The 281,038-nt window shown below is 43.8% G+C and overlaps 32 protein-coding genes and 1 long non-coding RNA gene across 36 annotated transcripts; 3 read left to right on the top strand and 30 right to left on the bottom strand.

Annotated features, from left to right (window-relative positions):
* The first annotated feature begins 51,890 nt into the window (after positions 1-51,890).
* Positions 51,891-162,211, top strand: adarb2 (adenosine deaminase RNA specific B2 (inactive)). 4 transcript variants are annotated; one of them, XM_028968683.1, is made up of 11 exons: positions 51,891-52,124; positions 52,316-52,711; positions 119,685-119,774; positions 120,489-121,393; positions 143,990-144,104; positions 149,454-149,622; positions 152,160-152,311; positions 153,549-153,717; positions 156,326-156,507; positions 158,625-158,806; positions 160,258-162,211. In XM_028968683.1, exons 2-11 carry the CDS (start codon positions 52,609-52,611, stop codon positions 160,444-160,446), a joined length of 2,256 nt encoding a protein of 751 aa, XP_028824516.1. In that variant the 5' UTR covers positions 51,891-52,124; positions 52,316-52,608; the 3' UTR covers positions 160,447-162,211. The 4 variants fall into 4 exon arrangements, with proteins under 4 accessions (XP_028824516.1, XP_028824518.1, XP_028824517.1 ...); XM_028968685.1 differs by lacking the exons at positions 51,891-52,124; positions 52,316-52,711 and adding an exon at positions 56,038-56,137; XM_028968684.1 differs by lacking the exons at positions 51,891-52,124; positions 52,316-52,711 and adding an exon at positions 61,685-61,807.
* A 1,638-nt stretch (positions 162,212-163,849) lies between these two features.
* Positions 163,850-164,623, bottom strand: LOC114776066 (gamma-crystallin M2-like). The gene is made up of 3 exons (XM_028966680.1): positions 164,603-164,623; positions 164,236-164,478; positions 163,850-164,128 (listed from the first exon to the last, which is right to left on the bottom strand). The coding sequence occupies exons 1-3, from the start codon at positions 164,615-164,617 to the stop codon at positions 163,850-163,852; spliced, it is 537 nt and encodes a 178-aa protein (XP_028822513.1). The 5' UTR covers positions 164,618-164,623.
* A 1,714-nt stretch (positions 164,624-166,337) lies between these two features.
* LOC114774069 (gamma-crystallin M2-like) lies at positions 166,338-167,097 on the bottom strand. The gene is made up of 3 exons (XM_028966052.1): positions 167,038-167,097; positions 166,718-166,960; positions 166,338-166,616 (listed from the first exon to the last, which is right to left on the bottom strand). Exons 1-3 carry the CDS (start codon positions 167,077-167,079, stop codon positions 166,338-166,340), a joined length of 564 nt encoding a protein of 187 aa, XP_028821885.1. The 5' UTR covers positions 167,080-167,097.
* A 2,973-nt stretch (positions 167,098-170,070) lies between these two features.
* Positions 170,071-170,868, bottom strand: LOC114782999 (gamma-crystallin M2-like). The gene is made up of 3 exons (XM_028968655.1): positions 170,854-170,868; positions 170,521-170,763; positions 170,071-170,349 (listed from the first exon to the last, which is right to left on the bottom strand). Exons 1-3 carry the CDS (start codon positions 170,866-170,868, stop codon positions 170,071-170,073), a joined length of 537 nt encoding a protein of 178 aa, XP_028824488.1.
* Positions 170,869-172,644: 1,776 nt separating this feature from the next.
* LOC114779539 (gamma-crystallin M2-like) lies at positions 172,645-173,353 on the bottom strand. The gene is made up of 3 exons (XM_028967432.1): positions 173,339-173,353; positions 173,010-173,252; positions 172,645-172,923 (listed from the first exon to the last, which is right to left on the bottom strand). Exons 1-3 carry the CDS (start codon positions 173,351-173,353, stop codon positions 172,645-172,647), a joined length of 537 nt encoding a protein of 178 aa, XP_028823265.1.
* Positions 173,354-175,503: 2,150 nt separating this feature from the next.
* Positions 175,504-176,239, bottom strand: LOC114784615 (gamma-crystallin M2-like). Its single transcript, XM_028970118.1, has 3 exons — positions 176,207-176,239; positions 175,886-176,128; positions 175,504-175,782 (listed from the first exon to the last, which is right to left on the bottom strand). The coding sequence occupies exons 1-3, from the start codon at positions 176,219-176,221 to the stop codon at positions 175,504-175,506; spliced, it is 537 nt and encodes a 178-aa protein (XP_028825951.1). The 5' UTR covers positions 176,222-176,239.
* A 4,917-nt stretch (positions 176,240-181,156) lies between these two features.
* LOC114774796 (gamma-crystallin M2-like) lies at positions 181,157-181,854 on the bottom strand. Its single transcript, XM_028966425.1, has 3 exons — positions 181,846-181,854; positions 181,523-181,765; positions 181,157-181,435 (listed from the first exon to the last, which is right to left on the bottom strand). The coding sequence occupies exons 1-3, from the start codon at positions 181,852-181,854 to the stop codon at positions 181,157-181,159; spliced, it is 531 nt and encodes a 176-aa protein (XP_028822258.1).
* A 6,183-nt stretch (positions 181,855-188,037) lies between these two features.
* On the bottom strand, positions 188,038-188,783 carry LOC114774341 (gamma-crystallin M2-like). The gene is made up of 3 exons (XM_028966270.1): positions 188,742-188,783; positions 188,408-188,650; positions 188,038-188,316 (listed from the first exon to the last, which is right to left on the bottom strand). Exons 1-3 carry the CDS (start codon positions 188,781-188,783, stop codon positions 188,038-188,040), a joined length of 564 nt encoding a protein of 187 aa, XP_028822103.1.
* Positions 188,784-190,852: 2,069 nt separating this feature from the next.
* LOC114779688 (gamma-crystallin M2-like) lies at positions 190,853-191,563 on the bottom strand. Its single transcript, XM_028967522.1, has 3 exons — positions 191,549-191,563; positions 191,215-191,457; positions 190,853-191,131 (listed from the first exon to the last, which is right to left on the bottom strand). The coding sequence occupies exons 1-3, from the start codon at positions 191,561-191,563 to the stop codon at positions 190,853-190,855; spliced, it is 537 nt and encodes a 178-aa protein (XP_028823355.1).
* Positions 191,564-193,659: 2,096 nt separating this feature from the next.
* On the bottom strand, positions 193,660-194,397 carry LOC114773881 (gamma-crystallin M2-like). Its single transcript, XM_028966036.1, has 3 exons — positions 194,356-194,397; positions 194,022-194,264; positions 193,660-193,938 (listed from the first exon to the last, which is right to left on the bottom strand). Exons 1-3 carry the CDS (start codon positions 194,395-194,397, stop codon positions 193,660-193,662), a joined length of 564 nt encoding a protein of 187 aa, XP_028821869.1.
* Positions 194,398-196,467: 2,070 nt separating this feature from the next.
* On the bottom strand, positions 196,468-197,213 carry LOC114773943 (gamma-crystallin M2-like). Its single transcript, XM_028966042.1, has 3 exons — positions 197,172-197,213; positions 196,838-197,080; positions 196,468-196,746 (listed from the first exon to the last, which is right to left on the bottom strand). Exons 1-3 carry the CDS (start codon positions 197,211-197,213, stop codon positions 196,468-196,470), a joined length of 564 nt encoding a protein of 187 aa, XP_028821875.1.
* A 2,061-nt stretch (positions 197,214-199,274) lies between these two features.
* Positions 199,275-200,012, bottom strand: LOC114774245 (gamma-crystallin M2-like). The gene is made up of 3 exons (XM_028966189.1): positions 199,971-200,012; positions 199,637-199,879; positions 199,275-199,553 (listed from the first exon to the last, which is right to left on the bottom strand). The coding sequence occupies exons 1-3, from the start codon at positions 200,010-200,012 to the stop codon at positions 199,275-199,277; spliced, it is 564 nt and encodes a 187-aa protein (XP_028822022.1).
* Positions 200,013-202,081: 2,069 nt separating this feature from the next.
* On the bottom strand, positions 202,082-202,819 carry LOC114774117 (gamma-crystallin M2-like). Its single transcript, XM_028966055.1, has 3 exons — positions 202,778-202,819; positions 202,444-202,686; positions 202,082-202,360 (listed from the first exon to the last, which is right to left on the bottom strand). Exons 1-3 carry the CDS (start codon positions 202,817-202,819, stop codon positions 202,082-202,084), a joined length of 564 nt encoding a protein of 187 aa, XP_028821888.1.
* A 5,241-nt stretch (positions 202,820-208,060) lies between these two features.
* LOC114780608 (gamma-crystallin M2-like) lies at positions 208,061-208,809 on the bottom strand. Its single transcript, XM_028967760.1, has 3 exons — positions 208,768-208,809; positions 208,434-208,676; positions 208,061-208,339 (listed from the first exon to the last, which is right to left on the bottom strand). Exons 1-3 carry the CDS (start codon positions 208,807-208,809, stop codon positions 208,061-208,063), a joined length of 564 nt encoding a protein of 187 aa, XP_028823593.1.
* A 5,634-nt stretch (positions 208,810-214,443) lies between these two features.
* LOC114774780 (gamma-crystallin M2-like) lies at positions 214,444-215,158 on the bottom strand. The gene is made up of 3 exons (XM_028966424.1): positions 215,147-215,158; positions 214,813-215,055; positions 214,444-214,722 (listed from the first exon to the last, which is right to left on the bottom strand). Exons 1-3 carry the CDS (start codon positions 215,153-215,155, stop codon positions 214,444-214,446), a joined length of 531 nt encoding a protein of 176 aa, XP_028822257.1. The 5' UTR covers positions 215,156-215,158.
* A 2,421-nt stretch (positions 215,159-217,579) lies between these two features.
* Positions 217,580-218,290, bottom strand: LOC114778435 (gamma-crystallin M2-like). Its single transcript, XM_028967116.1, has 3 exons — positions 218,276-218,290; positions 217,942-218,184; positions 217,580-217,858 (listed from the first exon to the last, which is right to left on the bottom strand). Exons 1-3 carry the CDS (start codon positions 218,288-218,290, stop codon positions 217,580-217,582), a joined length of 537 nt encoding a protein of 178 aa, XP_028822949.1.
* Positions 218,291-222,463: 4,173 nt separating this feature from the next.
* Positions 222,464-223,173, bottom strand: LOC114781959 (gamma-crystallin M2-like). The gene is made up of 3 exons (XM_028968130.1): positions 223,159-223,173; positions 222,825-223,067; positions 222,464-222,742 (listed from the first exon to the last, which is right to left on the bottom strand). Exons 1-3 carry the CDS (start codon positions 223,171-223,173, stop codon positions 222,464-222,466), a joined length of 537 nt encoding a protein of 178 aa, XP_028823963.1.
* Positions 223,174-225,426: 2,253 nt separating this feature from the next.
* Positions 225,427-226,134, bottom strand: LOC114773740 (gamma-crystallin M2-like). Its single transcript, XM_028965907.1, has 3 exons — positions 226,114-226,134; positions 225,789-226,031; positions 225,427-225,705 (listed from the first exon to the last, which is right to left on the bottom strand). The coding sequence occupies exons 1-3, from the start codon at positions 226,126-226,128 to the stop codon at positions 225,427-225,429; spliced, it is 537 nt and encodes a 178-aa protein (XP_028821740.1). The 5' UTR covers positions 226,129-226,134.
* Positions 226,135-227,670: 1,536 nt separating this feature from the next.
* On the top strand, positions 227,671-228,282 carry LOC114766655 (uncharacterized). The gene is made up of 3 exons (XR_003742840.1): positions 227,671-227,836; positions 227,927-228,114; positions 228,199-228,282. It is a non-coding gene; the product is annotated as an uncharacterized LOC114766655 (long non-coding RNA).
* Positions 228,283-228,971: 689 nt separating this feature from the next.
* On the bottom strand, positions 228,972-229,709 carry LOC114769682 (gamma-crystallin M2-like). Its single transcript, XM_028962909.1, has 3 exons — positions 229,662-229,709; positions 229,334-229,576; positions 228,972-229,250 (listed from the first exon to the last, which is right to left on the bottom strand). Exons 1-3 carry the CDS (start codon positions 229,695-229,697, stop codon positions 228,972-228,974), a joined length of 558 nt encoding a protein of 185 aa, XP_028818742.1. The 5' UTR covers positions 229,698-229,709.
* Positions 229,710-232,646: 2,937 nt separating this feature from the next.
* Positions 232,647-233,432, bottom strand: LOC114769662 (gamma-crystallin M2-like). Its single transcript, XM_028962872.1, has 3 exons — positions 233,355-233,432; positions 233,037-233,279; positions 232,647-232,953 (listed from the first exon to the last, which is right to left on the bottom strand). Exons 1-3 carry the CDS (start codon positions 233,394-233,396, stop codon positions 232,675-232,677), a joined length of 564 nt encoding a protein of 187 aa, XP_028818705.1. The 5' UTR covers positions 233,397-233,432; the 3' UTR covers positions 232,647-232,674.
* A 935-nt stretch (positions 233,433-234,367) lies between these two features.
* LOC114769676 (gamma-crystallin M2-like) lies at positions 234,368-235,119 on the top strand. Its single transcript, XM_028962897.1, has 3 exons — positions 234,368-234,429; positions 234,511-234,753; positions 234,841-235,119. Exons 1-3 carry the CDS (start codon positions 234,388-234,390, stop codon positions 235,117-235,119), a joined length of 564 nt encoding a protein of 187 aa, XP_028818730.1. The 5' UTR covers positions 234,368-234,387.
* A 3,713-nt stretch (positions 235,120-238,832) lies between these two features.
* LOC114769670 (gamma-crystallin M2-like) lies at positions 238,833-239,603 on the bottom strand. The gene is made up of 3 exons (XM_028962883.1): positions 239,533-239,603; positions 239,208-239,450; positions 238,833-239,111 (listed from the first exon to the last, which is right to left on the bottom strand). Exons 1-3 carry the CDS (start codon positions 239,572-239,574, stop codon positions 238,833-238,835), a joined length of 564 nt encoding a protein of 187 aa, XP_028818716.1. The 5' UTR covers positions 239,575-239,603.
* Positions 239,604-241,805: 2,202 nt separating this feature from the next.
* On the bottom strand, positions 241,806-242,530 carry LOC114772589 (gamma-crystallin M2-like). Its single transcript, XM_028965479.1, has 3 exons — positions 242,513-242,530; positions 242,177-242,419; positions 241,806-242,084 (listed from the first exon to the last, which is right to left on the bottom strand). Exons 1-3 carry the CDS (start codon positions 242,525-242,527, stop codon positions 241,806-241,808), a joined length of 537 nt encoding a protein of 178 aa, XP_028821312.1. The 5' UTR covers positions 242,528-242,530.
* A 2,674-nt stretch (positions 242,531-245,204) lies between these two features.
* On the bottom strand, positions 245,205-245,948 carry LOC114773153 (gamma-crystallin M2-like). Its single transcript, XM_028965692.1, has 3 exons — positions 245,910-245,948; positions 245,566-245,808; positions 245,205-245,483 (listed from the first exon to the last, which is right to left on the bottom strand). The coding sequence occupies exons 1-3, from the start codon at positions 245,946-245,948 to the stop codon at positions 245,205-245,207; spliced, it is 561 nt and encodes a 186-aa protein (XP_028821525.1).
* Positions 245,949-249,225: 3,277 nt separating this feature from the next.
* On the bottom strand, positions 249,226-249,938 carry LOC114779959 (gamma-crystallin M2-like). The gene is made up of 3 exons (XM_028967545.1): positions 249,924-249,938; positions 249,596-249,838; positions 249,226-249,504 (listed from the first exon to the last, which is right to left on the bottom strand). Exons 1-3 carry the CDS (start codon positions 249,936-249,938, stop codon positions 249,226-249,228), a joined length of 537 nt encoding a protein of 178 aa, XP_028823378.1.
* Positions 249,939-255,312: 5,374 nt separating this feature from the next.
* Positions 255,313-256,122, bottom strand: LOC114784517 (gamma-crystallin M2-like). Its single transcript, XM_028969976.1, has 3 exons — positions 256,054-256,122; positions 255,729-255,971; positions 255,313-255,638 (listed from the first exon to the last, which is right to left on the bottom strand). Exons 1-3 carry the CDS (start codon positions 256,093-256,095, stop codon positions 255,360-255,362), a joined length of 564 nt encoding a protein of 187 aa, XP_028825809.1. The 5' UTR covers positions 256,096-256,122; the 3' UTR covers positions 255,313-255,359.
* A 1,172-nt stretch (positions 256,123-257,294) lies between these two features.
* On the bottom strand, positions 257,295-258,053 carry LOC114774764 (gamma-crystallin M2-like). The gene is made up of 3 exons (XM_028966422.1): positions 258,012-258,053; positions 257,676-257,918; positions 257,295-257,573 (listed from the first exon to the last, which is right to left on the bottom strand). Exons 1-3 carry the CDS (start codon positions 258,051-258,053, stop codon positions 257,295-257,297), a joined length of 564 nt encoding a protein of 187 aa, XP_028822255.1.
* Positions 258,054-263,159: 5,106 nt separating this feature from the next.
* On the bottom strand, positions 263,160-263,957 carry LOC114771460 (gamma-crystallin M2-like). The gene is made up of 3 exons (XM_028964956.1): positions 263,870-263,957; positions 263,554-263,796; positions 263,160-263,470 (listed from the first exon to the last, which is right to left on the bottom strand). Exons 1-3 carry the CDS (start codon positions 263,909-263,911, stop codon positions 263,192-263,194), a joined length of 564 nt encoding a protein of 187 aa, XP_028820789.1. The 5' UTR covers positions 263,912-263,957; the 3' UTR covers positions 263,160-263,191.
* Positions 263,958-267,164: 3,207 nt separating this feature from the next.
* Positions 267,165-267,896, bottom strand: LOC114774748 (gamma-crystallin M2-like). The gene is made up of 3 exons (XM_028966421.1): positions 267,855-267,896; positions 267,534-267,776; positions 267,165-267,443 (listed from the first exon to the last, which is right to left on the bottom strand). Exons 1-3 carry the CDS (start codon positions 267,894-267,896, stop codon positions 267,165-267,167), a joined length of 564 nt encoding a protein of 187 aa, XP_028822254.1.
* A 4,841-nt stretch (positions 267,897-272,737) lies between these two features.
* On the bottom strand, positions 272,738-273,462 carry LOC114772404 (gamma-crystallin M2-like). The gene is made up of 3 exons (XM_028965320.1): positions 273,433-273,462; positions 273,109-273,351; positions 272,738-273,016 (listed from the first exon to the last, which is right to left on the bottom strand). The coding sequence occupies exons 1-3, from the start codon at positions 273,445-273,447 to the stop codon at positions 272,738-272,740; spliced, it is 537 nt and encodes a 178-aa protein (XP_028821153.1). The 5' UTR covers positions 273,448-273,462.
* A 2,307-nt stretch (positions 273,463-275,769) lies between these two features.
* On the bottom strand, positions 275,770-276,518 carry LOC114772189 (gamma-crystallin M2-like). The gene is made up of 3 exons (XM_028965233.1): positions 276,457-276,518; positions 276,129-276,371; positions 275,770-276,048 (listed from the first exon to the last, which is right to left on the bottom strand). The coding sequence occupies exons 1-3, from the start codon at positions 276,490-276,492 to the stop codon at positions 275,770-275,772; spliced, it is 558 nt and encodes a 185-aa protein (XP_028821066.1). The 5' UTR covers positions 276,493-276,518.
* Positions 276,519-279,211: 2,693 nt separating this feature from the next.
* On the bottom strand, positions 279,212-279,964 carry LOC114773423 (gamma-crystallin M2-like). Its single transcript, XM_028965833.1, has 3 exons — positions 279,902-279,964; positions 279,574-279,816; positions 279,212-279,490 (listed from the first exon to the last, which is right to left on the bottom strand). Exons 1-3 carry the CDS (start codon positions 279,941-279,943, stop codon positions 279,212-279,214), a joined length of 564 nt encoding a protein of 187 aa, XP_028821666.1. The 5' UTR covers positions 279,944-279,964.
* Between the last annotated feature and the right edge of the window lie 1,074 nt (positions 279,965-281,038).

Raw genomic sequence — 281,038 nt, 5'->3', positions numbered from 1 at the left:
GTGAATGTTGATAAGCCATGCCTCCGCCCAAAAATTAAAAAATGTGGCTCAATTTGAACATTTTAGGCACCAGGCTGGCAGAGCAAGACAACGTGACCCCTCCACCCCAACCCCACCTCCCCAAAAGCCATCTGTCATCCTCCACCTCCGGAGAGTCCATTTATATCATTTGTTATCTCCCAACAAGCGTCCCGGCCCTTCAGGGAATAACCACAGTTGGAAAGAAAGGGAGGGGGGAGAAATAAATGACAAAAAAAGGCTCTCAGCACCCAAGGCCCTCTACACTTTTTAAAGGTTGGATCAATAGTGATAATTGTGATTAAATAGATTATTACGTAACAAACTAGCCACCCTGGGGCCAAAAGGACAGCAGGGGAGCATCTCCATTTAAATCAGGACATGGCCGCGCCCGCGGTGAAAAAGTCATATAGTGATGATACAGGTTACAGTATTAGCAACGTGTAACATAATAATGCCCCGCCCCTGCTTTTTAACAGAACGCTAACATTTCAGTTCTTAAACCACCTTCATAATGGAGCTCCCGATCGACCTTCTCTGGGCCAAATCCATATGACTTTAAACAGATGCCAGCTGTTTATTAACTCTTTCCGTATCGCTGTTCATTATGCATGCGTGTACAGATCTTAATAGAGATGTAATGTAATGAAACTCAGCAAAGTCTGGGAGTCTGCTCTTTTTTTCAGAGAAAATCGGCTCTATTATTCTATTATTCATACCCAGTGAATATTATTTCACACTGTTTAATTAGACTTGGAATGATTTACGCAAGACTGTACTTATTTTAACACTTTTTTTTGTCTGTGTGCCTTTCCATTCTGAAGCTGTTAGGGGATCTCTGGCAGTTTAATTTTTTTTTTGGAGCACATCCCAGCGATAGTGATGATGGGGCCAGACTGCCGTGTCACACTTGGCCGGAGCACATCGGCAATGGGCGCGAGAGCCCGCTCTTACTGTACGACCTGCCGCTTCGATGGAAACGTTTCACATCGCTTTAATCAAAAGTCGTGTACCAAATGTTCACTTCTGCCAGGGTGGCGAGATAAAATAGGATGCTAATTCGCTCGGTGCCTCCCCTAGGGGGAGCAATCTTCCACTTTGGTAAGCGCTGACGTGGACCAGCATGCATTGCAGAGAGGCTTGTACATCTGCAGTCACGTGAAATCCCTGGAACGCGGTGTAGAACAATAATAATGCACGTTCCAACTCGCTTGTTCAACTGGAGCAACAATTTTGATCAGATTACTTGCTTAAAAATACACCAAAAAATAAAGGCAGAAATGTCACGTCAGATTTACGTCGTAGGCGTATGCCATGCTTGATTATTAAGCTGACTTCACAGCAAATAAACTATGAATGGTGACAACAGGGACATTTGACCTTTGAAAAGAAGGTCAGGCTGCGTAGACAGTTGTAGGTAAAGGTATGGACCAATGTAATACTGAAGACTCTAAATATATTTAAATATTACAGTTTGCCAAATCATAAATGATAATTTTTAGGTAAAAATCTGTAATTGTATCAGTGCTTTGAAGTACATTTTCATTGTTAGATGGAAGTGTATTAAAATAAAAGTGTATGAGTTGTATAATATTTCACTGAACACACGGACCTCGTCGATCTGTCGATAAGTGCGACTGGCGCTCCGTCCAGCCAGTCAGCACTTCACCATCACCGCCACCGCCGCCGCAGGCCCAGAAGTGCAGCAGTCTGCGATTTTCCCCCCTAAGCTTTATCCCTTTCCCACTTATTCTCAGATCGGGAACTAAATTCGTCCTTCACTCTAACTCTGTAAGCCTAAGCCATCGTCTCAGTAATACCCCTTCAAGAGCACCTCTCCTTCCGTGGGTGTGTGTGTGTGTGTGTGTGTGTTTTCTCTGGCTTCTACCAGACCTATTAAACTATGCATGTTCCACACAACCCCGGCGCTATCTCATCTGGGACGCTGTGGAAATTTGGTGACCACAGGCGGCTCGGCAGAAAAAAACAAATCTCCACTGGCCACATCTACCTCCAAGGATTAGCACCTCAGGACATTAAGATGCAAATGAAACGAGTCCCGGAGTGCTCTTCGGCCACAGTGGTGGCATCAGTCCTGCTTTCTGGGGTCAGAGGCACAGCTGACCGAGCTGGTCTTGCCCCGCCCAGTTCTCATTTTTCTCCTGGTACCGCTGTAGGCGGACAGCATTAAAACACACAACGGCCTCGCGCAAAATCAATACTAGTCTGTCATAAGAAAACCGATGCACCCCCCCCGGGCGCCGCAAACTTCTGGCTTGTAAATGAGCAAAGCGCTAAATTAGCACGTCGCAGGAAGCAGGACGAATTACCGCCGGCTGCGCAGAGCAATCGCATTTTCTCTTCTGCATTTCAGGAGAACAAATAAATGTCGAGCACAGTCACACGACACCAAGAAAGGAGCGGAGTTCTTCAATGCAAAAATAAAACTGCATGCTTTTACATTTACACCTTATCCAGAGCGACTTACAATTTACAGGGACAGTCCCCCCTGGAGACACTCAGGGTTAAGTGTCTTGCTCAGGGACACGATGGTAGTAAGTGGGGTTTGAACCTGGGTCTTCTGGTTCATAGGCGAGTGCTTTACTTTGAGCACCCTGATTCCACCCAGAACTCCACGTTATAGACTGACTTCCAGTCCGCACGATGAAGTCACAACTTGACTTCAGGTGAACTGTAACCCGTTTTATACAGCGCGTTATGTGTCATTGTCACCACGCCGCGTCCCTTTATTCGCTGTTGTTTTTACTGATATGTTGCCAGGCAACCAGTCCACGAAATACTCTGCTTGATGGAAGAATGGCCTCTTCTGACTATTAATATTATTTATAGCTAATCGCTTCCTAATTGATCTAGATTTTTCTTCTGGTTTGCACTACGCTCGTTACCACTTTGCGCCATCTTTACGTGTTCGTAAAGTTGCAGGTTGCGTATTGAGCGTGTGAGTGTAGAATCGGGGCATTTCTGTTCTCACGCTCTCCAGTTAATTCTCTCCTTAAGTGTCGGCCCCTTAATCTCCCCTCCTGTTTCCTCCACATACGGCCCCCCTGGTCGTGATGAAGCAGGTAGGGGGCAGGGAATCATGGCGCGTCACGTTAAATCACGTCACCGGCGGCTGGCAGGCTTTAAGGTCCCTGACCAGATCGCTTCGTGTGTCGGAGGAGGCTCGTACGACAGAGCCAGTTAGTCACGCAGCCGTCTCGGTGTGACAGAATCTGTTGCCTTTCCTCCCTCTTCTCTGAACGGGCGAGTTTCAGAAGCATGTAGCCACCATGTCGGCAAATCTCTTTTATTCCACGCTAAATGTTGGCTAAGAAGTATTAATATGTTGAGCAAACGCAGGAAAATGTCAGGCGCGGTTTGGAAAATCCACATGCGCGTGTTCTCCCTTCTGTTTGCATGCATTTCTGGAGTCACGACGCAGTACACTGGCCTTCATTCAAACTCATTTGTCAAGATGACGAGGAAACGCGACCACATTGGCTGGAATCATTCAGAAAACGTACATTTACATTTACAGCATTTACAATCAGTAGTTACAGGGACAGTCCCCCCCTGGAGACACTCAGGGTTAAGTGTCTTGCTCAGGGACACGATGGTAGTAAGTGGGGTTTGAACCCGGGTCTTCTGGTTCATAGGCGAGTGTGTTACCCGCTAGGCTACTACCACCATGGACAAAACTTGTCCAGGTTGTTTCGAGCTTTCAAACTCACTTTAAAAAAAAAAGTTACCTGTATTCAACTCCCCCTCATTTTCTCTTCCTTTAAAAACTCGTGTTTATTGAAAAATCTGAATTCTGCTCAAAAGCAGTTACAGATGTGGACAAATGGCACAGTTGTTTTTGCCTCGCTTCTCATACGCTAATCATTAATCAGATTAATTGCCATAGTTTTTTTTGTTTTTTTACACACCCATCGGGGTGCGTGTACCCCCTCCCTTCCAAAACCAACCCCCACAGTGACTTTTCATTGCTTGTGAATCTAAAAATAAAAAGCGTAACGGGGCTCTGCACTGTACGTGTTCAATTAACACGTTCGCTCTCGCGGTTGGTGGAAGTCTGAATGGAATCGGGTTTATTTTAAAAGTGCGAGATCTGGCAACCCTGGTTTAAAAATAGGGCACACACACACACATACAGTATATATACATACATGTATGTATATATATATATAATTAAAAGCAGGGGTCCATATGAGTCCTGGCGTCGTTTTTACACACACGCACCCTCGTGATCACACAGAGGACTGCGCCACAGCGTCGGTGAGGTCGGTGGGAAGCAGCGCCTGGTATTGTTCCTTATGAGATTTTCGCAGGTGACAAAAGGAGCTTCTCCGGAGCACTCACAAAACAGCTCAAGGTATCTTTAAGGTGACAGACAACAATGACGGCAACTAAGATTCCCCAGATGTCGAGATATATTAGAGGGATGTGCCGGTGAAAGGGAAGGCAGGAGAAAAAGAATCAAATGGATTCAGTGGCAGGTCCCAGACATCATGTCCATTTATCTCCGACTGCTGCGTGGAGAATAAAGGGCCTCGTCGAATGCAGTCTATTATCCCCGGTGCCTAAGCCCGCGCCAGAACTGATTTCTCCCAGCAGTCGATACCGAGCAAGGCCACGCCCGCACGTGTGCGCCGCAAGTCCTGCTTCCCGGTGCGACTCCCGCCTCTCCGGGGGAATTTTCCGCTGCGGAGACCCAAAGTCCATGCTGGAGGATATGGGGATTGGGGAGTTAAGTGCTTTGTCTTCTGTACTCGACGTGTTACAGAGCCGTGTGTGCGGCATGATGTACAGTACAGACCAAAAGTCTGGACACACCTTCTCATTCAACCTGTTTTCTTTATCTTCATGACCATTTACGTTGGTAGATTCTCACTGAAGGCATCAATACTATGAATGAACACATGTGGAGTTCTGTACTTAACAAAAAAAGGTGAAATAAGTGAAAGCATGTTTTATATTCTAGTTTCTTTGCTCTGATTACTGCTTTGCACACTCTTGGCATTCTCTCGACGAGCTTCAAGAGGTCGTCACCTGAAATGCTTCTCCAACAGGAGTTCCCAGAGGTGTTTAGAACTTGTTGGTCCAGCTCACCTCAAACCATCTGGATTGGGTTCAGGTCCGGTGACTGTTAAGAACATAACTCCACATGTGTTCATTCATAGTTTTGATGCCTTCAGTGAGAATCTACCAACGTAAATGGTCATGAAAGTAAAGAAAACACGTTGAATGAGAAGGCGTCCAAACTTTTGGCCGGTGCTGTATCACCCAAATGCTTCAATTCTGCGTTTTTCCACATCAACAACACTCCCATCAATTCTCTAAATCCAAATTATGGCATGAGAGTTTATCACATTTTAAATCATGTTTAAAGAAGGCTGAAATCCCTCAGTAATACCGAGTATTCGGCGGGGGGGTGAGTAACATGCTTTCATTTTGCAGGCAAATTAAATGAATAAAGAAAATCTAGTTATTAATTCAAGGGTTCTGATTTTTAGGGTGTCTTGACCCTCATAATCCCCCCGCAAGTTACCTCTATGGTCTAGTGAGTGGCCCAACCATGTAAATTATTTTTCTCTATGTGGCCACCATTAAAAAAAGTTTGGACACCCCTAACCTACAGTAATACCTTCAACAAATGGTCCAGCAGGTGGACCATGGCCTTAAGACTGAGACCAGGGGCTGCAGCATCATTACCTTGTTCCCTATCTTCCAGAAGCACCTCCACCCTCGGACACGTTCTTCACCAAAGACCATAAAGACACTCGTCAGCCCGATCTTTAATCTGCTCGACTTGTGTCCCGCTCGACTTGTGTGGGTCTCAAATCACCTTCAGATGACCTCGAGCCTGCAGCATCAATCCCATCCACGGTTCCACCCCCATGTCAGTTTGGCCCCGCCCACCTTAATGGTTCCAGTTATAGAGATAAAGTGTTTGAATTTATATTTGAGTGAGTCTAGCTGTCAACTCCAGTCCGAGTTCTGCTAAGCCGGCAGTTTTTATGGTGTTTTGTTCGGCCACAAATCTCCAAACTGGAAAAACGGGGTCACACTGCTGGCCTTTTCCCGAAGAGAATCTGGTTCATGGAGATCATCCATCGGCGGTAATTAATGAGACTGATGACCGAATTGGAGGAGAAAAGCTGGAGAATAAAAATGCAGGAAACACAAGGGCGCATAATGAGCCGAACAAACACGGAAACGCGTTTCATTAGCTGCAACTCTATTTACGCGATTAAATAAATCTCCATTGGCCCGGTTCAGTCAGGCCGGGCGCGGTTATTAATGCGAGGCCGCTGGCGTCGCAGGTGGAGGAGCTCTTTAGCATGGCGGGGCCGCTGATAGAACTGTGCCGCGGTGACGCGGGGTATTGTTCCCGCGCGAAAGCGGCCCGCCGTTCCGTCTTAATAAGGCTCCGCGGCGCCCAGGCCGCCTGCTCATTATTCACGCGGTTTCCCGCCTTAATTACTCCTCTAAATGAAGTTGCCGATTGAACCCCCGGACACTCGGAGCACACTCGATGCCCGCTTATCATGACTTTTCCGCACCCGATCCGCAATTTGATTGGCTGCTGGTCATCCAACAGGGTCGTGTTTATTTCCCAAAAAGCACTTGTTAGCAACGGTCCTCCATTCCTCCTGGAGAAGGACGGGTTCGACAACGAGCCGCAGGTAATTATTAATTAGCATGTGGAAGATCGCGCGCCTGTTTAGCATCGACCCCCCCCCCCCTCCCCTCCCGACCATGCGGCATCGCGTCTGATTACTCGCATTACGGCTAATTTGCAGCTGATAATCAGTCTCGGTTTCATGCTAAATTTCTCATTAGGCTGCTGGAGCTGTCACTCCACAATTTCGGTTTCTTCTTCTTCCTTCTTTAATCTTTGCATTAACGGGGCCTGATCTGAAAAGGCCGCCCCGTGTCCCAAACGTCATGTATAATGTTGTAAAGGGCCCTCCGAGAGCACTTGTTGGATAATCGCCCTTCATACTTCATCATTTCGGACGTGAAGAGTGTAATTAGGTTCCGCCGGGGTTGGGCCTGGGCGTCACGCGCACCCTCTGCCAGGAAATGCCACCAGTGTGGGGGGACGTGGACATGGCCTACTGACAAGCTAAAACCACGCCCTCTCTGACTTGACAGTTTATTCCAATTTCATATCATGTATTCCGGGACTGGAACATAAGAATTTATTTGATTGGCAAGTACTTTGGTATCAAGTTAGGCTCAATTGTTCAGGCATCTAAATGAATGGGTAGAATTTCAATTGTCCTGGTTTGGCTGGAATGGTGCAAATCAGGCAACCATCAAGGATCTTGATCAATTAAATTGAGCTGCAACACACACATGACTTCTAATTTCAACTGTTCGATCACACTTCATGGAATTCAAGTTTTTCCAGAGTTCCTTACAGTCAGTAGGTGCAGGGACAGTCCCTCTGTCTTGTTTGTGGTCTCCTGCTTCAGACGATTTGAGTATCTTACACACTATGCTGCTACCACTCCTCTAGGTGGAAGTTATTTCAGATGATCGGATGATTTACTTATAAATATGAAATCTGAAAAAGGATTTTTATGTAGAACGAACACGACGCCACACATTTCATGTAACTTTGAACATGTTACATCACATATAAATGCAGGCCAGTTTGCAAAGCCAATAACCGCATCAGCACCATAGATCATAGGACTGATTTATTTAGAGTTATAGAATGGATTTTTTACACCGCCATTTGGTTGAAGCGACCCATGGCGATGAAAGACATGCATGTGCAATGCAATGCAACACAACGTGCTGTAATGTGCCTTGACAGGTTCCTCGTGAAATGACTAATTATTTTTATCGATTTGCTGGTGAGTCTGAACGCTTGGGTTTCGGTAGCTGCTACAGACGCCGGCCCTTTAAAACGGCAGACGTTTCGGTCACTAAAATGGTGTCGTCCAGCGCGACACTTTTAAAAACTTTCATGCCGGGAAAAGTGCTAAATGTGCATTTTGGTTGGAAATGAGTAATGAAACCCCATTTGTGATTTACACATTTCTCACATTATTCACATCCCTCAACAGCAGCCACTTCTGTAACTTAAGTGTAAATAATGTCCGGTTTTTATTTACTGTGCGGGGAAAGGTACGGCTAGCGGATGATGACCAGATACTTCAGGGTAAAAAGCCCCCGGTTGGCCATCCGTCAGGGCCTCATTGACACGATGATAATTCAGCGGCGGCGGACCCCCGAGCAGCTGATGATCTACGCGGAGCGGGAAAACGTTATTTATCACTTTCATAATTAAATTTGGTATCTTGGTGGAGAGTCTGTCACAGGATGATGAATAAAGCCCCACTGCCCCGCACTCCAAAAGGCCAGGAAGCAGGTGCTGCTCACTCCAGCTTGAAATGTTGTCCTCCCGCGTCCAGGCGCCGCTCGCACCGCGCTTAACCGCGCTAATGAAGAGCTCGCATAATTACAATTATGTGTGCATTACAAACACTTTGTTCCCTTGTTCTTTTACTTTTGATGTTGTGCAACGTAACTTTTATATAAGTGTATATATTAAAAAAAACACAAATTTACAAACACGTGAAACACACGGACAGGGTCGGTACGGTAGACCGGAAGTGCGTGCTTCCCGGGTGAAGTAAAGTGATGTTTTGTGGGAAGTAACACACTCGCCTGTGAACCAGAAGACCCAGGTTAAAACCTCACTTACTACCACTGTGTCCCTGAGCAGGACACTTAACCCTGAGTTTAAAGTTTAAAGTTTAAAGTGAAGTGATTGTCACATGTGATACACAGCAGCACAGCACACGGTGCACACAGTGAAATTTGTCCTCTGCATTTAACCCATCACCCTGAGTGAGCAGTGGGCAGCCATGACAGGTGCCCGGGGAGCAGTGTGTGGGGACGGTGCTTTGCTCAGTGGCACCTCAGTGGCACCTTGGCGGATCGGGATTCAAACCGGCAACCTTCTGATTACGCTGGCCGCTTCCTTAGCCGCTAGGCCACCACTGCCCCAAGAATAAACACACTATCACTATCACAGGGGGCACCAGGATGTGTCACCAGGGGGGGACTGTCCCTGTAACTACTGACTGTAAGTCGCTCTGGATAAGGGCGTCTGGTAAATGCCGTATATGTATTATTTTCGCCTTCTGTCCCTGCTCTTTCCCGCGTTCCTGGGTTTTTAAAAAGTCTCTGAGCAGAGTTAAGCATCACCTTGTCCTCCCCAGACACCACAGGACGTCCCTCACGGACTACAGTACCGGCCCCACACACCGCGCCAACGTACAAGTTCGGGTTTAATTTTCGCCAAATCCCCAAAATGTTTGAGCAGTAAAGTTGAATTTAAAAAGCCTGAAGAGGCGAGCGCAGCATTCAGTGGAATGAATAAAACATGAAACCCTCGGCGGCTTCGGAGAGACAATGTATGCCTTGGCTGGCTGCCACCGCTCCCGCCGCTGATCCCCCGAACAAATTACGCTCTGACCTTTGGGCCGCACAATGATCTCTCCGGCTCACCTCCGACAATAAAGGGCCCTCCGGCGTCGTTCGCGCCTATCGATCCCGCGGCAGCGGTAAAAAGCGGCGGGGCCCCTGCTCCTGCCATACAGCAGGCAGCGCCACGCCTCTCATGGCGAATGGAAACCTCACACGCTGACCTTGGAGCCTGAGCGAGCGTGAAGGTGGAGGACGGAGAGGTGCGGGTCGTGCTCACTTCATCTCCGCTTCCTTCTTAAAAGATCATAAAATGCTTTGGTGGTCTCTAAATTACACTTTACATTTACAGCATTTACCAGACGCCCTTATCCAGAGCGACTTACAATCAGTAGTTACAGGGACAGTCCCCCCCTGGAGACACTCGGGGTTAAGTGTCTTGCTCAGGGACACAAGGGTAGTAAGTGGGATTTGAACCTGGGTCTTCTGGTTCACAGGCAAGTGTGTTACCCACTAGGCTACTACCACCCACTGTTAAGTTAAGTGTCCGGTTAAGTTAAGTTAAATTCCTCCTGTGGACATGCCGCTGTGTGTCCACATCTCGTCTTCGCATTTATCCAGAGCTACGTTACGATCGGTAGTTACAGGGACAGTCCCCCTGGAGACACTCAGGGTTAAGTTTACATTTACATTTACAGCATTTACCAGACGTCCTTATCCAGAGCGACTTACAATCAGTAGTTACAGGGACAGTCCCCCCCTGGAGCAACTCACGGTTAAGTGTCTTGCTCAAGGACATGGTGGTTGTTAGGATTGGCTACAGCTGGAAACATCACCGCCGGGCCAATCAGAACGGCTTTTAAAAAGACTGTGATTCCGCCCCTCTGGAGCGGCGACATTTTAGCAAACGCCGTTTCGTGAACTTGACCTTCGGTGTGGACCTGGTATTTGTTTGTGTTTGAGTTCTGGAAATCGCCACACGCCTGCGGGTCCCTTTTTATTCCCCATTTTCGGCCATCGCGCCGCTTTCCTTTATTGTTTATAAGTAAATCCTCGTTTATATTACATCCCGCCTCTGCGCTTCCTTCCCCGTCAGCTCGCAGCGGGGTTTGAACCTGGGTCTTCTGGTTCATAGGCGAGTCTGTTACACGCTAGGCTTGGTGCGGATCCCCTGACTCCTCCTTGCCTGGGTCTTTGTGTAGCTCCGCGTTCACCCGAGTCGGTTTTGTTGCTGATTCCTCGCGTCAAAATGCTACGTTTGCCTCGCGAGTACGTCGCACGAGGACTCGGCGGCACCCAAACAAGCCTTCAAATGACACTTTCTATTAATTCCAGGCGCCGACGTGCCGCAGACTTCATTAACGTCGGAGATAATTGCCAGCCCTGTGTAATGCGTTTCATGGCCAGGAGGACGTTTTCGTGTGACGCCCGTGACGCCAGAGGAGCTGCAGTGTCAATTGTCACATGGTTGCTGAGCTGATGTTCACGGCGTGACAGACGTGCCTGCGGGTCGCCGAGCCCGGTCCCTTCCAGAGAGGAACCGGCCTGCGATGCAGGAGGTCGCCAGTTCAAATCCTGAACCGACCGGTAACAGACTGGTTTTCAATATTTGATGGTCTGAATTAATGGATTAGCAGCCATTGAAAGTGAAGTGATTGTCACTTGTGATACACAGCAGAACAGCACACGGTGCACACAGTGAAATTTGTCCTCTGCATTTAACCATCACCCTGAGTGAACAGTGGGCGGCCATGACAGGCGGCCGGGGAGCAGTGTGTGGGGACGGCGCTTTGCTCAGTGGCACCTCAGTGGCACCTTGGCAGATCGGGATTCGAACCAGCAACCTTCTGATTACGGGGCCGCTTCCTTAACCGCTAGGCCACTGCTTCCCCAATTGATTGTCGAAAAAGACATGTTAGGCGTGTACGAAGGGAAACTCGCTGCTTGATGAAACTGAATGAATTTTCCAGCTTGGTCCATGTTAAAAGAGCAGCATGTCTGAAGGTCGGCTCCATTCATGGTTTGCCGTATAGTTCGCCGTCTTCTCCAGGTGCTCTGTGCAGGTTAAGCTCTGCTGACCTGTGTGTGTGTGTGTGTGGGTTTGGTTGGATGAATCCTTTGTTTATGGTATCTATTATTACTCCCCTTCTGACGGACGGTCAGATCTGAGCGCATCTGCAGCGTCCAGACCCTCGCAGAGCTGTGTGCGTGTGTGTGTGCGTGTGTGTGCGTGTGTGTGTCCTCCTGTCATGAGTCTGCCTCTCTAACCCCACAGACAGCGCCCGAGAGCGCACCACTCCCTCAGATGGGTAATTATCTCTTGTCTGAGAGGAGATCTTCTCCCTGGGGGGCTCGGGCCTCTGCGCGCCGCTGTCTATCGAGCGCTCGGCCGCGGCCGGCTCGCCGGTTAATAACCATCCATGCGGCTGCCAATCTCCCCGGCCCGTGTCATCAATATCCGGCCCACGCCAAATAACAGCAATTAACAGCCGGGATCCGGGGGAGAAAAATACAGTTTTCCGCATCCTAATGACTGCGCCGACAACTCGGTCTGTGCATTCTTCATGCTACGCAACACAATGCAGCGACGACAGGAGCAGATGCTGACAAAAGTGGCCCATGTTAGGCTTTCACGATGCAAAAAACAATGCACGCACAATGTCAGTGTTTATGTGTGATTGCATGAAATGGTGGTAGCACCTTTTAATGCACCATAATCGCACATCCACGCAACCAATGGGACGTTTTAAAGTGCATTCATGTCCTCGTTTTATTATTCTACCTCCTGACATCATGCCCTACTTCTCCAGACAGCGGCCATGCTGATTAGGCCGAGGTAAATTGATAAAGTGAGTATTTATGCATTCAGGGGTAATATATCAGCGGGTTAATCTTTGAAATCAGGACAGCAAACAGAACATTTTTTTTTTTTTTGGTGACTTTCTGGGGACAGTTTCAGGTTTCAGGTTCCGGATGGAGACGAGCGATGCTTTTTCTTTCATTAGTCAGTAACATGCATAACTTTTCCTGCAAATTGTATCATGTGCATAACAACGTGGGAGTTTCTGAACATGTGAAGTTCTGAAACGCTTCAGAATGTCCATGTTCTCCCCACGTGAACATTCCAAGGCAAGGTGATACAAGGTTACTGAATGTTCTAGAAAGGAGCCCCGTAAATTAACCCCTGCAAGTCAGACTTTTTTCAGACATACAGTATCTGATATGACAAAGATACGCACAGTGATGAATGAACGTAGGGCAGACCGATATCCTAATAATTGGTGGTGCTCCGGACCTCTAAAGAAGGAGCTCGGTCACTGAAAACTTGCAGAAATAATACGCAGTCGGACCAGCAAGAAGGGTTTGTCATGACTTCTCAGACGACATTTATCCCCTAACCGGGCTCGCCTGGACGGCAGAATGCCAACGTTGGTTCTGGCTCTAGATTTCCAGCTATCATTTAAACTTGAGGTAGATACGAGTGGTGGCCTAGCGGTTAAGGAAGCGGCCCCGTAATCTCACTGTGTGCACTGTGTGCTGTGTATCACATGTGACAATCACTTCACTTTCGAAAAAAAACTGGATGGTGCATCCAAGAAGATGCCAGTGGGATTGATCACCATCATTTTGTCGACTTGATTTTAATTTTAGTTTTAGTGTAGTCTTTGCATCAAGACAAGGGGGCAGGTAAGCAGTCGACTCATAATCGCAAGGTTGCCGGTTCAAATCGACTTGTCTAGTTTTAGTCAACGAAAATTCATGACATTTTAGTCTAATTTTTGTCAATGAAAATTGTATTTTAAACTCTTTTTCTCTATTTAACAAATTCAATATAGTACAAGTACCCAGTAGAAGAGACAAAAGCAACATTTTCATTTAGTTAAACCCATTTCATTATTAAAACAAAGTTATCATTTTATTATATTATTCAGGGCCGGCCCTGACAAATTTGGAGCCGCAGGACGCCCCTTGCATCACAGTGAATTCCAACTCACAAGAAACCGAATAGCTTTGTCCTAGACATTCTGCCCACTGCTCACCAAGGGTGATGGGTTAAATGCAGAGGACACATTTCACTGTGTGCAACGTGTGCTGTGCTGCCATGTATCACAATGACCTTCACTTCACACACTGTGTGCTACGCTGTTTATTACTTTCACACCAGAAAAACTGGTAAAAGATCAACTTTACAAGCTGCATAGAGAGATAATTGATGAAGGGTGAAAGGTGGTGGCAAATCAATAAATTTTTTGCCGTTTTTTTGGCCATATAAAGGAACATGTAAATCCATCCATAAACTGGGTAAATTTGTGGCTCTTGTAGTTGTGGTGTTTGTGAGTCCTTCTCCAATCCACACGTCCACCCTGCAGCCATGTTCTCTGGGCACACGCTCAAGGTTAATTAGCTAGTGAAAGCGTTCCTCGCCACGCAAATGGGATGAGAATCCACAAAGTTAATCAGAGTTCCACCAGGATGGCCTGCATGGGCCGCATATTCCTCCGCCCGTCTCTGTTCAGGTCGTCTTCTCGGGAGTTTTCAGCGCAAGTGGGAGCATTATGTAAATCCTCTGACCCCCCCGGGCCATTCATTTCAGACAGACAGATGCCGACGTTGACCCTATTTTCTGCAGGAGGAGGGTGGCAGATGCTCCGGCAACAATTTAGGTGATTTATTTAAAAAATATGATAAATAGAGCCCGCAGTTCTCCTGCTTTCGGGGTGGCTAGATAAATAGTATTAATAATTTACAGGGAAAGTGCCATGAATCTATAGTATAATAATATGTGATTCGTCATTAGCCGTGATATTTCAACTAAAAATGCCTTAAAAAAATAAATAAATATTCTGCACTGTAGAACATTGTTGAATAAAACACCACAGTTTGCAAGCTGCTCCCACTTTTCCAGCGGCAGAAGTTACGAAGAGTAAAATGTCGGAAGAGTCTGGGTTTTAGAATTCTGTGCATGATTAGCCGAAGATTAGCCGTAAAAAAATCACAAGCTGTCTTAATCAGCGCGAACAGTTGGGGGGGCTCCGCCATGGGGGGCCGGGCGAACGGAAAAGGGGGAGAGGGCCACATTTCCACCCGCGGCCTGAAGATGGGGCCCGGGGTTATTATGTGCAATTACCCTTGATTACAAAGTCCTTCACGAGAATCACAGAGGTGAGCTCGCGTTCACGTGGCGCCGGGATGAGATCTTCATTATGCGGAATGTCTGTGTAACGCGCCCCCCCCCCCCAAAAAAAAAAAAAAAAGAGAAATAACACACTGTTTTACCCACAGAAATATTCAAATATTCAACTAAAGCATGCAAGACGCACAACTTTCTGTCGGTTGCACCAACAACCAACATCCACGACTCTGTAGCACCTTCGTCAAACGTGCTACACAAAAACAACCCTGTATGGTTGCAAATATCTCTCATTTCTGCAGCAGACATGTTGAAATATTGAGAAACTCTGACGGATTGCAGCTTTCATCAAGAACAATATCAGAACTGAGTGTCACGTTCCTAAGTCTATGGGTCTAAGAAACGTGACAAGGGTGTGGAGAGGAGGACGTCCCCGTTACACACTCACAACCGAACAAAGCACACAAACAGCGCTTTTATTAACAGTGAGCTAACAGGTAGAATAAAACAGCGGACTCAGCACAGCTAACCAGCATCAGTACAGCCTAAAGGAAGGGACGGTCCAGCGGGGACAACTCAAACATGCACAAAAGTTAACAAAAGACCACATAAAGCTAACAGGCTAACACAGGTTAACAACAAAGGGTCTATCACACAAAGCAACAAGACACATGAATGAGATCCCCAGCGTGTTGCCGCGTGTCTGCACGGCCACAGTCTGTATTTGTTTCTTTGCACCGTTAAGTAGCCCTTACAATTTGATTGCATATGTAGCATCCTGCTTCAGTGGTATAACTAGCTAACTAAACTATTTAAATACAGTTGGGCCACATGGTGGCGCTGTGAGTAGCAACATGGCCTTACACCTCCAAGGCTGTGACCTCGAATCTCGGTTCAGACCTTCAGATTGCATCCTCTCTCCCCCGTGTCAGGGTTTGCCCCAGGTTCTCTGGTTTCCTCTCGTTGTCCAAAGGCATGGACACAAGGTGAAATGTCGACTCTAAATTCACTATAGGTGTTGGTGTGTGGTTAACAACCCATTCATAAGGGTGGTAGTAGCCTAGCGGGTAACCAGAAGACCCAGGTTCAAACCCCACTTACTACCATCGTGTCCCTGAGCAAGACACTTAACCCTGAGTGTCTCCAGGGGGGGACAGTCCCTGTAACTACTGACTGTAAGTCGCTCTGGATAAGGGCGTCTGGTAAATGCTGTAAATGTAAATATGACTTAATATGTAATATGTTAATATGTTAATTTCTGTTTTGGTTTTTTTATATGTTTATTTTGAGATGCTTTGAGTTTTTTTGGTCAAGAAACATGAATCCTCAGCATCACTTGTTAGCGATGGAAAAAAACCCGAAAACCAGCTGCTTTATGTGAAATACAGGGTGCATTTTGTCGAATGTAAACTACTTTCCACAGATTCATGTGCCGGCAGCGGATGTGTCCTACGTGGAGACTTTAATCACGGCTTCTGGTCGGCCCAGTTACCGCGCATCTGAAAGTCAAATGGCCGCGCGCTCCGCATACTGCTAATTCGCTGTGCGTCCGCAGACAAATATTGCTGCTGCAAAACGGCGTATCTGGTAATCCATCAAAACTGCCCCGGTGCACCCTGGCCACCGGCTTTTAAGTGCTAAACAAATGGTCCGGAGCAAGCGAGCGCCTGTTTCCAAGGCCGGCAAGTGGAAATCCCGGCGAAGTAACAAATTAGCTGGACTCTCCAGCCCCCCTCGTAACGTGCGCGGCAAATGGCGCGGTGGCAGTGAAGAAGAGGCTGGAGCCGCGGCCGTTCGGAGAGGGAGCGTCCGATCCCAGAGCCAGGTGGCCAACCGGCGGCCGCCGCTGCGCGTCTGTCCTAGTTACGGAGTTCCGGAACTCTCTTCTCCTGACTGTGTGAGGAGTATCGGATGATACACGTTAGAGCTTTAAATCAGGCCGACAACGAGACCGACTTTCTTTGCTAGATGTCACGTCCCCGTCTAGGGGTGGTAGTAGTAGTGGTAGTGTTAACACACTCGCCTATGAACCAGAAGACCCAGGGTCAAACCCCACTTACTACCATCGTGTCCCTGAGCAAGACACTTAACCCTGAGTGTCTCCAGGGGGGGACTGTCTCTGTAACTACTGATTGTAAGTCGCTCTGGATAAGGGCGTCTGGTAAATGCTGCGAGGGGAACAAGGGGAATGTGTGCGGTGGGAATACACGGGTATCAGGCCCAAGTGAAATATTGTGCTTTTTTTTTTACAGTGAGCGGTGAACAACCAACCAAACCTAAAGTGCTGTATATAACAACTACACAACAATCCACAGGAGGACAATGCACAATGAAAGGAGAGACTATACAGTTACACAACAAAGCTACAACTAACCACACTAACCACTCTTAACACACAACAAAGGCTTATCTCCAACTCTACAAAAATCCAAATCTCTCCTATCGCTTCCTTCTCCGGCTCCACAACAATGAGCCTCGACTGGTGGTTGGAATGGAACTTAAGCAGTTCTCTGTCCTGTGCGTTGATTGAGGAGGGAATTGGTGGGCAGAACCATCAGATAGCCTAAAAGGGAACATGCACAAACACAGAGCACCCCAAAACCATCATACGGCCCAAAGGACGTAACATAGACTACAATCGCTATCGCATTTCTCATTGCAACCAGTTTTCAACGTGCAAAACACTTTCACCAATCACCGAAGACAAACATACCTGCAGCGAATCACAAGAAGTCCCACAAGAGCTCCCCTAATGGAGGTGCAGCTGGTTTAGGGTGCCTGATATGGTGCGACGTGTCGTGTCAGAATCAGCGCGTGGCTGCAATTTGCCCGGATCCTGGAGTTTTACTCTCTCGTGAATAACGGGCAAAGTTGAGTTATTTTTACACAGCTGAAAGTGAGATGTATTTCGGGTGCTTTTAATTGGAAACCTGCAGCAATTAACACGTGAGAAATGTCTTTTTTTCCCCAACTTAATCGTCCGCTGGAGACGACGGCAGTCATGTTCCAGGGAGACTGAGAAGCAATTTTCCGGCGTTTGTTGTGCGCGGACAGCGGAAGGGATGACTTTCAGCATGAATGTGGCTCCTGCGCCGACCTGCGCGTGAACTTCCCCGTATCTCCACCCGGCAGACATGCCTGGGGAAAAAAAAACAGCCGCGTTTGAAATCCTTCCCCACAATTCCGTCCCCCCGTAATGTGAGAAACGGTGACATTTCCTTTGCCGCTAATAAACTCGCCAAACGTGGCTTTTTATGTGGCCATTTGGAATGCATAAAGTGCGCGCCAGTCATTACTTTAACACGCATTGCGTCCGACCTCGCTGTCAGCTAATTACCGTAATGCCTTGCTGAGTAGAACCGGCGCAGCCTCCCTCCTTTGTGTCACCGTAATTGCGTCCTTAATTTCAGAGGTTAAGAGCAGCGATACCGCTCAGGCCGTCTGGCAAGAAGCCTGCGAGGGGCCGAGCCTTCGCTTTCCAACCAGTCCCAGCCACTCAGACGTCATCTCCGCGATTTATGGCTTTTTTTCAGCCGTTGATAGTTAAACAAATGATTCTTTCCATGGTTTTAATAACTGTAAAGATGCTTGTGGATCGTGACGGTGGGAAATGCAATCATGGTGCAACATCCTTACGTGGGCGTCAAACGTTTCTTCTCATCTAAAGACTGTGGAAGACAATGTTTCTACTGCGGCATTACGGTTTTAAAAAAGCTCGGGCCACGTTAACACACCTTCACCATCATCATCACAGCCGAGTAAGATCTTCGATTACTTTTGCTTAAAAGTCCATCATCATAGTCTGTCATCACTGAGTAAGAATGGAGGTTCAAGTTAGCAATGATGAACAATAAAGGCATACAGTACAGGCCAAAAGTATGTACACCTTCTCATTCGATGTGTTTATGTGTCTTTATCTTCATGACCATTTACGTTGGTAGATTCTCACTGAAGGCATCAAAACTATGAATGAACATATGTGGAGTTCTGGCCTTTACTGCATGTGTGTGTGTGTGTGTGTGTTTGTGTGTATGACATTGCATACAGTGTATACACACACACACACACACACTTATTCATTAATAAGCATAAGCTAATTAATTTCAGAAAATATTTAGGTGTTATGAAGGTGTTAAGGTTTATTTGGCCTTTCATTGCAGACCTGGTCGCTAACAGTGTCACACATTTCCTAATCCTCTCTAACCTTGGGAAGGTTGGCCTTTCCCAAGATAACAAGATTCTGTCCAGATAGGCGGGGCAGAGATAAGAAATATACATTTTATAATCAGCTATTGATTTTCTCACCCCTTATTGGAGTGAATGGCAAAATGACATTGAAAAGTGCCGAGTTGACACTTTTACTGGTGCGAGGTCACCGGCGCAAGTCTCAGGTGTGTTTTTTCAATGAGAGTGACAATGTCCAATGCTTCCCGGGGACGTGGGAACCGTGACGCCGGCCTGGCGAAGGCAAGATGGCTGCTGGGAGACACATGCACAGTCACATGACTGGTACCACGTCTCATGCATGGCACCATTCCTCATCAAACCAGAGGTGTGTGGGAATCCCGAGGCTTTTTAAAAACGTGCTGGACGTGCTGCTAATGTCCTCTTTTCCTTGATATGAAACAACGCACTAGTCATGTTGTATGAAATATTGCAACGTTGCATAATCATATGTAAGAACCACTGCAGTAACGGCATTAATAATGAGAGCATAGAACATTTCGATGTATTCTTTCTATTGATGGTGAGACGTGAACTGCCCAGGCGAGGGCGAATTCTGCGGTGTCATTACGTGCAACAAGGCAGTAATCAAGCACTAAGACGGGCCCTAATCATTCAACCGTCTTTATCTCCAAGTACGGGCGCTTCGTTCACGCTCACACACACACGTGTTCTCTGGCGCCAGAATCCCCGCTGGCGCTGAGTTGCTGCTGGACGCGTGTACAGTATCTCCGCCCATCAGAGTGTTTTACGCTCCTCAGCCTTTGTAGTCGCGGGCCCAACGAAGATCCGTGACCGAGGCGGAGGCGCTTATCTAATCTGAACTGCTAATGTCCTTTTCGGGGTGTTGGAAATAAAGAGACGACAGATTAACGGGCGAGATTAGCGGCGTGTACCCCGGTCACGCACACACTCGCGCGAGGGGGAAATAACGTCAAACCGACACAGCTGCAGGCCGAGATGATATTCAGGTTCCGGAATGATTTCGTCTGCGTTTCGGTCGCATCCAAAGCACCAAGCGCGCCCACAGAGCAACTTAGGACCGGACGGCGGGCCCGGCGCGGTAAAAAGAAAACCCCAAGGACGGACACGCTCGGCGTCAGGCCGCAGTTGGCATGTTCCTATTCACTTGTTACGGGGACTGAAACGTGACCTCAGCCGATCATTTACATTTACAGCATTTACCAGACGCCCTTATCCAGGGCGACTTACAATCAGTAGTTACAGGGACAGTCCCCCTGGAGACACTCGGGGTTAAGTGTCTTGCTCAGGGACACACTGGTAGTAAGTGGGATTCGAACCCGGGTCTTCTGGTTCATAGGCGAGTGTGTTACCCACTAGACTACTACCACCCTAAAATCAGCATGCAGAATGGAACCGAGCGGTGAAAACGTTGAAACGGCGGGGAGGAGAAGATGTGGAGAGTAAAGAACGTTGTGTGGTTGCAAGGGAAACGCTAAGAGCAGTACCGGAGCGCATTAATGTCAGGGGACCGCTGCTTTTGCCGAGGCGGCCGGATCTCACACATCGGTGAGGAACATTCGCGGTGTCAGAGAAGCAGTAACGTGTGACTGTGGCTTCGTCTACTTCCAGGCATCAGCAAAACGTGCGTCGTGACAAATTTAGCAAGTTAACATGTTTTAAAGCACATAATCCAAGCCCCTTTATCGCTGATAGCAGGTGAACGTGTGAAACGGAACAAATTTCTTATCTTTCCAATTAGCCCAGTTCTTCTGCTGGATTTCTGATCCGTTCGTACCCACTTATGTTGGCATGTATACAGCAAGAACGCTTTATGCATAGTGACCTCCAGTTAAACTGATGATTATCAATATGTATTTCGCCATTTTACATTAATAGGGAGTGAAATAAAATCAAATCTAGATCAAATCTAATAGAGTATTTTCGCTTTTCAAAGTAATTCTGTACATGAGGCCTATAGATCTTACATCACCACCCAAACGGATTACTGTTCTGCACAAGAGTTGCACTCACAAGACTCCCGGAATCAACTAATTCTCAGCAGGGGGAGGAGCTTCATCGGGGCAGAGGTGGCCTGGCGGGTAAGGGAGCCAATCGTTACGCTTTCATTGTTGCTCCTGACTGTGCAGCTGCCAGGATCTGGTCCGGAAGGGGCTACTCACCTCCAAGCGCCTCCGGTCCTCCTCCCCAGCTCGTCCAGTGTCCTCTCCCCTTATGACGACCCGTCCCCCCGCTTCAAGCATGTCTGCAAGTGCGTCCCCGAACTCGCATGTTGACAGCATGTGATTTTACGCTAAATAGGTCATTTACGCCTGCATCTCAGCTGCATTTTTATTTACTTCTTTATTTCTTAGACTTTTTATTAGACATCATTCAGTTTTCCAACGAATCTCTGCAGAGGCTTTACTTTGTCATCTATTCTGGATGCAGAAAATGCATGTGGTTGGAATGAATTCCATTCTTAATGTCCACAGGGAAGCCCTTCATTGGATGAAGCAGAATTAGAGAGGCGGATTGGCCTTTCTGCTTCACATGGCCAGTAGAATCCAGCGCTTCCACTGCTGGGTTTGATGGCACTTTCAAGTGAGGCTCCGGTGCCAGATGCCCTCTTTGTTAATGAGGCTGCAGGGCAGAAGCCACCGTTAACCAGGTCAGTACTGATCTCAGCCCCCCAGATCTGCCATCGTACATCGGGAATTAGGACCTGCGATCCCAACCACTGCTTTTAAGGCCCAAGGTCCCGAGTCTTACAATTTAAAGAGGAATGAAGAATCTAAACTTTTGGATTCTGTCTAACTTTATATATGCACAGTTTCTCACAAGTGAATGCAGGGAAAATTAGGAACGAGCTTGTTAAAAAATCACAGCATTGCAGCAAACAGGAAGTGTCAGAACTGAGCACTATCTGAAGCGCTAAGACCATTATTTCTCTGCATCTCATGAAAAATGTTATCACTCAGCCTGCTTTGTCGAGGAAGTGAAGTCCAAGAGAACCCCCCCAATGTGATGTTGAGGAGAAGAAATGCGAAATTGAGTGGTCCTTATAAGGCAGCTTCCCAAGAACATTTTTTGCCTCTTAAGGAGCGAAACTCCTGGGGCAGAGGTGTCCCAGTGTTAAAGGCGGTTCGAATCCTGTCATGGTGCCCACTGCTCACCAAGGGTGATGGTTCAAAGCAGAGGACACATTTCACCGTGTGCACTGAGCGGCAAGTGCCGTCGATGACAATGGCAAATAAACACTTCAGCTCACTTTCCTTCCTGGAACGTCTCTGGCACCAGATGTTCTGGGATCAGTTGACCCTGTAGCTGATTTAGCAGACATCTGGATGATTAACTAATCTCTTGGTTAAACATTTTTTTAAAGTTAAATAAATGATACTATTTTATCAAATTTTCTTATGACTAGTCCCGTATAATTGATGAAAACTGTCATGTGTCCTGTTTAATGTCAAAAAGTATTTTTTGGGGACAGCCTCAGTTAGTAAAGTGTAAAGTGTGTGTTTATTTGTGTTTGCTCATCTTCTCCTCAACTGTGTCCCCAATACCTGACCCAGTATGGTGGCAGCGGGGACGGTGATTGGTTTACCTGCGTGTGGACGATGCGAGACGAACGGCAGCAGGAGGGAGTCGTGATGCACGCACACACACACACACACACACACACACACACACACACTGGTCTTCATGGGTGTCCAATGATTCCAAATAGGCCCTATATGCAATTTCTAAATCCTAATAATTTAAACATTTTACACACTGACATGTTTATCTGTAAAATGAAATGCTGTGTGTGTGTGTGTGTGTGTGTGTGTACTCATACAGGAGTTCAATTTCACCCCTGACATAAATTTACACATCTAATTTACTTTAAGCACAGGAATATGTCCTCCACAGGGGAGCAGTAGACAACTCCTCCATAAACTGATTCAAAGTTAATACTGGTGGAAAAAAACGAATTAATGTGCAAGACTGTCTACTGTAACAGTTGGAAAGATTATATTTATGAACATAAATATAAATGCAACATGGAGACTGGAATTTTTATTTATTTATTTTTTTGGGTCATTGAAGTTCTATAAGTACAAATGCTCCAGACCTGTTCAAGTTTGGTATAGATGCACAAATAATTGTGAAAGTCATACAAACAAAAGGGATTCAATAGTGGAAAAAAAAACGATGGCATTTTATTGTAATGAGTCCATTAGCCAAACGTTCGGGGTGTCTGGTAATAGCGGCAATAAAGCGAGCAACTCTCCCATTATATATCTGTGTGTAATAAGTGCAACCGGCACCCCTCACCCCCATCCGTGTCCCCCTGTCCACGTAGCACACAGCTTTCTTCAAGACGAGACATGAATCACAACTCCTTTCTCTTGACCGTATCCGGTAATCACTTTATTTATTCTACGTTTAAATAGGATTAAGTTTCTGCATCCACGTATATGATATTATGTGCCTGTAGAATTATAACGGAACTGTCTGAAATATTAACAGAAAAAAGTTATCAAAGCCTTCCGAGGTCTTTTTTGTTTGTTTGATTAATTACATTTTGGAATGCGGGTTTTAATCTATGATGGCTGAAAATTAAAATAATATCAATTTTAAATGTTTTGCATCATTTGCATATGCAGCCAACGAACAACTTTTTTTACAGATTGGTCCGCACTGGAATGAGCAGCACCATGGCCAGCTCCTCTTCATGGCCGCTCTCAACGTGTGGATGAAAGGATGGATGAATGGTCCCACTGACCACGCTTATTCCAGATGCGCTCCTGGTTCTCCCCACGCCAGAGTCATTTGGAGTGCCCCCAAAACGTCTTGCCCCCTCTGCTGACGTGTTTTGGAGGTAATTAGTGGACAGATGGACAGTGAGGTAGCACATGGTCTCAGAATGATGCATCATCTGCTATCCCACTCAGTCCTTAATTAAATTACCGGCACAGAGAAGCGGTGGGATTATGGGAAGGAGAGGTGGCCTTCCTCGTTTCCGATCATCATTCCCCCCTCCTCGCTTCCAGGCGCCTTTCAGGAAAGGTGGAGAGGAGAGGAGACATCAGCGCAGACGTTAGGCCCCAGGGTGGTTTGTTTAACGGTGAAAGCTTCTTCCAGAGGGACAACTTCTCAGCGGGTGCGTGGGTGCAGGAGATCAGATTGGCACCAGAGATGGAGGCGACAGTTAGGCACGTGGGCAACGTTACACACAAAAGCACTAAAGTACATGTTCCTGCCTCATTAATATCTGCTTAATATCTGCTCATGCGTCATAATTCCATCTGAAGCACTCGGAGAGGAAAAAGCAGGAAATAAGTGGCGGAGTTTGTGAAGGTGGAGCGTTGAAGGATGGAGGTCGACTGTCACTCAGCTCAGGCAAGCGAGCAGAAAAAAAAAAACTGCAGACTGGGGGAAAAATTTTTCACTTCTAATCCCAGGTTAAGAGCTTCTGTGCCGAGGTGTGCAGAAGATCGTCCCAAATCTCCACCGCCAATAATAATAACAGCGGCGGCGAGGGCAGCAGGCACTAATCCAGGTGAAACGACGTTAATGATGAAATGTGCAGTATTTTAATTTGCCCTTTTTATGAGCAGATATGGCTGCCCATGTTTAATTCAGCCCGGCCGCTGTGGTTCTCCAAGTCAAGACTCGGCCTGGAGCTGCTCGACTCGGTTTCAAGTCACATTTTCTAATGTATTTTGACAAGTAAATTGCTCGCCTTTTTTGGCCGATAGCCCCTCATATGAATAATGGACGCTTAGTAATAGCCACAGAAATAATGCATAGCGAGAGCAGACATTTTTTCCCAAGGCTGCAACATGAAATGTCTTTATATATTGTCATGCAATTATGCCTGTTAATAGAGATTTAACACATCAATGTCTTAATGACACCTCAGTGTTTCTTAATTGTTTTATATAAACACATTAATAACTTTGTGGGTTTTATATTCACTTCAGTAACTTCATGAAAATAATCTACGTCTAAGAGTTGGTTTGCTTTACCGCCATACTTTTTACTTGAGTACATTTGTGATGTATTCTGACTGTACTGTTACTTCGCTACATTGCGCAACACTCGACGCGTTACTTTTAAAACCTTTTATATGCTTTATTTTTGCTAGACAGATGCTGCCATTAAATCTAACACAAAACTATGTTTTAGCACTTAGGCGTGGCAACAATGGTGCGTGGTGCTTTAACATTTTCTTAAATGGAGCCATAAGCCAAGTAGACTTCTACACATTTTCTGTAGCAGAAGGAATTAACGTTACTGGTTAGCTGTTTTAATATATCAATGTAAAACATATAATTAGCATATATAGCTTGTATGCTCAAATTTAGCCCATTAAATACAAAATCGTACATTGATAAGTTAATATTTTTATTATTATTATTATTATTATTATTATTAGGGGAAAAAACAGAATTACCACATACATATTTTCTCTGTTTGAATACATCGTATTAAAATATTTATGAGAAATTACAATCCAACAGTTACTCAGTACTTGAGTAGTTTTAGGCAACTTTCTACTTGTACTTGAGTGTTAATATTTTGGAGTTAGGCTTCTCATACTTGAGACATTTTTGGCGACTCTACCCAACTCTCTTCTTAGGGGAGTGAAAACTTATTCCAGGGGGGGTTCTCCTCAAGTACAATGTCCCAGGTTCACGGCCAGGGGTACCAAAGCTCCAACCACAAAGACTGTTTCATGGAACATTTGTGCCTGCTGTAAAATAAATCCCTTTATCCAAGATGTCCTGCTCCTGCGCTTCGTTCCCCTTCACACCCTGAGTCGTGACAGTCGGAAAGCTGAAACACCTTTTAGTTTTAGCTTGTTTCACTACTTGTGCAGTACTGTATTTTTCTACAGGGTGAAACCTATGTAAGGATATTTACAATCCATATCTCGTAATATCTACGCCATCTGCTAGTGCTGTCAACCAAGACCGGTCTTGTCTTGGTCTCGACTCCATTTGGTCTCTATTCTGCAAACGAATGTCCAAAAATATCCGCAAAGTCGGCAGTAGTTTACTTATTTGCAAAAAAAAGCTCCTAAATGTGAGAAAGAATATCGTGTATTCACACATAGTACAAGCTCACTGCTACAGAGTCCCTTAACAACCAAAATTATCCTACGAGCACAAGGCACAGAAGAAGGACACATTAAGGACAATAAAAGGATTTATTTAACACAGAACTGGCACGAGGGCCAAAAAGACTGAAAATAACCCAATGGCGTGTGCCAATTGCCAGGAACTGAAAACTTCAAATAAGATAAGATCAGATGATTCTTTATTAGTCCCACAAATGGGACATTTAGGGAGAGATTCAAGTGGGAAAGGTAGGGACAGATCCACGTCAATGTCGCAGCACCTACAGGGTGCGGCCTCACGTTCTTATGAAGTCCTGGTCCATCAAGCCTTATCAGCTTCAGCTGGGATGGATCAGAACTCCATAATCAGGAGTTGCAGGAGCTGCTCTGATTGCCCCATGGTCACCGGGGCGTCACAAGATTTTGTACCACAATATTCTGGGCACAAGATTTCTAAGTCTTCTAGTTATTTCTAAAGGTTCTATAAAATAGCCCCCAATAACTCTCGGGTCACTGTCTGTTTTGAAGGAATTCAGAAAAATTATTTTTCATAAGAGGCCGTGAATACACCCACTAGTACAGATGCCAAAAGGTTTTAACTTGTCATATAAATCAATGTACAATTAAAAATAATTGTTTACGTTTACGCCTCTATGCTTATCCTTCAGAATCCAGTTCAGTCAGTGAACATGAACTTCCTTTCTATAGGAACTATCATCTTTTCCGTATGATTCGTAGCTTAATAGCCTAGTGGGTAACTACAATTCTTGTGGGTAACTACAATTATAGTGGGTAAATTTGCAATTCTTGATGACTGTTGACAGGTGATGTGTTTTAAATATCATGAGACAGATAATGGATTGAAAATGTATGCTGAGGAGGTGAAACAAAGGCTTTCCTCTGGCGATTATGTTTTAAACTCATTTCCCTGCACAATTCCTTTCCCTCTTAGTCTGGTCTTAGTCTTCCCTCTTAAAAGGATGAACTCCGTCAGGCTCAGGCCAGGTTGGCTGAAACTTTTTAAGTCTGATTACAGCTCAAATTAATAGTTCTATTCCTTCATTTGTGTGTGTGTGTGTGTGTGTGTGTGTGAGTGTGTATCCACTTTCACATCACAGTGCATCTCTTTTCCATGTTTTTTGGTATGTTGCAGCCTGGATTAAATGCATTGTTTTCCTCAGAATTCTACACACAACACCCCTCAATGACGATGTGAAGCCAGTTTACTGAAGAGTTATTTCAATGATGCAATTTCCCACTTGTGGGACCAATAAAGGTTGATCTTATCTTATCTAATCTTACTTGAGGTCTTGAAATGAATAAAACTGTAAATACATTAGAAGCATGTGCTGTTGGTTAAATGGAGACTGTGAGAGTCCCTGTACAGACCCAGCCTGCTGACTTGTGCCTTTCCAGCCTTCTCTGGGCAGGGACGGGGGGTGAATGGTGCACGGGGGACAGATCACGGAGAATGTCCTCCACCCCTGAGTGGAAAAAGAGGCGGAGGCGACATTGATGGAGAGCTGTCGGACCCCATCAGGTCCTTTTTTCTCTCCCTTCCTCTCAACCTTAATCCACGGGCAGGACAGTGCAATCCTTCCTGTGATTGACAGATGAGGCAGCGCTGGAGCGGGTACCACAGGAAGTGATGAGTGCAGCACAAATGAGGAAGGGCACGGCCATGATGAAAGTGATTACACTCAGATGTGTATCTCAGCCAATCACAGAGCCCTGTCATCGTTTTATATATATATATATATATATATATAGCATCTTCACATCCCAAACCGGTCCTGCGTCTGATGAATGCAATGTGATGAAGATCATCATATTGATATATTGTCTTGGCTCTCAGGTGGTAGAATGATTTTTAAACACAAGCCTTTTTAGAATAAATGTTTGGAGTTGTTAAGCGAATGGTATCTACAGATCAGGTCGTAGTGAACCAGATGAGGGATTTAAATTATGGACATTTCAAAGCGCTTATAATAAGTCACATGTACATTTTGTACATTTTGCTTGGACGAGGCAGCATTTCTCAACCTGCTGTAGAACTCTCTCTATATATGTCCTGCAAAACTAAAATAATATGCATAATATGTTGGCCTTTCATGGCAGTCTGGAAATTAGGTTTTTGCATGTTGGCTTCACCTAGTGGTGCTTTCTTATTTGACACTGAATACTGCTAATACCTCAATACGGAGACTTGAGGATCTTCTACTTTTTTAGACCTTTATCATTTATAGCGGCATCATGATAGGAACAATTTTCTGATACTCAACGCATGGGAAAAGTTATTACTAAATTACCATATGCATGGTAATAAATTACATGCAAGATTACCGAGAAGAGGAGGATGAGAAGATTTTTTAACTTACAACGCACAACATTCCTCCGGCTGCATTATTTCATGTTCAGGTACTTTGGATTCTTCAGATGTTGCAAATCACAAGAAATAAAGTATAATCTCGACAAAAGCAGGCCTCCCGCCCGCCCATTACGCCTGCCTCTTTGAAGACAAAGTTATTTGACTCTGCATCAAAGACGGTTCCTCATGAAAGAGGACACTGGCAAATTGTCTAGGACTCACCAACATGGTGCTCGGAGTGAATCTAGTCCTGTGATCTTGAGCCCAAGAAGACCCAAGGCTTTAAAATGGGATAATGATCACATTACAGGGACCATAAAGCTGTGTTTTTCCAGTCCCTCAAAGCCCATTAGAAAGTGATATGAAACTTAAAACATACCCTTGAATAAGTTCGGCTTCAAAAACTTTCAATTTTTCCCCCCCTTCAGAACCCCTCGTTCTTTGTGCAGCGCCTGCGCCTCGTGCTTTGAGCTTTAATGTGACGCGCCGCCATCTCTCCTCTTTTGTCCTTACGCAGGCACGTGCATTTACATATTTCATGTCATTTTTTTTCTTTTTTTAAAGCTTAATCCGAAACGAGAAATTCTCAGTTTGTGTTTGTGCGTCCCTCTTTATTCATATGGCTGGCAGTAAGGTGAGATAAGCGACGGTGACAGGGAGCGCCAGCGTCTTCTCTCTCAGCTAATGCTGCCTCCTAATGACACGTCAAATCATTTAGGACGGCTTTATGCTAATAAAGGGGAAAGCCTGTGAATATCCAACAACAGCAGTGTTGGGCAAATTACTTTAAAACAGTAATTAGTCAGAGTTACTGGTTTCAAAAAGCAACTTGTTCAGATGTGTAAAAACATGGACATTGTGGCTCCGCCCCCTCCTTCGATAGTGAAGCATGAACGTGTAATATATACATTTCATTGCAACCAGGCGAAAATCGCATCTGCGTTTCCACTGTAAAAACACTACTTTTTTTCCACCGCGTGCGTAAAGACCCGCCCACCTCTGCCTCTGATTGGCTTACCATGATGTTCAACTCGACCTTAACCAGTAGTCGTCCCTCCTCGCTCCTCACCAAAGGAGAGAAAAACATTTATATTTACAGTTTGTACATTTACAGAATTTACCAGACGCCCTTATCCAGAGTGACTTGGGACAGCAATTCAGGGTTAAGTGTCTTGCTCAGGGACACAATGGTAGTAAGTGGGATTTGAACCTGGGTCTCCTGGTTCACAGGCGAGTGTGCTACCCGCTAGGCTACTGCCACCCTAAAAACGCTTTATCGATCCTGTGGCTGGTCAGTAGTGATGTGCGATACCATCGATCTCCCTTCTGATCCGATACCAACTAAAATTCAGGTTGCTATCGACGATACAAAAACCTCATTGTCATTCTTTCACTTTAAGAGGGAGTTTGTAATGCGTGCTTTATTGTTGTGGGCCATGCTAAGGTGAACACTAGCAGTGATTTATAAAGTACATGTAACCGAGGAGTTAAAACTCGATTGGATTCAGGAACCTGATTAAAACTCCACACGTGAACTGAACTGTGAACTGAGTCAATGAGAACACATTTCTACAGCCCTGTAACAGGCGGAAGAAGAAGTAGATTCCTGAACGTTTACTTACTTTCCACTGTGTTCCTGTTAAACTACATACCACTGCGTACTTGGTTACATTACCCAGATTACCCAGTAATTGCCATTACATTTACTGCATTTACCAGACGCCCTTATCCAGAGCGACTTACAATCAGTAGTTACAGGGACAGTCCCCCCCTGGAGCAATTAAGGATTAAGTGTCCTGCTCAGGGACACAATGGTAGTAAGTGGGGTTTGAACCCGGGTCTTCTGGTTCATAGGCGAGTGTGTTATCCACCAGGCTACTACCACCCTTATTGCTACTCTGCTCTTCCCATCGCTAATGCACAGTGATAGACAACCAACATTTCCATTTCCAACAATGTGCAATCTTACAAAACCATTTTTAAAATAAATGGTTGCTATCGTTCTTTTTGATTTGGTTGAAGGGTGGTTGCCCAACGTTAGTCCATCTACATCCATCCTTTCTTAATCAGTGTTCTGTGCTGCGGGTTCTGTAGCTCCCAGACCAGAACACAGCAGTGGCCGAGTTCAGATTCTGCACACATTACATCTGGCCCACAGTGCATGCGCCGCTTTATCAATCCTGTCCTTTAACAGTCTTCTCCTGGACCCGTTCGGTGGACACGCGTGTTCTGTGAAGGTGCCGATATGATTCATGCCTCCGCCCGGCCTTTCAGCTTCATTCGACTGATGCCGGGGCTGAACTGAGTCAGGTAAAATATAGAGTGCAGAAGACAAATGTCCTCAGAAGACTCGTCCTGTCACCCCTCGGGCAACGCGTGGTAAATAACGCAGGCCAGACGAGACACAGAAGACGCAGCTTTTTTTTGAAAGATGGGCGATTGATGACGGTGACAGGATAAAAAATGAAAGGCTGGACAAAAAGAAAACTCCAGGTGGTGGAGAAAGTTCATGCCTCAACATTTCTCGAAAAAGACTTAAACTTGGCAAAAACACGAGACACCATCACTCTAAAAAAAGTTTATATTAAACGGTAATGGTGATACGATATGCGAATTTCCACATGAAATTACAGACATTTAGCATCGTTCCTTTTTTCACATGAAATTGGAGAAACTCTGGATATCTTTTAAACACACATTTGGTGTATTCTAATGAAGAACCGCTAGGTGGCGCTGTCTGGTTGTAATTTTAATTGCCCTGTTGCGTTTTACAAGAGCTATCATTCAAAAATCAAGCGAATGTATTGATATTTTAGGTAATACCTCATATTATGGTACGTTTCGAGGTAAAACCGTGCGAATTCATTGATTCACCAAACCGCTCCAACTTTGTCCGTCCTCTGTTTTCCTTTCTGAACGGATGGCAAGCTCATTACGTGCCACCCCTGACGCCCATCCAGGTCCAGTCAGGCCCCGGCACCCGAGCGGACGCCTAATCCCAGCACCGGCCGGCCTCTCCCCGCGGGCTCCCCCTAATGAGGTGAGGGCGCTAATCAAAGAGCGTGGGAAGGAGGCGGGCTCTGCGGAATGCCACGTCCGGTCCCTGGGAGAGGGCGCACCTGCCTGCAACTTTGCTGACATTTTACTCAAACAAATTATTTGCCTTTTATCTTTTTGGGTTTTTTTTTTGTTGTTTTTTCCTGCAATGCGCAGTTGCTTTTACATTTTTCACCATATTCCATCCGGAAAAAGTTCTGTGCGTGCTCACCGAAGCAAATGAATAAATCTACGTCGCAGCAGCCTCGCAGAGGTCGGGGAAGCCGCCCATCCAGGCCGGCGCGGGAATTCCGATTATCTCCCATCTTAACGACTGCCGCGTACCACGGGAAATAACCTTTCGCGGATGCATCCGTCCCCTCCTGTCTAAATACCAAATAACCTTCGGTCATAGACATGCTGGCCAATGCACGAGTGACAAATGCCAGCGAGAGACAGATCTAACATCATGACATGTGACAGCTGACTTTTATTTCAACAAAAATCACGGTGACGATGACAATTGCCGTTCGGACTCCGTTCGCTGTGGTGTGACACTAAAACACACACACACACACACACACACACACACACACACAGGGTGCTGGCCCAGGGTGCTGGGCTTAATAAATCAGTCCGTGTCAGTAAATACACGAGGGTTTTTTTTTTGATTGACAGCTGGGTCAGACGATAGGCCAGATCGCGACGTTCTGGAAGGTTCTTTGTCCTTAAGGCTGGTGACTGTGTTTAAATTAGTCTCTGCCGTGCTTATTATTGGAGGATTCCACAGCTTCAGGGATTTTAAAAGAGTTTGCATGTAAAACCAGGATATGACCAGATGACCAAATCATGAGAAAATATCATACCTCCACATTGTCAAATAGCAGAAAATATTGCTTCATGCATATTACTTCTTTCCACGAGTACTCCCTGTAATTATGCAGGAAGCGGCATCTCTGGAAAGATGGAGAAGCCGACTGCATCAAGGGATGTAAAAGATAAAAACACACACGAGTATCAAACGCTAATGGAGCTTTTCTTATTATGAACAAGACCAGACGGCTTGTGCCGGGACCTGTTGGAGGAACATCAGTGCTCCTCAGCCCGGGTCTCAGGTTTGATTCATCGCTGCCCGGTGGTTCCTTCCTGTCAGAACCCCGCCCCGCTGTGAGCAGGAAGCCCGTCCACCACCCCGTCCCGCCACCTCTGCGGAGCGTGTGATGTGGAGCCGCAGCCGACGGGGAGCTCCCGCGGTACAACAGTGGAGGATTAAAGTCTCGTCTAATGATCTGAGGCAGGACTTCTTTTCATAGACCTTCCTGAAGGCTGGATATATGAACACACACACATATATACATGAAAAGGCAGAAGAAGAGAGAACTCCATCACGCGCCACTTGAAAAACCAGAAGTAGATCAGGTATTAAGATTTATTAAGTTATCATCAAGAATGTTGAACCTATTGTGAAAATCAATGTTCCATGATGTGACATTGTAATAATAATTATTACAGGTGCAGTTATTATGTTCTGTCAAAATTCAACACTGAGCTATTCCTTGTGTGAAAACGGTCGTGAAAAAGGCACTTTGATCTTCCATGTCCAAGGCCTGGAAATCCAGGAGTATTAGTCGTCTCTGAGAAAGTGGTCACCGACCAGCGACCGCTCCGTAATGAAAGCTAGGTGAGGACAAGGCGTAATCCTCCCGCTCCCGCTGGAATTAAGCAGCCGGGATTCTGGAGGGATGTGGTGCCGCGTTCCATTTGTTCTGTTCTTTCTTAGTGTGTAGAAGGAAAATCTGGAACATCAGCAACATCTTCTGATTAACCGCTGGAACCAATTGTAATAATAATAAAAAATGAATTGATCTACACTCTAAAAAACGCTGGGTTGTTTTTTCAACCCAAATGCTGGGTTGAGTCTGTTGTTGGGTTGATTTAACCCAATTTGGGTTGAAAATCGGTCTCGATCTGTAACCCAGCGGTGCTGGGTTGGGAACGCGGACCTGAAAGAGAGCACGCACGTCACGTCAACTACCTGGGACATCAGCGAGAGAAGCCGCCATTGTCTTTGCACCGTCTTTAGTTTCTGAGGGGCGAAAAAAAAAATTTCTGAAGAGCGAAAAAATTATTTTATGAGCGAAAGCCGCGGGGTTAGGAGACGGGCGGAAAAAAAATTCTGAGGCAAAAGCTGCGGGTAGAAGGACAGAGGAGATTTTTTTTCTTGCTAACTAACACTTGCTATGCTAACAATGCTTAATATCTTACGACTGCATTGGGGCCAGCAATTTGTGTGTACTCACTCACGCGGAGATAGGTAAGCTTTATTTTGCATATACAATGTGAAAGGGGGTTTTGGGGTTTAATGTTGTATTTTAGAAGTATACCTTTCTGTCTACATTTGTCTGTTTCCCTCAAGTTTGGACTTTTTTTTTAAAAGGAGTTTTGCTTGCTGCAACGAGAACCATTTTGTGGATGAACAAGGTGAGTTGTTTTCTCTATTCAAATTAGAAACTGCTGGAACATTTGTAGTTTGAAACATGCATTTAATTATGAAGTCATCTTAAGGGAACAGTGAGCATTTGATACTTGCAGCAATGTGTTTTTAGAGTAGCTCTCTACTTATCTACATACAGTTTTGTAGAATTCAAATTATTTCAATGTAGGTTTGAAAAAGTAAACACCCACTTTCAACATATGCCAGTTTTTTTTTTTGCACTACTAGTTTTGTTTAAAGCCACTTTAATATGCTTTGGAAATGCAAGTACTATCTGCGAGAAGAGCACAGTTTTTTAAACGTTACAGGCTAAAATATGGAACTTATGCAAGAAGGAACTAAGCCCTTTCCTTGCTTGCATCAGGAATCATGTTTGTTCTTAGACGAGAGGAGGTTGTAAAGGATGAACCTGACATCAACCAGATGATCCAAAGCTGGCCAGTGCTTTTTTGACTGAAAACCAGGTTTGTGGATGTGTCCTTTAATGTTTTTTTTTTTCTTATTTGTTTTACATACATCATGTTCAGAGAGGTTTATTTGTGTTATAAATAACTCTGCCTGAATATCAAAACTGAGCATATTTAATATTTTTCAGGTTTACCTGGAATTTAACAGGATTGTTGGTAGAAATTTTAAAGAATAGTTCTTTGGTGTTCTTGATGGGTTGTGTCCAATTTTGATGGAAATTTCAAGAGGAAGACAGGTCGGATAGAAAAGCAATTAGCTGACCTGCTACAACACAATGGTGGGTTGATATTTCTCTTTTCTTCTCATAATGATATTGATGGTTAGTTCAATACATAAACTGTTCTCTTGTGGTATTTCTCTATATGGACAAATAAACTGATATAAGATTTATTTCCTTTGTTCTACATTCAAGTGTGTTTTATACCACTTTGCAGAGCACAGAGCTAACAGCCATTAGATGCCTTGTCCTGAGAGGACTTCCAAAAATTCTTGGAGATGATGCATCTATGTTCTTCAAGAGCAGTTCAGTGAGTAAACCCTTTCTCCATTTGTACCGTTCAAATATCAAATTGTGTAATATACCACCTACTGTCACAACACGAAAGACGCCTATATATAAACACACAAAATAGATTGTTTACAGTGCCTAAAATAAAATCACATTGAATTACAAAATCTATAATATTAGATAATTCTATACAGTTGATTGTAGACAAATTGCTGTTAACCTGCATATTCTCTTTTTGTCATGTTTCTTGCACTATGTAGAGTCTATGGAGACTCCATGGACATCCCAGTGGGAATCCTCTATTATGAGGTCAACAGTTCAGCAAGCCCAGCATTGCCATAACTCAACCCCTCAAGACTGGGCATCAACCAAGAGGGCAAGGGAAGCACTCACCAACCTACCTCAAGCAATGTGCCTCTTGTTTGGCTTAACCTACGCACTTCACCTGCAGCACCCAAAGTGCTTGAAAACACGTTTACCTTCATTCAGCAGGCAATGTGAAATTAAGGTAGAAGTGAGCTACCTCCAAAGGTTCAGAAGCTGAAGAATGAGCTAGCAGGGTAAGACCCAATTATGCTTATAGCACAGCTCTTCATGCCTGATTGTTGTACAATTACTTTGCAGTGATTAGAGCAAATAGGCTTGCAGTTGTTCATTTTTTATCTGATTCTTCTTGTGCTTGATGTGTCTAGTATTGTATTATTATTTTTTTTTTACAGAGGGCACATTTTAGGAAAGTTGCAAGTTTATTTTGACCAAATCTGATCCTTACTGCATAGATGTTCTTAATGCCTGCTTTGTTGTGTGTTTCTTACAGATGACTCTTATATCTTAGTTTATGCATGATAAGAAAACTTTTTTTCATTACATTTACATGTCAAATTGTGTTTTTCTAAAGTTAATTTGGCTTCAATCTGATTCATTGTTACTGACTTTATTCCAGAAACACTGTGACTACAGTTTGATACATTTTCACAAAAATTGTCTTAATGTTGATGTGGAGATGTAAAAAATGTGTCCATATGAATTTAAGACTTTTTTTTCCATGTTTTGTCATTAATAAAATTCCATTATTGAAATATGTATTGCTGTATAATTGTTTTTATTTTAGTAATTTTAATCACAAGTTTCTATATTAAATTTCTGACCCATTTTGGGTTCCATTCAACCCAGCAGCGTAGTCATTTTTAACTAATAGTTGGGTTAATAATCACAACCCAGCATGCTGGGTTAAACGTGTAACCCAACTTGTTGGGTCAAAATAACCCAGCGTTGGGTTGGTCCCTTTTTGACCCAGCGCTGGGTTACCAAAATAACCCAAATTGGGTTGTTTTTAACCCAGCAGTTTTTAGAGTGTAGCGTCCCTGCTGGCTGGAGGCAGTCATTTCTTCTTCTTCTTCTTCTTTTACCACTGCCCATCTCCATTGATGACAAAACCTGTACTTTCAACAGTTTCTATGGTTGAAATGTGTTCCTGACTCAAACCAAGGACCAGCCCAGCCACATGTGGTGCCCTAAGCATCATATGAGAGCCGTGGACGGAGTAGAGAAGAAGACCGCATTATGGACACGGCCCAACATTTCAGACCTCCACCCCTGGTCCTCAAGTGAAGCGACCCCCCCAGGACTTGCACATGTTGTGGCCTCCTGTGTCTCCTACGACTTGTTGCATCTCGCAACGCTCTGCTGAGTTGCTTGGAGACCATTTCACATCCGCCAGGAAACTGCACTCCGCCTCGGCGTTATTACTGTCATCACTGCGTTTATTCGCGTTCATGTACTGAGATGTTCATCTCCATGGCTGCTTATAAATACTATCACCTTCTCGTCGCCATGCCGGAGAAAAGGAAATAACCGTGTGTAATACGTGTTAAATTTGTTTTTTTTTTCTTTCCACATCAGGCATGTCAGTGTGAAGACGACCCCACTGCAGCGGGGCGCGGCAGCGGGACTACGGAGGTTAAGTGCGGGCGAGAGAATCTGCGGCGTGATGTACGGCCCCGCGGTCGGGGACTGGGGGGCGGGGCTAAATCTTCCTTCCAGCTGTTGGTGGGGAGCTGCTGAGTGTATAGAAGTCTTCTAGCGGTAATAAATAAGGATGACTCCTGACATGCAAGCTGCGGGAAGGGCCCCGATTAATTAACGTGCACGGCCCTCGCGTCATGTGGTCCTACCCCTTTAACTCCAGAGCCGGGGCTTTTATCTAGGAGGCCAGATGACGAACGGGCCGCTGTTCAGACGTGCAAAATACATTCTGCAATTTAATCGCGACGATGCTACTGTCACGCACTCTGAGAACGGGGCGCAGGGTGGACTTTGGCTCTCGGAGGAGGCTTGTTTGTCCAATGAAGGCTCGTGTTCCATCTGTCTCCATCGTCGCTGATAGCTTATGAGGTGAAGAGCGGCACCGAGGGCCCATTAGTGCTCCACGAGTGTAATGGTGTGGTGTTTCAGACGGGGCCGCGGGTCTTCAAATGAGGTTAACTTGTGAGATCAAAAAAAAATTGAGTTTGCCTCTCATGTTCGAGGCGTGCAAGTAATACTCCAATATTTGACACCAGCAGCAATCAATATGCAGTCTGTTCATTGGATTTCATTTATATTTATCAATAACTGTATATATATATAATATATATTCATATCTTGAAAAATTCAGCTTTGTTTTGAAGCATTTTACTATGTTTTACTCATGCCATCCCTAACCTTGGTTTGTATTCTTTCCTTTAGAAAAATATGAGGAATGTTGTAGGCGGAATCATGACTAGATGGAGCTGTTTGGTTGTGTCCTTTAGTCGGTACCAGGCGTGGGTAGTAACGACTTACATTCACATGAGTAACTTTTTGAAATAGAATTGTGCTTCTAGGAGTAGGTTTACAACACCATAATTTTACTTGAGTACATTTGTGAATATAAAACTTTACTTTTACTTTGCTACATTGAGCAAAACTTTCTGCCAGACAGACGCCGCCATTAGATCTAACAAATTCCACCATTTAGATGTAGCCATGGAGTCACATGACCACACCCAAACCGTGATGGCATAGCGGCACATAACTCATCACACAGCACAGACACGGAATGAAAGATGGCAGATGTCTCCAGTGCTAATATCAGCCTTCTTTCATATCGACCCCTTCAAACTTTTTCAATGGCATCATAAGTAAAGTGAAGTGAAAGTGAGGTGAAGCAGCACATGGTGACACAATGAAATGTGTCCTCAGCATTTAACCATCACCCTTAGTGAGCAGTGAGCACCTTGGCGGATGTGGGGATTTGAACTCCAACCTTCTGATCACGGGGGCGATTTCTTAACCGCCAGGCCACCACTGCCCCCAAGTAGACCTCTATACATTTTCTCTAGAGCAAATAATTAGCATTATCATTTAGCTGTTCTATTTAATATATCTTACAAATATAATTACCATTAGCGCAGAAGACATTCGGGGAACTCAATAGGGATTTATTAAGGAGAACAGGGCCAAAAAGCTAGGAGAGAGGGCGTGGCAGTCCCTTCACGGTAATGCAGCTGCCATCTCCTTCCTTTCAGTTGTCAAGCTGATCGCTGCTGGCTATATTATTATTATTAATATTATTATTATTATTAATAGGAAATCATTTATATTTTTTTGCGTATGAACGCATAATTACTAAAAAATAAACATGCTATTACAACCAAACAGTTACTCAGTATTTGAGTTGTTTTATCACTTGACTCCTACTTGTGTAAGTTTTTGTTTGACTACTTTTTACTTGTACTTGAGTATTATCACTACTCATACTTGAGTAAAACTGTCGGCTAGTCTACCCACCACTGGGTATATAGAGAGTATACAAAGTCAAAATGATAATTACACGCATAATTCTATTAATGATTAGATGGTGGTGGTCAGCTTCAGCTCCCTGTGATAAGCCAACCTTTTAAATAACGATGAATACATTACGGCCCAAAGTAATAAATCAGCGCAGAAAATTTCTGAATGTAACTTTAAGGAAATGACGAATGTTGGAGCAAACCTTATCTTAAAGATTTATTAATCCTGTGGCCGGGACCAATGAAGCTGTCGCTCAGCCAAAGTTGCCACGCTGCACCGGTACGTACGTATAATCCCGCCGCGATGCGCACTTCGCAGCTACTTTGATGTTAAGCTGCAGCGTGACAGTTTTTCAGCTTATGTACAAACTCGTGGCGATTACAGCGACCAGTGGCGTTGGGAGATATTTTCCAGAGCGTCCTCAGCTTCCATGCATCTGAAATGCAAGCATAAAGACAGCCTGCCAGAAGCATCTCAGCTGCCAAAAAGAGCAAATACAGCGTGTGTGTGTGTGTGTGTGTGTGTGTGTGTGTGTGTGTGTTTGGGTAGGTGGGTGCGCGATCCTGAGGAATAAATTAAACGCTCTCTGACATGCTGACAAAAGTCGGTTGAACCGAGAGCAAAAGGGAGTATTGCTCTCCTCTGTGGAAAACACAGGCCCAGTCAATTTCTCAATTAGCAAGTTCAGTGGTTTAATTAAACGCAAACTGTCATCTCTGAGCCCATCAATAAACCCTCCCCGAGCGCCGCAGCATCGCTCAGCAACGCCAGGATCATTTCGACTGGCTTTTACGCCGGACCCGCGCGTCAGGTCTCACGCGTCGCGTCCTCGGTCTGCATTTTATAAAGTTGCCACACGCTTCACCACTGCACCACTGCTCCTTCTGGAACTATTATTCTGGGTCATTGTCTTCCTACAGAAGATCATAAAAATTATATCCACAGAAATCCTAATACCATAATTACTATAATGCCCACATACAAAAATGTTAATGTTGGCATTACAAAGTGAATTGAATGAATGCAAATCCTGTATCTGATTTTTGTTCATTACGCTTTAGTAACGTAGCACGTGGAAAAGAGAGGAATAAAAAATGCAGGTCCATTAAAAATTCCTTGAAAAATATCAGGGTGAGGTTTACTTAGGACAACATGGGCTCCGAAATGAACATGGGAACAAACTGCTTAAATCGATGACACGATTGCCAAATCGGACTGCATCTAAACAGAGTTGTTGGCCTGATTGCTGAAGAGTAGTAAAAAAAAAAGATCTATTTTTCCCCCCTCGGCCGCTTAGCCTTTTATATTAGCAAATTGCTGAGCACTTGTTCCCGCTGTAATAAAGGCTTATTGTTGTTGGGGCGAGAGGGGGGGTAGCTGTCAGTCGTGTTACAATGCTATACTATCTTTACGTTGAAATGACAGACATTTTCCCAGCGGGGCCTTTCGTATTATTCTTATCTGACGTTCTCTCCCTCCCCCCAGCCATTCCTCCCAGTCTCCCGGTCGGGGAGGGGAAATAGGACGTCTCATTTTGTGTTATCTCGCATCATCTCGCCAGCCCACCTTGTCTGTTTAATTTACTCGCGCTGGGAGCCGAAATAAATGGAAGGAGGGGAAGAAGAAGGGGAAGAGGGGGAAGGAAAAAGCTTCAAACGCAAGCGGTTGGCCAGCAGTGATCTGCTGCAGGATAAAAGCCCAAACTTCAGAGACGGGACGGCGGGCTTAACGTGAGGGATTTAAACGTCGCACCCGTGTGTTCTGCTAAACTGCAGCCGGTCCTCACGTCCGATTCGGCTCCGACGGCCTGACACCACCCCGCCGCTGCGATGTCAAAATCCCTTTAAGACTTCAGAGAGACAAAAAAAACGTCCCAGTGTCCGTTTTTAAAGTGATGCGGCTTCAGTTTACCACCTCCTGAGAAATACGCGTACTTAGACGAAGGCGCCGCAGTGCAGCGTCATGGCTATTGCACACCAATATAATGATTTTTTTTTTAAAAAGGAGCTTTATAATGTTGATGGTTTAATATGCGCTTTTGTTTAAAGCTTTGAAACTAATTAAAAGTGATTCTGTACTGACTGTACCGATCTTTATTTGTGCAAAAGGAAAGTGCGATTGTTGTTGCCAAGGATACCCAGTCAGCACGGCCGTCCGATGTTTCCTCGAGCCGTAATTCCGCTGCATTTCATTGTATCTTTGCCACCCAGAAGTCCCCGGCAGGGACGTTTTATAGGCCGCGAGCCGGGACTGTATCTTTGATGAAGCGGCCCACACGGTGGGCAGGAATGACGATGCACCCTTTTCCCAGGAATGTCAGGTTCTCCGTGGCCTTGTGCGTGCACGGCTCGTCGGGGCGTACTTTTACTCGGCCATCGGCAGGCCATGTGTTTTATGGTGCTGGAGTGGAACTCAAATGTCATTTGTCCCTCTTGTGGGACTGCCGGAATATGGGTCTTAGCCACATGGCAGATGTAATAGATTTAGCGGCGCTGTATCTCCATTATTGCCTCGAACGTGGCCTACATTGTGTTTTCCTCGCTTGGGGACCCCGGTATTGCACATGCAGACGCCATTCAAATCGTCTGAACATACATTACATTTAAATCTGAATTATATGTTATGGGTTTCATTTCCTAACAACATTATTCCATTTCTGAGAAAATCCATGCAAATATACTCGTGTGTTCGGCTGTGGCTAAAATAAAACACGTTCTTCACATTCTTTAACACATTCATGATCACATTAAAAATATCATATTTATCATTATAATATCCTACAGAACGGTTCTACAATCACAAAAGGATGAAATATAATGGTTAGACCCATAGTGGTGGAACCTTTTCTCATTTTGTGAGATATTACTGTATTTAACTGTATACTAAATATTTACTAATATTTTAATAATATTAAAATGCTGCTAGATAATGTTAAGATGCTAAAACCAATTTTTGAAGTTATCTTTTCTTCTCGTTGCTTGGCAGATCTCTCCTAGAGAAGGCTGGACCTTTGCCATCCTTTTCTTGGCCTCCTACCAGGATTTGGTAGAATTCAGAACGGACTTGGCGTCTGATGTCTTCTGGGTTGGTCAGCATCCAACTGAAATAAAACCAAAAGATGACAAGAAGATGGGCAAAAGACACACAAGAACAATAACAGCCAGGCTTGGTCCATCATCATGGTCTGAGCTGGCGTCCGTTTGGTGACGTCGAGAGAACCAACACCTGTTGTGACCTCGACGCAATTTGAACGTAGCCATTGGATTTTAACCAGGTAGGACCTTCTCCAGCTCCTGATGGGCAGTGTGGAGCAGGAGCCGTGGGGGCAACCATCAGCCCTGTTCCACACAACGTACCCAAGCACAGGTTTAAGGGTTCTTAGTAAATGACCTTGGAAAGGATCAATTGCACCTGCGGGATCAGCAACTCTTCTGAAGACCAAACACCCGTTTACTCATGGTGCCTTGAAGTACAGTGGTTTTTAACGGCAGAACAATAACCGATGTAGGGCAAACGAGGGCAGAATGAACAGGCTATTCTTTCAGCTGTCACCATCAACGTGCCGTCACCATAATCTCGTGACATTTTCAATCCTGGTGCATTCTGGGACGGCCGGGCGCTGGCTTCATCAGAGCCCCACCGCGCCCGACACCCAGAAGAGTCTGACAGCACCGCCTCTGATTGGATTAGGGATTGATTAGGCGCCATTCAGCCAATCAACAAGGGGCGGCGCCGGTGGGGCTGGGGCTAATCAGCGTCCGCGGCAGCCGCACTTTTCCGGAACAAACAGCGCAATCCCACAACAATATGCCGGCCGGCGCGGCCACCTGACGCACCACAATGGCCGTCATTAGTGCCATTGTGTCAAACTACAGGACGCTGAGGGAGGGTCATGTGCCACGTGGGCTATTTTTGGAAATATCTGCACAAGTCTCACGTGTGACATTTTTACCGCGGCCGTGTGAAAAACCGTAGGTATGCAAATGAGCCCACGTGCCACCGGATTCTTCGGGAAACATGTCACAGTCATGCAGTCTGCCGAGGTTGACAACTTTCACATTTATTTACATGCGGAGGGAGGACGGAAACAATATTGGCCATCTGTCGCCGCCGTGGAGGGGCTTACCGCGAAGCCCCGGACAAGCTGGGCTGACGACTCCGGCGACATGTGCCGCGATCGCGGAGAAGGGAGGAAAAGTGGGCCTGGCGCGTGCCAAATTATTAAAAGACGGTCATTACGATGATACCACAGTCAACACTGCCGGATTTGTGCGACATACGGCACATTTCAATCCGCCACTAAAACAACGGCTCTGCAACTTTCATGTTGGCAGCGGCCTCCACCCGATCTCGCGACGTGTTTCCTCAGGCCTCGAATTCCGGGGGGGGGTCTTGGCGGTAAGCTGGCGGGAACGTCAGACGGGACGCTTGGTGATATTAGCTTCGCCCACTTCCTCTCGGAGCGAGCACGGCTGAGCCGGCTGAGATTCCGCGGCCGCACTTTACAGGAAGCAGTTTCAGGGATTACTGTCAGGCCGTAAAAGAGGCAATTAATCTCCTCCTCAAGAAAGAAAAAAAGAGCGGGGCACACAGTGGAACTTCAAGGCCTCGCAGGATCTTCGGGAGAAAGACGGTTTACTCATTTTCCCAACGGGTGCTGCGGAAAATACACATTTGTGTACACATGTGAGCAACTGAAATGGGAAATTATGCAGATCCAGGAAGTGATGTTGCATAGTGAAATGTAGACTTAATCATGAATTAGTAATCCCGGGATGATTTCTAGGCTTCACAGAAGCACAGCATAACATGTTCAGACAAGCATATGGCTGCTTCTTCAAAAATTATATTCAAGAAAAATCAAACTATACGTTTGGGCTTTTTTTAAAGTCACGATCACTTCACACAAATTCACACAAATTCAATCAAAAAAAGAAACAGCTAGAAAACTATTTCTATTATTCAATAAAATTTAAATATCCATTCAACTCTACTTCATTTAAATATAAAAATGGCACATCATTAAATACAACTATGCATAATACATTTAATTAAATTATGCAATAATGTTATTTATCCAGTTGTTTTGTCCTTTGGGTTTACTGTCATTTCCACCCTGGGAGAATTTGTATACTTGGTAACCGTAGCAACAGGCACATAAATGGGGAAGGCATGGGTGCAGAAAACCGCTAAAAAAGAAAATGAAGATAAATATTATTTAAATTGAATTGTTAATATATATGTTATATATATATATATATATATATATATATATGATATTCTAATATATTTGTTATTTTAAAGAAATCATGCTCAGAGTGGAGATAAACCGTAACATTGGGATTTTCTGCTGGGTCCAAAACTGACCACACTTTTGAATAACCCATGTTTTAAGCGTTAGTCGTAATGGTCGACAACTTTAGCATCACGGTAAGTTTCAGACTGAGACGGGTATCGAATAAGCACTTTAACGCTAACATGCAAAAGCCGGAATCCTGCTTGTTCCAGACGAGGGTTAATCTTGGGTGAAGTGCTTTTTGTGGAGTGCTATTGATCCGCTCATAAATTAGCACCATTAGCACCTGCTTGTGCTGCCAGGGCGGTAATCACTCAGCCGAGGTAATAGTTAAAGCGCATGGCGGAGCCGCAGAACAATGGGGTCCCTCCCCCGGACGGGGTTTTAAAGAGCTGCCGTAAACTGGAATGAGCCAAAATCACTGGGCTGGGCTTACGAACAGAAACTCAAATACAGAGCTTTGACGCACAGAAGGGGCAGCGGCCCCGTAGTCAGAAGGTCGCCGGTGTACATGCTCCATGGTGCCCACTGCTCAGCAAGGGTGATGGTTAAATACAGACGACGCCTTTCGCTGTGTGCACCGTGTTTCACTTCACAGACAAATAAAACCGCTCGTCGTCAGGTTCTAAACGCTGCAGTTAATAACGTTGGGCTGTGTAAATCGCTGGCCTCCTTCCACGGGGGACGGGCGCGAAGCCCCTGTAGACACTTTCACGCAGTCCGCGTCCAACTCACTCCTTCGCTAACAGATGGCTGCTGAAAAAACGTCTGTGAGTCGCTCGAGCTCCTCTGAACGGCGTATACGGTGCCCCGTCGCCCCGTTGTGTGTGTGTTCCGATTCGGGATTGCAGGCGTAAGCTGAGTTGCTCAGCGTGAATCCAATTTATTTTACCTTCAGCGCTTGTTCTACTCGCACTTTTTGTTTCTTTTTTCATTCCGTGCCACGCAACTCCGCCGCAACCGACACGAAGCACCACGGGTGCGAAATGTAAATCCGGATGTACGTTTCACCTGCAGCCCCGGAGGCTCCTCTGATTCGACCTGGCACGAGCAGGCCTGTTGCCCGGGACCCTCCAGTCCGGGGGGGCTTTCCTTTCTTTTCCCTTTCTAATCCCCTTCTGCCCTGTCTGAACCGATATGCTTTCAAGCCGTTCCAGCAACACCAAAAAAAAAAACAAAAAAAACGGACCCAAAACCGCCCGTTCTAAAGGGCACGGAGGCCAGAAAAGCTCCGGCGGCGTCCTCGCGACTGGTCGTCTTCGTCGCCATAAACATAGGCCTAATTTATTTCTCCCCTCGTTTTACCATTTTCTCCTTCCTTTTCTCCTTCGCTGTCCCTCCCCGATAAGCGGCACCAGGCGGCGGGAAAAAGGCAGACAAAGGCCCCATTGTTGCAGACTAGCCTGCTGATAATGTCCTATGACATTACGGCCACTAATGCTGACACCCATTCAAGGCGAATGATTTGATTTAAAAAAGAAAAATCCTCAACTAAAACACAAAGGCTGCTAGAATATGCATGAACGTATTTATGAATGTTAAGCAGGAATGTAAGGCTAATGGAAATGGGACTGTTGCCGCTTAAATTGTTGGACATTAGCGGTGGCTTTAAAAAAGTTGCACTGCAGCCTGGGGGATTAGCGCCGCGAGCGGGCATCCTTGCCGTGAAATGCTGTTTTGGAGATGCACGCCCCTCAAGTCATCTTGAGACGGTCCGTAAAACCCCGATGAAGGCTAATCTTCGACTAAGTCCTCCCTTGAAAGGACATTTCAGGGGGAAAAATGTATTTGATCATCTGAGAACCTGGGTTTCAAACATGAAATGCACGATCGGTTGCACGCTGTTGTATTGTCATGATCCTGTCCGGCAGGGGCTACTCCGGGTCCGGAGTTCGGACTGGAGTTTCATGTTGGTCCTGTGTTATGTTTCCTGATCGTGTTCACCTGTGTATGAGTGTATAAAGCCGCCCTGTTTGTGTCTGTTCGCCGTCGGGTAATTGTTTGGTGATGTTTCGCTTGTCCTGTCCACCATGTATTAAAGTCCTGTCTCGTGACGTGCATATGTGTCCTTCTTCCTCACCATGTCCAGCCACCGTGACAGGTATGCATTTTTACATGTATCTTCATTACACTATTAGAGGCTACTTCATTTTGTGTTTAATGTAGTAGATAGTAGTAGATGAGAAAAAGAAGAATGTAATTTCCACCACAGTCATTTCTACCACGTTGTTCTCTCACTCTTTGACTGAAATGCAAACAGCATTTTTGAAAAGCAGAAGAATTAGCGGTTCTCTAACTCAACGTATAAACCTGTTAGCTCGACGCCACTGATTCACATTTACATTTAAGGCATTTGGCAGACGCCTTTACAACGTGCTTCCATGTTACCATCGATGAAGTGATCAGCTCTGGTTCACTAGGACCCCCAACTATGAATACAATCTTTTTATTCACTTTTGTTGTAGATTCTGTACAGAAGTCAGACAAGAAGAAGGTTACACATTAATCTAAATATTCTCTAAAGAGGAAGGTCTTGAGCTGCTGTTTGAAAATACTCAGTGACTGAGCTGTTCTGACCTCGAGGGGAAGTTCATTCCACCACAGAGGGGCCAAGATGGAGAAGAGTCTAGATGAATGTTTTCCTTTTACCTTCAGAAATGGAGGGACCAGGCGAGCAGTACTGGAGGCTCGGAGTATACCAGGTGCAGTGTGAGATGTAATAAGGGCTGTGAGGTAGGATGATGCTACTCCATGTTTGGCTTTGTAGGCCAGCATCAGTATTTTGAACCTGATGCGTGCAGCTACTGGGAGCCAGTGGAGGGAACGTAGCAGAGGGGTGGTGGTGGATAACTTGGGAAGGTTGAAGATCAGTCGTGCTGCTGCATTTTGTATGAGTTGTAGAGGTCGGATGGTGCATAGTGGTAGACCAGCTAGAAGGGAGATTCCGTCTGCATTCGTGCAGCCGGACTCTCGGACAGAACGACAGTGCCAAGCGGCAGACGGTTGCGCCGCTGACTTCATTAGGCTCCGTGCTAATGCGGCCACGCCTGCGAAACGGCGAGTCTAGAACGTTTAACGCGTATTATTGTGCTCCTTGCATGGGCCCTCGGCACCAGAGCCACCTCCATAATAGCAGTCATTTTGAATTAACCTCAGACGGGTCGCCCGCACATCCGGAACGATTCCGCCGTGCCCCCGTCGCACCTCGCTGACAGCGTGGGGGGAAGTCGATTGTTTTTTTTGTTTTTTTTTTTACGACGCCACGTTTCATATTTGCCCGTGAATGGTGGTGCGCTGAATTGCTATTTAGCTGTTGTCACCGATTTCCTTTATCTCCCTCTTCCAAATGCCGGGGTCAGCCGAGAAGTCGCCCCGAGCAGCCAATGTGTGATTAATGAGGAGACGGTGAAATTAAAACGTTGGGAAATATCGCCGCTGCTCAGCATTGAGCCTGAATTACACTCAAGGTAATGAAGGTAACGGGAGATTACTCCGGGATGCTGAAATATCTTATTGATCCCGATTGATGGAATGGAAGTAAAAGTAAAGCTCACTGCAGAGAGTCACACCTCCCCTCAATCCCACATAATCCCTGTTTGGCAAGTTGTGGTGGATGGTACAAAAATGGGGTAAAGTAAAGAAAAATTTGGAGCGAGCCCATTAATGGGCTCCGTCCATAGTAATTAGCAGGAATTTAAGACATTTGGATGCGGCTAGCATGATTCAAACTGATGAAGAGCATTTCAGGAGCACCCGTTCCCACAATCCTCCTACCGTCGAGTAGATAAGAACGTGTTCCCAGGAGGTTGGAGGGATCTACGCGGCTCCGTTTCCAACCGATCCTCCTTCTCTGGTGTCCACATGGCAGCGATGGGGTGCAAACCAAGAATGGTCTTCCAGGCCACCTTGGAACTGTTGGTGCGCGTCATTACTGGTGTTCGGGTCTCTGATGTTCATGGTCACGAGGGTTCGAGGGTGTGGCTGGTTTGGGGTTTTTATGATTCAGTGCTGTTTAGCGTAAGGATTTTGGACCTCTAACCTTTAAACAATTTAAAATTGAATTAAGTTGGTTTGTCTGGCCTTGGGCTTTGAGTCTGTTAGCGAGTGTGCTTCTGTGCAGATTTTTGGTTTTGTGTGTGGAAGATCTTTGATAACGCAAGTGTGGAGGGTGAATAATTTGCCATGAATCCTTTTACGGTTGTGAAAAATGTGGACGATCGAGATTAGTGTTTTTACTTAGCTTTCACATGCGTGTATGTGTACCATACAGATTTTGTGAATGCATGTGTGAGTGTCTTGCTGTGCAGCCTTTTCACAATGAGTGTTGCGAGTGTTGATTGTGTGTGAAAGGAGGCCCCGTTTTCATGCAATTATGTATTTCTATGCAGGCTTTTTTATGAATGCATGTGTGCATTGCTGTGAAATGCACTGCTTGGGTTTGTGCATGCAATTTGCGCGTGCCCTCGCTTGTATTTGTGCGTATGTGAGAATATTCTGCAGCGCATGCGTTTGTAGGCTTTGAAACATTTTGATGATTATGTGCATGTGAATGTTCGGCTGTACTGGCTTCCCACAATGATTTCTGTGAGTCGGTGCAGGGCGCAGCGAATGCATGTGTGTCTGTCCGTGCGCTGGATTAGGTGCAGAGTACCGAACCATCTGTGGAACAGAGATGAAGGCAGATCTGAGGGTTCCTCTGAAGCTCCAGTGTGGGCAGCCCTGATAAAGCCACACAGCCTAATACCTCCCAGAGAGCTTAAAAGTCAATATCCACACACGTAAGGAGGATCTGGGGACAGACTGTTGCCGTGACCCAGGAGAAGGAAGCTCACGCTGGGCAGAAAGCGTTCAAAGTGCTTCACCATATAGGGCCGATGTGTGAATTCAGATAAAATGCAGCAGAAGACGGGCGGTGGCCGTGCTCTTTTGGTTTAAAGAGCCGGTCATTTGACAGCCTCTGTCAGGCGGTGCTGATGGAAAATGTTCGCTGCCTGTTTACTGCAACAATTTACGAGCAAACGGGCGTCGGCAAGGGGAGGGACTCGTGGGTTCGCGCCTCGAATGACGAACAATTCCTCTCTGGTGCTCGGACGAGTGTTAAATAAATGGTCCTCCAGGCAAACGGCGATGAAATGAAAACGATCATATCATTACGCGTAATAGATCTGTCGGCGCGGCCCAGACGCTCCCATCACACCGTCATGTGCTAAATTCAATTACAAGCGCGGGACACACAACAAGGTGCTCTCCGCACTGTGATTGTTTTATGTTCGGCATAATTCAATCTGCTCTCGTATCCATCACTGCCCCTGCTGCCACACGGCTGCTTCCAGTCGGTCTCTCGGCGCGTTTTTTTTTTTTTTTTTTTTTTTTATTCAGTGTTATTTTTTTATTATAAATCCCAGAATATAAAAATTGCACGGCCTTGATGAATAAAGAACGACGTGGCCCTTTCATGAAAATTGACTATTGGGTTATTGGACTTCATTAAGCCTCGGTAAACATGAGAGGCCGCACGAACGCAAGGCGGTTGTTGCGAAGAGCAGAATGAAAAAATGATGAAGGGTTCCCACAAAGATTTTCAAAAATAGAGACCGGGCGAGAGAGAGCGAAAAAAAAAAAAAAAAAAAGTTGTTTCTGTGAGAGAGGAATTGAGAGCTCAGAAAATACTGCAGACTGACAGTTAAAAAATGAAACAAGAAAGTAGGTTCCTGCGCTGAACTGGTAGCTTAATTCATATATATGTATGTATGTATATATATGTGTGTGTGTGTGTGAGTGTGTGTGTGTGTGTGTGTGTGTGTGTGTGTGTGTGTGTGTGAGTGTCTTATTAAATGTAAATTCTGCATTATTTTTTTTATTATGGAAAAAATGAAGCCTATTAATACCAAAAGGAGGGGCAAAGGTCAAATGAGGACTTGCAGGACGGTCCGTTTTTGCAGTGAATGTTTCTGTGCTACTAATCAGAAGTTGATAAACTCTCTTTCTCTCTGAATATATGACATGAAAATTGCCATAAAATGAAACATTAACTCCCTATTGGCCCCAAATTAAAATCCTTTAGGAACATGCATGGTTTGTAATTCCTGTGTGAATTGTCACTTCAGGTAAAGGAAAAGGACGAATTTAAAATTTTACTTCTCTCTGTTATCTTATCTGCCACTGCGGGTAAGGAAGCTGTCCCGTAATCAGAAAGTTGCAGGTTCGAATCCCGAGCCGTCAAGGTGCCACTGATGTCCCCTTGAGCAAAGCGCCGTCCCCACACACTGCTCCCCGGGCGCCTGTCCTGGCTGCCCACAGCTCACCAAGGGTGATGGGTCAAAAGCAGAGGACACATTTCGTGTGCTGTGCTGTGTTTCACAATGACTTTCATTTCCTGTAGCACATGGTCCTGCAGGATGTTCTCCGAAATCAGTGCAAATGAACGGGGAAGCGGGAACGTGTCCCAGCAGAGCCTGTTCATCATGCTGCTAATTAGATGGAGACGCGCGATCAGTTGGACATCCTCGGCCAGGCTGCACCAATCACCTTTCATTTACAGGGTGCACCCAGAAACCCCCACAAACTGACCCAGAATCAGTCTTTTTCTACAAAAGCGCCTTTCATGTTCCTGTGTCAGCGCAGCGTCGTAGAAAGGCTGCAGGTCCTGACAAGTACAAACTCAATGAATTCAAATGAATCTCACACACACACACACAGACACACACACTTCCACCCCGATGTGTGTATGTTCCTTCCCTGCAGCATTATCTGTATACCTGCGCTCCTTCATTACGTCCCCAGATAGCAGCATTGGCAACTTGTCACCACTATTGATTTGTCTTAAAGTGCAATTTACATGGATATTTGTGGGTGTCCTCCGGGTAGGCCACGTCCCCTCGGACCCCCCAGGACGGCCCGCTTCCTCTCCCCGACTCCATCGCCTGTCTGGAGAGAGCTGCGGCCACCTCTCGCGAAAACCTCAAAGTGACTTTTCCTTTTCACTGGCATAAGCAAATATGTCACATCTCGTTCCACCCTGCTTTTTATAATGTTTTTTTTTTGTGTTGATAAATGTCACTAAAGAACAGTTTTACGTCTCCATTTCAAACAAAACCTAATGACATTTGACAAGAAAAAACAGCGTTTTGTTTTTCTTAGCAAAATGTCAGATTCGATGAAGGAACAAGGTTTTCAGGTCTTTCCATGTGTCCAAGTACAAAATGCACGGCCACAATCCATATGCTGCAGCGCTAATGCACGAACCGCATTAATATTTCACCCGTTATACGTTATAGCGTCAAGCTGCAATCATTATTACAATAGAATACATCATCCGTTAATCTATATTTTCTAGGATAATATATCAGACAAGAGCGAATGTGCCTCTAACCCAGCATCAAATAAGGAGGCACCACTAGATGGCGCTGCTAAGTTGATATAGCTCCCATTTTATTATTGAAAGTCTAAAATCGACCATTCTTTCTGCATAATTAAATATATAAAAATATGCAAATCAACATGCCCTGAACTGTAATAAATAGAAAAATGATTAAATCGACACAATAGAATAAATGGACCTTTACGAAAATGTACCAAAATAACGCGACAGCGGCATACGCTGTGTTTCAAGTGATACGTATTATTTAACCCAGACACTGGGGAGACAGGGGATATAATTTTGCTATCATAAACGAATAAAATTTGAATGTAATTGCTCTATTGGTACTTTATTACATTAGTAAGAGTACGAGCGCATAAAAATATGCTCCAACAAGGTCAGCGGTTCTCTGGCAGAAATGCCAGCGTGTCGTAATCCTCCCAAGTTTTCTGAGCGTCAGGAGCCTTCACATCTGGAGTGGAAGGTCAGACTCTGTTTGCTCCGTCCTTATCTTGGCCAAACAGCAGACACATCCCCGGTGCGCCAGCGGTGACATCGCTCTCTCCGCCTCGCCTCGGAGAGCCATAAAAAGAAGAAGGTAAGGGGCTAATTACAGTTTTAACTCGTTCAATTAAACCAACAACCGTCCCAATATTCCTTCTGGTATGTAAACGAAGGGCCGACTTTCCAGGAGTATTTAAGGCGACTGAGCGCCGTCGCTGTTAATAAATGTGCATGGCAGCAGAGTATGGACATAGCAACGCGGTTGCAACAGTGAAGAGTTCCGTGGATTACCAGGGATTTGTGGCTGCATTCTGGAGAGAATGCGTTTCTCCTCTCGTTCAGTAGATAAACGCGACTGTGCACGGTACTTTTCATGGAACCAGTGAGTACATGCATCGCATTTCTCTTTTAAAGTGCAAATAACTGCAAAGATTTAAACAGCCAGGATGGTTACGACATACAAAGCGTAATTGGCGTTTTTTTTTTTTTTACTGCGCATGCGTAATAGCAGAAGTCGCCAGCACATGCTGCTTTGCATAAATACCGATCCCTTGGCGTGTTCTGATTGGTCAGGGAGGAGGCAGAGACGGGCAGAAGTTGCTGGAAGGTGGCGCGGGTCACCGCCGCGGTCACTCACTCCGAAGGAGGGCGCTGCCGGTGATGTCACCGCGTCGCGGCGCGGCGACGGTCGCGATTGGCTCTAATTAGGATCCGCGGCAGCAAATAGACGCGCGTCCCGCACGACCGGGGACCAGAGCGGCTGGCGGCGCTCCGGCGGAGGCGCTCACGGATCTCTACGCCGGGAGAAGGACGCGTCCCCGCAGCCGGAGAAGACGCGCACCCAGCCGGCGCCGGTTCGGGGCGCAATGGCGTCCGTCCTGGGGAGCGGCACCCGCGCGTCCGGAGCTCCGGGCGGACAGGTCAGATGCAAGTTGAAGAGGAGGAGGAGGAGGAGGTCCAAAAGAAAAGGTAAAACTTCCCCGCCGCCGTGCGTCCCCGTCGCGCAGAAGGTCGCCAACACCTTGAGCGCCGGAGCGCGGCGACACCGGAGCGAAATCGGGACATTTATCACATAACCTGTTTTAAAAGTGTACCGTCGTGCGTAATTCCGCATCTCAGGAGGCTTTATTCCGCGCTTCCCTCTCATCGCGAACAATTCCCAATAACGCGAGGAACGTGGCTTCTGTGGGAATATTTCCAACAGTTTGACCGTGTCCCCCCCTCTCTTCGTGCTGCATTGAAGCGCAGGATCCGATCCAGTTCACCGAATTAAAAGAGTCCTATTCATAGAGCCCGGGACCCTCGGGACCAGTGCCATATAACAAGGACATCTGTTTATTAGTATACATGAAGACAGGCCGGCGCTGGGAACGGCGCGCTTTACTTTTCAGAGAGTAAAACGGCCAGTTCGTATTTATCCTGACCAATGTTGCTGCGCCGGTCCGGCCCATGGCTCTTTAAGTGACCTGCTGCCAGCTGTGAAGTCCCCAGGGGCCCCAGGTGATGTATGAGGGTCTCGCGGGGGTCGCGACCCCGACAAAAAAACCCCGCAGCGGGGCTGTTGGGCCCTGTCTTCTGCTGAATCCGTCCCGCGTCCAGACTTCCCTTCTTCACCAGGTCACAGGTTGGCGTGGGGGTCGGTCACGTGACCTGAACTTAAAAAAATATTAATAACGCAAGTAATTGAGACAAGAGAGACAAGCGCATAAAATATCGCAGCCGGGCCAGACATATTTCCATAATGGAAACGACAGAGCCGGTCACACAACATTAAGCATCGCGTACGGAGCGCGGGCGGGGCAGTCACGAGGCCGCAGGGGCGTCCATTTTACACTTTACCGTCTATACCACCAAATTTCAATACGGAATTTTACACCGGTCACGTCAGGACGCTGGGATTAATCCACAATTAATTCCCAACTGGTGCTTTCCATCTGCAGATTGCTTTTTCCCCCTATTGTTGTTGTTATTATTATTATTATTATAATGGAGAGGCTGCGGTAATGCCACCGCTTCCCTCCGATTGATTCATCTCTCTGAGAGGCCAGACAATTATTCTTATCGTTCCCCTGGCAAGAAGAGGAAAAATGCGGGATTACGCTGACATGGTATTTGCGGGCCTAATCCACTGGAAATGCACCGGATTACGGCGTGACGGACGCCGCGTTAAAACCCGCGTGTGTGTTCAAACGGCCGTAAGCAGATTTCTGCCGTGATTTCATTAGATCTGTCAGGGTCCTTTTTTTTTTTTTTTTTCTGTCATTGTTCTTTTTTGTTTTTTTCCCAGAGTGCATCTGGACGGCTGCTGTTGGCGATTATGAACCGCGCACAATGCAGATTACGTGGCGGAATCTGGGCCAGCGGTTTTTACGGGCCGCGTGCCCCCCCAAGAAAAAGTCGGGGTGAATTTCTCCAAGCGTGCTAATCACCGCCATCGCGGCTGGAAATATCCTCGGTTATTACGGTTTATCTCCCGCATTATCCCCGCAGTCGCGCCGGCTCTGCTCCATTTGCCGGGGATCCGGCATCCGCAAGCCGCCACTTCATCACCATTGTAAATAGTGGCGATGAAGACGTGCGGCGCGGCTCTCCTCACTTTCAATTAGTCACACGATGCCGCCCCGCCCCGCCCCGCCCCGCCCCGCTGACATGCCGCATGCCACTCGGGACGGCTGTGTGACTGACACCCTCTTAAAAAATTATTACTACGGTTATTACCAATAAATGTTAAATAAGTCACGGCGGCCTGGGACGTCGCTCTCTTCACGTTGCATCATTTTGATTACGGCGTATTAACATTTTTTTCTGCTTTATAAAGACATAAATAACCACGATAATAGAATAACAACAGCCATTACCGTACTTACAGCAGCAACGGGCTTTTTAAAGAAATACAGACAGATCGCCGCTGATGCGTCACACACAGATATATATGAATAAATGGTGTGTGTGTGTGTGTGTGTGTGTGTGTGTGTGTGTGTTTTGTACCTTGTACCCATTTAGGATGAATCTGCAAAATGAATTTGATTTAAAAAAAAATGTTCGCGTGCGGATTTCTTTCTTTTTCTTTGAGAACTTGCAACGCATTTGACATTTCAGGGGTTAATGGAGGTCGTTGCTGCGGACGACCACGGCCCTTACACACACACACACCCCGATATTCCCCGGGTTCGGGAAACACCGGCCTCCCTCGGGGTGGAACGCGGGTAAAGAGGTCATTAGGAGCGCCACCTCCCTCCAGAGGGCCGCCGCCGCCGATCACGTGACCACGGCAGGGACCGCTTTACAAATTAGCATAATTAGTAATTATCTCTTAATAGTGGCCTCTCTGCTCACGAGATCCGCCACTCGAGGTGGTGCTCAGAGTTCAGAGAGGGGGAGAGGTGGGAAAAACACACACACACACACACACACACACACACACACACACACAAAACGAATTTCACACGGAAACGCAGTTGAGGAGTCGAGGGGTTTTTCTTTCTACAGAAAAATTCTTTTCTTTTTGGTCGAACTTCACGTGGCATTTCTCACCCGCTGCGCCGGTTTTTATTATTCCGAGTCGACTGCGTAGAATAACTGAATTGAATGCGAATATGGTTTCTATTTACGATGCATTATTTGCTGCTGGCGTGCGGCGGGGACTTGGGCTGAATTTTAATTGGGAATTTTTTGTAGCCTGCCGATAACCGCTTCTCCTTCTTCTTCTTTTCATGCTAATTTGTTGTGCTGTTTGCCTCGAGACAGCTTGAGCTTTCGCCCGACCGACCCTGCCCACGTACGAACGGCCGCGGTGAGCAGGACTCAATTAATTAACGAGCTAACATGCTAGCGCGATATTTCACAATATCTGGCAACATGCTGCCATTTGGGTGACCCTGCTTTGATCGATTGTGTTAAAAATGAAAATTAATGATCTATTAGCTGTGTGTGTGGTGTGTGTGTGTGTGTGTTAGTAATGCATTTTTTAAAAGAATGTTATTTTATTGTTAATGTTTGATTTGAACAGAATGTAGTTTTTGCGCGGTGGCGCTCGATCAAGTGTGTTTGTGGGTTTTTTTACTTTCTTCCACACCCAGTCGTCGTTCAGTTTGTGCCACGTGACGTCACCTGTTGATGCCTCTGTGACGCTTGGAACGTGAATAAGTGCCTGGATGGTCTTAGATGCAATTTTCTGGGTTTGTCTCGATCATCGTTTGCTTTATATGTAAATGAAATGTTTCTCCAGGTTCCAGTCCGGACGGGAAAATGGGGAAAATCTTTATTCTATCGTAGGGCGTAAAAGCAGGACGTTCTGAGAAGAAACGCATCTTACGCTCCCTGCTGGATGTGGAAACTCGGCCTGATTCTTTATTCCTCTCCTCGCGGCGTTACATCCTCCTGCTTCTTTAAAAGGTCTGTGTGTGGGTTTTTTTGTTATTCCTAGTTTTGTTTTTAAGTAAGTTGTTAGTAGATAAGCGCGGGCCAGTCGGGGTTAAAGGAGGCCCCGGGGGGAGGAGAGGCGGAGCCTGTAGTCAAATGTCCGCCGGCCGAACGCAAGCTGCGCGTAGCGGGAAGGGAGAAATCGGAGGAAAAAACGTCCCTTCTTCTGACAGGTATTTTAATTCTGTGTAGAGGTGGCCAAGCGCAACCAGTCAGACAAATGCAGCCTGTCAGAGGTGTACTGTGTGTGTGTGTGTGTGTGTTTGTGTGTATGTGTGTGAGTTATAGAAAATGCACAACGTCGAATTCAGGTTCTGAACTGGATTTAATAATTAATAAAACTAATTTTCTGTATGCACTCACGTGCATAGTTTACATGCATACAGTCTGTCTGAATTTTCTACTGAATTCTATATACGGTGCCGTCGGGTCACCGATGCGAATTTCCGCAGGTTTAAGGCTACAAGCATTACCCACATTCTTCGCCTTCAATTTTTCACTTGAAGGTGTCTGTTCACAATGAACAGAAGTGTTGTTGAGGGAGATTACAGATGACAGATTATTGACCCCGGGAAAACTCTGTCCACCCCTAGTGTCTGTTCAGAACTCGAAAATTTGGCAAACGGCAATCCAATCCGTGCTTGCTGCCAGCAAATATTAACATGCCTCTGCAAACGAGTGCCGAGGTGCTGCTGCTTGACCCTTTTTAAATAAAAAATATAAAGTATGTTTTTAAAAAAATGAAAGCAGAATAGCGCTGCCCACGTAGCCCCTCCCCTCCTTTTTCTACGGGCGGCGGCCGTTCGTACCCCATATATCAGCGTGGCGGGCCCTGTGCGGGGGTTAGGCCCTCGATGGCGTCCCTCACACTGAGCCAGTCCTCTCATGTGTGTGCAGCCTAATGAACTGTTCACCGGCCGTCCCCCGCCGGGGACGCGCCGCGCCGACACTCTGCAAAACACACGTGGACGGGCGTCCAGCCGCCAGCAAACGCGCGCAGACGTGGAGAAGATCTCGTAGCGAGAAGTGCTGACCACGTCGGGGGTAATCTCCCGGAAAAGAAAAAAGGCGGATCTTCACGTTAATTTGGAAGGACCATCGGAATTATTAAACACACACACGCACACACACACACACACACACACACACACACACACACACACACACGCACACACACACTGAGCAGTTGACTGGCACGTGGCGCGGTTCCACGGCGTGTTTACTTCACCCACCAGCGTCCGGAGCTGCAGCCTGAGAACATTATTACGTGGCGCTCGGAGCGTTTGGTAGAGTTGCCCGGTGCGGCTGGACGGTAATGGTTGTCTTGGTAATGGAGAAGCGAGAGGGAACCGGCGGAGGTCGAGTGGAACACCGTGCGCTGTCGGTGGCCCGACAGCGCACTGAGCGGGTCAGGCGGAGAGGAAGAGAGAGACGGCGGCAGGGGGGCAGGCGAAGGAAGAGGGCGAGAGACGGAGAGCAAGAGAGACCATGGCAACTGTACCCATGTGATTCCTGACACAGTTCCACGATTCTTTTTAATACGAAGAACGACCGTGGCACAGCGCGATGCAGCCGGGCTTTTCAAACCGGCCGGGAGTTTACTGTGATTTACCGCGAAGCACCAATCCCTTCACCGGAGATGGGCGGAGGTCTGATGTTCCTTTCCTTGGCACCCCACGGCTGCAGGTAGTGCTGTACGTAATTTAGGACACATACAAGAGTCCTAATATCTTATAAATCACCAGAGAAGCAAGTTTTTGTGAATTAAAAGCAAATCTAAAAAATCTAAAAAAATATATATTTTTAAGGTTTTTCTGCTTGCCCTTGATAGGATCTGTATCTCTCAAATATGTGTGTTTGTGTGTGTGTGTGTGTGTGTGTGTGTGTGTGTTTGTGAATTTTGAGAATTTGTTGCAAATTTTTTTTTTAATCACCTTTTATCAAACCGAAGCTCCGAGCGGCGTTACCGCGTGCCGAGCGGGCGCCGGGGTGCCGCGTTGTTGCGATGCGCATTTGCGGCGCGGTGGTAGCCGATCCATTTTTCAATTTGGCCTCTAGCCGGAGATAAATTAACAGATGTCTATTGATCCCGCCTCCCCTGCCTCCAACGCATGTTTACACCTGACAGGCAGGACTTCGTAGCCGAGCGGTTATTGAAGGCTACGGGCCTGATAATTAGCCATTTTAATCAGGATGACGATTGGCAGCTAAGTTTACAGGTCTTTCCTGGGGTACGGTGGGGACTCCTTCCCCCCCGGCCGTTAAATCGATGCCGATGGCCCTTCACTCCCGTTACAACTTTTACCGGCTCGCTCAGGAGCTGCATCGCTTTGGACAGACGTCGTTGGGGCCACGTCCTCCACCAACGGCGTTCCAAGACTTGTCCCGCAGTCGGGTTCTCTTTGATCGCTGCAGTTATTTTGCTGGAACGGGTCCCCTTACGACTCGTCATCCGTTAGTGTCTCCCGATTCCGTTTGACAGGATCACAAAAGCCCCGGGCGCCTTCACAGGTCGCTCCCACCAGCTGCTTATTAAACTATAAATACCCGTAATACGGCGGCCCAGCGCGGCACCGCCGAGCACTAATGAGCGGAGTCAAGTGGCGCCGAGCTGATATGGCCTCGCGTGAGGCCGTCACAAAGAGTTCCGCTGAAGTCCTCCAAATGGGCCCGTCGCTTTGGAGCCGCTGTCGGAGTGTTGACAGACGGGGGTTCGCACGCCAGTGCGCACTTGACGTTTGGAGCCATTGAAGCTTGTGCAAGCGTTGACTCTCTCTTCACACTTCCGCCTCTCTTTTGTGGGGGCGCGTATTCCGAATCGGAAACGTGAGTGACATCGCCCGTCGTCTCTGAGTTACGTACATGCCGCTTGTCAGGCTGCATGGAGTCGGTAATCAGAACGTTACAGGTTTACGAGGTTAAACGGCCTTTACCAGACATGTATCCCTGTAGATGGGCCACGATGGGCAGTGGTGCTGAGTTTGACCAGTAGATGTGGCTGACCTTTGCTCATATGTGTGTTCCTCTAGGCTCTTGATAGGAAGAGTACACCTGCCACTTTCGGAGCCATTGGTCCAGAATGTATGACTCTGGCCTTAAATTTGCCGCGCTATGGAAGACTACCATGTTTTTCTTACCAGTTGCAGTTGTCTACTGCGACGGCAGTGGATGAAACTGTATAATTTTTTTTTTTTTTTGCCACATTCATCCATTCTCCGTGTCCTAAAGGCATCGTGGGACAGTCCACATTGCCTGGCAAAGTCCGGGCGATGTTGGCAGGCTGACGGGCGATGCTGGGAAAGTGGAACAGAGCTGGGCTTGCGGTTGCAGGCTGGTGACGGATGGGAGGCGGGCGTCGGCGCTCCGACAGCGATGCCGGGGCCAGATCCATATTCCCGAGGTCGCAGCAAATGACAAGAGAGGGAGAAGATGGACCGTGGTGATGGTAGCAAGTTAAGTGTTTCGGTGGCGGCCTGATGGCTGGAGGAAGAGGGAAATAAGGAGCCTCCCAAGTCAAGGCGCGAGGCGAAAGGTTTTCGGGTAATTTCTGAAGGGTTTGTTTGCGGTTCGCTCTCATTGCAGAACCAGTCGGAAAAAGCAAAACAAAGGAACGGGGAGCTGAGGAACGATAGAAGGAAGCAAGAGGGGGAGACGTGGAGGAGCGCATCACAAGCTCCATTGAGCACAATTACAAAGAGATGACAGGAGCACCGGGACACAGAGCGCGGCTAAAGATAACACCTCGCCTGACAGTGCCTGGCTTGCCGGAGTGGAGTATCGGGCCCTTCATGTTTGTTCCGACTCTTCCTCCTTTCTCTCTCCCTCTCCCGCGAAGCCGAGTCGGACGGCGGTAGCTAACGCGGGCCGACTAGCGCTCCGCGGAGAACTGTCGGGGGAAGCGGCGGCCGTCGGTGATCATTAGGGGGTCTGGCGGGCACCGCCGATGAACGGGTGAGGCCGACGCCCACGCAAATCTCGGGCGCATCTGTTTTATCATTAATTCAGCGGCCGCGCCCGGAGGCGGGGAATTCCCCTGTCGCGGGGAGATGAATGGAGACGAGGCGCGCTCGCCGGGAAACAGATGTTTTCAGAGATGTTGACTTTTTGTTCCGCCCTTATCTCTGACTCCTACCATCCGTCTCGGTGGCTGAGCGACAGGAGCGGCCATACGGCACACAAGCGCGGTAGCAGGATGGACCTGAGGGGGGACGTGGTTTTTGGCGCGGGTGGCGATGGCTAGAAGTGGGACAGATTCACATCTGTGGAGTAGATGGGCGCTCAGGGACCCTCCCGCCGGTGGCGTCGCGTCTCGTTGTCACAGGAAGAGCGGGAATGGAGGAAGTGGCGAGAGGCGGCGCGAAAACCGAGGGACCTGCCGCGGCGCTAGGGGGGAAAAGGTAAACGGCGGACAGGGTTCGGGCGTGCCGAGGCGGAAAAGCTTTGTGTATACAGGGGCTCTTCCGTGACTGCCGACCGACCGAGGCCTGTCCGTCAAACTGGCCGCCTCTAAGCCGCTCAGACTGGATTTGTCGCCGTGACCTCGCCGGATTTAGTCCGTGTCACCTTTCCCTGCAAGCAACACAACTGCATAAAAGGGGACAATGTTCCATCCATAATCACGGTATTTGTACCTGGACGGTCCCTTTCTTATATTTCGAGCATTTCCATGACTTAACACCCGGTTCAACCAATCATGTTGTCATCAGGCGCTTGGGGTACCTCATCAGTGTAGGTGACGGCGGTGTATGTGCATCGTCTGGTGGGCGTGTTTACTGGTGGCGGCCCCGGTGAAGTAACCGCGAGGTGTTAACTGACGGAAGGGCTCTCGAGGTCCCTGTCAGCCTGAGTCATCTTCCACTTTTTACCGCCGAGGGCCATACGGTTCCGACTCGGGCTCCAATGCCCACAGCAGCCGCCCTTATTGACGCGGCGAATGGTCTGAAGCCGTAAAGATAATTTTTTTTTACTTCCGAGGGACTGCGCGCCGGTTTTGATTTGCGAGTCGCAGTTTATCCGCACCGCTTGTTTGGAGCCCCGAATAGGTCCTGATGGAGCCGTTAGCTGCTGCTCATTGGCTAATAGTTTAATTAGGTCCATCTGGAGGAGGTAGAGCCGGGGAGGGTGGCCCGCTCCGAAGCTGCCCGGCTGGTAATTTGTCATCCCGCACCCGACGACTGGTGTGCCGACAGAGGGAAAACATGGGGAGGTGCACTGGCAGCGTGCCAGCGTCTCCCCACACACACACACACACACACACACACACACACATCACATCACTCTGGCTCAGCGTGATTCACTTTGTATCCTTTGATAGGAAGTCCCTTGGTGGAGATGCCCTTTGACCTACCATTAGCAGGAGCTTCAGAATTACTGTCTCACGTATACACACACACTGCATCACCGTCACTGGCGTCCCGTCCCATTTTACTGAGCGGGATGCTGGTTTTTTTAGTCCTTATTTCTCCTTCCTTCCGGATGTGCCAGTCACTTCGTAGCTCTGAGACCGCGCCTCGCGCGGGAAAATAGGTGTTTATCTGCAGGCGTGTGGGTGTATTTCCGTGTGTTCTGGAGGCAAGACAAGCACCAGGCGTCAGCGTGCCTGCTGGAGATAAAGCGCGCCACCCTGACAACTCGCCGATAAAGGTGAGCGCCTCTTTTAAAACCGGTGACGGGCGAGGCTTCCGCCTTCCGCTGCGTTCTGCGGTAAATAATGCAAGCTGTACAGTCTTTTACATTTTAAATGAAGGAATGTATATGCCACGTACTCTTATATCCCTGAAGCGCTGCCCACTTGTGCTGCGTTGCCCTACATTGAGTTCAGAGATGAAAGTAAAAAAAAAAATGTATTTATGATTTAGTTTTTTCTTACATTTCATCTGCATACATATTTACTATGGTTAAGGTGGTAGTAGCCTAGTGGTTTATTTAGTCCAGGGGCCACCAACCCTGGTCCGCCTTAGATCTTGCCATGTTCCACCACACCCCATTCAGTTTAAGAACTGGTCGATAATGAGTACCGGGGCGCTAAATGTCCTCTAGGACCAGAGTTGGTGACCCCGGATTTAATCAATATTAAGCTTAATAATAATAATTAGATGTTTCCAGATTGCTAGAAATAAAACTTACTTGCAAAATGAACTTCATATTACTTTCTTAAAGATCGTTAAATTCATGAATAAAAGCAGGCCACCTTATCAGTGTCAAATGAAATATTTTTCTCTATGAAAATGTCAATTTTTAGTGAGGTACTGCCTACAGTTTACTATGCTGATTTCACTCACTTTAACACATTTATACCAAAAAAGAACGGCCATCTATTTCATGATTCTGTCTTGATGGCGAGAAAATATTTTTACATCTGGTCCCCCGCTGCGAATGCTGACTTTGCTGCGCCGTCTTCTGCTGACGTTAGGCACCCCACTCTCTGGGTCAGGAGGAAAATGGACTTGTTTCAGGCAGCAACTGGACCTCAATGTCCAAGAAAGCAAGAAATGAATGTTAATATTGCAACGTGCCAACCACGAACAGACCTAAAACCGAATGAACCAATGGCCGAGGTGAAATAAGTCAGCTGACCGCCACTACACACTCGGCACGCCCGTGGCCTGGTGCTGTGGGTAATCCTGCTAATGTCCAAGGGGGGGGGGGCTCGGGGATGGCGATAAAGACGGGGGGCTGCAGCCGTGGGGAAATGATATCAGCTTCAATTATAGCAGGCAGCGGAGCGCTGCTCGGGCCGAGATGAGCTGAGACAGGTCCTCTCCCGGGCCCGGCCGCCGATAGCGGATAATCCCCCGGCACGGGCCGGCAGATGCAGCCGCAGGACGCAGTCAGGTGTGGCAGCTGCCACGCAAGTGCGTGTGGACACTGTCAATAACGCGGGTGCCGCCGGCCTCTCGGGGGTTCGCCTGATTGTCTCGCTCGCCGCTGATTGTTCCGTCTTTCCCGTGACCCGTGTCTGCAGGAGGAAGAAAACTTGACAAAGTTTTGCAGCGGAAATCATCAACAGTGACTGTTTTTTGGCTGATTTTACGCAGGAAATACTTGTTCAATGACGCTTGACCTCTGACCTCTGACGTCTCAGAATCACTGCTAGCATCTATTTTTTTTTCCTTGTGAGAAACACATCATTTTTTTGAGAGGAACGTGTCCCAACAGCCTGGTAGCTGCGGTTTTTCCTTGCAAATTTGATTGCAGTATATTGCAGCGTAGTTGCAACGTTGTAAAATGGTTTACGGAGGGCGGATTGTGTCGTTAAAATGTTTTAAAACATTTGATGGATGCACAATATGATTTTTTTTTTATATGAACTTTTTAAATGTTGAAATAATTGATTTATCGTCTGCTGGTTTGGTCCAGGTCTGTAAAGTTTTCAGTCGAGGAGATCGGAGTTGATGGGCTGTTATTTATTCTCAATTCTTGCGGAATAATAATTGAATAAATGGATATTACAATAACCAAGCAACATCCACTCATATTCATGCTGTGATGGATAAATTTGTGAGGTCACTGACCCAGGACTTATGGATATTATGGATAAATATGCATATTTCTACAGATACAGGCATTTTAACATCAGGTTCTACAAGGAGGAGCCAAAGCGACTTGCCCAACGGCGCCTTCTTTTCTCTAAATTTATTACACCGTGCGCTAGTCTACTAAATTCACCCCGGCGGAATAATAAATGTCCTTTCCCACTCGCCATTGATTTTCTTGTTCCTTTTACTGTCTCTGTGTAGATTGGATAATGTGTAATGTGGGGATAAGACAATTTGCCACTTTTCTTTTTGCTTCTGGTCCATTTTATTATGCAGTGGCCTTTTTTCTTATTTTACGGGGACTAATTTCTTACCTCTGTAGTCCCACTCTGTTCTAGTAATAATACCATGTCTCTCCATACTCTAAAAAGCATCTGGCGAATGAATAAATGTTTCTCTTTCCGCCGCTGCAGGAACGCACTTTTAATGGTTTCAAATCCTATTTTAAGGTCCTCATCTCTCTGTGAATAAATCAAATTAACGCGGAATATATTATCATTTTACCCTTTTTACCTTAAAACACACACACACGGCGAGACCAGAGAGGACAGTCTCTGGCCGCGTGGACGATTAAAGGGACGGCGCGCATGACATGAAGCGCATCAGCGTGATGTATGTGCCGTGAAACTAATTCAGTCACGTCGTAACGTAGTAGAGTACAGCAGTAGAGCTTCCATTCACAGTCTAGGCCGTGTTTTTTCCTCATTTGTTCGTCGTTAACCGGGCGCCATTCCTGTAATGCGGCGTAATTGGTGCAACTTCCCCCTTAATTAAAACCTGCAGAAAGTTGGTTCTCGGCAGAGGAGGGAAGGGCGCATGTGATCCGGCGGGTTTCCTTCTCCTGCGAACAGGTGCGCCCCTCCGCTCCGCCTGTCACTCGTCCCCCTTACCGCGGCGGGGCCCCGCCCCCTCATGCTCAGAGGGGCGTGGTGTGGCGTAGTGAGATATACACACGAACAGCCGTACGAATTAAAATCAGCATCACTGGCCTAGTAGACGTCTCACCTGTCTGCCAAGGTTTTAGTTCAGCTTGCTGAGATGCTGTGTGTGTGTGTGTGTGTGTGTGTGTCCTGTGAACTCTCGTGTTAAACGTGTCTCCTCTCCGACAGGAGGCTGTCAGGACTGCTGGGTTTCGCCCCGTCTTTGAGCTGAACGTCTCTGGCTCTGTAGTGTCTGCTTCTCGGCGGGACAGAGACGCTGTCTGACGGCGTCTGCTAAATTACCACCCCTGGTGGCTGTGAATTCGACGTGCCGCTACTATAAAACTGCACCGCGACCTCCAATAAAAGCTGGTCGCGCGTCCATATTAATCAAACAAATAGTGTATGGAATTAATTCTGCTCCATTTCTCATCTCTAGTTAGGAGATCCATAAAAGTAAAGACAAACTGGCAGAATCGCCCCGGGCAAATTTGACCAAATTTGGAGTCACGATGGAGGTGATTAAATTGTAATTCTTTGAGCAAACGAGGGGAAACCTATATCTCACTAGCATGAAATAATACGATTTAAGCCGGAAAAAAGCAACTTCAAATCATTTAGTGGAAAAAGGATCATTTAGTTGTAGTTTTGTTGAAAACTTCGCCTCGGATCGTTTCACATTTTCACAGCGTAGTTGTAAATTAAGTGTTTGTTCACGCCGTCATTCGTGGACTGAATCAAAAGGGGTGGTAGTAGCCTAGTGGGGTAACACACTCACCTATGAACCAGAAGATCCAGGTTCAAATACCATTTACTACCATCGTGTCCCTGAGCAAGACACTTAACCCTGAGTGTCTCCAGAGGGGGACTGTCCCTGTAACTACTGATTGTAAGTCCCTCTGGATAAGGGCGTCTGGTAAATGCTGTAAATGTAAATGTAATGAATTTCTGTGTAATGCAGGAAGGTACGTAATAAAAAAGAAACACTGAGTATTTTGCTGAAACCATTTTATTTGGTGTCCACTGCAGAGGGCTGAACAGAACCTAGGCGGGGGGGCCCCCGTGTTGGTTGCGTCGGGGACCTTGTGGCCTCGGGTGTTTCGGCGCTACCGCTTTGAGTCGTAGGAGATTAATTAAGATGCAGCCCGCTGACCGGAGCGTGCAGCTTTGGCCCCCGCGGCCCCTCTACTTTCGGATCTGATTACCTCTCTTATTGCCTCGAATCAAACGAGCCTTGCGTGCCAGCGCACTGTTGGAGTTTAATCCTCAAATCAGCGCTGCTGCAAGGGAACGAAGCCAAAAAAAAACGACTTTTACAAACCCTTCCAGGGTCGGGCGCACAGTTTCCAGCCACGGGGCCTCTTTAAGGGCCCTCAACTTTGTGCAGGTAATTAAGAAGAGTGCAAGATAATTGTTGGACAAAGTGGCCAGAAATATTTCTTCTGTGAAGAGTTTTGTACGAATACAACTTTGTCCGACACCAGTGGGACATTTTCAGGCCTTCAAGTTTTAGTCCAGGTGCAGTCTGGCTTGATATAAATCCCTCCTGTTTCCTTTTGTTTGTGAAATTCTGCATCAGAACCCTGTAGACGATGCGGTCTGGGGGTCGGACCCAAAAAAAAAGTAAGATTTGAGGAACTCATGAGTCTGGATACGTGTCCTAATACGAATGAACTTGAGGTATTGTGCTGTTGTCTGCCGGGCCCTCCAGCTTCCTTCCAACGTCCAACTTCCTGTAAGCGCCCTACGCTGGGCGGGTACCCGACCCAGAGTGACCCAGGATACCCATGGCAACCCGGTTAGGGGAAACAAGCGAAATGCTAAATCACTTTCAGGAACAGCGGGGTGTGGGTTTTTTTTTTTATTCATGCCACATACTGAAATGAAATAAAATAAACCGTGCGTCCTGAGTGTTCCAAGAATGCTAACATTTGTGGCGTTTCACCCTGCTGTGAATAAAGGAGAAAACACAGCTGCTGGTAAATTGTACCTAAGAGGAAACGCTGTAAAAACGTATGTACATTTTCCAGAAAAATGGGGCCTTTTCTCGAAATTTACCTTCTTGCTTCTAACCAATAGTAATAATGAATGTTGATATGAGGCCGTTTTTACAAATGCACCTCAGACTTTCATGTTTTAAGACTAAAAATCACATTTATGACAGTTTTACTGGATAAATGGCGCCTTTCAGAATTTCAGTGCGGTGCTAACAAATCGTCGACCATTCTTGTACGATGTAATGAATACAATAATCCCATTACAGTTTGGGGGAATTAATTACTCATTTGCAATGGATTAGTTTCTGTGTATTTCCTGCCTTTGGAAATAAGAAGCTGAGAAACTGAGGGGGTTACGGTGAGTCTCGCCCGACACCAGGTCAAGTCGAGGCGGATGAGAACGTCTCTCGCTGGGTGATCGCTGGGTGATCTGGAATCTCTGATCTGAAAGAGACCCCTGAAACCATCCCGTCCTGTAGTAAATGCACAGGCAAGCATTTGTCTCACAATGACAAAATCAGTCACTTTCACATTTCAAAAGCTTGAGATTAATTTGTGAATTTTTAAAACGCTTGTTAGTTTCTTTTTATTATATTATGACAGGTAAAACATTAACACTGACTAGTTCATATATTTTTCCAGCTATGAACTATAAACTGCTAATTCTTAAAATGGGGAATTAAGTAGGCATATTCAGGTGCTGTGCATGGAAAATTAATTGCATGCATTATCGCTTTTGCAGCCCATTTTTAATGCGCTTTCCGTCTCGGATATTTTTGGTTCCGTCTGCAGCAGCAGAGGTCTGGCAAGTGATTAAATGTCCTTGTAAGGACACATGGAGAGATAGGGCCTTACCTCCCTATTGTCATAGTCTATTAACTCTCCCCAGCACTAGCCCTCACACTTCCTCCCCCCAACCCCTGTTGGCTCTTCTTGTTTAGAGCTGCACAGCACCGCAATGTGGGTTTTTTCCCCCCCCTTTGCTCCTACGTCCTCAAGGCTTAGGCGACCTTCCCCGCTAGTCACTGACTGTCAAGCGTCAAATCTGCACACTCCGGGTCTACACGCAAAGACACATTCACACCAACAGCAGCCGATCCAACCCTGCCCGCTAGGTCAATGAGACCGTTGTAGGAACAGCCAGATTGTCTGCTGGAGTTTGATGGGAACTTGGCATCACTTTATTCACCCTTTCACATTTCCACGAGGAGTACATGAAAGCCAGGAGGTCCTTAGCAATAAATGCGCAATAATAGAAAAAAAAAAACTGCAAAGAAAATGTAGTTTCAGACATTTGTATTGTATTTCACTGAAGTTAGCATGTTAACTAGCTCGCAGCAGCGTTTCAGTCTTGTAATACCTATTTCTACCTCAAGAGGTGACAGTGAGCTAAAGTCTGATAGGCACTTAGTCCAACGGGTGGGTACTTATCTTCTGAATATAATCAGCACATTAACATTTCACTCTGCCCTCTAGTGGCCAGGTGGGCGGTGTTACGAGTGATTTAATGCCTACCGTAGTCTTGTTGCAACCTCGCATGCATGTGTCTGAGGAAAGTATGACGCCGCTGATGGGTGACCAGAACCTTTAGGTGAGATCTTGACATCTCCTGACCTCAAAACATCAAGGGATTATGTGTGATCAGCAATTGTGTGACATTTGAAAGGACATGCACAATGCTCTAATTCCACGCTATAATAGTATAATTACTGGAATTCTACGGAATTTCAGTCGAATTTACGTCTCTTTATGAAAGACATCTTATTCGTGCCTGGCATCGGATGTATACTTTTTTTTATTGTTATTCCTGCACGGAACCTGTGTCAAGCACAAGGAGCAGTTAAGCTTTATTATGATGGCTGTGATGATCCTGGCAGCTCATCCAAAAGAAATGTGCTTGTGAAAGAATAGCGGCCCTCGGGGCGACAGAACAATAATTACCAAGGCGGGGAGTGCGGGGAGCAGATGATAAAAATTCTCCCGAACGCAATTAATCGAGGACATTACCCGGCGTGCGGCGCCTCTTACCCCGAGTTAACGCGTAGCGCTGATGAGCACCCCTCCTGATCCCACCTTGCCGAGACTTGAGGGGGTGTCGCTCGTGAAGATGTCAGCTTGGAGGGAGGGTGGGCGCGTTTCCTCTATTCCCCCCTCCACAGGATTCCTCCAGTAACAGTGACGCTGCAGAAGGTCATTTAGAGAAGATCCAGGGGTGACGTCCCCAAGCTGTCTGCACTCAGCCCATATCTCATTATGAATTGGATCCTCTGCATTTGCAACACTATGACTGTATTGTTTATTGGTATATGCAGATTATTGGGATAAAATAGAGGGAACTGTGTCCTGTAGATCGTGGAAAACTTCTTACATAATTAGATATTCCATAGCCTGAACGATACTTTGGTTGTAATAGGTGTAATTTGGTTGTAACGGGGCAGTGGTGGCCTAGCGGTTAAGGAAGTGGCCCCGTAATCAGAAGGTTGCCGGGTTCTAATCCCGATCCGCCAAGGTGCCACTGAGCAAAGCACCGTCCCCACACACTGCTCCCCGGGCGCCTGTCATGGTGCCCACTGCTCACTCAGGGTGATGGGTTAAATGCAGAGGACAAATTTCACTGTGTGCACCGTGTGCTGTGCTGCTGTGTATCACATGTGACAATCACTTCACTTTATTAGGTGGGAATCCTGTGATATGTTGTAGTTCAACTTCAGATGGCAGTAAATCTATAAAATATCACCGTAAACTGGCCACGAACTTTGGAGCAACTTCGTAGAATACTTTATGCGCACTTCCTGGATGCACTGTCCCAGCTTTAATTGTCTGCTGGTCTCTGTGTTCCCACTTTCCATCTTTTTCCACTTTGTCCCCCACAGTGCTGTCCCCCTTGTGGCCCACATACCACATCCTGCCCTTCATTTATCTGGAAATTTCCGTCAGAAATATCTGCCATTTATTTATTTGACTTCACCGTGCAACAATTGTTACGTGCAGCAATAAGGCGAGACAATCAGGGAAGGAGCGCTGCATTGTGAAGAGGACCATCGCCCTGTTTCCTGATAACGCGGAGACTCGCGTCAATTCACACAAAAATGGACACATGGCGGCGAGCGGCAAAATCGGATCACAACATCGCGCAGCTTCGCAATAATAGCAAGTCAAAGAGAACCTTTCTCGCTTCGGCTGTTGTGAATCCCCCTCCCCAGCGCCGGGCCTTTTGCCATCGGAGTCATTGTTACGCCTCTCAGCGATGGAATTGGATTTTTTTTTTCCCTTTTCTCCTCAGCCTTTCTTCGTGCCACCAGGCGACTCCCCACTGCACAATGGGAGAACTTAATTAGTATATCAGAAGAGTGATACGCTCACAAAAGAGCCGTCCTGTCCCTCTAACCCCTCATTTCAATAGTAACGATAAATAAATGATCCCAAAAATAATAATACGCCGAATACTTTGTCCATTGAACCATATGATTTCTTCTTAATGAAAATGGCCTTGGTGGTACTGGCCCTAATGTGTGATTTCATTTGAAAAGAAGTAAAAATTCATATTCATGAATGACCTTCACTAACATTAACCTGAGCGTTTTTTTTTTCAATAACTTTTTTATTTTGTCCTATAGTATGTGTCGTATATTAGTGCATCTAATGGATGTACAGTCATGAAGCAATAAATATTATACATAAAGCATAAAATATGTTAGGCTCTTAAGGAAGGTGCACCTTTTTAGTTTTTCATTCTACATTCTATATAATATGTGACATTCGGATTATTATGATTATTATTCATGACATATTTATAGCTGTAAAGTACTTCTCAGACTATTGGATGGATTTTACTAGTTTTATTATTAAAGATATGGCAGTATAATATGTTGTGTGTGTGTGTAATATGTGGTTTTGATTTTTTTTTTTCCAGCTATGTATCCCACGGGAGTGAATTTTATCTCGGGTCAAGTCCTCTGGCGCTCCCGCGGTTACGGAGGTGCAGGCGGCGGACTGTTAACGCAGCATTTCCGCCCGCGCTCACGTTTGCTGACTGCTTTTTTCAGACGGGTGCGTTTGTTGGTTCCAGGCCACGCCGGGGCCATGCACTACAGAGGCGCGTGCTCCTGTTACAGCCTGGCCTTTATCGGGGTACAGGGGAACAGTGTGAACGGGGGTCTATTAAATATAAAAAAGGTCAAGTTTCTAATGGCTCCTTAAATACGTGAAAAAATGGAGGATAACTCTGTCGTTTCTCCAACCTCGGCTCTCTGTGTGCAATAAAACCAGATCGGCTGATTCTAAAATGGCTGCTATGGTTCAAGTGGTTGATTGAATGCCACACACACACACACACACACACACACAGTTCGTCAGTTGCTCTCGCTGTCACAGCAACACGTAGCGGCCTCTATAATCCGCGGTCTCCAGGCCGTGGCGCGTCACCGCTAAAATAGCTGCAATGAGAGCGAGGTGGCGGAAGGCTAAATGGAGGGAAGCGGCCGCTCTCAGAGGGCCTGTTAACCGCAGAGCTCGAAATCGCCCCGGAGAGGACGCGGAGACAAAGCGGACCGGACAAATCCCCTCCCCCCCGTGTTTTAACCATTAATACGAACGCTGTGAGCTTTCACCGCTGCATGGCGCCTGGACAAAATGGGACTTCTAGTGTCCAGTCCAGGCTTCGGCATTCCGGTGACCAGCTTTCCTGACCTCTGTTAGCAGAACACATACGGATCAAAGTCTGCGGGTCTCAAAAAAGTGCTCTGAAATCAGGAAAAAACTTTTTAGAAGAATTTGTAAAAAATGCAAATCAATCTGCTTCTCTATTTCATTTGGAATAAACCAGATTTGGGCAAATTAAATACATTTTTGTATTATTTTGATATGACGAGTTATATCCGGCTATCCGAGCTCTCAACCACAACACTACATAGAACTCCATTACACTCCAGCACTTTCACTTTCAATCACTCTGGACTCTTCGCACAAAATAACTGCGCTTTTTTCTCTTTGCACAAAACCTCTGCTCTTTTTACTCTGCTCTTTTTTTTTGCTTTTTTTATCTTATACATTGTCTTTCACTCATTTGCACACCTTCACCCTACCTGTTACACACATTTTATGTTAAAGACGTAAAAGTGTAATATTTGGTTATGTTTGCAATATTTGCATATTGGTTTTCATTGTATACTTGCAATATTTGTAATACTGCGGTCTATATCAGTCGCTAAAGCATTTCACTGCGTATCATACCGTGTATGACTGTGTACGTGACAAATCAAATTTGAATTTGAGAATTTCTATTTTGATTGCACAATTTTTTTTTTCTACAGGCAGATTGATTTGACATATTTATGTGATTTTTTTAGCACTTGGTTTTTGTGCTGCCGTAAATGATCTGCTACCAAGCACCAAAAGGTTTGCATGTGTTTTCAGCACATTCACCGCCAGTTGTTGGAATGAAATGCTTACAGAATGAATAGAAAACGAGTGTTAGGCTCCAACAAAGAGGAATATTGATTTGGGGTTTCTGCCTCCTGGAGTTGTGAGGTTCACTATTGACTTTGGAATATGAGCCGTGCGGAAGCGTATTAACCCCGGCCTGTTTGGGCGACTCGGCTCTGTGAGGGATAACTTCGGCGTGAACTTCACGAGTTCTTGTCGTTTCCGCTTCTTGTCTCCAAAATGATGTGTTAACGTGCCTCCATTTCTACGGAACACTTTTAACGTCATGACGTGACGTCTCCGGCGTTTCGCAGGTGTTTCAGGAACAGAGCCAGTTTAACAATCGGGGAGTCCTGGTTTGGTTTGAGACGACAAACAAGTGGAAGTGAAACTGAGGTGACATTGTCATTGTGAGACACTGCAGCACAGCACACGGTGACACGGTGAAATGTGTCCTCTGTATTTAACCACCACCCTTCGTGAGCAGTGGGCACCATGAGCAGCATGGGAGCAGCGTGTGGGGACGGGACCTTCATCAAGGGGACCTCAGTGTGTCACGTTGGCGAGCTGGCAGGGGAAGGAAGCTCAGAGGCGGGACATACTGGGAATAATGATTTATTAAACACAAAGGAAAAGGGTGCGAGGGCCAAAAACAGGGTCCGCATAAAATGTCACAGCTTCCGAATGGATGCTGTCATGCAGCATCGGTGGCAGGTGAGTGTCCAGCTGCACCTAATCGTGACGCACCTCAGCCTATAACCTTCCGATTACGGGGACGCTTCCTTAACCGCTAGGCCACCACTGTTGCATTACAAAAAGAATATCAAGGTTTGGACCAGTTGTCCCAATTAAACTCCAGTACGTTCCTGTCACGTCCAGGCACTCGTGGTGGAACAGCGCTCCGGAGGCTTTAAGTTCCTCGCCTAAAGTCCTTAAGCAAAGTCATTAATAACTCGTTGACGGTGGAGAGTCTGTTATTAAGACGAGTGGAGTGGTGGCGTGGAGGGTCATTACCGGAAGAGTGAGGTTCTTCTGGAGAACCGTGCAGCTCCTCATAGAGGACCCTGGCACAAAGCGAACCGCATTGGACCTGCGGTAAGAATGCACGGCATTCATTATGCATACAGGTCCTGGTAAATATTTTCTAAAATAGGCCCTTCAGCAGCGATGAATTCCTGTAGCTAAGATGTATTATTGATGCACGGCTAATTAATTATGAATGCATTGTAGATATATGGGACGCGCCGTATCCTTTTTTTAAGGGGGGGGGGGGGGGGTCACCGTGTATCCAGCTTGTTTCAGGCTTCTGAGCGATGATGATGCTGCAAAAATTTCCTGTTGTTGATTGCACACATTTGAACATGCTGCATTATAAAGTTGTAATGTCCCCGAGTGGACGCCCCATAAACCTGCGGGACGCCGAGTCACTGGGGGGGAACGAGGCAGTGTGTATGCACTGTGCATGGATTGTGTGTGTGTGTGTGTGTGTGTGTGTGTGTGTGTGTTCTCCCAGTGCACCTACTCTGCAGCTCAGAAGGTTTGTTAAATTGTGTTCCTGTGGTGAAAGCTGTTGCGGACCTGGTCCTCGAGACTTATCACGATGTGGAATTAAAGAGACGCCGCACGCCGCTGCGCCTTGCTTATTCCGCTTCTACAGGGTTTTAGAGACGGCCAATCAGGTTCAACGGCCCACGTCAAAATTCTTTCATTTAAGCACCAAATTGTAAAGAAAGTGGACGCAGCATCTAAAGTTCACGTAGCCTCCGCTGTGTACTGTGTTCCCATGTGTCCCGGGTGCCCCACCAAAGGAATGTCTGCCATTGAACTAGTGGCAGGGACGATGTAATTCATGTCCTCCTAAAAAATTATGAATTGTGCCATTTTTCAGAAAAGTGTACAGGGCAACAATAGAGTATTAATTCATTTACATTTACAGCATTTACCAGACGCCCTTATCCAGAGCGACTTACAATCAGTAGTTACAGGGACAGTCCCCCTGGAGCAACTTAAGGTTAAGTGTCTTGCTCAGGGACACAATGGTAGTAAGTGGGATTTGAACCCGGGTCTTCTGGTTCATAGGCGAGTGTGTTACCCACTTACCCACTACCAACGGCATACAAACACACATTGCTACATATAGTAATTAATTCTGAACAAATCATCATGTTGGCCCCATTACATTAATTAATATTCAATGAAGGCGGGGCCTGGAGATAGAAAAGTCCTTTAAACCGTAAACTTTGCATTAAAGAAAAAAACTGTGTATCTGTACAAAACGAAAGTGATCTGGATCGAACACGAAGGCGGAGATCCAACTGCGCTCTGGGGTCTCATTATTTTCTAACGCCTCGCGTCCTCCATTTTTCTTAGGTGAGAATTTGGATGGATTCGGGAAAAACTTTCCCAAGTGACTAAATGTGTGTACGTTTTTTTTTTTTTTTTTCCCACCATCTCCCCGGTCAATATTGTCCAGCATTTAAAAATACCCCACCTGAGTTCTGAACACATGTTCGTTCATTATCATCTGCATAAGAATGGCGCTTAATTGCAGAAAGCTTGTCGGCTGACAGGTGAGTAATTAAAGTGGACGTCTGTCCCGCCCCGCGTCTCTCACCGCGGCCCGGCGTGGCCCTGATCGTCCCTCACTCCGCCCGCTTTATCCATCCGTCACATACGGAAGCACCTTTCTGTTCTTCAAACCGCAACACACCACATGACCGGGCAGCGCACGTCCACAAGGTCATCTGCCGGATCCAGAAACATCACCTTCGCAACCGGAGACCTCGGTACGGACGCATGGAGCAGCAGCAAGAGACTGAAGAACGAGCAGAAAACGCCTGACACAGACACAGAGAAATACTGGATATGTACTAGATATTCGAGGTTCATGCACCGCCAGTTAAAACTTTACCTCCGAGCACGGAGAAATAAAAACAGATTTATTCATTTAAATAATAAAGACCTTCATAGCTTCTCTGCACACTCAAGGTGACCAGAGGAACTACTTCAGGAGCAAAAATATGAAACGTGTTTTATTTGCTTGCTCCTTTATGTGCCTTCAGTGAGAAGCAGTTGGAACTCCTGACTGGTGGCGCAGCTCTGAGGGAACCTCCACGAGCAGCTGGGACTCTAACCTGCTGAGACACACACACACACACAGGGACATACATAAACATACACGGCGCCGCCATCACTCACTTCAGCAGACAGGCTTATACGCAGGTGCTGAGGCTACACACACACACACACACACACACACGCTCAGTTTGTCCACAGCTGTCCTCTAATGCGATGCTGAACCTTGACATGATCTCAGCTGTCAGCGGCGTAAAGATGAATGATTTCGGTCCTGAGCCGTGGCACGGGAAGCCGGGGGGGGCACATCACACCAAATTATTCACGCGTTTTGTCATAATCACTGTTTCACTTCGCGTCTCTTTACTTTATTATCGCTTTTTTTTTTATTTACGGCAGATACGTACCGTCGGCAGGTGTGTGTGTGTGTGTCAGTGTGGGGGACGGGCCGGTGGGGACACATGCTTCCAAGCCGCTCCTTAATCTTCCACAACATAATCAAGAGCCTTTCATCATCAGGCCACGAATTAGACAAGACTGTGAATTATGTTTGATGGCCGTGCTTTCACCTCTGAGGGTCCTTCATATCTTCATATCGTGCGGCCGCGAGCCCGGCAGATGCGCGGCTCCTCCCGCGTCTTCCCTTAATTAAACAGCCTCATAAATCTGTGTTAGGAGCGTTCTTCCTGATCGCCCCGCCGGTAGCGAGGTGGGGTCCAATGCTGTTCCAAGTGATGATGAGCTTAATAAGACAACTACTGTATGAGGCACATTGTGGGATTCAGTCTTGACACCAATACATCGCTCGCAAATGAAAATCGATGTCGATACTCGTTTTAAATACGGATTCATGTCTGAGTATCAATCCTTTTTTTTGAAAAGCCAGGCATGCCGTAAACTTCCTGCCCTGTTCGTTTCCATCTAAATGTCGGGATTTCGCATCTGTGTCAGGAATTAGACCCAACACAGGAAGTGAACCCAACATGACTCTGTTGACTGTGTTCATTTCAATGTTTAACTAGTACTCGCAATGAAATAAAAATGAATGCACAGCCAAACACGGCCTCAGCATTTATTTTATATACAACAGCCTAATAAATAAAGTGAAGTGATTGTCACATGTGCTACACAGCAGCACAGCACACGGTGCACACAGTGAAATGTGTCCTCTGCATTTAACCCATCACCCTGAGTGAGCAGTGGGCACCATGATTAACAGACTGACCTTGACATGAATTGACAGGCGTACGTTTTATTGAGATTAACGCAGATTAATACAGTGGAAGTGAAAAGTCCATTTCACCTGCGATGAGGTGTGGCTGAATGCAGTGAATATGGATTATTCCGAATTTTTCCTCAGTGCCGTGAATCCGACGAGCCCCATTGGAACGCGCCACGGCACCATCATTCAAAATCCAGGCCTGACCCTCAGCGTGACCAGAAATGATGTATTTAACGCATCACCAGCCCCTGACCCTCCTCCAGCACCATCACCGCCACGTCCCTCCTCCTGCCTTCTCTTGATGGTGATGGATGCCAGCCGTTGCGGCTGTGAGTGTTGTAAGGAAGGCTGTCTGCAGGGGTTCTGCTGAGGCAACCTTGGCAACAGTGATGATTGGCAGCTGATGGTGACTCGGCGTAAAGGAACGCCCCCCGGGTCCTCTGGACTGTGATGAGAGCCTTGTGTAGGTGGATGGTGGTGGAACAGCGTGTCACGGGGAACCGGGAGGTCTTGATTAAACTACAATGGAACGTCACCATCCTCCACCGCCGTCTGTGTTTTCGCTGGTTAAAGTGACTGGTGCCAGTGGAGGCAGGTAGGCTAATGGTACCCCGTTGGTATCGTCACCCTAATGGCACCTTACTGCATACTGAGGGGCAGTGGTGGCCTAGCGGTTAAGGAAGCGCCTCCGTAATCAGAAGGTTGCCGGTTCGAATCGCGATCCGCCGAGGTGCCACTGAGCACCGTCCCTACACGCTGCTCCCCGGGCGCCTGCCATGGTGCCCACTGCTCACTCGGGGTGATGGTTAAATGCAGAGGACAAATTTCACTGTGTGCACCGTGTGCTGTGCTGCTGTGACAATCACTTCACTTCAGGGCAGCATGATGGGTCACGACGACGTTCTCGACTGGCCCACATTGTTGGGTATTTAAGTCCCGTATTACCTCTATTTTCCTTTTACTTTATTGTAGTCAAGCTAATTACAGCCAGAAATTCTATTCCGTTTTTTTGGGGGGTAATTTGCTGTAAATCATAATCATTTGTATTAAAAACACGAACACCTCTGTAATGGGCATAAATGCGAGAGTGTAGTTGCTGTCAGAAGCTGCCGTCTAGACAGCACAACGGGGTGAGCGAGACACGGCCACGTTTTTTAACACATGAAATACTTGCAATTAATCTTATCGATGAACATGAACAGCCCTGTTAATGCCCTTACCCATCGCCCCTATAGTGTTTACCACCTGCACACACACGCAGGGACTCGGGGACGGACCGGGGTCACGCTTCGTGACCTTTTGGTCGGGGTGGCGAGGGCGAGGGAGAAAAACAAGGCATTTACTTCAGCCTCCGAACGAGGGGTCAGAGTGCAGCGCATAAAGTGGCAGTAATGATGTAAACACACACACACACACACACACACACACACACACACACATCGCTGGCAAGGTGTGTATTTACGATGATTAATGAAATAATGGGTCGTTTTATGCGCGGCTCGGTTTACATGCCGGGGGATTAAGACGGCGAGCCCCATTCAAACCTCCCAGACAAGATATTTTAATTGCTGCTTTTGATAATGAGGCTGCGGCGTGATGGGAAGAAGAAACATCAAAGAGCGACGCACACACACACACACACACACACACACGACTGATAGCGCTCGATGGCGACAGGCATTGCTTGGTTGCGGGGAGCAGAAATGAAGTCGCCGCCAACTTCATCCATCACGTTGCGGTTACGGCGCAGGGGAGAGGCGGGAAAAGGGAAAGCAGAGCGAATCAATTACGCCGAACAGAGCTTACAAATACATTAATAATAATGGCCGCCAGGACAACAGAACACGTTTCATTAGTACTTTTGTTGGTTGTCGCCGCTCCGGCACCTGCTAACCATTTGAAAGCGTGGCAAACGAATTCCCTGATCTGAGACAGGTGATGGAAAGATAAAGAAGGAGCGGGGAAGGGAGGCTTTTTTTTTTTTTTTTTTTTCTCCTTCTCCTCCTCCCTTCTTCTTATTCTCTTCCACTTATAGACCCGCGCGCTCAGGAGCCCCGGTGTTGTCAAGGAAACAAGTGCCACGGCGACACCTTAATCTGAGTGGAGCGTAATTGGAAAAGTAAGAGAGATACGTCTTCATATCGGGATATTTGAAGTACGGCTTCCGCGGGGGAACGCGAACACTCATTACCGCGTTATTGTACGGCAAAATCGAGATAACGAGCGCCGGTGCGCTCACGTGCGCGGCCGGGCGCCGGAAGGGGACAATTCCGCGGCGGAGTTTAAATTGAGGGAATCTGGTTTAACTTGCTCGGGCTGCGAACGGCATGACTCCACTTATTGATTGATTATCGGCTGAGGCCACAGTGGGATTATCGGGACGTGGATCGACCACAACGAGCCAATTCTGATTTATACAGTAAACCAGAATATCTGAACCAACGTAAACATGCATAAAACACCACAAATACAATTTCAGTTAGCGCAAGTTTTAACATTTTACCTTAAACCATAAAGAAGATTGTAGAACGTGTTGTGCACTGAAGGAAGTGGAATAAGATGGAATAACGAGCCCGCAGCGGCCTGTCCGGATCCAAAACGGTGCAATTTTACCACACTCACTGCATCAGGGAAGCCAGCAGCGCACCCCTCACATGCACTCTTCACCCTCCTACCATCCGGAAAATGGTCCCGAAGCGTTCGGGTCCTCACTGCCAGTTCGGGCCCTCATCAGAACAGACACACAACACACTACCTTTTACCTCATTATCTATTACAGCAGTATTTGAACTGTTACTACAGAAATTGCGCTCTTTTGGCGTCTTCAGGATTCATTTCATTGGTTTAGTGTCTGTCTGCTTTGTTGTCTATGTGTGTTCTCTACAGTTCGACTTAAATGTTACTTTTGTCTGCACTTTTTGTGCAGGTTTGTTTTGTCGCACACGGTCACTTTATGTCAGTACGTAACGTTGTGTAACGTTTCGTTTCACTGTGTACCGTCTAACATGTATGTAGCTGAAATGTCGATAAAGCTCAACTTGAACACGAGTTTTGGTTTATGAAGGCTGAAGCCGATACGGAGCTTCTGATTGGTCAGAATTTGAACACCTGCTTCCTTGAATTAAAGCCTATTCGCTCAGTATCCAACTGTGAGACGGAAGCAGATATATTGACTGATGGAAAATTTAGGGTGGCTGTTAAGAAGTGTCCCAAGTCTTTAGTCTAAAAAAACGTTTTTGTCCCCTTGTGCTAGATTTTCTTGAATGTACTTGAATGTAGCACGTAGGACTTTTAATCATACACAACAATGTACTGGGGTGGTAGTAGCCTAGTGGGTAACACACTCGCCTGTGAACCAGAAGGCCCAGGTTCAAACCCCACTTACTACCATCGTGTCCCTGAGCAAGACACTTAACCCTGAGTGTCTCCAGGGGGGGACTGTCCCTGTAACTACTGACTGTAAGTCGCTCTGGATAAGGGCGTCTGGTAAATGCTGTAAATGTAAATACTCTAATGCACTTTAGAACAATTCCAATGAAGCCAGAAGAAGCATGTTTCCCATATGTGTGACAACGGGAACTTAATCCTGATTCGGACCCCCGATGATAACGGAATAATACGTTTGAAAAGCCATTAGGTCGCCTCGGCAAGGGGTCCTCGCCTGCGAGATCGATGAGGCTCTGCTACTAAAAGAATAATTATTGGCAATTACTAGACAGAGGACTGCGCCATTATTTTAAAAGAGGGGGGTCTTGAGTGCAGGAGGCTGTTTTTTTAGCCCGTGAGTAAAAATCAATCGGCCCACTTGTAGACCCAAGAGTGCTGCGGCCCTTCGCTCCTCACCCGCGTAACCCTCTTCTTCGCCGCACTCCATTAGTGCAGATTAGGCTGAGTGTCTCCCCTCTTTATTGAAAAGTAAACCCGCCACTGACACACTTCCCAGCCGGGCTGCGGGACGCCTTCACGCGCTGAACTTCTGCCAGTGTGTGGTAGTCCGGCAAGGAGGTCCAACCTGGTTGTGTTAACATCAGATAAGACAAGACATTGTCATTGTCACTTCTCAGGGGACAACGGAATTTAAGGTGCAGTCGACTCATTGTGAGGCACATAGTTAAAACAGGAAATAAGAAAGAATTTAATAAGAAACAAATAAAATAGTAGTAAACATAATATATACAAATTACACTGTACACAAAATATAGAAAATATACATGCGATGACAGTGTTAATTTAGCATGAATAAAGTGTTATATAGGGTTTATAACAGTTAAAGTATCATGAACAGCCGATCGGAGTGCCAGGAGGGCACTGTGAGGATTAGCTTAACAGATGTTTGAAGCCCTGGCTGCGGTCCGGAGGTCGTCTGGGGGCGGGCCAGCTAGGGGAGGTATCGACGAGGAGAAGCGGAGAAATGACACGAAAATAAGCGACGACTCAGGAAACCGCAGACATCTCTGGCCAATTACCTAGTTAATTACCAGCCATTGTGGACGGCTCCTAAAGAAGATGTGCTCGGTGATTGTGGTGCGCTTTTGTGCTCCGATCCCCACTTTTAATCGCTAATTACTACCTGCAGTTACAGGCATCATGGGAAGGTGCAGGGGACTGTCACTCTGAGACTGGCTTCTTCTGCCCTGCTTTCTCTGTGTGTGTGTTTTATTCAAATTCATACAAAGTACAGCATGTAAAATACACTGAACTCCTTATTTAAATGCTCCCTATTATGAATTTTTCTTGCATGAGATGGAACATATTGGTCTTGTTGGTCCCCTAATACGGTATCTGACGTCTCTTTCCGAAATTCAGCCTTGGTGCAGAATTACAGCCACTTTGATCCAGTCCCACAATGAGATTTCCCAGGACGCGCCGTTTTACCGTCTGTAGCTTTAAATGCTAATGAGGAGGAGAGAGGCGGGACCAGGAGGAGAGCAAACACCCCTGAACCTGCCCATCTACCCAACAGTGTACCGCACATGTCCCACTACTTACAGACCCGCAAAGCATGCTGGTCTCACACCCTTGGCCGGCCTCTGCCACCACAATACATTATACAGGCTTTTCTCTTGGTGGAAAAAGCATGAGGAACGGGGTGTAACCGTTCCACTTATGACGTCATAAGGGGACAAATTCCAGCTCCGGCCGTCTGAGATGCTGCTCTCTGAACGGTGAAGCAGAACAACCAATGGACTCCTTACACCTATCGCTATTTCTAGCTACCATAGATTCTTGGACCATAGACAGGCTCGGGGACTCGTTAATATTAAATAACCTCACAAAGGGACATTTTCATAATAGGGGATCTTTAAATTCTGCTCCATGAAATAAACAATGTGCATTATGGTCATTTGGATGAAAAATTAGAACATACTACTAAATAATGAATAACACTTTTGCTAATGCACTAGATACTAGATAGTGTGAATTTGTCCCGATTTATTGCTTGTTTAAATCAGTGTCACTGTATTCAGCTGTCAAGTGACAGATGCTGCTTTCGTGAAACTGATAACGAGTCATTATTACCAGCCATTTCCTCCATATCATAGTCGTTTACAACATTCCCATTTACTGCATTTATCAGATTTCCAATCAGTAGTGAGAGGGACAGTACCCCTGGAGACACTCAGGGTTAAGTGTCTTGCTCAGGGATATGATGGTAGTAAATGGGGTTGGAACCTGGGGGTAAATGGGGTACTACCGTGTACAATGTCTGGACTGGACTTTAAATCAATTCCACGTTGGACAAAACAATTGTCTATCTGAGAATATTTCTGAAAGAGCCTAAACTTTTTTTCTACAACAGTTTCATTAATTTCTTATTTTTGCCCAAAATCATATATATGTGTCAATGGGCTTTGACAGGCTCGACAGGTGACACCCTTTCTGCTCACAAGGAAAAAACTCCACTAAAACACCTTGTCAGAAATGGACTTCCTTCCAGAGTGGAGCGATCAGGGCAGGTATGAATTAGTCCGAGAGAATAGCTTTGTCGATATTAAAATGTTCCAGCATGGTGCGTTGGAGAAAGGTTCTGTCCACGTTTGGGGCTACTGGATGGTGCAGAGAGGCTAGTGTACGTTGAATTAAGTACTTTTGTTTCAGTGGAGTTGGAGCTGCACCGTTGCTGAAAAGCATGGATTTGTAAAGTGGAAACACCCTGTGTTGGTGTAGGTGCAGGACAAGTTTCCCTGAGCCAATGGTGTACGAATGGAAATTACTCACAAGTAGCTTGATTTCATTGTACCATTCACATATCTAATACAGGCAAATAGAGTTGGATTGCGAATGTGCAAAATCTGCACTTTTCCTGTACAAAATTCTCCGTTTTGATTGCATGTTGCACCACCTACAATCTGCAAATGTGTGCAGGACAGAAGTCTGTTGCATGCATGCAGCATCCAGTGTATTGAAACGTAAGAAAACCCCCCCAAAAAACAAGCACTTTGGTTGAATGTTCACTTTACCGACACACAGAGCTTGTGCATTAACAGCAGCAGCCGCCCGAGAGAGGAAATGTCATCTCGCTGTCATTAGAAGGACAATGGGGGGAAAAAAGCACTTCCTTAGCAGAAGCTGTCATCTGCACATAATAAAATAAAGAAGGGGGAGCTTTGGAGGGTCTCGCAGAGAGCGACACTGCACTTACCGAACTCGCCAGACCACAGAGCAGAGGTGTCCAGTGCGGCACTGCCGTAAAAATACGCGCGATCGTCACGAAAGCACGCCGTGGAGCGTGTTCTTTGTGTTTAACCCGACCCCAGAGCGAGCAGTGCGTGACGATGGCACCTTGGCGAACCCCGATCACGCCACCACTGGCCTCATCATAACACCGGCAGCAGACATGCTACAAACGTTCTCTTGTTACTCAATTCCATGGTGCATGAAGGAATGTGGCATCTCTGCATGCATTTTCACGCATGTTAACTCTTCACGATGAAAAGTCGGCTTGTTCGTAATTTACTGTAATCCGTGGTCAAGCCCACAATAACTGGGTACGTTAACTGTGCTGCATCGGCCACACTAAGTGAAAGTGAAGTGATTGTCATTGTGCTACACAGCACAGCACACGGTGCACACAGTGAAATGTGTCCTCTGCATTTAACCCATCACCCTGAGTGAGCAGTGGGCACCATGACAGGCGCCCGGGGAGCAGTGTGTGGGGACGGTGCTTTGCTCAGTGGCACCTCAGTGGCACCTTGGCGGCTCGGGATTCGAACCGGCAATCTTCTGATTACGGGGGCGCTTCCTTAACTGCTAGGCCACCACTGCCCCGCCCTACTGTTAATATTCACAGTTTTTACTCCCATACTTCCCTAAAAAGCATAAATACAGACTGCTTGGGGGAGCGTGTCATGACTGTCTGTGTGTGGATCTCCTCGGGGCTTATCCCTGAGGTGGCTGTCTTTGTCTTCGAGGAGAAATGATGTTTAGCCTGAGGACGATCTCTGTGTGTGTGTGTGTGTGCATCTGCATTCCCCCTTTTTTCCGCTTCTCCTGTGTGATTGTGGTGATTGTGACCGCGCTGAACGTTCCCTTCTCTCTCACTCGCTGTTCTCGCCTCAGATCCACTCCCACTGTTCCGTCTTCCCGCTGGCAATTAGCCGTTCTTTTGCATGATCGCGGTTCGCAGGTCAGTCCGACTCCTACTTTGTACTTTGCAGGCTTCACAGGACGTTCTCTGAATGGGCTTTGCGGCCAAAGTCCTGGTTTTTGGGGGCTAAAGGCAGGCAGGGGGACCTGTTTTCCAGAGAAGAATCTAAAGCGGAGAGGTTAAAGTGACGAGGTTGGGCAACATGTCCTTTTTACCCCCTGTCCCGGGTGTATCACACCTCGATATTAACACCTGCAGAAAACAAAAAGATTCATATTCATATACCGTGCACAACTGCGACTGAAACCCCTTCATCTCTGGAACTCTTTATTATTAATACAGTACATTAATGCCACAACATAGAATGGGGTATCCAGTAGGGGTGTAAAATGTTGAACCATTTAGTCCCCCCTAGAGGGACTTGACTGGACATAGACTCACGGGGAGGACTTTCGCCCTTTAAAACCTACAGTTTAACAATAGCCTGTTAATGTGAAGACTCCTTCCCGACACTAGCGGGGGGACCTGAGAGACAAAAGTTGGAAGAAACACAGTCGAGCGACTTGAAAAAATGAATCTGTGAAGGGTTGAAGTAGTTTGGAGCTAAAAACCGAGGTACGGTATCGCACCCCTAATATCCAGGTAAACACAACAACTTGTGTATCAGAAATAAAGGGAAGAACTAAAGTCACTTTTCACCAGACAGCAGCGATGATTAAAAAAAACCTCCCCAGAGAGCCCATGTTCTCATATTTTAACTGCAAACTGTAATTTAGCAACTGTAGGCCGATCTGATTCTGCTTTTAGTAAAACAACAACTGACTCGTTTATGTAATTTATTTAAAAATGCATTACAACAATTTGATCTTTTTAAGAAGAAGAGAATACAGAATTCAGCACTACATCCTGACCTAGTTATGCATTTTCACTTGCTATTCATAGAGTTCTATTCAGAACTATGCCCAAATTCTGCAGCACACACCCGCACCCGCACACACACACACACACACCATCAGTGGGAGAAGATACCCACGCCACATGTAAAGCCTTTTATTAGAATTGCTTATAATAAACAAAAATCCTGCAAATGCAGAAAACATCCTTCAGTGAGCTGCTGCGATCAATAAAGAACACCGTGATATGGAACATCAACCATCCTGCACAATGTGGATACGAAGAGGTGAGGGTCTCGATTCTTCAGTCTGTAGAACCCGTCGTGACTCTGGTAATAATGCGAAGATTTGGACTACATAAGACTCGTGAAATGTTTTTGTGGCACCGCAGGTAGAGATGATCACAGACGAGCGTGGAGTCGTACCTCCGCCTGTACAGCGACAGGATATCCACACGTGGCGACAGAACAAACACGAGAACTGGAGAGAGCGGGGAACCGGCAAAAAGGGGCGGGGGATAATTTATGGCTTTTAAACGGGTTTTACAAGGACGCAGCATCGGAACATATTACTCCTGCGGCCCCTGCAGATTCGCGCCTCATTTATCCTCGCTGACATCAGGCAAGGGCTCCGGTGCTGCGGGCCACACCGAGGGCGTAGGTGCGTTCTCCAAACAAACAACGGCCACTGCCACCGCGGTTCTACCACTTCCCATCTGTACACTCGCACCGTGGTCCTCTCTGCTAAAACGGCCGTAAATCCTCATTCCTGCGGTTTTATAAAGTCAGACCGCGGTTCTACCGTTCTCCCATTATAGACTTAAATACTGCGGATCTACTGTTCCTCTTTTATAAAGTCAGACCGCGGTTCTACCGTTCTCCCGTTATAGACTTAAATACTGCGGATATACTGTTCCTCTTTTATATAGTCAGACCACGGTTCTACCGTTCTCCCATTATAGACTTAAATACTGCGGATCTACTGTTCCTCTTTTATATAGTCAGACCACGGTTCTACCGTTCTCCCATTATAGACTTAAATACTGCGGATCTACTGTTCCTCTTTTCTATAGTCAGACCACGGTTCTACTGTTCTCCCATTATAGACTTAAATACTGCGGATATACTGTTCCTCTTTTATATAGTCAGACCGCGGTTCTACCGTTCTCCCATTATAGACTTAAATACTGCGGATCTACTGTTCCTCTTTTATATAGTCAGACCACGGTTCTACCGTTCTCCCGTTATAGACTTAAATACTGCGGATATACTGTTCCTCTTTTATATAGTGAGACCACGGTTCTACCGTTCTCCCGTTATAGACTTAAATACTGCAGATATACTGTTCCTCTTTTATATAGTCAGACCACGGTTCTACCGTTCTCCCATTATAGACTTAAATACTGCGGATCTACTGTTCCTCTTTTATATAGTCAGACCACGGTTCTACCATTCTCCCATTATAGACTTAAATACTGAGGTTCTACTGTTCTGTGTAGAAATATTTACATAGACATTGAGGTTCTACTGTTTTGTGTTTTTAAATCACCCCAATGTTCAACTGTTCTCCATTCATAGAGCTAGATATGCAACTTTTTGTTTTGTTCATATAGCCACAGTCACCTGTTCTTTTTTATCTCCATTTATACAATCAGGACATCATGTCGTGATGTTTTTTATTTCTTCTGTCTATATTACTAGAACCACAAACATGGTGTTCATACAGTTGTCCATCGATGCAGTCATGGAACAGTCACCAGGGTTCGGCTGATGCCCATTCATGCTGGAATGAAGAATGCTTCTCCGGCGTAGTCCACCATGCAGCTGACGATCGGAGGTTTTTTCCGTACGGGGTGGAGCGCTGGTCCGTCCTTGCTCGTACAGTTCATATCATCGCAGCATAATAGCAGACGGTAGACGGACAGATTTGGACCCACATTTTTGTCTGGCTGAGACGCTGCTTGCAAAAGACAAATTAGCCTTTTCACGGCATAACGACTTAAATCTGTCAAAGACGTAAAACGGCTGACGGTGCAGGTTCATGCTCGCGGAACTGCGCTCCCCTCTTTTTCATTCAGCTTCTCGTTCAATCATTAAACCTGGGGACAAGTACAATGCCCGGGTGGGCAATAAAGTCCCGCTCCTCCGTCACTCGATATTCCGGTCAGCCGGAGAACCGGAGCCCTCTGCCCAGCGGAGTCTGGAAATGCCCTTCACAGTGCGGAGCAGGTGGCCCTCCGTTCAGACGCCGCTAAACGAGCGCGGCCACTTAACGAATGTGCCGGCAGGCTAATGGCGCTGCCAGGGACTCGTGCCCCCTCCATTACCGCGCCTTGTTTAATTTATCTCTGGTTATGGGGAGAGGGAGGGAGGGAGGGACGAACGAGAGAGAGACATGAGAGGACAGAAGTATCACGACGGTCCTGAGAGGACGTACGCGTACGGAAAAAGAACCAAAAAACCATGGCCATAAGCACTTTTTATGTCCACCTCATTTATTTCTGCAGCGTTTAACCTTCCATTCTGAATCTCTGTTCCCCACGTTTCACCGAATAAACCGCATGAGCACCGAATCCAGAAGCGGCTCGGAACCGGGGGGTTCTGCTGTGGAATAATATCACTTCAACATGTTTATCATTTATTATAACCTTGTCGAGGTTCTAAATGAAACTTTTTGCTTGGAACTGCTGACTTGAGACGTGCTTTTTGAATATGACGTGACATATTTTATTCAGACGGTTTCCACTCTCGCAGCGGGAGGCGGTTCTAAGCATACCCCAGCATATGGCGAAGCCGTTTTTATCCTTTCGCACAGTCATTGGCGCGTATGCTTTATGAAGCCGAGCTCTTGGATCATAGCGGAGCCGCGTTGAACGTAATTAGCCACAAAAAGCCACATTAGCAACAACCGGCGGGCTGAATTGCGCCCTAAGGTCGAGCTCCCCCCGCGCACCCCCCAATTTGTAGTAAATTGTGGTGAATAAGAGCCCCCGAACCACTTTCCCTCTTCCATTCATGATCACAGGTCTCCCCGCCCGTCCCGTGATCCATCGGTGCCCTGTGGGTATCGACCGGCGTCACAATCCTGATGCGGCTCCTCGCTTTAACCGCGGCGGCGCGGGGCTCCCCGATGTTGAGCGACGCTCGCGTCCGCCTCTAATGATCACCTTTGGGGATTTCCGCTCGGTTTGTCTCAGAAACGGCTGCCGGTGAACGGCGATCAATAACCGAGCCGAGGAGGCCCTTTCATGTCAGCTTTTCTCCCTTTGATTCGCTTGAACACCTCCCCTCGTCCCTCAAGAGCCTGTAAAAATAATTTTTATTTTGCTCCCTTCTGTGTCTTTTAAAGTCGCACTCGTTCACCCGCCGGGGGGTTCCCCATCATCGGCGCGCTGGTGGAGCCTCATGATGCTGTTCCCCCCCCAACCCCCCCCCCCCCCCCCCCCCCCGAACGCTCGGAACGATGTCTAAAATTAGCCAAGCGAAATATACAGTAGCGTTCATTAATATCACCCACACACACACACACACACACACAGCCTCAAGGCCGTGCTGGCGTTTTGCTGGAGAAGAACGTTCGCCTTTTAATCACTGAAACAATTTCTCTGTAACTCACGGCTACAAAAAGCAATTATCATAAACTACTGTTCCGCGATGTTCCTGTCACTCTCATTAGTAGAGAATTACACCGGCGAACAGCCTCGCTTGTAGCCTCCACGCGGGTGTGGAAGTGCCCACCTTCGCCGAACGGGGTTCCTCGGCGGCCATCGGCATCCTCGCTGAAGAACCGGCGCGTGCTCCGGTAACGGAGCGTTGAAGCGCAGAAGGCCTAAAGCGTTCCACGCCTGTCGCTTGGCGATTAGCGGCGGGTTGGGCCTTCGTTAAGGATTCGTTTCAGGGGGCGGGCTTTACAGGGCATTTCTAGGACATTCCGTGAGCAGTCAGAATTAAAAAAAAAATGTACACCCCCCCTCATCAAGCCTTAATGAGGTTTATTAAATTACAACTGTACTTCACACGTTTTAACAAAAGCTGCAATTGGCAAAGCTCTGTAGGGAATACGGTTTTATAATACAAGCGCAATTAGCGAGAGTGCTGAGCAGAAATAAGCCATTCGCCATGCTGATGAAGAATTCGGGTTTAGGGTCTGGATAAACGCGCCTATTCTGGGGGTGCCGTGTCCCCAAATGAACGCAATCTGACACGATTAACGCGCCATACTTGAATGTTAACTGCGTGTAAATGTTGATGCTGCGCACATGCTGAGACGTGGCCGTGCACACACACACACACACACACACACACACACACATGCAGTGTTGTAATAAGTCCGATTAGGAAACGTAATCTCAGTGCAGGGACCGTGGGAATTCTGAAAAATGGGGCGCCCCCACTTCGCCCAAGCTAACGGGCAGTGGTGGCCTAGCGGTTAAGGAAGCGGCCCCGCAACCAGAAGGTTGCCGGTTCGAATCCCCACTGAGCAAAGCACCGTCCCCACACACTGCTCCCCGGGCGCCTGTCATGGCCGTCCACTGCTCACTCAGGGTGATGGGTTAAATGCAGAGGACAAATTTCACTGTGTGCACCGTGTGCTGTGCTGCTGTGTATCACATGTGACAATCACTTCACTTTATTTCCTGCCGACAGGGAGGGGCTTTTTCCACCTGACCCGGGAGTTCAGGTCAGTACAAAATGATGGTCATTGTAGCTTTTTATTTCCCATTCTATACACAGAACCGGTGGAACCTCAGTCAGACCTCAAGGCCTGTTTCCACCCCTGATGGATGGATCTCTAACTCCTATTGAGTGCAGGAGACTGGGGAGGTTGGAGAGAAGCAGACAGGGGAGGGAGGGAAGACAAGTCACACCTCATTAGCAGGTGGTGCAGGAGGCACAGGGGGTTCTGACTTTGGCATCGCCGCCCCGGCTCTCCCTCCCCCTCACAGCCAACGACAGCGGTGCAGCTGGACGGCTTCGGCGGGCCTGACAGACAGCCTTCAAAGCCGGTCACACACACACAGACAAACTGACACGTTCTATAAATGGATGGACCAGCAATCTTGCCATCAGTGACTTATCTCTCGGGGGAGTTTAAAAAAAAAAAAAAAATGGCTGCATCAGAAATTTCACCTTCTATAAATCACAGTAACGTGTTACAACTCCGAGAGATTCACAATGACAAGTCGAAATGATGCGACTCGCCGCTCGGCCCTGTCTTTTTCAATTCTGCATGAATAGCATGAATACTCGGTGCGCTGTTTAGTACACGGGTGCAAGTATTTCATTGTACAGTGGGTGCCACAGTATGCATGAGTCACAAAGACTCAAAAAAAATATGGAATGTTGTTTCTTAAAATTGGCCAGTGTGAAAGCTGTAGCATGCCTTCAAGCTTTTCTTCAGCACCCGAAATGTCTGTTCGTATAGCATCTGTCTAACTAGTTTTTCTACCTTCACTCCTAGTATCGTAGTTTCCCATAATCATGGAAGCCATGTTGAATTCAGCTTGGCCACTCGTTCGGTCCTAATTCATATGAGAAAGAAGATACATGTCGGGGACATGGTGCGATGCATCATAGTCGTGCAACAACTATACAGACCTGCCTGGTGGATGTTCCTCCGCGAGTCGTGGCATTCGGCTCAGTTCAGTATGTACTCGTCGTCCGGAACTGGCCGCGTCTCGGGCCCAGCTGGTAAAGTGGCTGTAGAAGTGGATGAATGGCGCCAGTGGTCCCCTCGGCCGCCGCTATCGGCTCGAGATACTGTGCAGGCGAGCGCGCCTCTTTGAAAGGCCCGGTGGGCCAGGCCGCTCTCCGACATCCGCCTTTGATTGCGTACAGGGAATGAATATGGGGTCCGGATGAATAGCGGCGCGTTTACCTTTTCACAGAGATGAGCGGCTACCTTTTTGAGGGGCCATTGTACACGGCACAAGCACGCACTCAAAGCGATGTTGTACGGTGGACGTGTAGTATACGCAATAAATAATACGATTGTGATAAAGTGTGATATGAATGTGATTGATGTGAAGGTAAATGAATGGTTCACATCCTGCCATACATATACAATATGTACCATCGGCTGACACTCCACTTGATTTAAAATACATGAGGTTGGTAGTGAAAGGTCTGATAGCAACAAGGAGGGAATGGGAAAAGAGACACGAGCGAAAGGGCCTTGAAATATGACTGTGTTGCACTGTGGAGTGCAGCTCTGAATTTTTTCTCTCCCTGCTCTCTCCCTTCCTGACGAAAATCCCACCATTTCAAAGAGATTAACCTCGGCACGCGATAAATGCTAAACTCCTTTTCCCCCTCCAATTTCCTCGGAGCAGACTCGAGCAGCCAGGGGCGCATGTATGATAAAAAATGATCACCTAATTCACTCAAGCACAAAATACAATTCCAATGGAGAGGGAGTCGAACGTGTCTGCCTGTGCCTGGCCCGGCAGAAACCGCCGCTGGAGGGGGGGGGGGTGCAATAAATTAGCATTTTTACCAGCACCCCTCACGTGCACCTATCTGCCTGTCTGCCAAACCGGGGCTCGTATTTTGCAGCCAGACGCCGGTGTTTGGCTTGGTGACATCACATGGCCTGAGCCTGGATTCGGCTCTTTGTGTTGACAGGATGTCAGGGGAGAGAGCAGAGCCTTGAACCTGGGTCCTCGGGGGACCACTGTACAACTTGGGTCTCAGTTTACATCTCACTCGAGTTAAAAAAAAGTACACAGATACCAGCATGCCCCGTTATTTTTTTAGGACCGATGACAATACCTGGACTGTGCTGCAGGAATCTATGGAAAGTGTGTTGGCGAGTATCAGGTAAGGTCCTCGCTTCTCACCGTGTCATGTTACCCCAGACCCAACGTGCTACAGAAATCCACAGGCGCCAGAGGAACATGTTAATCCCATGATGCCCTGTGCTTCTCTGGTACTTGAACTAGGCCGTCAGTTGAAGTCAGACACTGCAAATCAGCTCTGGGCGTCCAAACACAGACCCCGCGGAAGAGCGTGGGGGCAGAAGCAGCGACTGTGGCACTAATGAGCGCGCAGGAACAACTTCCACACCTTGAAAATGCCACCTACGCACCTGAATTATGCATGTGGACAAACTCTGCATGACTAATTAATGGCCGTCTCGATGCCACAACAAAGATGTCCCGTGGCCTGTGTGTGCACGGCGATGACAACATCCCTCGCAGCCTGCCAGCGGTGGTCATGAAGCCAGCATCTGGCGGGGGGAAGGCTCCGGCAACAGGGGGTCCGGCAGGGTTCACGGCTTCCGGCCTTCAACGACGCAACTCTCGGCCAGGTCCCGAGCAGCAGGGACAGCAGCTCAGCGCACGACTGGACGTTCCATAGTCGGACAGACGTCACCGATGGAGAGAGTGGACCCTTCCGAACCGAACAATACAGTGTCAACAATACAGTGCGAACCGTGGGCTCCGTGTACAGGGGGGGTCATTTTGGATTTGAACCCTGGTTACCGGCGCACGGTCCAGCGGAGCCCGGAGAGGACGGGCTCGGGTGTGTCTGACAGAGGAGGAGCTCCCGGAGCGTGAAAACCTGCGTTCGTGGCACAGGTGACCGCCGCCTGGCAAATGCCTATGGGTTTCAGCACGGAAAGTGCCGGCGCGGCGCGGCGTGGCGTCTTCTCTACTCCCCGCAGAACCGTCTTTAATTCAGAACTGTGGAGTTCGTGTGTTGGCTGTTCAGTTGTCGTTTGAAGACGACGCGGGGACAGAACATCACTGTCTCCTGCCGAGTTAAAATGGAAGCTGGGGAGTTCCCTCGGGGGTTTTTTTGGGGTCGGAATGCTCGGGGTGGCGGGTGTGTCTGAGCGACTCCTTTCATCAGGCTGCCAAACGACACGGCAACGTGGCGCGGGGAAATGATGGAGTGTCCACGCGGCGGCGGTGGCGGCGGCGCCGTCTACGCAGGCGGACCAGGCCTGGGGATAGGAAAGATCCATCTCCCACCCAACCGCCCTCCTGCGCCCATTTCTCTTCCTTTCTGTTGGAACAGTGTGGTTATTACTCCCATTACAAATATACACGGAGTGCCGCGGGCCAGCCAGAATGTTATTTTGTCTGAGCACAGGTTAGCAGACCTGCGATATTGATTTATTATGTGTTATTACAGCACATGTGTGCTTTTGGCTCCAGTCCGGCCCTGTGCTTTAAGACATCGGTGATTTTTTGCTTTTTGATGCAGTTTGGCATCGGTGCTCATGGTTCCAGGTTCTCGGGTCTCTGGCACTAGGTGTTGGCTTTGCTTTGAGACCTGGTCATATTGTTGGTTTTTCACAGTCATCGACCATTCAGTGAAGGAATAGCATATAATCACTACCCCTTCACTGCAAAGCGGACAGGTGGATCCAAGCGGCTTTTTCCGATGCTACGGTTTGTAGCGCCCTGGTCCTCGAGGTTCACATTATGGAAGCACTTGACTGCCTGCTCATGTATGAATTCAGACTGCTCGTCGGTACTCCGGATTAACCACACACGATACGATCTGTTTGCACTACACTGATGTTGTTCACACCAGGCATACGAAATGCATACTTGGCTGTGCTGACTCACTGGAACCGACAACTGTGGAGGCAGCACTCTCTTATAAATAATGAAGCAGAAAAGAATCCATTGGCAACTGTATAATAAAGCTGAGCCTCCTGCTTTAAAAAAAAAAAGAAAAAGAAACTCTTCATGCGCTCCGTCTTTCTTTTCCGTCCAAGTTCTAGTCCTCCTCTCTCTCTCTCTCTCTCTCTCTCTCTCTCTCAGGATTTATTTATATGTGACTCACTCCCCGAACAAGTCATCTATTGCTAAAGTCAGGTTCTCTACCTCTGCTTTCATCTGTTCCTCCCCGCGCCCGCGCTCCGGTCTGAATGACAGCGGTCACGCATGAGGCGTGGCTCGTCCAATCTGCCAAGTCCCAGCTGTTCCCCCGGCGCCCGTGCGAAATAAATAAATAAATAAAGCCCGTGGAAACAGGACCCTCGCCGAGAGAGGGGCGGGCGGGGGGGTCGACTCGCAGTGACGATTCGTTGTGCTGTCGTTTAATGAGATCACATTGCTCATCTGGGTTCATTTGCTCTGAATAGACAAAATAGATTTAATTAGGCCGCCGCCGGAGGCGTGCGCACTTCTGCTTGTCATCGAGGAAACAAAAAGCAAATAAATAAATAAAAAAAAATAATAATGACACATTTACATTTAAACATTACATTTTCTAATTAGCGCGCCGGGTTTTTACAGAAAGCGTAAAGTTCGACAAATGACAAGCAAATGCATTTCCAATTAGCCGGCGCTGAGCGGCATGCATTTGTTTGCCGCTGCAGGAGTTCGGCTGAACTCTGAGCAAGTTCATACAAACAGAACACCGCTCAGCGTTGCATGTTGGCAGAAGCACTGAAGTGTCAGCTTGTACACGCTTCACGTTCTATATGGGTGGTGGGCTGGGTCGGGGGTCAAAAGGTCAGGCAAGGAAAGGCAACAAGGAGACTACTGGAAAAAAATGATTTAAAGTAGATGAGACATCACATACGAATAGATGATAAAAAAGTCATCAAATTAAAAGGATGCAATAAGGATGCCTTTTATGATGCCGTTACAGAATTACACTCGTGTAATGTACGTCATTTCCATGTTCTAATACCGGACTGCTTTAACTGAGCTTTAAAGCCATTCCACTTTTAAGAGGTACAGAACCAGAATTTTTGGTTATTTTACATTTACATTTATGGCATTTATCAGACCCCCTTAACCAGAGCGACTTATAGTCAGTAGTTACAGGGACAGTCCCCCCCTGGAGGCACTCAGGGTTAAGTGTCTTGCTCAGGGACACAATGGTAGTAAGTGGGATTTGAACCTGGGGCATCTGGTTCATAGGCGAGTGTGTTACCCGCTAGGCTACTACCAAGTTAAAGTGATTGTCATTTTGAAATATTGCAGGACAACACACGGTGACACAAAGAAGTGTGTCCTCTGTATTTAACCATCACCCTTGGGGAGCAGTGGGCACCATGACAGGCGCCCGGGGAGCAGCGTGTGGGGACGGTGCTTTGCTCAGTGGCACCCTGATTCGAACCTGCAACCTTCTGATTATGGGGCCACGTCCTTAACTGCTAGGCCACCACTGCCCCGTTTTTGACACATTAGGTCCATCAAATGTCAGCTAATAACAGTCTGCTCTTGGTCTTCCATTTCCTTTTTAACAGAAAATGGGAACCAAAGTATATGACGCACAGGCATGTCAACATCATCGTATATGTTTCCTGAATGAGAAAGAGCAACTTTTTATTATTTAATAGCTGTGGCTCTTCCACGGCGTTGACCCTTTTCCACTTTTGACTCTTCTATCTTCTCACCTGTGTTTACATGTTTCCATGTGCAGCTTTTTGCTTCCTAGTGGAAGTAGCCAAGCGGATAAAACACTCGCTCAAACCCCACTTACTTCCATCGTGTCCCTGAGCAAGACACTTCACCCTGAGGGTCTCCAGGGGGGACTGTCCCTGTCACTTCAGACTGTATGTCTGTAGAAGGTGGTAGTAGCCTAGCGGGTAACACACTTGCCTGAGAACCAGAAGACCCAGGTTCAAACCCCACTTACTACCATCGTGTCCCTGAGCAGGACACTTAACCCTAAGTTGCTCCGGGACTGTCCCTGTAACTACTGATTGTAAGTCGCTCAGTAAATAATGTAAATGTAAATGTATGTGGCTCTGGAAGGGGCGTCTAGTAAATGCTGTAAATGTAAATGTCCACGACAGCGTTATTCACGTTTGCATCCAGCTCTTGATAGCGATTGAAAGACAGCATTTGCTAGCAAAAATAATCATCAGCTTCGACGAGTTTTCAAGGGGTGCAATTTGGCCTGAACCATGTGGCCCAGTGCATTGTGGGTGGAAACGTGTGCACACTGCAGGTAGCGCGCTCCTCAGTGACAATACGCGGCCGCTTGGTAAATGAAATATTTTTCTCCGCCGCTGACCTTTCTGTGACAGGACTGTAAATCCGCATCAATATTTATAAGCACATAATGAAGTAGGAGAACGGGCGGCGGGTGATTAATGGTTTTTGCGTGACGGCTCGGCCTTAATTGCACGAGACGCGCGTTTCCGATCGGGCTCGGATCGGAAACGTAAACTGTCTGACGGAACGGTTGTTCTCAGCGCAGCACGTGGCAGATGGTGGCGGCGGGGAAACAAGCGCCGAGCTTCGTATCTTCGTAACAGAAACATCAATTAGCGTGGTGATTGAGTAATGCTAGAGCAACTCCAAGGGACGCCTGCTGGATGGAGATGCCGCGGCGGCAGCGGCGGCGGCGGCGTTGTCATTGTTGTGTGTGTAATTAGTGCCCACACTTGGCGGCAACTTTAGTAATTACACGCTGCACTTTAGCACCTGTGTTTCGATCCGTTGTTCTTTACCTCCCGCTCTCTCTCTCTCTCTCTCTCTCTCTCTCTCTCTCTCTCGCGCTGGTTCTTCTGGCCCGGACGACTGTGCCGCGGAGCTCAGCCGCGCCGAGCCAAAGCCACATGCTAATGCACATGTAATCCTCATCATCCGCATCCCCTCTCCCCGGATCATCCCCGGGACCGGGGGCTGCCAGCACAGCTGTGGACCGCTCCGTGTCTCCGTCCCTCCCTCCCTCCGCCTCTCGGGGTGTTCGCCACCGGCGCCCTCACACGAGTCGGAACAAGAGCGGGGGAACGAGGAACGGCCTTGATACCGCACCGTTCCACTGTTGTTCATGTGTTATAACATTAAGACAACTGCATGTCAATTATGGCTACTTATCAATTACAGATCGACCTACCCAGTGGCGGCCTAGTGGGCAAGGAAGCAGACTCGTAAGCTCTTATGGGTTGCCGACTCAAATCCCGAAAGGTGGCGCTCGCCGGGCTCACCAGGGGTGATGGTTAAAAGCAGAGGACACATTCCGTGGGGTCACCGAGCGCTGTGCTGCAATGATGTTTAATGATGACAGTCACTTCACTTTCACTTTCCAATATTCTCTAGGCGCTCCACCACAATTAATTCATTAGACAGCCAGCCAGCCCTGAGGTTGATGCACTTTTCGTGTATTAATAATCATGCTATTTTGATACAGCAATATATGACAATATTTTAAATGCCGATATTGTGTCGTGACGGGGACGTCAAATATCGATATTGTTGTATACAATTGTAGTCCAGCGGGCGGTGCTGTCGAGTGTGTTCTTTAGTGAGGTACGAATTAGAGATGAGAATTAACATGCGACTACAACCTCCACTCCTGTAGATGGCGCTGTACAGCTGGGTACTGTGAAATAGAACCTGGCATTTCAGGCAGAGCGACAGCGCAAAACATGACAGCATCTTGTATGTCAACTCTCATTCTACATTTTCAGTGAACTGTAGAATATTGCAGTATGTACAGTACCACAATATATTGTCATATAATCGTATCGTGACCCATGTAACAGCATTTTGTAAATGCTGAAATATGCATCCAAAAAACTATAAGAAATGCCGTGAAACTATCAATACAGATGTGATGGTAGTTCTATAAATAGTTCCATTCCATCCATTCTTTCATGATCGAGTCAAGTAATTATTTCCTAGAGGCAGTTATGGTTCCTCTTGTTATACCCAGCATATATCATGTGATTTAATACTCTAAAGTAATGGAGTGTGCGATCCCGGAGCGATATTTATGGATGAGGGTTACAGCCCTTGTGTGAGTAAATGCTGTTTAATGTCACGACACGTGTTTTCACCGAGCACTCAGGCCCACTGATGGTCGACTGAGTTAACATTAAGCGTGCTTTTTAATCTGCCATTTCTATGGATCCCTTGAGTGCGCACACACACACACACACACACACACACACACACACGTGACAGACATTAAGAGACTGAATGACTGCTTCTGAATGGGGTGTGCTGATTGCAGCTGATTTATTGAGAGTCAGGTGTAGTCATTAACTGTAAAAAAATTGGATTTGAAGCCCCCCCTTTTCCTCACTGAATTCCCCAAATGTGGTTAGCGTTTGGTTTTTTCTTCCCCTAGTTGCGTTTCTTAACCCGGTTCACAAAACGCCGCATTCTGGGCGTTGCTTTGCTGTCAGTGCAGCAAATCTACGTAGATTTCAACCGCATTTAGATTTCATTCAGGCTCATAATAAGCTGCCGGTGTCTCTAAGCGGCGGTTTGATGAAATGATTCTCACCCTTCTAAATATGAATGTCGGCACCAACTCCTCGCTTCCCACACGGCCATCGGCATGCGGAAAATCTGCTTCCTGCTCGGTGCTGCAAATTGCAGTATTTCACCGGCCCATTACCATATGAAACATGCATTAGAGGACGGTAAACAAGCCTAAAAAAAAAAAAGAACGTGGCCACGCCGGGGCTGCCGATAACCTCTGCCTATCTTAATAGACCTGCTCCAATCTTGATTGAAATCTCCCGGGCGCCCGCTGGAGCAGTCAATCAACATCAGCTCCCCGGCCCCGTCTTTCCGCCTCCTGAGCCCCGCGTCCCCAGTGGGCCGCACAGGACCGGCTTCCAGTGGCCTTTTTACGGTCATTTGCTTGTTAAATGCACATCGCCTGTTTTGTTTCCATTCTTATATTAAACAATTGGTTTGGAGATATATCCACAGTATCAATGCAGTTGTTTTGTATTCATTTGATTCAGTGCCATATTTACAACATGTATATAAATTCCACATTCATGATTGAATATGAATATGAATATGAATAATTAGGGGCGGAACTGGCCCAGCGCTTAAGGAAGCGGGCCCGTGATCAGAAGGTTGCCGGTCCCCACACACTGGACACCTGTCATGGCTGCCCACTGCTCACCAAGGGTGATGGTTAAATGCAGAGGAGCAATTTGCTTCGGGATTAACAAAAAATGCATTCTCACAGCACTAGCATCATAATAACATGAAACTGATCGTATTGTGATGTTGAGTAAACATTAAATGTGATGAATTCCACATGCAGTGAATAGAAATGGAGCGTTAACGTGTTTTTCTGACACCATTGATGCCGATACAGTGGACTGATGCTGAGAAACTTGTTGATTTTGACGCTCACTTCTCTTTCTCTCTCTTTCACGCCACCCGCCGCGCTGCTCTCCCCTCGCCGACTCAGGTAAGACTCCGTACCGCACATTCTAGTCCTGAGACTTTTATTTGTGTTTTATGTTTTTTGGGGGGGGTTATTGCTCGACGGTGTGTGGCACCAGAAGAAGCCTCATCTTTTAAACTCTCCGCAAATTTAATATCTTATTCTCTGCTGATACATGATGTGCATAAACACACTCCCCCACATGTAGTAAACCACCCCCCCCACGTACACACCCGTTAATGCAGACGGTGCACAAACACACACAGACACGCACAGCTTACGTGGATCACATTCTGCACAATCACATGTTCATTTTGTTTGGCAAACAATGGCGCCATTTGAACGAAGCCCCATTCACCAGCCCCCCGGAAACAATGTGCAATTTTAATCAAATTAGCTCATTAAAAGGCTGCCGCTGCTGCTGCTGGAGACATGCTGAAGCAGAGCATTGTAAACGGGTTCTATGCCTCGGAATGCCGCGTTATTTATATGAAGAAAACTGTCTTTATTTGGAAGCGTGAGTGCCTTCGTTCATTCTCTTGTGGGTGAATGATGGCAACAAAATGCCTCCCCATAATTGAAAATGGAGAATGTTGCGTGGATGTTAATAAAATGTCTCCCAAATGTTCCTTTTTAACTGGGTTTTTTTTTACATTTCAACGTAGAAATTTTATGTTGCCATTCAATTTGACTTTGACCGAACTGCTATTATTATAAACGGGGCCAGGTTGATGTTAGCGGGCGTGTGTCTGGGCGAGTGTGTGGCTGCACTTTTCCATTATTTCATGGAGTCTGGGTGGCGTAGTCGAAAGGTTGAACGTTGAGGAAGACCTTAATTAAAAATGGACGCCGGCGGGCAGGTAAGTGAGCTGTAATACATCACTGCATGGCGGCGGACACAGATCATTGGCTACGGAGATCAAGCCATGTGACCGCCGTGGAAATATGGCGGCACATGTGGAGCGGTTCTACTGGTAAGGGGGGTAATTTTTGGTTTGGTAGCGGTTTGTGTGTCCGCTGATGGGTAAACAGTGTTGCCAGATTGGTTGGTTTTATATGGCAAATAGGAACCCAATTCTATTTGTAAGTTTTTCTTAAGTAGTGCATGTGACGTTGATAAGGAGCTGGGTGCTTGAGATCTGATCTGAGATCTGAGCGCCTCCTTAGAGTGACATATCATCTGATGCATCTTTTTACAGTACATGTCACAAGGTCATGTGACAAACTGAGGCGGCATGATGCTGTTTAGGAACTGGATCAGATTTCCTTTGTTATTAATAATAGTATACAGGTCACAATAATCCTCACCAGGTGCTAATATCTGACCATATAGCACCACGAATGATGCCATGATCTGGGTGAAGAATTGGTTCTGATTGGCTGAGAGTAAAAAAAAAATGCTTTTGAAACCATAAACTCCATATAGTTCTAAATGTCAATATCATTGTTTCTGTAAATTTGGTGACTTCAAACTAATATTTTACATGAGAGTTAACCTATGAGAGAGTAACCCTGGACCTGGAGACAACTGAAAATGGACACCTTCCGTTTTTAAAATTTGTAAAATTATTTTTATTTTATATGAATCATCTCCAATATTAAGCTCTGTATGTTTTGCTTGTCCTGCGTGTGGACATACTATGGTTATTAGATTGTGAGGAGGTCAGGTTATTGCCTGGTTGGACAGGGATTTACTCCAGACTTCGCCCTCCCACGCGTTCTCGAGTCAAGCGTTTTTTCCCGTGTCTGAGGCATCGTGAAATGTGAAAACGTGAATTTTTTTTTCATGGGTTTCCTTACGATGGCATCTCAGTCTGCAGCTAATTAAATAATGCTCCTTTCAGGAGGCCGATTCGGTTTTAAACGAGTCGCTCGCAGTCACATTCGCAAAATGCTGTCTTATAATTCATAATCAGAGCTACATTGTGCGTCAGTAAAACAGCGTGTGTTTTTTTTTTTTTCACATTTCCCATAGTGATGCCAAGCCTCGTATCCAAAAGCCTCGATAAATGCCAGTTTTAGGGGGTTGTTTGGGAGGTGGAAGGCTAAAATGAAATAGAGGGGGAATTAAAGCTTGGCTACGGCCTGGAATCGAGCAGCTATTAGTCGTTCATTTTAAAACAAATTATGCAATTAGCTTCCCCCCAGAATCTGGGCCAGCGAAGGACGGCGTAACCTTGCTTCGTCCAGACCGCCGCCAGGGCCGGAAATGCAAAATAAAAACACGAGTGGGAGGCAGGGACGCGTGTAAATGCAGGCATGTTGGTTGACTGCTGCCGTTTAAGTGGCCCTTCTGATCCATTTCACTTTTATTTATGCATTTTTCTCTCAAGGTATTCATGTCCTCAGACAAAGAGACAATTTGTCTGTGCTGGGGAGATAGTATTGTCTGGGGAGGTGATGATTTTCAAGGTGCTGTCGGTGAATGGTCTGGCTTAAATCCTCCCATGGGAGCTGTTAGTAACTGTAGAGACGCACCCTGGGCTCACCTGGCCTTGTTTTATCGTATAATGCTATAAATCTACAAGGATATCACTATTATTTGGACAGTCTTAGGCTCTGTCCTCACAAGAATGTTTGTCTCTAAAACTGTAAAATGTCTATCCAGTCTGGCCTTGCGTCCACACGGAGACGGTGTTTCAGGGGACTCAGAATATTTATTTTTTCTGAATCAGGTTCCAGAGTGAATCTTTCTTTTCCTCCTCTCAGTGTGGACAGCAAAGCAGCTTTTTTTTGTGGCAACTCCTCAGGGGACCACCTGGGAAGGCATCGTGAAACAGCCAGATTTGGTGCTCTGTCATTGAGTTCACATCAACACCAACTCGGCTCAGCAATATAAATTAAAACCGGTCTGCTTCACCCCTCTGGCACCCTGGAATTAATGTGAAACTCACCTGTTCTCTTGCGTATTTCCGCAACTGGGAAACCAAAAACCTGTTGTAGAGAAGTATCATAAAATGAACACATAAAAAAATTTGCATAAATATTGTGCTCATTAGACAATTTTTTATTTTTTTTTATTTAAAGTGAAGTGATTGTCACTTGTGATACACAGCAGCACAGCACACGGTGCACACAGTGAAATGTGTCCTCTGCATTTAACCCATCACCCTGAGTGAGCAGTGGGCAGCCATGACCAGCGCCCGGGGAGCAGTGTGTGGGGACGGTGCTTTGCTCAGTGGCACCTCAGTGGTACTTTGGCGGATCGGGATTCTAACCGGCAACCTTCTGATTACGGGGCAGCTTCCTTAACCGCTAGACCACAACTGCCCAGTATTTGTTGTGTAACGTAACTAACGTCATGTAACATCCTATTTGTGAAGAGAGATTGAATTCGGCAGAATAAAGTTCACCATTTTGAAGGTCAGTGTTCAGTGAAACCTTCAGGGCCTCCATACTCCAAGCTTTCCCCCATAAACTGCATCAACTACTATTGCTCAGTAATTGTCATTTTTGGTGACGGGCCAGCATTAGTCGTTTATCCTGTAAGCCAAATTAACCTTTTTTTTCCTGAAAACGTGGAATTGTTGTTCCACTCGAGTCGAAGTTTAAAGCCTTTAAATCAACGGCGGCTGTAATGAATTGGGATCTTTATCACCACGCTGCAACGAGGCAAACAGGGTGCTTATCACCGCCGGCAAGGCCGTATTCCTGAAACTGGCCTTATGTCCAACCGGCCCTCCCTATCTGCAAAATAAACACTCCAGCCCTCCAAAAAATGTGCTGGTGACTGAAGGGGTTCAGCGACTAAAGGTTCGAAACTCGGGCATGCTGCAGGAAAGATGGCATTAGCTCTGAAATTATTAAATGTATACTTGTCATAATAATCCTCATTCACAAGCCCAAAAATATATATATATTTTTTAAATGTGAGTAAAGATCCGTTTAATAACCTTTTGTGTGCATATGTAGATCTGAAGTTGTGTTTTTTCCCCTCTTTCCATAATAAAAACCACACTGTGGTGGTGTCGTGAGGAGGGATTGTGCTTCATGATGTAATCCTGTGACAGGCAACCTCAAGCACCTTGCAGCACACTGCTTATTAAAATTGTATTGTATTGTAATGTATTGCAAATCACTTGTTTTGTAGTGAAATACTGTTTTGTTTATTTATTCATATGTTTGCTTTTATTTATTCTTTTTTAGTGTGTGTTTTATGGCACTCTTAAGCAATTTATTTACTTTTTGTGGACATGTTATTAACATACCCTTTCATCTGAATCTAAAAGCAAAGACACTAAAGCATGCATTGATGGACGTTCTGTCAGTGGAAATATGCAATCTGTTTTTGGTTTTTGATAAACTGGAGAACGATAATTGGATTACTGCGACTTTCTCTTTTTTTCCCCCCACATTCACAAATGAATGATTATTTGAAATTGCATTCCAGTTCCAGAGACTGTGGAGTGGAGAAAATGACGCCAATCCCGTCTGCTGAAGGCTTTGTTGCATTCGGCTGGTCAAAAGGCCGCAAGTAGAAAAGGGAGACAATGTGGCACTCGCCGCTAATGCCATCGTCTGTGCGTCTTTTCGCAGGCAGGGTCTGGGGCGAAGGAACTGTTGCATTAGTGCACAATCCAGTCCAGTACTCAAGACTAGGATTTATGGTTTGAAAAAATGTTATGAAGTCCCTTTGCATTATAAATGAACGCTGGCAGGTTTAAAGGGCCAGTGGATGTGAAACGTTATAAAAAAAAATATATATATATATATATATATATTGCAGTGCAAAGTGAGATGCATGTTATGTATCATCGCTGCAGCATATTGCCATTTTTGCATGGTTTAATTTGTGTGCATCACAGGTGTGATGTTGTGTGTGTATATCTCTGTTTATGTCTGAGCATGCATCAGAGCTTCATGTTTGCTCTTTAGACGCCTGTCTGATCCCCAGCTCTGTTAAAGTAATAACCTCAGCGTATAAATAATCACCTGGCACCAATTATCTTTGCACAGTCTCGGCGTGCTAATATTTACCGGTGCGCGATAAACGCGACGCGTGCTTCGCACATCCGGCCCCATCACCTCGCCGACGCAGGGAAATCCGCTCCTTCTACCTGACTGTTCTCTCTAACAAGCATATGTTTTCCCGGCCATCAGGGGCCGGTGGAGGGGGGAGCGGGAGACGAGAGACAAAGCGGTAACACGATGTTAACAATTACCCAGTGAATTATCCCGAAACTCATTATCCACAAGGTGCACCTCTTAACCTTGTTAGTGGAGATGCTGCGAGCTCTGGCCCCACGCTGCGCGTCCTGTAATTAACGGCTGGATCAGGTGGTGCATTTCTGGAGATTTCAAATTGAAATTCGACTCTCATAATCTGTTTATGGATTTATTTATTTTTTATGTCAGCTTTACGTATTTGTTGTAGTTAAATGATTGCCGGGATTGTTGAAACTCAGACTTATCTGTGAAAGGTTAATGAGACGGCGGCGCATGGGCTCTCATCACGCTCGTGCATGCTCTCCTATCACTCGCCACACACACTTGCAGCGGTGGCGCTGCAGGCATCGCTGGCCCTGAAAAACACCGATATGATTTCTGTCTTCGTTCATCCTTCATTTACTTAATTACTTTTTTTCTTATAGCTTCTGCCTCGCTTCTGCTGTGCTAAATGAGCGAGTTTTGGACGGATTACTGTGTTAATGTAATCCTGTGTGCGGGATAAAAGCCATGATACAGTGTTCAACTGTGTCCTTGTCACACTCATGACAACGTTATAATCGCTGGCGTTCATTCGCGGCTTCTGGGGCTGCGCTCAACACTCAGAAACACAAAAAGAACGTTTAAACAACATGTGACAAATGCAGCAGTGGATAGTTGTTTTTGGCGGCCTGTCTTGGTGCAATGTTTTAGTGCAGCGTTCTAGTCTTAGCACAGTCTTTGCATCAAGCTGTCAGTTTAGTCTTTATTTAACTTAGTCACTTTCAGATTCATTTTAGTCTAATCAAGTGTCAGTCAACTAAATGTCTGAATATTTTACTCATATTTATCCATGACTATTTTAGTCAACAAAAACGAATTACATTTTAGTCTTGTTTTAGTGAAGTGAAAATGCAGTGATTGTCATTGTGATACACTGCAGCACAGCACACGGTGACTGTGGCATATGAAATGTGTCCTCTGCTTTTAACCCATCACCCTTAGTGAGCAGTGGGCAGCCATGACAGGTGCCTGGGGTGCAGTGTGTGGGGACGGTGCTTTGCTCAGTGGCACCTCAGTGGCACCCCAGTGGCACCTTGGCGGATTGGGATCAACGAGTCAATGAAAATTGTATTTTAGTCTCTTTTTTTCAGTAATGCAATTCTATTTAACTCAGTCAATATAGTGCAAGTACCAAGTAGAACAGACAAAAACAACATTTTCCTTTAGTCAAACCCATTTTTTTTTGCCATTTATCAGACGCCCTTACCCAGAGTTAAGTGTCTTGCTCAGGAACACAAGTAAGTGGGGTAGTAAGTGGGATTTGATCCTGGGTCTTCTGGTTCATAGGCGAATGTGTTACCCACTAGTTACCCACTTTGTGTCCCTGAGCAAGACACTTAACCCTAAATTGCTCCAGGGGGGACAGTCCCTGTAACTCCTGATTGTAAGTATCTCTGGATAAGGGCGATAAATGCTGTAAATGTAAATGTTAATTTGGGAAATCAATGAAAAAAGGTGCCAATGAGGTGCCACTGAGCAAAGTATCGTCTCTTCACACTGCTCATTTCATGAGCATTTCATGGCTGCCCACTGCACACCAAGGTGATTGTTAAAAGCAGAGGACACGTTCCGTTGTGTCACCGTGTGCTGTTCTGTGGTGGACCACAATGACAATCACTTCACTTTCACCTTAAAAACTGATGCTATATATTTTGGCAACATTCTTTAACTTCAGTCAAGTTAGGACTTCCATTAAGGATTGATGGAACATTTCCTATATCATTCCAATGTGAGGGGAGTTCAGGACCAGAGAAAAATGTGACCCTGAATGTGTCACACTTGTCTGAAGTGCATAGAAAATAGATTTTTTTTTTTGCAAATGTAAATTGCTGCACTTGCATACTGTGCTCAGTGAAATGCTTACATGCTAGCCTAAAATGCTAGCATCTGCATTTTGTTATGTCCCATTAGCTGTGTTGAAGCAGGATATGGGAAAACAGGGAGGCAGGAGGAGTTTCCTTGGTCTGAAGCCTTTCGGCAGAGGAGATGAATGTCCTCTACCTGCCGTGGCACTAAGTAATACAGCCGATGATGAATCGCTGCTTTCAGTGACACCGAAATTGGAATCATTGAGTTCAGGAGCCAAAACTAAGAAGGGGCGTCTCATCTGTTAAAACGCCACGCCTGCCGGGCCACACAGGGTATCGGCCCTTCAGCCAGCAGGCACGATTAATGGCTGCCAACGAGGAAAGCAAGAAGTGGCCTTGTGGGACCCTGGCCTCTGCTATGTCTTGGAGACTCACATCATCACCCTTGACATTTCATATCTAATCTGTTTTCTTGTCCAAAAAGCCATGTGTTTTACACAGTCTGATAAGGGGGACTTTTATTTCCCTTCCCTCCACCCACTGGGGCAAAGGGACAGTATCAGGCAGCATTGGTGGCTTGTGTAGAACAAGTCACATCTTGTAATCGCAGACTAAGTTAACTTTAATGAGGTTCTGTAATGGCATTGTGCTCCCTGACTCACCAGGTCAGGGCGCGGGGATTCATATTACTGTAGACACACGTGACATGCCAACATGGCCAATTTAATATATTTGCACCATGGCATATGCCTGCAATACTAACAAGTCTGTGCCTCATTTCCAAAATGCAGCGTATTTTCAATACAGTGCACGCTAATAGGGCTGACAAAGGTACATCGGCACCTCCTTTCCGAAATGTAGCATATTTTCACCACAACGCACGCTAATAGCACTAACAAAGGTACATTGGCACCTCCTTTCCGAAATATAGCATGTTTTCACCACATCGCACGCTTATAACACTGACAAAGGTACGTCGGCACCTCCTTCTCAAAATGTAGCGTATTTTCACCACAACGCACGCTAATAACGCTGACAAAGGTATGTCGGCACTTCCTTTCCGAAATTTAGCGTATTTTCAACACAACGCACGCTAATAGCGCTGACAAAGGTACGTTGGCTCCTCCTTTCCGAAATATAGCATGTTTTCACCACATCGCACGCTTATAACACTGACAAAGGTACGTCGGCACCTCCTTCTCAAAATGTAGCGTATTTTCACCACAACGCATGCTAATAACGCTGACAAAGGTATGTCGGCACTTCCTTTCCGAAATTTAGCGTATTTTCACCACAATGCACGCTAATAGCGCTGACAAAGGAACGTTTGCTCCTCCTTTCCGAAATATAGCATGTTTTCACCACATCGCACGCTCATAACACTGACAAAGGTACGTCTGCGGCTCCTTCTCAAAATGTAGCGTATTTTCACCAAAATGCACGCTAATAGCGCTGACAAAGGTGCGTTGGCTCCTCCTTTCCGAAATATAGCATGTTTTCACCACATCGCACGCTCATAACACTGACAACGGTACGTTGGCACCTCCTTCTCAAAATGTAGCATATTTTCACCACAATGCACGGTAATAGCGCTGACAAAGGTATGTCGGTACTTCCTTTCCGAAATTTAGCGTATTTTCACCACAATGCACGCTAATAGCGCTGACAAAGGTGCGTTGGCTCCTCCTTTCCGAAATATAGCATGTTTTCACCACACCGCACGCTCATAACACTGACAAAGGTACGTCTGCGGCTCCTTCTCAAAATGTAGCGTATTTTCACCAAAATGCACGCTAATAGCGCTGACAAAGGAACGTTGGCGACTCCTTTCCGAAATATAGCGCGTTTTCACCACATCGCACGCTCATAACACTGACAAAGGTACGTCTGCGGCTCCTTCTCAAAATGTAGCGTGTTTTCACCAAAATGCACGCTAATAGCACTGACAAAGGTACGTTTGCGACTCCTTTCCGAAATGTAGTGTATTTTCACCACAGCGCATGCTAATAACGCTGACAAAGCTATGTCTGCGCCTCCTTATTGAAATTTAGTGTATTTTCACCACAACACACGCTAATAGTGCTAACAACGGGAGAACACACCTGCTCTCTGTAAATAAACTGTTTCATGTTCTTTCTGGTGCCTGTCCACGACTAGTGGTTGGAGGTACAATAAGAACCCAGTTAACACAGATAGCTCTGATCTCAGATCAGTGTGCCTCAGTGCTGGCATTTGGGGTTTTAATCAGACTCTTCATCTCCACTCCATGAAGAGGCGTTCACATTCGCATTCACAACACGCCGCTTGCTTCCATGTTCTTCCGGCTACTGTAAGTGATTGGGCTAATGAAGTGGCTGACTTTAACGCTGATCACCGCTGATAAACGCTGATTCTCTCATCTGCCATTTTCGCTTCTCAAATCGAGTGACTTGCCTTTGCATGCATTTAGTAATCAGTGTCGCGTAATTATGTTTTACTATTTTTGAATGGAACACCGAAGCAAATGCAGCAAGCATTTTAATCCAGTCATATCTTGGCATTTATTCAGGTCCTATTTCAGCTTGTAGGATTGTTTTAGATTCTTCTTCAGATTAGCCAAATCAAATTCATTTTATTCTCATGCTTTGTTTAATGTGTGGTTATCTGAGAATCCGCCATTCACCGCTCCATCTTCGTGAACTCTCGAGGGCTAGAGGCAGCCATTGCCACCTCTGATGTGGGTGGAGGTCAAGATCACGGGCTCAGATGCAGACATGTAGGGTGTTGAATCTTCATGTAAATAATCTTTTTTTTCTTTTGCATTTATCATGATGGTTTGGTGTTTTGCGTAATAATGTTTCTTAACATGCAACATTAGCCGGTTAGCACTGTTAGCTACTGTTGTTTTTTTCTTGCACTGACATTTCAATTTTTTTTTTTTTCAGCTAGAAGTGTATCTTAAAGTCTTATCATTACTCAGTGTCATACTGGATGGAGCTGCCTAATCTGGATGAATAATCAAATTTAAGAGTAAGCTAAAAGTAAACATTGCTAAATATCAATTTTAGGATAGACCACTTACCTAAAGGCCATTCCTAGGTGATCAACTACAAAGTCAGAGAGCAAGAGAAGGGGTGGAAGGGACGGGAAGAGAGAGCGAGGTGCTTCTCCTTTACAGTACAGAGTGTGTGGCCCCGGGGACCCAGTCCTTTTTTTCTGGATCTTAATTGGATATTAATATCTCCCCCCATTTAACAGCCGTCTGGTCAGCTTACACTCCAAATCCCTTTCTGTTATCTTGTACTTTTATCATAAGCAGTCGGGGAATGTGCCCATCTCGACACGCCGCTCCACAAAAATGAATATGAATGCATCCCTCAGCGCCCGCAACGCTTATTTAAGGAGACAGTACATTATTTATTTGTCCAAAGACATTATGGATATTTGCCATTGTGCCGACTACACCATAAAATTGCAATGGACCATGTTTATTTCGCTTGATTGGAGTCGGAGGAATGGAACGGCGCCTGGCCTCTTATATGGAAATGATGCGTCGTGTTTTTATGTAGATATCTTTTATCCATTATGAAATATGAGTCCATATCCAGAGGCAACTTTTATAATATGAGGAGGCTTGTGTTATTAACACCAGAAGTCCAGAAGAGCAAAGAGATTCCACTTTACAGTGACCGTGTGTGTGTGTGTGTGTGTGTATGTGTTTTTTGCCTGTGGGTTGTGAAGCTATTAGTTCATTCTGCAGAATTGTGTGGATTTGAAGTGATGAAAGTGAAGTGATCGTCACATGTGATACACAGCAGCACAGCACACAGTGCACACAGTGAAATTTGTCCTCTGCATTTAACCCATCATCCTGAGTGAGCAGTGGGCGGCCATGACAGGCGCCTGGGGAGCAGTGTGTGGGGACGGTGCTTTGCTCAGTGGCACCTCAGTGGCCCCTTGGTGGATCGGGATTCGAACCGGCAACCTTCTGATTACAGGGCTGCTTCCTTAACCACTAGGCCACCACTGCCCCATTTTGTCGCTGGAAATACTGACACTGAGGATGAGCTGGAACAGCCTGTGCAATGTTGCCTCTGGTTCCATAAACGAGAGTTCTGGTGCACGTGTGGTGGGGGGCGAATCGGTTCTCTTATCACTGCAGTCTGATTTTAGGACCTACGAAAATAACCCGTGCGGCTTGTGCTTGAAAAGGGCAGGAATGATCGCAACCACAAGTCCCCCTGATGCGAGTCAGGTGCTCCACGCTGAAAAAGAGCAGGAGAAAGCGACTCAAATGAGCCGTTCTGTGCCAATTCAGCTTCCCAAAGCCTCGCCCGCCCGCAGCCTCCTTCTGTTTCAGCCATTCATCCCCTTTCACCTGAAACAAGTTCCGAGACTCGACTCCGTTCGCGTTCTATTTACAGGTATTAGTGCAGAAATGCTCATTTAACGGATGATCTCCAGAGCAGAGTGAATTCCAGAATTACCCTGACCCTTGACTCCCAGTCTGTGTTGCTTTTATGAAGAACAGAGCGCTACTTTGAAAGAAAAGAGTGCTGCTTTGTACCATCGTCTAAGAGAAAGGGATGTAGAGGAGACGTACAGAGAAAGCCTTTTAGCTCTTTTCGAGATACACCTCAACGCTTATATTATTCAGAAGCAACGGAATGAGGCTAAATATATTTCTTCTTCTGTTTTCTGCATCAGTCTTCAGATTGTTTGAGTTTAATGTACATTTTAAAGAACCCAAAGCTCCCAGCCAGAGCTTCACACTCAGCGGAAGGGTTCATGTGCTGCTTTCCATATGAAAGTGAAAGTGAAGTGATTGTCACACGTGATACATAGCAGCACAGCACACAGTGCACACAGTGAAATGTGTCCTCTGCATTTAACCCATCACCCTGAGTGAGCAGTGGGCACCATGACAGGCGCCCGGGGAGCAGTGTGTGGGGACGGTGCTTTGCTCAGTGGCACCTCAGTGGTACCTTGGCAGATCGGGATTCGAACCAGCAACCTTCTGATTACAGGGCTGCTTTCTTAACCGCTAGGCCACCACTGCACCAGGCCATATGTCATGCAGGTTATAAGTCTCTCTATAGGTTTGTGTTACATTTGTGACTATGTTGTGTGTGTGTGTGTGTGTGTATATATATATATATATATATATATTCTGATTATAGTAATCGCTGCATCTGTTCAATGCAAATGTGCACATTAAATATATCAACATTTGTATAAATGTTTTCTGTGTTCTGCGCAGAATAAATTGAGGCTATATATTACATTTGCATTTGTGTTGCTGTGCATGTCATCTGTTTAATGCGTTCATGTTCTGTTCTCGTTGCTCCCTCCCGCGCCACTCGATCGATCATCCACTCAAGCTGGTCACACTTTATTTTTCTTTTGTTTGTTTGCGTCGAAATTGCACGCATCACTTTCTTTGCACCCTTTTAATTCTGATGGCAGCGGATGAATAATGGTGAGGAGGTAGAAGCACCCCTCTCTCTTGCTCTGTCTCCCTCTCCCTCTCTCTCTCGAAGCCTTCAGGCTCCCATAACGCACCCGCCACTGGTCGTCCTAATCCGTGCGCTACGTTAATGCACCTCTTCCATCGCTTGTAAAATGATTGCCCTTTGATAAATGCAGTGGGCTTTTCTCTTTTTTCTTTTTCTGGAAAACAAATTCACAGATGTATTTGTGTGTGTGTGTGTGTGTGTGTGTGTGTGTGTGTGCCGACGGCACAGCCATTAAAATTCCACATTGACATCCAATCTTCTCCACTCGGTTTTATTATTTTAATCCCTTTTTTCCAGTCAAATGAAAATATTTTTTTGCACCAAAAGAAATGTAATTTGATAAAGCAGGAAAGCATTGTGTGTGTGTGTGTGTGTGTGTGTGTGTGCGCATGCACCATCAGAAGTACAGTCTGCCGTGAACGTGGAGGCGCGTGGCCGCACACGCCGTAGTAAACAGTGGGGTGTGCGCGCTTAATTTGAAAGTCTGAATGTATCAACATCAAACACTTCTTTAATTGACTCTGAATCACACTTAGTGCAGTGCACGGAATTGGAAATGGGATATTATGAGCTGTCAGTTTGCATTTATCGCAATTTCGCTGTGGGATTTTTCAAAAGGGGTGGAGAACGGTCCTCGGAAAGGGCTGAGCGAGCAGGCACACACACACACACACACACACACACACTTCCAGAGCATAATGGCAGAACATATTTAATTGTGTTATTTACCGATTATTTTTGTGTTGCAAATGTGCCACTGTGGCAAGAATCGGAATCGTTATGAAATTGATTTCAATTGCACAATGTAAGATGTGGATGTGGTGCACGTTCTTGAATTAAAGCTGAATGTGGGTGTTGGGCGTGGTCTACAGGCTCCTCCCTTTTGTTACACATTTTTAAGGTGGGTAGCTAGGTCCTGCTCTCACGCTTGTAGACGTAGACAATAAGCATCAAGCGGACACTTGTGTCTTTCTGTAAATCTAGAAGACGTATTTTGATGTGACATTAGCGAACACCCCTACGTGTTATATCCAGCCAGAACAATATGGAACAAGAGCTAAAAGGGTGGTAGTAGCCTAGTGGGGTAACACACTCGCCTATGAACCAGAAGACCCAGGTTCGAACCCCACTTACTACCATCGTGTCCCTGAGCAAGACACTTAACCCTAAGTGTCTCCAGGGGGGGACTGTCCCTGTAACTACTGGTTACATACTGTAAATGTAAATGTGAAAGAGCGCATCTGTGCTTTGTTGCTTTGCGTTGTGAAATAGAAAGGTGCAGCGTGCGGCTATTTGTTTTTATATATTTCTTTTTTTCTTTTTTCTCTCCCAGAATGCCTTTCATTTTCTCAGTTGGGCGGCTGTGTTTAAGTGAGTCCCCAGCAGCCGGCCAGCTGAAACTTATGACTAGCCATGTCTTCAGACATCACGGCGTTACCAAAGCATGGCAGGATGACAGATCGCGCCTTCGATATGTAGTGACAAACAAATTAGTGGAAAGATGCTTCTCGCTGCATACCAGATGTGCCGGGTTCCATCGCACGGAACAGCCAATGAAAAAAATGCCCCCTTTCCATCTGTGCTGTCGGGCACCGACGGCGCAGCAATTTCAGCCCAACAAAGTAAACACACGCGCCGATTACACATCTAATAACAACGGGCCCCGAGCCGCCCGCGGCCCCGCCATCATTCAGGCCCTCCGCCAGTCAACAGCTTCCTTCCCAGCCCGGATGGAAGCCGGACCTGCTGCCGCTCTTCTTCCTGACGAGCGCCCACTTTCTTCACCAGCAACTTCTCACATTCGTGCATTTTTAACCCCTTTTGAATTATGCTCTGTAATGAATGCGTTTTTGGAAGCATCCTATTAATAATGGCGCGCTCGCTTGTTAGCGTTCGTCAACGTTTTTTGCCGGATAATGATGTGTGACGGGGTGCAGAACACTGACGGTATATAAAAAGATGCGGGCTGTATTTTCCCAGCAACATGTGAGGTGCCGCGCATGGTCCATATTTGCTCACCGCTCACCCAGCCCATTTTGATGGTGTGAAATTATTTATGAGACCCAGAAGATGATTGTTTTTTTTAGAAAAAAGGGTTTTAAAAGGGGAGGAGCCTGTAGGCATGATGGTTTTCACATACCCTACTTCCTCATTCTGGCCGATTTAAACACGTCTCATCTGTTCTCTACGTTCCTAATACCCATTGTACACAAGCGTGACCACGGCCACCACCAACAACAACCTGCAAGTTATCGCAACTTTCATTCCAGCCTAACGATGGCAAAATCGGCGAATACAAGTGAACTCAACGAACACGCCCGTCTTATATGCCACCTGAGCAATGCGATCCGGAGTGGATTCTGTTCTTATTAATCACAGAAGCCAAATTTATTGGAAAAAAAGTGGAATCCAGTTGGTAAAGTTTGTGACGCGCCAAACAGCACCTTCTGCCCGGTCAGGATTTATTGTAAAATGGACCTTGCTCACCTCCCCTGACCGTTGGCTAGTGGCTAGATTTGCAACATAATCTACGACTATATCCAAGAGGTAGTTGTAAAGCCTTAAAGTTTACTGTGTGCGGGCGTGTGTCGTAATGCTCGGTGATGCAGTCAGTCCATTTTCCCTCCTGGAAACCTGTTGAACGAGTTACCGACACCTTCGGATGAGAAGGACCAGGGTGCTGTGAAGGCAGGCAGCTCGGACTTGTCCTGGTGGCCTGGATGACTGTGTGTGTGTGTGTGTGTGTGTGTGTGCATTTCCAGTTTTCTTCTGTTGAATTTCCATGGTGGCACCTCATGAATATTCAGTTAAATTGTGTAGTTTGTTTATAGCTGTGCATATATGTTAATTTTATGTTAATTTACTTTCGTATAATATGTGTGTATACATATTTTTAATATATATATTTTTATGAAAGTAACAAGCTTTCAGGCTCTGAAGACGATCTGGCATTTTGTGGAATAAAAACCACAGTTTCCGTGAACTTAATCAGACCACACGCACAAGCAGGAAGAAGCGCTTTAATGGCAATGGCGGTATTCATCGCAGGCCCTCCGTACGTCTTCCTCGCCTCCCCCGGCGCTGTCACATTGCACCGCTGCTATTTTGGCTCAAAAGTGGGGGAGAACTTTGAGAAAGGATGACGACTGGGCGCCTCGGAGATCGCGCAATGCAACATTTATCTGTCTTCGCGTTAGCACCGGGCTTTTGTACGAATCGGAATGCGTGACAGTAAAAAGCTTTCACGTCCGACGGGGAAAAAAAGCCTCTTTCTGTCGTCCATTACCAGACTGTCTCTCCCGTGGACGTGCGTGAAGTGAGCTGGCGCCGGGCTATTTTAATGCTCTGGAGGTGCGTCTGACGGCGAGTCACAGCTCCGCCGGCACGCCGCACGAGTGAAAACCCGAGACGCTTTTTTCAGGCTTGGAGCCGGTGGCAAAATGGCCGTTTCGTGTGTCCCCTCTCGCCCCTCCAGTTTACTTCCTGCCAGAGACTCACCATGAAAATCCACAATGCTGTTTCTCGGTGAAGAGGACCTTCTCATGGTTTTTAACGTACGTTACAGTACGGCGCTGTTAGCAGCTGCGCTAATAACGGTGTCGGAACCGGCCACTGTGACACTAGGTCACGTCGGCCATTTTATTTCCCTGATTGAAACCTCGCAGCTCGCTGAAACCATCGTGTTTATAATGATGTTCATAATGACCGCTGGGCTGACTTCCACCACGCTCCGTGCCGGCGTGAGGGCCCCGCCTCTGCACTCGAGGCCCTTTGGAAAGCGTTTAAGCTCAAACAGACCCGCCGCTTGATTTAATTACGGTAATTCGATCGGCCGCTGAGCTGGTGCTGTCCGCCGCTTATCTGGAACTCCCTATACGGCCAGCGGCGTGGACTGTATGGGTGTCGAGATTAGGACCCCTGCCCACACATGGCTCGTCAACCCCAACCGTGCCACCCTCCATCCTTGGCAAGGCATCCGGTAAACACATGCAAAGCAGATGGTGCATCTCCCCGTCCTCTGTCCTGCTAATCAGGTGCTAAATATCTGCACGTCTGCTCAGTACCAGCAGCCTGCTGGAAATCTGCATCCTGCACTGTCTGTCAGGACAAGGATAAATGTGCAAAAGACAAGAGAATTCTGGGAAAAAGCAATAGAAACTCAAATAATGGAACCTCCAAAAAAATTGGAAATTTTTGAAAATTACATTTCAATCATTTTGTCTTTAGCAACTTGGGTGGTAGTAGTCCAGTGAGTAAGACACTCGCCTATGAATACATGGTGGACAGAACAATAGAAACATCACCAAACAACGACCTGACGGCAAACAGACACAAACAGGGCAGCTTTATACAATCATACACAGGCGAACACAATCAGGAAACGTAACACAGGACCAACATGAAACTCCGGTCCGGACTTGGAGTGGTCCCTGGGACATGATTTGTTTAAATAGTTAACCGTACAATGCAAATGTAGACAAAAAGGTAAAATTTTGTAGAATCTTAGGTGGTCTTTTTTTTTTTTTTTTTTTTGCGACCAGCCAACGTTGTGACTGAACTGGAATGTGGAAGGCGCTGCATTATACCGTCCAGCGGGGAACGAGTCAGGATCGTGTTTGTGCCTCCTCTTCCGGGCTCGTCGGCATGTGTGTGCACAGGCCTGATCGGCGAGCTGCCGGGCCGGATTTGTTTTGTGTACGAAGCGCGGCTTTGCGGAGCAGAGCCCGGCTTGTTTGACAGAAATGTGATTCTACTTGCATGAGCGGCCCCGGGGAGAAAAGGGAGCGAGGGCCGGATCGACCAGGTGGAGATGGAGGTGGAGCAGGAACAGGGGCAGGGGAATAAATAAGGGGGATTTAATAAACGAGGGACTCTGGCGGCCGGGCTCGTTACCTGGTCCGCGGAAGCTCTTATCCACTCCGCCCGTCCACTAGACAGTATGGACACCAGCCAGCCGGAGCAGGCTGGCCTCGCCTCACCCTCGCCGCGCCTTTTATTCTTCCTTTGTTCGGTGGAAATAAATGAGAGTGTCTCTCTCAGGCGGCGAGGTGAGGGCTTTCACATTTTGTTGGACTCAATATGGTCTCTTTTCTCAGCCGAGCGAATGAGACGGACGAAAAAGTCAAAGTGCTCGGGGGCGAGGTGATGCAATGCTGCCGCCCAATAATGCTCGCCTGATTTACTGAGCTCCAGTTGTGGTGGAGACTTGTCTGCTTTTGAGGGATACGTTCATTCATGTGGGTGCTGCTGCTAGATAACAGTTCAGTCCGTCCAGGAACTTCACAATGACGAATTTGCTGCGAATATCGCAAATACATTCAGGCTTTGTACATTCCGATTGTAATTTTTTTTGTCCATCTCTATGCAAATTTGACCAATAAAGTTTGCCTTCGTCGGGTGTACAAAATACTGAACCATACGTCACCGAATTCACTTCCTTGAGTTTTTGTCTTGCGTTTTTCTCTCATATTAGCAAAATGTTAATGGCTACAACATAACTATGCATTATGTGAGGAGCTATCAATTTTATAAGGGCACTGAGCGTCAGGCTGGTCTGCTAGTGCAATGTGAGACTTCCTCCCGGTTTTCCTTCTATATGATGATGTTGAGGACAGCAGGGGTCCTAATATCAGTTTAAACTGGGTCAGAGGTCAGGGGGAATGGTGAGCGGTCTAGAAGTTTCTTAAGACTACTTCCTGCCAGCAATCACCGTGAGTGCTGTAGACAGGAAATGAACGGTGAATTGGCGATATGGCTGTGTTGTATGACCTAGAAATCCTGCTCAATTTTTTTTTTTCATGGAAACAGGTGACTTACACAAACACACACACACACACACACTTTCTGACCATGTCTGGGTAGGAAAAATAATTGGATTTCAGGTCCTTATCTCACTCAACACATTACAAGTTGTCAAAATCCCCGCTGCCCGGGCTCAGTCACGTTCACGTGTCACGAGGAGGATTTCTACTGCTTGACTGATATGTGGAATCCATTTAGATGGTGTTGTGCTGCTGCGCGGTCTACTGTATAGACCTGTGTTTCTCAGTCAGTCACCGCTGCCGTCACAAGTTCTGAGCGGCGCCAGCGGTTATCTCGCTGAGCGGGAAAAGAAACGGACGCGTAATCAGAAGGTTGCCGGTTCGAATCCCGAGCCGCCAAGGTGCCACTGAGCAGAAAATCGTCCTCACACACTGCTCCCCACGGCAGAGGACACATTTTGTAATGGCACCGTGTGCTGTGCTGTGTTTCAGAATGACAATCGCTTCACTTTCACTGGCGTATCGCTTCTGTTTAGCTGAGGGCCTGAATGATGGGTGACCATCAACAGTGAACTGAAATGTATATACATTCATATAAATGCATGTGAAGATAGAATGTACTGTAACGTGACTTTATTTGATGATGATGATAGGCCTTTATTGCAGTTGAAATACAGTATGTGAAGTGAAGTGATTGACACTTGTGATACACAGCAGCACAGCACATGGTGCACACAGTGAAATTTGTCCTCTGCATTGAACTCGTCACCCTTGGTGAGCAGTGGGCAGCCATGACAGGCGCCCGGGGAGCAGTGTGTGGGGACGGTGCTCAGTGGCACCTCAGTGGCACCTTGGCGGATCGGGATTACAGGGCCGCTTCCTTAACCGCTAGGCCACCACTACTCCAACAAGAACTTTCGAATGGGATTTGACTCTAGTACCCAAAGCGAGAATCATACCCCTAGACCATCAAGCCATGTCACTAGTAAAAAAAAAACTGTCCATCAACCCAACCATACATATACACAAAAATCACATATGGGGTAGACAGGACAGGAGGATAGGGGACATGAGCAGAACAGAGAACACATTATCACACGGGCAGAGAGGAGGAGAGTAAAAACCTGCCCCAACTCCTGTACTCCAGTAGGGAGGGGTCACTAAACCTTACAACATTTAATACCCAATTTAATACTATTTCCTCATATCCCTCTTGAACTGGGGTGTTTCTGTTACCAAAAACAATTCATTGTATGTCTTTGCAGAAAAAAATATAATTTAAGATTACATTTTTCATTTTAATTGTAGTAATTCTGGAACAATTAAAGTCATTGAGCCTGTAAATCTGTGCAGATTGGTTTGTTGCAGATATGACGATATTTGTACAGCTCATACAAAATACAAAAGGGAAGTTCATCACACAATCGGGTTAAGATGCAAGTGGCCTGATCATTTATTCACTCACATGGGTTATTTTTGTGAACTCCGTCATTCCGGATGACAGCAAGACTCCAGGCCGCTTGGCTTGGCGCAGAGTTCTGAGGGTCCAGCTCACAGCGTACAGACGGTCTGTGCAACTCGATTTTTCAGGTCTGAATCTTCAGAGCGTTTCCAAGCTGTCTTACGAGTATTGATTGTTTAATGATGTGAGGTCGGGAAGGATGTGATGTGATGTGTGAGGTGGTCTGTTCCAGATCTTACAGAAGTCCATGCAGGAGACGGGCTATATAAAAATACTCACCAAAATGAGGGAAACCAGAGGTGTTTGGTCTGTGAATGTGTGGGTGCTCAAATAAACACCCAAGTTCATCATGTGCAAACGTATGCTTATTGATTATCCATTATGCACATCGTGGTCAGTCAATGCACATCGTGCTAAATCTGCACTTGCATAACTGTCCCAGAAATATTCTGTTTTTATCGATTGACTGTATGTTCATATTGAACTGCTGCTGATCACATGCACATAAAATGTACACGTCATTACAATCTTTAAAATACACTACAGTTGCACATTTTCTGCTGCTGGACTAGAGTTTATACTTACAGTTTATCTATATATGTATAGCCTATGTGTTTTTTTTTTATATTCGAGCTATGGTGTTGTGTCTTGCTGTATATAGGTGAGATAACAAAGTTTACTTTGACAATGTGATGCACACCATGCACAAAAAGCATGACAAGGTTATTATCAATAGTATTTCATGCTTTTGAACAGTGGCAATTGAAAGTAATTTTATGGATATTTTGTGCAGAGTACCCCCCGCTTCCAGTGTTTCAGTGAGCTCACGGAGCTCTCAGAAGAACATTTATCTTCAATAGTCATGCATGTCTGGTGTGTTGCTGAATGCAATACATGTAGCACAAAATCAGTATTCAGTATACGTCAGTATCCTTAAGAATGCGGTGACCTCACAGCATTGAATGGTCATTGTGCCAACGTCGTTTTAATGTCCACCTTTGTGTGTTTCAGACAAAGTCAGCGGCATGCTGTCCGCATTGATCGCCCCCTTCAAGTACATCAGCCCTGGGACTGCCGGCACGGAGGACGAGGACAGTTTAAGTATGTTTGAAAACTGACTGAACACATGACACTGATCCTCAAACGCTTTTCCTACACGTTGTGCAGTAATAAACATGTTCGGATTGGCCACACTTTACTGAAAATGCTATCATGATATACTTCTGTAAGGCATTTCATGAAATAAGTGAACTACGATTCGGCAGGGTATCATTTTGTAATTCGTCTAGTTGGAATTTTGTTGAAGGCAGTCTGGTGTGATAACTTTTGGAGACCACAAGTGGGCAGTTACCTTTGTTAAAGCTTCCTTGTATTACAACAATTACAACAATATTTCAACAATCTTGAAACGTTGCCGCCGCTTACACCCGTCTTGTCCCATCTGGATTGGTTCAGGTTTGGGCTGCAATCTGTCGCTCGCGGCACCTTTCAAAGCAACATTCATCGCTCTCCAATATCCTTCCATTACTGGGGGTATTGGCATTTTGCATTGAATACAGGGGGGACAAATTACACCCAGCTTCCACTAAAGGACTCTGAGTCAATTTTGTAGCCGATTACTGGGTGATTTGCCAGATAATGTCCCATTTGTGAGGATTTGTACTCGGGTTTTTAAAACACTTAGATAAGATGGCCTTCCATGCCATGAACTTCAGCAGAGGTTTCCCGGAGGCAGATTTTTCATTACCAGACCGCTGTGAATTTGTGTGGATCTGCGCAGTTTCTAAAAGGAGATTGTGGGGTTTTTTTCTGCAGGCACAAGCAGCACCGAGGTCAAGGAGAACCGCAACGTCGCCAGCTCGGCCGACCGGCAGTCTGTGCTCTTTCGGACCGACCAAAGGCCTTCCCAGGGAGGGAGCTCGGGCCTTAAGCGGAAACGCCCCCTGGAGGAGGACAATAACGGACGGCAGTGTAAACTCCGCCCGGTCTGCCGCCGGCGGCTGCTGAGCTCGTGGTCCGACGCGCCAAAGAACGCTCTGGTGCAGCTGAACGAGCTGCGGCCCGGCCTGCAGTACCGCGTGGTCTCACAGACGGGCCCCGTGCACGCTCCCCTCTTCGTCCTCGCCGTGGACGTCAACGGCCTGACCTTCGAGGGCACCGGCCCCACCAAGAAGAAGGCTAAGATGCGGGCGGCCGAGCTGGCGCTCAAGTCCTTCGTTCAGTTCCCCAACTCTTCCCAGGCACACTCGGCCATGGGGGGCCCCGGGAGCCCGTCGGCGGACTTCACCTCGGACCAGACGCCGGACTTCCCCGACACGCTCTTCAAGGGCTTCGGCCCCGTGGCGGCGTCCTCAGCAGACAGCGAGCTGCTGTCCAGCGCTCTCCAGCGGCACGGCCGGCTTCTCCGCCAGACTTTGGACCTGATGGCCCAGCATCGGCTGGGGGCCATGGAGGCCCAGAAGAGCCCCGTGGCGCTCCTGAACGAGCTGCGGCCGGGCCTGCGCTACGCCTGCCTGCTGGAACGGGGCCGGGCGCGGAGCTGCTTCATGATGGCGCTCCGCGTGGACGGGCGCGTCTTCGAGGGCTGCGGGCGCAGCAAGAAGCTGGCAAAGAACCAGGCGGCACGCGGCGCCCTGCAGGCCCTCTTCAACATCAGGCTGGTGCCTGAGGGGAGAGCGGCCATCCAGCCCAGCAGGAATAAATGCCCTCATTTGCCCCAGGTGAGCAACGCCAGCTTTCGGCTTCTTGGCACCCAGTCCCGCCTCGTCCCCTTCTCGCGCGAATAATACGCGGAGCAGCAGGGGATGCTGGGACTTAATTACAGAGGGGCGCGGGACAGGGGGATTATGGGAAGGTTATGAGTGCTAGAATAAGGCTATGGGTGTGTGTGTGTGTGTGTGTGTGTGTGAGAGTAAACAGTATCTGCTCAGCGGTCTGTTCAGACGGAAAAGGTTGCAAATGAAGCAAATTATTGTCCTTGTGTCGGTGACTCGGGAGAAAACAGCCACTCTCCCGAAATGAGCTTTTCCCTTTTTTCTTTTTTTAAACCCAGTGTTTATAGAGCTATAATTGCAAAAGTATTGTAATTTTGCACAATCTCTTGTTTCCTCATGTGTGGCATCGCAGTGTCAGTGTCTAGAAACATTAATGCAATCTGTTGCCCAAAGGAGACGGAAAGGAGGCGAAAAAAGCAAATTGACAAACAAAGCACCGGCCCGTCCCCTACTTATTTAGTCAAATATGTAAAGAGCTAACGGGAGACTACATTTATCCATTATCCATTCAACAAGCAAAGGAAAAGCTGCACTTGTCAAATACGTTTTTTTCATGGTCAAAATTCATATGCACTATATTTATGGGCAGTGGTGGCCTAGCGGATAAGGAAGCGGCCCCGTAATCAGAAGATTGCCGGTTCGAATCCCGATCCACCAAGGTGCCACTGAGGTGCCACTGAGCAAAGCACCGTCCCCACACACTGCTCCCCGGGCGCCTGTCATGGCTGCCCACTGTTCACTCAGGGTGATGGGTTAAATGCAGAGGACACATTTCACTGTGTGCACCGTGTGCTGTGCTGCTGTGTATCACATGTGACAATCACTTCACTTTATGGTGTGTGAACTGAAATATTTCAGAACGTGGACTCAAAAAATACAATACAGCCATTTTGTGTGACACGCCTTACAAAATATTATAATGTATTGAGTAATGTACATGCACACAACTGTTAATTATGACAAGCAGTTTTTGAGCTTTTCGGATATTTGCTAACAGCACACTACTAGTAGTTATGAATGATGTGATGGAAATATTGGTAATTTACCACAATATTGACTATATAGTTCGTTGCTGTCGGGATTTTGGTTGAAATTGACGGAAAGATAATATTGCGTGCGGCGTTTGACGACACTCACAGGGTAGTGGTGGCCTAGCGGTTAAGGAAGCGGCCCCGTAATCAGAAGGTTGCCGGTTCATATCCCGATCCGCCAAGGTGCCTCTGAGCAAAGCACCGTCCCCACACACTGCTCCCCGGGTGCCTGTCATGGTGCCCACTGCTCACCAAGGGTGATGGGTTAAATGCAGAGGACACATTTCACTGTGTGCACCGTGTGCTGTGCATCACAAGTGACAATCACTTCACTTTAGTTCACTTTAGTGAACAAACACTGGTGCTATTTGGTTGCCGTGATCACCTGACGGCACGAATGCAGGAAAAACGCCCGTTTCAGACGTCTGTGTTAAGGAGGCCTTGGCGTATTTGAAAACGTAATGTGAAGAAATGTAAAAAGGTTTATAGGTATTGTAAGCACCAAATGTTGCTGTTTGTTAAATGTTGTAATGTCCTATGTGGAACACTGGGTGGGTCCACTGGTTACGATGTAATTGTTTCAGGTGTAAAGGTAGCAAACTCAATGTTGTGGGTGGGTAGGTAGGTACATAGGTAGGTGGGTAGGTAGGTGGGTGGGAAGGGGCAAAGGGTTTTTTGACCGCTTACGTGACGCCGAAAGGCCAACGCTGTCACATGATTCCATCATGTTACTGGGAGTAACACGGAAACAAGGTAACGTGACTCCTACAAATTGGCAAGATGGCCACTGCCAGCCACTCAGTCAGTGATTGACATGCGTCATGGAGACTCGGCTCCTCTCTACACTCCACGCATCTTTTCTCCTGAAATCCTTCCTCTCGCCCTGTCCCGTCCTATATTTGTACCCCAATGCGAAGGACAACATCCGTGTGGTGTTGCGACTCACACCGGTTCGCGTTTGCAGATTAAGTTGGAGGGAACTTACCTGCCTTGTTGCGTCCCACCGCACCGAGGTTCCTAGTCTCCTCCTAGAGCTTACCGGAGGGTGGTGGTAGCCTAGTGGGTAACACACTCGCCTATGAACCAGAAGACCTGGGTTCGAATCCCATGTACTACCATTGTGTCCCTGAGCAAGACACTTAACCCTAAGTTGCTCCAGGGGGGGGACCGTCCCTGTAACTACTGATTGTAAGTCGCTCTGGATAAGGGCGTCTGATAAATGCTGTAAATGTAAATGTAAATAACTGCTATGTGCTGTATTGGAATAAACTGACAACTTTGTATTCAACATCAAGATTCGTCTAATTGCGTAGCACGTACGGTAACCAAAGGCAACAAGGTTAAGTATAGCACCTCATCAGTTCGGTGTTAGACCAAATCAATGCAATGATAATCAAGGCATTGATTATCGTAATCCAATTGAATCGTGAGACCAGTAAAGCTTCACACCGCTACCGACCAGTTTTTAATCGTAATAAGTGAACGTGGAAAAATGTCACACCATGTTTCCTGTGGCTGTTGTAAATACCGGTGAAGACGAATCAGGTGCTATTTCACGGCGGAATGTGAATGCACGTTTGCATCTTGCCGCAGGACTCCGGAGGGTTGCTCCTGCCGAGAGTGTGTTGCATTGCATGGTGCGTTATCACACACCCGGCGTCATGCCGGCATCCCCCCCGGAGTCGGGGAGAGCGCTGTCCTCCCCGCTGCACCGCAGCGGCCCAGACAACCTGGCCCCGCCTGCCTGGGAGAAAGTTCTCTGTCTCTGCCCTTCCGCCACGCTGCTTAAAGGGATTTGGGGCGGATTTGCCTCACCGCTTTAGTTCCAGAAAAGCGCTCGCTTGTGGAATTTCTTGAAAGTCAGAGCGTCGACTTGTTTCTCTGCTTTTTAAAGGACACGCACACACACACACAGACTGCCGGCGGCTGTGGGGACGCGTTCTGGGGCTGGGTGACCGGACCAGCGGGACGGGGCTTTTGCCAGCGACTGTCCTGGGCGGAGCCGTTTGCCGTCGCCTACGTCCCTACAGCGTTTCCTGTGAATTTGTCACACGTTGTTGACATGTGAAACGACAGTGGACATCACAGACACGTCATCTCGGGGAACCCATGATGAGTGTGACACCGGTTAAGATGAAACTGGTTTTGGAGCTGTGACGGTAAGGAGCTCGGTGCGACGCAGAAAGGAAGGAAAGGAAATGAGGGGAGGAGGAGTCACCTCTAGCGGGGAGCGGGAGGACGGCCGGGAGCTCCGCTGGGGCGGAATATTCTTCCGGAGCGGCAGTATGAGTGGCCCGAGGCTGCAGGCTCCGAAATGAAAAAGCAGAGTGCATCATATCTCGCCACTTCCACACACACACACACACACACACACACACACACCATTGCTGATATATTAGTCGCACAGCGTTACAGTAGCAGTGTGAAGTAGTATTTTTGCATTTATTCTCCATGCCCAAGCTCCGCCCCTCGGCGAACGAGCAGCCTGGCCACATTACGCCGGCGGAACGATCACCCCGCCGATTTTCGGGGTTGATCGGCCACTTAATCTCCGCGCCCAGCGGCAGAGAGGTGTGCCGCTGCCCGGGAAGGAAGAGGGGCCCTGAAGGACACGGGCCGTGCCACCTGCCCCCGGCCCCCACTGACCTCGGCTCCTCGGCGCTGCATTCCAATGAGCGAACGGCAAGAACGGCACAAACGCAGCTTCGCACGAAGAGGCCAGAAGCACGAGGCTCGCATTTAGGCAAACCGTGGTAGGTGGTAGTAGCCCAGCGGGTAACACACTCGCCTATGAACCAGAAGACCCAGGTTCGAATCCCACTTACTACCATCGTGTCCCTGAGCAAGACACTTAACCCTGAGTGTCTCCTGGGGGGGACTGTCCCTGTAACTACTGACTGTAAGTCGCTCTGAATAAGGGCGTCTGGTAAATGCAGTAAATGTAAATGCCTTAAATAAAAAAAAAAACGTAACCGTAAACGTATTTCTAGAGATGGAATACATTATATGCAGCGCTGATCCTGATAATGGCCACCGTTATACGGCACACAGTAGCGGCTAAAAAAAATGTCGAGGAAACATAAGTGACGATTTAACGTGTTTTCTTTTTTGTCCACTAACACGGACTGTGTGACGTGAAGAGAAGTGACGTGATTGTCGTTGTGAGACACTGCAGCACAGCGCACGGTGACACAACGAAACGTGTCCTCTGCATTTAACCATCACCCTTGGTGACAGTGGGCAGCCACGACCCTTCCGATTACGGGTCCACTTCCTTACCCGTTAGGCCATCGCTGTGTACGAGGGCTCGTAGCAGCGAAGGAGAAAGGGAGGAGTCACGCTCTCCTTCCCTTTTTAACTTTTAGCATAAAAACATCATTAATTAGTCAGATCTTGCAGCGCTCCAGGAGCCTACAGGCCACCTTCTCCCTCGGTGTCGGTACCCACCAGGCATGAATTGATATCGCCACAACAAACGGAGGCTGGCGCCGAGAGCGAGATTCCTGAGCGCGATAGTTACTCGGCGGCAGGGAAGGTGTGAAGAGCAGATTAAAAGTGAAATTGATTAGCGCCCGCGTTGAACGTCGGAGGTGTCGGCTCGGCGCGAAGCGAGGTGAAGCGTATGCTCCGCGGGAAAAGCTGCCGCCCCGGCGGCGGTGTCACAGCTGATCAGAGGACGCTTTTATTTAAAAGAGGGTATTATTTAGTGCTAATATTTTCGTGTGGTGGCACCGCGTGTTTGAATAACCCCTTCCTCTCGTTTTACCGGAGCCGCTTTGCTCAGGGAAAGGTTACCGGCATCACCGGCAGCCTCATACTTATGCAAAATGTGACCTATAAGGCTGTTAAATCTATTCCACCATGTCAGCAAGCCATTTAAGGGAGGCGCTGGACAAAACCCCCTGAGTCGGGAGATTCCGGCGCACCAATGAGGCGGAGACCCCCGCTCCAAAAAAAAAAGAAAGAGGGAGGGAGACGGAGCGGCATTCGGTGGGTCGGCTAATCGCCTCTCAGAAACCCCCCTCACACTTCATTAAAGGCATAATCAACTTCATTACCATTTCATAGACACTCAGGTACCAAATGGCTCCCGATAAATCACGGGCGCCGAGTGCCAGGTTATCTCGCCCTCCCAGGCGGGCGCGCCGCAGTCGGACGGGGGCTCCCGCGCTGACCTTTACCCGACCTTACAGGAGCCACACCCGTACACATGGCTGGGCATCGCGTTTCACCGCGGCTCCCTTTTCAACGGCCCATGAGGCCCGGCGGAGTCCCCGGGGCCCAATACATTCCTGTTAGTTCAACTGGAAGGCCGGAGTGAACAAAATGTGCCACTTTTCACTCTCCTCAAAGGGGCCACATTCTTAATATTTGCTGCAACAGAGGTTGCTTCATAAAGTCTCGTAATTTGTGCGTACTGAGTTCTGAGCATGAATAATTATTAAAAATGAACACATCTCTAAAATATTGGGAATAAATTTTTCATTTAATTCCACCACTCAGCCCCAACCAAGCACTGGCTGTATTTCCCAATGACTGGAGCTGGTTTGTATTTCTGTATTTTCTTTTTTTTTTTTTTGAGGTTATGTAGGTTATGTTCTAATTAATTGAAATTTCTTCTTTAATAATTTACGTGTTTCCTTTTGTAGGTTGTTCAGCTGTGGCTAATGATTTACTAAATTCATATTTCTGCCATAATCATAAAACATAGATGTAATAAAATAGCCCAAATTAAGCTTTATCTATTTAAATCTCTTTTTTTTTTTACCAGTCCATTCATTATAAGTATAGAATGTAGTAAGCATGATAATACTGTAGAATGTGTGCATGTTGACCTGCACCCACTTCCAGAATGCGGTGGAGAAACGTTTACGGATTTTGAGTGGTAGAAATACAAATGGCCGCCACTTGAAGGGCTCTTCATTCATTTCTCCGTCTCGCACACACACACACACACACACACACAAAGCCCAAACAAGCAGGCATTTAGGTAGCCCCTGCTCGGCACTGTGGGAATGAATAGTGTTTGGCTGGGCGGCGATGAGCCAGGAAGCTCTGGCAGGGACGTATGAGGGACTGCCCGGGCCAGAAAATGGATGTACTGTGGAGAGAGCGAGAGCGCGGAGAACCTCAGTGGAACAAAAGACCTTCAGGATTAATTAGCCGTCAGATTGGTGGCGGGGCACGGAGGCGCTTGCGGAATTCTGATTTTATTTTCCTTTTCCTCGGGCTAATGCAGAGCGGATACGTGAAAGCCACGGCCGGGCGGTTCATTCTGCCGCCTAATGTGTAAATGCACCGCCGGCGCCGCTTCCTTTACCTCCTGGCTCGCACAATTTGAGACAGCTGCGTATGTGCACTGAGCCATCTACAGCGGCCCGTGTCTCCGCACCCCGTGCTGATTACCAGCGCGCGACCTGTTGCAGATAAATAAATAAAGCATTCAGGCACGCTGCCGAACCCGCTTCCTGTGACCCTTCCACCTTGTTGCATGCTCTTAACTCTTTTCCAGGCATTTTGTACGGATCTGTCGTAACCCCAAGCCCCGTTAATTCTTCTCATTAGTCGCCCGGTGGCCTTTTCTATTAACTCGTGTCCCGCGGGAGCAGGAAGTGTCGACACATGCAGATGATGTTATTTAGGCTCTACAAAGGTTCTAAGCGATGAATAAGTCATGTCCTGCGTATTCAGAACACACAATCAACTCAGCATCTACGCTCTGACCACAGCACTTATAAAGTAGCGTGACTCGTGACTACTTGGATGTCATGGGTTATTGCTGCCCTGGTCCTTTCTGTTCGCCGTGGGTCTTTGTTATGCTACATTATTGGATGTCTCCCCCGTCCTTCACCCATTAAACCCCGCTCATCATCTCGTCATCTCCGTTCACCTGCCGCGCCATAAAGTGAAGTGATTGTCACATGTGATACACAGCAGCACAGCACACGGTGCACACAGTGAAATTTGCCCTCTGCATTTAACCCATCACCCTGAGTGAGCAGTGGGCGGCCATGACAGGCGCCCGGGGAGCAGTGTGTGGGGACGGTGCTTTGCTCAGTGGCACCTTGGCGGATCGGGATTCGAACCGGCAACCTTCTGATTACGGGGCCGCTTCCTTAACCGCTAGGCCACCACTGCCCCATGGTTGTGACACCAACTAATTCTTTTTTCTCCCACTGCTACGGGAATTATGCTTAGAAATCAGACAACCAGGTCCATCGATTTCTGCACATGGAAACTAACGTACCTTAATGATTCCTAACGAAATTGGTCTGGCAGCACGTCCCCTTACAAAATATGACAGAATTTGGACTAAGACGGTATGTTTCTTAGCAACAAGCCTCTCAGTCGGAAATGCTGTAACACCCGCTATGTCAGGACCCGATCGTCGCACGTTCCACAACGCAACGGGGACGGCAGCAATGGCATTGTAATATTCTCGCGTCCTATACACGTCTGCAGGTGTTGGCCCGAGGTTCGGTAGGCCTTCCTGTCCATCGCAGAGAGAAATGCAGCCCTCTAGTGCACTATTGTGTCTCCGCAGGGCCGCGTGGAGCGGAACATAAAGACACGGGGACGACCGCGCCCCCGCAGCAGAGCCACTTGTCAGCAGCGCAGCACGAAATGCACCTTTAGCGCGCAGACGCCCACACTCCGCTGCATTAAACCCCGCTCGCCACGCGACCTCTTCGGATAATCATGTCGAGACGGGCCAGCGTTCACGTTCTCCGGCCAGAGTTTAAGAATGCGACCAATTAGCGCGCAGCGGCTCGCGGAGAAGGTGACGAGGGTGGCGGATGACCACGCGGCCAGTCAGGCCTGCCGTCTGTTGTATTGACGGGGCCGCTGCGGCGTGGGCGGACCCCGGACAGCCGCAAGACGCGCGTTACTGTCAAGCCGTGGCAAGTGGCTAATGGAGAGCAGCTATTTATTTCACTCCTCGCGCAGGATAATGATGGCTGGCTGGAGAATAACAGGTCCCAGATTGATGTGTGGTGTCGGAATGACACCCGCGCAGCGGTTGGGATGTGTCATCGGAGGATGTTGGGGTTTAATTATACGCTGTTGTCTGTGCCGTGTGGCTCATTTTATTTTTCACCCCTTTGTTTTGTTTTATTTTTTTAAATCAGGCAAATGACAGATTATAAGATCCTACCAGCCAGCATTACACTTTATTACTGTTCTATAGCAACCTTACAACATAATAATGGATAAGTGACTAAAAAATTCCCTCTTCACGGGGTCTCCGACCCCATTGACTCTGTTCTCCTTTGTTTGTCCCTGGCTGGTGGAACAACTTGCCCTGCTCTATTCGACTAGCTGAGACTTCTGCCACCTTTAAGAAGCACCCGAAATCTCACTTGTTTAAAAAGTATTTCAGACGAGTCAAACACACACACACACACACACACACACACACTCACAAAAAATAAATAAATCGAACATTTGGTCTACCGCCTAACAATTCCCCTGCATGTAGGCCTTATCGGGGCTCTTAGTAACTCAAATTCTATAGAAACCGAATGAGAATTGCTGGTGTCTGGTCCTTGTAAGTGGCTTTGGATAAAAGCATCTGCCAGGTAAAGTAAAAGTATAGTAAAGTAAAGTGTGTTCGGTATGAAAGTGACCGTGAAATAATGGTGAGCTGTGTTTTAGATAATCACAGTCTGATTGAAGAAAACGAACTGTGACCCCCCCCACCAACCAATTAACGGCAAAGACCACCTTCACTTTTTTATGTTTTTCATGTTTTAAAAAGAAGAATGAATTATGGTCATCGAAATACTTTGGAACGCTTTTCCATCCGCGGCCATTTTCAGATCAAGAACAATAGCCTGTAAAAAACAAACCTTCATGCAGCCCAGAAACCCCTCCATCTCAGCCCTCCAGACAAATATTTGTCGTGTATAGCCTAAAATTACAGCCTCACACGCAGGCCAAGGCTCTTTAAAATTAAATTATCGATTCTCGCCGCACCGCACAGCCTGCCCGAGCCAATTTTTTTAATTCTCTTTGGTCAATGGAAATAACACAGACTCAGTGGATTGTGAGAAAGGCAGCGCAAATCTGATATCACGCATTTTCTCCCAGAATGGCGGCGGTGTAACCGTTGCCGCGCGCGCCGAGAGCAGAACCATCCGTGTCCTTCACGCAGCCAACGACCTTCAGCTCGGCAAGTTTACAGGCGCTGCGTTATTTCAGCCAACCTCTGACATGCATGGCTCTGCCGTCCAAACAACGCAAACCTGACATTTTCCCTTGATCCCTCGTTGACTGCTCAGAATGGGGGGGGGGTGGGATTTTTTTTTTTTTTTTTGGGCGGTGGGGCACCTTAAGCCATGAATCAAATGTCAGGTGCGGCAGTCTAGTGGAACCATATCAATATTTCATGAAATATGGCTCGCCAGAGGGCTTAAGGAAAGCTTGGATCAGTAGACAAGGCAAAGGCCTCCACGCCACACTCAGTCAGCAGTGGACAGGACGCCGCTCCACTAAACAACTTCATTTTCTACACTTTATTCACATGATGCTGGTAAGATTCATACAGCTTACTCATATAGACACCTTCTGGTTATTACTGTCACAGCACACACACTGTAGGTGCTTATGCGTGGTGATGAGAGGTGATGAGGAATCATATGGCTGACTTTGCGTTGCAGGGCTAGAGCCGCTTGTTCGGCGACTTGCTGTTTGAATAAATCACTCCATTTAATTGTTGCTTACCTGGATGTTACATTTAAAATAAAGGTTTCATGCATATCATGTAAAATACCGAGGCTACATAATGACATTCCATTTGTAGAGAAAATTATCTGAATAATAAATGGAGTAAGAAACATTTATTAACCCACCACCCTTGGGGAGCAGTGTGTGGGGACGGTGCTTTGCTCAGTGGCGCCTAGGCAGCTCGGGATTTGAACCAGTGACCTTCTGATTACAGGGCCACCACTACCCCACTGCTTTGTCTATCAATGTTGGATTCATAAAATAACATAAAAATTTTAACATTAAGTTCGTGTAATTGTGCTGCCAGTTGAAGAATCACCCGCATTAGTTGTACTGGACCATACCAAATAGGCAGAGTGTGAGGAACGTTCTGCATCTTAAGCTCCATACGTGTCCGGTCCCCGGCAGCCGCCTTCAAGCTCGTGCTCAAAGAGGGTTTGAAGTCCCCCCGACTGACGGAGACACAGCCGGCCCCGTGCTCGCGACTGATATCTTCAGTAGCAGCAGAGATGACTTCACTTTGGCATCAGGACAGCGGCCATCAGACTTCACAGGTCTGCCGCTTTTTAACGCTTCCTTTTGCTGAGCACATGAAAGCCTGCGTGGAATTACGGCACCGTATGTGTTGGAGGATGGAGCTGAAGCTCAGCTGGGTTTTTTTTTTTTTACGTCCATTTTTGGAGTGAAGAGATGACCGTGTCCTTTTTTCCCGCCCAATCGCTACGTGGAACAATGCGCCCCACGGTTCCATCCACCAGCCAGAGCCGTCTTTTTCCCCACCTGACTAATTGTGTCAGTCCCCGATGCGGAGCGTGCGACTGCAACCAGATATCTGGCATCAGCAGTAGCCAATGGGAGCACAAGATCATTGTTAAAAAGGCGGGCGAGACAACTTTAATAACCAAACGTTATTTCTGGACGCCTAACACTACAGTCAGGGGTCAAAGGTTGTGTGGTGTGCAAATTCACTGATCATTATAGTTGTTTTTGGCGGCCTGTCTTAATTTTAGTTTTGGCCTAGTCTTTGCATCAAGCTGTCATTGAACTTTTTATTAGTCTAAGTCACGTCCAGACTCATTTTAGTCTAGTCAAGATTCAGTATTTTAGTCTTATTTTAGCCCAATTTATTGATAAAAACATTTCGTTGACGAAAACAGCACTACTGATTATTCAGTAGTATGAACCCAGAACAATGCACACACAGCATGCTCTTAACTCCACTGCTTGTTATTGCTGGGGTCCGATTTAACGTTTGAGTTTGCGTACATGCAGTATTTTTTCCCATGATGCCCTGCAGCCTTGCGGGGTTATTTGTAACCGCGCTAAGAGCCTGTTTGACAGGACGTGAGTTATCAGTAGCGATTTGTCCTCTTCCCCGGCCACGGCCTGCTGATGGATGGCCTACAGTAGGCCAAGATCTCCCTTTGTTTTCCGTCTCCCCCCCCCTGCGTTGTCAGGAGCAGGTCGTGCTACTCGCTTGACGCACTCGTTTTTTTCCCGTCTTGTTTGATGCATTATGTATAAAGCTGTTGATGGCCTGTTTTACACCGCCGCCGGCGCTATCTTTTTCTCGTTTTATTTTATCTAGACACAGAGGTTAATCACCAGGTCGGTTTCCCCTTTTAACCCTTTGTCTTGCCGATCTTTACAAGCTGGAGGACAGCTCGAGCACTGCCGAGCATTCGAGGGCCATATCGCTGCCATATCACCATTGCGGATTTCGCAAGCGCTGTTTGAACTGCAATCCGATTTTTAGATGGAGCTCTGGCTCTGTTTGTTCAGATGGAACAGGCCGGGCATGAAGGGGTCGGCAGCGCCCCCCACTTTCCAGCATGGCCAAACAACATCTGTTTATCCAGACAAACATGTTGGACTGCCGAATGCAGTTATCGCTCCCTGCAGCCGCAGCAGCAGCTGCAGCAGATTTGTCCAGTGATGCCCCATCACTTCTACACATATTCTCTAGCTTATTCCAAGTCAACAAACCTGTGGGAACTTCAACTCATGCCACACAATGTCTCACAGCAGCATTGACATCACCAGGGATTATTATTCCATATTCCATTTTTTGTACTGATCAATATGGCTGTAATTTTAATTAAACACCCAACATATAGACCCTACTTGTAAATCCAGAGACTTGTAAATCAAATGAACATTTCATTAAAAAAAGGACATCCAGTAAAACAAAACTTTTGACAATCACAGAAACGATTTCACAAGCAGCGAATCATACGTAAAGGATAGGTACTATAGACCAGAAGTTCATGTTTGCTGACCGATAATTTCCCCCATGAGCTCAACCCAACCCGACTCCATAAAATGCTAGAAATTGATCCCGAATGGTCCAGGAGCTGCTGCTTTACACTACTGTTCATTCAGTTGTATCTTGGATGTCTGTAGGTTGATCCCAACACAGCTCTGTTTTGTGGTGCTTTTCAGAGGGGCGTGCACTGCATCACACTGATATCAAATATTGAATTAGCAGTGTGGGGTTACAACTGTAATTGACTTCTGGCTGGTCTTCCTCTTGGTGCTTCTCGACCTCTCCAGCTGAGCCAGAACGCTGCAGCACGACTTGTTTTCAACCGTACCAAATTCTCCCACAACTCTCCACTGTTGCGTTACCTCCACCGGCTTACTATGTAAACTACTCTGGATTAGAGCATCTGCTAAATGCTGTAAATGCAATGTGGTCGATGGCATGGTGAATGTAGGTAAATTCCGGTGTCTCACTTGTTTGGATGTGCAGAGTAACATTTTGCACTGACAGCATTGTCTTTTCAGATGCGATTTCTGTTGCAGGGACTTGATGTGATATTCGCCGTCGCGACTCCATGTGAAATCGCCAGGCGCTGTAAGGGAACCTTTGTGCTCAGCATCTCGCCGATGACTGTCCGCATTTTAGTTCCGTGTTTTGTAATGCAGACTGTAAGCTGTCAGCGACTCCTTAAGAAGCATCTTCCAGAGCTTGACAACGTCACCAGCTCTCAGGCTGCCGTCCTTGTCACCCGCAGTCCTTGTCGGCTTGTGCGTCTCCGTGCGACTAATCGGAGACAGTCGGGGTGGTGGCGCTCATTTTTGAGGGTTTCCATTACAGCTATTTTTCGGAATAAGTTTCCTTTCTTAAATTTTTTTCTTAAAATTAAAATTGTAAAAACTGGAATATTTCTCCTGTGTCATTTTTATTTCAACATGTGACATGGGCGTGTTCCAGTGGAATATATTGGAGGCAGCAGCTTCATATTTTGTTATATTAAATGCATACCTATATGTTGTGTCATTCTAACTGCACTGATGTTTAGCCACATTAATCAAATCAAGTCAAATTTAATAATTGAGCAACCAAAGTTGACCAAAGGACTGTACAATAAACATTTGCCGGAAATAATTCAACATTTAACATGGTCAAACAGAGTTAAAAGCCCATGTAGAAAAAAATAGTTTTCAACCTGGTTTTAAACATGACGAAGACCTGCAAAGGCAGTTTCTTCCACCGTCTGGGTGCCGCAACTGCAAACCTAGAACCTAGGAACGGTGAGGAGTAGATCTTAGTGGTCTAGAGGGGCCATGGATGGTTAAACGATCCCTCAGGTATGGAGGGGCTAATCCATTTACAGATTTTACTCAAACTGTAAAATCTTGGTATCTATTCTAAAATGTACAGGAAACCAGGTCAAAGAAGTACGTACGGGTGGCGTTGTGGACGTTGTGCACTCCTATGTACAGACTGCTAGAAGAGATGACTGTATGGATGACCTTTTTAAGTCTTATTAGTAGGACTGGGCAAAATGATTGTTTTTTAAACGTTTGATCTGGTGATTATTTTTACGATGCACTGATAAATAATTAAAATTTTTAATAATTGGTTTGATTCGATTGAATTCTTGATATATTTCTTTTTGATTAAGAAACAGCAATTGTAATTTAAATATCAGAATTAAAAAACATTAATTTCTTAAGATTCCAATGTTTTTTATTGTTTATAGCTCTTAAACTCAAAATTAGAAAATAAAGTTCAAGTGCGAACATAATGTCAGTAGCAAAATAATGAGATAGCATTCGATAAAAAATACTTTCTCAGAGCAATTGAAAGAATGCAATAAAAAAATGTAAACTCAGAAAAGTGTTTTATTGCTTTTATTAAAATAAAGAGCAGCAATGGAAGTCGTCAGTCCGCCATGGTGTCCTTTCTGAACCAACGGAACCTTTTATGGCCTACTCCAACATCAAGTCACCCAGCCCTAATTACTGAACATTGCAACCAAACCTCAGTTGCTTTTGCTCACTTGAGGAGTTTTGCGGAGGTGTGTAGAAACAGCAGAAACAGGGGGGTTGTATGGGGACGAATGGCTCAGCCGTTTGAACAGTGGGCCTCATGAGAGGGACTAATGAGGGCCACATGCAGAATTAGCTCAAAATGAGTTTCCGGGCGTCCCCTGCACTCGCCACGCTGTTACCTGGGGTGTACTAGTGCCAAGGTCAGCGTATCCATGCAGGTGAGCCGATGGTAGCTCAGGCGGTGTGACCCAGCTGTCCCCTCATGCGTAGAAAGACCGAGCCAAAAGGACAGCCGTCAAACACCTAACCTACTTCCCTTTCGTCCCCCATAACCATTTTTATTTTTTTTTTTTACCCGTCTGTGCCGGGCGAGTGGCTGGTTGTGAAAAGGGGGCGCCTGTTTTATTACAGGGGCACAGCCCGGCTGCTCTGAGTGACAACACCCTGCTGATGGAGCTAAAAGCATCATGGGGCGGAAATCTGCTCTGCCGACTGCAGGGCCATCTGGACTTCGGGGCGGGGGGAGGGAGGGAGGGAGGGAGGGAGGGAGGAAGAAAGGTTGGACGTGGTTCGAGGCGGCGTTGTGTTGCACTTTCAAAAGAGAATTCCGCACACAGTTCGTCTGTCAGCCGAGCGGCGTAAAGAAGGGCGGCGGCAGCGTGGGGAAGCGGCATCTGGATGTGTCGCGGAGTGAAAAGGTGTCGAATGGCGCAGGCTACACGGAACAAACAAAGGGAGGAGGATCTGAAAAACGCTCCCGAGGCAAGGTGTGGGTGAAATGAATTGATATCGACTTTCAAAAGCCCCGCACTCGGCGGCGGGAGGCGAAGGGGAGAAGATACAGTCCAGCAAGACACTATTAAAACTTGCATAATGAATTGTTAAATACCTCTACGAAGAAATATAAGACATGGCCCAGTTTTTATGCCACCATTGCTGCTCTGCTGGGGCCTGATAAGGTGCCAGGGGTTTAGAGGGGAAGAAAGGAGCGGGGGGGTGGGGGATGATGGCCTTTGCACACGCAGTCGCACGATTGGATTCTCTCAAGCTGGAGATTGCGGAGTGCTGCGGCACCTTCATGGGACGTCCTTGTTGAAAAATGTATGCCGCCACCCCCTCCCAGCGAGCAGAGTTAATTGTATGCATTAACCCCTTCGCTGCTAGTATTTCTTTTAAAGGCGGAATTGAGGGAATGGAACCCAGTCATTAGATCGGATCCTTCCCTGCGCCGTAATTAACTGGTAAAGGGGAACAGTTGAAATCTAAAAAGACAGATGGCGGGGATGTCATAAAATATCATCGTTTTCATTACTGCTTGGCCCGTAATTTATACAGTATACGCTGTCAAATTCATCCAGTCTGTCTTCCGTTTTATGTACGTTTATGAAATTTTCAATAAGATGTATGACCTAACTGTTCAGCAGCTCTATCTAGAATTTCTTCTTCATTTGACAATACCTTCACAACCTACATTTATTTAGGCATGTTCATGTGAAAATTCTCATAAAGGAGTTTATTAAAAAGGGACGTGAGCTTGAGCTTCTTATGCTTCCGGTCCCAGTTGGAGGTCTGGATACTGAAAGCACACATGACTTGTTTATTTCCACACAGAGAGAAACTGGGAAATCCCGGAAACAAGACCAGATTGTCCACTGAGAGCTGTGGCAAAAACACAGAACATTACAAGGGACTTGTGGAGAACCACGAAAACCTATTACACTAAACAAAGACTACATGAGGAGTACAGAGCACCCAAACGTGGCAGACGGAAGAGTGGAGGTCACACTACAGGTCCCCACATGGCCCAATCCTAATGGGGCCCAGCAGGGGCTGTTCAAATCTGGGCCAGTTACATGCTGGGCCAGTTTGGCTTGGATGTCATGTGTTCTATTCATCCATGTAATTAGCCAAGCAGTCAGCACCTGTCCAGAAATCTTTTAATATAATTATAGCCATAAGTAGATATCCCACAATGCAATGCTGCCTAAGCTGCTTCAGTGTATGGAGAGGTGATCCATAAAAAAATCAAATCGGAATGAACTCCATTATGGATCAACATCCACCTTTGGATGTGGAAAATACTTCAGAGAGTCACATTGTTATTCTCACGTTATTTCAAATTGAACTTTGGACATTGATTTAACGTGCAGAGTACCCAACAACTTTGGGACCAGCGTCCAACATCGTTCCATTTGAAATGCACTATTAATATGCATAATATGGGTAACTGCTGGGTAACTGGGTCAGAACGCACCTGCCTCGTGTTGCACAGAAATGTCACATTACTCTGCATCACGCAGCTGTGCCCAGTCCCGTTCTGAGCAAATTATGCAGCAGTTTAAAGTCGGCAGCGTCCCCCACCAACGGCTGCTCGTCCCTGGGGGGAAGAGACTTCTAGGTCAGGGATCAGTGGAGAAAATTTCCCTGTTGACATTTGTGTTGCTGGCACAATATTGACTTCTGAGGGGCGAGCGAGGCTCCGCGGAGCTGGCGGTGACATTCCACATTACCCGCCAAGGCGGGCCGTTATTTATTTATCGCGCCGCTGTATCTCATCCCGTGTTTTTTTTTTTTTTTCTCCGCTAATAGATAGAGAATTCATTCGTTCTGGTGTAACACCTCATCAAAATAGCGCTCAATGAAAGCGACGACAGTGGGGAAGTAATCAGACATGATGAGGCGCTTTTTTTAATAGGAAACGGCTGGCGTTCCTCTGCAAATGATAATGACCTTGTTATTGTTGTGCGCCGTGCAAGTTTCTCTTGTTCTTCATCCTCAACAGGTCTTCATGAGGTCAACAGCACCGCGTTCTGGCTTGGTTCTTGCCTTGCATTCAGCCATGATGGTAGGCGCCATCACACCATCACATTTTCGCTACCTGACGGCGGCTAATGCCTGGCGGTCCCTGATTGCCATGAATACGTGGAAACCGCCTCTAAAAAAATCACGTGGTGCCTTTTGAAGTCAGCAGGATGTTTTCACCGCAAGCGTTTCCAGCTAATTCACAACTGTGAATGCCACAGCTTGGCAAGCATCCATTTGCTGTGAATATGGAAAGTCGAGGGACAGCAATCTGATAAAAATTGGCTACCCTCTTCTCGCCATTCAGGTCAGGTAAATCTGCACCATTACTGCTGGTGGTCACACTGAGAAAATGTATGTGGAACTTCAGGAAAGGCTTGTCGTGGGAAAGAGCTTCTAGGGCGCTAATGAGAAACCAATTACGACTCCCATGTAGCTCTGCTTCCGACTTCAATGGATAGGGATTCAAAGTATACAGGTATAGCTACGTTTTTGCAGAAGTCAACCAATAATTGCCAATTGGCTGCAATTTTCTCAAGTGGTGGCAAAATTTGCAAAATATAACAAGCCATTTTGTGAACTCAAATGCACTCATGGATCACAACATTAAAAACATTAACAGAACGAGATTTAAAGAGGCTCTATTCGCTAAAATCTTCTGAAAAACTTTTGACTTGGATCTGTGCTTGTCACAGGTGGGCTGGACATGGCGATGAAGGAGGACGCATTCAGGCGATTTCACACGACAGGGGTTTAATACAGACTACACGAGACAAGGGAACATAAACACGCACAATGACCCGACTGCGAACAGACACGAACAGGATAGTTTTATACAATTATATAAATATACACCAGGTGAACACGATCATGGAGCATTACACAGGACGAACATGAAACTCCGGTCCGAACTCCGGATCCGGAGTAACCCCTGCCGGTCCGGGTCATGACAGTGCTATTTCTGCATATTCGAACTATTCCGATTAAAACAAGGCAATAAATTGTATTGAAGAGGTTCAACATAGTAACATTCCAAAAAAATAATCCAGCAACATTAAGTTTGGCCAGAATCATAACTTCATAGCCCCCTACAGACAATAATGTAGCAGTTTAGCCCCATTGACAGCAGACCTGGGCTCATGTCCAAAAGGCTGACCATCCCCAAACACTGAGCAAACAGCCGCAATGTTTGCCGTCCTCCTTAATCTTCTTAATGTCACCAATAAAGATGATTTTATTAAGGTGACTTTGGACTTGGTGTTTAATTACAGCCAAGAGACATTTAAAAAAAAAAATCCTTACAGACAGTCCTGTTCAATCAAGGCAGCTTGTCTGGGAAGCAGAAATAAGTGAAAGTGAAGTGATTGTGAGACACTGCAGCACAGCACACGGTGGCACAGGGAAATGTGTCCTCTGCATTTAACCATCCCCCTTGGTGAGCAGTGGGCAGCCATGATCGGCAAACGGGGACGGTGCACCTCAGTGGATCGGGATTCGAACCGGCAACCTTCTGATTACGGGGCCACTTCCTTAACCCGCCAGGCCACCACTGCCCGTCAGTCTTGTCTCATTTCTTCTGAGTCCTAATGAATGAGAAAGAAAAGGGACTGCATACAAGGTTTGTAATGTACTTTGCATCATGATGTCCATGAGCAGTGGTGCACCCGGATGATTGAGCCTTAATAAGAGCATCTGATGATGTCATCGGTGCATGTTGGTCATATTAATCATTTTTAAATATTTTTGCTATTATCAAAGTAATTTAAGTCGGGCTGGCGAATGCACAATGCAGCTTCGTTACATGCTGATTTGTTTCTGTTCGCCTAAAGGGCATCTCTGGAGGGCGGCAATGATTGTCCTTTTATCACCGCACTCGGGGTTTTCCCGCCGCGCCGAACCTCGCATATCCTCGTTCCGTCGGGCGGCCTGGAGAGAGAAGCGCTTCACAGCTCCACCGGGGCTGTAAACACCAATATGCTCCATAATGGCCTCTTTAAAGCTCGCCTTGTGAACTTGCGGAGTTATCGCAGGCCCCACCACCACCGAGGGCCAGCTGGTGTGTACGGGCGCCGTCACCGGTACCCTCGGTGCTTAATAATCAGCCGTTGGCGAGTGACGATGGCAGCACGCGAGTGCTAATCGTCGCGAAGTGCGTGGCTGTGTAAATCCAGCGTGCGCTGGGTTGGTAGCAGCTGTTAAACGGTATGGGTGGGATTGGAGGGGGACCGCGGCTGTGACGGCGGGGACTGTGGCCAGGGCGCCTCTCGGCCGGGCAGGATGTGCAGATGCGTCGCAGTGCTGCAGTGTGTGCTGGGCACAGATGGCGCTTTTCCCCGATAGTGCCGAACAGATCGTTTCATTAGCGAGAGTGGGGTCAGCTCTCCATATTTGGTTCTAATTATCTATTTTCTGGAAATGATGACCAACATTTTGACGGGAATAAATGAGGGCCCGTGAAATGTGCGAAAGCCGCATTATGGCATTAAATCGGCAATTGTGGTTCCACCTCTTCAATTATGACAAACTTCTGCACCGTCTGGAAACGTCGTCTTAGCGGCGCCATCTGTTCGTTGGATCCCAGATCACAGCAGACCTGTAAATCACCTGCAAGCCATTCAGCTTCTGCTGTCATCCATGCTTGGCTTCGTTTTCCCGCCTTTCTGCTTTGGATTTATTTTAGAACTGTACTTGGTTTTCTTTCTGAGCGCTAATTATTGTGTTTTATGGTGCAAAGCCACTATTCCATATCGTTGGGCTACTTATTATCCATACAGTTACCGTGCAAAAAAGTTCCACACTCTCTGAGTGAGAAGATGTAACTTGTTGTTGAGTGCCAGAGCAACAAGTGCTCTGATCTTTGCTGACGTCCGGTGGCCCGGCTCACGTGACACCGCAAGGAAGGTGGTAGTAAAAAATGCCTGCATGCTACTAAGTGTGTTTTGACTGTAACTGTTGCTTATTGTTGGCAGTAAATATGAAACATTTTAATTATGTATCTATAATTGAATCGATATCAATAGAGAAATTTATCAAACTGAACAGAAATAGCATGTCATAACTATAGGTGTCATGGCCAACGCGCCTCCAGCCCGCTAGAGGGCACCTCACCAGCCTGGGAGACGATGACCCGGAAGAGGAAATGGAAGCGGGCGGTGGCAAGTATAAAAGGGAGGTAACACCAAGGAGACAGGGCCGCTCTTTGTATGAGTTAAATGAGTTGTATGAGTTTACTCGCCAGAGACGCTAGCTCTCTCACCCACAACCTACGATAATTGAGATTCCCGTAATACGACCTTCGCCTGCCCACGACTTCGAGAATTGCCTGATCCCCTGGAAACCACGAAAGGAACCCCGACCGAAACTTCCTGACTCCAACCTCTTCCTGCCCCTGACCTTGAACCTACCTGACCCCTCGGCTAAGACGGGATTCCATGCTCCCCTACCTTTCTGCCGCCCAAGACCTACTCCCGTCCTCCCAAAGATACCGAACCATCCTGAAACCCGCCGTCTTCCGGTTCTCCTCTGCCCCGGTCCTTCCCAAAGATCACGAACTGACTCCCCGCTGCGTTGCAGCGCGTCCATTACTTCCTCATTCCTCGCCGGCCAGGCGCCCCCGGTCCTCCTGCCCCGCTCGCCCAGCGTCCTCTACCGGTACGACGGCTTATCCCCACGCCGAAAGTATGTCTGCAACTACGTCATCGTATTCCCCCTGTGACAATAGGTCTACATTTTTGGAAATAATCAGGAATAGTTTCTAAAAGCATAATGTGGTGGTGCCCAGTGGTTAATACAGAAGACCACGAACCAACCATAAACCCAGTCTGGTCCTGGTCCAGACCTGGTTAAGGAAGTGGCCCCATAATCAGGAGGTTGTCTGTACCACTGAGGTGCCAATGAGCAAAGCACCGCCCCCACGCACTGCTCCCCGGGCGCCTGTCATGGCTGCTCACAAAGGGTGATTGGTTAAATGCAGAGGACACATTGCACTGTGTCACTGTGTGCTCTGCTGCTGTGTATCACAATGACAATCACTTCACTCAAAAAAAAAACTTTATCAATTTATTCAAGGTTTTTGCGTGTTGTTGATTTTATAAAAATGACTTCATAACTGTATTATATTAATGATATTATTATATTATTAAATCTGAACTTCTAGTGGCTGTTATTATATTATCTTTATTACATTTATGAATTATAATGATATATAATTTCAAAATGGTTAACAGTTAAGAATGTTCATGCATAATTTACAAAAGGAACCAAATGGAATTAGTTACATTGTAACATTTCTGAAGTAATCTGGTGTCCTGTATGATCAGGTATTGGAGCATTACCAGCAGGTCCTTTAAGTTGTGATGTGGTGCCTCCATGGATCGGACTTGCTTTTCCAGCACATCCATTTACATTTAGAGCATTTGCCAGACGCCCTTATCCAGAGCGACTTACAATCAGTAGTTACAGGGACAGTCCCCCTTGGAGACACTCGGGGTTAAGTGTCTTGCTCAGGGACACAATGGCAGTAAGTGGGGTTTGAACCTGGGTCTTAGGCGAGTATGTTACCTGCTAGGCCACTACCACCCCTACAGATGCTTTGGAGAATTTTGCGACCTGTTATGGTTGCTAATAATCACTGCATACAGGGGTCATCCCACAATGCCCAGTTATCTAACATTACAGTCTGGTCCTTGTTAAAGTCACTCAGGTCCTGAGAGCATGTCATCTTCCTAACATATCCAACCCTTGACAGGAACCATGGTAGCAAAATAATCCATGTGACTGGTATGTGCACAAATTACACTCTGTGGCACTGTTGTCCTCAAAAACGTTAACTCCACAAATGTAACCATGGCCGTAGACATTTTTAATGTCTTTTTATTTTATCAGGGTTAATGTTTTTGGTTGGTGTGCTTCATATGTTAGCGAAGGCAATAAAAAAAGAAAACTTTGCTGACATTTGATAAGCCAAATGCAGGAAGTGAATTGTGTTCAGTCCATTTGCATTATCTGGTTCAAACTGAATAATTCTGGTTCTTGTTTACTTGTTACTTATACATTAAAATAACATTATATTATTTTAAATTGCACATCATTTTTACTTTTCTATCCAGACGTTCTAACAAATTCACTTATGAAAAAAAATATGATCTTAATTATTAATATACACATCATGCATACTTTGCTTTGCAGATTAAGTCAATTGTCACGGGTGGGCTGGACATGGCATGAAGGAGGACGCATTCGCATGATCACAGGACAGGGGTTTAATACAGATTTCACAAGACAGGGGAACATCTACACGCACAATGACCCGACGGCGAACAGACACGAACAGGATAGTTTTATACAATTATATAAATAGACAGCAGATGAACACGATCAGGGAACATTACACAGGACAAACATGAAACTCCGGTCCGAACTCCGGATCCGGAGTCAACCCCTGCCGGTCCGGATCATGACATCAATGTATGGATCGCCTGGAACTTCTCCTAAAAGTTTGGTAGAATCCTTTTTTGTATATGGGTTTAAGTATTTTCTGAAATTTTGATTTGCTATATACTATTTATGTGTGTATGTATGCATGTGTGATGGTCTTATGCTCGAAATGGATGTTTATTGTGTGTTATTTTTGAGAGTTTATTAAGAAATGAATGCTTTTTTATTCTGTTGGTGCAGATTTCGTTCTGCTTGTGTCTTGCAGGATTTTGCTGATGCAATATTCCAGTTGGTGAGGGAGAAATACCTGGAGCTGGCTGGATGCTCCTCCCCCCTGCATGCGCGTCACAAAGCCCTGGCAGGCATCGTAATGACCAGAGGTATGGCAAACTTTCATTCACTGTTTTTATGATTTTTTTCTTTTTTTTACCATTTTTTATATATATAAATATCGTGTGGCGGTGAATTATTCAAGCGCTCCGTTATACCGGTGCTCAGTCCCTGTGCACCTACGGGGTGTGTGTAACCGCAGCAGACTGCTGCAGCTGGGGCATTAAATATTGAAATATCTCCCCTATGGGGAAAAAAGTCAGGAGAGAGTGGTAGCACCGTATCTCTTCGGTATCACACTGCGCCGGCATGCTGGGAGCCGGCTGGCCCGTAATTGGCTGGATATTTTTCACGCGGTCCCCCCCGCCCGAACGTACTGGAGCGTGTTCAGCACACTGCCGGGACAATAGACGGCTCCATCAGCGATCGTGGCGCTGTCAGCTCGCCGGTGGCCGTCTGACGGGTTTATTCCTTTCCTGTCGAGGGCTTTATCTCCGGCGCCGGCCCGGCACAAATTTTGGGAGGGTCGGCCGCGGCATCGGTGTCCCGACTGGCTTTGAGGGGGCAGCAGCTCATCAATTTTTACTTCAATGGGATCACCGGCGCCTTGACCCTAATCCCGTCAGTCCTCGCCCCTCCTCACTTTCCCCGCCTGCCTCCCAATAATAGGTCTGTTTGTTTATTAATAACTGTGTTATCTTCAAAGATCCAGATGCTGGCAGCCCAAGTATTTGTGGCAGGGGGCTGGCAGACGAAAACTTGACAGAAACACTAGGGGCTCTGTTCTCGTCTATTGGATTTTTTTTCCAACTTGGGCGCCTGCTGGTGGAATACTAATGAAGCGGCGTTCTCGCTGCCCGCCTGACTTCTTCCCCCCAGTCAGAGCTCGGCAAGGAGGTCTAACCTGGGTGAGGCCGTTCGGCACTTTTTTCACGATATCTGGTGGTCAAAAGTTGAACTGTGGGACTCATGGCGCTTCTAGTGGTTCTGGCTGAGCGTCTCTGAGATGATTGACGGTGGATGGCAGTCTGTAATAAATAATATTCCTAATTTCTCCTGCGTGAACAATTTCAATTGCAAGTTTTTGGAGTTTGAGAACTACATTGTAGTCACAATGATTGACAGCTGTGTATCTCTTTGCTTCCACATTCCAGGATATTTCAGTCTGCTGACCCCTACAGGCTCCATTACAGGCATTACAAAGAACAGAGACATTTAGATTGCACCAGTTCTGTCACCGTAAGGGGTCTTGGAAAACAAGATGGGTAAAACACTAACTGCCCTGGTTCATAATGTTGGGTTAAATTTTGGGTGGATTGTGTAGAGCCAAGTTTGTGAATGATGGGATATTCCCATTGGATTCTCCTAAATTTGCCTTTAAATGTTCACACCTCCTCTGTGGAGGCTGTGCCTCTCTTCATTGTTGCTGTGCACACCCCTTTCATCATGAGAAGACCAACATAGGAACTCTTTCAGGACTGTTAGAGACCGTCTCCACTGTCCAACTGAAGGTGGTGGAGAAGAGCGGAGAGAGTGAAATGCTGTCATCATGGCAAACTCAGAACTTTCAACTGGTACTCTAATATAATATGGTGGTAGTAGAATAGTGGGTAACACGCTCGCCTATAAACCAGAAGACCCAGGTTCAAATCCAACCTACTACACCATTGTGTCCCTGAGCAAGACACTTAATCCTAAATTGCTCCAGGGGGGGACTGTCCCTGTAACTACTGATTGTAAGTCGCTCTGGATGTAAATATAATAGATTACTGTTTCTCATCCATGAAAAATCAGTTGTGGGGCAGTGGTGGCCTAGAAGGTTGCCGGTTTGAAGCCCACTGCTCACCAAGGGTGATGGTTAAATACAGAGGACACAATTTTTTTTAACATCATTTGTAAAAATTCTTATGAACAGTAAATAATGTTTATGAGCAGCTGTTTATGAGTTCTGCAATACCTGAATAGAAATGTAGCCATAATTGAAAACTGAATGAGGATTCTAAACTGAATAAGAACCTAAATTCATTAAAATATTTCTACAATAGACAGCCTATAAAACCTGGGAGGGAACGTTCTCACCCCGTCTCCAGTGTTAATTAATGTTCGTCCTGGCTGCTACCGGAAGACATTTCATCCCTCGTGTCGTTCCAGCTTCAACCGCAGCGAACGGCGATTCGTCCCGACGTCGTGCCGCACTTTGACCTCATTTCATTTTCTACATTTAGCAATGAAAGAGCGACTTCTAAAGGACTGTCTCATGAATCTGCCGGAGCTTAATGTGATGGAAATGAGTCGACGAACGGCGACCTTGCTGAGCCTTTGTGCTCCGGAAGAAAATGGATTTAATGCTAATTTTGTAGTTATAGGGCAAAAAAATATATTTTTTAAACAATATAGACCCCATTACATAGGAAATATGTGTGGACCTCCGGCACCACTGATGGATTTGGCATGATGTTCGTCTTCCAGTCCTTCCGTATGAAGGGACGCGTGGCTTCGTCCAGTGGGCATCACTGCCACTCCGGACGGTTTTCTGAAACGGAAAACGGCGCAGAGCTGCGATTTCACGTGTGGGGCTGTAATGGACGCAGGTTTTGGTTCCGACTCGGGTTGAATTGAGTGAAGTCGCCGTGGCCCATTATCTGCCAGACGCCCGGCAGTGTTTGCCTACCTGTTGTCCAGCGAAATTGTGTCCCTTTGTGAGGACGCTGATTATTCCTCAAATTAAAGGCATAGTGCTGGAGGGTTCCCTCCATGATAATTTCATGGCATTGTGACGAATGGAGCTGGACAATAATCACTACACGCCTTTTTTTATTTCCCGCAAAATCGCTATTGGGAAAACCTGGAAAAAGAAGTTTCATTATGATTCAGCAGCTGCGCAGGTTTCCGAATATCATCATCATATTTTTATCAAATTATCACAATCACACATCTTCGAGATAAATGAGCTCAAAAATAAATGAAGGCCAAAGCCGTGTGTTGTGTTCCATTGTCTGCATAGTTATACCAGCATAATGGAAGTTAGTCAACTTGTGATTACATTTGTCATGAAAGTTGAAGAATTGTGTGCTAGGATTGGAATGAGAAGAAATGGAATTTTCACTGGGGTGAAGAGATAAATGAAGAACACTGAGAAGAGGACACGCTGATGCACCAAGCAGGACTGTGGAAATAACGTCGAGGCAAAAATCTTCTGGAGTGAACACCGGGATGGGCTGTGCAGCTACCTGGCATTAATCTTTTTTTTTTGCTGGGAGATTTTGAAGTGCTGCAGCCGGAGCAGTTCTTTTTATTTTTTTATTTTTTTGATTGATTAGCATGGGTACAGTACGTAGCACACGTGAGGAAGTTCACATACGTCTTTGTGTGTGTGTGTGTGTGTGTGTGTTCCTGCTCAGGGGGGTGGAAGCACTCAGTCATTCCCAAGTTCTCAATATCATTATTCAATTTACGTATTGATTGATTTGCTGCCTGGCTTGGTACTCGTTTTCATGTGTAGATCACTTTTTGCATGGGTGGACCCCATTTCTGATGTGTTGCATCAGTCAAATCTGGGGGTGCACCATCAGAATCAGCCATGTTTTTCATCCGAATGCGCAATTGCAAGATCATCTAGTTCATTTGTAACATTGCAGACAATGGTTGCAATTTGTGTTGCGCTGTCATAGACATGAGGCATTTGCTAATTTTACATCACATACTGTATTTCAGCTGTAAAGTGACTGTAAAGTGACATCCCTATGTTTGTTTCTGACACCCAGAAGATTAAATTTTCTGATAAGTATTAATCTGATGCAACTACAAGGTTCCTCTGAACCTATTCTCGACATGCAAAATGTCACGTTCAAAAGTGCCCAATCTGGCAACACTGTCTCCTGCCCCTTCTCTGTTTATCCCTGGTTTCTATAATCAAGCCATATGTGGACATTGTCAAATATGTTCTCTGTCATCTGGGAAACTCTATCCACCAACCAAACAGACCTAAAAAAATAGGTGTTTTTATTCTGATATGTGATTGGCTGGTAAATCATGTATAGTGTAGGTCAAGCCCTACATCACATATTATTTTTGTCAAGACCTTAGTTGAGTACATAATCAATATGACTAATTACTGAGATGATCCATACAGCACCAGTAAACGGTGGCTACAAATGCCATTAATATTTAGAGGACTCTATTCAACAAAGTTTTCCTGTAACATATTGATTTGACCCTTCTGTATAACCAATCGTTTGTCGCTAAATCTAGCAGGATGTTAATGAACAGGTATTGACGCTTAATTGACACAGGATGTGCACCGATTGGCAGTATTGATTGTGATCTGGTAGGTGATGGAGGTCTTTGCTATTAGAAGCTGCATCTCCAAGCCGGTGTGGGGGGGAGGGGATTCCAGAAGAACGGCCTTTACCGCTCTCCGTCATATTAGCTTTTGTTATTGTTATTGCCATTTCTCCACTGTGCCGCATGCAATGCAACGTGGGCCAGAAGAGAAAAAAGCTCATATTTTCTGCTTAGCCAACAGGGGCATTGGAGCCAGTGATCCCTGAATCGGGGAGATTTTTTTAATGAAATTGTGTGTGGAGGGAGGTAAGCGGGCTGAATAGGGGTGCTGAAACCAATATCATAATCGATGCATCGCGACGCACACATGGATGATTCAGCATGGATGCAGTGACGGACATAATTGATCATGTCGTAATGACGTCGCTAAGTGATTATAGAAATTCTAGTTAAAAAGTAATGGCAGTAGTGACTATGGCGGCCTGATCTGAGTACAGCGCCGCCGCATCCACACCACCGTTCGAAATGAACGCATTATGAGCCATATTATGAATGCCATGCACGTTTTTGCTGCACTTGTTTGACGTTTCACTGGCATTTGCTTGTTGCATGCATCTTTTTATTTGACGCCATACGAACGTGTAGCCAACCGAACGCTGGCGCTGAACACTTGTGTGCTTGTGTGGACACTTTGATTTGATTCAATGTGCAGAAAAAACAATGGTGTTCAGTTCAGCTGGTGTTACCATGAAAAACGCTTCTTTCGGACGTCCAGGTGAAGAAGGCCTTAACTCTCGTAATGTGGAGTAATGTACAAAAAAGCATGGAATGCAACTGAGGCATTGATAATCGAATCGAATTGTGAGACCAGTGAAGTTGTTTTTGGCAGCGGAAGTGTGACCGGACGGTGACTCGTGAACCCCAGTTAACACCTCGAGTACTGAAACCCCCACATGTCACATCACACAAGCCGAGGTTAATATGGACAATAATGCAAGATAACGCCAAGCGAATTACATCTGGAATTTACATCTACAGTGGTCAGCATTTGACCTTTTCACCTGTGAACTTGTAGTCTTGCGTCGCATAATTCTTTTTTCCTGTGTATTTATTAGGCCTGGACCTCAGACAGGCAGAAGTGGTGGCACTATCGACCGGCACTAAATGCATCAGCGGGGAGTACATCAGCAAGCGGGGGCTGGTGGTCAACGACTGCCACGCAGAAACCGTCGTCCGCCGAGCGCTAATCCGCTTCCTCTACTCCCAGCTGGAGCTTCATAACAGGTAGAGAAAAAGAAAACGATATTTGTGTCACGTACACCGTGTTAATTTGAAATAAATGTGTGCCTTTTAATTTCATATCATCTCCTTTCAAGTATTTGGTGACATTTTCAAGGGTAATGTTCTCAAAGCTTGCCTTAATTCCGCTTTGAAGTTGCACCTTTTAGATGTTTGTTAAAATAGCGTGAGAAATATTATCATCATAATTAAGGGACTTAAACTGTGACTGGGGTTGATTTACATTTTTACAGGAAATAATAATAATAAAAAATAATAATAATTGAGTTTTATTACTGTTCAAATAGCGATATGGTATTTTTTCTGATGTTTAAAGAAGTGCATGGTGAGTATTTTCAGAAATACATCCAGGAATGGAGCGCTCGTATTTTGTAGGAGAGGTACTACTTGTTTATTTGTACTTTACTGTGGTGACCAGAATGTCTGGAGAAAAGAGATTTACCTTTTTTATTGGTTCAGAACATTGTCGAAGATAATGGTACAGAAGCAGGCTTTTAACTTTGTGTAAATCAGACGAATGTCCATTGCATGCAAATAAAAAGGTTTTAACAGTCTGTCTCAGGACCACGCCCACTACCAATAGCAGCATAGAGATTGCAGATTACCAGTGCTTTAATGCAAGCGTTCTGATGGGTGAAATGGTAAACATGATTCACGTCTTAGGTAACTGGCATGATGACCCCTGCTGAACCCCGATACATCCAGTCCCTAATTTCACCTTTAGTTTGCATACACCTAGACAAAGATGCACAGAGAAACTCATTGTTCTGGTGAAGGAGGGCACCAGAAGGCAAATGGCCGGATTAAATGGCTCCAATGGCAGGGAATTTTGAAAGCATCAGCAGCCCGGAGAACAAGAATGTTTCGGTCTGGTTTTATCGAGTCAACGTGTCATATGTTTTGCACAAGGATGGCCTCAACCTCATGTCTTATAGAAGATTGATAAGCAGTTTATGAAAATCGCATAGCAAAGGGGGGACGGGAGGTTAAACGTGAACAAATCTGTGAACTGAAAGTGTTTGGATTATCATAAATATTGTTGTAAATCATTTGTTTAAATGTTCAAAATATTCAGATGATATAATGACCAGGGATGGGGTCAGTTTAACTGACTGGGGCCCTTAAACAACTGTTAATGGCTGGTAATGAAATTGTGATAAAATTATATGCTAAATAATTGTATGTTTTCTGCTCCTCAATTAAACATATCCTATATTGTAATGAGTTCCCTTATTCAGCCTAATATTGAATTGAGGCCATTAAATTAACTGAATGAAACAGCGTAATGAAATAGCGGTAGTATTAATGCAGACTACAAATGTCAATTCACCTTGGAAAAACAACAGATGTTTCGGATTTCAGCTCAGAAAACAAAAAATAAACGTGCATAATTGCAATATGGAGTCACATGAGCAAAAAAAAAAAATCTAATCCGCATCTGTTTAAATCTATGAATCAATGATTACAGGAAATTAAACAGATGCATTTCAAAATAAAAACATTAATTACAGTTTGATCAATTTTTTATGTTGCAAAATAAGTGCCATTTTTTTTTTTTTAAGGAATTTACATTGACTGGGGCGCAGGGTATTGCACTTTCTTTTTCCCCCGGTGTCATTGCATATTTCATTTCCCCTCCCCACAGGAATCCTGATCCAGAACCAGGTTTCCCTTAGAACAAATCCATCCCTCCCCATCAGCCAGCTAGAGACAGAGCTGATCCTGGATCAGCCTTTTTGCCCTGAAACGCTTTATGAATATGAAGCCAGGGCTTCGTCATGGGGGGATTTGAACTCGCGATATTGTAGCTGAAACTGTCTGCCCTGAAGAATTTTTTTTTGGCTCTTCATCTTGGTGTCTTTACCTCTGTCTCACCCTTTTATTAGAGGTTTATCCCTCTCTACTGACAGAGATGATGATGTGGCAACATGCTTTATTTTCTTCTTCACCCTCTCCTTGGGGCTTTGGCTACTTTTAAGCGACTTTTTATTTTTTTTCCAGTTCTATACAACCATGCTCTGTTTCGGTTTCTGTGTCATTACAATACTAACCAATTTTAATCAGACTGATAATATTAATATTTATACATGGGCTGACAGATTCACTCATAAAAGGGAACCAATAACGTGAATTATAGTTGTGGGATAAGAAAGTAGAGTGTCTTTCGAGTTTTCATCAGGTCCTAAACCTCAACAGTGTCATAATTTTAAAGAAAAAAGAAGCCATTAATGCAGAAGCCATGTGTGAAAGACTAATACCCCACCATTGAGTAGCTTATAGATCCACATTTAGCAGCAGTCTCTCACCTTGTTGTGGAGCAATTTTGACCCAATGTTCTTCACGGCGTCCCTTCAGCTCATCGAGGTTTTTCAGGTGTATTTTTACAGGCAGACCTCTTCGAACTTGGTACGGTTGCCAATTCTGAAGTCACAGTGATTGGGATTATTTGAGAATGGGATACATGCTTCATTTCAGGTCTTTGGGCGGTTCGTAAAGCTCATTGTTAATGGCTTGTGTTCCAGCGAGAGGGGCGAGGAGCGAGATCGGTCCATCTTCGTTCGGTACAAGGACGCCGGCTACAGGCTGCGGGAAAACGTCTCTTTCCACATGTACATCAGCACGTCGCCGTGCGGCGACGCCCGCCTCAACTCGCCGTACGAGAGCAGCCGAGACCGTGAGTGCCACTCCCACCCCCGAGCGTCTTTAGCGTGAATTTTTTTAGAAGGATCCTCCGCCCGCCCGACACGACGCCGCGCTTTTGTCAGATTCTGTCAGACGGCCCGATGTCCCTTTTCATGTTTCATCACATCCAGCGGGCCTTTCAGCGCGGCACAGTCACTGTAACCAACAGATGACGTTTTAATGCCAAGCTGATAGTAAAAAATCTGTATTCATGTCAGCCGTCAGGAATTTGAAAGTGAGAATCTCCACGGAGAGCGAAATCTGCACAGGGGAAGCGCACACAATGCAGCGTATTTTGGAGAAATGCTACCAGCCTCTGCTGTGGTTGTCCTCAGCAGCAGGTCTGTCAGCTCAACTCTGCCTCTTCGGGGTGAGAAAACCATGGCAACAACTCCTGCCATGGAGGATAACCATAGATACACTTCAGTCAAGTCTTAAAAATAAAACTGTCAATACAGACTCTGCAGGTCCAAGACTTTCTTGTTAAATCAGTAAACTGCTAAGATGAACTAAATCCAGCGTGATGTTCTAACAGGGAGCTGCAGACGTTCCAAAAATGACAAATCGAAATAACAACAAGGCGTATAGGAGATCATCAGCTGATCAGGTATAAATGCTCTAATTAATTCAGTTGTAGTCCATCTTTCATTCTGACCCAGAGCACCTTACAATCAGTAGTGACAGGGACAGGCCACCTGGAGACACTCAGAGTTAAGTGTCTTGCTCAGTGACACAATGGTAGTAAGTGGGATTTGAACGTGGTCTTCTGGGGTACTTCTGGGGCGTTTCATTTTGCATTGTGCTTCATGTAAATATGGAATTCACATGCATGACGGTTCAAATTTATGACAGATAGCACCACAGACAGCTGCGGCCATCGGTACGCACCAGTCTTGGTAAATCTAAGTGAAAGTGAAGTGATTGTCATTGTGATACACAGCAGCACAGCACATGGTGCACACAGTGAAATTTGTCCTCTGCTTTTAACCATCACCCTTGGTGAGCAGTGGGCAGCCATGACAGGCGCCTGGAGAGCAGCGTGTGGGGACGGTGCTTTGCTCAGTGCCCCTCGCTAGGCCACCAATACCATTACAGGTGTAGGATCTTGATTTTCGTGCATGAGATAGAGACAAGACTGGACATTTGTTGGCATTTAGCAGATGCCCTCATCCAGAGCGATTTACGGAAGTTGCTGTGAACACGTTGTGAAGCCGGTCTTTCTTTGACAGTTCACGGCGGCAGGCCTCTGGTGAAACGCTTCCACGCACACCTGAGGACCAAGATCGAAGCCGGGGAGGGGACCCTGCCGGTGCGGTCGCGGGTTCCCGTCCAGACCTGGGACGGGGTTCTGCAAGGGGAGCGTCTCATCACCATGTCCTGCACGGACAAGATCACAAGGTCAGTCCGGTTGCCATGGAGACGCCACGACTGCGATTTAAAGACCTCAAAGACAGCGATTACTGACAAAGTGACAACACCGTCCACGCCGGCACATTCCCCACTTAAGAACTTTAACAGGAATGGATTTTTCCCGGTACAGTAGCTCGCGCAGATTCCGATCCCTTTTATTCTCCATTACCCACTTCAGAGGATCAGCGGTCGCCATATAAAACATTGCATGAAGTAATATTGGAGCTAAAAGGCGGCATTCGCGTGCCCGGGGCGGAAAACCAACCGAGAGGAGAGAATTCCCTGGCTGTGTGTTGTGGAGAGGCCTTCCGCATCCCCCCGCGGCCCCTTGGCGGCGAGAACAGAAGTGCGATCTATTGATTTAAGGGTTATCTTTATTAGAGGATTACTTTTTATGAGGCCGCACGATCTCCGTTTAAACAGAGCTCCGGCGGGGGGGTTTTATGAGGGCTTTTTAATGGAGGAGGAAAAGGTTACCCTGGTATTTACTTTCGGGCGGAGGAGGCCGAGGCCGGAGTCCGCGGCCATCGTTATTTCACGCTAATTCCACTCTAATTAGCCAGATCTGGGCTGATGGCTTTTAAAAAAGGGAAGTTGCATGCGTACCGGGCCCTTCATTCTTCTTATTCTTTTTTTTTTTTTTTGTGCACTACACCGGTGTAAAGCGATACGTAAAAAAAAAAAAAAATGGCCACAGTGCACCGGGCCACGCGCCGCCGTTCAGAGGTGAAAACGCCTTTCCCCCCTCTCCAATTGCCGTTAATTTGACCGATTTGATTCAGTTCACCGAGGGTTGGAACCACTCCGATTAAATCTGGCCAGGTCACCCCCAGGGGTGAAAGCAATTACTTTACAAAAAAATAGGGTGGAGGGAGGAGATGGAGGGGACATCCTACTCCTCCCCGCTCCCGCGTTACCTTTTTCATAACCCAGTAAATTAGCTGCGGCTTCCAGTCGAGGAACCGTGGGGGGACCGTGGGGGGGGACCGGTTGACGGTGGCCAAGGTTATTTTTCAAGCGCCTCCGCCCATCGGCACTGTTCCACCCGGAAAGATCTCCAGGAGCCGCCGGCATCTCCTAATGAAGGCTTATTGTTTTATGTGTGATCAAGCGAATGGGCGCGCTAATGCACACCAGTATGAATATGCCACGATCGTTCCCGAGAATTTATTTTATTTAATGTCGACGAGCGCATTACTTTAACGGCCGGAGTTTACCGTGCGAGGGGGAGAGGGAGGCACCGAAAGGGTAATAGTGTGAGCGGACGGCCGAGTGAGAGAGAGAGAGAGAGAGAGATGCCTACAGAAACCAGATGGCTGTCTTTTCTTGCATGAGATTAAAAGATGTTTCTAATTCACCGGAGCTGTTTCCAAAGCAAATTAATATTGCGGGGGCTAAATCATCTTTTTTATTCGAGTTATTTATTTATTTACTTCTCTTTTCTTTTTCTTTTTTTCTTTTCTTCATGGAATTACAACAAGGCAGTTTATGGCGCTCGCCTTGCTTAGTGTAGGTAGGACAGATCTGAGGAACAGATTGAGGAACACGAGACGTTTAGTGTTGCACAGAAATCATTCACTGCTAATTGACTGCTTGGGGAAAGAAAAGAGGGAAGAAGGAAGAAAAAACGTATTATAAAGGCAGGAGACGCGCTGCGAAGGGCCACTCCGGTAATTGCAGTCATGATAAAGAGACCTTAATTAACCAAAAGAACAATGATGTAAAATTAGAGCCATAATGTTTGTCAATGACTTTTTCTCATGACTTCATTAACAAATGAATATGAGTTTGTGTGTGTGTGTGTGTGTGTGTGTGTGTGTGTGTGTGTGTGTGTGTGTGTGTGTGTGTGTGTGTGTGTGTGTCTCCACAACAAGATCTCTTTATTCATATCCTGAAATGAGATTGTTGGCCAGCTTTGAAATTGTGACTTAATTAAGTAAATTTATTCGCGCCTCTCATGATTTGTTGGTTCTTTATTACATATGAAAGAAAAAAAGTGTATGCAGCTCACTATAAATTCTTCATTTTTCACCCGCAGAAGACTAAAACAAGACATCGATTATATTAGATATCGGCAGTCCTATTCTGTGATTCAGAGTGATTTTTTTTTTTTTTATGTAAATATTTTATGGTGTTTTATTGATGGGTACCAAATATTTTGCATGAAGGAAGACTGTGGTGCCACACCAGGTCGGCTGTTCCCGGTGTATGTTGCGGTGATTAGGATCGAATAAATGTCGGTGCCTCCCCTCACTTCCCTGTCATCCGGTAGCCTGTCTTGACTTGTTTTCATGTGCTACGTTTACTTATGTTCCGATCCCTTGAGCCATTTCTGTTTTTGTCATTTTTAGTATTAAACCCTTCACCATTTTTTTTGCAATGTTGTGCACCGGTGCCTCATCCTTTCCCTGTGGCATTACAAAGACAATGGTACTTCATGTCATGTTATTACAATTAATAATAATAATTAAAATACTTTTAATTAAAAATATCAGCATTATGTCAACCTATTAAAGTACATAAAAATGCCACATATACAAAAAGAAAATTTATTTTGAACTGGATCAGATGAACAGGATGCCCCTTTCTCCTGCAGATGGAACATATTGGGCCTCCAGGGCGCACTTCTGAGCCACTTCCTGGAGCCAGTTTACCTGCACAGCCTAACCGTGGGCAGTCTTAGACACACGGGGCATTTCTCACGCGTGCTGAGCCATCGAATGGAGCGACTGGGACCCCTGCCTGTCCCCTACAGACGCAACCAGCCTCTACTCAGTGGTAACACCACACTCCTTCATCATCTCCTCTTTGTGATTTACGTGCAATCACATATCCATGTGTCACTCCCCATTCTGGAATAAGTTTTCCAGATAATTTCATGCAAACCAACAATAGTAGTTAGTGGGGTTTGAACCTGTGATTTTGTGGACTTATGGTTCATAGGTGGGTAGTGGTGGCCTAGCGGTTAAGGAAGCGGCCCCATAATCAGAAGGTGCCACTGAGGTGCCACTGACCAAAGCACCGTCCCCACACACTGCTCCCCGGGCACCTGTCATGGCTGCTGATGGTTAAATCCTTGGCGGATCGGGATTCGAACCAGCAACCTTCTGATTACGGGGCCGCTTCCTTAACCGCTAGGCCACCACTACCCCGTAGACACAGATTGTAGATTGTAGACACAGTGCTCAAGTATTTTAGAAAGAAATGAGAGGAGAGACAATAACTGGTAGGTTATTTGTGGCACTTCTACTATAGCACTATAATGTCTGACATTCCCTGACCAGTGAATAAAGAGTTCAGTTTGTCTAGTGTTCAGTCTAGTGCTGCCTCCTTATACTGATGCACCTCCAGTAAAATTTTAAGGACACATGTTTTTATATCTAAAAAGGCTAATATTAATCGATAATTGTCTGGATTTGTGTCTGGTTATTAATTCCAATCACATCACAAAGTAGGACAAATTTGTCAATTGTACAGAAAAAGGCCACACTTCAGTCAAATGTGTTTACTCCAACCTCTAGTCCTACTGCAACCTTGATGTCCCCAACTTTGATCGATGTCCCTGAGAAAAGATGAAAAAGGATCTTGTCCCTGGTCCGGTCATAGTGAAGTCTCAGAATGAGGTTACCCAAAACAACGATCATGGAAAATCAATGCAGTCCACAGAGACCTTATCTGAACGTGTCATTGTCAGGATGGGTCCATTCATCGGCCCTTCGGAGGAGCAGTCCCACACGTTAGTCCTCAGTCTTTTACCGAGCCATTGATGGGGTGTGCCACCATTGTGTTTTATCTCCATCTGTTACTTTAAAGTCTGCACCGTCATAAAAAGACTCTCAGGTTCCATGGGAACTGGAGGATTTATCTCATCTTAGGAGAGAAAATGGCTACTTTATTTTTAAATTAGTCAATGTATGTCCTTCAAGAAGAAAAAAATATACATGGGGTCAGCACACCAACTGCAATTCTCCCGGTGTCAAGACAACAGCCCCTCCAAGATATCCATCAATTGCCCAAGCCGACAGCCATCAAGTCTTCGCAAATAATGCTCCATTATTCATATAATGTGACCATTTAACAGGACCAGAATAACTGAAAGAAGAGCAACCAGCAGAGAACAATGAGTGGCATCGAAATTGATCAAAGAGAAGGAAAAAAAATTACAGATACAAAAGTTAGGCAAATTGAAGGTATCAAATGAGGCATGAATAGCATTGGAAGACAGGGGGGGAGCGGGAGAGGCAGGCGAGGCAGGCAGATCTATTGTAGAGGGCTCTAATAAAGAGGAGAGGGTTAGAGGAGGCTGCACAATTCATCCCATGTCTCAGCCGTCTCAGGCTGAATAGATTTGCGGATAAAGACGGGAGAAATGAGACCGCCACTACATTTTTATCTTTCATCCTGAAACAATGAAGTCGCCATAATATTGTTACCACACATATTAAAACGGCCGCATATAAGCTCAAAACAGCGCAGAGCTTTTCTGTACAGAATTGATTCACATACCTGACACCAGCCTTGATTACTTTTGTCTTCCTGTTGTTCGTAAGTCGCTTAGTCTTCTCATTGCTTAACTCTCTCTCTTTTTTTTATTCCGTTCAGGAGTCATCGCGAGCAAGTCCGTGCCTAATGCTAGCCGCGAGACAGCCGTCATCAGACACACTCATTAAACACACACGCTGTCAGAGAAAACACATTTCGGAGCAGACACACTCTGAAATGTGTCTTGTCCCAGATTCCCGGCAGAGCGCAGGACTGACATCCTAATCGCTACGCAAGCAGCTCATAATGTACAACATCCATGCGATGTGCCTTAGCACAGATCCGCAGACCAATAGGATCTGCAAGTTCCACCGTTAAAAGTGATCTAGGCCTACTTTTCTATGGTCCTGCAGGCCTGAGCAGCAGCGAGTGTCGACAGCCGGGGAAGTCGCCGTGCTTCAGTGTAAACTGGACAGCAGGTGACAGCCAGCTGGAGGTGCTCAATTCCTCCACAGGCAAGAGGAGGGACTCGGGGACGCCGTCTCGACTCTGCAAGCATGCGCTTTTCACTCGCTGGGCGAAACTGTACCGGAAGGTGAGACCTTTGGCCGTTTAGATCCATCCAATCTCGAATCCAGTTCTCCCCGAAACTGATCCTGATTGGCTGCAGATGTAGAGAATGTATTCTAGGGGAACTGTGTTATGAAGACCGAAAGCATTGTTCTGTTGCAGATAAGTTGAAGTTGAAGTTTATTGTCATATGTACAAAGTACAGCGTACAGAGCACAATGAAATTCTTACTTGAAAACCCCTCCCACGCTGACAGAACGTAAGACATGATACACAGAAGACATAGAAGACAAAGTGGTGCTCATATTTGACAAATGAAACTTGCGCTTTAAATAGCCTTGAAAATGTCGGCACATCCGTTTACAAACGGATTCTCTCAATTGAACTGGTCATGCTTTTACACAAGCACTTTGGTGACAGAAAACCAATGATCACAACTCAAATCAACCCCAGAGTTATTTTATTTCCCAAGATAGATAAGGTCTTCCTTCCAGAAACAGGCATTGGAACTGATGATCCCAGAGAATTTCATTCCACTAAGTACAACAATTTCCAGGGAATTAGACAGAGAGACCAACAGCAGGCCTTGCCTCCATTTGCTGTAAGCTGAGTAGGTGTCCCCCTTGTGATATTAATAGTAGCTCTTAACTCTTTATCTGCAGAATCTTTATGACCCTGTTGTTCAGATAATGTAGATAATCAAAAATCTTCTAACTCATAATTTAGTAGACTATATGGAGTACGAAGCAGACAGACAGCAATACAAATACCAGGAGATGGTAGTAGGATTGTTCGTGGGTCTGTATATAATGCTTTCAAACATCTATAATGAGGCTACTTTTAAAGTGTCACAGGGACCAATATTCGGCCCGTTGGTCTTTTCATAATTCACCCTGCTACTTTGTCACATTTGTGGCCATGGTTAAGCTACTAGCCAATAAAATCCATCTCCTTAAAAGCTACACCATTTCGCCAATAATAAAACTCCCCCCAAAACCGCTGCTTATTCTCTCAATAAAACACAAAGCACAATTTAATTTTCATGGCACCCAATGTACGTAATGGATACTGCCTCCACAACCAAACACTTACAGTTTCCAGAAAAAGACACATAAATGTAATCACCATGAAATGAAAATGATTCCCAACGCCACTCGGCTCCCTTCCTGTGGCGGGGCTTCACAGGCGCAAGCAGCAGGGCAAATCTCAGAAGAAACTTTTTTTTATTTTCCCCCTCTCATCTGCTCGCTCTCTTCCTCTCTCCGTATGCAACAAAGAAAATGCACGAAAGCACAAAGAATGTTCAATTGCTTGTGAAATTTAAATGGGGAGATTACACAGCTGTTGAAGTTCCCCGTTTGTGCCGGCTCATTCGCTTTGTTTTGCTCTCTTTCTGTGCCTCGTACTAAAAACTCCTTTATTTCTTTCTTCCTCGCACCGTTGACGACTCTCCGCCTCTTCTCTGTCTGTCCGTAGTTAAATGGCCACGCGGTGGTGACCACGGGTCAGGCCGAGCCTCCGTCACCGCTGTACTGTGAGGCAAAGCAGGCGGCGAGCCACTACCAGACTGTGAAGCAGCAGTGGTTCCGCTCGCTGCAGGAGACGGGACTGGGCACCTGGGTGAGGAAGCCGCCCGAGCAGGACCACTTCCTGGCTGCTGCGTGAGCCGGGCGGGGTCAGGGAGGGGTGCTGTTCCTCCACCGATCTTCAGGAACCCCGTAACTCCTTCCGCCTCTCCTCCATTCTCCTTGTGTCTTCGCCCAAGGCCGTCGTAGGCTAAGTGTGTTAACCTTCACCGACGCGCAGAGTGGCCGCCATCTTGTCAGCTGTTGCTGGACGGCCGGCCCCTGCGGACCTCCGGGCACGGTGTCCAATTACAGAGCCTGTCAACGTGACGCGTGACAGCAGAGCGGGGCGCCATGCACCTCGTAGCGGCCGGCGCTATGCCCGCCCCAAAAAAAAAAAAAAATAACACAACAGGAGTGGAGTTTGACATTGCAAAGGCAGGTTAATTCGCCCCCTTCCCCGCTTTCCCTCTGTGCGGCCGTGGGAATAAAAGAGCCACAAATAAGAGGTAGCGGTGACTGGCTAATACAAATGGTGTCATTAAGGAGGACCATGTCACCACAGAACAGCACACGGCCCTTTTGTACGGTGTTTGGCCGTTTTAACACCCCGTGCTTCGATTATGTTCACTTATTTTATGCTTTTTTTTTGCCCCTCCATGGTGAGAAAACACAGTGCAGGAAGCAGGGTGACATTAAGGGGAAAATGTTCCTGGACGAAGTACAATGCGCAAAGTGTTCCGCCTCACGAGCCGCATCTGAGTGTAGGAGAGGTCATTTCACACCGTTCTAATGGGCACCGATGATTCATATTAAAGTTATTAAAACACCGGCCGAGAGAAAGGCCCTGTTTATCCCTGCTGTCCTCATCTCACCTCTTCTTCCTTTCTTCCCCCGTCTACCTGCCCCAAGGTGTGAGTATGAAATGATTTACCTGCCTGTGTTATATTCTGTCCCTATCTCCCACTCTAATGAATACTTGTTTTTATTTAATATTGTCTCTATTGACATTCTTTTCCTTTGGTTCACCTTCTATAATGTTTGTAGTAACAGGGACACCTAGTGGTGTGTTTTAGATGAGCGCCCACCGTGATTCCAGGCCCACATTTTATTCCCAACACTGATTCACTCATTGTTTTTCCTCCTATTCTGCATTTTATGTTTAATTAAATTGGAATTTTGTAGCAATTGTGGGCTCTGCTGACCACTTTCATTAGGACCAATTAGGACTAAGCCAGTTATAGTTTCTTTATCATTTCAATAATTTAATGTATCATACTGTATTTTAAGGCCTCGAGAGATGCTACCAAAAAGGTTTTTTTTTTGTCACTGAATCCTCTGCTTACTGCTCCCGATCCTAGATTTCATGTATAGAAAGTCCACAGAGAACTCCACGACTCTAGCAGATTTGTTTTAGATTGATATTTTTTGGTGTGTAAGAGATATCTTTATTAAGGTAAGATGAACCCCAATTAAAGTAGTCTGATAATCATGATCTCACCTCTGTGCATATTTCCTCACCTTAAGATTTCCACATTTTTGTTGTTTCATTGACGTAATACAATTATGCGAAGACTAAAATTACCCATACAGCCTAAATTAGATATCTATATTAATAGATATGTAGTACTAAAGGCATGATTGAATGGCAATATTGTAATATTGACTGTATATTTTGTAAGAAAATTAATAAATAAATACAATTGTAAAAAGGGACAAAAAAATGAATTGAGAAATAGAAAAGGTGTTAAGTAAGGTGTAAATTTAAATGTGAGAAAATATGCTGTTAAGGTCTGTACATTGCACCTCAATGAAACCTTAAAAGTGAATGTTTGTTAATGTCAATAAAAAAGAAAACCTCTTAACCATGGTGGCTTGCTGGTTTTATCCACTTCTTCATTTCTTTTTCAGATTCAGAAAGACCACTTTTATCTGCATTTTTTATTTATCTGGTATATTACACAAGTGCTGCTTCTGGTTTGGCAAATATATTATATTTAGCGAATTGGGTGTGCATCTTTGACGCAAAAATCTTTAGAACATTTGTTGAACTAACATTTTAATTGATAGTTCACCCAAAATTTTATTGGAATACAATAAAAGGAAACAGGGACATCATCACAATTGAAACCAAAACTGTGATTTAAAATACACTTTACATTCAATTTTATTTTTTATTATTATTATTTTTAGTGAATTAAGTTCTTAATGTGACTGATATTATCCGATGCCCTTTCTCAGAGCCACATGCAATCAGTAGTGACTGGGACAGTCCCCCTGGAGACACACGATGGTAGTAAGTGGGGTTTGTGGTCTTTTGGTTTATGGGCAAGTGTTTTACCCAATAGGCTACTACAACCCAAATAATCAATATAATCAATCAAAATTAATCAGTATTAATCAATATAACCCAATAAATAATTTAGATTCTGTATTAAATTATGCAAATACAGTTTAGCGCTGGACTAACCTCAGAATTTAGCTCCTGCTGCTCAGTACTTCGCCAAATTAGCTTTCTGTTGTCAGGATCACCTTTGTGCAGGACCACCATTCATCATTATATAATATACCAGTCAGTTCCCCCTTTTCTCTGCAACCTTTGTTACTTTCTTTTCATGCCTCCCAGAGAGGATGATGGCGTGACACTGCTTTGTATGTACTTTTTTAAAACGTGCTTTACCTTTTGTCTTCACGTGTGAATCCTGGGCTTTTAATAACAATGGGTTACTTAACCTTCATTGTGACAGCTCTGCTTGTTCAAATGACTAAATGTTGTGCAAGAGAAGCCCTTGATCTAGGTTTCTGGGCTATTCAGGCTCTGTTCATGTATTCAGTTGAAATTTAGCTGAATGAAAATTCAAGAGCAACCAGGAAAGGAAACAGGATATTTATGCAGCTCAGCCGTTCATAGACTGAAACATGAGAAACATGTATTGTGGTTGAATCTTGTCCAATTAAAAAGCGGTACTGACTATCAGAACGAATACTTCAAATGACAAAAAAAAATATATATATATATGTTATGTAAAAATATATATATATATATATATATATATATGTATATATAGAACTATTTAATTTGGTCATTTGATTTCTTATTAAACCTAGTAGGTCATTTTCACAAATGCTATAGAGCATTATGAATAAAACGTTGGAATTTGAGGTTTTAATCGATTGTGAAAATAAGATCATTAACTGTTTATATGACTATTAAAAGTTTGAGCAATTTAGTAATAGCAGTAAGTAACTGTAAATAGTGATTTATGTTAAATGTGTAAGACATTATGGAATTAATAAATGCAAATTCATGTAGAAAATAGCAACATTTTCTATTTAAGTATTGAAAATGGTTTGGAAAATGTGCTGTAAATAAATAAATGTTCTGTTCCCATCAGCAAAACAAAAATGAGAACAGTATTTAACCGTAGGTAAATAAATACAGCCAGTCAATATATAGATATATATTTTTTGTATTTAATTAAGAAATTAAAATGTTCTTTTATTTAGTACCAGGAATCCATGACACGCCTCATGCTCATGAAGCGCATGTTGCCCCAGCCCATCTGTCTGAAGTTCCTGTACTCTCCAGGTCCGAAGTACCACATCCTGCCTCTGTAGTGGGGCTGCTCATACATGAGCCAGTGGCCGTCCATCACATGACAGGACATGCAGCCGTTCATGCGGTAGCGGTCCATGCAGTTGTCACAGTCGTCCATGAACTCGTACATCTGTCCTCCGAAGTTATCCCTCTCGTAGATCCTCATTCTGTAGTTTCCTCTGTACTGTTTCACGTAAGGAACATCATGAGATATGGATACCATGCAAACTTGTAACAAAGCATATTTGGTGTTTTTTGGTAGATTTCCAGTTTTGAATTGTAAATGCTTACCATGGGGATCCAGCGGCAGGACCTGATGCAGTTGTTCCATCCAAACATGTTCATGTAGTCACCGTACTCGCCCCTCCTCATGAAGTAGCCGTTACCCATGTAGTTGGCCTGGTCGTAGACCATGAAGCAGCCACTGTGCACCCTGCAGGAGTGGCAGCGGCTCATGTAGGAGTGCATGTCGGGACAGTCACCCATACAGTCCCAGGAACGTCCCATGAAGTTCCTGTCCTCATAGAAGGTGACCTGGAAAAAATAATTTACAGACTGTAAATGGTTTATATTTATGTGTAATATATCTACAACATGTAAATTGCAGCATTATGTCAGCAAGTGAAATACTTGTCAACCATCTCAGATCTTTCCTCACCCTTCCCATGTTCATGTTGGTTGAGCTGCTGGTGTTACTCATTTTCCAAATTGTTGAGGCTGCTGTTGCTGCACTGAGCTCCTGCTGGTTTAACCCTTACTTTTATACCTAAAAGGCATGTGCTGCCTCATTGTGAATATCTGATCCAGCAAAATGAAACAGAGGCCCAGAGAAAGGTGAAGGTAACATGGATGGGTGAACCTCAAAGTTCAGCAAAAAACAATAATCATGTGTTAGATCATATTCAGGTTGCCACAGCGTGATAACCTGTCAATATGATTAGCTATGAGACTGTGTTCTTTAGAACCAGAGAACTCAATAGAAACTCTAATACAGTAGCTGGACCTTAAAATAAAATTGTTTTTTGAAAAGCTGACCTTGACATTGTAAATAAAAAATTTCCTGCTGGCCCTACTACACTGCATTCCACCTTCACATTTTGTAAAGAAAACCAAGAAGTCATATTTTTTCACATAAAAACAAACACAGTGATTCACGATGTTCACCAAACTGACAAAAGGATCAGCCATTTTGTGGATAGAATCAGTATTGTAAATAGGACTGGGTTTTTTTTTTTGTCTGCAAAATTTCATTTCATCCACAAAATGCATTTGCTCATAGGAGGCATTTCTTCACAACTTGCACAAAGTTGGTTTTGTTTTCTGTGAACAAATAAAGTCAAATGTGGAGTGGGTTTATCTTTCTGCATCCAAAATGCATGGTGATGTAACTTAATTTTGCCAGTAAATTGTTCATTTGGTGGCGCAAAGTGTATTTTGTGAATGGAAATAATCACTTGACACTTGACCATAAGTTACACAGTCACCCCTCCCTAACATTGTGTAGATCCCCTTTCTACCACATAATCACTCCACTTTCTACCACTGCTCACTCAGGGTGATGGGTTAAATGCTGAGAACAAATTTCACTGTGTGCACCGTGTGTTGTGCTGCATGTGTATCACATGTGACAATCACTTCACTTTATCAGCGTTGATATGTCAAGTTATGGACTCATCAAGAACATTTTATGATGCGGAAAGCAGCGAATCCTTTAAGTCATTTAAGTTGAGAGGTGGATTCTCTGTGGGTTGGCCTTGATATTTTGATAATTATCAGGCCAGATCAACAAATTGACCTTTTTTTTTTATATGTCCTTCGTTTCTTCATGTCAGCTCCACATCGACAAGATGAGTATGTGTTGATGTCCTGTGACCTGGCCCGTGCCTTGTGTCCAGTGAGTTGTTTTTCAGAGTCTACATTGACAGCATCTTGTACTGAATGTCTGGGTTGTGTATACTGGCTATTTGAATGGTTGAATGAAGTGCATTGCCATTGTCATATATATATGTATGTATGTATATATATATGTATATGTGTGTGTGTGTGTGTGTGTGTGTGTGTGTGTGTGTGTGTGTGTGTGTGTGTGTGTATGTATGTATGTATATTTTTTTTATAGTACTATAAAATTCTAACTTTTTTATATACAATTTGAATTATAGAAAATACTTCAGATTCTCGTTTTTTGAAGAAACTGAATGTTATTTGGAGCAACGCGATCAATATGTGTAAACTTTGTTTCAATTCTGTATGTCTATGTCTTTATTATATGTGAGCATGGTAGGTAATGCAATAATTGTGACAGTTGGTAGGCTTCTCAAAAACACTCTTAGAATCCACTCTTAAAATGTCCTGAATTGTTTATTATTTTTTATGACATAAAAATATTCAGCATCTTAGTACCAGGAATCCATGATACGCCTCATGCTCATGAAGCGCATGTTGCCCCAGCCCATATTCATGAAGTTCCTGTACTCTCCAGGTCCGAAGTACCACATCCTGCCTCTGTAGTGGGGCTGCTCGTACATGAGCCAGTGGCCGTCCATCACATGACAGGACATGCAGCCGTTCATGCGGTAGCGGTCCATGCAGTTGTCACAGTCGTCCATGAACTCGTGCATCTGGCCTCCAAAGTTATCCCTGTCGTAGATCCTCATTCTGTAGTTTCCTCTGTACTGTTAGATCATAAATGACAGAAATAAGCATCAACATGCTTATCATCTCCAAAACATTTTGAATCCAAATTAAAAAAACATAAGAAACATATTAGATTTACCATGGGGATATAGCGGCAGGACCTGATGCAGTTGTTCCAACCAAACATGTTCATGTAGTCACCATACTCGCCCCTCCTCATGAAGTAGCTGTTACCCATGTAGTTGGCCTGGTCGTAGACCATGAAGCAGCCACTGTGCACCCTGCAGGAGTGGCAGCGGCTCATGTAGGAGTGCATGTCGGCACAGTCGCCCATACAGTCCCAGGAACGTCCCATGAAGTTCTTCTCCTCGTAGAAGGTGACCTAAATGTTAAAAAAAGGCGTATTCTAATACAATTCCAATAACAAGAAAAACAATCATGGTATGTTAACAAACCTACCCTGCCCATGTTCATGTTGGTGGCGCTGTCGGTGTTGCTCATTTTTCTGGACCGTTTGCCTGCTGTTGCTGCACTGCTCCCCTCTGGGTTCTGCTCGTACTTATATAGTTGGCCAAACACCAAAAATAAGCAAGTCCTATTGTGTATAACTGACTGACTAAGCAAAATGGAACAAAGGCCTGCCGAAAGGTGACCATGAAACCTGTTTGAAAGCTCAGTGAAATATGTTTATAGTGATATGCTGTTTTTAAAAGGCACATTTCAATGTAAAACCAATAGTTATATATTATTTCACTATGTATATAATAATTTTTGGCTAATGTTTTGGATCGTAATTAAAGTTGTAGATTATATGGTGGCTGACAAGTGCAAAAAAAATTAACAATTTGTAAAATAAATTAAAACTTTCTAGAAAAAAATAGTAGAAATAAAACAAATGTACAACATGCGAAACATTACCAATCACCGAAACAAATTGACAAGCAGGGACTAAAAACTTAAAGTTAAGGTACGATAGACCAGAAGTCCTTGTGTCTATCAAACAGGGAGACTGTACATGATGATTTGTTTGAATCTATGGTGACTAGATTTGAGATTGTGAAAAAGAGGACAGTTTAGGGCAGGAGTGACCAGATTTTTTCAGTGAGGTGCCACATACAGAAAAATATATAAATGGCTCAAGTAAGTGTACAAAAGTATGTAGTGAAAAGACTACTCAAGTACTGAGTAACTGTTGGATTGTAATATCTAATTTTTTTTTTAGAAATAATGTATTGAGAAAGAAATATGTTAATGTGCTAGTTCTGGTATTTAATAATAATTATGATATATATATATTTACTATATGTGTTTTCATTGATATATTCAATAAATCAGCTAAACGATAACGCTAATTTCATTATAATTCATGCTAATTCAATATCACTTTTTTTGTAAGCTTTTTGTGTCAGCACAGTCGGATATGACATTTTTCATTCCGAGTTTGTCATGCTATGCCACCATTTGTGTGTGGTCAAGTGACTGCATGGCCATGTCTGATTGGTTGAAACGGTGTTATGTGATTATTGTAGCTATGTATGAATGGTATATATGAATATATCGTATATGTTAAAGCTACTGGCGGCATCTGTCTTGCAAAAATAAAGCATGTCTAATGTATGGAATAAATAGTTTAAAATGTAACGAGTCGATGTAGCAGAGTTTCTTATTCACAAATGTACTCAAGTAAAAGTAAAAAGTATGTACTCTTAGAAGAATTTTTCAAGTGACTGAATGAATGAAAAACTGTTGCTGCCCTCCTCTGTTCAAAAGTGGTGAACTCTTGAAGCTTCGCTAGCACCCCTGTACCATGATCAAATACTATTTACAAATCATGCATATATCAAATACTATTCATCTGGTCAAAAACAGTTCATCTGGTTTTCAATGTCAGATTTGTGGCTCCTCCCTCAATTGTGCCAAGACAATCATAATTGTAAATTTCTCACTTGTGGCACTAATAAAGGATGAAGGATCATCTTATTTGTATTGCGTTTCGTCTTATGTCAGTCATGTCATAAAGGTTTATGGACGAAGATGTTTCGTCATTATTTTTGTTTTGAAATTTTTTTTTACTTCCTTTCTATCATACTGTCATGCTGGTTGACATGGCGAGGCAGTAGATCTGGAACGATGGCTGGACATGGAAAGTAACGAGGACACATACACACGACGTCACGAAACAGGGGTTTAACACATGGCGAACACCACAGGGGAGAGATCACGTAACAATAACCCGAACAAACACAAACTGGGCAGATTTATACAATCATACATGGGTGAAAACAATCAGGAAGCACAATAAACCAGGACAAACATGAAACTCTGGACCGAACTCCAGATCATGACACATTCTTTCCCTTTCCGTTTTGATTGTTTGTAAATTTGTTTCATAGATTGGTCAAAGAGTTTTTCCTTTCACGACTGATACGATACGATTGACAGGAAGTGCATGTTGTTTCAATCAAATAGTTTTGGGGTGATGGGGATTGATTTAAAAAATCAAAACACTTGCCATAGGAAACACAAAAGGGGGCCAGTTTTTTTCTCACAAAACAACACATATGGTGTAACATTCACTTTACTTTAATTACTTTAATTTTGTTTTGGTAAAAGTATTTTACATGTCCGTGGACTTGTGTCAGTGGTTGGTTTAAGTTTTTGCATGTTGTAAATTTTCTTTTATGATATTTTCATTTGTTTTGTCAGCCACTCCAAGATTAAGAATCTTGGATAACAAAAATAACTGCTGCTGGGATGAAAGTTGTGCCCTGATCAACCCAGACCCCTTTTTACATTACTAATGCATGTATGTAGAATGTACATAAAAATATGTCTAAAAATATCCACGTAAATTAACAAATGTTTTTTGACATTTAATTTGACAATTAATAACAACAAATGGCTTGGGGTGCCTCCATAGGAGCTCCTCATTCTGTTCATTTCTTTTGCCAAGCTGTTCTTCTCAGGGATATCAGCACAATCTAATTTTTTCCAAATCAATCATTACGTCTGAAGTTGAAATGTGAAACCCAAAATGTAAATAAACAAATCAGCAAGTCATTGTGTGATTGAAGTAGAGCACGACGGCATATGACCAATAATAAACACCTGAAAAACAAAGACCAACTAATAAATGATGAGACAGAAAAATAAATTTTTTACATTGACAGAAGATTGGATCAATTTCAAGTAAATGGGTATGAGGACTGGGAGGAGCTTAGCTGACTTTCACAAAACACTTAATTTTTATTTGCAGCTAGTAGTTTTTTTATTTATTTGTTATATTTGTTTTAATTTGTTTAATTTGTTTTAATAGGAGATTCTGAGATTTTGTTGTGAATTTAAAATTTTGTGTGTGACATCTGCATGTTTGTGGGTCAGCAAAATAGATTTCACTCTGTAAAATTATTTTTCAATGAGTTTATTGCTACATCTTTCCTGAAGTTATTGCACGTTTCACCTTAAAAACATATTCTTTGAACAGTCAGTGTTTTAATAATAGGAATCCATGATACGCCTCATGCTCATGAAGCGCATGTTGCCCCAGCCCATATTCATGAAGTTCCTGTACTCTCCAGGTCCGAAGTACCACATCCTGCCTCTGTAGTGGGGCTGCTCGTACATGAGCCAGTGGCCGTCCATCACATGACAGGACATGCAGCCGTCCATGCGGTAGCGGTCCATGCAGTTGTCACAGTCGTCCATCATCTCATGCATATGTCCACCAAAGTTATCCCTGCCGTAGATCCTCATTCTGTAGTTTCCTCTGTACTGTAGTATAAATAAGTGCATGTAATTTATTTTAATCTCAATAAATATAAAGGCCAGTAGTAAAGCCAGTTAAGATATTTTACTTCTCACTAATAAAGGATAAAGGATCATCTTATTTGTATTGCATTTCATCTTATGTCAGTCATGTCATGTTAGAATTTTTATATTTACCATGGGGATCCAGCGGCAGGACCTGATGCAGTTGTTCCATCCAAACATGTTCATGTAGTCACCATAGTCTCCTCTCCTCATGAAGTAGCTGTTACCCATGTAGTTGGCTCCATCATAAGCCATGAAGCAGCCACTGTGCACCCTGCAGGAGTGGCAGCGGCTCATGTAGGAGTGCATGTCAGAACAGTCACCCATACAGTCCCAGGAACGTCCCATGAAGTTCCTGTCCTCGTAGAAGGTGACCTGAAAGGTCCAAAGTACAGTTATCTATGAAGCAAACTGAGATCCCAAGTATAGTAATATAAATTATATTAACATTATTTTAACACTTACTCTTCCCATGTTCATGTTGGTGGGGTTGGTGTTTTTACTCATTTTGTCAGAGTTGTTGGGCTGCTGTTGCTGCACTGACCTCATGTGGCCCTCGCCCTTATATTTATACCTGGCCAAACCTAAAGAATAAGTTCCACCTTTTGTGCATAAAACCCAGAATCAGCAAAATGCAACAGAGGCCTATAGTGCGGTGAAGATTCATTTGCTAACATTTTTGTCTTTTAATACAGGTTTAAATTGCTTCTAGAAAATGCACATTTTTATCATTTTTAATTGTGTTCATATTTTTGCTTTAATTTAATAACAATTTGAACAATATATGGTCTTAATTTCCATGTTATAAGAATTGTGAATTTTTTTTTGGATACAATTTTTTCCACAAATCTCTTGTTGACATAATTGGTCATTTTATGTATGCCTCGCTCAACAATTATTATATGCCAACATACTTGGAACTTCCAGTATAATGTTCGAATTATGAATTATTCATTAGTCACATAGCAGAGCTGGAATTGGCATATTAGCCATGTTAGTTCAGTCAAAACATCCAGAAGCCATATTTTGACCTTGATCTTGGTGAACAGCCCCATCTGACAACTAATTTTAACAACTAATTTTAACTAACATACTTATCCCAATTGCAGCAGAACATATCAGAACAAAGAACGGGTAATGGGGGATGGGGAGTGATACATTCCAATGGGCCTCATTTACAAATCAATGGGAGCCAATTGTCTGTGACTGAGTTCTTAGTTTCTTAGTTTCACTCACTTGTCACTTCGTCACTTTAAACTTACCTCTGTTGCACTACATGGTTTTGCACTCTCCACCATGTGCCCTTATTTGTATATGGTGTTTTTAAAATTGTATATTGTTTTTTTTTGTTTTTTTTTTTTTTTTTAATTGTATTTATACTTTGTATTCAATGTTACTGTTACTGTTTTTGTATTTAATGTTACTTGTATGGGTCAGAGAGTAACGTAATTTCAATTCTCTGCATGTCCTGTACATGTGGCAGAATTGACAATAAAGCTGACTTGACTTGACTTGACTTCAAATCAAGGGGCCATTTGGCCTACCTCTGGTAGGACTGAGGGGGTCAGAAAAACCTAGTTCTAGTGTTCTAGTGTTAAACAGGGAAAAAAATTGATGATGTTCTAAAGTTGGTATTTTTATGATGTTGGGACCAATATATATTGTATGTTCAATGTTTGTGCACAACAGGAACAGATTTTTTTTAACATTGGTTAAATTTCAGTTATGAATTTCTACATTTTACTCAATTAAAGTTAGGAGTTTGACCCTAGGCCGTTTTGTTAAAGTTCATAGATGCATGCTGGAAGTATGCATTTACAGTGAACCAGACACAAGTCTGCAGACAATCTGTATGATATAACTCAGTTTATGTAATAACATGCACACATTTTACAAAAATATGCATTCTTCATATACATTCTGAGAATACATAAAATGCAGAGTAGTTAAATATTGAAATATCAGATCAGTAATAACCTAAAAATCAAATACATTATTGCTAGTCCATTTATTATTATTATTTGTTAGTTGTTTTTGTTTCAGTTATTATTGGTGTAGTGTTTCATCTCGTAGAGTTACAATTTGGTACTGAAAGATAATAAAATGTTGCAACGTGAAAGTGTTCAGGCTTCATTTATATACCCCATGTTCAGGGATGATTTCACCCTTGAGTTTGTAGGTAGATCCAAATTCAGTTCAGAATACAGACAAATGATGCCAGAAGTAGTATTTAATAGTGAATTTTTTATTGAACTTTTAGTACCAGGAATCCATGATACGCCTCATGCTCATGAAGCGCATGTTGCCCCAGCCCATATTCATGAAGTTCCTGTACTCTCCAGGTCCGAAGTACCACATCCTGCCTCTGTAGTTGGCGTGTTCGTACATGAGCCAGTGGCCGTCCATCACATTACAGGACATGCAGCTGTTCATGTGGTAGCGATCCATGATGGAGTCACAGTCGTCCATGAACTCGTACATCTGGCCTCCGAAGTTATCCCTCTCGTAGATCCTCATTCTGTAGTTTCCTCTGTACTGTTGGTTCCAAAAAGAGGCAATGAATTTCAACATATTGCAAAATTAAGGAAGATAAATATAGTTTCAGAAATAAAGTTTTATACCATGGGGATAAAGCGGCAGGACCTGATCCAGCTGTTCCACCCGAACATGTTCATGTAGTCACCATAGTCTCCTCTCCTCATGAAGTATGCATTACCCATGTAGTTGGCCTGGTCGTAGACCATGAAGCAGCCACTGTGCACCCTGCAGGAGTGGCAGCGGCTCATGTAGGAGTGCATGTCGGGACAATCACCCATACAGTCCCAGGAACGTCCCATGAAGTTCCTCTCCTCGTAGAAGGTGACCTGGAAATTCAATTGTGAGTCATCATGAATTGGCAAATAAAACAAATGCTTGATATATTCATAAACCTGTCAAAATGTAAGCTTACCCTGCCCATGTTCATGTTGGTGGGGCTGCTGGTGTTACTCATTTTTCAGAGCTGGTTCGCTGCTAGCACTGAACTGTCCTCCTGCTGGATTTACCTTTACTTTTATACTTGACCAGACCCCCAAAAAAAAGCCCCCCTATTGTCTGCAAACAGTCAACTCAGCAGGTGAAACTAAGGTCCACAGAGAGGTGAAGATAAAATGTACGATAGACAAAAGGGTGTTCAGTCTCTATGCTACAAAGTTTGGTGTGGAAAAACGCCAGTACCTTCAGGATTTTGCATGTGTGTCTAGTATGTGCCACACGGCCATTATCTTGGAATCAAGCTTATTTTTCATTTTAAATAAGACTATTTCAGATTAAACATTTATGTACTATTTTTGTTTCTATGAAAAGGACATAGCCCCAGAGCACCTTTCTCTCTCCCTATTCAGAACTAATGCATTAAATGTTAATTTTAAGGCCATCTTCACTTTCTACAGAATTGTTAAATCCAAATAAAGCTCTTTTTACAATTTGCTAAAAACGTTCATGTTGAGACACTGGAACTGACTGGTGACTTTGACATGAAGATGAGCCATATAGAGGAGAGGTCAATAAGAAGAAGTCTAGCAAGTCACCCCAAGCCATGAAACTCTAGTCAGTGAAGTGAAGTGATTGTCACATGTGATACACAGCAGCACAGCACACGGTTCAGTGTCCATAGGATAAGTGAATGGCATCCAAGGAGCAGTGTATGGGGAACGTATCTGTGGACCATGACACAGTGGAAGAAGGTTGTCTGCTCTGAGGATGATGTGGATGGTCTTTTGAACATAAACAGAATTGGTATTCCCAGCGGGCTGATTTGGCCTCCAAATATCTCAGATCACAATCATAAAGAAATCCTCTCAGATCTTTCAGGACTAAAAGGATCTCCTGCTAATATCTTGGTTCTAAAGAACCACCAGACACGTTTGAGGTTCTTGAGGAGTCTCTGCCTCAACAGCTCAAAGCTGGTTGCGTGTTCTGATAACAAACTTCTGATGCCGTCAATTTAAAATGCCATCCGCCTTGGGGCTTCCACAAGCAAAAATGAATCTGTCATCCTATTTAGATCCTCACAATTTGACTCTAGCAGACCTGTCTTCTTTTTACCACTGGCCAAGAGACTACAGCAATATCATGAATATCAGAATGACCTGGAGAGGGCCAGGCATCTTGCAGATGGAGTCATGATTGGCTGAGGTAGGCCACTGCTATATCCCTGTGTCCCACCGCGATCATGTGATTACGCATGCTGAACAAACAGACAAAAATAATAAGCCAGATCTGCGAAACGTGTTTTTCATCCAAAGGCTTTTCTGTTGTCACAAGGAGAAGCTTATTTGAAGACTGCCGCAGTATGCAGCCATTGTGGGAAGCCAGTGTCATTTAGCAGAAATTCTCAGTCCATCAGCCTGGGACAAGATGTCCAGCTGAGCGTGAAATGGACAAATCAGCTGGAGGAGCGCTGCAATGCTTTCATCATGCTCTGCACCATTCCACAGGTCAAGGTATTCTGTAGATTATCCGAATGTATAGCTGTTTGAAAAGGTTTCAGAATTTCCATTAAGACATTTCAGAATTTCCATTAATATGTCAAATAAAAAAAGATATAATTTACACTCAGATCAGCATTTTTATGACGCATACTATGCCTATGTTCTAGAAAAATTGTATTCAACTCAAAATTATATTCAATATATGAGGTCTAAGATTTACAATGAAATAAATTGGAAATAAAAATGTATCTAGTTCCATCCAAGAAAACCATTCGAGAGTAGATGGGGTTTACATCTGTTGTTTTAAGCTCCTGCTGAGGAAGGTGCTTATGATTGTGGATTGCCAGCAGCAGTTTTCAGGAGAGCAAAGGAAAATGATTAAAAGTTGTTTTAATTAAAATGCACTCTCTGTCAGATACTGTTTTAATAGTTCTGTATTACAAGGTCTTTTTTTTTTTTTAATCTATGATTTCAGGCTCTAGTACTTCTTTCTTCTGTTCCCAGTGTTGTGCCTGTGTCCTATCCGCACATCTATAAGAATTCTGGATTCATTACATACGTATGTGTGCTTGGAATAAATATGACCAATCAATCATTGTTTAGTGGTTTTTATTTTGTAAGTATTACATGGAATTGTAATATTTTAGTACCAGGAATCCATGACACGCCTCATGCTCATGAAGCGCATGTTGCCCCAGCCCATATTCATGAAGTTCCTGTACTCTCCAGGTCCGAAGTACCACATCCTGCCTCTGTAGTGGGGCTGCTCGTACATGAGCCAGTGGCCGTCCATCACATGACAGGACATGCAGCCGTTCATGCGGTAGCGGTCCATGCAGTTGTCACAGTCGTCCATGAACTCGTGCATCTGGCCTCCGAAGTCATTTCTATCGTAGATCCTCATTCTGTAGTTTCCTCTGTACTGTTTAACCGGGACCAAAGAAGATTGACATGGTTCATAATATTGTTAATGTTTCGTGAAATACATTTCTGCATCTTTGCAACACATGAGTCATCATATTTACCATGGGGATATAGCGGCAGGATCTGATGCAGTTGTTCCATCCAAACATGTTCATGTAGTCGCCGTACTCGCCCCTCCTCATGAAGTAGCTGTTACCCATGTAGTTGGCTCCATCATAAGCCATGAAGCAGCCACTGTGCACCCTGCAGGAGTGGCAACGGCTCATGTAGGAGTGCATGTCGGCGCAGTCGCCCATACAGTCCCAGGAACGTCCCATGAAGTTCCTGTCCTCGTAGAAGGTGACCTGAAAAATGGATTATTACACAACATGAACATTGTGTACACATTGTATATTTCTTTGTCAAGGTCAAATTGCACTTACTCTTCCCATGTTCATGTTGCTGGGGCTGCTGGAGGTACTCATTTTTCAGAGCTGTGTGAGAGAAATTGCTTCACTAACCATGCCTGTTTAACCCTTACTTATATACACAACCATGTTCAAAGGATAGGTATGTTCTTTTGTCTGTAAACCCCTGATGTAGCAAAATGGTATAAAGGCATTCACAGTGGAAAAGACATTCTGTGCGGAAAATGGAAAAAAAGACAATTACTTACCATTGTTAAATAGAAAATTCAGATCAAGGATAACCAGATTGGTCTAAATTCTCAGATCATGTAGAGAATATACATATTATAACACATATGTCTGTCCGGCCACTTTTTGTTAAATCATAGAACAGATTGGAATAACACAACAGCCAAACAACATAACCTATTATAAAAAAATAAACTAGATATTGACTATTTATATTTTTAAATAAAAAAAAATAAATTATATATATATATATATATATATATATATATATATATATATATATATATATATATATATATATATATATATATATATATATATATATATATATATGTATGTATGTATGTATATAAAAATTCGTGTATGTGTTTTTAAATAGCTTTCTTTGAACAACTACCTGAACTACTGGAAATGGTGTCATGCCACGTCAGTGAAGGGTGAAGAAATGTTGAACATAAAGTGGTTTTAATAACAAGAATAAATACGGCTCGAAGGCCTGAAAAACACATACAGCATAACACGTAAAGCTTGACAGGAGAGTGTGCGCATTCCCCTGCCCCTAAAAGGCCCTAGTCACCCTGCTTCCAACTCTGAAGCAGCTGAGGGTAAATAGGACCAAACACAAATGTCAATAGCTGCCACCTGGTACTCCAGGAGCACCACAGTTACAAGTAGTCTATTTACAATATGAGAACAAGATCCTTTTTTCTTGTATGGACATTACGTGACACATAGAAGGTCAGAATATGTTGTGAATAATCATAATAAATGTGCCATTTTAGACATTACAGTAATACTTTGATGTTAAGTATTTGTCAGGTGAATAATTACTATGTTTTCTTAGTGTCGCAGAAAGTCTACTTCATATGATGCATCCACATAAGCAATTATCTTTATTCTGTTTTTATATATTTTTTTCGCCCTTTAATAAGCATTTTACTCAGGCCCAGTGAGAACATCAGATCAGCTGTTGAGCAGCTGGGGTGTCCACCGCTGGTTCCTGGTGGCTGAAAATTGATGGCTGGAAGCTGTAGCAGACTTTGAATGGGCTGCACCCTGTAGTGGCGGACACAGGGTTTTTTTTGGCAAGTCCCCCTACAGCAGGAAGCATGACCATTTGTGGCTCGAGACAATGCAGCATAGGGAATGACCCAGCTGCATGTTGCCCCTCTCCGCCTGTCCATTGTGTTGTGGGACGTATGCCGAGGAGAGGCTGCTGGCAGAATGACCTCCGGACAGCTGAATCAAACTGGGGGCCACCATCCAATACAATGAAGGAACCCATGCAAGCAGACAACATGCAAGAGAATCAGGTTGCTGGTGTTGACCCAGTGATGACGTCTAGGGCCAAGTGTGTCCAGGGGTAACCAGGGATTGACAGAGAGAGAGGTGGGGTCTTTGGACTTGACACACACAGCACATGCTTCCAAACAGGCCTGTATTTCCTGGGTAATGGACAGCCACCAAAATGATCGGAGATGGCCGTGGTACCAGGATCGGATGCTTGGCCAGCGAGGATCTGTGTCTCCAAGGTCACAAGTAGAATGGAAAATGAGACAGCAATGGAGGTGCTGGTGGCATGCTGGTGGAACATGGATTCTGCTTTGGGTTTCTAGCTCCTCCTCCTGGAACTGGTCTCTCAACGTGATTGATGCAATCTTTTTGAAGAGAAATGCAGAGAACCTGAGTGTCCTGCCTGAACGTATGCGTCTGGTTACATTATGGATGGTTGGGAGAGGTGGAGGGACGTGTGCCTGGCGGAACTGTTGGTGCTCAGACTGTGAGTATTTTACAACTTCACTGTGACTATGGATCACAAATTGGATACCATCTTGGAGAAAGTCACAGCTCTGCAGGCCACTGGGGGTTTCGCCTGAAACCCCAAATCACTCATCTGTCAACGTGGCTGGACATGAAAAGTGAAAGTGAAGTGATTGTTATTGTGAAACACTGCAGCACAGCACACGGTGACATGGTAAAATGTGCCCTCTGCTTTTAACCATCATGCTTGATGAGCAGTGGGCTCCATGACAGGCACCCGGGGAGCAGTGTGTGGGGACGGTTGAAGTTGAGCTTTATTGTCATTTCAGCTACATACATGTTACACAATGACAATCACTTCGCTTAGACAGTACTTAGTGAAACGAAACGTTTCTCCAGAAGCTGGTGCTACATTTAACATTTAAACAAAGTTACATCCTGACATAAAGTGCACGTGACAAACACTGACAAACTGGGCTAGTGCACACAGCCAGTGCAAGAGTAATATTTAACAAAACAATGTGTACACAACAAAGAGACAGACAGCGCTAAACCAGTGAAATTAATAATAAATGTGCAAAGTAAATAAGTGCAAATACTGCTGGGCAATAATGGAGCAGTGCATCAGCAGATGATATTACAGATAGATAATAATATTCAATATAACAAAGGTAGGGTGTGTGTGTGTGTATGTGTGTGTGTGTCAGTCCAGAGTGGAAAGACCCTGAGTGTTCAGGTGACTGATGGTCTGTGGGATGAAGCTGTTGCAGAGCAAGTCAGTGACGGCCCGAATGCTTCGGTAACTTTTTCCAGATGGTAGGAGGGTGAAGAGTGCATGTGAGGGGTGTGTAGAGTCCTTCACGATGCTGGTGGCTTTCCTGATACAGTGTGTGTTGTAAATGTCCGTTATGGAGGGAAGGGAGACTCAGATGATCTTCTCAGCTGTCCTCACTATCCGCTATAAGGTCTTGTGGTTCGATATGAGGCAGTTCCCAAACCAGAAATTAATGAGGCTTGTCAGAATGCTATCAAACGTCCCTCTTTAGAAGGTGGTGAGGATGGGTCGTGGGAGGGAGGAGGTGCTCAGTGAGATGTTGAAGACGTCGGTGAGAACATCTTCCAGCTGGTTTGCACATTCCCTGAGCACTCTTCCATGGATCTTGTCTGGTCCTGCAGCCATTCGTGAGTCAACTCTGTGAAGAGTCCCGCTGCCCTTTTCCTATGGTGGGCGTTTTGAATCATCAGCGGCCAAGGCAGAGGCCAGAGCTGACAAGGGGAGGTAAAAAAGCAGATAGGATGGTGTCAGGATCTGGTCCGGAAGGGGCTACTCAGGATCCGGGTTTCATGTTCATCCTGTTATCAGTGTCTGCCTGTAGATATCGTACGTATGCCTCCTCCTTCCTCACCATGTCCAGCTACTGTGACTGAACGACCCGACCAGATTCTGACACAGCTTGACACAGCCAAGAAGACGTGGCTTGCTGGGAGGACGCTACTAACCCCCTTGTCCTTGGCCAGTGTTGGCTTTTTTACATACAATAGTTCCATGTAACTGCAAAAGTAATCTACCTGTGTTAATGAATTAGACCTCTGTTGTGCCATGGCTCTCTATGTCCAGGTAACATCAGATGGGTGTTTTAATACAGTGAGTGCTTGCTTTTTTACACAAACAACAGCTGAGAAACCGCGTTGCAACGCAGCATGAACTTCGCTGGGCTTACATGGGCGTGAGAGGGTGTCTCTTTAGCCTCCAAAACAGCCCTGAAGCAATAAGGATCAGACTCCACTAGATCTCAGGAGCTATACTGTGGGGTCTGGTGCCAGGGCATCAGTTGAAAGTCCCTTAAATCCTGTAAGTTGAGGTGAAGAGATGCCTCCATGGATCAGTTTTTCCAACACATCCCACATATGTTAAATTGCGTTGAAATCTGCAGAATTATTTGGGGGGCATGTCAACACCTTAAAGTCCTGTTGTGTTCTTCAAACCATTTTAACCATTTTTGTTGTGTGGCACGAATCCTTTTTCTACTAAAAGAGGGCATTGCCAACAAGGAACACCATTTACATGAAGAGAAGTAGTTGTTTAGGTAGGTGGTGTGTTTCATAGTAGCATCCACATCAATGGAAGACTACAGGGTTCACCAGCAATCAAGCCCACAGCACTTGAGATATACCTGGAAATAGTTGTCACCTCATTGATGTCTTTAATCTAAATGGGACAATCATTTCATTGTTGTCATCAGGTAGACACCCTGCTTCTGCAGTGCCTCTATGACACCTCTAGAGGGCTAAACAGTGAAAAGGATGCTCTCCCTTTCACTCTAAACCCTTGCTCATTATTTTGTGGCCTGGGCAATTATCTTCAGCCAAATCTATTGCTGCTTAGCATCATGTTCAAGAGTGCCAATGCTTCTTAGGAACCATGGAAGTCCATGCTACGTATGATTATATTTTAGAAGCAGTGTCTTTGTAAATCATTAAAAAACATATCCTGATGCCTATAGCCAAAGTAGAGACACCTTAGTACTATTGAGCCTTTGTCCCTGTTGCCAGTTCACTGTTTTTCTTTTCTTTTTTGGATGCTGTGATCAGGCTGCGTAGCCATCATAATTTGGCTCTTGTCATTCACTCAAATCCATACACTTGCCTATTTGATCTGCTTCCAACATATAGAGAATACGTTTTCTCTTGCTGGCTGATTTGTCCCACCCACGGGAATGTACCATGGTAACAAGATGTTATTAATATTAATGTCATCTACTTCATGTCTTGGTGGCCACAATGTTATGGTTGATTAGTATATAGCCAACAGGAGAAGCTGTGTAATGATGTCTATTTTAACCCAGTTTATCTAGTGAAGAATGGTTTGAATGGCTAAAGGTTTTGCTCACAAACAGAACAATTTTAGGTTTTTGTGTTTCATATGTTTTTTCAAAATAAAACAAAAAAGTTTAACTTTTCAAGCTATTTATTATCTTAGTACCAGGAATCCATGACACGCCTCATGCTCATGAAGCGCATGTTGCCCCAGCCCATATTCATGAAGTTCCTGTACTCTCCAGGTCCGAAGTACCACATCCTGCCTCTGTAGTGGGGCTGCTCGTACATGAGCCAGTGGCCGTCCATCACATGACAGGACATGCAGCCGTTCATGCGGTAGCGGTCCATGCAGTTGTCACAGTCGTCCATGAACTCGTGCATCTGGCCTCCGAAGTCATTTCTATCGTAGATCCTCATTCTGTAGTTTCCTCTGTACTGTTTAACCGGGCCATAGAAGATTGACATTAATGATTTGTGAAATACATGTCTGCATCCTTGTAGCACATAAACCATCATATTTACCATGGGGATATGGCGGCAGGACCTGATGCAGTTGTTCCATCCAAACATGTTCATGTAGTCACCGTACTCGCCCCTCCTCATGAAGTAGCTGTTACCCATGTAGTTGGCCTGGTCGTAGACCATGAAGCAGCCACTGTGCACCCTGCAGGAGTGGCAGCGGCTCATGTTGGAGTGCATGTCAGAACAGTCACCCATACAGTCCCAGGAACGTCCCATGAAGTTCCTGTCCTCGTAGAAGGTGACCTGGAAACATTTGATCATAAAAATACATAAAAATTCAAGTTTCTGAATGGATCAAACATATAGTGAGTGTTTTCTCTTACCCTGCCCATGTTCATGCTGCTGGGGCTGCTGGTGTTACTCATTTTTCAGAGTTGTTGGTCTGCTTATGCTGTACTGCGGCCCTGGTGAACAAACCTTTACTTTTATACCTGGCTGAACCCAAAGCATGTGTGGCTCCTATTGTGCGTAAAACCCTGACCTGGCAAAGCGCCAAAGGGGCTTTTCGAAACATGAAGACAAAACAACAGTCAAGAATCAGGTCATATGACAAATTTTAAAATACAATGATCCATCGTTGAGTCCAAGATTATTAGGGGGAAAAAAGCAGTTTTTCTGCTATGTGATGTGTGTTAAAAGCATCATGTGCAAAATACTGCATTAGCCACACCAAGTGACTGTTTACTGATGACAACAGTGGTCAACAAAATGTGGAGACTGACCCTTTCCCTTTCAGAATAAATTTCCACACATTAACATAAATATAAGTCGCTTGAAATGGGCTTGCCTCGTTTTAAACAAATTTTGGAGTATTCCACATGAGCGAAACATGTATTTAAAACAATTACATTTTATGTCATTCAATCATGTATTCTTAGAAGTGGTCTGTATTATCACTGACTTCAGCATGTTGAAACAATCACACACGCAACTTATATTTTATAAATTTCATTCAGTTGTCCGTACCACATTCACAATGTTATAATAAATGTTAAATACTACTATGGTTATGGTTTCCAAATATTGAGTGTTAGGAAAATTTCCATACAAAATCAGCATTTGTAATAATCCTTTATTTGGGATTTTTCATTTACTGTATTTGGTTGTTGCTCCACCCCCTCTACTCGTCCTTTTATCAAAACTGCCCTAAAGTAATGAAATGCTTTCTTTTTACCTCAACACTACATTGTAAATGTTTGAGTTTTTTTGAATTTGCCTCAAATTGCCAGAATTTTCCCTCACAGACATTTCGGTCAGTCTCTCATGTCATGATTTCTGTGTTATTGTAAGAAGTGACTTCTGTGTATTAAAGCTTTACACACTTGTGCACCAATGGCTGTGTTGGCTTGACAATAAGTAGAATCGTGTCCAGTCTATGTAGTCAAGGGAAGTCTATGGTGCTGTGTTGCGTTCTTATTTTAAAGCTGCATTATTAACAAAGTACCATGTGCCCAAATCAACTGGGTTATCACAGCATTTTATTATTATTGTAAAAAAAAAAAAAGTGCTTTAAATGTGAAAAGAGACACTGGGCTTTTATTGATTCATTTCTGCAGGGATGAAATGTTTCAGCTGGTGACAGTTACTTAATGATATCTGAGGCAGTGAAGACCTTCTCATTTCTTAAACAGCTATGTTGGGAGACACATCCCATGGTCGATGAAAGAATTTGGGTTAAGAACTGTTCAACACAGGATTAAAACCTGGAAGTTGGAGAACATCTAAGTAGAAAAAAATGTTGTTAGTGATCTTGAATGACCACGATTATAGATCACTTAAATGTTAAGTCATGGTAGAAAATGATAGATGTTAGAGGGTTGCTTCAAGACGTCAGGCCTGGGCTGACCAACATGTGGATCTAAATGAAGTCAGCTGACTATCTGAACATAATAAATGATCGCGCTTTTCCATTGACGGAACATGGACATATTTCAAGATGACTAAAGATGACAACAATGACAACAAAATGACAACAATGACAAAATACATCAGGCTCTAAGTGTGTAAGAATGGTTCAGACAGCATGTGACATCACCTTCACAACTGGATTGGCCACCTTAAGCTCACTGAAAATGTTGGAGATGTGATTCATGCATTGGTTCCACTCTCCCATACTCAACATACTCAAATCCAGTTCCTCAGCAGATAAGTCCTCTACTGAGTTCCACTTAGAGGGAAATCTGCCACTACAATAGTGATCCACTGAGCTGCAAGAACCCCTGGCTTTTGGTAGAAGACCAGTGGACTGTTTTATAGCATGTTACACCCAACATGCTATATAAGTCAATTTTGAGGTGTGTGCCTGGGACTGTTTCATGGACGTTAAACTGAAAAAGGTGGATTTGGGCACACTGAATTTAATATGCACCTCTGACCATGTCCAACTACATCCAGGATAGATACATCTCTTCCAAATAAAATAGAATATGAAGAAACTGATGCAACAATAATTTAAGAAATTAGAATTTATTAAATTCTTAGTACCAGGAATCCATGACACGCCTCATGCTCATGAAGCGCATGTTGCCCCAGCCCATATTCATGAAGTTCCTGTACTCTCCAGGTCCGAAGTACCACATCCTGCCTCTGTAGTGGGGCTGCTCGTACATGAGCCAGTGGCCGTCCATCACATGACAGGACATGCAGCCGTTCATGCGGTAGCGGTCCATGCAGTTGTCACAGTCGTCCATGAACTCGTGCATCTGGCCTCCGAAGTCATTTCTATCGTAGATCCTCATTCTGTAGTTTCCTCTGTACTGGTTAGTTGATGTAAAGAATATTCATTTTATTTTTTCACAATATGGACTTTTTCAAGCTGATTTTTAATTTGTTGTTTTGTTATTTACCATGGGGATATAGCGGCAGGACCTGATGCAGTTGTTCCAACCAAACATGTTCATGTAGTCACCGTACTCGCCCCTCCTCATGAAGTAGCCATTACCCATGTAGTTGGCCTGGTCGTAGACCATGAAGCAGCCACTGTGCACCCTGCAGGAGTGGCAGCGGCTCATGTAGGAGTGCATGTCGGCACAGTCGCCCATACAGTCCCAGGAACGTCCCATGAAGTTCCTCTCCTCGTAGAAGGTGACCTGGAAGAAAAAAAAAAATCTGGTGACCTGGAATCAAACTAAAGCACAAACACCTAATTAAAATTTTTAAATGAGTGACAATTTCTTACCCTGCCCATGTTCATGTTGGTGTTGCTGCCGGTGTTACTCATCTTCTGACTTGTTTGGCTGCTGTAGCTGCACTGCTCTACTGCTGCTGGAAACCTTACTTTTATACCTGGTCAGAGCGAAAAGAAGCTTACCCCCTATTGTGTGTAAACCCCTGACCTGGCAAAGTGAAATAGTGGCCTATAGTGTTAGGCTAAAAAAAGAACATGTGGAGTAAAAGAAAAGTAACTTGCTAAAAATGTGTAGTTTCTGTGAAATACATGGTTTGAATGCTTATCTCTGGAAATTACTAGAACATAATTCTTCTATTATTCTAGTTTTGGGTTCTAGATAACATTTTTAAAAATGTATAAACAAAGGAGCAGTACAGATGAAAAGCATTCTAGTTAGTTCATGTTTTACTTCATTTTACATATGTTTCCAGGAACATTGTTCCTAGCACATGGGTGTATTACTTTATTTTATTCAACTTATTTCTTTTAGACACTTTACTTATTAAAATTTTATATTAATTACTAAATACATTTTATTATTACATTTTTTTCATTACTGCAATTGAAACTATATCTTATTGAATCGATATTCGTATTAAGCACACTAGATTAAATCCAATTTATTGATTTGTGATGTGAAGTGATTGTCACATGTGATACACAGCAGCACAGCACACGGTGCACACAGTGAAATTTGTCCTCTGCATTTAACCCATCACCCTGAGTGAGCAGTGGGCAGCCATGACAGGCGCCCGGGGAGCAGTGTGTGGGGACGGTGCTTTGCTCAGTGGCACCTCAGTGGCACCTTGGCGGATCGGGATTCGAACCGGCAACCTTCTGATTACGGGGCCGCTTCCTTAACTGCTAGGCCACCACTGCCCCACAAAAGTTGGTGTCACGATTCTTGCTCAGCCACATCATCAGACACGAGTGGGCGCGGTCGAGGAAAAGAACAGCATTAAAAGGACTTCATATGATTCTCTCTGTCTTGTTGCTCACTTTTTGTAGATTGACCTGGTCTCACGCAGACTTTTTTATCCGTATGCTATTCTCCCGGATTATCCAAGCCTGCGCCCTGACGCCGATTCTGTCTACTCTCTTAGTTCTCTGGACCCCTGCTGAAATGTACTTACCAACCACTCTCTCACCCGACGTCTGTAATTTAGGAAAGCAGCTAAAAATAGAGATGCAAATGTTTTGTAAGGTGAATGAATTGAGATTTATAGATTGGTATACTTTACCTTTGTGGCCAATATCTAATTTAAATGTCAACTAAATTTAATCCGTTTAATACAAAAATATATATTTTTTAACTCAGACGGCTTCACCATGGGGGTTGGTGACGAGCACACACTGAAACGGCGTCAGCCCCGTGGAGGAATGGTGAAGGGAGTTCTGGGCATCCTCCGCCCGCACTAAAAAAAAATCAGCCCAGTCGTGCTGGCTGCTACGACAGTAGGCATGGAGGAACCCGCCAAGTTCTTTCAGCTTGGCCATTGGTCTGTGGGTGGTAGCCAGATGTTAAACTAACCTTGACCCCTAAATGTTTGAAAAAGGCTTTCCACATCCTAGATGTGAATTGTGGGCGACGGTCCGACAGGACTTCCTCCTGGATGCAATAGTACCAAAGCACCTTCTGGAATAGGGTCTCCGCTACTTGCAGAGCGGAGGAAGAGGCCGAAATGGAATAAACTGACATCCACCACAACAAGCTACCACCTGCTCCCTCCAGCAAGTGGCATCATTCCCCCAATGTGGCCCTTACCCACATCGGTTGCAGGGATTAACGGTGTACATCACTGGGACTGAATCGAGCCCCCGGTAGTCAATGCATGGTCTAAACCCCCCCCCCATTTCTGATTAAAATCTGTAGGTTGTGCAACCTCAGTGTCCTGTCTCTTTGTTGCAGGACGTTGGGGGCACTCGTTTCCCCAGTGGCCCTTGTGTCCACATAACAGACACGCGCCCTTCTGGTGCCAACGTCTCTTGTTCTCCTGCTTCATGTGGGCTGAGGTGACCTGCGTCACTTCTGGGGATGGTGGCCTCCGTTCCGAGCATGTTGCTGCTCCAGTTCTGGAGTTGGAGGTCACAGCACAGTGGGTTTCAGCAGCGGCGGACAAGCATTGGGGAGATCACATCCTGCGACTGTCCCGGAGTTTGGTGATCAGAGTGATAACCATGGAGATACTGTCGTCCAGCCGTCGGATAAGTCTTCCCATCTTCACCCCATCCACTTTACATTTACATTTACATTTACAGCATTTATCAGACGCCCTTATCCAGAGCGACTTACAATCAGTAGTTACAGGGACAGTCTCCCTGGAGCAATTTAGGGTTAAGTGTCTTGCTCAGGGACACAATGGTAGTAAGTGGGATTCGAGTTCATAGGCGAGTGTGTTACCCACTAGGCTACTACCACCCACTTTCTTCTGCCAGTACCCAGAACTCTAACGCATAGTCGCTCACGGACATCGAGTATTATTTGATTGAATGAAGGCCCTCCCCTGCTTCGGGCGGTCGAACACCGCTTTGAAGCGCTGTACGAACCTCGGACACTGGCCCTGTGGGTCGCTGCAGGACTGTGCCGATCTTCTGCTTCTCATAAAGCCAGATGAATGTTTTTACTTGTCAAGCTCGCCCAGCACCACACCCACATTGCTCCGTGACCTCTGAAAGGGCGGCTGTGAGTTTCCCCAGGTGCCGGTGGTGAGAGGCGAGAAGTCCTTCCACTGCCGTGGGGACGTCAGGTGGACGGGGGATGTTTTCGGGGTCTATCTTGAAGCGAAAGTCAGCCATCTGTCATGACCGGAATGTCCAAAAAAAATGTAAAAAATAAATGAAACCACTGCTTCTTGGTACTTGCGTAGGCCCAAGATCCTGACAGACCACACCCTCACTAATACAGCCAGGCACCGAGAGCTGTCAGAGAAGAACGGGTCATTCTTTACAAGCAGAACAGCATGCACAACACACCACAGTAGGCATGCTGGTGGACGACTCTGTACAGTTCCGGTCAAGCTGGGTTTTTATAGGGGAACCATTAGCCTCAATCAACCACAACTGATACTGGTTAACCTGAGGAGGGCGGAAGAAAGTAGGTGGAGACATGAATCATGTCACACAGATCCTCCTACCCTAGTACTCTCGAGAGGAAGGACATGTTGAGGGGGGCAGAGCTGGCATGGTCGTGACAATGTCAAGATTTTTTTAATTTATAGATGAACACTGGGGTATAAGGGGCATGAATAATTTACAATCATTTGTACAATTCTGTACATTAAATCAAAGGCTTAAATAAAATAAATACAAATATACATTTTCAAATGATTTAATTTTATTCAATTATTTAGTACCAAGAGTCCATGACACGCCTCATGCTCATGAAGCGCATGTTGCCCCAGCCCATATTCATGAAGTTCCTGTACTCTCCAGGTCCGAAGTACCACATCCTGCCTCTGTAGTGGGGCTGCTCGTACATGAGCCAGTGGCCGTCCATCACTTGACAGGACATGCAGCCGTTCATGCGGTAGCGGTCCATGCAGTTGTCACAGTCGTCCATGAACTCGTACATCTGGCCTCCGAAGTTATTTCTATCGTAGATCCTCATTCTGTAGTTTCCTCTGTACTGTTGGACAGAAAGGAACAGGACATAGAATGTGTCAAAATGGATCAACAGTATTGTCTATGCTTGTCTATGGTTTTAAAAAAACATTTACCATGGGAATCCAACGACAAGATCTGATGCAGTTGTTCCATCCAAACATGTTCATGTAGTCACCGTACTCGCCCCTCCTCATGAAGTAGCTGTTACCCATGTAGTTGGCCTGGTCGTAGACCATGAAGCAGCCACTGTGCACCCTGCAGGAGTGGCAGCGGCTCATGTAGGAGTGCATGTCAGAACAGTCACCCATACAGTCCCAGGAACGTCCCATGAAGTTCCTGTCCTCGTAGAAGGTGACCTGGAAAACATTGAACAATGAAGAATGACAAATTATTCAATGGATGAAAGAAATTAAATAACTAGACTTCATTTGAAGCGTTATGTCTTACCCTGCCCATGTTCATGTTGCTGTCGCCGCTGGTGTTACTCATTTTTCTGAGCTGGTCGGCTGCTGTTGCTGCACTGCTCTACTCCTCTAGAATCCTTTAGTTTTATACCTGGCTCAACCCAAAAGAAACTGACCTCTTATTGTGGAAAAACCCCTGACTTGGCAAAGTGGGTCTATAGAAACATGAAGGTAAAGAGACTGTTTGAAGTAGATTAGAGCCTGTGTCCTTTTCTAGTAATGTCTATTCTGTGGCATTTTGGCACATTTGGGAGATCTTTGTTTTTCATAAAATTTGGTTAAAAAATTATATTTTCTGCACTTCATGACTTTCAAAGGTCCAACTTCAATTTGAAAGTAAATTAGAAATGAATTTATTTTACTTGTATGAAGATAAGGGTTCATATTCATAGATCAATACAGAAGACACTGTTACAGTTAGAATGAATAAAATATACTGTTCAATTTTCAAAAGGCAAATACCTGAAAAAATAAACTTGAATAAAAGTTTTTATATAGGGAATTTTCTGCATTTAGAAGGAAGGAATTAAACAAAAACATTCTGATCAACCAGAAAACATATAAATCTGTACCCAGTAATGCTGACCCATCATAATCATAACATCTGAATATGGCTTATTTAACAGTGTTGTCCCCTTTTCACCATATTTGGACAAAATATACATTATCCTGAAACTCACAAAAATCCAAATCAAGGCAGCAGTCTTTTTAGGTAGAACCTTTATTTTGTACAAATGTTTTCCTATCAATTTTCAAAATCTAGTAATAATTACTAATGAGAATTTGATATGCCATTTAGTTTTCTACGTGTCCCTAATACCCACACACTACACCAAAAAACACAGTAACTTTTCACAGTCATAGTGTAATAGCTAGGAACTCCACCAGGGGCCACCTGAAAGGATATGATGTCATAAATCATGAAAGAAATATTGTTATATCATTGTATATTTTTATGTTATTATTATTTATTCAAACATACAATCCTAAATTCAGAACCATATTTTCATTCATATAAGCTTATCACTATCTCCTTGTTATTCTGTTTTCTTTTAAGCTTGGAATGAGACCTTAATGTATACATGTCAAACAAATGATACTTCACAGAAACCGCTATGTGCAACCATATTTCTACAGTAGACCAGAATGGAAAAACCAGTTCCAGAGAGTGGAGTTTATGTCTTAATTTGAATGTGGCAGTTTAATTCCAGCTCTGACCAGAAATGGAATATCTGGAGCAACTGGAACATCACCAATTAGAAAATATCCAGATGAGTAGCAATATATGCAACATTGTTTCTTATAGAAATAAAAGGTATAATAAACAGATAAAGCCCAACTTTAAATTGCAAGGTGTTATTAGTTATTCTTTTTAATTTTGGAAAAAAGCAACAATATTGGGCAGCAAAATTGATGTAATTTGAGTAAAATTAGATTATTAGGTTTTTATATCACCTCTAGTGTCTCCAAAAGTTATTATTTCTCAAAAAGATGTGAAATAATTTAGACATTTAGATGTTCAATATTGTCGTGGTTTGACTTTGCGGAGGATTCCAGTTCAGCATTCCGTTCCAGAGTTTGCAGTTGACTGTGTGTTCATGGTATTCAGATTGTGTATATCTGTGTCTCTATATATAAATCTATTCTGGTTGTTTCTTGCCCCTGTCAGGTCATTGTGCTTTAATTCTGTTCTGTGTACTCTTTGTCCGGTCTCTGAAAAACATCTCTTGTCTACATAAGTTGTGCGAATGCATCCTCAGTTTCATGCCAGCACAGGTTCCTGAAAAATAACTATTTCAAATGTCACCTAACTTTAATTACATTAATTAAATGTTTTTTTTGCACTTCGAACTGACTGTGGTACGTGGACAAGACTAACATGCAGGTTAACTTAGCATATTCATTGGGAATGTCAACATTTAAAAAAAAATCAATGGAACCTGATGGTCTCCGTAGTTTCTAAATGCACACTAGGGTAGGAAAGGATTTTTGATCTGTACAATCTGCAACATCAATTCCATAGTTCTGTACCATCATTAAAAAATGTAAAACATTGAAACACTATTTTTTGTTTAAATTAGTTTATTCAATTATTTAGTACCAAGAGTCCATGACACGCCTCATGCTCATGAAGCGCATGTTGCCCCAGCCCATATTCATGAAGTTCCTGTACTCTCCAGGTCCGAAGTACCACATCCTGCCTCTGTAGTGGGGCTGCTCGTACATGAGCCAGTGGCCGTCCATCACATGACAGGACATGCAGCCGTTCATGCGGTAGCGGTCCATGCAGTTGTCACAGTCGTCCATGAACTCGTGCATCTGGCCTCCGAAGTCGTTTCTATCGTAGACCCTCATTCTGTAGTTTCCTCTGTACTGTTGGGCAATTGGCATAAGCAATTATGACAATGTAATTTAATGCAATAATCGTTCCCTTTTTGTCAGAAATATATATTTACCATGGGGATATAGCGGCAGGACCTGATGCAGTTGTTCCATCCAAACATGTTCATGTAGTCACCGTACTCGCCCCTCCTCATGAAGTAGCTGTTACCCATGTAGTTCATGCCATCGTAGACCATGAAGCAGCCACTGTGCACCCTGCAGGAGTGGCAGCAGCTCATGTAGGAGTGCATGTCAGAACAGTCACCCATACAGTCCCAGGAACGTCCCATGAAGTTCCTGTCCTCGTAGAAGGTGACCTGGAAAACATTGAACAATGAAGAATGACAAATTACTCAATGGATGAAAGAAATTAAATAACTAGACTTCATTTGAAGCGTTATGTCTTACCCTGCCCATGTTCATGTTGCTGTCGCCGCTGGTGTTACTCATTTTTCTGAGCTGGTCAGCTGCTGTTGCTGCACTGCTCTACTCCTCTAGAATCCTTTAGTTTTATACCTGGCTCAACCCAAAAGAAACTGACCTTATTGTGGAAAAACCCCTGACTTGGCAAAGTGGGTCTATAGAAAAATGAAGGTAAAGAGACTGTTTGAAGTAGATTAGAGCCTGTGTCCATTTCTAGTAATGTCTATTCTGTGGCATTTTGGCACATTTGGGAGATCTTTGTTTTTCATAAAATTTGGTTAAAAATTTATATTTTCTGCTCTTCATGACTTTCAAAGGTCCAACATGAATTTGAAAGTAAATTAGAAATGAATTTATTTTACTTGTATGAAGATAAGGGTTCATATTCATAGGTCAATACAGAAGACACTGTTACAGTTAGAATGAATAAAATATACTGTTCAATTTTCAAAAGGCCAATACCTGAAAAAATAAACTTGAATAAAAGTTTTTATATAGGGAATTTTCTGCATTTAGAAGGAAGGAATTAAACAAAAACATTCTGATCAACCAGAAAACATATAATTCTGTACCCAGTAATGCTGACCCATCATAATCATAACATCTGAATATGGCTTATTTAACAGTGTTGTCCCCTTTTCACCATATTTGGACAAAATATACATTATCCTGAAACTCACAAAAATCCAAATCAAGGCAGCAGTCTATTTAGGTAGAACCTTTATTTTGTACAAATGTTTTCCTATCAATTTTCAAAATCTAGTAATAATTACTAATGAGAATTTGATATACCATTTAGTTTTCTACGTGTCTCTAATACCCACACACTACACCAAAAAACACAGTAACTTTTCACAGTCATAGTGTAATAGCTAGGAACTCCACCAGGGGCCACCTGAAAGGATGTGATGTCATAAATCATGAAAGAAATATTGTTATATCATTGTATATTTTTATGTTATTATTATTTATTCAAACATACAATCCTAAATTCAGAACCATATTTTCATTCATATAAGATTATCACTATCTCCTTGTTATTCTGTTTTCTTTTAAGCTTGGAATGAGACCTTAATGTATACATGTCAAACAAATGATACTTCACAGAAACCGCTATGTGCAACCATATTTCTACAGTAGACCAGAATGGAAAAACCAGTTCCAGAGTGTGGAGTTTATGTCTTAATTTGAATGTGGCAGTTTAATTCCAGCTCTGACCAGAAATGGAACATCTGGAGCAAATGGAACATCACCAATTAGAAAATATCCAGATGAGTAGCAATATATGCAACATTGTTTCTTATAGAAATAAAAGGTATAATAAACAGATAAAGCCCAACTTTAAATTGCAAGGTGTTATTAGTTATTCTTTTTAATTTTGGAAAAAAGCAACAATATTGGGCAGCAAAAGTGATGTAATTTGAGTAAAATTAGATTATTAGGTTTTTATATCACCTCTAGTGTCTCCAAAAGTTATTATTTCTCAAAAAGATGTGAAATAATTTAGACATTTAGATGTTCAATATTGTCGTGGTTTGACTTTGCGGAGGATTCCAGTTCAGCATTCCGTTCCAGAGTTTGCAGTTGACTGTGTGTTCATGGTATTCAGATTGTGTATATCTGTGTCTCTATATATAAATCTATTCTGGTTGTTTCTTGCCCCTGTCAGGTCATTGTGCTTTAATTCTGTTCTGTGTACTCTTTGTCCGGTCTCTGAAAAACATCCCTTGTCTACATAAGTTGTGCGAATGCATCCTCAGTTTCATGCCAGCACAGGTTCCTGAAAAATAACTATTTCAAATGTCACCTAACTTTAATTACATTAATTAAATGCTTTTTTTGCACTTCGAACTGACTGTGGTACGTGGACAAGACTGTAACATGCAGGTTAACTTAGCATTTTCATTGGGAATGTCAACATTTAAAAAAAAATCAGTGGAACCTGATGGTCTCCGTAGTTTCTAAATGCACACTAGGGTAGGAAAGGATTTTTGATCTGTACAATCTGCAACATCAATTCCATAGTTCTGTACCATCATTAAAAAATGTAAAACATTGAAACACTATTTTTTGTTTAAATTAGTTTATTCAATTATTTAGTACCAAGAGTCCATGACACGCCTCATGCTCATGAAGCGCATGTTGCCCCAGCCCATATTCATGAAGTTCCTGTACTCTCCAGGTCCGAAGTACCACATCCTGCCTCTGTAGTGGGGCTGCTCGTACATGAGCCAGTGGCCGTCCATCACATGACAGGACATGCAGCCGTTCATGCGGTAGCGGTCCATGCAGTTGTCACAGTCGTCCATGAACTCGTGCATCTGGCCTCCGAAGTCGTTTCTATCGTAGACCCTCATTCTGTAGTTTCCTCTGTACTGTTGGGCAATTGGCATAAGCAATTATGACAATGTAATTTAATGCAATAATCGTTCCCTTTTTGTCAGAAATATATATTTACCATGGGGATATAGCGGCAGGACCTGATGCAGTTGTTCCATCCAAACATGTTCATGTAGTCACCGTACTCGCCCCTCCTCATGAAGTAGCTGTTACCCATGTAGTTGGCACCATCGTAGACCATGAAGCAGCCACTGTGCACCCTGCAGGAGTGGCAGCGGCTCATGTAGGAGTGCATGTCAGAACAGTCACCCATACAGTCCCAGGAACGTCCCATGAAGTTCCTGTCCTCGTAGAAGGTGACCTGGAAAATATTGGACAATGAGGAATGACAAATTACTCAATGGATGAAAGAAATTAAACAACTAGACTTCATTTGAAGCGTTATGTCTTACCCTGCCCATGTTCATGTTGCTGTCGCCGCTGGTGTTACTCATTTTTCTGAGCTGGTCGGCTGCTGTTGCTGCACTGCTCTACTCCTCTAGAATCCTTTAGTTTTATACCTGGCTCAACCCAAAAGAAACTGACCTCTTATTGTGGAAAAACCCCTGACTTGGCAAAGTGGGTCTATAGAAAAATGAAGGTAAAGAGACTGTTTGAAGTAGATTAGAGACTGTGTCCTTTTCTAGTAATGTCTATTCTGTGGCATTTTGGCACATTTGGGAGATCTTTGTTTTTCATAAAATATTGTTGCAAAAAAGTTGAAAATTAATATTTTCTACACTTCATGACTTTCAAAGGTCCAACTTGAATTTGAAAGTAAATTGGAAATGAATTTATTTTACTTGTATGAAGATAAGAGTTCATATTCATAGGTCAATACAGAAGACACTGTTACAGTTAGAATGAATAAAATATACTGTTCAATTTTCAAAAGGGCAATACCTGAAAAAATAAACTTGAATAAAAGTTTTTATATAGGGAATTTTCTGCATTTAGGAGGAAGGAATTAAACAAAAACATTCTGATCAACCAGAAAACATATAAATCTGTACCCAGTAATGCTGACCCATCATAATCATAACATTTGAATATGGCTTATATAACAGTGTTGTCCCTTTTCACCATATTTGGACAAAATATACATTATCCTGAAACTCACAAAAATCCAAATCAAGGCAGCAGTCTATTTAGTTAGAACCTTTATTTTGTACAAATGTTTTCCTATCAATTTTCAAAATTTAGTAATAATTACTAATGAGAATTTGATATACCATTTAGTTTTCTACGTGTCTCTAATACCCACACACTACACCAAAAAACACAGTAACTTTTCACAGTCATAGTGTAATAGCTAGGAACTCCACCAGGGGCCACCTGAAAGGATATGATGTCATAAATCATGAAAGAAATATTGTTATATCATTGTAAATTTTTATGTTATTATTATTTATTCAAACATACAATCCAAAATTCAGGACCATATTTTCATTCATATAATATTATCACTATCTCCTTATTATTCTGTTTTCTTTTATGCTTGGAATGAGACTTTAACGTATACATGTCAAACAAATGATACTTCACAGAAACCGCTATGTGCAACCATATTTCTACAGTAGACCAGAATGGAAAAACCAGTTCCAGAGTGTGGAGTTTATGTCTTAATTTGAATGTGGCAGTTTAATTCCAGCTCTGACCAGAAATGGAACATCTGGAGCAAATGGAACATCACCAATTAGAAAATATCCAGATGAGTAGTAATATATGCAACATTTTTTCTTATAGAAATAAAAGGTATAATAAACAGATAAATCCCAACTTTAAATTGCAAGGTGTTATTAGTTTTTCTGTTTAATTTTGGAAAAAAGCAACAATATTGGGCAGCAAAAGTGTTGTAATTTGAGTAAAATTAGATTATTAGGTTTTTAAATCACCTCTAGTGTCTCCAAAAGTTATTATTTCTCAAATAGATGTGAAATAATGTAAACATTTAGATGTTCAATATTGTTGTGGTTTGACTTTGCGGAGGATTCCAGTTCAGCATTCCGTTCCAGAGTTTGCAGTTGACTGTGTGTTCATGGTATTCAGATTGTGTCTCTATATATAAATCTACCCTGGTTGTATCTTGCCCCTGTCAGGTCATTGTGCTTTAATTCTGTTCTGTGTACTCTTTGTCCGGTCTCTGAAAAACATCCCTTGTCTACATAAGTTGTGCGAATGCATCCTCAGTTTCATGCCAGCACAGGTTCCTGAAAAATAACTATTTCAAATGTCACCTAACTTTAATTACATTAATTAAATGCTTTTTTTTCACATCAAACTGACTGTGGTACGTGGACAAGACTGTAACATGCAGGTTAACTTAGCATATTCATTGGGAATGTCAACATTTAAAAAAAATCAGTGGAACCTGATGGTCTTCGTAGTTTCTAAATGCACACTAGGGTAGGAAAGGATTTTTTTTCTGTACAATCTGCAACATCAATTCCATAGTTCTGTACCATCATTAAAAACTTTAAATAATTGAAACACAAATATTTGTTTAAATTAGTTTATTCAATTACTTAGTACCAAGAGTCCATGACACGCCTCATGCTCATGAAGCGCATGTTGCCCCAGCCCATATTCATGAAGTTCCTGTACTCTCCAGGTCCGAAGTACCACATCCTGCCTCTGTAGTGGGGCTGCTCGTACATGAGCCAGTGGCCGTCCATCACTTGACAGGACATGCAGCCGTTCATGCGGTAGCGGTCCATGCAGTTGTCACAGTCGTCCATGAACTCGTACATCTGGCCTCCGAAGTTATTTCTATCGTAGATCCTCATTCTGTAGTTTCCTCTGTACTGTTGGACAGAAAGGAACAGGACATAGAATGTGTCAAAATAGATCAACAGTATTGTCTATGCTTGTCTATGGTTTTAAAAAAACATTTACCATGGGAATCCAACGACAAGATCTGATGCAGTTGTTCCATCCAAACATGTTCATGTAGTCACCGTACTCGCCCCTCCTCATGAAGTAGCTGTTACCCATGTAGTTGGCCTGGTCGTAGACCATGAAGCAGCCACTGTGCACCCTGCAGGAGTGGCAGCGGCTCATGTAGGAGTGCATGTCAGAACAGTCACCCATACAGTCCCAGGAACGTCCCATGAAGTTCCTGTCCTCGTAGAAGGTGACCTGGAAAACATTGAACAATGAAGAATGACAAATTATTCAATGGATGAAAGAAATTAAATAACTAGACTTCATTTGAAGTGTTATGTCTTACCCTGCCCATGTTCATGTTGCTGTCGCCGCTGGTGTTACTCATTTTTCTGAGCTGGTCGGCTGCTGTTGCTGCACTGCTCTACTCCTCTAGAATCCTTTAGTTTTATACCTGGCTCAACCCAAAAGAAACTGACCTCTTATTGTGGAAAAACCCCTGACTTGGCAAAGTGGGTCTATAGAAACATGAAGGTAAAGAGACTGTTTGAAGTAGATTAGAGCCTGTGTCCTTTTCTAGTAATGTCTATTCTGTGGCATTTTGGCACATTTGGGAGATCTTTGTTTTTCATAAAATATTGTTGCAAAAAAGTTGAAAATTTATATTTTCTGCACTTCATGACTTTCAAAGGTCCAACTTGAATTTGAAAGTAAATTGGAAATGAATTTATTTTACTTGTATGAAGATAAGAGTTCATATTCATAGGTCAATACAGAAGACACTGTTACAGTTAGAATGAATAAAATATACTGTTCAATTTTCAAAAGGCCAATACCTGAAAAAATAAACTTGAATAAAAGTTTTTATATAGGGAATTTTCTGCATTTAGAAGGAAGGAATTAAACAAAAACATTCTGATCAACCAGAAAACATATAATTCTGTACCCAGTAATGCTGACCCATCATAATCATAACATCTGAATATGGCTTATTTAACAGTGTTGTCCCCTTTTCACCATATTTGGACAAAATATACATTATCCTGAAACTCACAAAAATCCAAATCAAGGCAGCAGTCTTTTTAGGTAGAACCTTTATTTTGTACAAATGTTTTCCAATCAAATTTCAAAATCTAGTAATAATTACTAATGAGAATTTGATATACCATTTAGTTTTCTACGTGTCTCTAATACCCACACACTACACCAAAAAACACAGTAACATTTCACAGTCATAGTGTAATAGCTAGGAACTCCACCAGGGGCCACCTGAAAGGATATGATGTCATAAATCATGAAAGAAATATTGTTATATCATTGTATATTTTTATGTTATTATTATTTATTCAAACATACAATCCTAAATTCAGAACCATATTTTCATTCATATAAGCTTATCACTATCTCCTTGTTATTCTGTTTTCTTTTAAGCTTGGAATGAGACCTTAATGTATACATGTCAAACAAATGATACTTCACAGAAACCGCTATGTGCAACCATATTTCTACAGTAGACCAGAATGGAAAAACCAGTTCCAGAGAGTGGAGTTTATGTCTTAATTTGAATGTGGCAGTTTAATTCCAGCTCTGACCAGAAATGGAACATCTGGAGCAAATGGAACATCACCAATTAGAAAATATCCAGATGAGTAGTAATATATGCAACAATTTTTCTGATAGAAAGAAAAAGGTAGAATAAACAGATAAATCCCAACTTTAAATTGCAAGGTGTTATTAGTTATTCTGTTTAATTTTGGAAAAAAGCAACAATATTGGGCAGCAAAAGTGATGTAATTTGAGTAAAATTAGATTATTAGGTTTTTATATCACCTCTAGTGTCTCCAAAAGTTATTATTTCTCAAAAAGATGTGAAATAATTTAAACATTTAGATGTACAATATTGTTGTGGTTTGACTTTGTGGAGGATTCCAGTTCAGCATTCCGTTCCAGAGTTTGCAGTTGACTGTGTGTTCATGGTATTCAGATTGTGTATATCTGTGTCTCTATATATAAATCTACCCTGGTCATTGTGCTTTAATTCTGTTCTGTGTACTCTTTGTCCGGTCTCTGAAAAACATCCCTTGTCTACATAAGTTGTGCGAATGCATCCTCAGTTTCATGCCAGCACCGGTTCCTGAAAAATAACTATTTCAAATGTCACCTAACTTTAATTACATTAATTAAATGCTTTTTTTGCACTTCGAACTGACTGTGGTACGTGGACAAGACTGTAACATGCAGGTTAACTTAGCATTTTCATTGGGAATGTCAACATTTAAAAAAAATTAGTGGAACCTGATGGTCTCCGTAGTTTCTAAATGCACACTAGGGTAGGAAAGGACTTTTTTTCTGTACAATCTGCAACATCAATTCCATAGTTCTGTACCATCATTAAAAATTTTAAATAATTGAAACACAAATATTTGTTTAAATTAGTTTATTCAATTATTTAGTACCAAGAGTCCATGACACGCCTCATGCTCATGAAGCGCATGTTGCCCCAGCCCATATTCATGAAGTTCCTGTACTCTCCAGGTCCGAAGTACCACATCCTGCCTCTGTAGTGGGGCTGCTCGTACATGAGCCAGTGGCCGTCCATCACATGACAGGACATGCAGCCGTTCATGCGGTAGCGGTCCATGCAGTTGTCACAGTCGTCCATGAACTCGTGCATCTGGCCTCCGAAGTTATTTCTATCGTAGACCCTCATTCTGTAGTTTCCTCTGTACTGTTGGGCAATTGGCATAAGCAATTATGACAATGTAATTTAATGCAATAATCGTTCCCTTTTTGTCAGAAATATATATTTACCATGGGGATATAGCGGCAGGACCTGATGCAGTTGTTCCATCCAACCATGTTCATGTAGTCACCGTACTCGCCCCTCCTCATGAAGTAGCTGTTACCCATGTAGTTCATGCCATCGTAGACCATGAAGCAGCCACTGTGCACCCTGCAGGAGTGGCAGCGGCTCATGTAGGAGTGCATGTCAGAACAGTCACCCATACAGTCCCAGGAACGTCCCATGAAGTTCCTGTCCTCGTAGAAGGTGACCTGGAAAACATTGAACAATGAAGAATGACAAATTATTCAATGGATGAAAGAAATTAAATAACTAGACTTCATTTGAAGCGTTATGTCTTACCCTGCCCATGTTCATGTTGCTGTCGCCGCTGGTGTTACTCATTTTTCTGAGCTGGTCAGCTGCTGTTGCTGCACTGCTCTACTCCTCTAGAATCCTTTAGTTTTATACCTGGCTCAACCCAAAAGAAACTGACCTTTTATTGTGAAAAAAACCCTGACTTGGCAAAGTGGGTCTATAGAAACATGAAGGTAAAGAGACTGTTTGAAGTAGATTAGAGCCTGTGTCCTTTTCTAGTAATGTCTATTCTGTGGCATTTTGGCACATTTGGGAGATCTTTGTTTTTCATAAAATTTGGTTAAAAATGTATATTTTCTGCACTTCATGACTTTCAAAGGTCCAACTTCAATTTGAAAGTAAATTAGAAATGAATTTATTTTACTTGTATGAAGATAAGGGTTCATATTCATAGGTCAATACAGAAGACACTGTTACAGTTAGAATGAATAAAATATACTGTTCAATTTTCAAAAGGCAAATACCTGAAAAAATAAACTTGAATAAAAGTTTTTATATAGGGAATTTTCTGCATTTAGAAGGAAGGAATTAAACAAAAACATTCTGATCAACCAGAAAACATATAAATCTGTACCCAGTAATGCTGACCCATCATAATCATAACATCTGAATATGGCTTATATAACAGTGTTGTCCCCTTTTCACCATATTTGGACAAAATATACATTATCCTGAAACTCACAAAAATCCAAATCAAGGCAGCAGTCTTTTTAGGTAGAACCTTTATTTTGTACAAATGTTTTCCTATCAATTTTCAAAATCTAGTAATAATTTTTAATGAGAATTTGATATACCATTTAGTTTTCTACGTGTCTCTAATACCCACACACTACACCAAAAAACACAGTAACTTTTCACAGTCATAGTGTAATAGCTAGGAACTCCACCAGGGGCCACCTGAAAGGATATGATGTCATAAATCATGAAAGAAATATTGTTATATCATTGTATATTTTTATGTTATTATTATTTATTCAAACATACAATCCTAAATTCAGAACCATATTTTCATTCATATAAGATTATCACTATCTCCTTGTTATTCTGTTTTCTTTTAAGCTTGGAATGAGACCTTAATGTATACATGTCAAACAAATGATACTTCACAGAAACCGCTATGTGCAACCATATTTCTACAGTAGACCAGAATGGAAAAACCAGTTCCAGAGAGTGGAGTTTATGTCTTAATTTGAATGTGGCAGTTTAATTCCAGCTCTGACCAGAAATGGAATATCTGGAGCAACTGGAACATCACCAATTAGAAAATATCCAGATGAGTAGCAATATATGCAACATTGTTTCTTATAGAAATAAAAGGTATAATAAACAGATAAAGCCCAACTTTAAATTGCAAGGTGTTATTAGTTATTCTTTTTAATTTTGGAAAAAAGCAACAATATTGGGCAGCCAAGTTGATGTAATTTGAGTAAAATTAGATTATTAGGTTTTTATATCACCTCTAGTGTCTCCAAAAGTTATTATTTCTCAAAAAGATGTGAAATAATTTAGACATTTAGATGTTCAATATTGTCGTGGTTTGACTTTGCGGAGGATTCCAGTTCAGCATTCCGTTCCAGAGTTTTCAGTTGACTGTGTGTTCATGGTATTCAGATTGTGTATATCTGTGTCTCTATATATAAATCTACCCTGGTTGTATCTTGCCCCTGTCAGGTCATTGTGCTTTAATTCTGTTCTGTGTACTCTTTGTCCGGTCTCTGAAAAACATCCCTTGTTTACATAAGTTGTGCGAATGCATCCTCAGTTTCATGCCAGCACCGGTTCCTGAAAAATAACTATTTCAAATGTCACCTAACTTTAATTACATTAATTAAATGCTTTTTTTGCACTTCGAACTGACTGTGGTACGTGGACAAGACTAACATGCAGGTTAACTTAGCATATTCATTAGGAATGTCAACATTTAAAAAAAAATCAGTGGAACCTGATGGTCTCCGTAGTTTCTAAATGCACACTAGGGTAGGAAAGGATTTTTGATCTGTACAATCTGCAACATCAATTCCATAGTTCTGTACCATCATTAAAAAATGTAAAACATTGAAACACTATTTTTTGTTTAAATTAGTTTATTCAATTATTTAGTACCAAGAGTCCATGACACGCCTCATGCTCATGAAGCGCATGTTGCCCCAGCCCATATTCATGAAGTTCCTGTACTCTCCAGGTCCGAAGTACCACATCCTGCCTCTGTAGTGGGGCTGCTCGTACATGAGCCAGTGGCCGTCCATCACATGACAGGACATGCAGCCGTTCATGCGGTAGCGGTCCATGCAGTTGTCACAGTCGTCCATGAACTCGTACATCTGGCCTCCGAAGTTATTTCTATCGTAGACCCTCATTCTGTAGTTTCCTCTGTACTGTTGGGCAATTGGCATAAGCAATTATGACAATGTAATTTAATGCAATAATCGTTCCCTTTTTGTCAGAAATATATATTTACCATGGGGATATAGCGGCAGGACCTGATGCAGTTGTTCCATCCAAACATGTTCATGTAGTCACCGTACTCGCCCCTCCTCATGAAGTAGCTGTTACCCATGTAGTTCATGCCATCGTAGACCATGAAGCAGCCACTGTGCACCCTGCAGGAGTGGCAGCGGCTCATGTAGGAGTGCATGTCAGAACAGTCACCCATACAGTCCCAGGAACGTCCCATGAAGTTCCTGTCCTCGTAGAAGGTGACCTGGAAAACATTGGACAACGAGGAATGACAAATTATTCAATGGATGAAAGAAATTAAATAACTAGACTTCATTTGAAGTGTTATGTCTTACCCTGCCCATGTTCATGTTGCTGTCGCTGCTGGTGTTACTCATTTTTCTGAGCTGGTCGGCTGCTGTTGCTGCACTGCTCTACTCCTCTAGAATCCTTTAGTTTTATACCTGACTCAACCCAAAAGAAACTGACCTCTTATTGTGGAAAAACCTCTGACTTGGCAAAATGGGTCTATAGAAACATGAAGGTAAAGAGACTGTTTGAAATAGATTAGAGCCTGTGTCCTTTTCTAGTAATGTCTAGTCTGTGTCCTTTTTGCACATTCGGGAGATCTTTGTTTTTCAAGTTGAAAATTTATAATTTCTCTGTTTTATGACTTACAAAGGTCCAACTTGAATTTGAAAGGAAATTAGAAATAAATACATTTTTCTTGTATTAAGATTAATATCCTTTGGTCAATACAGAAGACACTGTTACAGTTAGAATGAATAAAATATCCTGTTCAATTTTCAAAAGGCAAATACCTGAAAAAATAAACTTGAATGAAAGTTTTTATATAGGAAATTTTCTGCATTTAGAAGGAAGGAATTAAACAAAAACATTCTGATCAACCAGAAAACATATAAATCTGTACCCAGTAATGCTGACCCATCATAATCATAACATCTGAATATGGCTTATTTAACAGTGTTGTCCCCTTTTCACCATATTTGGACAAAATATACATTATCCTGAAACTCACAAAAATCCAAATCAAGGCAGCAGTCTTTTTAGGTAGAACCTTTATTTTGTACAAATGTTTTCCTATCAATTTTCAAAATCTAGTAATAATTACTAATGAGAATTTGATATGCCATTTAGTTTTCTAAGCGTTCCTAATACCCACACACTACACAGTAACTTTTCTTAGCTAGGAACTGCACTAGAGGCCATGTGACAGGACATTATGTCATGAACCATGAAAGAAATATCATTATATCATTGTATATTTTTCTATTACACTGGTCAACAGTGAAAAAAGGTCTAACTTTTTATAGCTGATTTAGGATCATTTTAATGCATTAAATCCAAAAATCACATTGGTTTTGTGCTACCAGGTCAACTTTTTGATCTATTGTCGAAATTAGATAAACTGATGACATGCAAAGCATTACGTAATCTACATTGTGTGCGTGTGTGTGTGTTTCTCATTTATAGACCTATACTTAAAATTTTGTTGCTGCATCTTACAAATATTGTTATTTAGAGTTTCAAAGTTAATGAGATGGCATCATTAAGAATATCTTGCAGAAATAAGTCTGATGTCATCTGTTACATTTGTGGCGAATACACTCTTGTTCATAACAGGAAACCAATCACAAGTTTCTTAAAGCGTGCATACCGTGCTTATTTCAGTATGGCACTAGGTGACCAAGACAAAGCTTGGGCACCACACATGGCAATGCAAAAACTGCACTGAGTATCTGCGTCAGTGGACCAAGTGTCATAAGAGTTGTCTGAAGTTTGGAATACCCTTGGTCTGGACGGAGCCGAGAAAGCATGACACTGATTGCTACTTTTGCGCTATTGATGTGACTGGGATAAACAGAAAAAAACGGAACAACCTGACATATCCTGATCTTGAATCAGCACGTCGTCCTGTAGCTCATTGCGATGAAATCCCAATACCTGTCTTTGGAGAACTTCCTGTAATTAGCGACCAAGACTCTTCCAGTGTTGAAGAAAATGAAGAAGAATATGTGGTTGATGAAAGCGGTGCGCCAAAGCTTTTCTCTCAAATGGAGCTTAATGATCTAGTTCGTGATCTCAGTTTGTCAAAATCATCTGCCGAACTATTAGCATCCAGATTAAAGGACAAAAACCTACTCTCAGACAGCGTTCGCATCACATTCTACTGCAACAGACATCAAGACTACCTATCTTATTTCTCTCAAGAGAAGGATTTGGTGTACTGTTCAGATATTGCACAACTTCTACACAAACTTGGAGAGCCACCATCCGAACCCACAGATTGGAGACTGTTCATTGACAGCAGCAAGCGATCACTGAAATGTGATTTGCTGCACAATGGCAACCTCTATGCCTCTGTTCCCCTCGCATACTCGACTACACTGAAGGAGAAGTATGAAGCAGTGAAGTACGTTTTGGAAAAAAATTGCTGTGATCAGCATCACTGGTAAATTTGTGTTGACTTAAAGATAGTGAACTTTTTGTTGGGACAGCAGTCGGGGTTTACCAAGTACCCCTGCTTCCTTTGCATGTGGGACAGTAGGGACAGAATTCATCATTACATACAGAAGGACTGGCCTGAACGGAAGGAATTGGTGCCTTGTAGAGCAGAGAACGTCATCAACAACCCTCTGGTGGACAGAGATACTCTTCCCACCACTGCACATCAAACTTGGTTTGATTAAGCAGTTCACCAAAGCATTGGACAAAGCTGGTGGCTGCTTCATTTACTTGTGCCAGGCTTTTCCATGATTGACCATTGAGAAGTTAAAGGCTGGCATCTTTGACGGTCCTCAAATCCGTCAGCTCATTACAGATCCTCAGTTCGAAAAGTCAATGAACGAAGTGGAGCTGGAAGCGTGGAAGGCTTTTGTTATGGTTGTGAAAAACTTTCTTGGCAATAATAACTACGCGGAACTCGTCACGAATACGTTGACAGCTTTCAGGAACCTCGGATGCAACATGAGCATCAAAATGCATTACTTATACTCACATATGGATCGGTTTCCGGAAAATCTTGGATCTATGAGTGATGAACAGGGCGAGCGTTTCAATCAGGAGATAAAGGAGATGGAGAACAGGTACCAAGGTCGGTGGGATGCAGTAATGATGGCGGACTACTGTTGGAATCTGACTAGAGACATCCCTGCCGCTGGACATTCCAGAACTTCAAGGAAAAGGAAATTTAAGCCCCAAGTTTTGAACAGTGATGATTGAACATACAATTTGCATGTATAAAGTTAATTTTGTGGTAAATTAAAATTTCTCGAGACAGAAAATCGCACTATTATAAAATCAACTTAGCTGAAAAACCTGACCCGATCTACAAAAACTGATGCCACATTCGTGTTCTGTGGGCCAGAAATATGTTAAATCAGCAGAAATTTATTAGACAACTCACAAAAAAAATTTTTTGTAACCCAGTGTTATTATTTATTCAAACATACAATCCAGAATTCAGGACCATATTTTCTTTCATGTAAGATTATTACTATCTGTTCATTATTTTGTTTGCTTTTAAGCTTTAAATGAGACCTTAATTTATACATATTAAACAAATAATCCTTCACAGAAACCGCCATCTGCAACCATATTTCTACAGTAGACCAGAATGGAAAAACCAGTTCCAGAGAGTGGAGTTTATGTCTTAATTTGAATGTGGCAGATTAATTCTGTCACAACCGTTAGGCATGACGAGGCAGGTGAACAGAGAGGAGGACGAAGAGGTGACAAGATGACGAAGAAGAAGGATGCAATCACACAATGTCACGATACAGGGGTTTAATGGTGCAGAACAGGACAGGGGAGACATCCGAGACGCTGTGAACATGTCACACATCAAAGACCCGGCAGTGAACAGAAACAAACAGGGCAGCTTTATACACTTAAACAGGTGAAAGCGATTAGGGAACATTCACAACAGTGAAACTCCGGTCATGACAAATTCCATCTTAGACCAGATATGGAACATCTGGAGCAAATGGAACATCACCAATCAGAAAATATCCAGAAGCGTAGCAATATATGCAACAAATTTTATGATAGAGAGAAAAAGGTGTAATAAATAGATAAACCCCAACTCTGAATTGCAAGGGGTTATTAATTATTCTGGTTAAATAAGGAAAACAGCAACAAATTTGGCCAGCAACAGTGTAATGAGATTATTAGTCTAAAGATGAGATTATTAGGTTCTTATATCACCTCTGATGTCTCTAAAAGTTATTATATTGGTGGTAGTAGCCTAGTGGGTAACACACTCGCCTATGAACCAGAAGACCCGGGTTCGAATCCCACTTACTACCATTGTGTCCCTAAGACACTTAACCCTAAATTGCTCCAGGGAGACTGTCCCTGTAACTACTGATTGTAAGTCGCTCTGGATAAGGGCGTCTGATAAATGCTGTAAATGTAAATGTAAATGTATATTCTCAAAAAGATCTGAAATAATTGAAACATTTAGATGTTCAATAATGTTGTGGCTTGACCCTGCGGAGGACTTCAGTTTGGTATTCCGTTCCAGAGTTTGCTATTGACTGTGTGTGTTCATGGTATTCAGAATGTGAACACCTGTGTCTCTATATATGAATCTACCCTGGTTGTATCTTTCCTCTGTCAGGTCATTGTGCTTTAATTCTGTACGGTGTACTCTTAGTCCGGTCTCTGAAAAACATCTCGTTTCTGCTTATGCAGTGTGACTGCATCCTCTGTTTCATGCGAGTGCAGGTTTCTGACAAATAATTATTTCAAACTTTGATTAATTTAATTGAATGTTTTTTTTCGGCACGTCCATGTCTTTCTTTAAAATGACAGTTTAATTCTAGCTGTTACCAGAAATGGAACATCCGGAGCAATTGGAACATCATTAATCAGAAAATATCCAGATGGCAAGCAATATACACAACAATTTTTCAGAAAAAAAAAAGTGTAACAGATAAACCCCAATTTTAAATTGCAAGGTGTTATTGGTTATTACTTTACTGTTATTTTTTTCATGTAGAAAATCAGCAATAAAATTTACAAAAAGTGTTTTAATGTGAGTAAGATGAATTTTTAAAATATTTATACTACCTCTGATGTTTCAAAAAGTTATTATTTCTCAAAAACATCTGAAATTATTTCTTTAGACGTTCATTATAAATTATTGTTGTGGTTTGACTTTGTGGAGGACTCCAGTTCGATATTCTGTTCCAGAGTTTGCTGTTAACGGTGTGTGTTCATGGTATTTGGATTGTGTACACCTGTGTCTCTATGTATCAGTCTACCCTGGTTGTATCTTGTCCCTGTCAGCTCATTGTGCTTTAATTCTGTCCTATGCACTCTTTGTCTTGTCAGCTAACTTTAACTCAATTGATTTTTTTTGGCCACCTCAAATTGACTGTGATACCAGTCAGTTTGAGGTCGCAAGGTTATCTCAGCATATTTGTAGTGAACGTCATTACTTAAGAAATAACCAGTGGAACCTGATGGTCTTCGTAGTTTCTAAATGCACACTAGGGTAGGAGCGGATTTTTGTTCTGTACAATCTGCAACATTCAATTCTATAATTCTGTACAAACAATAAAAAATTGAAAGAACGGAAACAAATTTTTGTTTAAAATAATTTATTCAATTATTTAGTACCAAGAATCCATGATACGCCTCATGCTCATGAAGTGCATGTTGCCCCAGCCCATATTCATGAAGTTCCTGTACTCTCCAGGTCCGAAGTACCACATCCTGCCTCTGTAGTGGGGCTGCTCATACATGAGCCAGTGGCCGTCCATCACATGACAGGACATGCAGCCGTTCATGCGGTAGCGGTCCATGCAGTTGTCACAGTCGTCCATGAACTCGTACATCTGGCCTCCAAAGTTATTTCTATCGTAGATCCTCATTCTGTAGTTTCCTCTGTACTGTTTGGAAGAAACATATGAACACAACATGTCAAAATATTATAACAGTATATGCTTGTCTATGGTTTAGCAATATTAGTCAAAAAACATTTACCATGGGAATATGGCGGCAGGATCTGATGCAGTTGTTCCATCCAAACATGTTCATGTAGTCACCGTACTCGCCCCTCCTCATGAAGTAGCTGTTACCCATGTAGTTCATGCCATCGTAGACCATGAAGCAGCCACTGTGCACCCTGCAGGAGTGGCAGCGGCTCATGTAGGAGTGCATGTCAGAACAGTCACCCATACAGTCCCAGGAACGTCCCATGAAGTTCCTGTCCTCGTAGAAGGTGACCTGGAAAACATTGAACAAAGAGGAATGACAAATTATTCAATGGATGAAAGAAATTAAATAACTAGACTTCATTTGAAGCGTTATGTCTTACCCTGCCCATGTTCATGTTGCTGTCGCCGCTGGTGTTACTCATTTTTCTGAGCTGGTCGGCTGCTGTTGCTGCACTGCTCTACTCCTCTAGAATCCTTTAGTTTTATACCTGACTCAACCCAAAAGAAACTGACCTCTTATTGTGGAAAACCCCCTGACTTGGCAAAGTGGGTCTATAGAAACATGAAGGTAAAGACTCTTTTCAGTAGATTAGAGCCTGTGTCATTTTCTAGTAATCTCTATTCTTGGCACATTTGGGAGATCTTTGTTTTTTCATATAATAATTGTTTAATAAGTTGAAAACTGTTATTTTCTCTTACTTTACTATTTCCAGAGGTCGTATTTGAATTTGAAATTAAATTAGAATTAAATTTTACTTCTATTAGGAAAAGTGTAAATATTTATATGTCAATACTGAAGACACTGTTACAGTTAAAATGAATAAGATATCCCGTTAAATTTTTAAAAGCCACATACCTGACAAAAGAAGTTTTCTTAAACTAAATTTTGTGCATATTGAAGGAAGGAATAATAATAAAAAAAAAACCTTCTGATCAACCAGAAAATGTAAAAATCTGTACCCAGTAAGGCTGACTCATGATAATCATAATATCTGAATATGGCTTATATAACAGTGTTGCTAAATTTCTACCATATTTTGAAAATATATTATTATGAAGAATATACATTATACAGATATACATTATTCTGAAACATACAAAAATTTAAATCAAAGCAGCAGTCGCATTAAACTTTATTTTGTACACCTCAGTAACTTTTCATAGTCATAATGTTATAGCTAGGAACTCTAGTAAGGGCCAGCTGAGATGACATCATGAATCATGAAACAAAACTCATTGTATATCATTGTATATCATTGAATACTACCCACTAGGCTACTACCACCCTAAATGAAGCTGTGCACAATGCCAGGCGCAAATGTAGGAGAACTGAGCAAATGTGGAAGAAGGACAGGCTGCTGGTGTCTCTCCAGATATTGAGAGATGGCTGGCACTGCTATCAGAGAACTGTGAAAGCTGCTAAAAACAATTTTTATTCTGACATTATCAACTGAAATTCTCAAATCACAATCTTCATGTACTGTTTAACACTGTAAATTATGTTCTTCATGCTACACAATGGGTAAGTCAACTGAATTGTGTGAGAACTTCTTAGACTTCTTCATTAATAAGGTGCCAAGCACCAGGGCCCTCATGTGTCCATGAACCTATGACCCCTCCATCTATGCCACATGCTCATCTGTCTTTGACCAGTTTGAGGTTGAGGTTGAAGTTTATTGTCATATGTACAAAGTACAGCGTACAGAGCACAATGGCAGTTTAACCATTATACCTGTAAGCATGCTGTGGTTACAGCAAGAAGCCCAGTCTTGGTTCCTCTGTAGTTTCAAATTTCAGGCAAATGTCTAAGCTCCCTTTCAACTCAAAGGTCTTGGAAAAAAATTGTTTTCAACCAGTTGAAGCAATGATGAGCACAATATTCTTGAAGGGTTTCAGTCTGGGTTTGAAAGCTGTCACAGCACTGAATCGGCACTTGTAAAAGTTTTAAATGACATTCTTTTAGCCACAAATTCTGGCCACTTTGTTGTTTGGTTACTCTTGGACCTAACAGCTGCCTATGAAACAGTGGGCCACGTTTACAACTGAGTGGGCATTCAGCATGGTGTCCTAGAGTGGTTTGTATCAGCACCACTTAGTCTGCTCCAGCGCCTCTCATGTGTGGAGTGCCTCAAGGTTCGATTCTTGGACCTCTTCTCTTCTCTTTATACTTACTTCCTCTAGGGTCAGTTCTTCAGAAACACGGCATTGCATTCTATTTCTATGCAGATGAAAGTCAAGTCTATATGCCACTAAAACAAGAAAATGTATATTCTGCAAATTCATTACTGGAGTGTACTGCAGGAATTTAAAAATGGATGTCACAATTTTTTTTACATTTTAATGAAAAAGAGGTCATGTTGTTTGGAGCACGTGAGAGAGGGACTTAAGTCAAGCAACTTAGGGGTGACCAAGCTTTTTAGGTCGCTGCTCCAAGACACAATGCTCTTGAACATCAGGCAGGCAAAATTCCTTTCTGTTTTTAAGAGCTCCCTCAAAACACATTTCTTTCTCTTTGGTTTTTATATCTGTCTGAGATGTTGGTTTTACTGTTTTATTATGGTTATTATTATTTTATTGGTTATTATTATTTTATTCTGTTCCTCTCTTTTCTTTTGTCTGTGTACAGCACTTTGGTCAACTGCATTATTTTAAAGTGCTTTAGAAATAAATTTGAACCATTTGAACATGGTTGGGTTCAGTGCAGAGCAGGATTGGTCCTGTCTGGAAGGTCACCTGACCAGACCACCCCCACCATCGGGACCACCTGGGTTAAAACAGGAGCAGGTAAGGATCATTCAAAAAAGCAAGGTCAGGGTCAAAGCAGTCGGAAATGATGATATCAGATTAGGAACATTTACCAACAATGTGATAGGAATCAACAAAGACTTTGTGTTGTCTAGGAGTGTTTGGAGGCTCTTGTATACATGCAGACATGCTGGGTTTAGTCCTCTCCTGGTCCAAAAGTTTGGAATTAAGTTGTGTGCCCCCTGGGGGTTCAGTAGTGGCACCGCAGCCTCTGTGATCTCCAAAAGTTATTATTTCTCAGAAACAACTGAAAGAATGATATTTTTTAGATATTCAATATTGTCTTGGCCTGACTTTGCGAGGTACTGCAGTTCAGAATTCCGTTCTGGAGTTTGTTGTTGACTTGCTGTTGGTCCTGTGTCTCTTTATAAGACAAGATAAGATGTGACATATATTTCACTGTGGAGACAAGCAAGGTCTCAGTATTAGTGCAGGATCAGGTTGGGTTTTGCCTACGATTGTCTATGTTTTATATTTTCTTTGAAAATATAAGTATTTGCACATTTTTGGATTTCACTTTTTGGAAAAGTATAAAAAAAAAAAAGCACTACTATTTGGAACCTCGTTGTCTATCTCCTCTGACTCTGTCAACTGGGCGCCCTGCACCAATAAAATGTTCAACAGCCAGGGTTCTTCCAATCCTATAGAAACCCACCACTTATCCTACAGACATCAACAACTTATAGACCAGTTTCCCTCCTCTCATTTCTTTCTAAAATCCTTGAGAGCTGTGTCTACAATCAACTATCACTTCATCTGTCACAGAACAAACTCTTGGATCCTAACCAGTCTGGCTTCAGAACAGCCCATTCTACTGAGACGGCCCTTCTGGCTGTTACTGAGCAGCTACATGAGGCCAGATTGGCAAAACTGTCATCGGTTCTTATTCTCCTCGACCTCTCTGCAGCATTTGACACCGTTAACCACAAGACTCTCTTGTCAGTCCTGAAGAGGCTTGGAATTCAGGGCTCAGCATGGCAGTGGTTTGCTTCCTACCTTGATGAGCGATCTTACCAAGTATCTTAGAAAGGATCCACCTCTACCTCACGTAGACTCTCCACTGGTGTCCTTCAAGGCTTGGTACTAGGTTCTCTCCTTTTCTCCCTCTACACGAGATCACTTGGTGAGGTAATTTCCTCACATGGATTATCCTACCACAGCTATGCCGATGACACACAACTCCTCTTCTCCTTTCTTCCCTCTGATCTACATGCTGCTTCCAAAATCTCTGCATCTCTAACCAACATCTCGTCTTGGATGGCAGCCCATCACCTCAAACTCAATCCCACCAAAACTGAACTAATATTCATTCCAGCAGATTCTTCACCTCATCAGGATCTTGCTATTTTCCTGGACAACTCACAGCTCTCTCCTTCTGCAACAGCCCGCAACCTTGGAGTAACAATAGACAACCAACTCTCCTTCTCAACTCACATCAGCAATCTTTCCCGCTCATGTAGATTCCTTCTCTACAATATCAGACTGGTTCAGTCCTTAGTAATCTCACGACTGGACTACTGCAACTCCCTTCTAGCTGGTCTACCTCTATGCACCATCCGACCTCTACAACTCATACAAAATGCAGCAGCACGACTGATCTTCAACCTTCCCTAAATCACCCACTCCACCCCTCTGCTACGTTCCCTCCACTGGCTCCCAGTAGCTGCACGCATCAGGTTCAAAATACTGATGCTGGCCTACAAAGCCAAACATGGAGTAGCACCATCCTACCTCACAGCCCTTATTACACCTCGCACTGCACCTCGTATACTCCGAGCCTCCAGTACCGCTCACCTGGTCCCTCCATCTCTGAAGGTAAAAGGAAGACGCTCATCTAGACTCTTCTCCGTCTTGGCCCCTCGGTGGTGGAATGAACTTCCCCTCGAGGTCAGAACAGCTCAGCCACTGAGCACTTTCAAACGGCAGCTCAAGACCTTCCTCTTTAGAGAATATTTAGATTAACTTGTAACTTCCTTATTGTCTAACTTCTGTACAGAATCTACAACAAGAGTGAATAAAAAGATTGTATTCATAGTTGGGGGTCCTAGTGAACCAGAACTGATCAGTTCATTGATGGTAACTTTAAAGAACGTTGTAAGTCGCTCTGGATAATGGTGTCTGCCAAATGCCTTAAATGTAAATGTAAATGTTCAATCTGCCCTGGTTGTGTCTTGTCCCTGTCAGGTCATTGTGCATTTAACTCTCCTGTGTACTCTGTGTCCTATTGAATAAATCCCCTGTCCGCATATGTCATGCACATTCGACCTCTGTTTCCTGCCACAGACAAATTCAATTGATTCTATATTGGCTATTTTTATGACAACTCAAACTAACTGTATATGGACAGGACTATCACTAGAAAGTGGACTCATCCTTTTCATAGGGAAAGTAAAAGGTTTAGAGATAATTAGTGAAACCTGATGGTATCTATAGTTTCTAAATGCACACTAGGTGCCACAGCGAAACCCGCAAGGGCTGGGTACACCTGACAAGAACTCCCAGAACACTGAGGGCAGGCCACGCCACCTTAATTCCCTGTACCTGTATAAAGAAGGTCCTACCCCATGTTACGTCCTGGTCTAGGTCAGGAACTTGAACAATTATAAAGAGGGAGGGAAACAAATAATAAAACAAAACAATACAAGTCACGCCTTGACACACCGTCAGGCCACGAAAAGCACCGGGTAGACTAAATGTGAACAGGGCATCTGTCCTGCGTATTTTCCCTCTCCCCCTCTCAGTCTCCCTCTCTCCTTCTTTGCTTCCGCGTCGCAGCATGCCGTCTTTAATGGCATCACACCGATGGGAGCGCGAATCAGCGTCAGGTCTGGGAGGAGTTCCGTAAATTACAAAAACGGAAAAACACCAACAAGACAGAACATACAAACCACACATCACATGATCACGGGACGTAACACCCCGGTGTTCCGGTTTAAGAATTGAATGCTGAACCGATGAAGGGGTCATGGTTTCAATCTGAGTGTAAAGGCTCATGGTTTTGGTGTATAGCTTTCTGTATTTCAAGTGGTGCATGTGTGGAGAATTTTGACTTCCATGTTTCCAGTTCCCTCAATCTCAAAACTTGTTCCTTTGTGTTTCTATATATATAAATCAAGTTTTTGGTGGAACTGCCCCCTTTCTGTATTGTAACAGATATGAAGAAGATTTTTGTTCTTTACATTCTGTACCTTCAAAAAGTATTTTTAATAATGGAAACACAAATATTAGTTTTAAATTATTTATTCAACCAATTAGTACCAAGAATCCATGACACGCCTCATGCTCATGAAGCGCATGTTGCCCCAGCCCATATTCATGAAGTTCCTGTACTCTCCAGGTCCGAAGTACCACATCCTGCCTCTGTAGTGGGGCTGCTCGTACATGAGCCAGTGGCCGTCCATCACATGACAGGACATGCAGCCGTTCATGCGGTAGCGGTCCATGCAGTTGTCACAGTCGTCCATGAACTCGTGCATCTGGCCTCCGAAGTCATTTCTATCGTAGATCCTCATTCTGTAGTTTCCTCTGTACTGTTGGGCAGAAGGAAATGGAACATGTCAAAATAATATAACAGCATATGCTTGTCTATGGCTTAGCAATATTCATCAAAAAACATTTACCATGGGAATCCAACGACAAGATCTGATGCAGTTGTTCCATCCAAACATGTTCATGTAGTCACCGTACTCGCCCCTCCTCATGAAGTAGCTGTTACCCATGTAATTCATGCCATCGTAGACCATGAAGCAGCCACTGTGCACCCTGCAGGAGTGGCAGCGGCTCATGTAGGAGTGCATGTCAGAACAGTCACCCATACAGTCCCAGGAACGTCCCATGAAGTTCCTGTCCTCGTAGAAGGTGACCTGGAAAATATTGGACAATGAAGAATGACAAATTATTCAATGCATGAAAGAAAATAAGTAACTAGACTTCATTTGATGCGTTATGTCTTACCCTGCCCATGTTCATGTTGCTGTCGCTGCTGGTGTTACTCATTTTTCTGAGCTGGTCGGCTGCTGTTGCTGCACTGCTCTACTCCTCTAGAATCCTTTAGTTTTATACCTGGCTCAACCCCCAAAAAACTGACCTCCTATTGTAGACAAACCCCTGACTTGGCAAACTGGGTCAATAGAAACGTAAAAAGGTAAAAAGACTCTTTGAAGTAGTAGATAGAGCCTGTGCCATTTAGAGCCTGTGTAACTACATTTAGTTGTAATGTCTATTCTGTGTAATATTGGAATGTTCAGGAGATCTGTGATTTTCATTAAACATGTAACAAAAAAAGTTTAATATTGTATTTTTCCGTACTCCATGACATCCAGAAGTCCAATATGATTTTGAATTTGAAAGAAAATTAGACAAATAAAATATATATAATATATATATTCCATATGTCAATACTGAAGATTTTAATATTTCTAATAATATTTAATATTAATATTTAATATTTCAGAAGGGTCAAGTGTGGGGGGTGTCAACTGTAGGGCCTGTCAAAGCCCATTGAGACATACTGTATGTGATTTTGGGCTATATAAGAAATAAATGTTGTTGTTGTTGTTGTATATCAAGTTAATATTACTTCACAAAAAACACAATGTGCTACCATGTTTCTATCGTAGGCAAGAATGGAAAAACCAATCACCAGTTCCAGAGAGTGAAGAACATGTTCTACATTGAAGTGGCAGTGTTATTCCAGATCTGACTAGAAATAATGGACGTCTGATTTTGAGGATAAAGCATGAAGTAAAAAAAGTATTTATTAGGCCTGGGATTGATGCCTATTCCATGCATCACCTATCAGAAAAATAAAAAGGTGTTGCACAAGAAAATGGTGTAAATAAACAGACAAACCCCAACTCTCAATTGCAAGGGGTTATTAGTTATTCTGTGTAATTTAGGAAAGCAGAAACAAATTGGGCTGCAAATGTCCTGTAATTGAATTTAAGATCAATAGGTTTTAATATCACGCGTTTATGGTCTAAAAAGCTTCCAGGGTGAATTTCTCTCTTCCGGGTATCTGTGTGAAAATGCTGGTGTATCAGCTCAACCTCCAACCTGACCTGTAACCCCAAACTCGTCGTACATACAACAATGGTGGACATCGCATTTGTGGTTGTGCTGCAGAAGCTGCATAACCTCATGAAGGAACAAGGTATCCTTGCTATGGTGCACAATTTCTAATGAAAAGACAAGGCTCACCACTCAGGAACTAGATGCCGCACAAAGAGAGCTGGTAGTTACAGCGCCATTTACATGTGTGGAGAGGGGCTTAAAGCAGCGTTCAGAACGTTCTCTGAATCTCCATGTGGATGACAAAATTTCAGATAATGCTCTCGTGTGGCCACAAGTTATTTAGGAACCAAAAACACATTATTGAGGGAAGCGTTGTTGTGTGGATGGGGCTGAATCAGAATGTCTACAAAATTATTGATTTAAAATAATTTTATTTTGAGACACCTAAAAACTGACTCTTGTATATGGACAGGACTGTCACTAAAAAGTCAACTCAGTGTATTCATAGAGAGTATCAACATTTTAAAAATGACAAGTAGAACCTGATGGTCTTCGTATGTTCTAAATGCCCACTAGGGTACTAATGGAAATGTTGTTCTTTACAATCTGCAACATCACTACTAAAGGGTTCTTGCACATTTTTACAAATGAATTTCCATGACTTTTCAATTACTCTGGGGCAAATGTTCATGACCATATGTTCTCTAAATTTCTGTGCAAATTTGAAAAAAAAAGACAAATTTACCAAAATATTGTTAAACTAAATTTATGGCGACCCTGAAAATCTTAACTTCAACAACAGGGAGGCAACAATAACAAACAAATATAAATAAGTAAAACTCATCATAAAAGTGATCATTGCCACAAACGCTGGGTGATCATACGATTGATGATCGCTATAAAATTAATCTCAGTGATCCGCTTTTGGCATTTTTCACGATCACAGCACGACTTATTGTGGTAGCGGAGGCCGGACAACCTGACTGTACCTTTGCGAGGGAAGAGGAAACGAGTGTGCTTGATGTAAATAGTGGAATGTTGCATGTTGAGATGTGTGCTACACCGGGGTTAAATAGAGTTTAATTAGGTGGTTAGAACACAGAGCAGCTGTGTTCTCAGTGTTCAGTAAGTTAAAACTGGGTGTGTTACCCACTAGACTACAACATCTCATGATTTTTCCAGAACTTTATATATTTATTTTGTATTTCAAAACTTGTCAAGACCTGGAAAATTTTCTTTTCAAATTCCTTGACATTTGCAAAGTTTTTAATGACCACAAAAAAACCTGCTTCTGGAATTATGAATTTTGAATGAATTATCAAAATAATGGAAACTGAATTATTTCTTTTAAAATATTACATTTTATTCAATTATTTAGTACCAGGAATCCATGACACGCCTCATGCTCATGAAGCGCATGTTGCCCCAGCCCATATTCATGAAGTTCCTGTACTGTCCAGGTCCGAAGTACCACATCCTGCCTCTGTAGTGGGGCTGCTCGTACATGAGCCAGTGGCCGTCCATCACATGACAGGACATGCAGCCGTTCATGCGGTAGCGGTCCATGCAGTTGTCACAGTCGTCCATGAACTCGTACATCTGGCCTCCGAAGTCGTTTCTATCGTAGATCCTCATTCTGTAGTTTCCTCTGTACTGTTGGGCAATTGGCATAAGCAATTATGACAAAGTAATTCAATGCAATTATCGTTCCCTTTTTGTCAGAAATATATATTTACCATGGGGATATAGCGGCAGGACCTGATGCAGTTGTTCCATCCAAACATGTTCATGTAGTCACCGTACTCGCCCCTCCTCATGAAGTAGCTGTTACCCATGTAGTTGGCTCCATCATAAGCCATGAAGCAGCCACTGTGCACCCTGCAGGAGTGGCAGCGGCTCATGTAGGAGTGCATGTCAGAACAGTCACCCATACAGTCCCAGGAACGTCCCATGAAGTTCCTGTCCTCGTAGAAGGTGACCTGGAAAACATTGGACAACGAGGAATGACAAATTATTCAATGGATGAAAGAAATTAAATAACTAGACTTCATTTGAAGCATTATGTCTTACCCTGCCCATGTTCATGTTGCTGTCGCCGCTGGTGTTACTCATTTTTCTGAGCTGGTCGGCTGCTGTTGCTGCACTGCTCTACTCCTCTAGAATCCTTTAGTTTTATACCTGACTGAACCCCCCAAAAAACTGACCTCCTATTGTAGACAAACCCCTGACTTGGCAAACTGGGTCAATAGAAACGTAAAAAGGTAAAAAGACTCTTTGAACCAGATGTGTCATTTACTTCATTTACTAGTAATGTCTATTCTGTGAAATATTGGAATGTTCATGAATTCTGTGTTTTTCATTAAACATGTAACAAAAAAGTTCAAATTGTTATTTTACGTACTCCGTGACATGAATTTTAATTTATGTACTCCATGACTTGAATTTGAAAGGAAATTATAAATAAGACAAGTAAAAAAAAAAAAACATTATATCTACATAATGTCGAATATTTTTTCCCAAAACTACAATGTGCTACCATGTTTTTAAAGTAGACAAAAATGGAAAAACCAAACACCAGTTTCAGAGAGTGCAGAACATGTTCTACATTGAAGTGGCAGCATTATTTCCAGAATGAAAAGGGGGTAAATAAACAGACAAACCCTGACTGTATTATCAGCTATTCAGTGTAATTTAGGAAAGCAGAAACAAATTGGGCTGCAAATGTCTTGTAACTGAAGTTAAGATCAATAGATTTTAATATCACACTTATTTGGTCTCCAAAAGCTGTTACATCAGAAGCCCCGTCCACACAAGAATGTTTTCTTCTATAAAACAGGAAAAAAATTCAATCTAATTTGGCACTGTGTCCACACGGAAACAGAGTTTCAGTCGACCCGTAATGGTTAATTTCTATAAAAGGGTCCGAGAGTGAATTTCTCTTTTCCGAGGTGGTGAGTGACAGGAGAATGGTAGCTAAGCTGTCATCCCTGTTGAACAACATCTCCCACCCCATGCAGGAAACTCTGACAGCACTGAGCAGCTCCTTCGGTGGCAGGCTACTGCACCCAGGATGTGGGAAGGAGAGGTTCAGAAGGTCTTTTCTTCCAACCGCTGTCAGTCTCTATAACAAAGATCTCACAGCTGACCACACATACACAGACAAACACGCACACTCTGTTAAATTGTTAACTGTTTAAATTGTAAATTTGTACATATATACAGATACATATTTATCTTATTTTTTGTGCTGCTATTACTTTCTGCTTCTGTCCACTTTCTGCCGTGACAAGTGCAATTTCCCACTTGTGGGACTAATAAAGGTTTATCTTATCTTATCTTATCTTATCTTATCTTATCCGTGTGAAATTGCTGATCTATCAACCCAACCTACAACCTGACCTATAACCCCAAACTTGTCATACATACAACAATGGTGGACACCACGTTCGTGCTTGTGCTGCAGCAGCTACATAACGTCATAAAGCAACAAGAAATCCTTTCTACAGTATACATTTTTAATGAAATGACAAGACTGGAGAACAGGGAGAGGAACTACATGCCAAACAAGGAGAGCAAGGAGTTAAAGTCCCACTCACGTGTGTGGTGGGGGGTTTAAACAGCGTCCAGGACGTTCTCTGCATCTCTGTGTGGATGACAACATTTCAGATAATGCTCCTGTGTGGACGCAAAGTTTTTAGAAACCAAAACCCCGTTGTAGAACAAAGCGCTCTCGTGTGGATGGGGCCTGAATCAGAATGTTTACATGTCCAATATCTAATTTCAATATCAGCAAAAAATATTTTATTTAAAATGGTCATATTTTGAGACACCTCAAAAACTGACTGTTGTATGTTGACAGGACTGTAACTAGCAAGTCAACTGATGTCTCCATATGTTTTAAATGCACACTGGAGTAGTTGTATTGGCAGAGATTTGTGCCAGTAGAAAATGAAATTGAATTGAATATATTTGAACCTGAACTGCACAAACTGAAAATTAATTGTACCAACTGAAATTGAATGTATTCATTTGTATGTGAATTCCAAGGAAATTAAAGCTGCATTTTACGTTGTTACGTCCTTTGGGCCGTAGGGTGGTTTGGGGGGGTGCTCTGTGTTTGGTGTGTGTTTTCAGACTGTTTGCTGAGTGGAGATTGGGATTTATGGCTCCGCCTACCTATTCCCTCATCATCAGTCTGCCAGTCAACTCATCAGACAGGAGCATTTAAAGACAACTCCAGCCGCCAGACGGGGCCCGTTGTTGTGGGGCCGGAGGAGGATAGAGAGGAGCGTTTCAGAGTGTTGAAGAAAAGTTAGATAAAATCTTTTGTTGCGTGTTAGAGTGGTCAGTGTTGTGGTTTTTGTTGTGTGTCCTTTTATGGTGTGTTGTTGTTATGTACATCACTCTTGATTTTGGTTGGTTGTTCACTCCTCACTGTAAACAAAAGCAGAATATTTCACTTCGGCCTGGTACGTGTGTATTCCCGCCTCACACGTCCCTCTCCTTCGTTGTCATGTTTCCCAACCCCTAGACGGGGACGTGACATACATCCCAGAAAAATGTGGCGCAAATTTATTTCTCCAAATCCAAATTCCAGTACCAGTTCATTATGTTGCGACGCACAAACTGGATCCTTCAGAAAAACAATTAGAGTCAAATCAATATATCTACTACTAAACATCACTACTAAAGGGTTCTTACACATTTTGAGAAAATAATTTCCATGACTTTATAATTAGTCCGGGGCAAATTTTCATGACCATATGTTCTCTAAGTTTCTGTGCAAATAAAAAAAAAATGTCAAATTTACCAAAACTAAAACTAAATTTATGGTGTAAAATGGGACGTGCCATGATGTTTCTGCACCTTTTTTTTAGCGTAGATGTTCATCACCTCCGTTTTCCGCATCTCTGTTAAATGGCCCCTGAGCAAGAGGTGTGAAATGGCAGCCATTTGTTTTGCAATCCCTCACTCTGCCTTTGTCTGCCACAGACAGGAGACACCGGGGACATGACAGCAGAAACAAGAAATTCTGAATTCTGACACTTCCTTCTTTGAGTCAAATGTATAAAAGAATTGTCTCGTGGACACTAGACCTTTCCTCTCAAACGTTTTTTCTCCTGGACCAGGCGACTTCAGGCTTTTCTCTATCTTTCTCTATCTTTTTCTCCTGTCTTTTTTTTGGGGGGGGGGTTCTGTAATATTTACATGTAACTGCAATAATAATTTACCGGTGTTAATAAATTAGAAACTGTTCATCCTTTTAACCTCTATTGTGCCACGCCTCTTTCTGCCAGGTATTATCAAGTTGGAGTGGTTTTAATACGGTGCTTTTGTGTGTAGAGAGAGAGTTTTTTTTTTACTATTGTCCACAGTTTTAAGATGGCAACCCTGAAAATCTTGACTTAAACAACAGGGAGGCAAAAATAACAAACATAGAAGTGATCATTGTCACAAACGCTGGGTGATCATACGATTGATGATCGCAATAAAATGAATCTCAGTGGTCACCATTTTTGACGACTTATTGTGGTGGCGGAGGCCGGACAACCTGACTAGTTTTGCGAGTGCTAGACTATGAGGAAATGTGGGAATGTTTCATGTTGAGATGTGTGTTACACGGGGGTTAAATACAGTTTAGTGTCGGTGGGCGGTTAGGCACCGTCTCCGTTTTGCGGTGCTGGAGAATAAGAGCAGCCGTGTTCATGGTATACAGTAAAAACTGGGTGTGCTACTGTGATGTTTGTGGTTATGTTGTATTCTTCTGGCGACAGATAGATGGAACCCCCTTCCTATGTGTTAATAGTTAGGGAAATGTAACTTGAACGCAAGCATGAGCCAGAGAACATGGGCATAAATCATCAACTATAATTTATATGACTTCTAAATTATAGTTAAATGATAGTACTCACACAGTATCATTAAAGATACTATTAGAGATACTATAGACCTGCATTAGTTTTAAATATTGTAGTTGTAAACAAAGAAAAACGTTTCTTGTGCATTCTTAATGGAACTACGTACTTCATTATACATTCATGCGTCAATCAGATTTCAATGACTTTTCCATAACTTTATGTTTATTTTGTAATCCAAAAATTTTCAAGACCTGCAAAGTTCTTTTTTCAAATGTCATGACTTTGCTGACTTTTCAATGACCGTAGGAAACCTGCTTCTGGAATTATGCATCTTGAATGAATTATCAAAATAATGGAAACTGAATTATTTCTTTTAAAATATTACATTTTATTCAATTATTTAGTACCAGGAATCCATGACACGCCTCATGCTCATGAAGCGCATGTTGCCCCAGCCCATATTCATGAAGTTCCTGTACTGTCCAGGTCCGAAGTACCACATCCTGCCTCTGTAGTGGGGCTGCTCGTACATGAGCCAGTGGCCGTCCATCACATGACAGGACATGCAGCCGTTCATGCGGTAGCGGTCCATGCAGTTGTCACAGTCGTCCATGAACTCGTACATCTGGCCTCCGAAGTCATTTCTATCGTAGATCCTCATTCTGTAGTTTCCTCTGTACTGTTGGACATAGGCATAAGCAATTATGACAAAGTAATTCAATGCAATTATCGTTCCCTTTTGGTCAGAAATATATATTTACCATGGGGATATAGCGGCAGGATCTGATGCAGTTGTTCCATCCAAACATGTTCATGTAGTCACCGTACTCGCCCCTCCTCATGAAGTAGCTGTTACCCATGTAGTTGGCTCCATCATAAGCCATGAAGCAGCCACTGTGCACCCTGCAGGAGTGGCAGCGGCTCATGTAGGAGTGCATGTCAGAACAGTCACCCATACAGTCCCAGGAACGTCCCATGAAGTTCCTGTCCTCGTAGAAGGTGACCTGGAAAATATTGGACAATGAGGAATGACAAATTATTCAATGGATGAAAGAAATTAAATAACTAGACTTCATTTGAAGTGTTATGTCTTACCCTGCCCATGTTCATGTTGCTGTCGCCGCTGGTGTTACTCATTTTTCTGAGCTGGTCGGCTGCTGTTGCTGCACTGCTCTACTCCTCTAGAATCCTTTAGTTTTATACCTGGCTCCACCCAAAAGAAACTGACCTCTTATTGTGGAAAAACCCCTGACTTGGCAAAGTGGGTCTATAGAAACATGAAGGTAAAGAGACTGTTTGAAGTAGAGTAGGGTTTGTGTCCTTTTCTAGTAATGTCTATTCTGTGTAGTATTTGAATGTTCAGTATATCTGTGTTTTGAAAAATTGTTTGAACCTGTCTGAGGTTCAACTATCTCTCTCTCTCTCTCTCTCTCTATCTATCTATACATATACACACACACACACACACACACATTGTCAGATTACAAGAAGTTATGATTTGTAATGTAAATTCTACATTTTATTTTTCCTATTTGCCCTATCATCCACACACAAAACAAAAACACCAACTTTTTATAGTCATAGTGTGATAGGTAGGAACACCACTTGGGGCCACCTAGAGGGCATCATGTCATCAATCATGACAGGAAACTCATTACACAATTTAATATTTTAATATGAATATTATTTATCCAAACATAAAATCAAATATTCTAATTGTATTTGTCTGTAAATGGTTCTATTTTTGTAAGCTTGGAATGAGAACTTAATGTCTACATTTAAAGCAAATACTTTGTGCTACATGTTGCTACAGCAGGTCAGAAAAACAAAGTTCAGTTCCAGGGAGTGCAGTTCATGCTTTACATTGAAATTTACATAGCCCTTGCCAAAAATGTTGGACGTCCGATATAGAGAAATAGAACTTATAGTTTAGAAAGCTTGAAATAAACAAGAAAAGCATGAAATGGTCATGAAACTAGCAGAAGTAACACAAGTATTTAGTAGACCTGGGATTGGTGCCTATTGCATACACCACTAATCATAAAAAGATCCTGATGTTTAGCAAAATATACAACAAATTTTCGGGTAGAAAGAAAAGGGTGGAAAAACAGATAAACGGCAACTCTGAATTTCAAGGGTTCAGTGCTATTGAGTGTAAATTAGAAACATCAATACATTGTGCTGTGTAACAGGTGTATATATATGTCTGTTGTATGTACTTACACAAAAGTACTGTTTTTACTTTGTTTTATTTAATGCTGTTTTCTTTATAGACATCATTTCCCATCATTCCATGCCGTCTATTTAAGGTATTGCATTACTTCCTTCTCTCACTTTCATTCCTCTTATGAGAGCAGGTAAGAAATGATGGCTCAGCATCCTTTATAGTCTCGCTTTTGATTAAATTTTCTGTGTGTATTTTTTATGTTGAATCATGACATGCTTGTTTAATATTGTTTTATGTATGTTAATTCTTAGTTCATTGTATGTAGTTTGAGTCTGATTGTCCTGACTCACGCTCTTCCATTTCCCATATGGGAGCAGGAGCAGGGACCGGAGAAATAAACCCGACTGCAATTTGCCATGTGAACATGACCACGTCGTCATTCTCCACACCTTGTGTCCACACACACCTGAACCGAACGAAAAACACAACACAGAGACTAAGACCGGTTACAGCCTCACATATGTTTTAACATGAATAAGCTGAAATCTTTATATCAACTGTCCTGGCTTCCAAAAGCTATTATAGTACAATAACAACTGAATGTATCTGAATATTTGGATAATTAAAAATAAATATAATCTAAATTTAATTTATATATATGTATATATGTAGATAGATAGATAGATAGATAGATAGATAGATAGATAGATAGATAGATAGATAGATAGATAGATAGATAGATAGATAGATAGATAGATAGATAGATAGATAGATAGATAGATGGGTCTCAATATGTCTAAATGAACACTAGGTTAGGAAAATAATTTTGTTCTTTACAATCTGCAAAATCAATTCTAGAATCATTCAATTACTAGAACTATTAGTTATAAATGACTAAATTTATTCTGTTATCTAGTACCAGAAATACATTGTTCGCCTCATTCTCATGAAGCGCATGTTGCCCCAGCCCATATTCATGAAGCTCCTGTACTCTCCAGGTCCGAAGTACCACATCACATGACAGGATATGCACAAATTTAAATAACCAGTGGAACCTGATGGTGTCCATAGTTTCTAACTGCACACTGGAGTAAGAGGGGAATTTTGTTCTTTACAATCTGCAACATCAATTCTATTTTTTTCAAATAATGAAAACACAAACATTAGTCCTAAATTATTTAATTTTATTTAATTATTTAGTACCAAGAATCCATGACACGCCTCATGCTCATGAAGCGCATGTTGCCCCAGCCCATATTCATGAAGTTCCTGTACTCTCCAGGTCCGAAGTACCACATCCTGCCTCTGTAGTGGGGCTGCTCGTACATGAGCCAGTGGCCGTCCATCACATGACAGGACATGCAGCCGTTCATGCGGTAGCGGTCCATGCAGTTGTCACAGTCGTCCATGAACTCGTACATCTGGCCTCCAAAGTCATTTCTATCGTAGATCCTCATTCTGTAGTTTCCTCTGTACTGTTGGGCAATTGGCATAAGCAATTATGACAAAGTAATTTAATGCAATAATCGTTCCCTTTTTGTCAGAAATATATATTTACCATGGGGATATAGCGGCAGGACCTGATGCAGTTGTTCCATCCAAACATGTTCATGTAGTCACCGTACTCGCCCCTCCTCATGAAGTAGCTGTTACCCATGTAGTTCATGCCATCGTAGACCATGAAGCAGCCACTGTGCACCCTGCAGGAGTGGCAGCGGCTCATGTAGGAGTGCATGTCAGAACAGTCACCCATACAGTCCCAGGAACGTCCCATGAAGTTCCTGTCCTCGTAGAAGGTGACCTGAAAAACATTGGACAATAAAGAATGACAAATTAATGGATGAAAGAAATTAAATAACTAGACTTCATTTGTTATGTCTTACCCTGCCCATGTTCATGTTGGTGTCGCTGCTGGTGTTACTCATTTTTCTGAGCTGGTCGGCTGCTGTTGCTGCACTGCTCTACTCCTCTAGAATCCTTTAGTTTTATACCTGGCTCCACCCAAAAGAAACTGACCTCTTATTGTGGAAAAACCCCTGACTTGGCAAGCTGGGTCTATAAAGAGAGGAGCATTGAAGTTCTTCATTTTAGTTTTTTACTAGTATTATCTAACCTTTGCTGGAGAGATTTTCATATTTTTTTGAAGGAGCATAGAGTAAGCATGGAGTGACTTCCACAAAGAAGCAGTCATACTTTTCCAAGTGAGAACAAATATGGTAGTGTTATCATTTATTAAAAATGCATTTGGAAAAAAAAATCCGGTGTGACTTCATTGACTAAACTGTGAACTGTTGTATTGTTTTCTGCTTAGAACAAGGCCTACATATCTAAATGGACAGAATGCAAACATCCAAAACTGATTCCAGAGCATGCCATTCATGTTCTATGCTGAGGAAATGGCTTGAATCCAGTACTCATAAGATCTCAGATTTTGAGACATGGAACAGCATTTTTTTTTCATGCTTTGTATTGATTAAGATCTAATTTTCTGAGAGCAAGAAAAGAAATTCAAACAAATGACCATCAAAGTTCAATACTAAATGCAATTTTTAAAAAATCTGTAAAAAATGTATTCATTTCAGTAATGGCTGAAATTGTTTTGTAGATTTATTCTGATATTATACTGTTTATCTCTGAAACTCAAAAGATTTTAATGAAGACTTGAACACTTAAAAACGTAAAGACTTAAGTAATGAATTTGAAGGATTATGTGGAATATGTGGATATGACTGACAGCTGTCACTTTGGATTCTTCTGCATTCTGGGTCATTTAATTTTCCTTCCACCAATATGTCACACACCCAGTTATACACCTTGTTCGTGAGCCATCATAGACATTTTCAAGACCACACCCACTTCTACGTAAAGCATGCAGGTTATTGGTGCTTTAATTCAAGAAATGGAGAATTTTGGCATTCGTGACCACTCCCAACACACAACGGCTTCAAATTCCACATCTCCCCCGAAACTGTGAACAACACCTACTGAATATGAGGGTTTATGAATCTGTATGATTTGCAGTGTAGAGTTGATTTCTGTCCCCACTCATCTTAGTACAAAAAAGGTTTCTGAAAGCTTTTCAGTGCAGCACCAGAACACAGAGCCAAAAGCTGTACTGTTGATGGGTCCGTGGGGAAAAAGGGAAGGCAAGATCATAGATGTTATGCCTCCATTGGCTGGATACCCTTATTAAGGTCAGCCAAACCGAAACGAAGCCCAAAGTGCATAAATCGAAGGATAAGCAGGCTTGTACAAAACCAGGCTGCCCCATTGTGGCTGGTACAATGAACGGCACCGGCAGTGTTCAGGAAGGCCGTGCAGGGGCGAACTCGCCCGCTGTTGGGGGGACAGAAGGGGGTGGAGATTAGTCATGACTGTGTTGTATTGTCGTTGTTGTTTTGTGTGCGTTTTTTTTTGTCACTGGGTCATCCGAAGAGCGGAGAGGCGCATGACCGGGTGACGGCGCAGTTTGAGGCTCTGCGTTTTAGCCCCTACTGTGTGGCAGGGTTCGGAATCTTCAGGAAAGCCGCTGGCGTGGACGCTACTAAGCCACTCGCCAAGATGCAGGAGAGCCTGGAGTCTTCGTAGAAGAAGCAGCTGTAGCAGGTACGCCTGCGGTCGGAATGGCCATTCGTTGGAAGTGTGTTTTACTGGCCTGGCCTGAGTGCGCCTCTTGTCTCCCTTTCTTGAGGGCAGTGAAGCTCAGGGATCAGAGCAAGAGATGCCGAAGCAGGACAGAAAGTGTCATCACCGAAGCATCGACCTCAAGCGCCCCTGAACGGACGCTTTCCCACAAAGTATTTGCGGCTTGGCGGAGACTGTTGGCGAGGCATGTAGAACGTGTGGCAAATGGAGAGGGGCTGCTGGGACAATGCAACTGTCAGGTCAGTCCAGGTTAGTTAGATGGTTCTGCGCTGGTTTTAGGCTGGCCTGATCTCAATTAGTCTCTTGTCTTCTTGTCCTCAAAGGGCCCAAGATTGAAATGTGAAACGGAACCAGGCGGAATGGAAGTTGCAGCACAGTGGCCACTATCGCAGAACTTTTCACTGGAGGTTTTTCTAGGAGTAAAGTGAATGCGGTGTACTTCTTCATTAGTCATCAGGAAGAAGCCATTTGAAAGCCATTGCTCAAAACAATGACTGGAAATGTGTCTAACCCAACAATAGAGAATAAAAAATATATATCAAACATTTTGAGTGGTGTTTTTTTGCTCTCAGCTTCATACAAAGCAAAAAAATACCTCATCTTGCACTAAACAAAGACAAATCAAAGACTTTTCACAGAAAATCTCTAGAAATTCCAGAAGGAATTTAATTTATCTGGTATCATGCTTATCTAGTAAATTTCCTCTTCTTCGATTGCTTGTTTTTTTGTAATATTGTACTTTTATGACTATTGCTGGTATTGTACAGTAACCTGTGTAAAATGAAAAACACCTACATTGAAATGTGAGTATGTAGATGATGTGTTTGTTATCATGGGTCTGGATATTCCAGAAATCCATTGGCCAATATACAGAACAGGGCTAGAATCTATAAAAGGTAACTTCTGTTATGAAAGGTTTCCTTTTTCTTTCAACAATTTTGGTTTGAGAGCAAATTCTTTATATCTGAAGATCAGTAAGTGTGCAGCTCTTATTAAAGCAACAGCTAATGTTTTTTTTTTCATTATTATGAAAATGAAGAAAAAAATGAGTGAAACACAAGTATTATAAGTCTTACATTTGTAGTTTATTAAACACTTAATACCAGGAATCCATGACACGCCTCATGCTCATGAAGCGCATGTTGCCCCAGCCCATATTCATGAAGTTCCTGTACTCTCCAGGTCCGAAGTACCACATCCTGCCTCTGTAGTGGGGCTGCTCGTACATGAGCCAGTGGCCGTCCATCACATGACAGGACATGCAGCCGTTCATGCGGTAGCGGTCCATGCAGTTGTCACAGTCGTCCATGAACTCGTGCATCTGGCCTCCGAAGTCGTTTCTATCGTAGATCCTCATTCTGTAGTTTCCTCTGTACTGTTGGCCAATTGGCATAAGCAATTATGACAAAGTAATTCAATGCAATAATCGTTCCCTTTTTGTCAGAAATATATATTTACCATGGGGATATAGCGGCAGGACCTGATGCAGTTGTTCCATCCAAACATGTTCATGTAGTCACCGTACTCGCCCCTCCTCATGAAGTAGCTGTTACCCATGTAGTTGGCCTGGTCGTAGACCATGAAGCAGCCACTGTGCACCCTGCAGGAGTGGCAGCGGCTCATGTAGGAGTGCATGTCGGCACAGTCGCCCATACAGTCCCAGGAACGTCCCATGAAGTTCCTCTCCTCGTAGAAGGTGACCTGGAATGGATTTGAAAATCATAATAGTCATACACACTCTTAAACTATCATGGTTAAAATATAAATAAATCCATAATTTTCTTACCCTGCCCATGTTCATGTTGCTGGGGCTGTTACTCATGGTGATTCTGAGTTGTTAGGCTGCTGTTGCTGCACTGTCCTCCTGATGGTGTAACCCTTACTTTTATACCTGGCCTAACCCAAAGGATGAGTGCCTCCCATTATGTGTAAAAACCTGACCTGGCAAAGTGGAATAGTGGCTTTCAAAGAGAAGAAGGCAAAGTCATTCAGATCAAATCCAATACTAGTTTTTTACATGCTGTACTGGTCAGGACAAGAGAAAAGAAACAGAATTGTCAGGAACTGACTCCGGACGGGGCACTCCGGCTCCGCAATTCAAGCTGGAGTTCTGTTGTGTTCATGTCTCCAATTATCCCGATCGTGTGAAGCTGTATAAATGTTTGCCTTTTGTGCTTCATCCTTGTCGGGTCCTTAACATCTGTGTTGTTTTGATGTGTGAACCTATATGTATTGATCCCTGGGCATTCAGATGGTCGGGTTGGGAGGTGTGAGGTGTGTTGGAATGACCTGGTTCAGCATCCTTATGGCCTTATGGCCACAGTTTGTGCCACACGTGTTGGACTTTTTTTCTCTTCTTAGACAATTCATCACCAAACCTGCACTGACACCAATTACAGGCTCACTCTACCCTGGAAGGGCGTCCTTCTCTGTATCACTCCTTCCCAACATTTTTTTGTGTGGATTAGGTTCAAGTGTGGGGGGTGTCAACTGTAGTGTCTGTCAAAGCCTTTTGAGACATACTGTATGTGATTATGAGCTGTGTCACGCTGGCGAGCTGATGGGGGAAGGAAGCGCAGAGGCGGGACATATTGGGAAAGGGGTTTTAATTAATAAACAATAAAGAAACGCAGCACGGTGGCCGAAAAACTATGAAACTTAAACGGGGAACAACATAAACGAGCCCGCAGGCGTGTGCCGATTGCCAGAACTCAAAATACAAGTACACCGTTTCCAGGTCAAGTTCATGCCAGTGTCCACTAAAATGTCGGAGCTGCGGAAGGGGCGGAGTTACAGTCTTATAAAGGTGGTCAGAATTGGCTTCAGCTGTAGCGATCACCTGGAGCCAATCCTGACAAGCCGTATAAGAAATAAATCTTGTTGATAGCCACCACCGTTTTCAGTGGGTCTGACAGTAGCAGTGTCGACACAAATCGAAGTGAAAGTGAAGTGATGGTCATTGTGAAACACAGCAGCACAGCACACGGTGACACAACGTAATGTGTCCTCTGTATTTAACCCATCACCCTTGGTGAACAGTGGGCAGCCATGACAGGCGCCCGGGGAGCAGTGTGTGGGGACGGTGCTTTGCTCAGTGGCACCTTGGCAGATCAGGATTCGAACCGGCAACCTTCTGATTGCGGGGCCACTTCCTTAACTGCAAGTCCACCACTGCCCCAGTCCTATTGGTCCTGACTATGCCTCACCTGACCCCGCCTTAAATGTTCCCATAGGGAATCCTGGACCAGAACCAGGTGATCATGTTTTTTTGCTATCTCTGTGTGTGTGTGTGTGTGTGTGTGTGTGTGTGTGTGTGTGTGTGTGTGTGTGTGTGTGTGTGTGTGTGTGTGTTTGTTGTGTCTTTTTGTGTCCGTCTGTCCCCTCTTGTCATCCCTCGATGCCCTTGGGTGACGCCCCTGACCCTACTGCACCAGCCCAGGGCCACAAATCTCAGGCTGGCTGGGCTCATGTGTCCCCTTGTTTAGTCCGGGGGGGTTTTGCTGTGGTGCGCTTAACCCAGATATTAAGGGGGGATGCAGTATGTGTTAGGGACTCCAGGTTGGAAATCCCCAAGGCTGGAAGGAGGTGGGACAAAGGGGCATAATGCCTAGAGGAGCAATGTGGTCCTTACATCCAGGTGACTTGTAACCAAGGATGGGCTGGGGCAATGCACCAAGACAGGACAGGAGTCAGAGAAATGGGCTGGGGCACCCCCCCCCAATGTCAGGGTGGGTGCTGTTTTGTCTCCAGGCTCGCAGCCATGCTGGATGCACAGGGAGGAGGCATCGGAGTTCTCTAGCCCGCTTCCTTGCTAGAAACACAAGGAGAGGCTGGCTGAGCTCCCAGGCTCACCTCCCTTCAAGAAGCGCAGTGGGCTGTTTTATAATAATAATAATAATAATAATAATACATTTTATTTACAATGCACTTTACATTTAACAAAAAAATTGCAAAGTGCATACAGACAATGAAATAGTATTATAGAGCATTTAAAAACCTGAGAGGAATACCACATTGACAATTAGCAAAAAAAACTATATTTGCTAAATAAAAACGTTTTCAGGCTTTTCTTAAAGCATGTCACATCCTGTGGAGCCCTCAAATGTGGAGGTTCCACAGTCTTGAGGCCATGCTGGAAAAGGCCCTATCCCCAGGAGGGTGGAGAAGGTGAGTGTTGGAAGAATGGAGAGTGCATGAGTGACATTGGGGGGTCGAGTTCTGTTAGATCTGGAGGTGCATTACCATGCAGACATTGAAACATAAGGAGGGACATCTTGTAGTGTTCCTCACTCGCATCAGACTCCCGACCGCATTGTTCTGAACATATTGACGTTTTTGGGGGTTTTAAGAATGTTAAATTGCTTTTTTTTCGCACTCCCATGACATGCTTTGACCCGAATGTTTGCTGCATTTTTTACCTGTTTTTTTTTTTTTTTTTTTTTTTTTACAAATTCACCTGTGCCTCCTTCCAACAGCGTGACGTTACAAAGATGTGTTGATTTACTTGCATTACCTCCATTACTTCTTGCAAGTTCAGAGGCCAAATCCTTCTTTACAGAGTTATGAACACATTCTTCTGATGCACTTCCAATTATTAGGAATGTATTTCTGAACTGTGTTTTAGAACTAAATATAGATTTTATAGATTATATAATTTTATATAATTTTACATTTTCCCGTTTTATAAATTTATATATATAATTTTTTTTGCTGAACAAATATTTGAAATCAATCATTTTAAAATAAAAACTAAGTAAAATAGATGCAAATCAATCTTTAAATAATCATTTATTAATTATTTAGTACCAGGAATCCATGACACGCCTCATGCTCATGAAGCGCATGTTGCCCCAGCCCATATTCATGAAGTTCCTGTACTCTCCAGGTCCGAAGTACCACATCCTGCCTCTGTAGTGGGGCTGCTCGTACATGAGCCAGTGGCCGTCCATCACATGACAGGACATGCAGCCGTTCATGCGGTAGCGGTCCATGCAGTTGTCACAGTCGTCCATGAACTCGTACATCTGGCCTCCGAAGTCATTTCTATCGTAGATCCTCATTCTGTAGTTTCCTCTGTACTGTTGGGCAATTGGCATAAGCAATTATGACAAAGTAATTCAATGCAATAATCGTTCCCTTTTGGTCAGAAATATATATTTACCATGGGGATCCAGCGGCAGGACCTGATGCAGTTGTTCCATCCAAACATGTTCATGTAGTCGCCGTACTCGCCCCTCCTCATGAAGTAGCCGTTACCCATGTAGTTGGCCTGGTCGTAGACCATGAAGCAGCCACTGTGCACCCTGCAGGAGTGGCAGCGGCTCATGTAGGAGTGCATGTCGGCACAGTCGCCCATACAGTCCCAGGAACGTCCCATGAAGTTCCTCTCCTCATAGAAGGTGACCTGAAAGGTTTTGCATTTATTTTTAGCGATTGCACACATTACTAACAGTGATATGAAATGTTGAAAATTTCTTACCTTTCCAGAGTTCATGTTGGCAGGGGTGTTCTTTTTACCCATCTTTCTGAGCTGTTAGGCTGCTCTTGCTGCACTGATATCATGGAGGTAGAAAACCGTATATTTATACCTGGAAAGCCCCCATATACAAGTACCTCCTATTGTGAGCAAACTCCTGACGTGGCTAAGTGAAAAAGAGGTAAACATGATAACTGTCAACATAGGCAATTTTTCTGTTTTAGTACAGTAAATAGCTTTTATTCACCACTTTTGTAAAACTTTGGTGTTCTAGTTGTGATTCAGAAGGTGGCAGTGTTGAGCTGTTCATCAGGGAAAAGCTGTAAAAGTTGTACTTCATAATGCAAACTCACAGAAACATTTAAAAAATGCCTTTCCTCTGAAATTCTTTAAGTCATTTTTTAGTTCCAGTGTAAAACAGTAGTGATGCCTACATGAATACATCTATGTTACTATGGTCCTATTTTCTCCATTGTTCTCTTGGTACACATGAACCTTTCTAGCAATATACCTGTACTGTTTTGCTGGCACTCACCAACTGGAATGCAGAATGAAAAGAAAAATCCAACAGAAATAACAACCTCCAAATTTTGTTTACCATTTATCTAATTTCCAAAGACAATAAACAGATTCAACATATTTTATGTACACACTGCACTCCTTACACTTTCCAATTAGTTTACATCACAATTAATCATCACTGAAGCAGTCAATACAAAGTCAATCTTCCACATACAGTGTATTGATCAATATTAGTTTGATCAATGCACTGAGTACAAAAATTTGTGCTTGTTGACATGCAGTATGTGCAAAGCCTGTGCCTTCACTGAATCCAGGGACATTGTTTTGTGGTAAAATCACACCATCCTACCATGTTACACTTACCTCTGTTTTGGCCCCATTTTACTCTGCCAGGTCAGGTCTTTACACACAATAGGAGCTGCATATTCTTTGGCTTTGGCCATGTATAAATGTAAGGGTCACTCCAGCAAGAGGACAGTGCAGCAGCAGCAGCCTCCCCGACAGCTCAGAAAAGATGAGTAACACCAGCAGCCCCACTACCATGAACATGGGACGGGTAAGATTAATTTACGAATCACTGGAAAAGCTGGGTTTTTTTCTCTTTCATGGGTTACAACAAGTTGTAAATGCCTTCCAGGTCACCTTCTACGAGGACAGGAACTTCATGGGACGTTCCTGGGACTGTATGGGCGACTGTGCCGACATGCACTCCTACATGAGCCGCTGCCACTCCTGCAGGGTGCACAGTGGCTGCTTCATGGTCTACGACCAGGCCAACTACATGGGTAACGGCTACTTCATGAGGAGGGGCGAGTACGGTGACTACATGAACATGTTTGGATGGAACAACTGCATCAGGTCCTGCCGCTATATCCCCATGGTAAATAATAGAAAATCAATTTAAATTAGCTTGAAAAAGTCCATGTTGTATTAATCACATTAACATTTATCTGTGTCAACTAAACAGTACAGAGGAAACTACAGAATGAGGATCTACGACAGGGATAACTTTGGAGGCCAGATGCACGAGTTTATGGACGACTGTGACAACTGCATGGACCGCTACCGCATGAACGGCTGCATGTCCTGTCATGTGATGGACGGCCACTGGCTCATGTACGAGCAGCCCCACTACAGAGGCAGGATGTGGTACTTCGGACCTGGAGAGTACAGGAACTTCATGAATATGGGCTGGGGCAACATGCGCTTCATGAGCATGAGGCGTGTCATGGATTCTTGGTACTAAAAAATGAAAATAAATAAACTATAATTAATTGAAATCACTTGCTCTTTGAATTTGTCTCCTTTACATTACACTGAATAGACAGTAGCTGTCACAATCCTGACATATTACTGTCAGGATCCGGTCCGGTAGGGGCTACTCCTGGTCCGGAGGTCGGACCGGGGTTTCATGTTCGTCCTGTGCTATTATGTCCTGGTTGTTTTCATCTGTGTATTTTTGTATAAAGCTGCCCTGTTTGTGTTTGTTCGCCGTTGGATCATTGGTACGTTACAATTCCGGTATTTTGGAATTTCATTTTGTCTAGTGTTTTTGCCAGGTCATCGGCAGCATCCTGTCCTGTTTTGTTAATGTACCCTCACGTGGTCATGCACACTCCACAACAATGGTGGAGGTGTGGACAACCATGGTATCCAGCATGGTCCCGGTGCTCACCATGGTCCACAATGAGAGCTGACATTGTAGGGGGCTCTGAGCTTATGTTTGGTATTGACTGCAGTTTGGTATTGACCGCAGTTTGGTATTGACTGTGTTCCCGATTCCCTGATTGTGTGTACCTGATGTTAAGTGTATAAATGTAGCCTCATTTTGTCTTGTCCTTGTTGTGTCCATGTGTTTTACCTTGTCCTATCTGTATGTGCATTGTTTGAAGTAAATCCCATTTTTAGGTTGTGTGAATGTGTCCTCTTTCCTGCCCTGTCCTGCCATCGTGACAGTGGCACAAAGTTCAGTACTTGGAGTAGCCTCAAATACAAATGTGATATGTTTTTTTTCATTGTTGCACAGAGCACAGCACATGATGCAAATAATGAAACAAGTCTTCTGCATTTAACCCATCACCATGTGAGCAGTGAGCAGCTATGAGAGGCGCTTCCCAATATTTTCAGTGTTGTTTTAAGATTTTATTTTGTGTTCCCTGGTTTCACACCCTTGTGGTGTGGCAAGGGGGTCCTACAGTCCCCAGTGTACCTATGCACTTTTCCAAGATGTCACATGGGATGCATGGAGCAAAGTAAAAGAGCAAATGTAAACACTGCAAACCCAATTTTAGTTAGCCGCAAAAGTAGAGTTGAGTTTGTGGGCATTTATTCCGCAAACGTATGACAGCCACAGCTGCAACACCCATCGGTGTTGACGATTGTTTAGCTGCACTGCATGCGAGGGGTTCTACATCCAGTGAAGGTGGTCACATGTTGTCAGCAAGTACCGCCCTCAACAGGAAGTGAGGCCAGGTCCGAGGCCAGGTCCAAAGAAAACATTCAAGCTGTTGGTTGGTTCGCTCCGCCTGGCTGTTGGATTGGGGGTTGGAGCAGTCAAGGAGCTTGCAGAGTGCCTTCCCGAAAAGGTGTCCCCATAGCCCGATAACGGAATCCAGGCCATGTGTGTCCAGGGGCATTGAGGAATCAGTAACAAAAGGAGTGATCCAATAGGAGGAGCAGGATATTTTTTTTGGCCCACATCACACCTGCCACCAGAATGCAAGGCGGAGGCATGTTGTCGCAATGGAGGCATGGATAATGTTGACAAATTTCTCCAATGCAAGACCAATGACCGGCAGACGCCCTTATCCAGAGCCACTTAAAATCAGTAGTTACAGGGACAGTGTCCCTGGAGCAACTTAGGTTTAAGTGTCTTGCTCAGGGACACAATGGTAGTAAGTGGGTCTTCTGGTTCATAGGCGAGTGTTTTACCCACTATTCTACTACCACCAAATTCACATATACATTGAGCAATAGATGATATAAATTGCGGTATTTGATTTGATCTCTAAACTTAAATATAACTGTTATTGAAAGGGTAACATATGTATGTAGCAAAGGCATTGTAGCAAGAAGTTGTATAATTAACTTTTACACATTTCAAAGTAGCCGTGAACTTAGAATACTTGTTGTGTAGACCCACAGGGAAGTGGGTGTGGTGGCTGGTGAAGGTGCAGTAGGCTGATGTTGTAGTCTGAAACGTGATGGGACTTAATGCCACTGGCTGACCTTCCACCGGAGTGATCCTTACTGGTCTGGGTAGGGGTTCAACTGGAATGCCACGGGGAGCCCTTCATGGTAGCAGCGTTCTCGTTTGATCTTCCTAGTTGCATGAGTTCCTGTCACAGTCCCAGGTCCGACCTCTGACCCACAGAGGGGGTCCTGGGATGCCCGCGGGAAAGGCCACCTGGAAGCAGACACTGTTCAATGTGGTTTTGTCCCTTTGTCGCAGTTAGCCATTTATCGCCACATTACCTAACCACCTCTTGTTTTGATCCTTTCGATCCTGCTCTTTAGGACTGCCCTTTTGCTCCCATTTGGATATCAATGTTTGCTCACCCAAACATGATCACCCAAACACCCTCTTGAACAATCCCTCATTGTACTTTGCTGCCCACAAGAAACAATTAAAGTTTATTTCTACACTTGACACATTCCTCTTCGCACCCTCCAAGGTACATGCCAAACACACCACATTTGCTCATTTCCTTTCCAAACCTGCCCAAAAGACACATACTTTCCAGAGACTTCAGCTCCATAGCTTTTCCCTCAGCAGCTCTCATGTCTGCAAGTGCGCCTTCAGGCGGCATGGTTGATGTCTGTGTTTGTGTCACGTGACTCCAGTCATGTGACTGGGATCACCGTGTCACCAGGTAACACAACTCCCATAAATTGGCAAGATGGCCACTGCCAGCTGCTCAGTCATGGATTGGCATTACTCAACTCGACTCGGCTCTATTCCTCCTCATCTAAGTAAATCTGTCCTTATCTGTCTCCTCATTTATCTACTCATCCTTTTGTCCTGTTCCTTCCCCGATCCTGTCCTTCATGCGAACATCAACATCCGTGGGGTGTTGCAGCTTATGCCAGCTCACGTTTGCAGATTAATACGGTAGAAACAGGGGTTCTTGTTCCCACCAACACATGCTCCGTTTCTGTTCCGCGTCAGAACCGTGACAGTTTTTTTCTGTCCACGTAATGTGTTAAAGTGTTTCCACAAGATGGCAGTAGTATTCACTTGAAAAAGGAACATGTTCATGTCCTTCTTTCTGGTTCTATGTCACAGCAACATAGATTAGGTCAGTAAAGTAATAAATATGACTTGCCTCATTGTCTTGCAGTGCTGAATTCTGTTTCACTTTTTTAAATGTTAGCTAATAAAACTGACTTCCAAACTCCTCACACAAACTCCTCAAAAATGTACATTAGAAATGGACTCATTAACATGAGTCAATGCTTGTGGTTTAGAAATGCCGGCATCCAAAACCATAGTTGTTAACTAGTTTAGCATCTTAAATTGTATTGTTTGAGCTGATGAAAGTGTGATTTTAAACCATAGTTCAGATTATCAAGTTCATCTATCAATTAACTAACAAAGTATGATCCGTTATCCATCAACGGGCTAAGTTGGACTAAGCAGTTGAAGTTGTTTAATAGAATTAAATCATCTGTATTTTCATATGTGAAAAGTGCAAATGTGCACATCAGTAGTGAAAGTCTGAAAGTTGAGTCATGGCTACTGGACTTCTTTCTGCATCCAAAGAACTTCATCAATCATAATAAAAGATTAAATGTTTACAGTTGTGGTGTGAAGTCAGTGGCATTTATCAAATTCTTATTACCACAAATCCCAGATATACCCTTCAATCATAAATGTTATTTGTCTTAATAAGAACATTAAAGATACAGACACTCTAGGATTATATTTAATTGTTTATTAAAGTTTTTAAGCTTTACTTCTTAGTACCAGGAATCCATGATACGCCTCATGCTCATGAAGCGCATGTTGCCCCAGCCCATATTCATGAAGTTCCTGTACTCTCCAGGTCCGAAGTACCACATCCTGCCTCTGTAGTGGGGCTGCTCGTACATGAGCCAGTGGCCGTCCATCACATTACAGGACATGCAGCTGTTCATGTGGTAGCGGTCCATGATCGAGTCACAGTCGTCCATGAACTCGTACATCTGGCCTCCAAAGTTATCCCTCTCGTAGATCCTCATTCTGTAGTTTCCTCTGTACTGTTCATACACAAACAAATACATCCATGTGAATTTTATGGCCTAAAGTCAATAAAATAATTGGTCTTACAGGTAAAGACTTTTTGACATTTTTACCATGGGGATCATACGGCAAGATCTGATGTAGCTGCTCCATCCAAACATGTTCATGTAGTCACCGTACTCGCCCCTCCTCATGAAGTAGGCGTTACCCATGTAGTTGGCCTGGTCGTAGACCATGAAGCAGCCACTGTGCACCCTGCAGGAGTGGCAGCGACTCAAGTAGGAGTGCATGTCAGGACAGTCACCCATACAGTCCCAGGAACGTCCCATGAAGTTCCTGTCCTCGTAGAAGGTGATCTTGGAAACAAAAAACAAATTATTAAATGACTGAAAAATAACCTGACTCCCAGATATTTGTAATAACTGGCAGGCAGCTTACCCTTCCCATGTTCATATTGGTGGGGCTGGTGGTCTTGCTCATTTTTTCCACAGATGCTACAACTGCCTCTGCTGCTGTTGCTGCTATGAACTCTCAGTTAAACCCTTATTTTTATACCTGGCCAAACCCAAAGAATATGACCCCCCCTTTTGTGTGTAAAGCCTTGATTCAGCAGAATGAAGAGGCCCATTGAGGGGTGCAATGTGTGTACATGGTACAGAAAGTCTAGTAAGTCATTTGCTGAATAATGTCCAGCCTGATGGCTCATCGTGCATGGGCCATTGATGCATTGTGTGAAGAGGTGCTTGCATTAGAGGTCTTTGGGTGTGCTTTGCAATTGATCTGATGGACCATTTGTCAGCTGCAAGCCTGTGTGTTCAGTCAAACTCTCGATATTACAGTCATGTAATCTGTTCTCAGCAATATCCATAGATAATACATCATAATAAATTTACAGTTTTGTCATCTGTTTATTAAATTATAAGAAGATTATATATGTTACATTATTAATTTTGACAACATTGGTAATTAATAATTAAGAAATTGCATTCATTCCACTCCATGCAGTTCAGCATTAAATCTACTGGCTACTCTTTGATTCCCTTGCCTCTGTCAGATTTGGAATTGCAAAATGAATACAGCAATTAAAAGGCCCACATTGTGGTGTGGGGGTTAGCATTAGGGTCCCACACCTCCAAGGTTCTGAGTTCAAATCTCTGGCTTTGTGTTTGTAATTTGCATGGTTTCCCAGCGAATCATACCGAATGGATAGGTACTATAGACCAGAAGTTTGTGTTTGATGGCTGCTCATTTACCACGTTAGCTTGCTCAAACCCGACATGAGTCCGACTAAAATGATAACTATTGAGCCTGACCCGGCCAAGATTTATAGCTGTAATGTACACTAGGTGGATTGATGACTATGTATGTACCTCTGAGGGAATGGTGTGAGACTAGTGCTGTGGGCTGGCACGCCACCCTGGGTGAGTCCACAAGCACAATGTCCCAGGATGGGCTCCAGATTTAGATTTAAAGGTTATGGATAGTGTGATAGAGTGTTTTCGTAAGTAAAAAATAAAGCATTGTAATGTTTGTGCTTGAATGTTGAAGTCAGGATATTACACTGAAAGAAGAAAGGCACCCAGCCAGCAGTGTATCCATGCCACAAGGTGAAAAGGAGGCACAAACACTCAACATAAGGAAAACATGCATTTAATAAACAGAATGACATGGCACGATGGCCAGAAAAATACACACCAAACTGAAAATCGGCAAAACATTAACAAGAGGTTGAGGGAAAAAGCAACATATAAATGGTTCCAATCACACATTCCAAACGAGCATGATTAAAACCCTCCTGGCTGACCACAAGTGTGGTCAAGGGTCTTCAGTGGCACCTTGCTCTGAAAAAAGCAAATGTTCCACTTTTCAGTTGATTTAAATGATCTCTAGGCCATCACTGAAGTGAAGTGATTCTCATAGTGAAACACTGCAGCACAGCACACGGTGACACAAAGAAATCTCTATTTATCCTCTCTATTTAACCATCACCCTTGGGGAGCAGTGGGCAGCCATGACAGGCACCCGGGGAGCAGTGTGTGGGGACGGTGCTTTACTCAGTGGCACCTCAGTGGAAACTTGGCAGATCGGGATTCGAATTCTGATTATGGGGTCACTTTCTTACCCGCTAGGCCACCACAGCCCCAATACGCCAAATATAATGAAACCCAGTTAAAACACAATCATCTCCAAAAATACCCTAATCCATTTTATTTACTTTGTCTTGTTTGTATCACACACTGCATTGATTTACTACTTTAAGAATATGATTTTTTAATGTGTGATCATATTGCAAAAAAATTAACCATTCAAAGATCTAAAATGCACAAACATTTATATTTATATACATGGATATAATATTGTGGATTCCCATTAGATGCATGAAAGATCTACCACATACTCATGTAGTAATCATAGTTGCCCCTGCTCATGAAATACGCATAGCCAAACTACCGATGCCAACTATACTACTGATTACTGATGCAAATCAAGCGTTGTGTAAAATTGATTAATTAAAATGCAGTGATATTATGTGTTGTTTACATAGTCATATTTAGATTTATTATAATTTATTTCTGCAGATTGTTTAGAATAATGCTGCAATCCAATAACGCATTATGTTGAATCCCACTGGATTTTTAACTGCACAAGTCAAGCAAAGGGGACAAGTTTTTCAGTAGTTTTGGATTTAACATGTTTTATTGATGATATTTTCAGTACCAAGAATCCATGATACGCCTCATGCTCATGAAGCGCATGTTGCCCCAGCCCATATTCATGAAGTTCCTGTACTCTCCAGGTCCGAAGTACCACATCCTGCCTCTGTAGTGGGGCTGCTCGTACATGAGCCAGTGGCCGTCCATCACATGACAGGACATGCAGCCGTTCATGCGGTAGCGGTCCATGCAGTTGTCACAGTCGTCCATGAACTCGTGCATCTGGCCTCCGAAGTTATCCCTCTCGTAGATCCTCATTCTGTAGTTTCCTCTGTACTGTTTAGTTGACATAAAGAAATGTTAATTTTTTTTTTTTTAATTATGGCTGTTTTCAAGCTGATTTTTGAATGTGTAACTTTAACACTTACCATGGGGATATAGCGGCAGGACCTGATGCAGTTGTTCCAACCAAACATGTTCATGTAGTCACCGTACTCGCCCCTCCTCATGAAGTAGCTGTTACCCATGTAGTTGGCCTGGTCGTAGACCATGAAGCAGCCACTGTGCACCCTGCAGGAGTGGCAGCGGCTCATGTAGGAGTGCATGTCAGGACAGTCACCCATACAGTCCCAGGAACGTCCCATGAAGTTCCTCTCCTCGTAGAAGGTGACCTGGAAAATTGGTAAGATCAAAGTGCACTTTGTTGTTATTGTGCTGCCGGGTAAAAGAACGAAATTAAATATAATTCCTAGATATTTTCTTACCCTTCCCATGTTCATGTTGGTGGAGCCGGTGGTTTTGCTCATTTTTGTTCAGAGCTGTTTGACTGCTGTTGCTGTACTCACCTCCTGTCAGACTGGCTTTTATACCTGGCCAACAGAAAATTTTTGCTTCTTCTTTTGTTTGTTTTCTCTTAGTTCAGCAAAATGAAGATGAGGCCCACAAGGCATTTGAAGTGAAAGAGATAAATCAATCACCTTTTGTAAAAAAAAAAAAAAAAGAGCTGCTGAAGAGACATTCATTCTAATTTATTAATGAAAAAAATAAAACTAGAAACATCTCAAATCCTCAACATTCACTTTATCGATAGATATAGACATAATTTATTCCATGTTCTGCTTATGTACAGTATAGGCACACTTTACATGATGTATTTGGTACATTGTGTTTTCCCAAAGGGAAAGCAAGCACTTACCTGGGTTACCTGGGTTTATATGCAGTCAGATAGAAAATGATGTAGTGGATCTTATTATTATTATCCCTTAACCCTAAAACATAATTTTTTCATATTTTACATATGTTACAGCCTTATTCTACACAAAAAAAACATAATGAGAATTATGAGAATTATCAACACTTTTTCGATGCACCTTTGGCAGCAGCTTTAGCCTTTTTTTAAAGTCTTTTTTGAAGTTTGGTCCACCTATCCTTGGCCAGTTTGGCCCATTCCACTTTGCAGCACATCTCAGGGGTTCCTTTGAGGGGCAGTGGTGGCCTAGGAAGTTGCCAGTTTGAATCCCAAACCACCAAGGTGTCACAGAGGTGCAGTCACCTGCAGCTGAGAAACATCCCCACAGCATGATGGATGCTTACCACCACCATGCTTCCCTTGACTCATCAGACAGACTCACGAGACCTGAGGGTTCTTCAGTTGCCATGCGGCTTTTACTAAGGAGTGGCTTCTGTCTCGTCATACAGGTCTGATTGAAAGTGAAGTGATTGTCACTTCACACGGTGCACACAGTGAAATTTGTCCTCTGCATTTAACCCATCACCCTGAGTGAGCAGTGGGCAGCCATGACAGGCGCCCGGGGAGCAGTGTGTGGGGACGGTGCTTTGGCAGCACCTTGGTGGGGTGGCACCTTGGCAGATTGGGATTCGAACCGGCAACCTTCTGTTTACAGGGCCGCTTCCTTAACCACTAGGCCATCACTGCCCCTGTGGATTGCTGCAGAGATGGTTGTCCTTCAATAAGATTCTCCTCTGTCCACAGAGGACCTCTGGAGTTGTGACTGAGAGACCATTGGGTTCTTGGTCACCTCCCTGATTAAGGTCCCTCGATCACTCAGTTTAGGTGGCCAGCCAGCTCTAGGAAGTCATGGGGGTTTTGAACTTCTTCCACTTACGGATGATGGAGGCCACTTAGCTCATTGCACCTTCAAAAGCAGCAGAAATGTTTCTGTAACCTTCACCAGATTTGTACCTGGAGAAAATGTTCTCTCGGAGGTCTACAGACAGTCCCTTTGACATCATGCTTGGTTTGTGCTCTGACATGAATTGATAAGTGTGGGACCGTATACAGACAGGTGTCTTGCTAAATCATGTCCAATCAACTGTTTTTTTCACAGGTGGACTTCAATTAAGCTGCAGAAACATCTCAAGGTTGATCAGGGGAAACTGGATGCACCTGGGCTCAATTTCCTTTTCATTTTTAATACATTTGAAAAATACATTTTGGAATAAGGCTGTAACATAACAAACATGGAAAAAGTGATGTGCAGGGAATTCTGTCCGAATTAACCCATGCTCTGCATGACGCATGTGCACATTCTGATCCAGAATACATTCAGTTTGGGTTTATTTTACTCAATGTTTAAAAAAAACTACAAATCAGGTAGTGTGGCTATGATTTACCTAATTGTTTTAGATTGAGCTAATTTAGTAATACAATTAGGTATATTTTAAGAAACTTCAAGACTTTTGAAACTATCTGCAGAACTTGACTTGTAAACCATTAGTATATTTACCATGGGGATATAGCGGCAGGACCTGATGCAGTTGTTCCAACCAAACATGTTCATGTAGTCACCGTATTCACCCCTCCTCATGACGTAGCTGTTACCCATGTAGTTTTCAGTGTCGTAGACCATGAAGCAGCCACTGTGCACCCTGCAGGAGTGGCAGCGGCTCATGTAGGAGTGCAACTTGAATGGCTCGTTGTGCCACTGTTCATGGCTCACCCAAAACAACATAATTTCTTAAATTGTCCAGTGACGGCAAATTTTTAATACGTGTATTTCCATTCTTCTATAGCAGTAATTTATCCAGGTTTGGATAGAGCATGCTTCAGTTTTTGGTGAATAGAAAATTGATGAGAACAACATTTTTATTATTTTAATGTTTTTAGTTAATTCTGCATATTCATTAATGAATATTCATTTTCTGCAATGCTCAAAATGCTCTGGTGAAATGCTACCCTTTTTTTTTTACTTCCAAAGGATTGCAGAAATGCAGTGCAGTTTGTGAGAAATTTTAAAACTTTTAAAATAATAATTCATAATTCATTATTAATAATAAATTGAATAATTACAGAAGGCAGCTACCAGTCATGTGATATTTAGGGTTGTCAGTCATACCATTATGCATACAGAGATACAAATCCAATAAATTATATGTACAATTTATTACATATTTAAGCAATTTCCTTCAAGATTAATAAAGTTTTCTGATTCTGATTTAATACCAAGAATCCATGACACGCCTCATGCTCATGAAGCGCATGTTGCCCCAGCCCATATTCATGAAGTTCCTGTACTCTCCAGGTCCGAAGTACCACATCCTGCCTCTGTAGTGGGGCTGCTCGTACATGAGCCAGTGGCCGTCCATCACATGACAGGACATGCAGTTGTTCATGCGGTAGCGGTCCATGCAGTTGTCACAGTCGTCCATGAACTCGTACATCTGGCCTCCGAAGTCATTTCTATCGTAGATCCTCATTCTGTAGTTTCCTCTGTACTGTATGAATATACATTAAAGCTACTTCAAGACTTTTGAAACCGTCTGCAGAACTTGAATTGTAAACCATCAGTATATTTACCATGGGGATATAGCGGCAGGACCTGATGCAGTTGTTCCAACCAAACATGTTCATGTAGTCACCGTACTCGCCCCTCCTCATGAAGTAGCTGTTACCCATGTAGTTTGCAGTGTCGTAGACCATGAAGCAGCCACTGTGCACCCTGCAGGAGTGGCAGCGGCTCATGTAGGAGTGCATGTCGGCACAGTCACCCATACAGTCCCAGGAACGTCCCATGAAGTTCCTGTCCTCGTAGAAGGTGACCTGTAAAACAGATCATAATAAAATTAATTGATAAATAACTTCATTTTGTTACTAAAAAACTAAACGAAATTTTAAACTAAATTTCAATTAATGTTCATTACCTTGCCCTTGGTCATGGTTGTGGTACAGCTGCTGGTCATTTTCAGTTTGGCTACTACTGCAGCAGGCTGCTAGTTGAAATGTTACTTTTATACCTGATCAAATCCAAACAATATGCATGGCCTATTGTGCACAATAATCTGAGTAAGCAAAATGGAATAGAGGCCCATAGAGTGTTGAGGATGAAAAGGATGTATAACAATGCACATATAATGAAACGTGCAGTTTAACTCCTTTGTACACTGGGGAAAAAAAATCAGTTTTTTTTTCTCCCAATTTCTGCCAGTTTTTATCTACTTTAATTGAAATGCAATTATTTTCATTTTTGCTCATCATCTAGAAAGACAATACTTGGGCCCACAAATTTGAAAACTTGGTTCAATAAACTACATTTTCAAATCTAAAGCATATATGTGGGGTAATTAGGCCACTAAACAATGAGGTTTACTAAAGAATAGACAACAAAATATTATTTGACTGATGCCCAGTCAAAGGCTGTATGGCTTATTTGCCAAGAAACCATTGCAGGAAGAATATATTAGATTATAGAAGGTTATAAAGGAATATAAGGTCAGCCATCACCTTTCCACCAAGATTCGAGATTTGATTCGATTGTCGAAATTGTCAATAGTCACTCTGATGAAAATGTAATTATGCTTTTAATTTTCATCAGAGTGACTATTGACAATTTCGACAATCGAATCAAATCTCGATGAGTCAAGAGTCATCGAAAGGCACAAGCCACCTTGACTGGATTGCCATATTTGACTGGAAGAAATGTCGAGCCACTCAAAAGAATGCAGTATAGAGTGAAGGAAGACAAACCTGAGCAGGAGGTCATTTTCACAAGGAAGCACTGTGAAAATCTGTATTGCAACTTGACAGTTGTAGAACTTCAACATTACCGCTTTATAATGTGTTTTGAAGAAGTAAGTTAAAGACCAGTGCATGTGCATGAAAACAGCACCACAGCAGTTGCAGTTGGACCCGATTGACAGTGTGACACTGTCTTAACGGAGAAGTTCAACTCTTTTAAACTGGATGAGTCTTAAGCTCAGACAAATTTCCAGACATCCAGAGGATCCTGGGTATGTGTGTGCAGACTTTTAGTGTGATGAACACCAACAAAGAACCCTACAGAACCCAGATGAGTGATCCAACACCTCAGATCTGTTGTGAGAATTGTCACATTAAAACTAACACTGGACACCATTCCCTGCAAGAAAATGTGACCAACAACACTGTTCCCACTAAAAGTGAGTGTAAATATTAACACTGCACTGCCTTTTTTTATGTTTATGAATGATATATGTTCATCTGCCACTGGCCCATGAGCCAAAAGGTTTTGCCACCCCTGATCTAGACACATTTATATCTGGTCTGATTAGTGACATAATTATATGAATAGAGTTGCACTGACAAACTTGATGTAATCCTCACTGTGAATACCTAAATATACAGTATTTAAATGGCCCGTGTATTTCGTGAAAATAAAATTACACAAATTGCACAAAATGACAGACACTTTCACTTGTTCGAAGCCGCAATTGCACTTCATTTCCTCAGAACTTTAACAAATTACAGAGTACATGTAAACCTTCACCCTAAACTTGAACTATGGTGAATTATGTTCTTAGAGTGTCCATGTTAAACAGTATTATGTACTCTTACAAATAAATAAAAGTGTTTAATGACAAATGTTTTTACAACTTATCGAATCAAGGCATGCACAACATAAATACATGCATATATACCTGCATACCTTCCTCATCCTCATTTACATCCGCATCCATCCGTGTGTGTGTGTGTGCGTGTGTGTGTATGACTGTGAACTGGTTTGTCATTGGAAGTGGATTATCAGTTTTGTCTTCTTTATGTTCTGCTTGACATTGTTACACGACATTGATAGGACCATGAAATTCACAGGTAACACAGGTGTGAAGGAGGGCGGTGAAAAAAATCTTAATGGTTCAGAATGCTACTTGTATTGCTTCTACTTCATCATCCTTTTAACTTGGTGTTGCTGTGGATGACTCTTTACTTCCTCTATCCTACAATATCCTACCATACAGACTTCAAATCTCATATGCCTAACTGCCACTGGGCGACAACTTGCTCTCCAAACCAACCTTTGACAGTGGCTGACCAGTTCCACAAGCTTTTACAGCTTCACTATGCAAGATTCTTCAAAGCTGTCTTTAAATAAGACTGCTAGTCTTGCTAGTTGGACCTCAACACTAGAACAAGATGTGGTTGTAGGTTGGTGGCTGCAATGTAAGTTGTGAATATCAGCTGGCATCCAAGGTCCATGAAGAGTTGCTTTTATAGCTGCTGGTTTGAGGGTTCTTGCCTGGAATACAATGGGTATGCTGGTGAATCTGACCCTAAGACATCTGAGAGTGGGACAATGCCATACTGGTATTGGTGGGTCTATGCCTTTCTGTCAAAAACTTTTTTGTTTAGGCTCTTGTTTGGCTTCTCAGTGATGGTTTGGTTGACTCTACCTGCAATGGTAAATCAAAAATTATCATCCAACTTGCTCTTTGTAAGTATAATTGATCTTGATTTGACTGGTATGAAAATCATTGTGGCACATTTCACCTGCTATAAGGTCATTCCTGATTACCTGGATGTGAGGCTGGATTTCATTTTGGGCTCTCTGAACTGGTTCAGTAGACTTGGTTCAAGGCAAGGGAAAAAAACGCCAGAGATGGTACATGCTTTAATGACGTTTAAAGCTGATTCCATAAGGAATGGTTCATTGCTGTGGTTCATGGTGATTCGTGTTTGTGCGTTTATAAGGGATCTTGGAGTTGTCCTTCACTATACCACCATGAGGCATTATAGCATCTTGCAATCATAAGCATCAGGTTTATGTTACAGTTTGTGTCATTTTTAACATCCTGTATTTGAAACTGCAATAGAGTTCCTGGTTAGTGCATGGCACTAACTTAAGGCCTAGATCATGAGTTTATGTGCTTACAAGCTTTGTAAAATGGTGGAAGATTTCAAGACATGTAGTAACTACCTTTTAGCAAGGAATGGTTCTTCAGCCAATACAGCCATTTTGCCCTGATGAAGGCCCTTTAGATGAAGATTGTAAGATCTTCCGTTCATGGTGAAACTTTCTCAGGCAGCAGGGGGATATATTCAGCTTTATAAATGTACTCATGTGTTACTAATTTTGCTATTTATTGTGGCACACAATACTATTACTATTCCAAAATAAATTATTCCAAAATAAAAAAATCTTTGACATTTTTGTTCTCAGTATTTTTTTTTAATTGTTCTTCTTTGCAAACAACATAATTGTAAATCTTAGTACCAGGAATCCATAATACGTCTCATGCTCATGAAGTGCATGTTGCCCCAGCCCATCTGCCTGAAGCTTCTGTACTCTCCAGGTCCGAAGTACCACATCCTGCCTCTGTAGTTGGCGTGTTCATACATGAGCCAGTGGCCGTCCATCACATTACAGGACCAGCAGCCGTTCATGCGGTAGCGGTCCATGCAGTTATCACAGTCGTCCATGAACTCGTACATCTGGCCTCCAAAGTTATCCCTCTCGTAGATCCTCATTCTGTAGTTTCCTCTGTACTGTTTAAAATCCATAAACAAACAGTGCTTAGTGTTTAAAGTCTTAACTATTTGTACAGTTCTCTTAAATTGCTGTAGCAATCATTTTTACCATCGGAATCATACGGCAGGACCTGATCCAGCTGTTCCATCCAAACATGTTCATGTAGTCACCGTACTCGCCCCTCCTCATGAAGTATGCATTACCCATGTAGTTGGCCTGGTCGTAGACCATGAAGCAGCCACTGTGCACCCTGCAGGAGTGGCAGCGGCTCATGTAGGAGTGCATGTCAGGACAATCACCCATACAGTCCCAGGAACGTCCCATGAAGTTCCTGTCCTCGTAGAAGGTGATCTAGAAATGGGACAGAAGAATGGGTTAAACATTATAAAGTTATACACACTCAAAACAAATAAATCAGAGGTCATCTTATTCTTACCCTGCCCATGTTCATGTTGGTGGGGCTGTCGGTGTTGCTCATTTTTCAGACCAGTTTGGCTGCTGTTGCTGCTGTGGTGTCCTGTCAAAGCCAATCCTTACTTTTATACCTGTGCAAGCCCAAAAGAGCAACCACATCCTATTGTGCAAGAAACACTGACCAAGCAAAATGAAACAGAGGCTCTTAGGCAGGTAAAGGTAAACTGTGCTCATGAGAGTGAACACAATAATTTCAAGGCATTTGCAACATACAAGATATTTCTCCACACTTTTGTCACAATGCAGTGGATCTTTAGGAACGTTTCCCAAATATGTACAGCAAATGTATTAAATATGCATACAATGAGGAACAATTTCAGCTAATACTTAATTTAAATGTGATTTGCAATCATTTGTAGTACAATAAAAGTGCTGATAGTTAAGTATCCATCAATTAACAACAATTTCTAGGATCTTCTAATTCCTCAATGAGTATATAGTGTGTTATATAATAAACAGGAAAAAAAACTTTACAGAGCTTCTAACCCCAAATTGTTACAAAATTGCACCCTCCTGACTTAGGGACTAACTTTATTTTCTGCAAATTAATATTATAAAATGTAACTGGGAATTTATTTGGCAGAATTAAAATTTAACACTTTTTGAAAAATGAAATGTAGAAACATGTACAGTATGAATTCATTGTGTTGCATTTTATTCTTGCATTTTTTCTAATGTAATTTCATTAACATACAAAGACCTAGTAGACAAAAAAAAGTCTCAAACCCATTTCACAATTATAACAAAGATATTTTATTGTTATATTTATGTTACCTTATAGACTCAAGAATACACTACATCCATTCCAGTGGCTGAATTTCTCCCTTGGTTTTTTGACCACACATTGTTCTTTTCCACTTAATTGTAAAGAACATGAATTAAGAAAGTGTGCAACTGGATGGGCGTCACAGGAAACATAATAATAACGTGACTAAATGAGAGGAAATAATGTTTCATCTCATTGTCACTACTGAAAATTAGACATTTTAGTACAGCTTCAGTCTTGTGTTGGTCTCAGACATAGCAGTCTTGATGGGATGGGGAAAAAAGAGAGCACATCATCACAGAACAGTATCATTATTTATTATGCGCCTCAATTCAAATGGAACCAGTCAAATGTTTTCTCAACGGCCACATCCAGCTCTTTACAGACACATTCTTTTATTCTTTGATGAATTTGTAGAGAAGAAAATGTATTTAGGAGTGTCTGTGAACAATTGGTGTGGTGTCCAACTGGGCTCAGTTCTTGGTCCTCTCCTCTTTCTTTGTACTTAGCCCCTATTGGTTTTATAATCAGAAAACAAGGTATCAAATTTCACTTTTATGCTGATGACTGCCAGAATTACATCCTCCTGAAGAAAATAGTAACATGCTCTGTTTAGACATTACTTAAATATCTTGTTGAAATAAAAGCCTGGATGGCTCTTAACTTTTTTTAAATTTAATGATAAACGACTGAGAGTGGTGGCCTAGCGGTTAAGAAAGCGGCCACGTAATCAGAAAGTTGCCGGTTCGATTCCAGAGCCGCCAAGTTGCCACTGAGCAAAGCACCGTCCCCACATAGAGGATACATTTCATTGTGTGCACCTTGTGCTGTGCTGCAGTGTATCACAATGACAATCATTTCACTTCACTTTCAGAAAGACTGGGGTGATAGTTTTTGGAAGTCTCTTTGACACCAGTAAATATTTACATTCCTTAACCCAGTATAATGAGCCAATTGCTACAAATTTGGGGATGCTAAACTAATTCTTGATAGTCAATCTAAAGCAGTTGTTAAATCAAGCTTCTTCCGACTAAGGTAGCTAAAACTAGAACAAAACTTGTGAACAAAATTTGATTTTAGCAATGAAGGGTTAAAAGACCAGAGATGAAGGCGAAGCATAAAATCATTGTTGAATTAGTTAATTTAGTGGGATTGGGGATTGGTAAAATTGTAAAAAATAGGAGTAGAAGAGCAGAGTCATAAATGCTAACCTCATAAATGCTTACGGGTCATTGTCATAATGTACCACATGAAATTTGGGGTATGTGGAGCATGTTGAAAAATTTGCATGTTAGAATTTTAATGCTAGCATGCTTACATCAAAAATGCTAACGGCCAGAATGAGTCACATAAAATTTGGTGATGTTTAGAGCATGTTGAAAAAATGACATTTTATCAGGCTAATGCTAGCATGCTAACATCAAAAAATGCTATGAGGGCATGGCCATGATGCATCACGTGAAATTTGGTAACGTTTGGAGCTTGTTTAAAAATTTGCATGTTAGCATACTAATGCTAGCATGTTAATGTCAAAAATGCTAATAGAGCGTAGCCACAATGATTCATATTAAATTTAGTGACGTTTGGGACATGTCTACTATGTTACCATTGTACCTCAATGAGAGGATGAAGGGGTGACAAAGAGAAGTAGAGATAAGGGGGATGAGTGCTAGGAGGTTGATTACATTTGTTGAATGGGTGAAAGTGTGACTGTTGCTGCTCTGTAAAATGCATGGGAGTGAATGGGAAGATTGAGTGAAAAAAGAAATAAAAAAGGTGGAGAGGGGAAGAAAAAGAGAAAATTAAGTCATGTCAAAATGTTGAAATGTGAGGAACGAATGACAGGTTAAATTACCCATTATAAGTGAATGTGAACAATGAAAGGGAAGAAAAAGAGGTGTTTGGGCATGGCCACTTCAGATAAAAAGTGAATGAACTCAGGGGGGGTCATGGAGATGCGGTACGTTGAGTTACACGTGTCTACAATTAAAACTGTGGATGTGAGAGCTTGTCAAAAAGTAGTTTCATGTTAAGTTAATGGGAGTAGCGGATTGCTTATAAAAGCATTGGCACACTGTTCAGCTATAGGCAAAGTTTGGAGGTTGTATGATAAAATCTGCAGGACTAGATTATAATTTAACTTATAATTTTGAGCAGAATAATAATAATAAGGAAAAGAAATAGAACAACAATAATAAATCCTATTCTTTCTCGGCAGCATTTTGAGACAGTAGTATATGCTTTTGTCACCGCTTAGCTAGATTACTTCGATTACTTCGAGCTAGATTACTTTATATACGGGTCAGTGCTTCTTCCATCATGCATCTCCAGGGGGTGCAAAATGCTGCAGCTCGTCTTTTATCTGGCACTCAGAAGTTTGAGCATATTACCCCTCGTTTAGCTTCATTACAATGGCTACCCATTTTATTTAGATATTTTTTATTATTTGCTTTTAAAGCCCTCCACGGCCTTGCCCCATTCTATCTATTTATACACCATCTTGCCACCTCAGGTCAGCCGATCAGCTGCTCCTGAGTATACCCAGGAGTAAGCTCCCAAACTTTGAAACGGTCAGAGTTTATGCCTGAGAGAGCCACGAATGCCACATATTTTAAAGTGTAATCCTGTGAGAGTCATACAATATGCTTAAATTGTATGTTGTTAATTCTGTAAATGCGGTAAATGTTATGTAAGACCAACACTTTTAAAGTACAATAAGTACGATGGTACGATCATGAGCAGTTCTTGCCAACAGAAGCGTGTCTTTTATACATTTGATTATCTTTTCTTTATCCGAAAAGTCGTCAAAAGGTTCACTGGCCACATCAAGCATGAATCTGTGGATGGCTATCTGTTCCTCACAATTTCTAAAGCTCCAGCAAAGCTAGCCGAACTCCAGTCACCTTGATGGGTCCAAACACGTAGTTGCTGCTGACTAGCGTGCACTCTGCACAGTAGCTCTCGACATGTTTTCTTCCTGCTGTCCCCCCCGCAGGATATTTTGATGCAAAAGTAGCATGGCATGTGTCAAAGTGCATTGTTATATGTGACCATTTCATCTATGCAATTTTAGCATTATAAAATAAAAATTTGCCAGTGTCCCGGAGGACAGCTGTGATTGGCTCCCATCATGAACATACAAGATAATTTTTATTTTTTATTTTTATTTGTTTTTTTTTTTAAATGTGTCTGTGAGCTAAGATGCAGCTATCAAATAAACCACATCTGGCTCGCGAGCCATAGGTTTCCGACCCCTGTTGCACACAGGCCTCTTCTCTGTCATTTTGAAAACCCATCTCTTCACCCTGGCTTTTGACATTTTATGAGAAGTTTAGATTTTTTTGTGATTTTAAACTGTTTTATGTTTTAGCTTTGCTGATTTTATTTATCGTGTATTTTGTTTTATGTGATGCTAGTTCTTTTTATTTATTGTCCTAATTTATTCACTGTACAGCACTTTGGTCCTGTGCTGGTTGCTTTAAAGGGCTTTATAAATAAAGTTGGATTGGATTTGAGAGCCAAATGTCCATTGTCTTCAATTTAAAGCAAGGGATCATTGCATATTCATAGCTTATCTGAGGTCTTTGTCCCTGGTATAAGAGACTTAAAATAAACATCTTTCTGGTACATCCCATCGCTTTCCCTTTGAACAATGAAGAGGATTGCAGAAAATATTATTTTCCATCATATCTCATAACTATGGCAAATCTGGGAAGTTTTAAATGAGAGACATATGGAATTTAATTGAAAAGATAACATGAACTTGATTTAACAAGTAATGACTTTACAGCAACGCCTTTCTTCTCTACAGTTGCTCTCCGTTATGTGATGTTGATTGTTTTTTGGTCTTGATACCCTCTGGTTTCTGCAATGGTTTGGTCTTGGTTTAGAAGGTCTTGACAACAACATTCTAGATAAGTAATATATAAATATGGTTTAATTAACCGATTAAATCTGAAATTTTTCCAATTTCTTTTTGCAAAGTTTACATAGACGGATTTTGTGGCAAAAACAAAAATATTATAAACACATGACTAATCGAAGATGGTGATATTATTACCAAATGTTAGGGAAAAAAAACCTATGGATGTTTTTTCTCTGGTCCTAATAAGGAAGTGATGGACTAGCTTGATCATTACCTAGACAACTAAAACACCTAATAACTAACTAAATCGTCTTCAAAAGGGGGGAGACGGCTAAGAATACTGAAATCTTACACTTTTTGCAATGTCATTTGCATCTTCATAAGCAACAGCAGATCAAATTTCCCATACTTCTGGGCACTGACTTAAAGCTCATTTAAGCTTAACACTGAAGGCAGACTCTGGTATGGCAAGTCTGTGCACTGCATTAATTCATTTTTGCACATTTCTTGAAATTGTATGATTCGCAGAGAGCATTTTACACATTGTCTCCTCTGTCTCGCTACAATAAGACCTGGGCCTTGTTGTGTCTGAAGGATATTCTCTGACACACAGGCTATATTTTTGTTAAAGAACATATTTATATTGTTGGTTGGACATTCAAGCACCTGGTAAACCTGTGTAGTATTTTCCATATAAATAAAGCACAGTTGTACCCATCATTTTTCTTTTTCAACAACTTTAATGTTTTACTCCTTCAAATATGATTCTAGTACCAAGAATCCATGATACGCCTCATGCTCATGAAGCGCATGTTGCCCCAGCCCATATTCGTGAAGTTCCTGTACTCTCCAGGTCCGAAGTACCACATCCTGCCTCTGTAGTGGGGCTGCTCGTACATGAGCCAGTGGCCGTCCATCACATGACAGGACATGCAGCCGTTCATGCGGTAGCGGTCCATGCAGTTGTCACAGTCGTCCATGAACTCGTGCATCTGGCCTCCAAAGTTATCCCTCTCGTAGATCCTCATTCTGTAGTTTCCTCTGTACTGTTGGACAGAAAGAAAATGGAAATAGAACGTGTTAAAATAGATTACCAGTATTGTCTATGCTTGTCTATGATTTTAAAAAACATTTACCATGGGGATATAGCGGCAGGACCTGATGCAGTTGTTCCATCCAAACATGTTCATGTAGTCACCATACTCGCCCCTCCTCATGAAGTAGCTGTTACCCATGTAGTTGGCCTGGTCGTAGACCATGAAGCAGCCACTGTGCACCCTGCAGGAGTGGCAGCGGCTCATGTAGGAGTGCATGTCGGGACAGTCACCCATACAGTCCCAGGAACGTCCCATGAAGTTCTTCTCCTCGTAGAAGGTGACCTGCAGCCAAAACAGAAAGATGCAATTAAACATGCAATTGAACGTGTGAAAAAACAACAAAAATCTGTCATCTTGTTCTTACCCTGCCCATGTTCATGTTGGTGGGGCTGCCGGTGTTACTCATTTTTTGGAGCTGTGTGGCTGCTGATGCTGCTCTGCTGCCCTGGGTGTGAAACTCCTACTTTTATATCTGGCTATGCCCAAATGGATAACCACATTCTATTGTCCTGTTGTGCATGTTTCCCTGACCTGGCTAAATGGAAGAGAGGCCCACAGACTATTGTTTCAGTACGTAAAAGGCTTCTTTCTCCAAAAAACAAATAAATTGAAAATATTGGCACATCTGAATATGTTTTTAGAACAATTGGTCACAACATTGAAACCCCTCAAAAAATCCAAAAGAGCATGTATGGTCAGGCCAGAGGTGAATGATGGAATAGATAAAGGAATCGATGAATGCTGTCTGAAAAAAATGTGTACCATTGAAATATATAATGCATATGGTGTACTTACAGGAAACAGAGGACATAGAGTCAACACAGCAAAGGCTATAACTGTATCCATGCCCAAAGCAAATAACAAACTAATGCAGAGTTCAAAAAACACAAAATCATAGCCAGTGTGTGAAGCAAAAGCATAATCTCATTCAAATGCTTCACCTGTTGGCATGTTGGACATCATGCCAAGTAAACACCTCGAAATGCTTGTCATTTTCATGCCAAGCACTAAGTAGTTACCTTAAGTGAAGTGATTGTCATTGTGAAGCACAGCACAGCACACAGTGCACACAACGAAATGTGTCCTCTGCTTTTAACCCACCCAGATTAACCGGATGCAAACCAGCAACCTTCTGATTACGGGTCCCTTTCCTTACCCACTAGGCCACCACGGCCCCCTGTGACATCAGACAAGACAAGCTACCCCTTACTCAGGACATACATGACCCTATGACTTGTTCACTATTGGCCCATCCTTAGACCAATTTAATAGGTTTTAATCACTCTCCTTAGTCTTCAAAAAATTGTTCACAAAATCCTTACTCCCTTCTATATTTTCTTTCTCCAGAGACTTCTAGAGCTTCAAGATATTCCATCATTTTTAAAAGTAAAGCTAAATGGAGTAATCGAAAGCTCACTACACAATGAAAGTTCATGTACACTATGAAAAAGTGAGCAAACAGGTGCTTAATGTCAAATAGTAATACAGATAGTGAGTTGGTTCCACTGAATTGTGTATTGAAATGGGATAAAAGAACAAAATTGATCAAAATTTTCAAGTCTCTAAGTTACATTTATTGAAGTGTGATATATGGAATATTTCCATTTAGTACCAAGAGTCCATGACACGTCTCATGCTCATGAAGCGCATGTTGCCCCAGCCCATATTCATGAAGTTCCTGTACTCTCCAGGTCCGAAGTACCACATCCTGCCTCTGTAGTGGGGCTGCTCGTACATGAGCCAGTGGCCGTCCATCACATGACAGGACATGCAGCCGTTCATGCGGTAGCGGTCCATGCAGTTGTCACAGTCGTCCATGAACTCGTGCATCTGGCCTCCGAAGTTATTTCTATCGTAGATCCTCATTCTGTAGTTTCCTCTGTACTGTTGGACAGACACAAATAAACATTGCACTGGATGTTAATCCAAGTAAATTATTATTATTTGTCATCATTTAACTTCCCTCAATTATCTTTGCATATTTACCATGGGGATATAGCGGCAGGACCTGATGCAGTTGTTCCATCCAAACATGTTCATGTAGTCACCGTACTCGCCCCTCCTCATGAAGTAGCCATTACCCATGTAGTTGGCCTGGTCGTAGACCATGAAGCAGCCACTGTGCACCCTGCAGGAGTGGCAGCGGCTCATGTAGGAGTGCATGTCAGGACAGTCACCCATACAGTCCCAGGAACGTCCCATGAAGTTCCTCTCCTCGTAGAAGGTGACCTATCAGGTCAATGAATGAAATAAAATAAGAAGAGCATCTCAGAACAAAATAATTACATTTCTTGCAAGAGGTTTCTTGGAAATGTTACTAACCCTGCCCATGTTCATGTTGCTGGGGCTGGTGGTGGCACTCATTGTCAGAGTTATTGGCTTGCTCTTGCTGCACCTACTCCTGACCCTGTAACCCTTACTTTTATACCTGACCAAACCTAAAGAATATGGTCCTCCTATTGTGTCTGAACCCCTGACTCAGCAAAATAGTATAGAGGCAACTAGGTTGGTAAAGATCAAACAGGTGAATAGCTATATAAGTTAAAACATGTCACACTAACAGAGCATGTCCCTGGACCAATTAATAACATTGTCAATTAAATATACTGAGTGATTCTCTGGATTTCGTAACTGATTATTAATGTTTAGTGATTGTTTAAACAATTTCAGTTGTTCCAAAGTGACAACATTTAGGGTGCTTTCACATATACAGGCTTTAGTTTCTACCCTTGGTGCAGTTTATTTCATCCAAGTCGAATCAAATCGTGAACGAAATGTGTCCTCTGCTTTTAACCATCACCCTTGGTGAGCAGTGGGCACCTCAGTGGCACCTTGGCGTCTCGGGATTCGAACCGGCAACCTTCTGACAAGGCCGCTTCCTTAACCGCTAGGCCACCACTGTCCCATATTTATATATATCGCCAGTGCAGCTGTCAACCCACACAAATTTACTTTAATCATGTCCCTCCAATTTCACGCAGACACAGTCCACAACAGCAAATCTTCTTCCTGTATTAACTTTGATGAATAGATGATCTGATGAATAGATGATCTGATGAAGGGCTTCAGCTTGCTGACATGAAATACTGGATGGGAACGGACAGTAGGTGGGAGTTGGAGACGGTAGGCGAGGGCATTTAGCCGGCTGAGGATCCAAAATGGCCCGATGTACCGAGGGAACAGTTTGTGTGACTCGGTCCTGAGAAGAAGATCTTGGGTGGACAGCCACACTCTCTGTCCCACTCGGAAGCGCAGTCAGTGTGGGTGCCGCCGGTCATGTTGGGTCGACGTCCTGCGGGTTATGGGCCAGCTCCGCCCAAAGGAGGTAACTGGGCCAGGTGCATTGATAGTCTGACTCAAAGCACCGCAGGTATCGTCCCAGCTGTTGGTTGGTTACACCTGCAGTCTCTCCTCTGGCTACCACCTGGTCTGAGGGTGGTAGCCAGAGGAGAGACTGCAGGTGGAACCAATGAGGAGGCAGAAGGCCTTCCACACAGCTGAGACAAATTGGGGTCCCCGATCGGAGACAATATCCTGTGGGAACCCATAAAGGCGGACGACGTGTTGGAGCACGAGGTCAGCAGTTGTGGCAGAGGATGGTAGGAGGGGAAGGGCGACCAAGTGGACCACCTTGGAGAAGCGATCCACTATAGTCAGGATGGTGGTCATTCGGTTGGCTTCAGGGAGATTGGTGATGAAGTGGGTGGGTCCAGGGACGATGAGGAATGGGAAGAGGATGCAGGGGACCAACAGCAGGAGTGTCGGGAGTCTTGACCCAGGCACAGACGTCACAGGCTTCCACGTAGGCCTGTACATCCAGCCGTAATGAAGGCCACCAGAAAAGCCCGGCGAATGAAGGAGATGGTCCTTTGGCATGCTGGATAGCCTGAGGGCACAGAGGAGTGGCCCCAGTGAAGTACATCGGACTGTTGGGGATGTACAGGCACCCTGGTGGGATGTTTCGGCCAGGTTCGGACGTCTGGGCAGCCCGGAACTTAGTCTCCAGGGACCACCGGAGAGGACCCAAGATGCGATGAGGTGGGACAATTGGTTTGGGGTCAGAGGATAAGGAATCTGGAGCGTGCTGTTGGGACAGTGCATCGGCTTTTTGGTTCCTGGAACCAAGACGTTAAGGTAGATGGATGTTGAATTGTTCGAAGAAAATGGTCCACCTCGCCTTACTGAGATTGAGTTGCTTGGAAGCTTTGATAGTGATTAGGTTTTGATGATCGGTCTAGACCTGAAAGGGGGTGTCACAGCTTTGCAGCCAGTGTCGCCACTCCCCAAGTGCCCACTTGACTGCTAGCAGCTCACGGTCCCCCACCCCGTAATGCCACTGCGTCGAAGTGGACTTCCGTGAGAAGAAGCAACACGGGTGCAGTTCCCAGTTAGGACCACGTTGAGAGAGGACAGCGCCAGCACCCACCTCTGACGCGTCCACTTCCACAACAAACGGAGGTGAAGAAATCTGGATGTTGAAGGACAGAAGCGGTGGTGAAAAAAAAATTCACAGGGATTTGAAGGCATGGATGGCATCTGTGGTCAGGTGAAAAGGGCATGTTGAAGGTTTTCTGAGAGCAGTGAGTTGTGCTGCGACTGTACTGTAGCCACGGATGAAGCGACGATAGAAATTCACAAACCCAAGAAACCATTGCAGCTGTTTCAGCATGGCAATGGTGTTCGATTTTTATGGTGATTTTATTGAGGCCACCATAGTCCACGCAGGGTCTTAGACCACCTTCCTTCTTGGAAACAAAGAAGAACCCTGCCACTGGAGGTGAGGTCGATGGGCGGATGGTGCCGTTTTAAAGCACCTCTGTCACAAACTGCTCCATGGCCAATTGCTCTGCTTTAGAGAGAGTAGAGATGTCTTCTGGGTTTTGCGTGGTCCCCGGTAGCAGGTCAATGACCATGTTGCCTTGCTGATGGGGTGGCAGCTGGGCAGCTTTGGATGGGCTGAAGATGGTGGCTAGGTTGTGGTAATAGGGAGGAATGTCATTTAAAACAGGACAGGTTGATTCCGGATTCGAGGTGGAGGACAGAGAGGGCTGTGGCAGGTGGCAGTGGCAATGGCAATGCACTCCCCACTCCAACACCATGCCTGATGACCAGGAAAGATGAGATTCATGGAGAGACAGCCAGGGGAACCTGACGAGGAGTGGTGAGGTGATGATTGTGGTTATAAAGAACTGGATTTTTTCGACGTGGGAGTCGATCCGGAGCTGGAGATCCACCGTACGGTGGGTGATTGGTTCCAAAGAAATGGGTCGACCGTCCATGGAGATGATGGCGAGTGGAGATGCGAAGGGTTCCATAGGGATGTGATGTGCTCTGACGAATGAGTGGTCTATGAAGTTTCCAGCCGCCCCAAAATCCATGAAGGCGGTGGTGGAGACGATGTGCTGATTCCATTCCAGGATGGCTGGGAGGGAGAGTTGTGAGGTCGGCGTTGGGAAATGAGGAAGAAGTGGCCCAGTTGATCATGCCGCTCCGATCAGCTGGGCACCCAGTTTCCTGGACGAATGGGGCAGGTTAAGCGGTTGTGTGAGGGGGAAGGCAGTATGCACACAAGCCCTCCCGAAAATTCCGCTGTTCGTCCTCATTGATAAGGGCTGCCTGTTCAAGCAGCATGGGTTCCTCCCTGATTGTCTGGAGGAGTGACGGTGGTTCAAGGTGGTGAAAACGGAGGTCGGGGAGTCCGGTGCACGATTGGAGTTGGAGCCGCAGTTTTCAGGTGAGCCAGCAGGAGGCGGTCAATCCGAAGGGCCAGTTGGATCAAGGCTTGTATGTTGCTGGCTGAGCATCTTGCTCTGGGGCCAGTCCTGCATAGTAAATCATCCGGAGAGTGTGGACGTCCCGCTGAATCGTGCGGTGAATTGACTGACTTACGAGGAACCCCGCCGCAGATGATACAGCTGCGACACAACGTCTTCCACGCCATCCGGATGGCAGAATGTAATTTTTTTATTCGTCCACGAAGGCGGGGTAGGTCAGCGATGCGGAAGCTGGGCCGTTCAGCCGCACGGCCGGCCACTCCGCAACGGGACCAGTCAGCAGCGACAGGAGCAGCGTGATCTGTGATCAGGAACTGGGGTAACGGCGAGACTGCAACTCGAAAATCAGAGACAGAGTGGTTAGGAGTGCCTTGCGGCACCCGGCAGCCACCTCATGTAAACGCTGCCGCAGTTGGTGAACCTCCTGCGACAAACATTCTATGAGGTTCAACTGGCGCGCTACCCGATCACATAAAGCAGTGAAATCAGCGGGATTAACAGTGGGCTGTCACTGTCCACGGAACCAGAACGTGAGTGTGTAGGAGGAGACGAGGAACCCCGGTGCAGTGCGACACAAGGAGGCAGGTAAGTTCCCTCTGAATTACTATGTGAACGCGAACCAGCGTGAGCCGCAACACCACACGGATGTTGTCGTTCGCATCAAAGTACAATTTAATACGGGGCAGGACGAGAGGAAGGAGTTGAGATGAGAGCATAGGAGAAGATCAGGAACAGTCTTACTTTGGGATGAAGAAGAGGAGCCGAGTCTAGTTGACGGGTGTCAATCAATGACTGAGCAGCACTGACTAAGCGGCCACCTTCAGTGGAGTCATGTTACCTCGTTTCCGTGTTGCTCCCAGTCACATGGATGGAATCATGTGACAAAGTGGAGACCTGGCCTCCACAGTCACCTGGCCTGAACCCAATCGAGATGGTTTGGGGTGAGCTGGAACGCAGAGTGAAGGCAAAGGGCCACCCAAAGGCCCTGGTCACACCTCAACTTTGTCACAGAGCTGCCCACTGCCTGAGATGACCATCATGGCCATTGTTGACCGGTTTTACAAGGCTATCCCCCTCATCGTAGTTTTCATTTTAATGCTCTATTCAATGCTTCATGTAGTAAACCAGAGACCATGCGATTGCACGACAGTTAGTGACTCCAAGGTTTAGAGTTCGAACCTTGGCTCAGCCCTTGTGTGGCTGTTTTTTTCCTGCTCTCCCTGTGTTTGCACATGCTTCCCCATGAATGGGGGTCCCTTATCCTTGCTCTTTTAAACTGGGTGCTGATACTTTAATCTTCATCAGGGACCTCATCATATCCCTCCTACCAGAGATATGGTTGTCTGAACTCCTCATCACTGAGTAGGCACTATATTGGACTGGAAGTCATTAATAAATAAAATGTGCAGTGTTTTTCATCCATTTTTTCACTGTGGTTGTAAAAGTGGGATGATTATAACTGAATGTGCACTTGATATGAAATGTTGTGTATGAAGAATTAATTTTAATGTCTCTAAAGTATTTAATGAGTGAGGTTGAGGAGAATGAGCAAATGTAGAGATGCCAAATGTTGAACAAGTTGTTATTATAGTCTTTAAACAACTAATAAAAAAAAAGTATCATTATGTTATCTAATTTACCAAAAATGCATGATACATCTCATGCAAATAAATAAAGCAGACTTGTACCCATCATGTTTCTTTTTCAACAACTTTATTGTTTATGATTCTAGTACCAAGAATCCATGATACGCCTCATGCTCATGAAGCGCATGTTGCCCCAGCCCATCTGTCTGAAGCTCCTGTACTCTCCAGGTCCGAAGTACCACATCCTGCCTCTGTAGTGGGGCTGCTCATACATGAGCCAGTGGCCGTCCATCACATGACAGGACATGCAGCCGTTCATGCGGTAGCGGTCCATGCAGTTGTCACAGTCGTCCATGAATTCGTGCATCTGGCCTCCAAAGTTATCCCTCTCGTAGATCCTCATTCTGTAGTTTCCTCTGTACTATTCAGAACACACAGGCAAGAGTGTCAAATGCAAATTTCAGGGCACTTGCTGAAATTCCAAAATACTGATGTTAAATTTACCATGGGAATCATACGGCAGGATCTGATGTAGTCGCTCCACCCAAACATGTTCATGTAGTCACCGTACTCGCCCCTCTTCATGAAGTATGCATTTCCCATGTAGTTGGCCTGGTCGTAGACCATGAAGCAGCCACTGTGCACCCTGCAGGAGTGGCAGCGGCTCATGTAGGAGTGCATGTCGGGACAGTCACCCATACAGTCCCAGGAACGTCCCATGAAGTTCCTGTCTTCGTAGAAGGTAATCTATGAAATTAGAAAATTAATTTTACCTTTAATGTAATCATTTTTTTCTTAGAATGTGGGTCCTTCTACTTACCCTGCCCATGTTCATGTTTGTAGGGCTGCCGGTGTTACTCATTTTTCCCAGAGCTGATTAGCTGCTGTTGCTGCGTGACTTCCTGCCCCTGTGCATCTCTTACTTTTATACCTGACCAATCCGAAAATATTACTACCTCCTATTGTGCTTTTGTCTGTGTAATCCTGACCAAGCGGAATGAAATAGAGGCCCATGGGGGCTTTACATGAACGTGTACAGTCTTTTGTTAAAAATTTTATTCAGTAAAACGTATCATTCAGTTATGTGTTCCACGTGTTCATTGGGCGGACAATAAAAGGGAGGTTATAGAAAATACTTGTGGTTGTAGCCTCTGTTCGACTTCACTGGAATATTCTTAGTGATAGTTGAAATTGCACCTTTATATTACAGTCATGGCCCCCTTAAATGTACAGTAAATAGTAGGGAGTCCTGTGTAAAATGCAAAAATACATACAATAATAATACCTGGGTGTAAGTTTAAAAACATGACAACTATTTTTTAAGTGTTGATGTATATTTTAATCCAATGCTTTTTAGAGAGCATACTGTACTGTTTTATTGAAATGTCATTTATTGTTCATATACAAACATTGATATTTATGTCCAATTATTAATAGGATAGTGGTATGCTCTCATTCCATTGCCAAATAATGAACATTCAACTGAATTTTAATTAATTTAGGATCAATTTCTTCATAAACCTACAAAATTATTGATTCATTTTGTGTCATCCCAATGCTTAAAACATGAATAAAACATTAGATAGAATGTGCCTTAACATTCCCTTTATTAATGATATACATTTCAAATTCTTTTTGTAACACATTTAGTATTTCTGCCATTGTTCTCATGTAATGGGGCACATATAATGAATTGTATGTGCATTATATAAACTAATGTCTGAACTGCTTGGTGAGTAATCACAGTAAATTTAGACATTTATCCTAACCCTTATAGCCTTTTATCAAACTTCTCCAATGCAATTTACAATCATTAGTTACTGGGACAGTCCCCCAGGAGACATTCAGGGTTAAATGTCTTGCTCAAATACCACAATGGTAGTAAGTGGGGTGGTTCATAGGTGGGTGTGTTACCTACTAGGCTACTACCACCTGACAGATTATGGAACAGTATTTAATGTATTTTAATGAAGCCCACCTGCAAATAATGCATTATACCCGTCAAGATCTTTCTAAGGAAAGTGTCTCTTCTTGGAATGCCTGACTAGTGAACCAGTCTTATCACAAAGGAACGGGCCTGTTACAGTCATGGGGGCATTGCAGTTCTGTCTGCTGGATTTAAAATTAGTCAACTCTTTTGCCCTTGTACAGTCCCTGACAAAAATCTCGTCACTTATCTATTTTGTTGAAACACCTGCTATTATCCTGACTTATAATTAATAAACTGGTGTTAGAAATAGCTCGTATGAAAAGCTAAAACCCTACCAAATTATGTTTAATGCATTGAAATTAATTACTTTCACTGAAAAAAGATTTATCATTTAACCAAGACAGAAAGGTCAAATTTTGGCAATACAAAAGCTTTGTCGCCTATACAGAAATTGAACAAATCCACTGCAAATACAAAAATATGTCAGCAAATTAAGTAGTGGTGCTGTGAAATCCAAATTTAATATCTTGTATGACTTCAATGAGATTGAAGCTTGAACTGCATCGATGCAATTTGGCAAGGATTCATCCTACCCCACACATACTCAATGATGTTCATGTCTGGTGACTGGGCTGGCCAATCCTGGAGCATCTTGATCTTCTTTGCCTTGAGGAACTTTGATGTTGGATGGAAGTGTGTGATGGAGCACCATCCTGCTGCAGAATTTGTCCTCTTTTATGGCTGGGGCAGTGGTGGCCTAGTGGTTAAGGAAGTGGCCCCATAATCAGAAGGTTGCAGGTTTGAATCCTGATTCTCCAAAATGACACTGAGGTGCCACTGAGTAAAGCAACGTCACTACACGGGCGCCTGTCATGGCTGCCCACTTCTCACCAAAGGTGATGGTTAAATAATGAGGACACATGTCACCGTGTGCTGTGCTGCAGTGCTTCTCTTTATTAGTTTTATTATCATAAAAGGTAGCTAAGATTTCTTGGTATTTCATTGATGTTGCCTTCCATCCTGCAGATCTCTTGTACACCCCCATACTGGATGTAACCCCAGACCATGATTTTTCCACCACCAAACTTCACTGTTTTCTGGGTGAATCTCAGATCCATGTGGGCTCCAGTAGGTCCAGTAGGTGACTGTGGTGTAATTCAACAGATGATTCATCTGAAAAATCCACCTTCTGTGACTTTTCCAGCGTCCATCCTTTTAGCAGGCTGTGGGCCTTGGCAAATGCCACACAGATTTTCCAATTGTCCTTTGTTAAGTGCTGGATTCTGGGCACTAATTCGACCATGGAGGCCATTTCGAGACAGAATCTGACAAACTGTTCTGGAAGACACAGGGACTTCAGGTGACCAGCTCTCGTGGAGCTCTGCTGCAGTGGAAAATGGGCTGGCCTTGGATATTCAAGCCAACAAACGGTCCTCTCGAGCAGTTCAAATCGTTTTTTCTATCCTCTGTACTTGATGCTGAGACACATTGAAGGTGTCTGCCACATCAGCAGTGGATCTGGTCTTCAGCCTCTTGATAATCAACACTTTAGTCTCCGGGTGAATCTTAGGCATGTTTGCAGCAGACTAGTTGCAGTTGATGTGAAGGTCTAGTGGGGTTCTGGGGTTCTTTTTATACACACCTGAGACCTAATTGATCCATTATTAGTCACACGTGAAGCTCATATGACAAGGCGACAACACTTATTTCTGCAAAAATTGACTCAATGGGTTTTACCAACCTTTGGATATTAGAATACTTTTTGACAGTTTAGTTTTGCACTGAAACATTATTACAAAAGCGGTTGGGAATAAAATGAGCCAGTTCATTTCTTAAAAAATCTTGATTAGAAATATATTTCAGTGACTCTTGAGGTCAATTTGTACACAAGCGATAAGACTTTTGTCAGTGACTGTACTTTCATGTTGCTCATTATCCTTTGTGTAAGACAAAGCACCAAAAAGGGGAAGACAAGCATATGTGTGAATTCTTCTATATATTCTAACACACTAAAATATTTTTTTGACAAAATAAAAATAGGAAAATATGTGTAGATGGTTCATGTTAATTAAGTTTGAAACAAGTCACCAGTCAATTTAAGAAAATTAATCACACATTAATCACATTGCTGAATTCACCAGTTAATTTTAATGATTGATTTTGTCAAATACAAAAATGTTCTGTTTTAGTACCAGGAATCCATGACACGCCTCATGCTCATGAAGCGCATGTTGCCCCAGCCCATATTCATGAAGTTCCTGTACTCTCCAGGTCCGAAGTACCACATCCTGCCTCTGTAGTGGGGCTGCTCGTACATGAGCCAGTGGCCGTCCATCACATGACAGGACATGCAGCCGTTCATGCGGTAGCGGTCCATGCAGTTGTCACAGTCGTCCATGAACTCGTGCATCTGGCCTCCGAAGTCATTTCTATCGTAGATCCTCATTCTGTAGTTTCCTCTGTACTGTTTAGTTGATGTAAAGAATATTAATTATATTTTTTCACAATATGGACTTTTTCAATCTGATTTTTAATTTGTTGTTTTATTATTTACCATGGGGATATAGCGGCAGGACCTGATGCAGTTGTTCCATCCAAACATGTTCATGTAGTCACCGTACTCGCCCCTCCTCATGAAGTAGCTGTTACCCATGTAGTTGGCACCATCGTAGACCATGAAGCAGCCACTGTGCACCCTGCAGGAGTGGCAGCGGCTCATGTAGGAGTGCATGTCAGAACAGTCCCCCATACAGTCCCAGGAACGTCCCATGAAGTTCCTGTCCTCGTAGAAGGTGACCTTTAAAACAAGTAATGAAAGTTAAGAGAAATCAAACAAAAGTTTGGTGTGTGCGAGAATTTCATGAATTGTACTTACTCTGCCCATGTTCATGTTGGTGGGGTTGGTGCTGGTACTCATTTTTTCAGAGTAAGGGTCTGCTTTGCTGTACCTACTACCGTGGTTTCAACCCTTACTTTTATACCTGACCAAACCCAAAGAATAAGGACCTCCTATTGTGCGTAGAGCACTGACCCAGCAAAATGGAAAAGAGGCCTATAGAATTAAATGAATAACTCATAAGTAGAAAAGCTTCATTTAGTATTCAAGGATTCAAAAGCTTTTTTGTCATTTGTTCAGTGAAATTCTTATTAACAAACCCCGTCACACCCCACCTCAACGGATAATAAAAGAACAAAAAAAAAATGCACATTGTAAATAACACAGGAGACAATTCAGATAGGATAACAGCCAAAGCATTACAGGTTAGACAGCAGCACGCTTCATCTTCTTGTTCCCATCTGAAAGGATGTTTGGAGAAGAAAGTGATACGGTCTAGAGAGATCTGAGATGCAGTAGCTGGATTATCCCACTTGTATGAAGCGTAGTTAGTAGTGAAGGTTCCATATAACCGCAGTCTCCTGGCATCCTTTTTTTATTATTATTTTTAAATGTTTCTACATTGTCATGTGACTCACTTTCCATCCACAGTGTCAAAAACCTGATAAGGATTCATTTGGAGGGAACATAACATAAATGGGTTAATATAGAGATATATGCTGCAAAACTAAATATAATCAAGGATAAAAGAGGACAAATGAGGTCTTTTTCAGAATCATAAATGACAGGTGACGTTCAGCGGACACCCAAGCCCTTTACTCTCCCAAGCCCTTTACTCTGACACTTGAGAACGACCCGATATCCAGGTCCGATCTTCCCTGAGGGACAACTTCTGCTTCTTCACCCCACAACACCCGGCCACAATCTTGGAACAATCTGTGTGTCTCTTGGTGTCTAAATCTGAAGTTGAAGTTGAATTTGTGCTTTATTGTCATTTCAGCTATATACGTGTTAGACGGTACATAGTGAAACAAAATAACGTTTCTCCGGAACCTGGTGCTACATGTAACATTTGAACAATTAGACAAAGTTACACATTGACGCAAAGTGCATGTGTGCGATACTGACAAACTGGGGTACATAAGGTGCAAAAAGGGGACACAGGCAGTCCAAGAATAACATTTAACGAAAAATATGTTGACAACAATGACACAGACAGCGATAAACTAGTAAAATGTATAATTAATGTGCAAAGTAAAATAGTGCAAATATTGCTGTGCAAAATGGAACAGTGCATTAGTAGAATATATTACAGATAGACAATCAAAAAAGAATGATGTATGAATAGATTATATTACAGATAGATAATAAAAAAAAATAACAGAGGTGCGAGTATATGTGTGTGTGAGGGTGTCAGTTTACAGGGGTGAGTCCCTGAGAGTTCAGGTCCCTGATGGCCTGTGGGATGAAGCTGTTGCAGAGTCTGGCAGTGAGGGCCCGAATGCTTTGGTACCTTTTTCCAGATGATAGGAGGGTGAATAGGGTGGTAGTAGCCTAGTGGGTAACGCACTCGCCTATGAACCAGAAGACCCGGGTTCGAATCCCACTTACTACCATTGTGTCCCTGAGCAAGACACTTAACCCTGAGTTGCTCCAGGGGGGGACTGTCCCTGTAACTACTGATTGTAAGTCGCCCTGGATAAGGGCGTCTGATAAATGCTGTAAATGTAAATGTGAAGAGTGCATGTGAGGGCTGTGTCCTTCACAATGCTGGTGGCTTCCCTGATATGTCTGTTATGGAGGGAAGAGAGACTCCGATGATCTTCTCACTGTAGGGCCTTGCGGTCAAATATGTTGCAGGTCCCAGACAGAGATGCAGCTGGTCAGAATGCTCTCAATGGTCCCTCTATAAAGGTGGTAAGGATGGGTGGTTTGAGATGGACATCTGAATGCCACCTGGTCTCTAAATGCGGAAACGTGTAGAATAGTTGGATGGCTCTAGTCATAATCAGATTATTATTATTATTTTTTTTTTACATCTACAGCATTTAACGGACGCCCAGTGGTGGAATGTAACAAAGTATTTGTACTTCGCTACTGTACTTAAGTACATTTTTACGCATCTGTACTTTACTTGAGTAAAAATAATAATGCATACTTTTTGCGGCAATTATCTGTACTTTCTACTCCACTACATTTCAACAATTTATGCCGTTACTCGTTACATTTTATGAACATAATTTCCTCAAAATCTTGCATGAAAAAATTGTTTGCCTACTTTACTTTACTTTACTTTATTTATTAGCTCCAATGATGGTAGACGAGCTGGTAGACGAGACGTTCAACATGGACCCAGACTATGGAGCTAATATTATGACAAAACTATTAGCTCCATAGTACAAAGGAGCAAAGAATGAGTCCTTGCGATTTCTTTGCATCCCATGCCTGCCTCAATATAAAGAATTGTTGGCATTTAAAAATTCCCCTTCAGATTTGAAAAAACATATAGAGATAAGCTATGCTATGGTATGCTATGCTTTTGGGTATGTTATGACATGTTATGTTACTATTATCTAGCGAAATGTATGCTGACATACAGAAATAGTATATAAACCACACCAGTGTAGCTTCATAATTTTTTTAACACGGTGGTAGGATAAAACTGGTTATTAGCTCATAGAAGATAGCTTAATGTCTTTGCTAACATAATGTCCAGCTCAGTGTTGTGCCAGTTCACACTGAAAAAGAACTAGTTCACGTTCATAGTTAATTTTTTTAAATTTTGAACCAAGTTCACAGCTCAGAAAATGAACTAGTTCACGTTTGTTCTTTAGTTTTTTTTTCTTTTTTAACATTTTCAATACAACGTCCTTCTATCTGAACCTCCTTCAGTCTCTCCTTCTATCTGTCATACCTAGTAGATAACTTGTCATCCACATAATTCTAAGGTACACACAGTATTGCAGAGTGCACGCACAATAAGCACACCAAACTTTCCAATACACATATACTGTATAATTGCTTGTAATTATTACGAGCAATGACATCAGTACAGGCATAAGTCAGTATATGTACTATGCTTTTACAAAATGGCAAACCCCAGATGTTGAGACAAACCATTGTGTGAGTACTTTTACTTAAAAATTTAAAAGTAAGTACTTAGGACTTTTACTTAAGTAAGATTGTTGATGTAGCACTTCTACTTTTACTTGAGTACATATTTTGCAGGTTACTTGTACTTTTACTTAAGTACTAAGCTTCAGTACTTCCTCCACCACTGCGGACGCCTTCACCCAGATAGCCCTACAATTGGTAGTTACAGGGACAGTCTGCCTGGAGACACTTAAGTGTTTGGCTCATGGACACAATGGAGCTGTGACTTTGTGGTCTTCTGGTCCGTAAGCGAGTGTCTTAGCTACTAGGCTACTACCACCCTTACATAACAGTCCTGCTCATTCTCTAACCCTACGAAAGTTTTCACAATGCATAACTTTTCCCACATTTGGGTATGTTATGATCTTATTCCAAAATGGATCAAATGTATTTTTTAGAAATCTACACACAACACCCCATAATGACAATGTGAAAAAGTTTACTTTAAAAAAAAAAAAAAAAGCACATGTACATAAGTATTTACCACCTTTTCTCAATACTTTCTTGATGCAACTCAGAGGTAGACCTGCTAGAAGGAAGTTACAGTAATCCAGTAGTGAGATTACTAGGGAATGAACGAGTTTCTGGGTGTCCTGTGATGATAGATAAGGGTGGATCCCTCTTGATATTGTAGAGATGGAATGTACATGAATGGGATAGATTGATGATCTGAGTCGAGGAGAGTTGGTTGTCCAAGGTTCCATGCTGTTGCAGAAGGAGAGATCTGAGAGTTGTTCAGGTAGATAGCAAGATCATGATTTAGTGAAGAATGAATGCTGGAATTAATTTTAGTTTGGTTTTGGTGGGATTGAGTTTTAGATGATGGGCTACTGTTCAAGATGTTTATACACCCATGTGTAACATTTGGCTACTGTGTAGTGTTGGCATGTCATGATTATGTTCCCTCCCATATGTGTACAAGACGTAGGAATTATTGGGCATGATCAACTCTTTGATAAATTAGGAATAACAGTAGGCATAAAATTGACCCTTGAGGTACCCCACAACCTCTGTGATGTTCATCTTTGAGTAGCTACCTGCTGCTTTCTTAACTAGTTTTGGATGAAAACTGCTATAGTTCCCAAAACAACTGGAGTTGATGAATCAGATTAAGCAAAAGTCGCAGACCGGATCAGTCTCTCTTAAACCCATTTTGTGCTGTCTCTAAGAATTGTATTAGTGTTCAGGTTAAACTGGGCAGAAACAGACTCCTTCCCAAGGTACAGTTGGTAAGGAAGTGGCCTTGCAACACACTGCTCCCAGGGCACCTTTTATGGCTGCATACTTCTCACTAATGGTGATTGGTTAAATGCAGAGGACACATCTCATTATGTGCACCATTTGCTGTGCTCTGCAGGGTATCACAATGACAAAACCATCACTTTCAGATATTCATTCTGCCCTGGATTATGTCCTCCATTTTCCTTTAGCAAAAAAAAATTTTTTTTTTAAGAAATTTAGATGATGGGGCAGTGGTGGCCTAGCAGTTAAGGAAGCGACCCCGTAATCTTAAAGTGCCGGTTCAATCCCAATACGCCAAGGTGCCACTGATCAAATGACCTGTCATGGCTCACTCAGGATGATGGGCTAAAAACAAAGGACACATTTTGTTGTGTCACCATGTGCTGTGATGCAGTGTTTCACAATGACAATCACTTCACTTTCAAATTAGGATAAAAGGTTAATTGTGGTTATGTGAAAAATGTGTATATAGATACCCAAGTTAAAGACTTAACTGTTGTCTAAAATATTTTATTGAATTTTTCAATTTAGTACCAGGAATCCATGATACGCCTCATGCTCATGAAGCGCATGTTGCCCCAGCCCATATTCATGAAGTTCCTGTACTCTCCAGGTCCGAAGTACCACATCCTGCCTCTGTAGTGGGGCTGCTCGTACATGAGCCAGTGGCCGTCCATCACATGACAGGACATGCAGCCGTTCATGCGGTAGCGGTCCATGCAGTTGTCACAGTCGTCCATGAACTCGTGCATCTGGCCTCCGAAGTCATTTCTATCGTAGATCCTCATTCTGTAGTTTCCTCTGTACTGGATAGTTAATGTAAAGAAATATTCATGTTATTTGTTTTACAACATGGATATTTTCAAGCTGATCTTGAATTTGTTGTTTTGTTATTTACCATGGGGATATGGCGGCAGGACCTGATGCAGTTGTTCCAACCAAACATGTTCATGTAGTCACCGTACTCGCCCCTCCTCATGAAGTAGCTGTTACCCATGTAGTTGGCCTGGTCGTAGACCATGAAGCAGCCACTGTGCACCCTGCAGGAGTGGCAGCGGCTCATGTAGGAGTGCATGTCGGCACAGTCACCCATACAGTCCCAGGAACGTCCCATGAAGTTCCTCTCCTCGTAGAAGGTGACCTAAAGCAAGTCGAAACAGTCACATGACATTACGATAAAAGAAAACCGGACTGAAAAATACATGAACTACCTTTTACTTACCCTGCCCATGTTCATGTTGGTGGAGCTGGAGGTACTCATTTTTTACACAGCTGCTGCTTTGCTCTTGCTGAACATAATGTCGCTGCTGGACCCCTTACTTTTATACCTGAACAAAACTAAAGAATAAGTACCTCCCTTTCTGTGTAGAGTGCTGATCCAGCAAAATGAAAGAGAGGCCTCTGGAAATAGATTCATGCCACAAGTAAAAGAAGATTTTCTAACCAATTCAGACCTAACCAAATTCTAACCAGATGTTAAGCAGTCAGAATTTCAGGTGATGTTTGTGATGGGTTATATAGGACTTAATTTATTTTTTTTATCTCACTGTGAGTTTATAGGCCGTCCCCCACTCCTGAGTACTAGGGTAGGAGGATCTGCGTATTACTGCCCGTTTTCCAAACACTGCAAACGTCGCAGTCTCTTTGCCACCTTCTTCACAAAGTTTTATGCCGCAGCCATGTTTAAAAGGTTTTTAAACGGGCTCGTGTGGGTACATGTGCAGTCAAGTGATGCATTTCGATCAGTGAGAGACAGAATTTGATGAGGAGGTGCGGAGTTGAAACGGACGCTAGCCTCTGGTGGTTAGACTAAATATGGTTTGCATGATAAAAATTATACAAAATGTATCTTCATTTTTCGTTGACGACACGTGTTATCACATCGCGGTTCCTGTGGCTCGGTTACGCCTCACCATGAACTTAGTGCTTCTGTTTCATCGTTACAACATATTCTCAACTTGTTTGACACAAACAATGATAATTTGACTGCTGTTAGAGAATGTTGCCCAGATATTTAGCATAAGTTATTCAATGCTAAGTGTCTGTAGCCTTAAGTTTAGCCTAAATCCCACTTAAAAACCCACTTATTCAAAAAGTATTTCAGACAAATCTAACACCTACACACGCACATGCATAAACACTGCACAAAATATATATATATTTCCTTCGTCTAGCACTTAACAATTTCCAAGCATGTTCTTTTTCCAACAAGTTAGGCCTTATCAGGGCTCTTAGTTTTGTTAACTCAAAATCTATAGAAATCGAATGAAAATTGCTGATGTCTTCCTCCTGTACGTCGCTTTGGATAAAAGCATCTGCAAAGTAAAGTAAAGTAAAGTAAAGTAAATCCTGTTCACTGACAACACCTTTTCAGAACAAGTAGTCTAGGTTTCACAGGATTTCGTAATCACAGGATGACTGACATATTCTTACATTATAATCGTCTCTCTCTCCAAATAGGCTAAATAGTTTTATTGAATTGTCTGTGTCAAGTATCAAATCTTTTGTTCCACAAGTTTGAGCAGTTTATAGTAACAACAACAACACTAATAATAAAATTATTAACGAAACACCCCCATTCCTGAAGCCCATTCGCCCCATCCATTGTCAGGGGGTCAAAGGGGGCCCTATCTGCCCCATCCATTGTCAGGGCATCAAAGGGGTGGTCTCTTGCACAGTTAAGGTATACTTGTTGGTATACTTGTTAAGGTATACTTGTTGTTAACTACGTATGTATGTAAATAAGTACAGCTGCAGTCCATATCCTGTGTTCTTTGCATTAGTTTTGGTGCTCATACGCAAAAAATTTTATATGGGCAGTGTTGCGAGATCTGCACTCAACAGATGACTATTTTAAGATACAGGTTTTCATTTTATTTGGTTTGCAGCCTTGACACTGATCCTTGGTGGTAGGGAGTACACAATACAGATTGCGACACACATTATGGACACAAGTACAAATGCTAAAAAAGCAACTGTGTATGGATACGCATATGTAGCTTACAGTAAGTATATATTTTTTTTACAGTATTCAACACCTTCAATGTGCCAAACAATGTAGCAACCTTTCTTATGGCAATTCAGGTTGTCCATTTGTCCTTACTGCACCAATTATTGTTTAAAATTCTTATTTGTGCATTTATTTATTCAGTTTTGTGCTTGTGAAAATAAAATTTTGCATTACAGAAGAAAAGATTTTCATTTGTATTGGCTCATGAAATTGGAAATTGGAATCGGCCAAGAAAATTTATTTACTACCAGGACTATCCCTGTAACTACTGATAGTATATTGATAGTCACTCTGTGAATGTACATTTGCTATTTTAGGTAATAAAACTATGCAAAGGTTCATAAGACATCCCAGGGGGGAAATTAATTTACCTAATTTACATAACATTGTTTAATTCTGATATGCATTTTGTGAAAACAATTTCTCCAAAGACAATTATTTCAAAGTCATTCATTCTTTTGTAGTTGTGTGTTTAAACTGTTAGCTGAGAAAAATGAAGAACAAAAATAATTTTGCCTCTGCAGATTAATGTTTATTTAATGTTACATATTAGTACCAAGAGTCCATGACACGCCTCATGCTCATGAAGCGCATGTTGCCCCAGCCCATATTCATGAAGTTCCTGTACTCTCCAGGTCCGAAGTACCACATCCTGCCTCTGTAGTGGGGCTGCTCATACATGAGCCAGTGGCCGTCCATCACATGACAGGACATGCAGCCGTTCATGCGGTAGCGGTCCATGCAGTTGTCACAGTCGTCCATGAACTCGTGCATCTGGCCTCCGAAGTTATCCCTCTCGTAGATCCTCATTCTGTAGTTTCCTCTGTACTGTTGGGCAATTGACATAAGCAATTATGACAAAGTAATTCAATGCAATAATTGTTGTTTTGTAAGAAATATATATTTACCATGGGGATATAGCGGCAGGACCTGATGCAGTTGTTCCATCCAAACATGTTCATGTAGTCACCGTACTCGCCCCTCCTCATGAAGTAGCCATTACCCATGTAGTTGGCCTGGTCGTAGACCATGAAGCAGCCACTGTGCACCCTGCAGGAGTGGCAGCGGCTCATGTAGGAGTGCATGTCAGAACAGTCGCCCATACAGTCCCAGGAACGTCCCATGAAGTTCCTCTCCTCGTAGAAGGTGACCTGGAATGGATTTGAAAATCATAATAGTCATACACACTCTTAAACTATCATGGTTAAAACATAAATAAATCCATAATTTTCTTACCCTGCCCATGTTCATGTTGCTGGGGCTGTTACTCATGGTGATTCTGAGTTGTTAGGCTGCTGTTGCTGCACTGTCCTCCTGATGGTGTAACCCTTACTTTTATACCTGGCCTAACCCAAAGGATGAGTGCCTCCCATTATGTGTAAAAACCTGACCTGGCAGGAATAGTGGCTTTCAAAGAGAAGAAATTGCTTCCTAATTATGTCTTCTTTCTCACAAAAATAAAGGGCCGACATTAAACAAAACTATATAGTCAATATACATTAGAAAACTATAGTCAATATACATTAGAAAATGCTAGAAAATCAAACAAAACAAAGGTTTTACCTGATGGTAGCACTACTCAGTGCTTTTACATGCTGTACTGGTCAAAATAAGTAAAAAGAAACAGAATGTTTGGTTGACTTCTACTCATTATTGTTGCCAAGGATTGATTCATGTAAAGTATACAGTGTTTAATTTTGAGATTTGAGATTTGAGATTGCCAGGTTATGATTCCAGTTAATGCAAAACCTTCTGGGATATAAGCAAATATCCCTCTGGGATATAAGCAAATTCTGATGTGGCGTTGATATAGGGACTTTTTTGAGGTTGTTGATCACAGTTGTGTTGAAGGGAGTTCACTCATATTGCCCAGATAATGATAGAAGACAAATTTTTGATTATTGTTGCTAGTGGATTAAGCCACATAGTCCATTTGGCTGGTTTTTAACCCAAATTGTGTTACCAAAAGAGTATTGCTGGCTTGTTTCTTAGTTTTGGTTTAAGCAGACGTGTATGTGTTCTCATTTGATATCCTCAACCATATGTTCTTCTGTAGGGTTGGCTGTTGTGGTCGATGGCCTCTGTGGTCTGTCTGGATATGCATTTCATCCTACTGTGAAAAGTCAATATGGGACTAATCCATTCAAACAGGCTAAATGTCTCACACATTTTATTTCAGAAGCTGTTTTATTAACTCTTTAGTGTTGTGCTTAATTTTTTTCTTACTTCGTTGTCTCCATTTAATCCAACCGTTGTGGATTCAGTTGTATGAGATGGTTTACAGAAGAAAAAAAGTGTACTGGTGCGAAAGCAGTTGCTGTCAGACCATTTTGCTGGGCATGCTAAACGTTAATGCCTGGGTGGTAGTAGCCTAGTGGGCCACACACTCGCTTATAAACCAGAAGACCCAGGTTCAAACCCCCATTCAAACTGCCATTGTCTCCCTAAACAAGACACTTAACTCTGAATTGCTCCGGGGGGCTCTCCTCTAACTCAGGGGTGTCAAAAACTTTTTCAATGAGGGCCACATATAGAAAAATATATAAATGTCTGGGCCAGCCAGTTATAGAAGTGAGTTATATTGGCTCACATGCTTGGTTTCGTAGTGTCATCCATAAGTATAATTTGTGAGTGGGTGAGATGGGTCATGATCCCTGAAAAAATCTGATCCAGCCGATATAATTACCCCTCAATATAAGCACATCATTACTATTAATATAGAAATATAGATTTTTCTTTATTCGTTTAATTTGCCAGGAAAATAATAGCATGTTTAATCGCCTATTACTCATCCCTCTACTGAATACTTGGCATTTACAGTATTTACAAATTTTACACCTTGCTTCGTAAGTGGTGAACTGTGGCCTCTTTCGACCATCAATTCCCCCTGTTCATGCACGCTGAAGCTTCGCTAGGACCGCCACACACCCGTTCACGTACACTGAAGCGCCACTATATTATTTTCCAACTGTGTCTGGAATTTTCTGCATTCACTTGCTATTTTGCATTTCTTTGCTTCTGCCATTTTTGCTCACGTTAAACAAAATCTTTTTTTTGGTTATGGTTACGCTTGTTGTGTAATGATGTTGCTTTGATCAGAGCAATAGCTCTACCTTGGGATGAAACTAAGAAGTACAATATGGTTGAACAAATGTTATGTGTGTCCCATATTTCCTTATATTTTTTTAAATAGCAGTGGGCCATTTAAAAATGGATTGTGGGCTGCAGTTGGCAGTTGGGCCGTAGTACGGACTAGAGCTGAAATCGGGCCTAAAATGTTGGGCCGGACCCGAAGACGACAGAATTCAGCCCAAGCCCGACAAAATCCGACAAGACAAGAACAGTCTACGAGTGCCAAACTTAAGATGTGCGATTCCATGTTCTGCTACTTGAACTTCAGAAAGGGAGGGGTGAGTCGTGATCGAACATCGTGTACACTGTACGATGCACAACCAAGCTGCGATTCGGCCGGACTGGAGGAAATATCATGTGCTAAACACTTATCAATCATTACTTCGCGAGCTCGACCTGACCCCGACTAAAGCGATAAAAATTGCGTCGCCAAGAATTACAGCACTAGTTTGGACCCTCTCGTCTGCTAACCTCAATTGCTAATATGAGGTTGTAATCCATGTGTCTCTAACTTTGCACATTTATTATTCATTTAATCTGTTTAGCGCTGTCTGACTCACTGTTGTCTACATGTTTTTTGTTCATTTTTATTCTTGCACTGCCTGTGTCTCTTGTATGTAGCCTAGTTTGTTGGTGTCGCACACGTGCACTTTATGTCGGTATGTAACTTTGTCTAATCGTTCAAATGTTACATGTAGCACCAAGTCAAATAATCTGTTTTTATATATTAATAATGTCTTAATACAAATTTAGTTTTTATTTGTTTGAAAATTGGCAATTTTAATAAAAAAAAGGTTACTTCAAAAAAGAAAAAAAAATCCAAAATACTCATATTCAATAATGTATTTTATTAATTTCTTCAGTACCAAGAGTCCATGACACGCCTCATGCTCATGAAGCGCATGTTGCCCCAGCCCATATTCATGAAGTTCCTGTACTCTCCAGGTCCGAAGTACCACATCCTGCCTCTGTAGTGGGGCTGCTCGTACATGAGCCAGTGGCCGTCCATCACATGACAGGACATGCAGCCGTTCATGCGGTAGCGGTCCATGCAGTTGTCACAGTCGTCCATGAACTCGTGCATCTGGCCTCCGAAGTTATCCCTCTCGTAGATCCTCATTCTGTAGTTTCCTCTGTACTGTTGGGCAATTGGCATAAGCAATTATGACAAAGTAATTCAATGCAATAATCGTTCCCTTTTGGTCAGAAAGACATATTTACCATGGGGATATAGCGGCAGGACCTGATGCAGTTGTTCCATCCAAACATGTTCATGTAGTCACCGTACTCGCCCCTCCTCATGAAGTAGCCGTTACCCATGTAGTTGGCCTGGTCGTAGACCATGAAGCAGCCACTGTGCACCCTGCAGGAGTGGCAGCGGCTCATGTAGGAGTGCATGTCGGGACAGTCACCCATACAGTCCCAGGAACGTCCCATGAAGTTCCTCTCCTCGTAGAAGGTGACCTGGAAGGTTTTGCATTCATTGTTACCGATTGCATACATTACTAACAGTGATATTTCAAGTCATGAAATGTTGAAATTTTCTTACCTTTCCGGAGTTCATGTTGGCAGGGGTGTTCTTTTTACCCATCTTTCTGAGCTGTTAGGCTGCTCTTGCTGCACTGATATCATGGAGGTAGAAAACCGTATATTTATACCTGGAAAGCCCCCATATACAAGTACCTCCTATTGTGAGAAAAATCCTGACGTGGCTAAGTGAAAAAGAGGTAAACATAAAAAGTACAGTCAACATAGACATTTTTCCCCACAATGTATTTTATTGGTACTGTATACAGGTTCTATATTCAGCTCACATGTTGATGTATTCTCCATTTGTGTAGAACTCCATGGTCTTTGAAACAATGGTGCCACTTACAAAGACCCAACAGAAGGTTTGTTTTTTTAGTTGTTCTTAGTACATATCTGAAGGTAAAGGTAAATATAATTCAATTCAACAGATGCAATAATAGGAATTCTAAAGCACATTCAGCTATTTAAAAAAATATTCATTGTACATTTGATACAGATTAATAAACATACTGTTTAAATGACCTTTATCATATCTAACACTCTAGCACATATCGGTGCATCCCTTGATTGTGTGCGTAACACAATTGGCTGGATGCTGTGTTGAGATGATCACTGATCGATTGCTCATGCTTAATTTGCTGTATTATTACACTGAATTAATTTTCTGATCGTGAATTTTGCAAGTTGAATTTGAGCATGCTGAATAATATTATGAAGTGTTAATTATTTAATCTTTACTGTGAATTTATTTGGCATAAAAAATATATACAAATAGATATTTAGAATTTTTCTAAAGCAAAATTTGAGAGGCTATTATTATTTCCCTTGCTTGGCAAGTGTTTTTAGCAAATTGGTTTCATAAATAATAAAAAAATAAAATAATTCTTCCAATAAAGAAAAAAATGGAGAGGCAAAATGTTGCATTTTTTGCATTGAAGCATTATTTGAAATTATCTTCCATTATACATACAGTACAGGCCAAAAGTCTGGACAAACCTTCTCATTCGATGTGTTTTCTTTATTTTCATGACCATTTACGTTGGTAGATTCTCACTGAAGGCATCAAAACTATGAATGAACACATATGGAGTTACGTACTTAACAAAAAAAGGTGAAATAACTGAAAACATGTTTTATATTCTAGTTTCTTTGCTCT

The sequence above is a fragment of the Denticeps clupeoides genome, chromosome 2 (genome assembly GCF_900700375.1).
Source record: "Denticeps clupeoides chromosome 2, fDenClu1.1, whole genome shotgun sequence".
NCBI classification, from domain to species: Eukaryota; Metazoa; Chordata; class Actinopteri; order Clupeiformes; family Denticipitidae; genus Denticeps; species Denticeps clupeoides.
The sequence above is the reverse complement of the archived record's forward strand: the minus strand, read 5'-3'. Positions and strand labels throughout refer to the sequence as shown.

Coding starts and splice junctions, on each gene's coding strand:
- adarb2 (XM_028968683.1), top strand. CDS start 52,609: ATGGCGTCCGTCCTGGGGAGCGGCACCCGCGCGTCCGGAGCTCCGGGC. Junction 121,394..143,989: donor AATGCCCTCATTTGCCCCAG/GTGAGCAACGCC, acceptor TGTGTCTTGCAG/GATTTTGCTGATGCAATATT. Junction 156,508..158,624: donor CAACCAGCCTCTACTCAGTG/GTAACACCACAC, acceptor ATGGTCCTGCAG/GCCTGAGCAGCAGCGAGTGT.
- LOC114776066 (XM_028966680.1), bottom strand. Junction 164,129..164,235: donor CCTGCCGCTGGATCCCCATG/GTAAGCATTTAC, acceptor TACGTGAAACAG/TACAGAGGAAACTACAGAAT.
- LOC114774069 (XM_028966052.1), bottom strand. CDS start 167,079: ATGAGCAACACCGACAGCGCCACCAACATGAACATGGGCAGG. Junction 166,961..167,037: donor CCAACATGAACATGGGCAGG/GTAGGTTTGTTA, acceptor TTTAACATTTAG/GTCACCTTCTACGAGGAGAA. Junction 166,617..166,717: donor CCTGCCGCTATATCCCCATG/GTAAATCTAATA, acceptor ATGATCTAACAG/TACAGAGGAAACTACAGAAT.
- LOC114782999 (XM_028968655.1), bottom strand. Junction 170,350..170,520: donor CCTGCCGCTGGATCCCCATG/GTAAATATAAAA, acceptor TTTATACTACAG/TACAGAGGAAACTACAGAAT.
- LOC114779539 (XM_028967432.1), bottom strand. Junction 172,924..173,009: donor CCTGCCGCTTTATCCCCATG/GTATAAAACTTT, acceptor TGGAACCAACAG/TACAGAGGAAACTACAGAAT.
- LOC114784615 (XM_028970118.1), bottom strand. Junction 175,783..175,885: donor CCTGCCGCTATATCCCCATG/GTAAATATGATG, acceptor CCGGTTAAACAG/TACAGAGGAAACTACAGAAT.
- LOC114774796 (XM_028966425.1), bottom strand. Junction 181,436..181,522: donor CCTGCCGCCATATCCCCATG/GTAAATATGATG, acceptor CCGGTTAAACAG/TACAGAGGAAACTACAGAAT.
- LOC114774341 (XM_028966270.1), bottom strand. CDS start 188,783: ATGAGTAACACCAGCGGCGACAGCAACATGAACATGGGCAGG. Junction 188,651..188,741: donor GCAACATGAACATGGGCAGG/GTAAGACATAAC, acceptor AATGTTTTCCAG/GTCACCTTCTACGAGGACAG. Junction 188,317..188,407: donor CTTGTCGTTGGATTCCCATG/GTAAATGTTTTT, acceptor TCTGTCCAACAG/TACAGAGGAAACTACAGAAT.
- LOC114779688 (XM_028967522.1), bottom strand. Junction 191,132..191,214: donor CCTGCCGCTATATCCCCATG/GTAAATATATAT, acceptor ATTGCCCAACAG/TACAGAGGAAACTACAGAAT.
- LOC114773881 (XM_028966036.1), bottom strand. CDS start 194,397: ATGAGTAACACCAGCGGCGACAGCAACATGAACATGGGCAGG. Junction 194,265..194,355: donor GCAACATGAACATGGGCAGG/GTAAGACATAAC, acceptor AATATTTTCCAG/GTCACCTTCTACGAGGACAG. Junction 193,939..194,021: donor CCTGCCGCTATATCCCCATG/GTAAATATATAT, acceptor ATTGCCCAACAG/TACAGAGGAAACTACAGAAT.
- LOC114773943 (XM_028966042.1), bottom strand. CDS start 197,213: ATGAGTAACACCAGCGGCGACAGCAACATGAACATGGGCAGG. Junction 197,081..197,171: donor GCAACATGAACATGGGCAGG/GTAAGACATAAC, acceptor AATGTTTTCCAG/GTCACCTTCTACGAGGACAG. Junction 196,747..196,837: donor CTTGTCGTTGGATTCCCATG/GTAAATGTTTTT, acceptor TCTGTCCAACAG/TACAGAGGAAACTACAGAAT.
- LOC114774245 (XM_028966189.1), bottom strand. CDS start 200,012: ATGAGTAACACCAGCGGCGACAGCAACATGAACATGGGCAGG. Junction 199,880..199,970: donor GCAACATGAACATGGGCAGG/GTAAGACATAAC, acceptor AATGTTTTCCAG/GTCACCTTCTACGAGGACAG. Junction 199,554..199,636: donor CCTGCCGCTATATCCCCATG/GTAAATATATAT, acceptor ATTGCCCAACAG/TACAGAGGAAACTACAGAAT.
- LOC114774117 (XM_028966055.1), bottom strand. CDS start 202,819: ATGAGTAACACCAGCAGCGACAGCAACATGAACATGGGCAGG. Junction 202,687..202,777: donor GCAACATGAACATGGGCAGG/GTAAGACATAAC, acceptor AATGTTTTCCAG/GTCACCTTCTACGAGGACAG. Junction 202,361..202,443: donor CCTGCCGCTATATCCCCATG/GTAAATATATAT, acceptor ATTGCCCAACAG/TACAGAGGAAACTACAGAAT.
- LOC114780608 (XM_028967760.1), bottom strand. CDS start 208,809: ATGAGTAACACCAGCGGCGACAGCAACATGAACATGGGCAGG. Junction 208,677..208,767: donor GCAACATGAACATGGGCAGG/GTAAGACATAAC, acceptor AATGTTTTCCAG/GTCACCTTCTACGAGGACAG. Junction 208,340..208,433: donor CCTGCCGCCATATTCCCATG/GTAAATGTTTTT, acceptor TCTTCCAAACAG/TACAGAGGAAACTACAGAAT.
- LOC114774780 (XM_028966424.1), bottom strand. Junction 214,723..214,812: donor CTTGTCGTTGGATTCCCATG/GTAAATGTTTTT, acceptor TCTGCCCAACAG/TACAGAGGAAACTACAGAAT.
- LOC114778435 (XM_028967116.1), bottom strand. Junction 217,859..217,941: donor CCTGCCGCTATATCCCCATG/GTAAATATATAT, acceptor ATTGCCCAACAG/TACAGAGGAAACTACAGAAT.
- LOC114781959 (XM_028968130.1), bottom strand. Junction 222,743..222,824: donor CCTGCCGCTATATCCCCATG/GTAAATATATAT, acceptor TATGTCCAACAG/TACAGAGGAAACTACAGAAT.
- LOC114773740 (XM_028965907.1), bottom strand. Junction 225,706..225,788: donor CCTGCCGCTATATCCCCATG/GTAAATATATAT, acceptor ATTGCCCAACAG/TACAGAGGAAACTACAGAAT.
- LOC114769682 (XM_028962909.1), bottom strand. CDS start 229,697: ATGAGTAACAGCCCCAGCAACATGAACATGGGCAGG. Junction 229,577..229,661: donor GCAACATGAACATGGGCAGG/GTAAGAAAATTA, acceptor AATCCATTCCAG/GTCACCTTCTACGAGGAGAG. Junction 229,251..229,333: donor CCTGCCGCTATATCCCCATG/GTAAATATATAT, acceptor ATTGGCCAACAG/TACAGAGGAAACTACAGAAT.
- LOC114769662 (XM_028962872.1), bottom strand. CDS start 233,396: ATGGGTAAAAAGAACACCCCTGCCAACATGAACTCTGGAAAG. Junction 233,280..233,354: donor CCAACATGAACTCTGGAAAG/GTAAGAAATTTT, acceptor AAAACCTTTCAG/GTCACCTTCTATGAGGAGAG. Junction 232,954..233,036: donor CCTGCCGCTGGATCCCCATG/GTAAATATATAT, acceptor ATTGCCCAACAG/TACAGAGGAAACTACAGAAT.
- LOC114769676 (XM_028962897.1), top strand. CDS start 234,388: ATGAGTAACACCAGCAGCCCCACTACCATGAACATGGGACGG. Junction 234,430..234,510: donor CTACCATGAACATGGGACGG/GTAAGATTAATT, acceptor AATGCCTTCCAG/GTCACCTTCTACGAGGACAG. Junction 234,754..234,840: donor CCTGCCGCTATATCCCCATG/GTAAATAATAGA, acceptor TCAACTAAACAG/TACAGAGGAAACTACAGAAT.
- LOC114769670 (XM_028962883.1), bottom strand. CDS start 239,574: ATGAGCAAGACCACCAGCCCCACCAATATGAACATGGGAAGG. Junction 239,451..239,532: donor CCAATATGAACATGGGAAGG/GTAAGCTGCCTG, acceptor TTTGTTTCCAAG/ATCACCTTCTACGAGGACAG. Junction 239,112..239,207: donor CTTGCCGTATGATCCCCATG/GTAAAAATGTCA, acceptor GTGTATGAACAG/TACAGAGGAAACTACAGAAT.
- LOC114772589 (XM_028965479.1), bottom strand. Junction 242,085..242,176: donor CCTGCCGCTATATCCCCATG/GTAAGTGTTAAA, acceptor TCAACTAAACAG/TACAGAGGAAACTACAGAAT.
- LOC114773153 (XM_028965692.1), bottom strand. CDS start 245,948: ATGACCAGCAGCTGTACCACAACCATGACCAAGGGCAAG. Junction 245,809..245,909: donor CAACCATGACCAAGGGCAAG/GTAATGAACATT, acceptor TCTGTTTTACAG/GTCACCTTCTACGAGGACAG. Junction 245,484..245,565: donor CCTGCCGCTATATCCCCATG/GTAAATATACTG, acceptor ATATTCATACAG/TACAGAGGAAACTACAGAAT.
- LOC114779959 (XM_028967545.1), bottom strand. Junction 249,505..249,595: donor CCTGCCGTATGATTCCGATG/GTAAAAATGATT, acceptor GATTTTAAACAG/TACAGAGGAAACTACAGAAT.
- LOC114784517 (XM_028969976.1), bottom strand. CDS start 256,095: ATGAGTAACACCGGCAGCCCCACCAACATGAACATGGGCAGG. Junction 255,972..256,053: donor CCAACATGAACATGGGCAGG/GTAAGAACAAGA, acceptor TTTTGGCTGCAG/GTCACCTTCTACGAGGAGAA. Junction 255,639..255,728: donor CCTGCCGCTATATCCCCATG/GTAAATGTTTTT, acceptor TCTGTCCAACAG/TACAGAGGAAACTACAGAAT.
- LOC114774764 (XM_028966422.1), bottom strand. CDS start 258,053: ATGAGTGCCACCACCAGCCCCAGCAACATGAACATGGGCAGG. Junction 257,919..258,011: donor GCAACATGAACATGGGCAGG/GTTAGTAACATT, acceptor TTGACCTGATAG/GTCACCTTCTACGAGGAGAG. Junction 257,574..257,675: donor CCTGCCGCTATATCCCCATG/GTAAATATGCAA, acceptor TCTGTCCAACAG/TACAGAGGAAACTACAGAAT.
- LOC114771460 (XM_028964956.1), bottom strand. CDS start 263,911: ATGAGTAACACCGGCAGCCCTACAAACATGAACATGGGCAGG. Junction 263,797..263,869: donor CAAACATGAACATGGGCAGG/GTAAGTAGAAGG, acceptor CTAATTTCATAG/ATTACCTTCTACGAAGACAG. Junction 263,471..263,553: donor CCTGCCGTATGATTCCCATG/GTAAATTTAACA, acceptor TGTTCTGAATAG/TACAGAGGAAACTACAGAAT.
- LOC114774748 (XM_028966421.1), bottom strand. CDS start 267,896: ATGAGTACCAGCACCAACCCCACCAACATGAACATGGGCAGA. Junction 267,777..267,854: donor CCAACATGAACATGGGCAGA/GTAAGTACAATT, acceptor CTTGTTTTAAAG/GTCACCTTCTACGAGGACAG. Junction 267,444..267,533: donor CCTGCCGCTATATCCCCATG/GTAAATAATAAA, acceptor TCAACTAAACAG/TACAGAGGAAACTACAGAAT.
- LOC114772404 (XM_028965320.1), bottom strand. Junction 273,017..273,108: donor CCTGCCGCCATATCCCCATG/GTAAATAACAAA, acceptor TTAACTATCCAG/TACAGAGGAAACTACAGAAT.
- LOC114772189 (XM_028965233.1), bottom strand. CDS start 276,492: ATGAGTAACAGCCCCAGCAACATGAACATGGGCAGG. Junction 276,372..276,456: donor GCAACATGAACATGGGCAGG/GTAAGAAAATTA, acceptor AATCCATTCCAG/GTCACCTTCTACGAGGAGAG. Junction 276,049..276,128: donor CCTGCCGCTATATCCCCATG/GTAAATATATAT, acceptor ATTGCCCAACAG/TACAGAGGAAACTACAGAAT.
- LOC114773423 (XM_028965833.1), bottom strand. CDS start 279,943: ATGGGTAAAAAGAACACCCCTGCCAACATGAACTCCGGAAAG. Junction 279,817..279,901: donor CCAACATGAACTCCGGAAAG/GTAAGAAAATTT, acceptor AAAACCTTCCAG/GTCACCTTCTACGAGGAGAG. Junction 279,491..279,573: donor CCTGCCGCTATATCCCCATG/GTAAATATGTCT, acceptor ATTGCCCAACAG/TACAGAGGAAACTACAGAAT.